This window comes from Pongo pygmaeus, chromosome 9 (genome assembly GCF_028885625.2).
Source record: "Pongo pygmaeus isolate AG05252 chromosome 9, NHGRI_mPonPyg2-v2.0_pri, whole genome shotgun sequence".
In the NCBI taxonomy this organism is placed as follows: domain Eukaryota; kingdom Metazoa; phylum Chordata; class Mammalia; order Primates; family Hominidae; genus Pongo; species Pongo pygmaeus.
Window position 1 is genome coordinate 73,491,309 of NC_072382.2, and position 243,793 is coordinate 73,735,101.

The following is a 243,793-nucleotide window of genomic DNA, read 5'->3' on the forward strand; positions in this document are numbered from 1 at the left end:
TGATGAAAGAACACACTCAGCAGCACACAGTTAATTGATGGATACCATAAAGCTTGGGGGCTTTGCAAAGGGGAAGCGCCTTCGATGGGGAAGGCTTCCTGGAGGACGAGAGGCTGGACCAGGGCTTCAGAAGTCGAGTGGGATGTGTTGAGCTGTCATTAGCCCATCTGTGATTTCTGCCTGGAGAGGCGGGTGAGCTGAAGGAGGCAAGCTGCCTGGCGAGCCTCCAGAACACAATAGAGGCTCGGTAAGTGTTAACGCCCTGCTGATCCTCCGCACAAGGTGGTTTAGAAAAATGTTTTTCTCCTCAGATTCATTCACTCAACAAATATATTTATTAGGCCTTTACTACAGAGGAGGAACTGCTGTAGATGCTATAAATATACCTATGGACAGAACACACATAGTTCCTGACCTCAAAGAGCTTCTATTCTAATGAGGAGACAGGTGTTAAATTTTTTTAAAAACCCAAAAACCTCAAAGCTGGAGGGGGCAGGATTAACAAACTCAGGACTGGGCAGCTTTCTTTCTTTCCTCAAGGTTTCTGTCTTCCCTGATGGGTTGCACATGTGTTATGTTGCCCAAGCAACTCATCGGACAGCCCTGCTTCCTGGGGCACATAGAAAATAGTGGCCTGGCGAGGGTACCAGCTGTGGGTGCCTGTGCAGCCTCCACACTGCAGGCCAGTCCTGTGTCTCTTCATCCAGAAGGGCCATTTCCTTCTTCCTCTACCTGGGGAATCCTTCCTCCTTGGCCAGAACTGAGCTGATTGCAGTTGATCATCCCAAACTGTGACACTCTGCAGGGTGAAAGGGGGCACTATTATAATCACACCAAACAACAGGCAAACCAAGACATGTGGTCTCCTATCCAGAGCCCGGTTCTGACATCTCATCCTCTAGACACCATTCCCTATGTTAGATCATTATTTCCTAAACTGTGTTCTGTGGAACATCTGGGAGACCTCAATAGGAGTTTCAGAAAAACAAAAACAAACTGAAAATCCCACATTGAAATTATTTTGAGAAAGTTTGAGTTAACCCAAGGCGAACAGATTTCCTTACTGAAGGACTCCCAAAATGAATATGTATTGGTAAGAGTATAGCATGTCATGTTTCCCAAACTCATTTGACCATGAAGTCCTTTGTGCAGAGAGCATCTCATGGAAGTAACACACTTTGAGAAATACTGTCCTAGACAAATAGAATTGTTCCCAGAGTTTAGACTTATCCCTGTCCTGGTGTTTAGCATGAATGTATGAATATTAGGATGAAGATGGGTTCGTGTCCAGCTCTGCCTCTTTCCAGCTGGTTACCATTTTGCATCAGGATGCTTTTGGCTGCAAGTAACAATTATTAGTAGGTATTATGGTTTATTACTCTTGTCAACTAATAAGAAATAAAACCAACACTGTGGAGCGGCAAACACAAGAGAAGCCTTTTTAATCAGGGTCTTAAGGATTGCAATTTGGGAGTCACAAATTTAGCAAGCAGCTAAATCGTGTTCTGTCCAGGCAAGGTTGGGCAGGAGCTTATGAAAGTTTACTGTAAGTCTACACAGGGGGAGGAATTTGGCACAGTCTACGTCGATGTGGCTGGCTGACAGTTTAGAATGCCTCTTCAGTGACAATTAGCTGAATTTGATGCCACTGTCTCCCCAGGAGATTTATGATCAGTCCTAGTATAAAGAGTTCAAATTAAATGCAGCTGCTTCTTAAGAATGTTGGTGACTTAGCCCAGTTGAACAGGTGAAATTCCAGCTGAGTGTGTATGTGATTGGGGCCCAACTCCCCATGCTCATGCCCTCCCGGCTCCTTTTTAGAGGCCTCTGACATAACCATCTCCATTTTGGATTTCATTTTACACTCTTACAACAAGAACTCCTGAGCATAGCACAGAATTTTCCTCAAGGGCCCAGATGTCCATTTATTTTTTATTTATTTATTTTTTTTGAGACGGAGTCTCGCTCTGTCACCCAGGCTGGAGTGCAGTTGCGCGATCTCGGCTCACTGCAAGCTCCGCCTCCTGGGTTCATGCCATTGTCCTGCCTCAGTCTCCCAAGTAGCTGGGACTACAGGCGCCCCCCACCACACCCAGCTAATTTTTGGTATTTTTAGTAGAGACGACATCTCACTGTGTTAGCCAGGATGGTCTTGATCTCCTGACCTCGTGATCCACCAGTCTCGGCCTCCCAAAGTGCTGGGATTACAGGCATGAGCCACTGTGCCTGGCCCAGATGTCCATTTCTTCACCCTGCCATCTTCAGCCTGTTACTTGTTGACTACAGCCTGATGACTACAGCAGCTCCAAAAATAACCCACAGAAGACATCCAGTCAAAGGGGGCATTTCCTGCCACGTGTGTCTTTACCATTTATTCTTAGCAAGAAAAGCGTTTTCCAGATGCCACCTCACACACACACACAGACACACACACACACACACACACAGCCTATCCACACACCCCTATAGAAGTCTTCTCCTCAGGTCTCAGTGACCAACCATCCCAGTTTGCCCAGGGCTGAGGGATTTCCAGGAGGCAGCATTTCTAGTACTAAACCTGGGACATTCCTAGGCAAGCTTGGACAAGTTGGTAACCGGATTGGAATGGACCATGTGACTGTCTAAATCACAGTATCGCCATGATTGGCTTAGACTAATCAGGAATACACCCTGAGGCTAGAAACGGGTCCAGCTTTCCTGAATATGGAATGATGAATGCCCCAACAAAACCTACTTTCTTACAGCGAGGAAGAGGGGCAAAGGCTACTGGATAAGTAATCAACAGGGCTGCCTTCTCTGTAAAAATTCTCTCCTCATGCTCTTGTTATAAAGATTAGATGAAATGATATGCAATAGTTCCTCATAGAGAAACAAAGATAGAGCATCTTTTTTTTTTTTTTTTTCTTTTTTTTTTTTTGAGACAGGGTCTTGCTCTGTTGCCCAGCATATGCTGAAGCGCAGTGGCATAATCATAGCTCACAATAGCATCTTTTTATTAGGTACTTACCATGTATATGCACTGTGCTAAAACTATCAAATGCAGTAAAGGCATTACATGTGTTAGGTCACTACATCCATACGACACCCTAAGGAACAGGGATGTGAATCCTATTTTACAGATATTCCTGAAACACAGAGAGGTTAAGTGATTTACCCAAGCAGCTAGTAAGCAGTCAAGCCAGGTCTCAAACCAAAGTCTGTCTGATGCCATGATGCTCCTCTTTTTTAAATAACTAATCTTACTTTATTACATTCTAATTCTTTTTTTTTTTTTTTTTTTTTTTTGAGATGGAGTCTCGCTCTGTCACCCAGGCTGGAGTGCGGTGGCGAGATCTCGGCTCACTACAAACTCCGCCTCCCGGCTTCACACCATTCTCCTGCCTCAGCCTCCCGAGTAGCTGGGACTACAGGCGCCCGCCACCATGCCCGCCTAATTTTTTGTATTTTTAGTAGAGATGGGTTTTCACCGTGTTAGCCAGGATGGTCTGAATCTCCTGACCTCGTGATCCGCCCACCTTGGCCTCCCAAAGTGCTGGGATTACAGGCGTGAGCCACTGCACCAGGCCTACATTCTAATTCTTTTAAAAATGGTTTCTCCAACATGATGTACAAGCTAATTTCTGGTTACTCTGAATATATTTTATTCCTCAACAAGGCAAATTGCCTGAAAGCAAGGGATGCTTGTTTACTTTTATAAAGACTATTACATAAAAAGAACATTATATGAAAAAAGATACAGATACTAATAAATTAGTCACTGTATGTCTTTGCACATTGTCTATTGTAAAACTTCCCAAGATATGATGATTCTTTAATCATAGTACCTTGAATGTGAGTATGTGGGCCTTGTGCCCTGAGCCTAAGCAGTTTCGTTATGGAAAAATTCCCTAGTTGAGTTTTCTTCTTCCAAATTACAATTGCCTTTAGTCACATGACCAAAAGGATCATGAGATGTGTCCTTGTTAATGACCAGCTTTTCACTCCTGTGTAGGAATCGTGGGCCCACTTTCCATTCCAGGTCCTTCAATATCTGAACATTCTGCGTCAACAAGCGGGATCAGATATTTCTCAGCTTTGGTTAATCTTTGCTTCAGTTTCTGCTGCATTGACTCATAGCCAGCCAGGATCCAGGCAAAACTTGTTTTCAGGAGTCTACTGACCCCTCCATTAGGATGGCCCCCTCTTCAAAATCTTCAGGCTCACTTCTGGCATCTGCAGTATTTATATCTACATCCATCTTTCATCAAGATTTGCTTCCCTTTCTCTTCCAGCAGAGCTTTGGCATCTGGGTACTCAGAGCTTCCATGAAGTCATCTTCTGAGAGACGGAACAAGTCTGAGTAGCCGACACTTTAAATATTTGCCATTCTTTGATTGCCAGTTCTGCTGCCTTTAATGTTAATGCTGACCTCTCTGGGTGGGGTGGCTCACACCTGTAATCCCAACACTTTGAGAGCCCAAGGTGGGCAGATCATGTGAGCTCAAGAGTTCTAGACCAGCCTGGGCAATGAGATGAAACCCCATCTTTACAAAAAATACAAAACAACTAGCTGGGCATGGTGGCATGCACCTGTAGTCCCAGCTACTCAGGAGGCTGAGGTGAAGAATTGCTTGAGCCCGGGAGGTGGAGGTTGCAGTAACCCAAGATCATTCCACTGTACTCCAACCTGGGCAATAGAGTGAGACCCTGTCTCCAAAAAAAAAAAAAAAAAAAAAAAAAATGCTGACCTCATCAAAGTAGCTGCCATCACTCAGTACCACAAACTGAGTGACTCCCTCATCTCATCATCTGCCACCATGACGAGTTTACCTCCTCTGATTACGTACGTCTCTCATCCAATGTCCCCTTTCTCACAAATGTAATCTCCAGGCTGGGCGCGATGGCTCCATGCCTGTAATACCAGCACTTTGGGAGGCCAAGGCAGGCGGCTCGCTTGAGGCCAGGAGTTCAAGACCAGCCTAGCCATCATGGTGAAACCTCGTCTCTACAAAAAATACAAAATAATAATAATAATAATAACCAGGCATGGTGTCGCACGCCTGTAGTCTCAGCTACTCAGGAGACTGAGGCAGGAGAATCGCTTGAACCCAGGAGGCAAAAGTTGCAGTGAGCCGAGATCACACCACGGCACTCCAGGCTGGGTGACAGAGCAAGACTCCCATCAAAAAAAAAAAAAAAAAAAAAAAAAAAGCCAATATTCTGGGTAATTACACTGAAGTTCATCAAAACAGGCCATCGCAGTAACCATAATCCAGGTGTACATTTAAGAGGTTCCGGGATGCAAAACAGCCAGTTGTAACATGTGTTTCCTGAGGGATCAATAAATGTAACTTCTTTCTTATCCAATTTATCATAAAGGATACAACTTAGGAATAGACAAGTGAAAGAAATGTATCCTATGTAGGAATGGGGTGGAGCTTCCATGCCCTCTCCAAGTGTGCCACCCTCCGAGCACCTCGATGTGTTCACCAGCCCAGAACATCAACCATGGTGCCCTCTTAATCTCTCTACACTCTTCCCACAGTTGTGCATCCAATGTTAACTTCTTTCCTGTTAATCTCCAGCACCTGGTACAGATAGCAAGCATTCATTAAATATTTTTAAAATGAGTACATGGTAACAGCTGACATTTCTGCAACCATTATGGTTTATAAAGAACTTGTGTCTGAACTCAGGATTTTCTCCCCCAGATCTGGTCCTCTTTCATGGCTTCTTCTCCTAGCAAGTGGCACCGACATTTATGCAGTCACACAAACCAGAAAACAGAGTCACCGACCCCCTCTTTCCGTTCCACACATCATATCCAGCCCGTGACCAAGAGCATCTCTCAAATCTGTGCATTTCTCGCTCTCCTCCATGGCTTCAGGCCAAGGGATGATTATGTTCTCGCCTGGGCTGTTGCAGGAGCTTCCTGCCTGGTCTTTCCATCACAGAGAACCTATTTCCAGACTCTTCTCTGTGCTGCAGACACCAGGTTCTGACCGGGTCACCCGCCTACTTAAAACCCTTAATGTTCACTCCTTTTGGGATAAAGCCCAAACTCCTTAACGCAGCCTGGCCTCTGCCTGCCTCCCTTGCCTCATCTTACCAACAATCCTCTCTCTTTCATACTCTACAGCCACCCCAACCATGGAAGCTCCATTCCTCTTCCTACATACCTTGCCCTGCGTATTTCTTCCACTCAGCTATTCCTGAGTTGTATCCTTTATAATAAATTAGTAACGCTTCTTTAAGTTCTTCCTTCTTGTTGGGCCTCATCCTGCCTCCAGACCCTTGCACAAACTGTTTCTTCCCCTCTTTGCCTCTTATACCTCAAGTGTTAGCCCAGGCATCTCTCCCTCTACTGTGACCCCTCTGACCAGCATAATTAGGTCAAATCCCCTCACATAGACTCTTGTGGCATCACCTACTTTTCCTTAATGGCCCAGTTGCAGTTTTATTTTTGCTTTGGTTTTATTTGATTAGTGTCTGTTTCTCGCCTAGTCTGTGGGCTTGCTGTCTGGTTTTGTTTACCTCTGCAGCCTTTCCAATCCCTGGTCAGGAACAGCGCATAATATGTTTTCAATAAACATGTGTTGAATTAATCCATTAACATTTCATTCCAGTTATTGTGAGCTCCCTCAGGGCAGGACCCCTGCCTTAATGCTCTCTCCCCTCTACCCCAGCAGTGAGCACAGGGCTGGGGCTGGGGAGGTGTGTAATGAGCATTCTGTGAGGGACACCACATGGCTGATGGATGGGAGTGCCTGTAGAAACAACCTGTCAGGGAATGAGGGAAGCAGGCCAGGAAACGTGAAAGAGCTGCAGAAGGATGTGGTCTAAGGTGGCTGTAGCCATGGCCTGATTGGAGAAGGAGGGTCTGGAGCATAAATCATAGATGGCATGGAGCAGTTGCACCCCCCTGAGTCAAGGGGGCCAGCCTCTTGTGTGTGCATCCCAGATGGTCTTCGGGGATTGGGCTATCCTGCCAGCTGGACCCAAGATGCCAAGCTGGAAGATGATGGTCATCAGCTAAGTCTCCTCCTCCCTCCCATCCATTTGTGTCCTGTGACCTGAGGGGTCCCTCCCTGACCCACTCACTGTATTGGTTTCCTAGGACTGCTGGAACTAACTGTCACAAACTGGGTGACTTCAAACAACAGAAATGTATGGTCTCACAGTTCTGGAGGCTGAACAGCTGAAATCACAGTGGTGTCAGCCGTGCTCTCTCTGAAGGTTCTAGGGATCTCTCCTTGCCTCTTCCAGCCTCTAGAGATTGCTAGCTTGGGTCCCTTGGTTTGTGGTAGCACAACTGCAGTCTCTGCCTCCATCTTCGCATGGCCTTCTTCTCTGTGTCTCTGTGTCATTTCCCTCTTCTCATAAGTCTTCTTACACCAGATGCTGGATTACAGCTCACCACAATATGATCCATCTTAACTTGATCACACCTTCAAAAAAGCACTCTATTTCACACTCATTGATAGTGGAGGTGAGGACTTGCACAGATCTAGAGACTGGAGGATGTAGTTCAACCCACAACAGCTACCAACCTGGAGTGCTATAGTTGCCTGTTTTGAACCCAAGTCTCTTCTGCTCTTCTGTGTCTGAAGCCAAAGCCCTCTTTCTGGGAGTCCCTTCTGGCCCCTCTGTCTTTGTCTGAAGACAAAATGAGGAATGAGCTCCCTCATTCCGAGAAATGCACCTTCATGAAGCCCTGCACTTCAGACAGGTGCAGCTTTAACAGTGGCTGAAACCTCTCATGCCTTAAATATCCTCACAGCAGCCTTAACAAGGTTTATTATTTTTTAAAAATGTCACTAGGAGAACAGGTGGTGTTTGGTTACATGAATAAGTTCTTTAGCGGTAATTTCTGAGATTTTGGTGCACCCATCACCCGAGCAGTGTACGCTGTACCCAATGTGTAGTCTTTTATCCCTCAACCCCCTCCCACCCTTTCCCCCAAGTCCCCAAAGCCCATTGTATCATTCTTATGCCTTTGCGTCCTCATAGCTTAGCTCCCACTTACGAATGAGAACATACGATGTTTGGTTTTCCATTCCTGAGTTACTTCACTTAGAATAATGGTCTCCAATTCCATCCAGGTTGCTGCAAATGCCATTATTTCATTCCTATACATGCATACATATATACATACCTATATATTTCATTCCTATATATACATACATACCACAATTTCTTTATCCACTCATTGATTGATGAGCATTAGGGCTGGTTCCATATTTTTGCAATTGCAAACTGTACTGCTATAAACATGCGTGTACAAATATCTTTTTTGTATAATGACTTCTTGTCCTCTGGGCAGATACCCCAGGAGTGGGATTGCTGGATCAAATGGTAGTTCTACTTTTAGTTCTTCAAGGAATCTCCACACTGTTTTCCATAATGGTTTTACTAATTTACATTCCCACCAACAATGTAAAAGTGTTCGCTTTTCACCACATCCACACCAACATCTATACTTTTTTGATTTTTTTATCATGGTCATTTTTGCAGGAATAAGATTGTATCACATTGTAATTTTGATTTGCATTTCCCTGATCATTAGTGATGTTGAGCATTTTTTCAGATGTTTGCTGGTCATTTGTTTATCTCTTAAGGTTTATGGCCGGCGCGGTGGCTCATGCCTGTAATCCCAGCACTTTGGGAGGCCGAGGCGGGAGAATCATGAGGTCAGGAGTTTGAGACTTGCCTGGCCAACATAGTGAAACCCTGTCTCTACTAAAAATACAAAAAAATAGCCAGGCATGGCGGCACGCGCCTATAGTCCCAGCTACTCGGGAGGCTGAGGCAGAATTGCTTGAACCCGGGAGGCGGAGGCTGCAGTGAGCCGAGATCATGCCACTGTACTCCAGCCTGGACGACAGAGCAAGACTCCGTCTCAAAAAAAAAAAAAAAAAAAAAAGAATGTTTATTATTATTCCCATTTTATAGATGAGGAAACAGACTTTGGGAAGTTAACAGCCTTACGCAAAGCCATGCAGCAAGGAAATGGCAGAGCAGGGACTTGAAGCAGGTCTGCCTGATGCTAGAGATCACGCCCTGAACCACTGCAGCCTGATGCTAGAGATCACGCCCTGAACCACTGCAGCCTGACGCTAGAGATCACGCCCTGAACCACTGCATTCTACTATCTAGATGCTTCCCTTGGCGGTCAGCTGCCAGCCGTCAAGAGGGTCCATGGGAAGCACATCCCAGAACTTAGAAAAGTGACGCAGAAAACTAAAAGCTTAAGAGAGAAAACAAAATTGGGGGCCTGTGTTTTGGTCACTAGGAAGACCCAGGGATGAGGAGTCACATGAAGAGATAAAAACAGATGCTTAGGGGCAGTTTGGGGTGACATTTCTTTAAGGAGGATTTTTTTCCATTGGTGATATTTTACAATTTATTTGATGGCAACATAGTATAAATTTCGTTCTTTTTCTCTGACCTACTTTTATATGCCCCACTCGTAGTGAATGCCGTTTTGCATCCTGGAACCTGCCAGTGTCCCGGAAGCCAGTTTGTTTTGATCCATATTCAGCCGGTCATGCAAGCAGGATTCCGTCGTGAACATGATTTCCATTGATGGGAGGCCTGGCTGTTTGTCATGCAGGCATGGTTTTGCTGGGCAGACTGTTTTCTTCTGTTGAATGAGGTGACTTATGTGACTATCACCACTGAGATAGTACTGAAGCTCTGCAGGCCAGCCCAGGGCTCCTGAGTAGATGAAATCGCTCAGATTGGATTTTTAATAATAAATGACTCACATGTCATTTAAGCTTTCAGTGAATTTTTGCTGAGTCCTTACTCCATCTCAGGTTCTGTGTTGGGTGCTAAGGACGTAAAAATGAACTAGATTTAGTCTCTCCCCTCAAGGAACCCAGGCTATATTAGAGAAGACAGGCAATTACAACCAATGGGATCAGCGCTTCAAGAAAGCTGCACCAGTCAGCGTTCTTAGCTGTGTATGCCATACAGGTTTAAGTAGAAGGAGAAGAGAACTAGGCTTAGTGCTACACAGCCAAAGACAACAGGGACAGGGACAATGCAGCCAGCCAAAACGCCCAACTATGCCACGGAAATTTCTAGTGGAAACAACACTACCTGTAACTTGGCACCTATGTGAGGTTCTGGATATTAGAAACTCCTCCACGGACAGCCCTGAAATACCCAGACACCTCTGTCACAGCTCCTTTCCAGATGATTCTATCCACCTGCATGCAGTCATCAATGTCTAGGATGTACTTCCACCTCCACATCTGACTGGGGCACTTTCCTGATGGAACTCAGGTCACACAGGAAACCCAAGCTGTAGAGGAGCCTAGAAAATGTCATTTCAGTTTTCCAGCTTCTACAACAGGAAGGCAGTCTAGAAGGGATTGGGCAAGTAGGTAATTGTATCTGCTATTTTGGAAAAATATATGCACCGGTGAGCTGGGCCAGATCACAGAGAGTTTGCTTGGGTACAAAGATTGGTAAGAATGGCGATTCAGACCAGGGTTCAAGGGTGCTTCCACTTTGGTTCACTACTGAGAGGGCAAATAAGCTGGTAGAGGTAGAGATACAAGTATGCCCTCATACAGGGACACTTGGAGCCAAATGGTCAAAGCACAGCAACAAATCCACCAGGGCAGGAGAGCCCTTGCTGCCCACTGGCAACCCTTTATTCTGCTGGGCTGAAGGGAGGGTCCACATCAGCACTGTTGGCATGAAGTGGATTCCTTGTTTTGCCAGTGTCAACTTCTGTGTCCCCCTCTCTCTGCATCATCAAGCCTATCGTAATGTGGCCTTGACCCACCACAGTGACAGAAATATTTCAATGATCAATATCAATATCCAATTGTGATTGGATCCCAATATTACTGGCTAAAAGTGGAGTTGGAGGAAGGATAATGTCTATATTAAAGCTTCTGGGATTTTTTCCTTTATATCCTTTTTTCTTATATATATATGATACAGAAATAGAAACAGAATTTACCTTTGGTAACAAGTTGATCAATTATTTGGTGCAAATATTTTGAGAGACATTTTGATTACTCAGTAGTAAATCCAAAATCTTATTCTGATATGAAGGAGGTCTAAAGGTAAATCCAAAATCTTATTCTGATATGAAGGAATTCTAAGCAATGAGATGCTAATTTGTTCTGCATTAAAATATAAATGTTGACTGAAAGGCATATGCTAAACTAGAGAGACAGAGGGAAACTAGTTTTCCATCTCACCAGGCATCAGATAAGAAGGTGGAATGCCCTGACTCCAGGTAGGGACACATTCTTTGTGATAGTTCAGGAGCTAGAGAAAGAGACTTCCACCAGGGACCCTTCTCTTCCAAGGAAGTATGTTAAGTTTAAACCCTAAAGACAAGAATATAGTGGCTAATTTAAAATATTTTCCCTATCTCTGCATCATAATTTCTTTCCTGTTATCCCAGGATTTTAGTAGAATTCTGTAGAACTTTCTTACCACGCTTTGGGAATTATGGGAAATACACTTATCTATACTTGATGAAGTTAGATTGAGGAAAGGCAAAATCATCACAGATTCAAGAAATACTATTTGCAAACCACACTGAAAAAGACATGCTATGAATCTCAAACAGAATAAAGACAAAGAAAACCACATCTAAGCACATTGTGATAAAACTTCTGCAAACCAAAAATAAAGATAAACTATTCAAAGCAGCCAGAGAAAAACATGTATTACTTTCAAGGGAGAAATAATAAGACTGATGGCTGACTTTTCATCAGAAACAATAGAAGTCCAGGGGCTGGGCGCAGTGGCTCACACCTGTAATCCCAGCACTTTGGGAGGCCGAGGCGAGTGGATCACAAGATCAGGAGATCGAGACCATCCTGGCTAACACACGGTGAAACCCCATCTCTATGAAAAATACAAAAAAATTAACCAGGCGTGGTGGTGGGCACCTGTAGTCCCAGCTACTCGGGAGGCTGAGGCAGGAGAATGGCGTGAATCCAGGAGGCAGAGCTTGCAGTGAGCCGAGATCACGCAACTGCACTCCAGCCTGGGCAACAGAGTGAGACTCTGTCTCAAAAAAAAAGCAACAATAGAAGTCCAAAGAGAATAGAATGTTATCTTCAAAGGGCTAAGAGAAATACTTCCTAACATAGAATTCAATAGCAGCAAAAATATCCTTCAAGAATAAAGAAGAAATTTTTTTAAATTTTTATTTTAATTAAAAATACACGGTGCATGCCTGCCTCTTTCTCCCAATCTCTTGAGAAAACACCCAGTTGGAAGGGGAGAGGACCTTGCCTTCAGGGCAGGAGGTGGGCTCTGTTGCAGACATTTAATAACAGAAATAACAGAATTCACCAGCAGCAGGCCTTCACTAAAGGAAATACTAAAAGGGTATTTTTCAGGTCAAAAGGAATGATCACCCCAGATGGAAGCTTGAAGATGTGCATTAACAATAGAAATGAAGAAATAAATTCTAATATATTCATACAATGGTATATTCAAAACATATATACATATACAAGAGTTTCCTAGGAACATTGTTCCCAACAGCCAGAAGCTTCATATCCAAATGTCTATTCACATTCAAACATGGAGTACTCTATAGCAATACAAATTAATGAAACAGACATGCACTCCCATCCAAAATAGACTAATAAAGACTAAATTTACCCTCCTGTCTAAAATAATAAACAAAAAAGGGGCAAAATCTATGAAATGAAGGTTTTCAAGGCATTGCATAGCAGGCAATGACTTTGACTTCTAAGAAGTAGGAAACAGATGTGGTGAGCCCCACAGTGCTCCACTTATTGCCTGGAGAGAGTTTCCACACCACAGGCTAGGCGGGGGAACCCAGGGGAAGCCCAGAAGCCTCCTTGAGTTGAGGCGATGAAGTTAGGAGGCTGAGGAGGGCTTCTAAGCTGGAACACCCAGGGTGGAGTGCCAGAGAGCAAAAGCTGCCTAGAGAGAGAACTGGAGAGAGAATTTGGAGATTTTCATAGGGCCTCCTTCAGGCTTCAGTTGAGTTTGGATGACTGGGTGCGTTTGAATCCTGACTCGGCCACTTTCAGTCAATAATTACACCTGTTTGGACCAGCTACTATATCCCATAGTCTGAGCAGGGATGTGGGAAACCAGAGCTGAGGCAGATCTGTTCCTGCCCTTAAGGGGCTCCCAGTCTACCTGGGAAGAGAATCTACGTGCCCCTAACACGCACACGCTGCCCAGGTGGTTTAAGCTGAGAGCCAGATAAATGGTTCAGAGGCAGGTGGGAAGAGAAAAGAGGATCGGCTGCTCTAACCTGCACCAGGCAGGTACAGGGGCACAGTGATTCATGGGAGATAAACCAGGGGCTGGTCTGTAAGGTGAGCCCAGCGTGGGGCCTGAGGCTGGAACAGAAACTGCCATTCCTGTGACACGGCAGAGAACCTGGGCCAGGAAATGAGAGCTGGTACAGCATTCATTTTATAAGAACTCCCATCAGCAAAAGGCTGGACATTAAGTACATAATTTTTTTTTTTAGATGGAGTTTTACCCTGTCACCCAGGCTGGAGTGCAGTGGCGTGATCTTGGCTTACTGCAAGCTCCCCCTCCCAGGTTCACGCCATTCTCCTGCCTCAACTTCCCGAGTAGCTAGGACTACAGGTGCCCACCACCACGTCTGGCTAATTTTTTTGTATTTTTGTATTTTTATTTTTTATTTTTTTGAGGCGGAGTCTCGCTCTGCCGCCCAGGCTGGAGTGCAGTGGCGAGATCTCTGCTTACTGCAAGCTCCGCCTCCCGGGTTCGCGCCATTCTCCTGCCTCAGCCTCCCGAGTAGCTGGGACTACCGGCGCCCGCCACCACGCCCAGCTAATTTTTTGTATTTTTCATAGAGACGGGGTTTCACTGTGTTAGCCAGGATGGTCTCGATCTCCTGACCTCGTGATCCACCCTCCTCGGTCTCTCAAAATGCTGGGATTACAGGCGTGAGCCACCGTGCCCGGCCATTTTTTTTTTGGTATTTTTAGTAGCGACAGGGTTTCACTGGTTTCACCGTGTTAGCCAGGATGGTCTCCATCTCTTGACCTCGTGATCCGCCCACTTCGGCCTCCCAAAGTGCTGAGATTACGGGCGTGAGTCACCGCGCCTGGCTTAAGTACATAATTTCTTTTGAGGAGAAGAGAAGAATGGCAGGGGAGGAGGGGGATGAAAAGGAATCCATCAATAAACCATGAGCAGGAGCTTGGAAGGACCAATGACGGTTCCACGCTGTGAACTCAGGAGTAGGATTAGCTCAGCCCTCTGCACCAGCTCTCCCTCTGATCTTTGAGTGATCTTAGAAGTTCCTACTCCTTCTAGGTCTCAGTTTCCTCATCTGACCCTGAAGATGCTCTTTAAGATCTATTTGCTCTGAAGGAGGTTTCACCAGCTGAGCTTCTGGGCCTCAGTTTCCCTTGCCTACAAAGGGGACAATAATTCCTGCCCGTCCTTGGGAGAGGCTTCCATTTTAGAGATTGTTCTTTTCTTCAGCCACTGCCGAGAGGAGATGAGAAAGCCCCTGGCTGCAGATGCTGCAGGTACCTTCACCTCAACATGCCCTCCCAGACTGAGGGCTGCCCTCTCCAACTGGCCTCAGGAGCTGTTACAGGGTAGCAACTGGGTATAGGATTCAGGCCAAAGATGGACTTTGGAGTTTGGGGATGGATAGGCGGTGGCTCCTAGGAGCTCTACACTTTGGAGTTTGAATCCAGGCTCCACCACTTCCTAGCTGGGTGGCCCTAGGCTCTTCAAGCTTCCTTTTCCACATCTGTATAAGGAGATTGCCAGTAATAAATGAAATAAACACAGGAAAGCACCCAAAATAGGCTTAGCTGACAGCCTGGCTCAGCCCAGGCTGAGGCCCCCTCCTTCCCTCCTGCCCACACTTGAGGCTTCACCATTGTGACCTTGGCTCAGGACACCTGTGATGATGCCTATGTGGGCTGTGGGAGGCCTGGAAGCACTCATGCTGAAAAACTCACCAGACCTATCCCCTCTCTGCCCTTCCCCTCCCAACCACACAACATTCCATCCCATCCACCCTGCCCCACCCCAGCTTACAAGCCCAGTCCTGGCCAACACCAACTTGTCCAACGCCCTGAACTGAGAGCTGAGCCAGGCCTTGTGGATAGGCAGAGGCTCCCGAGAGCTCTACATGAGGCACTTCCCCTTTGAGGCCCTGCATTTCTACCTGACCTGAGCCCTGCTACTGCTGCAGTGCAGAGGGATTGCTGTGGGAGCCCTGGGAGGCGGTATTCCTGGGGATGGACAGCCTCCACTTTGAGCTTGGGAGGATAGGGGCCTCTGTCCAACAGGGCCTGTTCACCTCCAGCTGCCTCCAGGGGGTAGTCCTCAGTTTTGGGAATGCTGCATTTTTCTCCCTACAGACCTGCTTTGGAGCTTCCATCCATACCCCGTCAGGCTTCCCAAGAGGTGCTACTTCCCCCCATAAGGTTTTGTGGCTGCCAGCCTCTTCTGTGATGGGGCAGGCGTGCAGCCTAGTAACTCTTCAGAGCACCAAGCAGAATTGCAACCATCTCAACTGTGCCTGCCTGTCGGGTGAGCTCTCCCCAAGGTCTGCACAAGCAGCCTGGCCCCCTCATTCATTCTCCATTCATTCACCCATCTATTCACTCATCAGTGCATTGACTCACCCAATCCAGTCACTCTTTAACGTCTTGATTCATTCACTCAGTCATTCTGGCATGCACTCATTCATTCAATGGCCCATCCATTCATTCACCAATTCACTTACTAATTCAATCATTAGCTCATTTCTCCTTTAACTGTTATTCATCTGCCCATTCATCCATTCACATACTCCTTCATTCACTAAGTAAGCATTTAGCAAGGCTTTCTATGGGCCAGGAATCAGACACTCTCTGAAAGGCTCTGCTTCCAGAGACAGATGCGTTCTCAAACAAGAACAATTAAGGAACTCAGAGGAGGCTGACTGGGGGCAGGTGTGCTTCTTGTTGCTATGATAGTTGTTCCCCAGGCCTCAGGTGCAGAGGGCTGAGCTAATCCTACTCCTGAGTTCACAGCGTGGAACCATCATTGGCCCATCCAGTGTCCTGCTAATGGTTTATTTATGGATTCCTTTTCATCTTCCTTCTTCCCTGCCATTCTTCTCTTCTCCTCAAAAGAAATTATGTACTTAATGTGAGCCTTTTGCCAATGGGAGTTCTTATAAAATGAATGCTGTAATTCTGAAGCCCAATATTTTAGTTTAGGTAAATTGTAGTGTATGATAGATCTCATTCTCTTTCTTCCTTTCTTCACTCAGCTGTATGTTTTTAGGATTCATGCTGCTATAGGTATGTCTATACACTATTTCTACCTGCTAAGTAATACCCTGTGGTGTGCATACACCCTATTTTGCCCATCAACATGCTGTACATTCTGCCGGCATCCTCATTCCTGTGCCCTTTGAGCCTGTGCCCTTTGAGCCTGTGCCCTTTGAGCCTGTGGGAGGATTTCCCTGGGCTATATACCCAGGAGCGGCACTGCTGGTCTAGGGAATCTGGACACTTTGACTGAGTACTGCCATGTTGCTGTCCAGAAGTGCAGCATCAGTCTACATTCCCATGGCCACTGTGTGAAAGTGTCCATTTCCCGGATCCCTGTCAACAATCGACATCATCTGGCTCTTTGATTTCTGCCGCTCTAACAGGTGTAAAATATCTTCTTGTTTTCATTTCTGCTTCTCTGATAATCAAAGAGTTTGAGCATCTCTTCCATAAATAGCTTATTCTGGGCTTTTCCTGTTGGGGTTACTGTCCTTTTCTTGCTGGCTTGTGGGGATCTCTCATCTATTCCAGATATTAGCCTCTTGTCAATTTTAAACATTGCAAATAACATCTCTCCTTCTAGCAGCTCTCTATTAACCTTACCTTGACATCTGTCCTGAAGAGAAATCCACAATTTCAATTTAATTTAATTCAAAAATTGTTTTTCTTATGGTTTGTCTTCCATGCACACAAAGATGCTCTGTGTTTTCTTCTGTTGACCTGACACTCCTACCTTTCATGTTTAGTCTATAATCTGCCTGGCATCCACCTGTGTGTGTGATGGTAAGCAGGGTCCAGTCTTCTATTTCTGCATATTATGAGTGAGTTTTCCCAACAATCCATCCTTTCCTCTAGAAGTGGGAGTCCCATCTTTATTGGGTAGTATTGTGAAGTTCCTAGTTGTACATATGCTCCCCTCTGAGCTCTCTACTCTGTTCCATTAACGCTTTCGTCTGTCTGGCACCAATATCACTTTTTTTTCTTACTCTTGTGATGGATTACAATGTCACTTTTGGCTGGGTGCAGTGGCTCACATCTGTAATCCCAACACTTCGGGAGGCCGAGGCGGGAGGACCACTTGAGCCCAGGTGTTTGAGATCAGCCTGGACAACAGTGAGACCTCGTCTCTATTTTTTTTTAATTATAATATCACTTAAAAATCATATTCTTCTTTACTTTCACTTTTCAAATTTATCTTGCTATTCAGATTTTTTTTTTCATATATACTTAATAGGAGTTTATTGTGTTGCTCAAGAAACCAGCAGGAATTTGTATAGGGATTGTATTAAATATCTAAATTACTTTTAGTAAGGGAGGAGACCACCCCTCATATTGTCTTATGCCCAATTTCTGCCTCCAAAGAAAGAAGAAGTAAAAACTAAAAGGCAGAAATGAAATCCACAGGCAGACAGCCTGGTGCCACACCTGAGGCCTGGTTAAAGATCGACCCCTGACCTAACTGGTTATGTTATCTATAAATTCCAGACATTGTATGGAAAAGCACTGTGAAAATCCCTGTCCTGTTCTGTTCCATTCTGATTACCAGTGCATGCAACCCCCAGTCACGTACCCCCTGCTTGCTCAATCAATCATGACCCTCTTTTGCGGACCCCCTTAGAGTTGTAAGCCCTTAAAAGGGACAGGAATTGCTCACTTGGGGAGCTCAGATTTTGGAGACATGAGTCTTGCCGAAGCTCCCGGCTGAATAAAGCCCCTCCTTCTTTAACTCGGTGTCTGAGGGTTTTTGTCTGTGGTTTGTTCTGCTACATTAAGAGAATTAACTTGTAGTAATATCAAGTCATTTCATCCAGAGCATGGAATCCTTCATTATTCAAATAATCTCCTTTTCTTATCAGATGTCTAGATATTGTCCCAAAGATAGCATTTTTATTCTTAGCTAAATTAATTTCTAAGATGCTTTATTATTTTTATTGCTTTTGTGAGTGGCATACTATTTTTGAGTCACATTTTCCAATTGGTTCTGGTTGTTGTAGAGAAATGGCATTAATTTTCATCTTATTTCCAGAAATACTGATAAACTCTCCTATTAGTTCTAATGGTTTGTCTATTGATTCTATTTGCTTCTAGATAGACAATTGTATCATCTGTGAAAAAAGACACTTTAATCGGTTCCCTTCCAAAATGTACACCTATTTCTTTTCCTTTCATTAAAGCATTGGCCGGGACCTCTAGTACTAGGTGCAACAGGATTGGTGATAATGGGCATCCCTGTCTTATTTCTATTCACAGAGGAAATACATCAAAATTCCTCCATTGACTAAAATCTTAACCGGAGAGTTTTGGAATATTACCTCTTCCCAGTTAATTTCCCATATAATCCCAGTTCGTTGAATTATTTTAAATCACAAATAGGTATCAATTTTATCAAATACTCTTTTCTACACCAATTGAAATAATCCTATAATTTTCTCCATAAGTCTATTAATACTGTGAATTATATGGATAGGTTTTCTGAGGGGAAACCATCCTTGCATCCTTTAGAAAAAAATTTCTATCTGATTATGATGCATTTTAAAATATTCATTTGCATCTGGTTAGCTAGCATTTTACATATAGGATTTTTGCTCTAAACTCCTAGATGAAACGGAACTAATCTTGCATTATCTTATTTTGCGTTATCTGGTTTGAAAATCAAGAACAGGTTAACATCATAAAATGAACTGGGGAGCTTTGCTTTGTTTTCTGGAATAACTTATATAAACCAGACACTTCTCAAACTTTTAAAGTTTAGTGAACTTATCTGTAAAGCTATCTGGAAAATGAGTTTCTTTGAGAGGAGGTTTTTAACTGCCATTTCATTCCTTTAACATACATTGACCTATTCAAATCCTATATCGTGTGAATTTTATATTTTTCTAGAAATGTACCCATTTCATCCAAGTTTTTAAATTGTAATTTTTTTTTTTGAGATGGAGTCTCGCTCTGTCGCCCAGGCTGGAGTGCATTGGCCCGATCTCAGCTCACTGCAAGCTCCGCCTCCTGGGTTCACGCCATTCTCCTGCCTCAGCCTCCCGAGTAGCTGGGACTACAGGCTCCCCCCACCACGCCCGGCTAATTTTTTGTATTTTTAGTAGAGACGGGGTTTCATCGTGTTAGCCAGGATGGTCTCGATCTCCTGAGCTCGTGATCCGCCCGCCTCGGCCTCCCAAAGTGCTGGGATTACAGGCGTGAGCCACCGCACCCGGCCTTTTAAATTGTAATTTTTAATGATACTATTTTTTAATGTTTTTAACCCCTCTGGTATCTGTAAATATTGTCTGTCTTTTGTTCTATACTTAGTATGTCTACATCTTTCTTTTTTTATGATCAGTCTTATCAGAGGTCAGTCTTACTAATCTTTTAAAAGAACCAGCTTTTGGTTTGGGGAATCTCTAATTGCTGTTGTTGATGTTCTCTGGGTTATTTATTTCTGCCCCATTTTAATTTTCCTCTTTTTGCTCTTTTGCTGTCTTTTATCCAGCCTCTTAAGTTGAATGCTTAGTTCATTTTTAGTGTTCTGTTTCCCAATAAATGAATTTAAAGATATACATTTCACCAAGTACTGTTTTGGCTATTCGATAAATGTTGATACTGTATGTAGTGAATATTTGTTTTTACAATCTAGTTCTAAGTATTTCATCATTTCCTTTATAGTTTTCTTTTTAACCTAAGAGTAGTTTAATAACATACTACATCACTTCCAGATATATGGACATTTTAACCATTCTTTTGTGATTAATGTCCATTAATATCTATGTTTATTATATTATGGTCAGAAAACATTATGTCATGTTGATCCTTTGGGATCTTTAGGCTTCTGTGGGGTCTCATAGATCAGTGGTCCCCAACCATTTTGGCACCAGGGATTGGTTTTGTGGAAGACAATTTTTCCACGGACCAGGAGTGGGGGATGGTTTCAGGATGATTCAAGCGCATTACATTTATTGTGCACTTTATTTCTATTATTATTACATTGTAATGTATAATGAAATAATTACACAACTCGCCAGAATGTAGAATCAGCGGGAGCCCTGAGCTTGTTTTCCTACAACTAGACAGTTCCACCTAGGGGTGATGGGAGACAGTGACAGATCATCAGGCATTAGCTTCTCATAAGGAGTGTGCAACTTAGATCGCTCGCATGCCCAGTTCGCAATAGGGTTTGCATTCCTATGAGAATCTAATGCCGCTGTTGATCCGACAGGAGATGGAGCTCAGGCGGTAATATTAACGAGCAATGGAGAGAGGCTGTAAATACAGATGAAGCTTCGCTTGCTTGCCTGCCACTCCCCTCCTGCTGTATGGCCTGGTTCCTATCAGGCCAGGGACTGGGACTGGTCCATGGCCTGGGGATTGCAGATCCCTGTAACAGATGGTCAATTTTTCAAATACTCTGTATGTGCAGAAAATTGTATATTCTCTGTTGCATGTAGGGGATATGTATATACAGTCTTTGACTGTCCTATCTTTATCCATTCCAACCAGCAGTGAACACTGTTAGGAACTCTGATGACAACCTGGTTCATTCTCCTTTTTAGGTGACCTGCATTTTCTCTCTGGAAGTTTTTGGAATTTTCTCTTTGCATTGGTAGTGTTAAATTTATGAAATAATGCATCTGGTTGGAAGTTTGCCCTTATCTCCCATGATTGACACTCTCAGATTCCTTTAAATTTTAGGTCTTTCAATTTTTTAATATAGTATATTTATGTCCACTCCACAAATATTTCCTCCAATTTGTTTATCCTTTCATCTGGGATATCTATTGCCTGGATGTTGGCATTTCTACTTCTATCCTCCACATCTCTTATATTTTATTTTCTCGTATACCTTCTATTTCTTGATCCCTTTCCAACTGCCTTTATCAAGAGTTTGTCCAGCTGATCCTCAAAGTTCACTACTTCTCTCTTCAGTTGAATCCTCCCTGCTCTTCTCATCTCTTCCCTTCTTTATTCCAACTATAATCTTTTCATCCCTGATACTTCTACTTGGCTCTTTTTTGTTTGTTTTTTTGTTTTGTATTTTTGGAGACAGGATCTTGTTCTGTTACCCAGGCTGGAGTGCAGTGGCACAATCATGGCTCACTGCAGTCTCGACCTCCTGGGCTCAAGCGATCCTCCCACCTCAACCTACTGAGGAGCTGGGACTACAGGTGTATACTACCACACCCAGCTAATTTGGGTAATTTTTTTTTGAGAGACAGGGTCTTGCTATGTTGCCCAGGCTGGTCTCAAATGGTTCTTTTTGAATGATTTCTTGTTCTTACTTCATGTTGCTAATATCTTCCCTTATCTCTTTAGGGAAATTTAAAGCATTTATTTTACATTCTGGGCCCATCTGTTAAAGTCTGCCTGATTTGTGTGTGTTGTTTGGTTTTCTTTCTTTTTTCTTTCTTTTTTTTTTTTAGACAGAGTCTCACTCTGTCGCCTAGGCTGGAGTGCAGTGGCACCATCTCTGCTTGCTGCAAGCTCCGCCTCCTGGGTTCACACCATTCTCCCGCCTCAGCCTCCTGAGTAGCAGGGACTACAGGCACCCGCCACCACATCCAGTTAATTTTTTTTTGTATTTTTAGTAGAGATGGGGTTTCATCGTGTTAGCCAGGGTGGTCTCGATCTCCTGACCTCGTGATCCGCCTACCTCGGCCTCCCAAAGTGCTGGGATTACAGGAGTGAGCCACAGCGCCTGGCCTGTTTTCTTTCTTTTAGTTATATTCTTTTGACCTGTGGACCAATGTTTTCCTCAGGGCAGCGTGACTCAGACTGGTAATATGTGCTGGGGATGAGCTGAAGGCAGCATCCTAATCTGTGCTGGGTCCTGACCAAGGCGAGGACAGGATGCGAGGCCCAGGCACCCCACAGCCACAGCTGGACACTCCCTTCTGCTGGAGCCTCCTCTGACTGGAATATCTAGAAGAGAAGCAGCCCTAGGCATCTCCCTGGATTGTGAGCCACCCATCCTAGGGACTGGGGAGAGAAAGTGCTAGGGTGATGCCCACGGGGACCTGGCTGGCCCCTCCTCACTGAATCAACTCACATCAGGAGTTTGTGCACAGGTGAAACGGGAGGCAGTGACTGTCCAAGCACTCCTCTCCAACCCAGTTCTCACTTTTATCTCTCCCTGCTCCCAGTGCACCCCAGGCTGCCGTGGAAAAATTAAGTGAGAAACTGAGAATGATAGTGAGAGAAATCTGTCACAGCTGACTGCATCTTCCTTCTAACCTCACAAGCACATCGTCTGCTCATTCCTGGGCACAGGCCAAGCTAACTATGGGAGGAATTTAGTTTACAGTTTAATTTTAAAACAAAAATGAGGCCGGGTGTGGTGGCTGACACCTGTAATCCCAGCACTTTGGGAGGCCGAGGCGGGCAGATCATGAGGTCAGGAGATTGAGACCATCCTGGCTAACACAGTGAAACCCCGTTTCTGCTAAAAATACAAAAAATTAGCTGGGCGTGGTGGCGGGCACCTGTAGTCCCAGCTACTCAGGAGGCTGAGGCAGGAGAATGGCATGAACCTGGGATACAGAGCTTGCAGTGAGCCGAGATCGTGCCACTGCACTCCAGCCTGGGCGACAGAGCAAGACTCCGTCTCAAACAACAACAACAACAACAACAACAACAACAAATGATGATAGCCTCTTCCTGAAACTAACCCCCTTTTTGCAAGGGGACCAAAACTGACTTTATAAAACTTTATAAAACTAACAAATTGTCCATAAGTTTAGAATTATGGCTTAGAAGTTATGAAGCCAAAGGTCACAAGATTTGTAACCTCCCCAGTTGCTCCTATAGATAACACCACTATTGTAAAACCTAAGACTGGTATTTGAGATATTTTTTAGACCTTGCATTCTGAGGAACCAGATGTTACCACCCAGACCAGTAACCTACATCAGGAAACTGACTCAACCAGTCCTGTGACCCCCACCCAGGAACTGACTCAGTGCAAGAAGACAGCTTCAACCCCCTGTGATTTCTTCTTCAACCCAACCAATCAGCATTCCCCATTTCCTAGTCCCCTGCCCATCAAACTATACTTAATAAACCCTAGCCTCCAAATTCTCAGGAAGGCAGATTTGAGAAACATCTCCTGTCCTTGGCTGGCCCTGCAATTATTAAACTCTTTCTTTGCTGCAGCTCCTGCTGCTCCCAGTGCATTGGTCTTTCTGGGCAGCAGGCAAGAAGAACTCATTGGGCTATAACACCGTTGTCTTTTCCTAGAATCCTATGCATCCCAATCAGTTCTGTAGTTCTCCCAGGGGTGATTTAGGGATTGAGAGTGGCAGCCATCTTGGCAGGACGTTGCCACACCTCCCATTCTCACATCTGACCCACCAGTCCCCAAACTTGATGTTGTGCTTTGCTTCCTGTATGGACTGATCTTGGTATTCCCTCAGAGAACAATCTGGCTGTGCCGTCTATCAGACTTCATTCCCACACAGCTGCCCAGACACAGGGCAGCCTTCCTCTCAGAACATCTTCTGCATCCTGAAAGCCTCCAGTGGGCTCATCCTTCCAGTTAATGGACAGGAAAACTAAGACCAGTGAGGAATCCCAATGCTCATCCTGCCAGGATAGAAAGGAAAGCCCAGAGGGATTGCAAAGAGTGCTGAAGAGCAGGGATTCGCTGTGTGGGGACAGCTCGTGCTTTGTGTTTCAGGACAGGGAACTCAGGAGTGCAAACCTCAGTCAGGTAAGAGGCCTGCCCTGACATCCTTGATCCTCCCACACCACCCATGCTGCCTCCTCCCCTGATTTCCCATGCCCCTTCCTTCATTCCCGCCCCAACCCTGATTCTCCCTTCTCTCCCCAGGTGCAGTCCAGAGCCTGTCTTGAGCATAATGGCTGCTCTGCTCTGCCCCCGACCCTCATCACCTCCAGCGGGGTTCATCATCCCAGTTTATGGACAGAAAAACTAAGACTAGAGGGGGAGGGCTTAGCTCCTGCTCGGAGCAGACCTTCAACTCCTTCACCTGCCTGGACCTGGCACCCTCCCAAGAGACTGCAACCAAGGTTACGAAAATAGCATCTACTCACCATCCTTCCTCAGCACACCCCCAACCAATCCACCCCCTCAGTCCCACCCGTCTCAAGGAGACTGAGCCCCGAGAAGCACAGCCTCCTGCACCTCCTCACCTCCCAGCCTGCTTTCCTGGTCTATCTGCAATGTCCTCAAGTCCTTTCCCGTCCTCCTCATCCAAACTCCAAGATCTGCCTCACCTCACCCTCCTCCAGGAAGCCCCCTTCATGGCCTGGGTTCACTCCCTGTCGTGACCGTCCGCCCTCACCAGCACAGCACCAAGCCTTGCAATGCTCTCTAGTAGTTATTTCCTGCACAGAGAAGGGGTGAGGGAAGCATCATTTCTGCCTATCCCTGTTCACACGCAAGGCTGGCTCTGCCTTCCCAGGGACCGTTCTGCAGAGGGAGACTGCTCATCAGGCAGGTACCACCTCCAGGGATCTCACTAACGTAGAACTGATGGGCCTCAGTTCTGTTCAGAGAACAGCTATACAGGCTGGAGGCCTCCAAGAAACAGTTTCCATTTTCCCTGTGGAGTCTGTATGGGTGTATACTGTACAGGGTATAGGCTGTATGGAGTCTGCAGGTAAACGTGCCTGTGTGTCAAAGAATGAGCATGTGTGTGTGTGCATGTGTCAGCATGAGAATGCCTCTGTGTTTGTGAGTGTGAGAGGGTCATATAGGTGCAGGATTCTGTTGATGGAGAGTCAAACTCTGTAAAAAAAAATTTTTTTTTCTTTAGATGGAATCTCACTCTGTCGCCCAGGCTGGAGTGTAGTGGCGCGATCTCGGCTCACTGCAACCTCCACCTCCTGGGTTCAAGCAATCCTCCCTGCCTCAGCCTCCCGAGTAGCTGCAATTACAGGCACCTGCCACCACACTCAACTAATTTTTGTATTTTTTAGTAGAGACTGGGTTTTCGTCATGTTAGTCAGGCTGGTCTTGAACTCCTGACCTCATGTGATCCACCCGCCTCGGCCTCCCAAAGTGTTGGGATTACAGGCATGAGCCACTGCACCCAGCCTGTAAAATATTTTAAGAGATTTATTCTGAGCCAAATATGAGTGACCGTGGCCTGTGACACAGCCCTCAGGAGGTCCTGAGAATATGTGCCCAAGGTGGTCGGGGTACAGCTTGGTTTTATATATTTTAGGAAGATATGAGACATCAATCAAATACATTTAAGAAATACATTGATTTGGTTCAGAAAGGCAGAACAACTCAAAGCGGGGGGGTTCCAGGCTATAGGTAAATTTAAACATTTTCTGGTTGACAATTGTTTGAGTTTGTCTAAAGACCTGGGATCGATAGAAAGGAATGTTCAGTTTAAAGATAAAGGATTATAGAGACCAAGTTTTATTGTGCAGAGGAAGCTCTCAGATAGCAAACTTCAGACAGAGCAAGTTGTAAATTGTTTCTTATCGGACTTAAAAGGGTGCCTGGCTCTTCCTTAGTTGATTATCTCCTGGATCTGGAAAGAAAGGAAGGAAAACAAAGGCGGAAGGGGAATTGCTATAGAATGTGGATTTTTCCCACAAGAGACTTTGCAGGGCAATTTCAAGGTATGGCAAGGAAATATATTTTGGGGTTAAATATTTTTTTCCTTGTCTCATAATGTTATGCCAGAGTCTGATTGAAAAGTAAATCACAACATATAGGGTCAAATAAAACCCATCTGATGAGAATGTGTGGTTTGTAGGGCCTGACTTCCTAGACCTCTTAGGTAGGAATTTGGGTAAGACAAAATATCAGACTTAGTCCTCAATTCCTAATGCAAAGTTCTGAGATCCAAAATGCTCCAAAATCTAAAACATTTTTTAGCACCGACATAATGCCACAAGTGGAAAATTCCACACTTGCTTCAATGTGCACAAACTTTGTTTCATGCATAAAATTATTTAAAATATTGTATAAAACTGCTTCAGGCTGTGTGTATATAAAACATAAATGAATTTCCTGTTTAGCTTGGGGTCTCATTCCCAAGATATCTCATTATGTATATGCAAATACTCTAAAATCCAAAAAAAATCTTAAATCTGAGACACTTCTGGCCCCAAGCATTTTGGATAAGGGATACTCAACCTGTAGGTGAATGGACAGGAGTGAGACTACCAACCACCGCCCCCCGCCCCCCCCCCCCACCCCCATATCCTTCTCTGACCTCTGGGGAGGTGAGGACAGCGAGGGCTGGACACCACCTGGTGGCCATGAGCTGCACTACAAGCCACCACCACCCCACTCCTTTCTCCCTGCCCCCTACTCCAACTCACACACACACAGACACACACACTCACACACACACACTCACACACACACAGACACACAGACACACACACGCACACACACACAGACACAGACACACACACACACGCACACACACACACAGACACACACACGCACACACACACACTCACACACACACAGACACACACACTCACACACACACACACACACACACAGACACACACACGCACACACACACAGACACACACAAGCACACACACTCACACACACACAGACACACACACGCACACACACAGTTGATCCCAGCTCTCAGCTCTTTCTCTGGGGCCTCAACCCACTTTGTGCTCACCATCCCAATGCTCTACAATAGTCTTGCAAAAACTGAAGGTGGAGACCCCGTCCTTCTGAGTCTCCCTCCTCTATCCCAGAGGAGGAGAAAGGAATCAGACAGCCCTTCGAGGGGAATCAGACAGGTAGGGCTCAAATCCTAACCTTGGTGCATTACTTAACCTCTCCAAACCTTAGACAATTTGGCTGCAGAATAGACTAATAGTATCTGCTAGAATCATTGTGAAATTTAAATAAAATGCAAAATGAAACCATTAAGTTGGGAGGGCAGGACAGCTACAGGAAGCCAATGGGGTCAAGCCTTGTGTTCTGTAACCTGGTGAGGGCTGTCCTCAGGCTCTGTGCAGAGCCTCCTCCCATCTATCCTCTCTCCCTTCCTCCCGCCTCTCCTCCCTGGGCATCCTCAGATAGCTGTTTTGCTCACCTTTGCAGGGAGATCACCCCTGCCAGAGGCTCCACCCAATACCTGTTGTGGGTGAGGGTGATGCTGAGCAGAGCCCCCATAGCTCTTCATGGACTGGCATAGACCTCACCTCCCAGGGCCCCTCCAAGTCCTCCCTCTGCATCCCCCGACCCACTGGTCACCATGTTCTGCCAACCTAGCATCACTTGAATTCCTCTCCTCGCCCAGCCCAGGGCACAGCACATCACCCGTAGAATAATCCCTGTACCCTCTCCCTTTGCAGTCACTTCCCTGCTCTCCAGGGGGATCTTTCTAAAATGCACTTCTGAGTCACTCTCCTACTGAAAACCTTTCTCTGGTTCTCCACTGCCCACAGAATAAAGCCAAACTCCACAACCTGGCATTTAAAGCCCTTCAGGATCTGGCCTTGCGTCCTCCTCCATCTCTCAGCTCCTCCACCTGCCAGTCCCTTCCGTTCTCGGGGCCTTTGCAAAAGCAGTTTCTTCTACCAGGAGTGCCTGTCCCCTTTTGCCTATAAACAACATCTGCTCATCTTTCAAACCTCATTGTTGTTCTCAGGGTTATGATCTTGCCTGGAGCCCCATGGCTGGGCACCCCACAGCGTTGTCATGGCCAGCATCTGAGTTTAGATCTATCTCTCCAATCAAACTGTGAGACTTTCCAGACCAGGACAAAGACAAAGCCCTTGGCCCTAGCACAGGGTCCTGCATGTACGAGGAAATATCTGTGGTTGTTCCCTCCATTTGGTGAAAAACAGGGATGTGTCACAGCATGAGCCTCAAAGGAGGGCTGGGCTGGGGACAGACAGCAGATGCAGGGTCAAGGTCCCCTTTGCCTGAAGAGTTGTGGAAGAGGAACACGCACACACACTCAGGGCCAGGGGTCAGGCAGAAGAGCAGCTACATCAGCCCACAGTGACCCTGGGGTAAGCCAGGCACTATTAGAATAGCTATCTCTTATTGGCCGTGGGCCATGAACTGACCACTCCCACCCCCACCTGGGGACCCACTGGCCAAGCCTGGGCCCTGAGCTGTGAGAGGATAGAGACAGACTTGGGGAGCCCACAGCAGGAGCTGGGAATGGGAGGAGCCTGGAGCCCCATGATGCTAAGGGAAGCTGGAAACCTGGAGACCATTCAGCCAGAGGAGCAGATTCCAAACCCAGACAGGCTAGTGGGGCAGGGGGAGATGCAGAGGAAGCAGATGGGCTCTGTGGTCCCAAAGGCAAAGCTGGCAATGGCTGATGGTCACAGGATGGCCCTGTCCATCTCCTTCCTGCTCCCACCAAGAAAGGAGACCCCAGTGCCCACCCTCTTAACACAACAACCTTTACTGACCAGGAAGAGATGAACAGGGAGAGGAGCTCAGAGCGGGGTAGGCAAGTCGGGGACAGGGCCTGGAGACTGTGCCAGGCAGAGCCTCCCCGTGGCCCCAACCTGTAGTCTGCCCATCTTGGACTGGGCGGAAGTAAACACTCTCATGCAGAGGAACAGACACAACTCCTCAGACACAATCCGGGGCTAGATCTGGTGTGGAGTCTGACTCAGGGGTGGCCCTTCGGCAGGACTCAGAGCAACTGGGATGTGGGACTTCCTGGGACACAGCCAGGCATCACTGCAGCTAGAAACAGAGTTCAGAGGCCCAGGCCCTCGCTGTATGGGCACTCATGACCAGGGCAGGCCAGCACTGGGAGGGTCTAGGACAAGCTCCAGGCTACCTCCTCCAGGTAGCCTGCCTGCTTGCCTCAACCTCTGTTTTCCCTCTATTCTACAATCTCTGCCAATCAACATGTCCCATCACTGCTCCATGGCCAGGCCTTCTCATCTGCTACCCACCCCTTAGCCTCCACGATCTGGCCCAGGGAGTACCCCAACAGGTCTATGACTTCCCCAGAAGAGGGGCTAGGCACCAAGGGTGGAGGACTCTGGAAGCCATGGAGTTCCAAAGGGCATTTGCCTCTCCCAGTTCTATTCCCCCCTCCACCCACCCCAAGCACAAAGTCTGCAAACAGCCCCATGGGGGAGGACTGGTAGAAAGAAATAGATTTATTCTCATGTACAAAGCGGTCAGCCCACGGGACCATATTCGACAGTTGCACAGAGTCCTAGAAAAACGCATCTCTCTAAAGGCAACTCAGAAAGGTAAGGCAGGTGGACCCCCTCCCCCACCCCACAACGCACACAGAATGAAACGGAGAAAAAGAGAGAAGCCAGTGGCTGGGCTGACCCAAGAGTCCTGGCCCTATGGGGTCTCCCAAGCCCCAGGGCACAGGTGGATATGGCCTTGAAGAGAGAGCCCTGCCAGGGCTGAGGCCAGGTCTCTCACTGGCTGCAGGAATGGGGAAGGGGCTCAGGCCAAGGGGTACACTCAGGGGGCCTCTGAGAGACTCAGGGTTGGGCTCTCTGTGCCTTAGGGTTGCAGAAACATTCCATAGCCTCTGCTGGGACTCCGCAGAGAGATAGAGCTATTTTAGACATTGATCTAAAATGGATCTTAGAGCATGGATTGTCCTACCCCCTCCCTGTTTGGCCCAGACAGGGGAAGAGACTCGCCCAGCGTCACACAGGCAGGAGGAAGCATGGCTGGCTCATTCATACCTGGGACTGTCTCCCAGTGCGGGGATCCCTCCTGTCCATCAATCCCATCCTGCTTCTCCCCGAGGCCCCTCTCTGCAGAGCACTGAGCTGCCCCTCCGGCGGCTTCCTCCTGGGGCCCCTGTATCCCCCAGGTCCCAATCCCACCATCAGTATAGTAGTGGTCCTCAGGGGGCCTTCGCCCCACGGCTGTTTCTAATCCTCCCACAGAACTAAGGACTGTTTCCAAGATGCCACACTCTGCTCACTCAGATGTCTCACCTTCCCCTTCCATGAGGATCCTGGAGACCTCAAAGGGTGGGAGTCCTCCAAGGGAAAGGAGCAAAGATCTGGTGGGGCAGGAATGGGGCAAGGAGAAACCATCAAGCTGCTCAGACAAAGAATGGCTTGGAAAAGACTTGCCAAGGTGTGGTCAGAGGCGCAGAGCAGGGCCCACTGCTCATTGGTCACCCCTGTGCTCTCAGAGAACAAATTACAAAGTCTCCGTGAGGCTGGAAGTCTTGCTTCCATTATACAGACGAGAAAGCTGAGGCCCAGGAAGGTAGTACTTGTCCAGGGTCACACAGGAAGTCCTGGTCTAGGACCCAGGACCCGTGGCTCTGTTCCCAGTGCATCTGGCCAGACCAGTGGAGGGCTATGGGAGGTGGCCTGGGCAGGGAAGTGTCCCTGGAGGGGATCACTCAGCATCAAGGCTGCAGCAGCCATTGATGGGGGCCCTAGTGCCATCCAGATCAGGCACCTCGTACTCCTCATCCAGGAAGTCCAGCGAGTTGTTACTTGGGAGGCCGCGGATGGTGAACTTGTGGGACACCTTGGTCCAGTGCTCACGGTTGGAGGCCACGCGCTCGTACAGCTCTGCTGCTTTGGGGAACAGGTCCTGCAACAGCCTGTGGGTGCATGGGGGCAGAGGGCGAGAGGCCAGAAATCAGACCATGGGCAGCAAGAAAGACTAGCGCTACACAACAAATACAACTTCCACAAGGGCCAGGTACGGTAGCTCACGCCTGTAATCCTAACACTCGGGGATGCCGAGGTGTGTATATCACCTGAAGTCAGGAGTTCAAGACCAGCCTGACCAACATGGTGAAACCCCATCTCTACTAAAAATACAAAATTAGCTGGGCGTGGTGGTACATGCCTGTAATCCCAGCTACTTGGGTGGCTGAGGCAGGAGAATCGCTTGAACCCAGGAAGGGGAGGTTGCAGTGAGCCAAGATCGTGCCATTGCACTCCAGCCTGGGCAACAGAGTAAGACTCCATCTCAAAAAAAACAAGAACTTCCACAAGAATGTGAGACAGAGGAGGACACCTAGGAAAGCATGATGGTCTCTTTCCACGGGGTACCAAGGATGAAGTGAAGGACCCATTGAGGGGCACAGTAGGAGACAGTTGTGCCCAGAGGCAAGGGGATGAATCAGTTGGAGCTGGGCCAGGCCAATCTCAGCACCTGTGTTTGCTGTGATGTCCCCACTCCAGCCTACCCTGTCTGTGCAGAGTGCAGCTTGTCCCCATGAGCTCACTCACTTGTAGATGGGCATTGCAATGTGCTCCATGAAGCTGATTTGCAGCTCAGGGATATAGGCCTTCTCCCGGTCCATCATCTCCATCGGCCTGTTGCCCATGGCCTTCTCCTACAGGCATCGAGTCGTCAGGCCTGTCTCTCTCATTCCTCCATCGGGTACCAGGGTCAGGCTAGTTCAAGCCCTCCCTGTCCCAGGCCAGGAACCCTCCCCCAACCTGGACATCCTGGGTTCACTCCACACATACCAGGTCTCCCTGGGAGAAGAATTCTTTGTAGATCAGCTCCTGAAAGGCCAACACTCTCATCACATCCTCTATGTAGGATACATCCACCCAAGCTCCTCTGACAGCCCGTTCCCAGGAGAGAAAGCTGAGGCTCAGGGATTCAGTCCCAGCTCGGGAGCTGTCCCCACCAGCCCCAGCTTGGCAGTGGGATGGCCTCAGGCAGGGAGTGGCTGGGTTGGGGCCCACCTTCCACCAGCCACTGACTTGCTAGGTCTGTTGCCCTCTCTGAGTCTCCATTTGTCACCCTGAGATGGTCTAGGTTTTTGTCTCCCCAGAACACAGCCAGGCTGAGCTGAGCAGAGAGAGGGTATTCAGGCGCAGGGGGCACCCAAAGCTGGGCAGGGTGGGCAGCCTGTGCCTTCCAGGGAGGACTACACCTACCGCGATCTTTCTCGTGGTCTTCCAGCCCTTGGTCTGGTCAGAGAGGTCACAGGAGGTCATGAGGAGGCAGAGGAGGAGTCTGTGGTGCTGCTTGTTGTTTCGGTCATAGCCCACTGTTGAGAGGAGGATGGGGTCAAGGAGTGGGGCCCAGCCTCTTTGCCCTTCTGAGGACAAGGCTCCCAGGGCCCAACCCAGAGTGGTCCAGGGAATTGGGCACTCTTGATGGGAGCCAAGGGGCCAGTGCTGGGTCTGCCTGGGGGCGGCCATGCAGCCAGAGAAGGGTTGATGCTGCAGGGGATGGGTGTGCACCCTGGGAATGCTCCCCTGGCAAATCCTTCCCCTGGTTGTTCCTCCCCAGCCCCAAGGACTGGGGCTAACAGCAGTCACCCTGAGCCATCTTCTGGAGGTCCTTGAAGATGCGGAGATGGTGGGCCAGGTCTGTGGCCAAGATGATGTCCCGCATCAGATCCAGCATGCGCTGATAGTCCTGAGGTGAGGACAGGGGTGTCATGCCTTCCTACTGGACAATCCCACCCATTTGCCCATCCCAGTGAGCCTCCACTCCTTGGCTCCTTCTCCCACCTCCAGCCAGCTCCCAGCTCCCCCTCAATCCCCACCCCAACCCCCGACCCCATCACCTTCCGGGAGAAATGATCAAAGATGTTGCAGCCGTGGGTGTTGAGGATGGCGATGGCCTGAGCAAAGTGGTGCCTCTGGGGGGAGAGGAGTGATGGGGGCCCGGCTGGGGAAGATGGGCTCCCTCACCACTGACCCCAAGAGAGGAAGCAGGGCCTGGTCCAGCTCCAGCCCCCAGGTCAGCAGACCAGTCAGAAAAGGGGAGTCAGGGGCCCCAGTTCCCTTTCTGAGCTCTGTTTCAACCCTCTGTGTGACCCAGGGCGAATCCCTAGACCACTCTGAGCCTCAGACTCCTCAGCTGTCACATGCAGGGACCCAACAAGGTAAGCTCTGGGGTCCCTGAAAGCTGGAACATTTTTGAAATGATCCTTTGGAGTCCTAGACACTAAATCATGCAGAACACATTTGTTTGCTGACAACGAGAGGCAGTGATGAGACAAGGGCAAGGCCCACGTTTCTGGATGCTGAAGGGCTGTCACTCAGAAAAGGAGCAGCTTATCCCAGGGGGGCAGAGGGCAGAACCAGCACTGCCACCAGGCCTCCTGGGAGAGAGACAGAAAGCCTCGTCTCTGGGGGTGTGCAAGCAGGGGCAGCCTCTGGAGGGGTGTTGTGGGAAGCAGCATGAGGCAAGGTGACCTTGGAAATGTGTCTCCTACTTTGTGCCAAGCCCTGTGCCAAGTGCAGGGAACTCAGAAATGGCTCAGACCTTGTGCACGCAGAGGTAGGCAGACCCAAACCAAACAATCTAAGGTGACGCTAAGTGATGGGAGTGGAGCCCATCCCAAGCTTGGCAGGAAGGGGCTGAACAGGGTGTTCCCAGGCAGCCAAAAGGAAACGCGCTGAACACAAATCCTTGCTATCATCCGCACCTGCACCCTTCCAAGCCCACTCCAGGAAAATGAGCTAGACATGTCCTAGGTGTGGCTGCAGCTCTCGCAGCCTGTCTGGAGAGCATGGTTTGGGACTAGGAGGAGCTGGGTCATAACTTTGCAAGTCACTGGCCTTAAAGGGGAAGAAGGACGGGGTTGGGACAGAAGAGTGATACCTCCATGACGGAGCCCTCAGAGCTGTAGAGCGCAGCCAGCACAGATTTCTGGAAAAGCCCAGGAAAACTGTGGTCACTCCTCACATCCAGATCCAAGTGCCACTGCTTTAGGCTGAGCAGTGTCCTGCCCTTCACCTTTCTCCCCTCCTCCCTATCTCAGAGCCAGGGGCAAACCCTGGGGGAAGCTCCTCCTGTGTCTAAACCTGGCTCCTGGTCTCACTTGCTCCCACCCATCTTCAGGCTGGGAGAGGATGAGACTCCCAGACACCCCATGGAGGGTCCCCACTGTGAGCAGGGCAGGGTCTCACCGAGGCCACCTGGAAAGAGTTGTTTGTGCCTCTGTGGTCCAGGTCATGACACATGCAGGAAATAAACAAGGCAAAGATCTCGATGTCCCTGGTTAAGAGGCAGAAAGGAGAAAAAAAAGAGGTCAACCCACAGTTCCCTCCCCAAATCCCCAAGAGGACAGACAGGAGATGACATGCCCAGGAGCCACTGGGACAGGAGGTTGGAACACCTGGGTTCCCTTCCTGGAAAGAAGCACTGGTTTGAAGCCCAGCAGACCCGGGTTTAAATCAGGCTCAGTCTTCACTGGCTGCTTGGCTGTGAGCAAGCTCCTCCTGGAAGATGGGGCTCGCAGCCTTCCCCTCTAGTCCCCTGGGGCTAAGAAGATCCCATGAGGCAGTGCGTGTAAAGTGCCTGACACACAGGGGGTGCTTCCCTGTCCCAGGGAAGGGGACCTCAGTGGCTGCCAGATGTGGGGGAGATGCAGCCACTCACTCGAGGTAGTTGGTGAGCTCCAGGTTCTTGTAGAGCAGGTAGCAGAAGTGGGAGACAGAAAAGGCGTGCATCCAGTTGTGGTAGGGGGGATCCCGGTAGCCCTTCTTCACCATCAAACAGAACCTGGGGGAGGGAAGAGGGCAGCAGAGGTGCCTCAGCCTGTCTCCTCCATCACGGCCCCATGATGGCAAACTATATGTCCCCTCCATCCCTGAGGGACCCTCCACAGCCTTCCTTGATGACTCTGTCTTAGCAGGAACTTCCTATGCACATCTAACTTAAACCTCTGGTTACGCACTCTTGGCCTCGCCTCCAGGCTCTGCCTTGACTCATTTCTTGCCTTTATTGACAGTTCAGTGTCTAGGAATTGCTTGTCACTCATGGATCCTCCCCACCCCCATAAGACTGGGTCTCTCCAGTCATCCTTAGAGAGATCCTCTCCAGAATGCTGGGGGCAACGGATGTGACAGTAGAGGAAAGAGGAAGGCGAAGACTGGGGCTGTCTGTGTGCGCACGAACCGGGCCAGGGTCGGGCAGTCAATTTTGTAGTTGTTGATGAAATTCATGTCCTGCAGCATGCTCAGGATGGCCTGGAGAGGGCAGAGGGAGGTATCAGAGGGGCTGCCAGTATCAAGATGGGGCCCTCGCCTGGGCCCTTCTTCAAGCTCCACACTCAAAATCTGGAGTCTTAGAAACTTACATCTAAACTAGAGAACCACAAAATAGTTGAAGCAACCATTCTCGGAGCTATGCATTTTTAGAGATCTAAGAACTAAGAACTCTTGAAACCAAGCCCACACAAAATGTTAGAAAAACAGGGTTGGGAGGGATGCAAACCCTGAGGTCACATGCCCTGGGCATGGTTGGTCCAAGAGCAGCCCTTGGGATCATCCAGTCCAGCCTCTAGCCCCTGGGCAGGCCCCATGACCTCATGATGGCAGACTACATGCCCCTCCATCTCTGAGGGACCCTCCACAGCCTTCCTTGATGACTCTGTCTTCCCAGGAAGTTCTTGATGCACATTTAACTTAAGCCTCTGTCTACATACCTTCGGCCTGGCCAGTCAAGTGGAGGAGAGAAACTCACCATGGACGTGTCATCCTCTGGCAGGGAACGAGGGGTATAGGTGAAACTTGCAAAATTGGAGTCAATGGCAGCCACAGGCTGGATCCCATCATGGAGAAGTTTGGTATACTCATCGTCGGAGACCTGGAGGAGACCAGCCAGAGCATTAGAAGACAGCCTTCACCCCATCCGGTGTCTTCATCCTCAAATAACCATGGCAGGTGGGAGATCTGTCACCCAGAATGTACCACAGTTGGGCCACCACGCTGTGGACTGTAACTGGGCAGGAAATCACCACCCTCCCCTCACAGCTCTGCAGCCCACCCCGCGCGCCTCCCTGCAGGTGACCACCCTTTATCTGTAACAGCCAAACCTTGGCAAAGATCGACAACACCGCTTCATGACACCCCCAACCATGGCAGCGTTTCATACACAGTAACTGTAGCAGTCCTCCTTTTGTGGAGACCTTTCTACTCTCTAACCTTAACTCTTCCTACTACAGTTTTGATCCAGCTCACAAGGTCTGGGCCTCTCTGGTTTGGACACAGGTGAGAGGAAATGTCCAAATGAACAGCGACTACCATATACATGGAACTAAGCCAGCTTTTGTGACCCAGGGTAGGGAATGGGATAGATTATCAGCAATTAAGACTGCCCAGGGCTGCATGGGCATTGTACCTAGGGAAGCCATGGTGACAGGTCCTGGGTGAGCTTCCTAGCCCTCAGTAATTCCCAAGATGGGAATTATTCCCTGAACATGGGGAATACCTGGCTGAATCAATTATTCCCTGGGCTGGTTCCTCTGGCTACTTCCAGCATTGGGACTGAGCTCAGAAGCAGCTTGGTGGAAAGGTCTCTAAGCAGGGGCGGGAGCTGCCCCTAAGGAGGGCAGAAGGCCTGCTGTGGCTCTGGGCCTATCCTCTCATCCTCAGTAGAGATCGATCAAGAAGCCCTGCCTGGCCCTGGGTCCCTGAGGAATCTGGGAGGAGGAACAGAGGTCTCTGCAAGCCTCACCTTCATGTGGTACATCATCATCTCATTGGCCAGGTGGCTGCGATACTGAGCCTCATTCACTTTTTTGTATAGGAGAGACTAGGGGAAAGAGGGAAAGATGGGGCTCAAGGAAGGTGGCTGTGAAAACTTAGCAATGCCTGGACTGGGACGAAGTGGTCAAAAAGACACCCCACTTCCTGTCCCATTCTGGCCTCAGTCAAAACCTTCAAGCTCCACTCCACAGTAAAGACCCCACCCCCACTTTCATCCAGACCCCCGCGCCGGTTCCTCCTCATCAAGTTCTCCCAGCATTTGGTCTGACCCTTTGCACTCCCCCACACCTGATCCAGGCTTCAGTGATGGAGCCCAAGGCCCATGGCAGGGAAGGAGAAGCAAGGAGGGGATCATGTCAGGGACCTTGGGGCTGGATTCCCAGGCTAGAGCGCCAGCAGACCTGGACACCGAGACCCAGCACTTCCAAAAAAGCACTCGGCTTGGGTTGAGACTGCTGCCAGCGAAGAGAGGAGGTTTTGACAACGGGAGTTTCTCATGGTCCCAGGAGGCTGAGTGGACAGGGCAGGAAATCGTATCCCCAATTTTTAGATGGGAAACTGAGCCCAGAGGTGGCCAGCGTGTCCTGAAGGCTGCACCCCAGCGGCGGGACTGAGTGCCAGACCAAGGGATCAACCCACAAGGAGAGCCAGTCGGAGGAGGAGAACCGAGGGTCCTTCGTGGGCCCCGCCCCCTATCACCCCACACCCCACTCCCACCCCCGCCCTCACATGGGCGATGCTGATGCCGCAGTAGATGGAGAAGGCCGTCGCCAGGTCCTCGTCGAACTTGCTGAACCACGGCCCATTGATCTTGTTCACCAGCTCGGCCACACCGATGACCTCTGGGGAAGGGAGAGGGGCAAGGAACCACCGGTGGAGGGAGGGATCGGTTGGAGGGAGAGATCCGGCCGGGACCTGCCCTCGCAGTTTCCGCAGGTTACGTCCCAGGCATGGAACCCGACTCCCTTATGCTCCGGGACGCCGGAAGCGGTGGGGAAGTGTTGCCACCCCCGCTCGCTCGGACCCGCCCCGCCCGGCGCAGGCCCCGCCCCATCCCCGCCCCTCCGCCCGGGCCGCCACGCGCACCCTGGTTCTCGTTCTTGATGGGGAAGCAGAGGATGTTGCGCGTGCGGAAGCCGGTGCTGTCGTCCACGCCGCGGTAGAAAAGCGGATGGGCATATGCGTCAGGGATGTTCAGGATCTGGCCCGTGGTCGCCACGTGTCCCGCGATGCCCTGATCGGCCGGTATGCGGATCTCATAGCTCTGCCGGGGCAGGGATGGAGTCGAGAGGAAGAAGTTAGTGACCCGGCCACAGAGGGGACTGTTAAACGTCAGGCCGCTCCCCAGCGCCGCCGGCGGACTCCCGGACACCCCTAGGGCCACATACTCCCTCCACACCCGCTCACCTCATCATCCACCACGCCCCCGTCGAACACCTTGGCCACCAGCTCATTCTGATCCAGCAGGAACACAGAGCAGCTGTGGAGGGAGGGGTTTGGTCCTCTGGGGCCTGACAACCCGCTCTGACCGCCCTCACTTCCCATAAGGAGGCAAAGGCCGGATTTCCGAGGCCTGGGAGGAGTGCTCCAAGGTAAGACACTCTGCTCAGGGCTGGCTGGCTCCAGAAACGTGTCCATTCAAGTGTTTTTTTTTTTGGAAGCACCTACTATGTGCCAGGCACTGTGATAGGAGCTGAGGATCCAAAGCCAGCCCTGTCCCTGCTGTATTGGAGCCTACAGTCTAGTGAGGGAGACAGACATTAAATAAAGGATCCCTCAAAAGGTGATGAAGTCCCGCAGAAGGCAGAGAAGGGGAAGTGGGTGGGGCAGGAAAGGAGATGATGGGAACTGAAGGCCGCAGCCTCTCTCGCCCTGTCCCCTGGGTAGAGTCACTCACATCTCTGCGTTGCTGAGGTTTCTGGCCTCCGTGATGATCTCCTGGAGCAGGACAGAGACGTCATCTGGGGGAGGGAGAAGACCAGGCAGGGTGAGATCAGGCTGCCAAGACCTCCCGCCTCTCCTCTGCAAATGCCAGCCCCCATGCCCACACACAGCCAGGCAGAGAGAACAGTGCACTCACCCAGGTGGGTGAAGAGGTTCTTTGCCACTTGGAGAAGAGCCTGGAATGAAGGAAATGGAGATCATAGGGGGATCGGGGTGCAGGGGTCACCCTATCCAATCCCCTGCCTCCAACAGCACCCGGGTCTTCTCCTTCCTTCCCTAGGGCTCACCGGACAAGCCAGAAACTGTCAGTGTCTAATTGTATCATTTGGCTACTAAGTGAAGGAGTGAGGGAATAGCCCCGGTACAGGTGAGGAGTCTCCTGAGTGTCTCAGCCGCCTTCACGCCAGCTCTAGCTGCCTAGGTGTTGCTGTAGTGCCCATATTGACCACTAGAGGGCGATCACATACAGTGCCTGCGGGCAGTGGCGCGGGTCCTGAGCAACTGCAAGCCTTAAAGTTATGAGGTTACGGAGCCACCTGGGGAAGGGCTGCCACCAGTCCAGAAAGACATGGGCATTTCCCTTCTGAATGGTTCTCGGGGGCTGAAAACTGGGCGAGTCGGTGTCCGAGAGAGGCTAAAGGCAGGTCACTCACCTGGCACTCACACTTGAGTTTCTGTTCCTTCTGGAAGGCCAGGGTGCTGGTGAGCACGGTGCTGGTGTAGTGGAAGCAGTGCTGGATCACCTGCTCGTCCTCGTCGGTGAACCTGGAGGAGGGGGTGGGCTCACTCAGGAGGGAAGGGAAGACTGGCTTCTCTCCCCACTCTCCTTACTTCTGTTCCATCAGAAGCCCACAGGGGTACCCACCTGCCAACTATATAACCACTGCACAGGCCCTTGGAACAGCTTCCCACCCCCATGCCCCTGCAGACTTGGGCTCCCCAAGGGGAGGGCTCCAGTCCTCCTCAGATGCTTGAAACCAGAGCCATACCTCCCCTCTCTGATTTGGGATTTACCCAGCCCAAAGCTGGGTCTCCTCCCCCAGACTAGAGATTGCCTGGGCTCAAGCTGGTGTTCTGCTCTTCCCCAGGCACACCTCCAGCCTTGGGGAGGGGCGGTGGCACTGCCCTATCTTGTGCAGCTCCTGTCACTACCCCACTCTCCCTGGACTCCGCTGGCCCTGATTCGGTGCCTTCAGAAATCTTAGGGTGGTGTTGTGGAGAGGACTGCTTGCCCTGCTCATGGAGCTAGCTCTGGTGAGACAAGATCAGCCCCAAATCCTGCTCACGTCATTCAGTCTGGCCACCAAATGATTTGTCACTGGGGAGCTGCATGGGGCTGGGTGGACCAATGGTGTGGGTCATGGGAAGAGCCTGACTTAGCCCACATCACGCTGCCCTGAGGTGTCCCTGCCCAAGCCCTTCCCCACTTTTTGGCTGGCCTTGGTGCTCCGCCCTGGTGGGGCATCCCCCACTCATGCTTGCCATCCAGTGATTCAGATCTAGATCCCATCCCCACAACCCTGGGTCTGTCTGCACACCTTCCTTACATTTGTGGTCCCTCAGCTAGCCCCACCCACCTCTCACCCCTCAACCCAGGACATCTCTCAGCTTCAGCCACACAAAGATCCTCATCATTCTGAGAAAACCTTGGGCTCTTTCACACCTTCATGCTTTTTTTCTACACTGTTCCCTCAGCCTAGAATACCCTTCTCACTCTCTTCCCTCTATGCCCTGAAAATGAGCTTCGAGTCTTATGAAATGGGGCCATGACTATATCACCCATGCCCAATGCAGAGCCTGGTACAGAGGAAACACTTTGGAGGTCTTTGCTAATGTCGTCACTGTATCCTATCCCCGGCCTTGCCACCAGCCCCATCCCACTCACAGTTGAAGGGCTTCTGGAGCCCCTGTTCTCTGGCTACTTAGCTGTGTATCAGGAAGCTTCTCTGCAGTCACTGCACTGAGCTGAGCCCCACCCTGGCTCATGCAGTCACTCAACACTCACTCCCTGAAATGTGTGGGACCCAGAGATAGCCCTGCCCCTGCCCTGGGCCTCAAGGCTGCCACCAAGCCCCTATCTTTATTTTCTGCTGATACTACCTCTCCTCCAGCTCTGGGGCCATCCTAGAACCCAATCTCACAGCCAGCAGCAAGAGGTCATGGCCCCTGCTGGACCCCCATTCACTATACCTTCCCTTCCCCAAAGGCCTTCCCAAGGCCATCTGGTCAGCACTGGGATGGCAACATTAAGTGCTCAATATTTGTTTGCTAAATGGCATAAATTCTCCCACCATTAGGATGCCCACAAGTTCCAAATGCCGCCAATCCCACATTCTCCCTGCCTCAGCTGATTCTGCCTTGCCGCTATCTTCGTTTCCCCAGGCCCACCCAACTGTCAACACAGTTCCATGCTGGTAGGTTCTGCAGCTCAGACCTAGGACTCCTGGATCTCCACCCTACCCCAGCAGACCTCAGGCCTGGGCTCTGACACCTACCTAGTCCCAGGCTCTCTAGTGTCCACCTCCTGCAGGAGCTGCAGGCCCTGAAACCCAGCCTGTTTGCTTGGACTCCAGAGGCCAGCATCCTATCAGCATCTCTTTGCATCAGGACTCAGCCCCTCATCTGCCTACTTCTCCCTACCTATGTGATGCAGCACAAACTGCTCATCCTGCCAGCCCAAGTGTGAACCTGCACCCAGGACAGAAATGGCTCATCTGACGCAGCACTGTTTCTCCGTGAACTAAGATCCATTTGCAATAAAATTCAGGCACCTACTGCCTGTTTATGAGTTGGTGTAGGATATGAAATTTATTTATGACACCATTTCTAGGTCCCAGGTTTGTCCTCAGTTCTTGAGATATGCTTCCCAACTAAGCCTCCAAGCCTGCTTCCCTGTCCACTGTGCCCTGCCCACCAAAAAAGAGATTTTTTTGTATCATTTTTATAGCTGCCTGTCAGGGGCTCAAAAGATCCACAGCTTTTCCCAGTCCCCAAGCATATTCCCTTTAGCCACTGTCCACTGTGTTGATGATGCTTTGTGGGTCCCAGAGGGTTCATCCAACCCAGAGCACACCCACCCCTCCATCTAGCAGTTTATAGCAGTAATGCAAAAACAGGGATGGCAAGGGAGGGAGCCCAATACCCCAAGAGCAGATTACCCAAACTTCAGGAAGCGGGAGAAGAGAAGAGGAACTAGCTTGGACCTCAACATGACTTTCATTCTCTTGCACTAACACACTATTCAACCCAGTGCTGCTGAGACAGTAGCCCCTGCCCAGTACCCATCCCACATTGTTACTCTAGTGGAGCCCTAGCCAGCCTCTCAGCGACATCTCCTGATCTGCATCATCCCACAAAGACTCACAAGTCTCCTTCTAGCTTGTTGAAGGCGCAGGCCAAGGCCACCACCTGGTCAGTGGCCCGGCTGATGACAGGGACACAGAGCATGGCCTGCAGCTCACAGCCCAACATGCTCTGCAGCTGTTGTACATCCTCCTGCAAAGGGGAGGCAAGTCAGGGCAGGGAAGCAGGGGGCAGTATGCTTCTCTCCTCCAGCCCTCCATCACATTTTGCAACAAGCAGTTCTAAGGGACTTATGCAAGGCTGGAAGCTCTGTGTCATGGAGATGGGACAGTAGAAAGTCCCCGGGTCTCATCTGCCCCATTCCTAGGCTGCTCTGTAACAGAGACCCTGGCTCTGGGGGCTGGCAGTGGGGTCCCTCTTTCCCCTCTGGGTCAGCCAGGCCATGACTTACAGAGGTGAGGTCTTTCAGCTGGATGGACTTCTTGTCTTCCACCACCTGGCCCAGGCATCCTGTCAACTAGGGGGTGAGGAGAGACTGAGTCAGGGCCCAGCACTCCCCAGGTCAGGGGATCTCAACCTGTCCCCACCCTTAAGTCTGGAAGTTTCAAAGAACCCTTCAGTCAGTCCAAATGGCGGACGGGGTCAGCATTGATGAGCAGAGATGGAGGGGAGTCTGGCAGAATTCGCTATAAAGGACTCTAGGGTCTTCCCTAACTACGAGAGAGATAAGCAGACTCCAAGGATTCTCCTCAACAGATTCTAGCAGATCCATATCCAGAAATACTCCAACAAAAGTGAACAGGTCCCAGGTAAGCCTTTCTGTTGATGCTAAGAGATTCTTCCTAATAGAGCCTGCTGATCACAGGTTGTGATCCCTGCAGCATTTCTAAGTCGTCCCAAGATCCAGATAATTCCATCGGATTCCAACAGTCTAGAGGATCCAAATACTCCAGGCAGATCCCAGGAGTGTCTACCCGGCCTCAACCGACCCTGCAGACTCCAAGGAGAAGACAGACGCGGGACTCACGGGAAAGCTGACCTCTTCTCCGAGCACTTTGTCTCCGATGACCTGAGGAACGGAGTGCAGGGGGCCGGTTACGGAGTGCAGGGGGCCGGTTAAAGGAAAGGCAAGGGATTTCTCCCTCGGAGACCCGGGTTCCTCGCCCAGCCCCGCCCCCGCTCTACAGTGGACCTGGGCCCTCACCTTGCAAGAAAGCTGGAGATTGTCCTCCGACACCAGCAGGAGGCAGCAGCGGGATGCCCGGGTCTCCTGCTGCAGCTGAGGGAGGGACAGGCAGGGCGAGGGGGTGACCGCGGATCCGGGTCACCCCACTCCCCACCTGCTCCCCTCTCCGGGGCTCTTCAGGCGGGTGGAGGAGAGAGGAAGGAGGGACATCATAATGGGAACTGAGATGGAGGGCTCAAGGGGAAGTTGGTCACCAGAGGGAGACAGGACGGGGAGGTGGCCGGGAGGGGCGCAGGGACTCACGTATTGGAGCACTTTGAGCTGCAGGGAAGAGGCATCCAGGTCGTAGAGTTCCCCTGCGAGGGCCAGGCGCCGGTCAGAGAGAGGGCCCCTCCCCACCTCCGTGTCCGGGTCCCTCGGGCGCCGCTCAGCCCCGCGCCGGGCCCGCCGCCGGCTCCCGGGACCGCCTAACCCGCCCACCTCCCCTCCAAGTTCTGCCCGGCCCCGCCCTCGTGACCTGCCCAGGCCGGGCCCTCACCGCACAGTTGCAGGATCTTGCGGTCGCGGTCGGTGTACGCCGCCCCGCCCTTCTGGTCTTCCGCCGCCCCCTCCGGGGGGTTCTGGACCGCTCGGGGAGCCTCCCTGGGCCCGCGCTGCTGCAGGGCCTGCACCCTCCTCAGGGCCACCAGGGTCTGGGGCAGGCCGAGCGGTTAGCGCGCCGCTCGCCCCAAGCTCGCTGCGCTTGCTGCAGGGGGATTCCTGCCTTTGCTCCCGTCGTTCCCTCTGCCTGCCGGGCCCAGGGACCCCGCCGCCGTCCCAAACACCTCATCCCTGGACTCTACCTTCCTGAGGGCTCCCCTGGGGGCTCCCACTGACCCTGGAGCGTCCGGCGGTCCAGGAACAGGAGGGTACAGGGTCTATCTCCATCCCTAGCCCCTAGATTCTCCCAAGATAAGATGTCAGATTTCTGTCTCCAGCCCCCTCAAGAAGTCGTAAGTCCTTGTTAAAGTCACAAAATCATAAAGTCTCAGTCATGAAAGAGCCTCAGTATCATTATCTGTACTTTCTAAGTACAGATGCTCCTGGACTTAGGATAGGGTTGCTTCCCCATAAATCCATCAAAAAGTCGAAAATTGTAAGTTGGCAACCGTGTGTATTTACAAGATATTTGACCAGTTTTGTTTCACCACTGCCCTAGGTCAGTCGGTGCTATCATTATCCCCATTTTCAGGTGTGAAACTGAGGCCCAGAGAGGTTTAGTGACTTGCTCAAGGTCACACATCTCAAAAGCAGCAAAGCCGAAGCTGAAACCCAGGTCTGTCCAGCTCCCTGGCCAGGCCATCTTCCCACCAACTGGGATAAGGGTCTTCAGCCTCATTGTACATGGCCCCACTCCCACTCACATGCTTCTCCACTGCCTGCAGGCTCCATTCCTCACTGTCACGCAGCTGGCCACAGTGCACCTGGAGGGATGGGAGAAGGGAACTAGCTGTGACCTCTCCCAGTGTCTGTCTCTGCCAGAGTGCCCTCCCCATGCGCAGCACACACCGGTCCCCACCAACACATACACACTCCAGTCTGTGGGCCTCAGTGATAACCCCATCTTTCTGACCACCCAGACAGCTCCAGGAAAATCCCCTCCTGTAGGAAGCCTCCTAGGACTAACCTAAGGACGTGAAACTTTTTTGTCTCTGCCTTTTCAATCACTGCCTCATCAAGAGCACAGTCCGGGTGTATGGTTCAGGGGATGGAGGGACCTTAGACCCCTTTTTAGCTCACAGATTATGGAGCACTGCAGGTCCTGATTTTAGAATTGGTGGTATTAGCCTCAGCCTCCCAGCTCTATCCTGTCTGAGTTAGGGTTTGAGCTGCCCCTAAGTCTTGGATAAAGGAATGGCTTCAGTATGATGCACCTGCCATGGTGAGGATGGATGGGTGAATGAATAAATGGATAAATGGGTTCGTGAAGTGCTTTGCCTTACATGTGATTCTCACCACTGTGATGCAAGCTTCCACCTGGCCAAAAAAGTGGAGTGACTTGCCCAAAATCACACAGCAGAAAGTGGCAGAGTGAAGACAGCACCACCCACTCCCTCCCGTTCTCTGCCCACACCTTCCCCCCTCTAGGTCCACTCTCTCCACCACCCCCATCATCCTGTCCCTCTCCAAGTTCCCTGTGCCAGTCACCAGGGAACTCAGCCCGTCTTTCATACTCTGTGAAGTCCCTTCCCCCACCCCTACTTGGGTGCTTGTCGAGGAAAATGAGAGACGGTGGGGAGGGAGGGTGGCAGCCTAGGGACCCACTACAGGCCCTGCCAGCAAGGCTCCCCACCTGCGTCACTAGCTTCCGGAGCCTACTCAAAGCTGCTCACCACCTGCAGAGCTCCCCACAGCGCCTGCACTGGGGGCTCCTCCTTCCTCCTCCCTCCCCAGTCAGCAGCCAATGCCTGCCTCAGCTCTGGGTCTCCTGCCAGGAGCAGATGGGGAGGAGGAGACCAGCAGGTTCTTGGGAAGCTCACAGTCTGGCTGGGGTGGGATGAGTGGGGAGACACGACTGGGAGGAGGTGTGGAGCCTCATACCTGAGGAAGGAGAGAGAAAACTAGGTGGGTAGCTCAGAGGGGAGGACATTTGGAAGGCTTCCTGAATTGGCATGGGGAGGACAAGTAGACCTTGAAGAGACGAGGACACTGGCGGTAGGTGGTGCGGGGAGATGAGGATCCAGGTAGGGGTGTGGTCCATGGTACCACAGAAGGAAGGGCTTTGAGTGCCAGGCTAAGACGTTAGACTTTAGCCTGAGAGTACTGGGGAGCCATGGCAGACTTTAGCATCTGAGGGCCATTGTCTATGGGGCGTAGGGTGAATCTGAGGGAGGAAGATTGGAGGCAGGCAGACCTGGAAAAGACCTGGGCTGTCAAGGATGGTGTTGAAACTTAAGCTCTGGATGAGGCTCAATCTGTGACTCCTACGGGACAGCGGGGGCTGGAGGGAGGAGAAGCTGGGGCTGTGGTTCATTTGCATATGGCTTATATAAATATGTTGGCATTTTACTGTTAGCACATGGAGGAGGACGTGGTTCTTGTTCCTTCCACCTGGTCCCATCTCTCAGGAATAGAGAAGGCTGAGACCCCTCTAAGGCTGTGGGGGCAACCAGTTCTTGGGCTGCCTCGGCCCACCTGCACCCAGCATGTGCACAAACACATACACCCACACTCTCATGAAGAACGTCAGGCCCTCACACACATGCACTTACACTCACTCTCCCATGGAGGTGGTACACACACACACACACGGAGCAGTCACAGACACAAAGACATCCACACACCCACCCTTACAGTGTCCACAGCATCCCCACAGGCACATTCATGCCTGTACACAGGAAACTTAGTTCACTTACCCAAAAGCCATGCACATGCACCTGGCGCCCCCATACACAAACACACACAATCACCCCCCATACACTCATGGCATTTTGTTCGCCAACAGGAACACACACTTGCACCTGCTCTTCCTAATCAGGGCAAGTGTCTTGGACCCAGTGGGAACACTCAAGAGTGGGCACTGTGGCTGTAAGAGAGGGTTAAAAACCCAGCACAGCCCCCAGGTCCCCACCCTAACCAAGTTCAAAATGGTTAATGGCATGAACACCCCATCCCCGAGCAGGGAGCTGGTGTGGCTGGTGCAGCTGGGGGAAGAGTGGGCACAAATCAGGCATCAAATGCCAGAGACCAAGGGCTACCACTCCTCAAAGGGACTTATTATCCCAGGATTAAAGAACAGAGCCAAAGACTTTCCACACAAAAAATCTGCAATCAAGGTGCCTTGAGCAGTGAGCTGTAAAGGCCCAGAAGTCAGCCACACAGCTCTGCACCTGGCCAGCATAGTCGTCAGAGAGCCCTCGCAGACGGCATCTCCATTCGGCCCCAGCATTCCTTTGCAGGACCCCTCGAAGGGTTTCCTTGCTAGCACTTGCCATCACATGTGATCCTATCCTTATTTTGCTCACTTGTTTTGCAGTATTTTTGTTATTTTTATTCTCTTTAGAGATGGAGTCTCACTCCATTCTCCAGGCCAGATTCAAACTCCTGAGCTCAAGGAATACTCCCAAGTAGCTGGGGTTATGCTCACTTTAGTGCTTATCACCACCAACCCTCCAGACCATATGGTCTGTGAAGGCAGGGCCTGTCTAATCTGTCTTGGTCACTTCTGTGTTCCCAGCACCTAGCACTCCATGCCTGGCATACAGTGGGTACTCAAGAAATAGTTGTTCAACTGATGGATGAGTGGGTGGATGGGTAGGTGGATCAGTGGATGAATACTAAAAGCAGAGACTCAGAGAGGGGAATGGGGCTTGCCGAGGAAGGAGCTGGTGACTCGGCCTTCCCAAAAGATCAACCGACCCTGCAGCTCTCCATCTTCCTTCTGCACCCTCTGCCCTCAGGATCTGGCAGCAGCTGGGAAGTCTGGGGCTGCCTGTGCTGCCTCTGGGAGGCAGTGAGATCCTGTGAGCCAAGGAGCATCTGTCAGACGTGTATGCCTTGGGGAGGGGGCATCCTAGGGAAGTGCATTTCCACATGAGTGGGAAGGTGCAGGCTTAGAGGAGAGGCAGATGTGAATAATCTAAACACCTTTCAAGAGTTCTTCCCTGCACAGGGTATTTGAGGAGGTGAAGGGACGGTTGTTGAAAACTCCTGGCAGCCAGAGCCCAGCTGGCTAGCATCCTGCTCAACAGCATGCACCCCTACTTCAGCTTCCCCAGGACCACACTCTCCCCTCAGCACACCACCCCTTTCCCTGGCCTCCTTCCTGCCTCGCTCACATTCCTCCTCTGCCTAGAATCCCCTTTCCCTTCTTCCCTGCCTGTGGACCTCCTACCTGTGCCCCAAGGCCCCACACAAATGCTTTTTCCGTGGTGAGGTACTACTTGCTGCTCCAGGCTCTGCCACCAGAACACCTGCTGGCAACAGTATTTCATCTGGCCTGTGGTGGGGAGGGTGTCCCTGCCTTCCCCCAGACTGAGAGCTCCCTGAAGGCAGAGTCAGCTCCAGCACCCAGCCTGCCACAGGACCAGAGCAGAGTTCTACTGGGTGAGTTAAGTGTAAGTGATCTGATCCCACCAGCATCCCTGAGACACACACACACACAAAAACACACACACACAAATACACACACACACAAATACACACACACACACATATTGGTCTCTGGCCCAGCCTGAGCCAAGGTGAGCAGCGGCCATGGCAGGCATTCCGCCCACAAGGGGAGCAACCTTCCAAATGTCTTCCCCTTCCTTCCCTCCTGACCCAGTCCTGATAGCCTCAACCTAAGGAAGTCCTTCTCAGGCACCTGGCACCCCAGACCCTTTGTCCTCAGCAGAGAAGGAGGTGCGTGACCCAGCCACCGCCTCCCAATCCCCACCTCTGCACACAGCCCCTCACCTCAGTGCCCCTCAAAGCTGACCAGCCCTGGGACAGACCAAGAGCAAAGAATAGGGGGAGGCGACCCCCTGAGAATTCCATGCAACAGCAGCTCCATTCCAGAAACTGGGGGTGGGGGGAGCAGCTTGCGGAGAAACCAAGCAGCGGCCTTGGCTCCCTCAGTCAGGACGATGGGTGTGGAGGAGACCCAGTCAAGTACCGCTCCTCTCCTCTCCCCTCTCCTCCCCTCTCAGCCACCCCCTACTCCCACCGCCCTCTCCTGCCAGCAGCTCAGAAAGGTCAGGCGCCTGGGAAGCGTTTAATTCCATTTTAATGAGCTGGAGAGGAGTCCCCGGGGAACCAACACCTGCTCATTTATCTGTCCATGCCCCCAAGCCTGCCCTTCACTGGAATGGCAGCCCCCTCAACAGAAGCAGACCCCCAATAATAGCAATTTGGAGAACTCATCCTTTGGTTACTAGGATAGAACAAGAGTTTGAACCCCCACCTCCATACAGGAGAAGAAACGGAAAGAGCGGCAGAATCCCGTCCCCACAGGCTCTGCACTTCCACAACCCCTTCCGCGGAGCAGAAACCCTGGGAACTCCTCGAGGGGCTGCAGAGGGAGCCTTGTCTGGGTTCTGGGGCTCTGGCAGAGCGTCCACCACTTCCCACTAACACTCCTTCCTCAGTCACTCCAGGAAGCCCCCCTAGCTGCCTGTCTTCCGCCCAGCCTCAGCCCTGGGTCTGGTTGGCCTGCCCAAGGCCTTTCTCTCCTCAAGGCCCCCAGCTCCAGCCACTCCAAATCTCTGGCTAGTTTTCCACACTATCTCTATTGGTCAGGCCCTTATGTCCATCGGTCCCTCCGCAGCATCTCTCTTCACACCTCACTTGGTTCATGCCCTCCTGGACATTATCCCCACCCCATCTGGAGGATCCCAAAGAGAAACCAAGGTTAGTGCTGCATACGCCAAAGGCTGGGCCTTCTAACCTTATGCGGGCTGAGAGTCCAGCAGGGACTTGCACACCCCTCAGAAAGCTGCTGACTGGGCCAATGGCTTCATCCTACCCATTCGAGGTGGGGCAGAAGGCTGGGGTGTGGGAGATGCCCCAACTCCTCCCACCCCCACACCCCCATTTCCCCTCACTCCATCCTCGCTTGTGGCTCCCATCTCTCTCTCTCTCACACACACACACACACACACACACACACACACACATGCCCCGGACAGGCTCCATCCACCACTCCCTCCCCTGGTTTCCTCTCACCACATCCCACCGCCTAGGCAGGCTCTTACCAAGATGACAGCTGCCACGGCCCCGGCCTCCTTGTCCACTAGCGGCATGACCAGCACTGAAGGGGAGAGGGCAATGAGGTGCTCCTGCAGGGCCGGTGAGGCTCAGAGATACTGAGCCGGGACCCAGGTGGGGGAGACAAAGATGCAGACAAAGAGAGGCCACGACAGAGACACAGAGAGACCCCAAAACCCACAGAAACACAGAGGCGGGTCCTGAGGCAGCGACAAAAACAACCACAACAACAGCCTCTGCATGGAAGGAAACCCCTTCACTCACAACCTTCTCGTGATCCTCCCAGGGTTGCAGGGAGGAAGGCAGGTGAGGCTGAGCACCTCTATTTTACAGACTGGGAAACTGAGGTCTAGAAAGGGGAAGTGACTTGCCCAAGATCACACAGCAAGTCAGGTCTCCTGACTCCCAGTCTTGTGCACTTTCCACATCGAGACAGAGGACAGAGACCTAGAGAGACTGAGACACGAGGCAGAGAGAGACATGGCGGACAGGAGGCATGGAGGAGAAGAAAAAGAGAAATAGGGCCAATGACAGTGACAGAGAGAGTGTGAGAACAACTACAGCCCCATCCAGCATCAGGCACAAGCACATCACAACCACAGCCACGGGCCACTGAGCCCTCACTGGTGCCAGGCCCCTAACACGCATGATCTCACTTGCGCCTCCTTGAAACAACCCCTCAAGGTAAATACTATTGTCCCATTTTATAGCCAGGAAGTTGAGGCTCAGAGAGTTTAGTAGCACGATAGAGAGAGAATTAGATGGAGGATTGCTAGAGACACAGAGCAAGAGAAAGAAGGAGACAGAGATGAAGAGGAATAGAAGACAGACATGACCTGGAGTGCAGGGGCCACAGTCCCTCCCTGCCCCTGCCCCTGCCCAGCCCCTAGCCCTTACCTTGGGTATCAGGAGCCAGTGGAGCCACCAGCCTGGCCAAGGGCTTCCCTGGCAGGTCTGAGAAGCCCAGCCCATTGCAGCCCAGCCGCTTCCGGCAGATGATAGCCTCCCTGAAAAGAGGACATGATGCCACCTTGAGAGCCCCCGGCTCAGGAAGGAACAAGGCCTGGCCTGGGTCCCAGGACAGTTTGGACCCTGCACATGTGCAAGGATCTGGGCAAGCTGACCTGCCTCAGGTTGGACACGATGACAGCACAAGTAAAAAAGTAGGGGACCCTGGACCCTATGTGGAGAAACAGGCAGCCACAGTTTGGCCTCTTGTGCCCCTTGCTGGTAAAGGCTCAGGTGGGGCCCGGCGCAGATCTTCCAGGCATTGGGAGAGCAGAGGAAGTGAATGCAGGGGCTCAAAGCTAGGCTGCCTGCTACAATCTGATATTAGGCATGTGACCTGACCTCTCTGATCTTCCCAAGGAGAACTAGGGTGGAGAAAGAAGAACCCTCCCCATCACCATCCTCAAAAAACAATTGTTGATCAGCTTTTAGTGCTAAGCACAGGAGGTAATCATCATAACTAAAGTTTATTGGCCATTTCTTATGTCCCGTGCACAGCCCAAGCAACTCACATAGATGAACTCAGAATTCCCAGCAATTATATGAATTAGATATCTTCTTCATTTTCAGATGGAGAAGCTATGGCATCAAGAAGCTAATTCACTTGTCCAGGGTCACACAGTGAATAAGTGGTAGAGCCAGGATTTGAACCCAGGTAGGTGGCACTAGGGCTAGGTCTAACCACTATGCTGGAACCTTCCCAAATACCTGTGGAGGTGTGAGTTTTGAACAGGGGGCAGGTGTGAGTGGCAGGGTATGACAGTGGCAGAGGGGTGGTGGGAACCAAGGCAGGGGAGGTTGGTATGGGAAGAATGAGTTTCTCTCTGTCCCACCACACAACCCACCTCCTCTACCCCCTGGCCTCTGGCTCATCTCGCTTAATTTAGCACCTGAGTTTGCACCAAATATCACTCCTTGATGATTAATTGTCCTGGGTTCTTCATCCCTCATGCTGCCTCCACTTAATTGTGCTTGTAGGAACTGCCTGGCCTGGACAGAAGAGAAACTTGGGGAACTGTGTGAATACAGGGGCACTAAGGGAAGCCCAGCAAAGGTCACATGAGGAAAAGGAGGGGGTGGCCTGCAAGTCACGAGATCACTAGGTCACAGACTCTAGACAAATCGAGGACCAAAGAGGTTGAGCATCTCGTTCAAGCTCACGCAGCATCCTGAACCACACCCATTCTTTCCTGGCCACTTTAAGTAATCCAGGTACAGGAACTGGTGGTGTCTCCCACCTTCCAGCCCCTATACCTGGGACCTTTAAGGTAGCTGGAGTGCTGGGCTCCAGTTCCCGGCTGTCCACATTGCCAGTCACCCCGGGAAGGAGAGGGACGTAGGGTGGCAAGAGGGCAACGGGAGCCACGTTTCCTGATGATTAAACTGATGAAGGCTGAGGCTTCACGGAGGCAGGGGTGACCCCCGGCCAAACCCTGCCCAGCTCCTTGGCCTCGGACAATCTGGTTACCCAGAGGCCACAAGGTGGCACTGGTCCTTGCGTTGCTGGTCAGTGTGCACTGCAGCCTCATCCTGCTGACCCCCAACTACTTCCCCTCCCACCCCTGGACTGGAGCTGCTTGGCCTCTCTTTCCCAGGACCCTGATGAAGGAATCTGTCCTCAGCCTTTCTTCTCTTTTGCACAAAACCCCTCATCTGTGCTCATGGCCTCAAGACTCTCCAGCCCTCACTCATGAGCTCCAGACCCCAGATACCCAAAGGCCACCTGGAGCCTCCCCATCACATCCCTGAAGTGGCCCAGGGACCCCCATCCCATCTGAATTATTATCTCTAGTCCCTCCACCTCACAGCAAAGCAGCACAACCATCCACCAGGTCCTTCATGGCTTGTCCAAAAACCTGCCTTCTTTCTTCACCTCCCCCATCTGATCAGTGAGTCACCTCCCAGGTGTCTCTCACAACTGTCCTCTGCTCTCTATGCCCAAGCCACTGCCCAGCTCACTTGGAGACACCTTTTCCCTGAACCCTGGAGCAGCCTTTCCCCGAGCCTCTAGCCTCCTAGCTGGGTCTCTTCAATCCATCCTCCATGCCAGAGCAAGAATAAGTGTTCTAGATGAAAAATCTAAGGGGAGTATTCTACTTAAAGTCTCTCATTCAACTGGGTCCTTCTGGGTCAGGTTCAGTGCTGAGGGCTGAGATGAGCAGAGGGGTCAGACACATGCCTCACCTGAGGAGGCCAAGGACACGTGGAGATCAACATACAGACCCACACTTGAGTCGGGAGATGAGGGCTCTGCCAAAGGCAGGAAGAGCAGGCCCCAGCCCGCCCAGGTGCAGGGTGTGATGGAGTCAGAGAAGGCTTCCTGTAGAGGGAGACACCTGAGTTGAGTCCTAAAGGACATGCAGAGGTTATCGAGGCAGACAGGAAAGGATGTCCAGGGAATTGCAATTGTGAAGGCTTGGAGGCGAGAAGATTGTGTGCCTGCTGAAAGGTATGGCCACAAGGAGGTTGGTGTGGTGGGACAGCCGAGAGCAAGGCTAGACCTGGGGCCAGGGCCCTATGGAGCTGGGCTTGAGCCTGAGGGCAGGGGGCGCCCTGGGAGGGATTTGAGCAGGGACAGTAACGGTCAGGTATGATTTCAGAACGATCGTGCTGCCTAGGTAAAGCTCTCCACATAAGGAGACTATGACACTGGAAACCTGGTCTCAGTGAGGGTCCTATCATCTTAGTGGCCCTGGACAAGAGAGAGGCTGAGCTGGGATAGACCAATCTTGATAAGCCGAGATGCCCCCAAGCACTGGGGCTTCCAAGGACCCTCAATTCTTAGGCAGCCTTGGCAGCTTGCTCTGCAGCCTGCCCTCCCCCAGCTTTGTAGGACCCCACAGCCCACACTCACCTCAGCCTACCCCAATGGGAGCCCCTTTCCTCTGCCATAGCCCTCTCAGAACTGCTGTCCTCCTGAAGTCTCCAAAGATGCCCACAGACTTCGAGGGGGAATGTGCCGAGGCTGAGTCTCCCCCACCCACATGGGAGCAGGAACTTCGTCCACTGCTCAGACCCCCGATAGCTCCTTGCTCAACTCAGAGCCGCTCCCTGCTCCTCTCCAGTTCCTCCCTTACTACTCCCCCACCCCCACCCTGCCTTCCAGGCTCATGCTGGGTGTTGTGGGGAACTCCACACCCCAGGGCCAGCTGCCCAGGAGAAGGCTAATGACAGCACTGGGTGCCTGGGTGGTCATGGCCTGCCCCACTGAAGATAAGGACAGATGGGCACAGAGTGGAGAGAGGAACAGGCGTGGACTTTATGGCAGTTCCGTCCCTTTAACAACTATTTGTTTAATGGAAAAAGAATCGAGGGAAAGGTTCTCTGCTGGTAGGGCCAACAGCCTGGAAAGAGCTGGGTCCTCTGCACTTCTCTGAGCCCCTGTGTGTGTCCTTCTCGCGTCCTCTACTTTGGAGAAGCCCCTTCCTCCAACACCCACTGGGTCCCAGGCATCAGTGAGCAGCCAAGCCTGTTGCTCAGCCCATCCTCCCACGGAGTCCCATCTCCCCAGGGAACCCCCACCCTCACAGAGCCTCCCGACTCTCACTAAGTCTCCACTCCCTCACTGAGCTCCCATCCCCCCACTCAGCCCCCATCTACCACTGAGCCCCAATCCCCTCACTAAGCCCTCACCCTTTCACTGAGCCCCATCCCCTCACTGAGCCCCCATCCTCTCACTGAGCCCCCATCCTTTCACTGAGCCCCCATCCCCCCACTCAGCCCCCATCTACCACTGAGCCCCCATCCCCTCACTGAGCCCCCATCCCCCACTGACCCTCCATCCCCCACTGAGCTCCCATCCTCTCACTGAGCCCCCATACCCCCACTCAGCCCCATCTACCACTGAGCCCCCGTCCCCTCACTGAGCCCCCATCCCCCACTGACCCTCCATCCCCCACTGAGCTCCCATCCCCCACTTAGCCCCCATCCCCAACTGAGTCCCCACTCCCTCACTGAGCCCCAATCCCCTCACTAAGCCCTCACCCTCTCACTGAGCCCCCATCCCCCCACTCAGTCCCTATCTACCACTGAGCCCCATCCCCCACTGAGCCCCCATCCCCTCACTCAGCTCCCATCCCCCACTGAGCCCCCATCCCCTCACTGAGCCCCAATCCACTCACTAAGCCCTCACCCTCTCACTGAGCCCCCACCTCACTGAGCCCCCATCCTCTCACTGAGCCCCCATCCTCTCACTGAGCCCCCACCCTGTCACTGAGCCCCCATCCCTCCACTCAGCCCCCATCTACCACTTAGCCCTCATCCCCCACTGAGCCCCCATCCCCTCACTGAGGTCTCATCCTCTCACTGAGCCCCCATCCCCTCACTCAGCCCCCATCCCCCACTGAGCCCCTATCTCCTCACCAAGCCCCCATCCTCTCACTGAGCCCCAATCCCCTCACTAAGCCCTCACCCTCTCACTGAGCCCCCACCTTCTCACTGAGACCCAATCCCGCACTGAGCCCCCACCTTCTCACTGTGCCCCCATTCCCTCACTGAGCCCCTATCCTCTCACTAAGCCCCCATCCCCTCACTGAGCTGCAACCCCTCACTCGGCCTCATCCCCTCACTGAGCTCCCATCCCCTCACTGAGCCCCCATCCTCTCACTGAGTCTCATACCCTCACTGAGTCCCCATCCCCTCACTGAGCTCCCATCATCTCACTAAGCCCTCATCCTCTCACTGAGCCCCATCCCCTCACTGACCCTCATCCTCTCACTGAGCCCCCATCCTCTCACTGAGCCCTAATCCCCCACTGAGCCCCCATCACCTGAGCCCCCATCCTCTCACTGAACCCCTATCCCCTCACTAACCCCCATCCCCTCACCAAACCCTCATCCTCTCACCTAGCCCTCATCCTCTCACTGAGCCCCATCCCCTCACTCAGCCCCCAACCCCTCACTGAGCCCTCATCCTCTTACTTAGCCCTCTTTCTCCCACTGAGCCCCCATCCCCACACTGAGCCCCCACCTTCTCACTGAGCACCCATCCCCTCACTGAGCCCTCATCCTCTTACTTAGCCCTCATCCCCTCACTGAGCCCCTATCCCCTCAGTGAGCCCCCATCCTCTCACTGAACCCTCATCCCCCACTGAGCCCCCATCCCATCACTCAGCCCTCATCCTCTCACTCAGCCCCCATCTTCTCACTCAGCCCCCATCCTCTCACTCAGCCCCTATCCCCTTATTGAGCCCTCATCCCCCACTGAGTCCCCATCCCCTCACTGAGCCCCCAACCTCTCACTGAGCCCCTATCCCCTCACTGAGCCCCATCCCCTCACTGAACCCTCATCCTCTCACCTAGCCCTCATCCTCTCATTGAGCCCCATCCCCTCACTCAGCCCCCATCCCCTCACTCAGCCCCCACCCCCTCACTCAGCCTCCATCCCTCATTGAGCCCCCATCCCCTCACCGAGCCCCCATCCCCTTACTGAGCCCTCATCCTCTCACTGAGCCTCCATCCCCTCACTGAGCCCCCATTCCCCACTGAGCCCCCACCCTCTCAATGAGCCCCCACACTCTCACTCAGCCTCCATCCCCTCACTTAAGTCCCTACCCCGTCACAGAGCCCCTCACTCTCACTGTGCCCCAATCCCCTCACTGGGCCACCCCACTCTCACTGAGCCCTCATATCCTCACTGGGCCCCCATCCCCTCACTAAGCCCCCCACTCTCACTGAGCCCCCAGGACCTGGACCCTCTTCTTGCCCTCCTTCCCCCAGCATGTGAGGATCCCAAGATGGGAGCAGACCGTTCCCGGTGTCCTCTGAGACAAACCCTAGGGATGGTCAGATTCTGCAATGAAAGAAGACCTGGGAAGAAATTTCTTAGGGATGGGCCCTGGGGACCCCCAAATGGTAGCAGAGGGAGACAGCCAGCCTGGGCCGAGGTGGGCGGTGGGTGCTTTACTTGCAGCTGAAAGGCCTGAGATTTTTGCTACACTCAGCATCAGGTAATCAGAGGCTTTAAGATAGCAGGAGACACAAGAAGAGGAAGGCGGCAGAGCTGGGGCCTGAAACAGTCTGGGAGATGGAGGTGGGGCACCAACAAGAGGGAAGTGAAGCCTCCTTTCAGGAAGACCCTGGCCCAGGCAGCCTTCCAGGATTCTCTCCTTTCCAGCCCTGAGGTCCTTTGCAGTCCTTACAATTCAGAGCCTCACCAGCCCTCAACATCAGAATGTTCAGCCTATCATTTTACAGAAGGGCATATGGAGGCCCAGGGAGAGGTCATCGGATTGTGATTGCAGCCATGTTGTCCTGGATCCCAGGTCTCTGACTCCTAGCCCAAGGTTCTTCCTGTGGAAGAACGCTAAGGGAGGCCAATACGGCCCAGACCCCTTTTCTGAAAGTTGGTTCCTTCTCAGTGTCAGGGAACTGTGGAGCAGGCTTCCCCAAGACAGCTTCTGGTCAGGCCATGAAAGATAAGTGAAATGGGATTGGCTGAGATGAAAGTGGAGCAGGCACGGTCTTTGCAAGGGAGCGAACAGCCCTTGCAAGCACAAGAAGACAGGAAAGCCAAACACACTGGGGGGATGCAGCTGGGCATCTGAGAGCCCGCAGAGCGGCAGGAACAGGGGCAGGTGGGGCTGGGAGCTGGCGGGGGCCTCCTCACTCCCGCCTGGACCCTTTTCCACCCTGCCTCTCCCCACACTGCCCTGATCCCATTCCCTGCCCGTTGCCTCGGGCCTCCTTATCTGTCTTTATGATCCAGCCTCCACGCCACACCTGCTGCTGTTTGCCCGCAGTCCAGGGTTTCCTGGAGGAGCACCCTCCCCACACCCCCACCTCCTCGGGCACTGCTAGAGCCTCAGGCTCCACGGCAGCCTGTAGGTCAGTCCCTCTCCCTCCTGGGGGGACCAGAGCCACAGAGGTCACCATCAGAAGGACCCTGTACCCAACCCCACCCATTTCACAGAAAAAAGGCCAGAAGGGAAGTCGTTTTCTCAAGGTCACTCAAGGCTAATCGTTGGTTGGGACTTGGGAGTGCAAGCAGCAATCACTAAGCTCCTACTATGTGCTGGGCACTGTGCCAAGCACTTGGGACCTGTTACCCCATTAAGCCAATAGACCGGGCCTCAGGTAGGAAAGCAGAGAGACAGGGAGGAGGCCAAGCTAGAATCCAGACCTGTCTGAATCCCATTCCAGTGCTCTTCCCTTGTCCATACACCTGGGTCTCAAGTCCCCATTCTGCTGGGAGCTCCTGAGAGCAGGGCCCAGCCAATCCTGGGGCCTCTCCGCCCTAACTGTGGAGATGGGCTCACCACCAGACACCAGGCACAAAGGTGGGCAAGCAGAGCTCAGATACCAGAGAGAGCACTGGGCCTGGGCCTTCACCCCAATCCTTTTTCAGGTAGCAGCTGAGCCTGGCAAGCCACTCACCTTTCACAGGGGCCATGGAAAGAATTCCTGTTTGGGGATGATGATAGGTGTGTCCTGATGATGGGTATGTCCCCTGGGAGGTCCTCGCTGCCCTCACTCTCTTGCCTTCTCATCCCCTGGCCCTCGTCCTGGAATCTTCAGCCCCTGTCTCCCAGCAGGAACTCACCTCCCCATCTCCACTGAGCTCTGGGATAACTGGATTTGAACATTCGCTTTTAATTGCTTTTTTTTGTATTTTTTCCAAAGGCCTTACTGAGTCTGAAGTGGTTGGAAGGAGGATGCTGAAAGGGCAGCTGATGCCAAGGATCTGAGCCCTCTCAAAGATGCCTGGACCGCAGATACGCACCCACTCCACATGCCCAGACAGCTGTGGGGAGCATGTTTGGGTCCTAGGGGGCAAAGCAAACCTGCAGGCTGCTCCCCGCTGCCTCCTGAGCCTGTTTTCCTGCATCCCTCCCAGGAAGGCCTCCCAGGCTGCTCCGGGGAGCCTTCCTGAAGGAGTGGAGCTTATATGAAGCAAAGTTCTTTAGAATTAGAGGTGGGGGATGTTGGAGGAGAGCGAAGTTCCTTGGAATTAGAGGAGAAAGGGGGACATGAACACATTTTTCCCCTTAAGGTTCTAAAGACCTTTCAGACTATCCTCTTACAGATGGGACATGAAGGCTTGAGAGAGGTGGTAGTGGCTTTGTTCCCACTCTCCTTGATGGAGAAGTTGTTACGGGAAGGTGAAAGGAGCTCAGTGGGAGACTAGGAAGTGGGAAGGTGGCTATCAGAGCAGAAACAACTCCTTCCACGGGAAAGGGCTGGGGAGAGACCAGCATCCTAGAAACCAGGGTTTCCAGCACAAGGAGGGGCCTCAGGACCATGAGTCCAGCATCCTCAAACAGCAATTCTTTCCATGGTCCCTGTGAAAGGTGAGTGGCTTGCCAGGCTCAGCTGCTACCTGAAAAAGCCACATCCCTGGACCACCTGGCCTGCTGGAAAAGCCCTCCTCACAGGGGTAGAGAGCTGCCTTCTTGGGACACCCCCACTGGTGCCCACTCTGCCCTCAGCTCCTGCCCAGTGCTCCCTGGGCCCCACAATGGCCCTGCATTCACTGCTTAGCAGGCAATGGCCACATCCTTCAGAGCCTGCCTCCTCCCAGCAGCATGCCTGCCCCCAACATTTTCTCATCTGATAAGTTCCACTTCCTCTCACTGTCCCCTAAACAGCCAGGAGTCAGAAGATCCGAGTCCTAGGCCTGGCTCTGCCTCGTACCTGGCATGTGGCCTTGGTCATGTCTCATGATATCCACCCATCTGGAAGATGAGGAGGCTGAATTAAATGGGCATCAAGGTATCAGGGGGCCAAGTGCACTGATCCCATGATCCTGAAGTCAGTGATTCCAGCATTCTCTCACATTCATCTCTGTTGGGGATGGTAATCCCCAACAGACAGCCCTCACCATGGATCAGGCCTGATTTAAATGCTTTACATGTGTGACATACTTAATCCTCCCCACAATCCTATGAGTACCATTATTATCACCATTTCACAAACAAAACTGAGGCACAGAGAGGTTGTGTCATTTGCCCAAGGTTACACAGCTAGTAAACAGGGAGCTGAGATTTGAACCCAGGCAGTGGGGCTCCAGAACCCTCAGCAGGACGCTGCCTCTGATCTCCCTGTTTTGGCACTGTGAGCTCCTGCAGGCCCAGCATGCTGGGATTCCAAGTCCAGCCTTGCAGTAGTTCTCACAGCATGCCGGTCTTCTAACTGATAGATCCCATAGCCCCGACGTTCTGAGACTCTGCTCTGAGGAGGCTGCAGCCATTTAGAAGCAATTAGAAGGAGAAAATTTACCATCACTTGGTACTTTCTCTGTGCCTATCCATTTCCCCAACAAAGAGATGACATTGCTTCTGCCCTTCTGTGCTGGGGTCAGCAACCTGGCCAAGGAATCCAACCTGGCAGGGAGGCCGGGATCAACGTTGGAAGGAGAGGGTCAGACCAGATGACCTTGGATGGTGCCTCAGCCCTGAGAATCCTTGGCCATGCAAGAGGGCAATGGGGGTGCAGAGAATGGCTCACCGGACTTTCCCCTCCTGGGGCAGCTCATGTGGGGGGTCCTCACACACCAGCCGGGACTCCCCATCCAGCAGGTAGGTGTAGACAGTTTCCTAGGACAGAAGGCACTTATAAGACCCTGCGGAGAGGCCCTCCCAGCTGCCCAGTCCCAGCCTGTACACAGGGGCGTGCGGGGTAAGGTCATGGAACCTGTGGGAGTGGAGCTCTGGCAATGATCTGTTTGTTTTTCTCTCCAGGTGATTCTAAGATGCAGCCAGGGCAGCAAAACACCTAGTGAACTAAGCACCTCGTCCTCTCCTCTTGGAAGGAATTCTAAGCAGGCAATGATTCATGAACCTGTGACTTTCTTTACAACCCAAAACCCAACGTGCCACGTAAAGAGTTTGAAGGACTGAGGGTGCAGACAAATCACCTCCCACCTGGTATATTTCCCTGCCTGACTCCAGCCTCGGGCATTCAGCAAACAATAACTGAGCATCCACTCTGAGCTGTACCAGGGATGGGGCTCAGAATGCTCTAGGAAGCATCCCTCCTTCAACTCTACAAGAAACCACACACCCATAACCCCAGCCAGGGGAGGAGCACAGAGCAGGGCACTGCACCATCCTCCGGTGGGGCTGGAGAGGGCTTCCCGGAGGAAGTGACCTTTCAGCTGTCACTGAGTGGGAATTAGACACATTCAGGAAGTGGGCAGGGTGCAGAATGGGCTCCCAGGCCTTATAGCAGGTACACAGGTAGGTCCAGAGGTGTATAAAGCATGGAGCATTTAGGAACAGACAGTGAGGGAAGGGGCACAGGGGCTGGGCCCGAGGTCAGTAGGGCTGAGTGGGATGGGCTTACGAACAGAACTGGGGCAGGGCAGGACATGCGCAGGGAGACGTGAGCAGATTTGTATTTTGGACTGATTACTCCTCAGAGGGAGATCAAAGCTCTGGCTCTTTAATCCTCCCTCCCCAAGGGCCCAGAGCAGCTCTGGCCTCAGTTCCAGGCCATGTCTTGGCAGAAGTAGTTGCCCTCACTGACCTACAGGCAAAAATCCACATTCCTTCCAAGCAGAACTGGCAACCCTTCGGGATCCCTGACCAACCCCCGTGCAACACAGCCTTGTCCACAACTCTGCTGTTTTCTCCGCAGGAGGATAGAGAAGGGCTTGCCTCCCAGCTGAGAGTATCCTGGAGGGCTTTGGGAGGAGCTGACAGTGGAGCTACATGTTGAAGGCCCACCCTCAGTAAGTGTGGAATCCTTCCCAGAAGCAGTTGCCTTCCATGACTCTGAGAGTGTCCACAATCCTGCCAGCCACTCTTCTTGTCATCAGCTGTCACCAGCCAGCCCCTACCACAAGAGATGCCCGGCCACTACTTCTAGAGACAATGAGCCAGGTTCAGTGGTGGGTGTGGCATGGAGTGGGAATGATAAGGCCTGAAGGGAGTGAGAGGGGCAGACGCCCTCTTGTTTGGCTGGAAGGAAACCTAAGTGGGATGTTCAGGGATAAAGAATTCAGTGGGAAGGAGGCCGCCCACTCTTCGGCTATATCTAGCCTCCTTGTCATCCATCTCTTCCAGCAGCCTGGGAGGGGCCTGAGTTATTTGGCCCAAAGAGGTTAAGAGACCAGCCGGGGTTACACAGAAAGTCCTGCCCAGGCAGAGGGAGGGGTGGGTAATCCATGGGGGCAGAGGGGGACAGATTCTCGCTTCACTTCCGCATGTCCGTATGTCTCCCACCCCCTTACTCTCAGCCCTCTGGGTTAAAATTAGCTGAGTCTATTGGAGAGAAGGAGGGAACCATTTCAGACACATCAGCACCATCTGCATTCGGGGCTGCCTGCCACAATGGGTGCTGATGAGGAAGCCAGGTGCCAGCAGCTCTCCTCCCTGGGCGGGGGTCCCCTCCCCATCTCTGCTTCCCTCCCTGGGGGCAGCAGAGCAGACCTCAGCTCCCTTACCTCACTAGGGGCTGAGCCCCTCCGTGCAGTCAAGCCAGGACTCCCGAAAGTCAGGGCTTCCCTACCTCCTATAGGGCTCTTGGGTGGGCCAGGGCTGACATTTCCCACTGTCCCAGGAACCTGGACCACAGCTGTCATCCCAGCCCCCAGCTTTGGGGAGACAATTAATCTGTTGCAGAGCATCTAGGCTGGCACAGCCACCAGGGCACCCTGCCTGTGAAACAGAGCCAGTCACTTCTTCCTCCCGCCCTAGGGCAGCCTCAGTGGCCACAGAGGTTCTCGGGGCAGCCCTGCGGAAACCGAACTGCCGGCTTCCACCACCCTCCCTTTCCAGATGTGCCTCCACCCCAGGCCAGATGTTGCCTTAGTCCCATCCTTCTCCGGGAGGATTTATTTTTGGGCGCCAACACACCACCCACTTCCTACCAATTTCACACTCAATAAAGCTCACTCATTAGCCCTCCTCCTGGGCTCTGAACTTCTAGGAGGTCTGGGGAAGGCAGAGCTGAGGAGAGGGAATGGGGGTGCTTAGATACCAAGTCCCATTTATCCCTGTCATGCTGTGTGACCTTGGGACAACTGCCCTCTCTCTCTGGGCCTCCGGTGGTTCATCCATCAAGCAGATTCAGGGACAATGGGCTCTGGAGGGATGGGAAGGTCACATTCTGAGTTGGCCATATTTCCTGGAGCAGAGGCTGCCCTTGGCCGGGTTTAGAGTAGGGAAGAGGACATTCAAGGCTATCGGGACTCAGTTAGGGCATCTCCTCCTCCAGGAAGTCTTCCATGCCCCTTAGGCTGGATCAGACTCCCTTCTCCAGGCTTGAAAAGTTCTCTGCTTCCCTCTATCTGGCGCAACTAACACCCTGCTACTTTGGGCCTCAAGGGCCGGTTTACCCATCCTCCTGCCTAAGGGATGAACAGTGGCTACTGAAGCCAGGTAGGGGAGTGGCCTGGAACAGATGATGAGGGGTACAATCTCCCCAGTAAGGCACTCTGGGCTCAGGCAACCATGATTACCCCAAACCTGCCCCAAACCTGTAACTCATCCATGGTATTGGGATGGGACAGAAAGAAAGCTGCTAAAAGGCTACTAGAGGCCATTTTTCCAGCCTCCCATCCCCAGGCAGGGCACTTTAACCCAATGCACGTCTATTCACTGAAGCTGAGCCCTATTCTAGTACCTCCCAGAACTGGCTTCCAGGAAGTTCTTCTACATGTCTACCCTCAACTTCTGCTGCATGTATTCCAAAACTCAGCTGGCTCCACCGCGTCCTGTTATCCTAGGTGAATCCCTTTCATTATCTGAGACACAGCTTTTCCACTTAACCTCTAAGGCCCCTTCTGGCTCAGCCATTGCAGGATTCCTATGCAAGTTCATTCCTTGGTGCTTAGCTTCAGGCTTCCTCCTCCAGAAAGCTGTCTCAGAACACCCATCCAGACCCTTCACTTCCCCGTGAAAGTCCTCTGGGCAGGGACCCTGCCTCTTCCTTCCTCCTTGGCCCTGAGTGAGGTACAGCGTACAGCTGGTCAAAGGCTTCGGGGGTGGGGTGGGAAGCATGGGGCAAGGGCTGGCACCTACCACTCGGGGGAGCACAGCTGACAGGGCCTCCTTGACAGCACGTTGCAGGCCTGAAATGTCGATGACAGAGCCCAGACTCAGCAAAGCGTCCTGAAAGAAAGGAGAGGGCAGTGAGGGGCTTTCCCAGGCAGGCCAGGGCAGCCCTATCTGCCCAAAGGACTGCGAGCAAAACCCCCCAGCTTAGTCCAGAGCCGGAGTCTTTCAGGCACATGAGTCCCAGGATCTTAGGATCTCAAAATCAAACAGTCTTAAGGCCACAGAATGTCCAAGTACCCTCATCTTACAGGTGGGGAAACTGAGGCTCAGAGGAGGGCCAGGGACTTAGCAAAGGCCTCATAGTGAGTCAACAGGTCAAGGCTGGCCTAGACCCCAGGTCTCTTGTTCTCTAGTCGAGGACAATTCTGGCATAGTAGGGAAACCACAAGCCTCCAAATTAAAACAAAACAAGCAAACAAAAAAACGCCCAAATTTGAATCCTAGCTCCACTGTGTATGAGCAGTGAGTGTCTTGGTTGAGTCACTGAGCCTCAGTCTCCTATCTGTAAGTGGAAGCAGCTGGGGCTATTGCCCCCTACAGGCTGACATGAAGATAAAATGAAATTGAGCCCTTAAAAATGAAAATATAAATGAATCAGAGCCCTAAAAGTGCCTCACAGAATGCCCAACACAGAGTAGATGCTCAGCTGAATATTCGCTGAAGCTGGGTCCCGCTCACTTTCCCCAGAAGGAAGGTGGTCTCACCTAGTCTCATTTTCCAGCCTAGTGAGGGGCTGGGTTGAGAGTAGCAAGAGCCTATGGGGTGCATAACCCATAAGGTGGGAGAACAGTTGGGCCACCCCTGGCAACTATAGGAGGAGAAGGAGACGTCAGCCTTGACTGCCTCACAGCCTTCCCATCCCAGGAACAGAACTCGTCCTTGCAGAGCCGGAACGGAGACAAAAGTCCCTGCTTCTCGCTCTATTAACTTGGCCAGAGCCATGGGGATCAAAGAGAAAGGTAACAGAACAAAGGAAACGAGGGCCAAGGCAAGATCGTGACTCACACCAGCCACCAGCCATGCCCTCCCGCAAGCCCTTGGAAGTCCTTTCAGATGTCTTCCCAGTGGAAGGCTGGGTCTGTGTTCAGAAAGCAAAGTGATTAACTGCAAGATGAAGGAGACATGGCTGGGTCCCCATTCATGTGAACATGATATGAGGTTGAGGGTCTTGAAAGACCACAGCTCAGCATGAGCCCACAGTGTAAGCATGACTGATAAGAAATAAAAATGCTCAAACTGCAGGCCATATTAATAGAGGTCTGTTAACCCAATTGGGAAGATGTCAGTTCCCCCACTTTTATAGTCTAGATAGACCATCCCCTGTTCATTGTGTCCCAGGGGCTGACAAGATGACACTCATCCAGAGGAGGCGACCTATGAAAGGAGGGAATCGGAAACCAAGTTTTGCGTGTGACTAAGACTGGATAACCCAGGGATGCCTCATCTAAAGCAGAGGAGACCCAGGGTTATCAGTCTCCAACTCCAATCTCTCAGACCCTCCTAGATGGGGGATCTGAACTCTGTGGCCCCATGGACAGCCTGGGGACCCATAGGATTTCACAGGAGGCTAGCCTTGGTCTAGTGGGATGAAGGAACTTCTTCCAAGTAGGGCCATGCTACAAAGGCATGCTACAGGTCACCAGGAGAGAGGGAGGAAGCGAGCTTCCCATCCTCAAGGGTGCGCAAGAGTGGGCTGAATGCCTATTTGCCAGAAAGTTCCACGCTGGGCTCTAAATGAAGCCTTGCGTCCAGGCTTCAGCTCCAAATTTCACTCCTGGGTCTTCTTGGCTGCAGTTTCCTCCCCTACCCCCATCCAATCCTGTGTTCCCAGGAGGAGGGCAGTAGTGGGCCTTCTCCCCAGATGCTTACTTAGCATCGCTTTCCCCAACACCCAGGCTTCCTTGGTCCCTCCCACTGCTCAAGGATGAAGACACATATCTTGGTCATGGGAAGATGTCTGCCCTCAGACATCAGAAGCTACTGATTCCAAACAACACAATACCCAAATTGGATCACTTGTCCTTTGACCCTTAGGCACTCCTCATCACAGCACAGACAACTTCAGCACCACACAGCCACAGATCCCACGTCCTCGCAGACATCCCAGCAGGCCTTCAGACACCATCCATGTGTGCACACACACACACGTTCTCACTGGTACAGTTCCTTACAGATTCACAGGGCAAGAGCTCGTGTGATACCTGTGCACAATACACGCAGGCTATTATGGCCTTCCAAGGTCAATTCTGAAGACTAAAAGGGGAGGAAGAGCTGATGCCCCCAATACTCCCAAGATAAAGTCTTCCAGTTGCACGTTGCCCAGACCGGGGCTCTAAGGACAGCACAGAAGGTGGTGTTGGTTCGTGTCTATTCCTCCCTGGAGGCAGAGGAGCCAACAAGCTGACTCCTGAGAGGCCTTGCCCTTGGTGGAGTCTGATGTATGTGATGTGGACTTGGGGAAGAAAGACCCAGGTGACGGAGTGAGCCTGATACAGGGGGAGAAATTCTTCAAAGCCACAGCCTTCAGAGAGCTAAGTCTCCCCATTTGACCGATGAGGAAGCTGAGGTTCAATGAGAAGCAATGATCAACCTGTGGTCAGCCAGCCAGTCGGAGCAGAGCCAGGTCCAGAACCCAAACCTCTGGATCTCTAGCCCTGTCTGGTTCCTGCTCAGCACCTGATCCCCAGCTCTCACTCTAGGGGGCTCAGAAAGAACAGTCTGTCCTTTATTCTGATTGGTGGACTCTTCAACCTGCCCTTTGCTTCAATTGGGGAATGCCCTCAACTGTCCTTTACTGGAATTGGTGGGTGCCTGCCTGACCTTTGCTCTGATTGTTCAGTTTTCTGTGACTTTTCAGGCCAAGGGCAGGATAATAGCAATAAGGAGAGGAGGAAAGGAAAGTTGGGGAGAGTTGGGGCAGCAGCAGGGAAGGGCTTCCCATCCATGCCAGAGTGGACTGGATGGCAATGTGACTGACGAAGCCCAAGGCTCTTTGTGGGCATCCTTCTGTCAATCCACCTCCTGGTCCTGCCCAGCATGCCCCAGGAGTGGAGGGTGTTGGGTGCAGGAACTGCAGCTGGGAAGGGCCACTTCAGATCTGGCACTCAAAGGGGCCTTCAAGGCTTGCTCAAATGCCATCTCCTCCATGAATCTTCCTCAGATCTCAAAGCAACTTCACCCCCATTGCACCAACTCGGAGAGGAAATAGCTCAAATTGCAAAGCCCATGAGGTGTGGGCTCAGAGGGAAGAGTTGCTGCTTCAGTGAAGGAAGGAGAGAATCAGTGGGGAGCAGCTGATAATGGGAAGCAGGGAGATTCCTGAATTGGAGGCACAGATGGGGAGCAAGGCTCAAGTCAGGGGGCTTCAATCTTAAAAGGAAGAGGCAAAGAAAAATACAGACACAGCTTTACCTGCTCACATGCCCATCTACACACGCCACACAAATACATATTGCCATGCACACGCCTCTACTCATACATATATGCACAGGCTCTCACACAAACATGCACACAGACAGATCAAAAGGTAATCATATATTCAATGCACACACAAGGTTGCACTTAGACATGCACATCACACACACACACACAAACACACACACAGAACTCAGGCTCGGGATGGGGTGAAGGAGGTCACATTTCCTGCCTTCACAGCTTTTTGGAACAAATATCAGTATAGGTATCAGCATAAAAACCAGGCAATTTCCCAGACCACAGAGGAGAATTTGTGGTGTGTAGAAAAGAGCCACAATTTCCAATCCTGTCCCAGACTGACTACAGAAGTTCTGTGTGGCCTTAAGCAACACCTTTCCTTTTCTGAGCCTCAGTTTTGTGATTACTAAAAAATAGATCTTTCCAGCTCTACAGCATATAGTTCTATGGTTTTGTGGTTTAATTCAATGAGGCTGGATTGATGAGTGGGTGGGTGGATAGATGAATGGGTGCGGGATGGGTTGGGGGTAGATAGAGGGATGGTGGATGGATGGGTGGGTGGATGGTGGCTGGATAGGTAGATGGGTGGCTGGGTGGGTGGGTAGATGGATAGATGGAACCTTTCTGCTCTCCCCGGCTCCACCTGCAGCTCTGTAGTCCAAGGTAGGGCCAGTCAGCACCACAGACAGCACCATTACCAAGGACTTATCTTTCATTCACCCCAGGTACCAAGAAAGGGGAGCCTGTTCTGAGTCAGGCCTCCTCTGAAGCCAGGGTTGGGGCTCAGCCTTGGGCTAGATCTGCATTTCTGCACTTATCTGGGGAGAGGAGAGGGTCTGGACTAAATTACTTCTAACTCCTTCTTAAAGCCTAAGATTCTATGAAACCTGAGACCTTGGTCTTACCCCTTCTGGAGCCACAAGTGCAAGACCAACGCTCTTCCTGAGGGTTGGGGTCGCTGCCATAAGATCTCTCCTGTTTCATCTCCATGAGTCTCTATGCCTTTCCCCATCTCCACAGGTCCTCCTATGGCTCACCCCACTGCCTGGCACTGGCTCCATGCCTCCTTCTCTGGAAGGAAGCCTCACAGTGCCCCTCACACTGGCCTACAGGAAGGCAATAACATCAAACTCAAGAGTCAAGTACCTCCCAAGTTCCGGCTGTGCTCTTGGGACTGTCCGTTCACACTGATTCATGCAACTCTGCTTGTGTTAGGTCCTCTGTGAGGCCCTCCTCTCTCTCTGGGCCTTGGTGTCCCCTTCTCTAAAGGGAGGGGTCCTTCTAGATCCCCCAGGACCTCGGAGCCCTCTCATTCTCTGTCCATCATCCCTTCCCTTCCTTTCGGGTGGACCTCCCTGCCTCCCTCCCTGCCTCCCTCGGCCGACATCCACCTCTGTCTCAGGCTGCACTCCTGTTCCTCTCCAGGAGTCTTGACGTCTTTTCCCACCTCCGCGTCCTCTCTTCCTCTCATAGCTTCTCCTCCCACTCTCCATCTCTCTCCTGCATACTTCCTGCCCCCACCTACTCCTGTGTCTCCAGCCCACTCCTCCCACAAACCTCCAAATAGTCACCTTGAGAACACTGGGAGAAAGCACCTAACTCAAGAGAAGCGCCCACAGAATGGGAAACCCAGGAAGGCAGCTAGAGGGGAAACAGGGAGTGCCAGGCAAGTGTCATCTACACCTCTTTTGCTTCCTGCCTCCTGTTCTGGTGGGCAATATACACAGCCTCTTATCTTCCCAGAGGACGGGGCCCTTCAAGGGCACAGGAGAACTTATCAACCTCTGTGCCTAGCACGGGTCTGGCACTAGCAAGCACAGCCGTCCAGTCAGGGTGACTGGCAGAACTGCCCCAAAGGAGGCCTCCTGTAGGCTCAGACCAGAGAAGCCTGCTTCAGCTGAGCCTCGGCCCCTAGCCTCAGCCCAGCACCCAAGCTGACTCTATGCGTCCTCACAGCCTCACAGCACCCCCAGCCTGCAGAGTCAGAGACAAGAAAGCAGAACAAGGCGGTTCCTCCTCCTTCCTCCCCACACACCCACGCCTGCCACCTGGCCAAGAAGCCGCCTCTCAAAGACACTGGTGCCTTGGATGCGCAAGGAGGAACTGCCTGTGAGTGTGAAGATCTTGCAGCCCCAAACTTCTCTCAATGAGGCTGAGCTGGACCAGGGTCAGGAGAATACAGGAAAGAGGCTTGGCAACCCTTCGGAGGCTTAGTCTGAAGGAGAAGGCAGGACAGAGACCCAGAACGCAGCTGAACTAGCCCAACTGTCAGTGCCATGCTTGAGTGAGGCATCAGGCTTCGGGGAGGGGAAGGTACCTTTCCCAAGCACCTCCTGTGGCTAGAGGTTTCCACCAGGCGTTCCCCAATTTTCATGGGCACCAGAGCCACCCAGAGTGCTTGTTAAAGTGCAGATTGCTGGCCCCACCCCCAGGGTTTCTGATACAGTAGGTCTGGGACGAGGTCCAAGAACTTGCGTTTCCAAACATTCCTAGATGACACTGATGCTGCCGGTCGGGAGACCACACCTCAAGACCCACTGACACTATCTTGGATCCTCCTACAAGCCCAAGAGGTGCCTGTTTGGGTCATCCCATTGTACAGGTGAAGAGTCTGAGGACTGGAGGAGAGGGGCCTTGCTCAGGTGAGAACAGCCAATAAGGGGACGCCCCAGGGAAGGTCCCAATGGAGGGGAGAGGCTGGGGGTGGAAGGAGAGAGTGAGACTAGTGGTGGGGAGACACAGATAACAAGGCAGTATGGACGGGGCCACTCGCAGCGCAGGAGCCCAGTCTTAAAGGAGGGACCTGCCAGAGACCTTTCCTCCTCCCCGCTCTTTCTCTTCCTCCCCTCCCTCCTCTACTTACCCCCTCCCACTCCATGCCCCCATCCCTCCACCCTCCTGCCCACCCTTCGCAGACTCCGGCTTCAGTTGTTACTCCAACAGGGCCGCGTCTCCAGCCTCCGAGCCACACTGGAGACACGTGCACTGTAGAATACACCTGAGCCAGTCCCGGCGGCAAGGGTTGTCCCCATCCACAGGAGCCTGACCCCACACTGTTGGCTCTTCCCTTCCAGCGCCCACAACCAGCTCCGCCCCGGCCTCTCGCCCTTCCCAAGCCAGTCCCAGCTTCTACTCCAGCTCCTGCAACCTCCAAAATGACCTCCTGGTTGTCTCCCACACCCTTGGATCCATCAGGAGCTAGGTTTGGGGGTAGATGAAGGAATGGGAAGAGGGAAAGAGCAGGAGAAGGAAGGCAAGAGTTGCCTGCACGATCAGTTCCCCGAGGGCCTGACTCACTGGAATCCCCTCAGTCCCTCGCCCAGATTCTGGAGTCAGGAAAGGAGGGAACAGCCAGAGTGGGTAGAGGGAGGGAGGCAGGAGCTGAGTGTGGGGAGGGGGAGGATGGCCCTGTGAGGCAGACGTCAGATCAAGCGGGGCAGAGCCAGCTCAGGTCTCCTCCCACCCCCTCCCACCTTCAGCTGCTTCATCTACAGGGAAGAACCAAGAGTGGTCCCATTCCTGCTGCCCACATTCTCCTGGACGCCACAAACTTCCTCCCAAACACATCACAGCATCCCCCTCTCCATGCCATCACAGTCATCCTGGTTACCTGGCATTCTAGCTATCCTTGTCCTCTGGCCTGGGGCCCACAAGGCAGCTCGCGGCAGTCACAAGGAGGCAGATGCGGGCACACTGTGAATCACAGTCGCACCACAAAAGAGAGCCTGAGCAGGATGGATGAGGGGGCTCCCAGTCCCCAAGGGTGTGCAAGCAAGGACCAAGGCCCTGCCACCAGGGAGCCTGTGCCCTGAGAAAGGCCCCTGGTGAGGTGGCAGGCCTCCAGCTCTGAGTTCAGTGACCCTGAATGTCTGTACACCCTCCTCAGCCTCACCCCCTCAGGGTGGGTTGGGAGCTGAGCAAAGCAAGTCCAGGAGCCTCCAAGAGGCAGGCATGGTGGCTCAAGCAGGAGAGGAGGAGGACGCTGAGTGTCCCGCTGGGCCAGTGTCAGAAGAGAGTTTACATCCCTCAGGAAATGATGGCCAAAGGAATAATTGGATGGGTGGATGGATGAATGATGAATGAATGAATGAAGTGATCTCCCTTCTCTGGATCCCCTCCAGGGAGAGTCTGTTGTTCTCTCTCCAGGCAAGTCTGACCCTCCCACCTGGGGCTCCCACAGCCCCCCATTCCCCCACCATGGCATGCACTGTGTGCATCAATGCAGTGCCACCCTTTCCCATCTGGCTCCCACAACAGACTGGGAGCTTTTGGAGGGCAGAGATTGTGTCCTGCCCCTCTCCGGGTCTCCAGCATTACCCAGCCCCTCATAGGTGTTGGTAGGTGTTTGCTGAGCTGTAAATGACTGGGTAAACTCCTGTGTGGCCAGGACTACTGGACTGTGAGGGCTACATTCCATCAGGGAGAAGAGGGGTGTGGAGGAAGGATCCAGGCAGGGGAGATAGCTGAGACCTCTCAAAGCCTCCCCAGTCTGGCACAGTTACAGTCTTAGAGAAGGAGCCTGAGGAATGGGGTGTCTCCTACCAAGAGCCTTTGGCAAGCTCTCCCAGGCACTTCTGCAGGCCGGGAGGCCCTTTGTGCTTCAGGATCATCTCCACGTGCAGACTGGGCAACTGGTCAGGAGGGAGGGCTCTTCCCCAAGAGGAGCACTGTCACCATCACCTTCTTTCATGAGTGAGGTCACCTCCTCCAGGAAGCCTTCCCGGGTGGTCACTTGTCCCTCTCCCAGGCCTTCTGAGAATTCCCAGGGACCAGGGTCTACAGGGCCTCAGACTTCATGGAGTCCAATCCCCAGCTTGATGAGGTAGACTAAGGCCAGAGGAGGCAGGGAAGGATTCGCCCAGGCTCTCATCTGGAGCCAGGAGACCCATGCTTCAGCCTAGCCCTTTGGGCCACACTAGGACACCTTGTCCCAGAGTCCTGTTTGTCTTTGGGGCCCCTCTAATACCTGCCTTGGCCAGGGGATGGGCTGAGCCCTCTCAGATGTCGAGTAGGGCTGTCTGCCTCCAGGCCAGAGACTGGGTCTCTTATCTCCTCACTGTGCCCATTGTGTGTGGGAGGTAAATGCTGAAGGAGGCAGCCTGGCCTAGGGTTAGTGTGGGCCTGCAGAGGGCGGGGAGGAAGGGCCGGCCTGGGGTGGGCTGGTAGGGGTAGACGGCTGGGGGCAAGCCCAGCCATGCTGGTCTTCTTAGGGACAAGACAGAGAGCAGGGCACAGCAGCTGGCTGCCCAGTGATGCCTGCCCTGGGGCTCTCCCTGACTGTCCCAGTGTGTTTTCTCCCTGCCTCTCAGCCTCCCTGGGCGCTTGGCCGCCTCTGTCTGTCTGTGCTCTGCGGCATGTGTGTATCCCACAGCCTCCAGCTGCTTTGTCCTATGACTGTATTTGGCTCTCTCATCAGAACACGGCCCATCCCAGCTGTTCCCCAAACCCTGGGGGGAGGGGGAAAGTGGAAGTATGAGAAAGAGAGACAGGGACAGAACAAGTACCAATTCAGAAGCAGAGGGACAGACATAAAAGCCGGTAGGGAACCCCAGGGACATGCGGGGGCTGGAGAGGCAGGACTGGCTGGGGAAGCCCCTGAGGAGAAGCCCGTGAAGACCAAGGCAGAGTCGGGAGAAGAGCGGGGTCCACCCTCTTCCTCTGCACTGACTCCTGCCCCCTTTCCCTCTCTCTGCCCCTGCAGGAATGTGTGAGCACTTTTATTGTTCCTAAAAATAGCCTTTCTCTTTGAGGGGTTGGGATAAGCAATCTTCTGAGTGGGGTCCGTCTGGGGCATGCCTGACCTCTGGGGTCCCAGCCACCATGCTCCCCAGGGCTGGGGTCTCTCAGCTCCTCTCTCCCAGTGCAGTGCTTTGTTAAACATAAATGTGACCCTGTCCCTCCCTTGCACAAGACTGTCATAGCTCCTGGGAACACCCCCTCCCCTCCTCCAGAGTGACAGGCTCCGAGCAAAGTGCTCAGCACACAGCCTGGAGCAGGGCTCACGGTCACCTTACCTCATCAAGGGGCCAAGGGTGAGGGGCTGCTCGCTCCCTCCATCCAGGCTCTATCTGCTCTGGCCTCAGGCCTCTTCGCAGCGCCCCAGTCTGATTCCCTGCACCCTTCCAGCCTCCCCACTCCCAGCCTTTGCTCCTCCATTTCCTGCACCGTGGTGTCTTCTCTTCTCTCCTGCTCTTCCTGCTCTGGCCCTCCAGAAACCCCCAGCCCTCTCCCCTGGTCTTGTCCTCCACCTATCACTGGGACTCTCATCCTTCTCCTGTACCCCTCACAGAGCGAGCAAGGGGCTGAGCCACACGGCCCTGGGCAGATGGGGCACCAAGGCACAGAGCCCTCCTCCAGTGAGGGAGAGAGTTGGCAGAGACATGGCAGGCTCTGGGGCCCCACGCACTCCCCTGAACCCAGACCTTCTTTGCCCTTTCATGTGCCCTCCTCAGCTTTGGTTGTCTTTTCTGGACTCCGGCCCGAGTCTCTGTCTCTCTAATCAGTCTCCAGGAGAAAGCCCATCCAGTCTCACCTCCTTCCCACCTCCATTTTTCAGATGAGACAGCCAAGCCCCAGAGAGGGGAGGCGATGGGCCTACGAGCCCACGGGATGCTGGCCATGGGCCTTGGTCACTTTGCCTCATTACACAGGGTCCCGGTCAGTGGGGCCACAGGGGCTGAGGCAGGCTGTCACACAGCCCACCTCCCAACATAGCCCACCTCCCAACACAGCCCACCTCTCCACCCAGCCTGCCAGGCAGGCAGACTGGCATCCACAGTTATTTTCCTTTGGAGGGCCCAGGAAGCCAGAAAACAAACATCCGGAGTCTCTGGAATCTCTCCTACTTTCCTTCCTCACATCCTGAGGATCTGGGAGCCAGCGTGAGCATGCACACAGCGTGCGCACACACACACACATGCACACAGTGGGCTGGGTAAATATGTCAGCCTGGGATATCCTGTGGGACTGTTGTGAATCTGTGGGTCCCTTAGAACCCCAAAGCCTTGAAAAGAGGATGATGCCCTCCCACCAGACCCTCGGACCCTCTATACAATTCAAACTAAATTTTATCTTGGAAATGAAAATTAAAATAGTTTTTGTGTGTTTTTTCTGATTGCAAAATTCTGGATACACTCATCAAAACTGACCTCTCCTCTCACTGTGTGCAGAACTCCCGCTTTGCTGGTGACCTAAGCACGTGTGCAGCCTGCCCATTAATGGTCCATAGTGGCGAGTCCCTACGGACCATCACATGATCATGGCAGACTATGTTCCCTGGGTCACTGGGAGAATTTCCTTGTGAAAGTATGTAGGTCTGTGTTTCTGTGGGAATCTGTAACCCACATGGGTTGTGAGAGTGTAAACATGTGTGAGTACCCTGTGTCTATGTGTGTGCACTGGCCATCTGCATGTGGGAATGACCATGTGGGCCTGCATCTATGCATATGTGATTTAGGTCGTTGATGTCCATGTGACAGTGGTATAGTGAGTGTGTGGCTGTCTGGGGGGCTATGAATGCGCTGGTGGTTAGTCTTGTCTCCAAATGAGTGAGTGAACGTGTGGCTGAGAGTGGTGGAATCTGAGAGGGTCTAATTCTCCTTCTCTGTGCACCCCTGTCACTTCTCCCATCGCCTCCCTCAGATGCGGGCTCATCTGCCTGCCCTGCCACACACCACATGTACTGGACAAGTCTTTGGACCTTCCTGGGCTCAGTTCCTCATCCGTAAAATGGTCTTTTCCCCCAGAGCTGCTGAGAAGATTAAGCTGAGCCATCAAACCTTGCCTAAGCTGACTCCCAGCAGGGGGCTGGGGCCACCTGTGTGCACATTAGAAAGGAGGGACCCCAATTCTCTGGGCAGATGCGGGCCTGAGGGGAAAGGCTTGGTGAGGGAGAGTGGGCTCAGTTTCAGCGCCACCCTACCTCTGCTGGAGCTCCTGTGCAAAGTATAGCCTGCACAGTTAAAAGGCTTTGGCCTTGCAGGTGACCAAGAAAGGGCAGCGTCCTTTCTTCCTGCCCCACCTTTGGGTGTGCAGCCTGGAACTAGAGGGTCTCTGATTATAGGACTGGGGTAGACACATTCCAGATGAGACTCAGAGGACACTTACCCCTCCTCACTTCCCTGGGGCCCTGTGCTCTCCACCTACCCCTCAGCGCTCCCTCCCCTAGGCCCAGGAGAAGGCCCCTCAGAAGCCACAAGGGGGACTGACCAGAGCTAGGATGCAGAGCTAGGCCAACTGGGGCCTCTGAGATCCCCCAATTCCACTCCCATTTTTGGAAATGGAGACTGAGGCCCAGAGAGTAGCAGGGACCCTCCCAGGAATACAAGCGAACCCAGGAAGTCCAGGCTCCTGTTTCAAGGCCTCTGTAGCTGGGTTTGAGAAGACCCAAGCTTTGGACTCTGTTGGCTCCTGAAAGGAGCCCAAGGAAGTGGGTAAAGGTCCCAAAAGACAGGCACTTTGACACCTGTGCCTCAGCTGTGGGTATGGACTCCTATCCACCCCCACCCTCCCGACCGGGACCAGGTCCCCTACTGGTGTGATTAACCAAATTATGGGGCTTTTTCTTGAGCAAATTGCATTGGCCTAATTGAATGAGGCAGCAGGAGCCTGGGCTGGAGGCTGACAGTGGTAAGGACGGCAGGGGAGAGGAGGGGGCAGGAGTGAGTGGGCGGGAGGGGGTATCGCTGACAACACGGAGCAGGGGACAGAAGGTGGGGGAGAGGGAGAGAGGACGGCTGTGGGTGTAAGAGGACGCCTCACTCAGCGCACTCTCACTGTGCTCCTACTGGTGCTCCTGTTATTTGGGGACCTGGGGTGCAGGTGTTGAGGTTGCTGCTCCCCAAGAGACCATAGAGCATTTACCAAGTGCCAGAGACTGCATGCATTGGAGCACCTCTTCATGCAATCCTCCCAAGAGCTCCCATTTTATACTTGAGGAAATTGAGGCTCAAGAGATAAAATGACTTGCTGAATGTCAGAGCCTAGACAGGGCTGTCTGACACCACAGGCCCTGCTCTTAATCAGCACCTACGACATCCTGCTGAAGTGCCACATCCTGCCTCCAGGAAGCCTTCCTGGGTATTCAGAGAAGGGAGGAGCTCGCATCTGGGCACAGACACCATTTCTGTCCCCATTCGATGTTTCTCCTCATCTACCCTACAATGTCCATGCTCCCTCCCATGCTCAGCAACTGAGACTGGGGCTGAGCCCACTTGAATCACATGCAGCCCGGTCACCTATAGCACAGCTTCAGTCCCTCTCACTCCCATGCAGAGTCCTGCACTGTGTCACACTCATCAACCAGGATGACACAAGGAGGCATGACCCCCGTGGCCTTCACACAGCAGGTCCCACCTGCTCGGTGACACACAGTCACTTCAGGGTCCACAGTGTCCCACTGTCCCATGTCACTGGGTGTCACAGGGCCACACACACAGTGATTTCTCACTGTCAACCTCACTCGGAGTCTCCTATATCTTCAGTGTTGCACCCATGTTCCCAAAGCCACCATGTCACCCTCACGCAGCATCAGACACAGTTCCACACTGGCTCTGGGTCACTGTTACATTTCAGCATCATCCAGGACCTCCTAGCCTTAAAAAACAAAAATCCAGCGTTACATCTATTTTAGAATTTGTCTAGCAGGTTTTTCAGTCTTCACTGGAAAGCTCCCCCTACCAAAAAAAAGTCTACCTTTGGTGAAATGACATCATGTCTGGGATTTGCTTTAAAATATTTCAGCGAAGCAACCTATGAAATGGGAGAAAAATATTTGCAAAGCTTTTATCTGATAAAGAGGTAATATCTGGAATATATAAAGAACCCCTACAATTCAATAACAACAAAAAAGCAAACAACCCAATGTCTTAAATGGGCAAAGGACTTGAATCAACATTTTCCCAAAGAAGATATACAAGTGGCCAACCAGCACATGAAAAGATGCTCAACTTCACTAATCATTAGGGAAATGCAAATCAAAACCACAATGAAATGTCACCCCACACCCATTAGGATGGCTACCATTAAAAAATAAAAAAAAATGAAAAGAACAAAAAATAACACATGTTGGCAAGGATGTGGAGAAACTGAAACCCCTGTACACTGTCCGTGGGAATGTAAAAAGATACAGAAAACAGTATGGCAGTTCCTCAAAAACCAAAAAATAGAATGACTGTATGATCCAGCAAGCGTACTTCTAGGTATATATCTGAAAGAATTGGAAACAAGATGTTGAAGAGATATTTGTACACTTATGTTCATAGCAGCATTATTCACAATAGCTAAAATGTGAATGCAACCCAAGTGTCCGGTGTTGGATGGATGTGATCTGTCCATACACTGGAATATTATGTGGCCATAAAAACGAAGGAAATCCTGTCGCATGCTGCAACATGGGTAAAACTTGAGGACTTTATGCTAAGTAAACTTAAAAGCCAGTCACAAAAAGACAATACTACATTATTCCAATTACTCGAGGTATCTAGAGTAGTCCAAGTCATAGCGACAGAAAGTAGAATGGTGGGTGCCAGGAGCTGGAGACAGAGGAGGATGGGGGCTGTCATTTAGTAGGTGCAGAGTTTCAGTTTGAGAAGATGAAAGAGTTCTGGAGATTGGTTGCAAAACAGTGTGAATGTACCTACCACAACTGAACTGTACACTTAGAAATGGTTATGATGGTGAAGTTTAAGTTATGTATATTTTACCACAATTTTAAAATTTTTAAGCTTAAGCAAAGGAAAATGAAAGAACAGGTAGAGGGGAAGAGAGGAAGAAATGAGGCCAAATCCCAGCAACTGTTGAACTGGGGTGATGAGTATATGGCAGTTTCTTATATTCTTCTCTCTGGTATTGTGTCTGCTTAAAATCACCCATAATAAAAAAATGTAGTCCCCCTTTCCAGCGACCGTGTCCTTCTCTGCAGCCCTCACAGCCCAACATCTCCAAAGGGCTCTCCAGGCTAACGTCTTCACCTCCCTCACCATCCTACACAGGCCAGTCTGACTTCTGGCTCCAGCCCATCACTGAAATGGCTCCCATTAGCCTGACTCACCCACAGGGCCCAGCACAGCACAATCTTCTGGTTCCCATCTTACCCGTGGGCCAGCACCATCCACACACCGTCCCTCCCTCCCACTTGAGCCTCTTTCCTCCTTTGGCTTCTGGCTTCACACTCCTGGTCTCCTCTGCCTCCCTGGCCCTCCTCCTCTGTCTCATTGCTGCTCCTTCTCACCTCCCCGGCCTCTAGACAATGGAATATGCAGGGTTTAAGGCTCGGTCCTCAGTCTCTACCTCTTCTGTTGCCAAGCTCCCTCTCTCCATTATCCCAGCCAGGTCCACGACCTTAACAAACCCCCCATGCCTGTCGACTCCCAGATGTATCCCCAGCCTGGCCCCGCTGCCCACTGCACACCTTCACTTGGATGCTTCCCTTAACACATCCAAAACAAGCTCACTCAATTTCTGCCTCCTTGTCCTCCCACCCCACTAGTGCTGACCGTCCCCCTTGCCTTTGCCCATCTCAGAAACATGTTCACCATCCATCGCTTGGTTCTTCAAGCCAGAACCCTGGAAATTGTTCTCTGGTTTTCCCTCTTGCTCATCTTCTCATTTATCAGCAAGTTCTGTCATTTCTACTTTCAAATATCTCCAAAGTTGCTCCATATCTCTAACTCTTCTGCCATTCCATTAGCACAGGCACCACCATCTCCTGCCTGGGAAGCCGCAGGAGCCTCCAGTTGCTCTGCCCACCTCCTCTCTGCCTCCCCCTAACTTATCTCCCCTCCCCTGCCACACACCGTGCACACTTGCATACATACATATTCTGCAGCCCGAGCAATCTTTTTCTTTTTCTTTTTTTTTTTTGAGATGGAATTTCACTTGTCACCCAGGCTGGAGTGCAATGGCTCAATCTTGGCTCACTGCAACCTCTGCCTCCTGGGTTCAAGTGATTCTCCTGTCTCAACCTCCCGAGTAGCTGAGATTACAGGTGCCGGCCACCATGCCTGGCTAATTTTTGTATTTTTAGTAGAGACGGGGTTTTACCAGGCTGGTCTTGAACTCCTGACCTCAGGTGATCCACCCGGCTCAGCCTCCCAAAGTGCTGGGATTATAGGTGTGAGCCACTGTGTCCGGCCAGAGCAATCTTTTAAAACCATCCTTTGGACGGTGTTACTTTCCCGCCTGAACCCATCGGTGCCTTCCCATGACAGTGTCCTACACAGCATTGTGTGTGCACATTGCATACTGTCACAACCATTACAGAGCATCACACATGTAATGTCAGGCCAAAGATCACACAGCATCACACGCCCACTTCCACACACTTGCTATCACTCCATGTCATGCCTTTCTTTGCACACTCAGCCTCACTAGATCATATGCTTGGGACACACTCAATGTCACAATTCAGTGTCAGACACTCGAGCCACAGACTCAGGACCATACCTGCTACTGCAGCATCATTTGCTCATGTTTCTGTATTTGATTCTCATGGAGACACACCCTCCATGTGCTCACTGTCACTTTCAGTGTCACACACGTGGTAGCAGGCAATGTGCAATGTCACACACTTGGTATCGGCATCACACAATCAATATCACACAGTGTTACACACTTGGTGGCACAGCCACTGTGTACACATCTGCTATCATGGAGTGCCTCACACCCAGTGTCACATACTCAGTGACTCACCCACACTCCACACAGTACCCTATGATCATGGTCACATACTTGATATTACACGTCATAAGCTCCATGTCACATGTGCAGAACGCCCCCTGTCCCACAGTGTCTCAGTGTCCCTCTTGGCATCACCCTGGGTCCCACAAGCTCGGCCCCTCGGCCCCTCGTCCCCACCCCACTGGGCACAGTCGCCAGGGCTGTTGCCCCATGTCACGGCTGTTTCCTGTTGTTGTGCTCAGAGTCCTCAGCCTCTGCTTGTTCCTTCAAGGATTTCCTGTTGTCAGGGCCCCCGGCAGGCCTGGCCTGTCTGGGATACACACCCCTAAGCCCAGAAGCTAGCCAGCAGCAACTCTGGGCCCTCTGCCTCCCCACTCCAACATTCTGGCTGGATCCATGGGACTTTCCATCCTCCCCTGGTCCACCAACCTGGATCCCCCATGTGTCTGCACTGGTGCTGGCTCTACTGGGATGGATAGCGGAGATCAGCTCCGGGCCTCGCCCCAGCCCCAGGGTGCCCAGGCCTGTGCTTCCCAGAACAGGGCTCCAGGGCAGCCTGCACAAAGCTGTTACAGCAACTGAACAACTGTGGACAGGACCAGCCCAGTGCTCCACGTGAAGCTGCTGAAAGCCTGAGGAGTGGGAGATGGAGGGCAGAGGACAAGGGTTCGAGGGTTTAAAGTTAAGGAAGACTTCCCAGACGAAGGGGCTGAGAGCCAGGAAACAGGGAGGAGGAGGAGGAAAAGGCAGTCTGAGGAGGGGACACCAGGCTGGAGGCCGGAACCTGGAGACAGGATGGACTAGGAAGAAGAAAGGAACATGAGAGAGGTGGAGGGCATTTGTGGGGTTTGGAGAAAACAGGCTTCTCTCCCATCCGCTCCCACCTCTCCCTCAGCCAGCACTCAAACTCATGCTCTAGGCAGGGGCCTCTGGCACGCCCTTCCCTCCTAGCCCCACAGACTGCCCCCAACAAGGGCGCTGCCAAGCTCCCTCTCCTCCTGCCCCAGCCAGTCTGCAGGAAGGACACACGGAGGCCAGTGCACACGCTCCTCACACAGCCTGAGATAAATATTTCCCGGGAAACGGAACTTGTTCTCTCAGTGTTTACAGCCAAAGGCCAGGCAGGACGGTGGGGGGTGGGGCCGGCTGGAGGAACCTCAGCCTGGGGCCGCAGCATCTGGCCTGGGCACTGCCTTGGACCTGCCTGCGCCTCTAAGCCAGCTCCTGCCTTTCCCTGAGTCTCAACTCCAGGCCCTCGACGAGGCTGGCCCTCCCTGGGCCTAGGCCTGCCTGCAAGCCTGTCCTGGTCTCAGCATGCGTCTTCTCTGGGTATAAGTCCCCCGTGCTTGATGCCTCCTCCTTCGGACTAGGCTTCTTTGATGGCAGGACCTGCGATGCCCATCTCTCTCTTTACTCAGTCAGCCAGGGGTGTGGATAATGGATGGGCAGGCAGAGAGACAGGCTAGAGTGGCAGCTGAGACCGCCTCCCTGGTCCCAGGTCCCTGCACGCCCCGGGCTTGTGCAGCCCGACAGGTGGGCACAGACAGATGACAGGGCCTCAGGACCCCCATGGATGCCAGATGCTAAGGCCAACTTGTTGGCAGCCACTCCCTTGGGGCCATGGGGCATTGTAGAGGCCACTGGCTCCTGATGTGCAGAATCCAGGAGGAAGTAGCACATCTGGCAGTTAGGAGCACTCACTCGAGAATGTTAGATAAGGGCCTGAAAAGTGCTGCCTACAGCGCGGCCCCTCCAGCCTCACCCCAGGGCTCCTTGCTGGTAAGCTGTACTCGTATACTCGGAGCCTTCTCCCCTCCCACTCCTGCCCACACTCTCGCACAAGCTGCTCCTTCCCCAGTGAAGCCCTACTCCACCTGCAGCGGCAATGGCAATACCCCCCGCAACCTGGCTCCCGCCCCTGCCTAGTGCTACCCCCACAGCTGGGCCCACATATTCACTGGTGGCCTCAGCCTCACCCTGACTCTGGCACCAAGCCTTCCTCAGCCCAGGACTCATGGGCAGAGTGTTTTGGAGCCGGGTTCTGAGCATGAGCCAGCCTCCTGCAGCCCCCTCTGGGGCTGAGCCCTTGCTTCAGGCTCCTCTATCGGCTTGTTCCCAGTCCTGTTCTGGTCCTGGTTGTCCTTAGCTGCTGCTGTCAGAAGCTGACCTCACGGACCTCTCTGACTGCCTAGCTGGTCTCTGGCTTCTTTGGTCGGTGCCCTTGACCCTCTCCATCCTTCAAAGTTCTAAGGTTGCCTCCTCCAAGTCTCCAAGACCGCCCAACCCAACTGTGCCCCTTCTTGGAACTACTCCAGCCCTACTCACGGCCACTCTTGTTCATTCAAGAAGTATTTATTGAGCACCTACCGTATACCAGGCCTATACCAGGCACCACATGGGCCCAAGAGAGACAAAGGAGACTCAGTCTCAGCCTCTGCCTCCTGGGTGTTTACAGTCCCATGGGGAAGGATACATTACCCACAGCACCCCGTGGGGTAACAGGTTTCCCAGCTGTGGGCTCAGGGAAATGGGGACTGTGAGTGCCCAGGGAAGGGAGGAGACTGAGGTAGAGGGACCAGTCTGAGGAACGTCACAAAGGAGGTGACATTTCATCTGGGCCTTGAAAAGAGCGTAGGTGGAGAAAGAAAGGAAAGGTATTCCAGACAGGTGGTCAGTATGAGCAAAGGCAGGGAGGCAGGAGGAGCTGCTGTGTGCTGGGAGTGAACACAACAATGTGGCTGTAGCGCTGGCTGTCTCAGGGCATGAGGGGACATGAGGGGACATGAGGGGATCCAGCAGGCAAGGCCAGCAATGCCCTGCCAAGGGGTGTGGTCTTTGTCCCAAGGGCAGCAATAGAGGAACCGGTGTTGGGCAGTGCATTTCAGTACTTATTGTGGACGCCAGTGCCCGCATCCACGTCAGCCTCTCCCCATGCCCCCACCCCAGCTAAGGCTCCCAAGCCCCCATCTGGGCCCTGAGAGCCATCACAAAGAGAGCATTGACTCAGTGTGCTCAATTCACCAACTTGAACTGCCCCAGCCCTGGCTTTCAGAGAGACAGTAATGATGCGGAGGCCTGGCCCTGAAGGAGGATGCCAGGCTGAGCTGGAAGAGCCCCTCCTCCAAGTCAGCTGCTGGCACAGGGGCTAGGGAACCATCCCAGGAGGGTATGCTGAACACACGCCTGCTGGGTGGGGATGGGTGCTGGCAGCTCTGCTTTCTTGGCTGCCGCCCAGCCAGTGCCAGGAGAGTGTGCCATGCCCATAGAACTTCCATAAGCCTCAGCCCAGCTCTGCGGAGCACCCTGTCTCACAGGGGTACAGCCTAGTCCTGGCTCTAAGGATGTCATCCTTGAGGGAAACAGGGAGGAGGCTAACTCTCCCCAAGGATCTGCCATGTGCCAGGCCTGCGCCAGGCACCCCACACATACAGTCTTTGTAACTTCTCCCAACAGCTCTATTGTGGTAATGTCGAATAACAGTGATTATGTCCAAGAATGATAGAGGTTCTTTTTTTTTTTTTTTTTTTTTGAGATGGAGTGTCACTCTGTCGCCTAGGCTGGAGTGCAGTGGCGCAATCTCGGCTCACTGTAAGCTCTGCCTCCCGGGTTCACACCATTCTCCTGCCTCAGCCTCCCAAGTAGCTGGGACTACAGGCACCCACCACCACAATCGGCTAATTCTTTGTATTTTTAGTAGAGACAGGTTTCACCATGTTAGCCAGAATGGTCTTGATCTCCTGACCTTGTGATCCACCTGCCTCGGCCTCCCAAAGTGCTGGGTTTGCAGGCGTGAGCCACCGCTCCCGGCCATGATAGATGTTCTTATCCCTGCCTGGCAGGTGAGGAGACTGATGCTCAGGCTGGTTAAGTGACAGGCACAAGGCCACACACCTAAGAAGCAAGGGAGTTGGGACTTGAACCCGTGCTCATCTGACCCCGTGGCTTGTCCACTATATGAGGCCATCTTGGCTTCCCAGCTCCACCCTGACAGGAGGCCCCTCAGGCTCTCAGTCCCTTTTCCCTCCAGCTGCCCCTGTGGTCTGAGCAATGCCCTCGGGTCCCCACTCTCTCCAGTCTTGCCCTCTCGATGTTGGCAGCGTCCCCTCAGGCAGCCCATCTCTTCCCAGCAGTGCTGAGTATAGGCCTAGGCACTCGGGTGGGGTGCTGGCAGGACCCAGAAATCCAGCAGGCCCTGCCAAGAGTCCAGGCAGACACTAACTCTTTTGGGGATGAGTATGGGGATGGGGTCAGGACAGAGCTGAGGGCTGAGGAGCTCATGGCTCCAGATCCTCGGTCAGAGGGAAGAGGCAGCAGGACCCAGCTCAAGGAAAGGCAGAGAGAATACAGGGATAGGAGCAGGTGGGGCCGACCCAGGGAAGCCTCATGGGAAGGATGAGGCCGGTGGAGCTGGACAAAGAGCAGAACTTGAACCTGCAGAGGGCAGGCCGATGGCCTAGGCAGCGGGGGCTGCCCCAGAGGCATAGCAGGGAGCCTGGAGCCATACTCCTTCCCTCGGGGCACAGCCCCCGTTGCCCAGGAGGGTCTCAGCTTCGCCAAAGCCCCCTCCTCTTGTGGCTCCCTGGGTGGATGACAAATCCAGTCTTTCTTGGCGGGTGGACGAGGCTGCTGAGACACTGCAGGCTCCCAGGAACACCATCTGTCCCAGCTCTGGGGGGAGCCCCGCCCCATGGGGAATGCCATGGCAGTAAATAAATTAATAATATGGCTTTCCAGGCCCTCCCCTCCCAGCTCCTTTTGCCAGCTCCCAGCAGCAGGGCCCAGCCCCACTTGGAGGCACATTCTCAGGTATTGGCCCTGTGTCCCAGCAGGAACCTGTGCTGAGCCCCTACTGTGCACCAGGCCCTGTGTGGGCACCTTCTTTCCCATCTTACTCAGGGGCTGAGAAAGAGTGAGCCTTAAGCCTGAGACACATCTAGGCTCCAATCTTAGCTCTGTCCCAACTCACTTGCTGAATGATCCCTCTGGGCCTCAGCTTCCCCAAATGTGAAACAGGAATAATAGCAGCCCCTACCTCATGGGGGTGTTGTAAGAATTAAACAAGGTGGGTGTCAAAGGCTCCTGGCGCACAGGAGGGCTGATACAAGCATCATCTTCCTCTCCCTCTCAGCCGGGCCTGGGAAGACTCTGTTCTGGCTGTGGGTCCAGTTCTCTCTCTCTCTCTCTCACACACACACACACACCCTCCTCTGTGCCGATCTTCAACATCAGCAGCCCACCTTGTTTGCTCGTCAAGTCCCCTTTGAGCACTGAAGAGTCCTATGAGGCACCCGTCACAGGGAAGGAAGGCATGGTCAGGGGGTGGGGATGGCACCCCTCGCAGGGCAGGAAATGTGCTGGCTGAGCCCTGCACCAGTACCCATCCAAGGGTGGTAGAAGGTTCAGGAATGAAGAAAGCACAGTCCCCAGGCTCAAGGAGCTCACAGGGCAGAGAAGACAAGGCAGACACACATACAGAGTCACGTGATGGAGAAAACAGGGTGCTCGTGGCACAGCACGGTGGGCGACAGACAGCAGAGCGCCCTGGCATCTGACTGCCAGGGCAGGAGAGCTCAGAGGAGGGAGCAGGAGCGAGCTTGGTCCCATGGTCAAGGGGTAGAGAGGACTTCCCAGAGGAGAGGAGGCTAGAGCTGATCCCCGAAGGATTTAGGAAGCTGAGGGGGGAAGAGGCCAGCAGGAGCAGTTTGGGGAAGGCAGGAATGGATGAAGGGGGACGATTGCCAGGCTGGGGTTGTGGAGGGGGAATGGGGACGGGGAGTATGGAGGATTTTGGGGCAAGAGAGTGACAAGTTCAGGTCTGTGCATAAGAAAGATCCTCCTGGTGGCCACGTGGATGATGGGGGAAACTGAAAGCAAGCAGCCAGTGAGTGTCCCAGGGGAGAGTTGAGGAGGCCTGGACCCAAGCAGGCGGCAGAATGGAGAGGAGAGGAACTCGGGAAATACTCAGGGCAGAGAATCAACAGGGAATTGTTGGGTGAGGGCGGGGAGGACAAGAGAGGAGTCTGTAGTGACTCCCCAGGTGAGTTGGGAGGAGGAATCCTCATGGGAGGACTTCCAGACTGGGGATATATAGGGTGAGGGGAGATGGTCTTGATATGGGGGTGGTCCTAGTCTGGAGGACTGAGGCTGGGATGTGACTCCAGCCTCCCCGTCCTCCCAAGGGGGAGGGCACCACTCAGACTGATCTTCAGTCTGCGCCCCACCCCCTCAAGCCCACCCACTTCTCCCTCCACTGAGCTCTCACCTCCAGTCGGTCGTCTCTACTCCCTGGGGGTCCTGGCTCCTTTGCAAGGGGGTCCAGGCTGGCTGCAGAGACAAGAAGGTCAGGGGCTGAGGCCAGCCAGGCCTTCTCCCCTTCTCCCCAGACTGTCCTCCCATTAGCCCCCAGCAAGCCCATGGATGGCCCCCTCCTCCAGGGAGCCTTGCCTGCTTGCACCCTGCTCTCTCCCCAGACTCCCTCCTTGTTCTCTGCTTCCCATGGGCACCTCTGGCTCTGCCATATTCTCTGTTCCTTGACTCTGAGAACAGAGCCATATTCCTTCTTTCCACCTAGGGCTCCTAAGGCGTGGAAATAACCACCTCTTTACTCTTTCTGAGGCCTCCTCCACTTCTGCTTCTCTCCAGGGAGCTCTGCTAGCCCTCTCTAAGCCTCAGTTTCCCCATCTGTAAAATGGGATCCGTAATGTCCACCTCACACAGTCACTGGGCCTCCACAGTGAGTTGGGCCTTTACTCACAGACAACCAAGGGGCTTCCAGCCCGGGTGCTGTGAGTCTCAAATGAATGTGAGCCCACGTGGGAGCCCCTACCCCAGCCTGGCGCCCAGTCACCTGGACTGGGATCAGACCCCCAACCTGTATCCTACCAGCACCACTTCCACAGCTCCCGGAATGCTGGCGGTGGAGACACTGCCACAGCAGCCTGGAGACACAACAGAGACCTGCTCACTCATTCTCCAGAAGCCGACCACCCCGCGGCATTCCAAACCCCCAGCCTCTCTGAGGGGCACTGCCCAGGGCCTGGCTGCCAGGCTCCTGCCCCTCCCCACCCCCACCCAACAAGCCTACTCAGGCATCGGACAGGCGGTGGGATATTCTGAGCCTGGCTTCGTTCCCGTCAGCTGCTGGCCGCCATGCCAGCCTGGCGCGGGTGCAGGGGCTGATTTGATTTGGCAGCTTCAGAATCGTGTGGTGGGGACTGGGAGGGGGAGGGGGATGAGACACCCATCCCTGCTAGTCTCTGCTAGGAAATAAACAGCCTGAGGCACTCCTTCTGTGAGCTGGGAGGAGGGCACAGTCTGGCATGGAGGAGGTTCTGGGTTCCCTGCTGGTGTCCCCCTCTTCTCGCCTGGGCACTGGATACCTGCCCACGACTGCTGGAATCTCTGGCTCTCCTTGGGTTGACCGTAGGGGTGACGAGCTGCACCTGGTGTGTGGAGGCTTGTGGTGTGGCCGAAGCAGGGTGTCTGGTTGTCCCACATGTCCCTGTGCCCTGCAGGGTCTTCCCTCTTAGCTGCGCCTGCAGCTGGGCCTGAGTGTCACCTGGGGAGACTGGGTCTGTGTGTGGTGTGATGGTCTAGGTGTGGCCATCTCCGGCAGTGACTGTGGTGTGTGTCTGGGCCTCTATGAGGGGCTGACTGCAGCCCAGGGTGTGGCGGGGTCACCCATGTGCCTGACTCTCCTGTAGGGCCTGGTATGCATTGGCCCTGGCCTGTTCCTTCCCTCTGTGCAATGACCCCACTCACCCAGCCATGTCCGGCAGAGGAAATGACGAGGGTTGAGATAAGTGCCTGACCCCAGGGCTGTCTCTTTTATCCACAAAGCCTGAGTCTTCTTTTCCACCCACAGCCAGATGGGCTACCTGCTGAGCAGCCAGGGACAGCCCCCTCCCCTCCCCTGAGAGGAGGGAGTGCCAGTTTCACTGGAGAATCCAGCTCCCCGCTCAGGCCTCCCACCACTCCCAGGACAGGTTCCTACCCCCCAGCAGAGGCACTGCCCGGAGGTGGAGGCAGGGTGCTGGCTCCTGTCCCTCCCCAACCCCACCTAACTTCTGGTTCCCCCTCCAGCCAATTTCAAGTGTGGGGAAAGTGCCTAGGATGTGGGGATTCTCAGCTAGGTATTCCCAGCTCCCTGTAATCCCACCCAGCCTGTGTTTATCACCCTCCTATCTTCTGTACATAGGCCCCCCAGGCCAGCTCACCCCTCCTGGACACTGGAATCTGCACCAACCCGCCAATAACCTACCAGTGCCCTGGAGGCCTGGACTCCATAGCCGACAGTTAGAGAACTGCTGCTGGAGAACCAGGGCTTCTAATTCCCAGACCTCTGCACTGTGGGGTCAGACCAGGACCCTAGTCCTAAGGGGCCAACAGGCCAGGGCTGTGTCCAAGCCACCAGCCAGGGAGGTCAGGGGAGGGTGGAGCCTGCTTTAGGGAAGACTCAGCCTCTCATCTGTCACCGCCTCCCCATTGTCCCACGTCCTGTGGGGACCTCAGGGCTCTCCCCACCCAGCAACAGGAAGCTGAGCCCCTCCTGGAGACACTGAAGGAGTGGCCCCAAGACTGAAGGGGGGACTCAGGCTTGCCCTTCGAGTCACAGGAGGAACCTAGGCTCACAGAGTTCAGTTGTCACAATGGGGCTAGTTGGATGAAGACGGTCTTCAGGGGTCCTAAGGGGCTTCCTGGAGGAGGTGTGTGAGGCCTGACAGGAAGAGGACACTGGGTTACAGGGTGGCCTCCTGATGGTCTGACCAGTTTTCAGCTGGGATTTATGGACCCCGTGACACGCTTGCACATGTTTATGTGTCTGTGTCTGGGTGCATGGGTGTGCATCCCAGTCATGGAGGCCTGAGCTCTAGTCTGTGTCCCAAGGACAGTGTCTGCCAGAGGCAGGAGTCAGCAGACAGGAGGGATAGTGAAGGAGAGAGGAGCTGGGCAAAGAAGGGGAAGGGAGGGCAGCTCAGGGCTGTGAAGAAGGGCTGAGGAGAGAAGCCCCCGACCGCGTTTCTGTAGGTGCCTGTGTGCTTAGCACTGATCATCACAGTCAGTTCTCAAACCCTGGACGCCTGATGTCAAGGGCAGTATGCACCCATGACCCAGTGCTGAAGGGAGCACAGCACTGGGCTCTGCCTCAGCCTCCTGTGCAGCTTTGGACAGGACCTTCCCCTCTCTGACCTGGCCTCCTTATCCGAAGAATAAAAGGGTTGGACTTGGTGATCTCCCAGGGCCCTTCCAAATCTAACTTTCACTGGAGAGAGGCTTAAACCCAGAGAGCCAGAGACGGAGACCTCACAGGGATGGGGAGGGCCCGAGGGCAAGCTGAGATGAGAAGAGGGAAGGGGCAGCAGGAGGAAGCGGGTGGCAGAGTCATGACAGGAGGGCCCGGGGAGGCACACTTCTGGCCTGCAGCTGGGGAGGGGCTCCCTGCTGGGGACAATGGAGCCTTGTGGAGGACTGGGGGCAGCTGTCACCACTACACCTGCTTCTGGCCTGTGGGAAGAGGAAGACGGAGGGATGACGGACAGAGGCTCTGCTCCCTAACCTGAGCCCCGCCTCCACTCCTGCCCCTCAGGTGTCCCAGGGGAAGTGGGGGAGGCTGTGGGCAAAAAAGAACACCCAGGACTGGGAATCAGGAAGCCTGATTTCAGGCCCCGTTGTGCTATGTGACGAGGGCCAGCTTTGGTCTGTGAACCTACCAGGCAGCGGAAGCCCTTGGAACTGTGCAGCTGTACTGGGCTTCTAAGGATCCATCAGGGATGGGCACTCTGGAAGGAAACCCTCCCCTGCAGCCTGGACCCCTCCCCAAGTCTGGCCTGGGTGCCGAGGCATAGGAAGGACCCAGGAGGCAGTGAAACACTGGACAACTGGGCTGGCCTTCTGCCAGGCTGGACTGTGGCCTTGCATACAGGGGAGGACCTGTCAGCACTTCCAGTCCCTGACCTGGGACTCCCTTCCTTGACCCCTTCTCACTGTCACCCTTGGGACAAGAACAGGGTCTTCCCTCCTCAGCCTATACTCAGAGGGTGCTGACGGGACCCCACTGGCTGTCCTGGCCTCTGCCCTTGTCTGAGCCTTTGGACGCGGGGCCCTCACAGGCAGGGGTTCATGCATTTCCATGTCTGTGTCCAGGAAGTATTCATGTCCTGTTTTCCCCCTCAGGCTGTCAGGGAAGGGGCAGGGGTGAGCAGACCTCTCCTTCCTCCACTGCTGCCATTTCTGCCCAGAGACTTTGAGGGCTGGGAGGAAAGGGTAGTTACCCCTCTCTCTGCCCAGTCTGAAATGGTTAAGGAATAGAGGCCAGTGCTGAAGGTAATGAGCCCCTTACCCTGCAAGCTTTGGGAGTGGCAGATCTCTCGAATGTACACACACCAGTTCTGTTGTGACAGGAGAAACAACCTGTGTGACCCAGGTTGAAAAGGTCTCTATACTTTAAGGCCAGCCCAGCCTCTTCTGTCCTCCCTCACTGGGAGTGGAGGGAGCGCCCACCATTCTGAGCTATCTGTCTCCATTGCTTCTTGTTATGTTTTTAATAACTGAACATTGACATTAACAAGGCAGGTGGTTGCAGCTCTTCCCAGCAGCCCCATTTAGAATCATTGAATCATCAAACCATCAAATCCTAGAATCCTAGATTCACAGAATGTCCGTATCTCTAGCTCCTAGAGCCTCAGCATCTTAAAGTCTCAGAATGTCGGAATCGCACAACCACGCATCCACACAACCCTGGCTGGGAGCTGAGAGTCAAGGAATGCTAGAATTGTCCCAGTTAGAACCCCACAGACTGGCAATTCCAGATTCTCAAAATCCTATACTCCTAGAGCTAGAGCTCATATATCGCTTGGAGATATTGACCCCCAACTTCCTCCTTTTACAAGTGAGAAAATGCAGCCCAGAAAAATGGTCTTGTGCAAGAATACCCGAGAGTGGGGGCCAAGGAATGCCCAGCTCAGAGACTGCAAGATCAGACCTCAGCATTCTGATGTTTCGGGAAATGGCACAGCTTTCCCATTCTGAAATACCAGTATTGATGTTGGGGCGTTACTGCTCTTCAGCTCTGCCTGTCTCCCTTTGCTCTCACTCCCGGCCCTCTCCATTCTTCCGGCCACCCTACCTTCCCGCTCCCCCTCCACACCACGAGATCTCAGCCCCTCTTACACTGAGCTCCCGAAACTCCCATGCCCTTCCTGTCTCCCAGTGACAGTCCCCAGTAGAGGCAACCGTGGATGGGAGGCATGCAAGGCCAACTCCCTTAGGGTGGGGGACAGGAAAGGCAGAATGCCTGCCCCCTGAAGCCACCAGCCAGAGTACAGGCTCTGCGAAGGAGGGGCCCTGCCGGCTCCTCTCAAGGGAGCTGAACAGGAAGGTCCTGGAGCCGCAGGGGGTAGCCACATCAGAGGCAGCAGCTTCAAGGGAGCCGGATCCAAAGTTTTGGGAAGCAGCTGAGGCTTACAATTTACATTAGAACAATCACGTATGTTTAGCGTTTTCATAAATTTACATTTTTACTCATTTTGGAATGTATTCAGACATTTTTGGATTTGAATTGTATTAAGTATTACATTTCACAGATTGTTTTGATTATTGAATTCTGAACACCCTTTGCCCAGGGCAGATCTCGAGTTCCCCATGTTACAGGTGAGGCTGTAGCAGCCCTGGGCCGGCTTCAGGTCTCCCTTTAACCTCAAAGCTCATGACCTCCTCTGAGGCTTTTCCAAGACCTTTTGGTCCTTAAAGGGCCCTGACACAGGCCTAGGCATCAGCCACTAACCCCTGTCTTCCCTCCTAGACCTCTCAGAGACGGCACAAAACCCATCCAGACACCTGGGTGGGGCAGCATTCTCCTCCCTTGCCCTTCACGTCTACAGCTGTCCAGCTCCCTCCACCAGCCCTGGCCACTCCGTCCCCTCCCCTCCATTCTTCAGCCATTTCCCTGTCCAGGCCTCATCACCCCCCCCTTACCTGGACCACACCAGCCTCCCCCTCAGTCTCCACGCCATGGTCCAGGGAGCTACCGAACATGTAGATCTGATCTGTCATATCCGTTCTCTCAACTCTTCCCCAGGGTCAATTTCCCTCCAGAATAAGTCCGCAGTCCTTAACATGGCTTACAAGTCCTGCACCACCTGGCTGGGCCAGCTTTACCAGTCCCCATCCCCCCGGACCCAGCCGCCTGGCACCCAGAGGCCTGCTCCATGGAGTGGTGCTGCCACAGGCTCTCCTCCCTCTGTCTGCCACCAGCGAATCTTCACAGTAACCATTCTCTCCCCTCTGTCCAGAACTTTCTCCTGGCTTGACCTTAGCTCTCAGTTTAGATTTGTTTCCTCCTGGAAGCTCCCCAACATGCCCCTCCCTCCCACTCTGGGCTGAAATAGGGGTCCCTGCTTTATATCACCATGGCCCCTGAGTTTATCTCCCTCGTTGCCCTCTCCACACACTCTACCAACATCACTCCCTGCTTCCCCATCTCCCCTCCCCCAGTCCTAGTACCTAGGTCTGTGCCACCTGCCAAGGGGCTGATGCAACATTGCTCAGGCTTGGGGGAAGGTGTGGGGATTTTAAGGCCTGCATCCTGCTCATCTCTTCCCACCCTCTCTGCTGGGCACACAGCAGGTGTTCACTAATGTCCACCTAGGAAGTCCTGGAAGTACACATGTGTGACTCAGACAGGAAGGGCAATGTGCTCAAAGGAGGTAAGAATCCCTGGGCTGAGTGGAACTGGAGACTTCCTGGAAGTAGCATCTGGGAGGACCCTTCATACGTCAGTCCTAAGGCAGCAATTAGGGACAGGCTGCAGGAAGTGCCCAGGCCAGCCCTAGGGCCATCAGAGCAAACCATTAGTGGAGGACTAGAGTCTGCAATGAGGGGGACTCAGTGCCTCGGGCTCAGGGTAGCGGCCACTGGAGGAGCTGGCTGTGCATTCAGAGAAGCCTTCCTGGAGGAAGAGCTACTTCTGGCTGGCATGGGACAAGGAAGAAGGTAGAGATGAGTCAGGTTGGAGAAAGTGGTGAGGGACAGGGATATGGAAAAGAAAGTTCTGTAGCTTCTCGTCATTTACCCTTAGGATGTCAAGATCAGGGAGGTCGGGGGATGGGCAGAAGGAGTAAAGAAGACTGAGGCAGAGTGAAGATAACATCAGCACCGATGCCACGGTCAGGACGGGTATGGATAGCTGGGGCTGGCAGGGAGCAGGTCCCCAGCTGTGGCTGGGAAACATTTCCTGTCTCCTTGCCAGAGGGGTCATTAATAATCGTTTACCCGCCGCAGGCAGCACGGAGGCCAGCCAGAGAGCAGCATGGTGCTGGGGCCAGAGCCCAACCTGGCAGCAAGAAGTGCTGTCTTCTGACACCAGCCGTGCCACCCTGCTGTAAGACCTGCACCAGTCACCTGACCCCTCTTGGTCTCTGGAGCTACTGGTAAAAGAAGGGCCTGATGAGATGCTGCCTGATGAGATGAGAGTCCCCTCATCCGTTAGACCCCAGTTTCCCTAGACAGAGGTGGGCTGCCAACCCTACATGGCAGTTCCGGTCATCTGATGATAGGTGTGAGCATCTGGACTCTGCCAGACCCAGCTCAGGACACACACGGTGGGTAGAGGAGAGATCTGGGCCCAGCCTCTGCAGAGCTCACATTCTGGTAGGAGCCAGACCCCAGCACCAGAGGGTGCACATGCGGAGCCCCACAGAACCAGGTGCCCCAGACTGGGGGAAACACAGAAGGGTGGGCAACGACAGCATGGCTGGACACAGAAGGTAGGAGCTCCATGAGGCCAGTTTGGCCACCACCATGACCCCAGCACTTAAAACTGTGCCTGCCTGGTACACAGCAGGTGTTCCATAAAGACTTTTGGACAATTGCATGAGTTAACCTGCTAAATGAGACATTTGTGAAAGGACCTTGGAATTTGGAAATAACTGCCTAAAAGATGATGAAGATGACAATGTCAGTGACAATTAAGATAATTCCAGCCGGAGACAATGGGATAAAAAAGGTACCGTGAAAGCTTGAGAAGGCTGGAGGCCCAGGGATGGCTACCCAAAGCCAGACAGTGTTGCCTGGGGAACGGCCAGCAAGATCCCTTTTGCCAGTCAGGCCAGAACCTTCCTCAGCCCCAGGCTGCATTTCTCTGCCCACCCTAACACCCCCTTCAAGGTCCAGTTCAAGCCTATTCATTTCAGAGAACCTTCTGGAATGTGACACTGCGGCATCGACCCCAGCCCCTTCCCTGACTGACTCAGACTTCTCTGAGCCTTCCAATCTCAAGGAATCTTGGAGGTTTCTTCTCTCAAGCATCTGCTGGGAGGCAGCCCAGTAGGGTTTTCCCACAGCTGTCTCTGGAAGGTATGACCTCGATCCCCCTACAGACTTCGTCAGTCTACAGGGTCCCCAAAGGTGTGACCAGCTCTCTCCTTTCAGATAAGTGTCTCTGTGAGGATGGGGACTCTTTCTCCTCCATCTGACCTGGAGTGAACACAAATAGAACTAAATCGAGGTCTTCCTGGTTGTCTCCAGGGGCTGCAGCCACACAGAGAAGGGGCAAGGGCAGGTGAACTTGGAGAAGCGGGTGCTTGGCTGCTCGGCTGCTCAGCCCACTGACATGAGCCAGGAAGGGCGCTGGGCCACTACGGACTAAGACTGTATGGCTGGCAAACTCCAAGCCCAGCCTAAGCTGTTGTTACACCAACAGGCGCCACCAAAGACACCACCCAGGCCTCACTGCCTGCGCCGTACGCCTCCCCTCTGCAGAGCACGAAGAGGTGTAGTAAACACAGTGACCTTGCTGCCACGTGCATCCTCTCCACACCCTCCTCCAAACCGGGGCCCCAAACACCAGTCAAACTAAGAGAACAAAGGTTCCCAGACCACGACATCGCCTGCCGCCCGCCTGTCCAGCGCCTGCTCTACCGGAAACCCAAAACAAAGGGCTTGGTCAAGGCAAGGAGGATGAAGGGCAAAGGGTAGGGGCAGCTGGGGTTGGGGGGGCATAGAGAACATTCCAGGGCATCTCTAGGGACCTGATCAGGAGGGGAGCAAGAATAGGATGGCAGCCAAGCCCTTTTGCACACATGCGTCATTCCACAGACATTTATGGGGACACCCACTATATTCCACACGCCCCAAATGTTACAGACCTCATTCCTCACACACACCTCATGCACACACTCCCACCGCAGCACATTCTACAGTCCTTAACACCCCCAACACACACACCGCCAGCTCACTGGCCATCCTCCACTCACTCTTCACCACACACACACACAGCTCATGGGGAGAAAAGATCACATAATCCACACGTCACACCAAAAAGTCACCCAGCTCACACACCCTCACTTCACACCACACTCACACCGTCTCCCACCACGCACCTCACACACACCTCTCACCTCCCCAACTACAGGCGTATGCATCCAATTAAATTCAACACGCACGCCACCTAGACACAGAGACACATGGAGACACAACCTGCATATATAATGTGCACACCCAATGTCACACGTTTGTGGGCACACACAGCCCCTCAGCATAGACAGCCCTGCTGGCCCACTGCCTCCTCCCACCGCACCCCATTCCCATATGCACGTGTACATGCACGCACACACACTCACGCACTCACACACTTGTCAACTGGCTCCTCGCCTCAGACCCCTCAGCCCTGCCTGCAACCCTTTCCTGTCCAGAATCGCAGGAGCAGCCACCACACAGACACATGACACTCAAACACCAGCACTCAGGTCCTAATAGATATATTCCCCAAGCAATCCCAGGATGTGCCATAGTGACTCTAAGCCAGCCACCTAGGCTGCAAACACATTGGCACACACAGCACCCCCTGCCCCAACTCCCCTCTGACAAGACACCCAATGGAAACCATCAGGCCCCTGCAGTGGCCCTTCCTGGCCACACACAACAGCCAGTAACATACACAACTACATATAGAATCCTGTATGCAAGCTGTCCCTACAACAACTCCACTGTACAATGACAGACATACAGCCACATACACACAAGTTCTCTATACACACAACAGCCACACACCCAGCTACAACTCCACAGCCACAACACTGCCACCCCAGCCACACATAGCACACAATGCCATAGACCCACAATTCCCACACTTCCCATAATCTCCCCACAAATAATCCCACCCTCGATGACACATTCATACACGGCACAACACACATGATTACACACAAGACACACCCAACACATGCAACCCAGCCCGTGCTACACACACAGAGGAACACTCACACAAACACATACACTATAGACCCACCCAGCCTGGACACATCCCACCGCAGGTTGACACCAGATTGCAGTCTACTCTTCCCTATCTCAAGCCCTAGCCACCCCCGTCAAGATCAGGGCAGCTGGGATGAGGGGCTTTATAAGTTACAAAAGCCAGTGCCCACCACATCATCCCCCCACCACCTCAGATCCCTGGGCATCGCCTGAGGGCAGCACACTCCACATTCAGGCCCTTCCACCTGAGCCCACACCATGCCATGCCTGAGAACATGGGGGGGGCGGGGGGGTCCCAGGGACACTAGCCCTGCTCTCTGAGCCTGCCCCCTCCTCACCGCAAAGCGGAGGTAGATACAAGAGGAAGGGGTGGCTGCAGAAAGAGACCCCAAAACGAAGATAGAGACCTAGAGAAACAGGAGAGACCAAGATAGACCAAGAGAGGTGGGCACATGGGGCAACAGACCAAATTAGAGAGCCCAGAAACACTTGAAGAGAAACCAGAGGAGAAGCCCAGAGAATAAAGTGGGACCACTGTACCTGGAGAGGAACAGGAGGAGGGGCCCCCCACGAGGAAAGACTCGGAGATCTCCAACACAGGAGGGAGGGAAGGGATCGGGGAGTGGGTCCCACAGAGGAGGCCAGTGAAGCCCTGATGGAAAGAGAGATTTGGACTCTGGGGTAGGTTCCAGGCTGAGGACTGAAGTCCAGATGTTTGGATGGGAATCTGAGCGGGTGTCCAGTTGAGGCTGTGGAATGGAGGTTTGGGGCTTTGGGTGAGGCCGGCTCTGAGGTGGGGTCCTGGAGGACAGCTGGGGGTTCAGGTGCTCCAGGTGTGCCGGGAGCCCCACATATATGGTGAAGGTTCCGAGGCATGGGCAGGGGTCCCCACTAATCTAAGGAAAGGGAATTCGAGGCTTGGGCACAGCTCTCAGTGTGCACTGTGGTCCCACCGTGGACTGGAAGCTCAGTGCTTGGGGTGGAGCCCCAGATCCGAAAGGAGTTCAGAGTCTGGGGTGACGTGTGGACTGAGAGCCGGGGCTTCAAGGGCTCTTGGTCTGCGCTGCCGTCCCAGCACAGCAGTAGAATTCAGAACTAGAGGAGGGGTCTCCTCCCTGAGAAGGGTTCGGGGGCGGGCGGACCCGGCCCGGCGCTTGCTGGACACCCGGTTCTCCTGGTGCCCAGTGAGGGGGCCCCCCTACCTGCAGGCTGTCGGCGCATGGCTGCGGCGGCGGCGGCGGCGGCGGCTCGTCCGGCTTGAGGAAGACCTGCTGGCCCCGCCTGAGGAATTGGACAACAGCGATGAGGATGTGGTGCAGCACCAGGACCATGCTCGCAGCCGCCCGCCCGCCCGCCGGCCCGGCCGCTGCGCTCGGTCAGCGCGTCCGCGACAGCTTCGCCGGGTCCGCCCGAGTGTCCGCCCCGGCCCCGCCCCGGCCCGCCCCCCGCCCGCCCCCGGCCCGCCCCGGCCCCGCCTATGTCCCCGCCACCGCGGACCGCACCTCTCGGCCCGTCGGATCCTCCGACCCCACCGGACCGCCGGCCGCTGTCACCCCGCTTCTCTCTCGCCCTGGGTTCCCTCGGCCCTTCCAGCTGGCCTGCTGTCAGCCTGCGCTCGCTGCCCCTCGCCCCGTCGCCACTTCTCTCGCATCTCGCAGGGGCCGCTCTCAGAGCCTCCACCCTGTCTGATCGCACCCTGTTTCCCCGCCACCACTCTGGGGTCCGGGGCCCAGCCAGAGCCCCAGGCAGAGACCGGCGCAGTGGGGTGGGGTGGGGAGGGAAGGGGAAGGTGGGCAGGGGCCGCGGACACCGCAGGAGCCTCGGGCTTGCTCCTCTCCCTCAACCTAGGAGGCAGGGGGGAGTCGGGAGAATGTTGGAGGTCGCCTCCGAGAGGCCCTGGAGCAGTCGCCCATCTGCGAGGGAGACACGTGCGCACAGACACCGAGCGCACACACGGCGGCCGCTACGGACTGGGGCCCCCAGGCCTGGGCGGGCGGTCTCTGCCGCCGTCCCCGGAGCCGGAGAGGGTGCAGGCCCCAGGGCCACACGGTCCGCAGTTCCGCGGTGGGACCCGCGCGCCGGGAGCGCGTTTCTCCGCAGAGCGGCTTCTGGGTTCAGGAGCCTGCGGCAGCCGCGACGCTCCTGCGCCCCCTGCCGTCCCATCGCGGCAGCGCAGTCCGGCCTCAGTTGCCGGCTGCCCGGAGGGGCCGCGTCCGGGGATTCAGCGGGTCACCGGGGTCAGCTCCCTGCCCGGACCGACCCGGTTCTTAGGCCTCTGCTTGGCATGAAAGCGGCTGGGGCGGCAGGACGTGTCTGGACTGGAGGGTGCGCTTGGGTCTCGCTAGGCCTTTGCGAGCGACTTGCCGCATGACCTTGCTCGGATCCCCTCCCCCCACTTCCTGGGCCTCAGTTTTCTCATCTCCCTCGCAGGACGGCCAGGAGGATCAAACCCGGGAATGGCGGGAAGCCAGAGTCCCCCGACAGCCCTCACTGTGGTCTGACCTGAATCCCCCTCTCAACTGCACTGCCGGCCCCTCTCTCTGCAGCTGCCCTCCTCACCAACTCTTCGAGGGTGACTCAGTGAGCCCAAAGCCTCCCAGCCTCCCAGCCTCCCCACCTCAGTTGGGTGATTCATCAGGGCCCTTTCTCCCTGGGGAGTGATTTTCTCAATGTTGAGTCATTGTGCCCATTCCTGGACACAGTCCAGGCAGCTGGCACATAGCCTTGGCAGAGCCCGGTCACCCCACCAACTCAGGGGGCGGCCCTCCACGCCAGCATTTCTCCCACCTTTCTTTCTGAGGCATGCTCTGGCATGCTCTCCCCCACTCACCCTCAGTGGCTCCCTACCACCAGCACAATAAACCCCGAGCCCTCAGCCTGGTGGGCTAGACCGTCTACAGCTAAATCCTCACTTGTTCATCCAGCTCTGACTCCCCTCCCCACCATTCCTTACATTTCTACTTCTTGCTCTTCCCACATCAATGACTGACTGACTCTCACCTCCAGGCCTTTGCCCATGCCACCCCACCCCCAATACCCTCCCAGATCCTTCCCTCCTGCCTGTCATTTAGGGGCCATTTGAAGGCCTACCTCCTCTGGGAGGGCTTGCCTGGTTACTACCTTATCCCTCTGGGTAGCCCTTTTTTGTGTCTTTCCTGGGAGTCACATCTGGGGACTTAGGAGAGGTGTGGAGTAAGTGATCTGGGCCAAGTCAATGTATTTTACTGAATCTTCCAAACAGGGGCAATTCATCCTACTTATTAACACTGTAGAAAAGATTACCTGGGCTAAGACGTGTAAAGGTTCTGGCCCCCACAGGGCCTCCCTTCCTATTTTTGGCCTGTTTTCTCTTCTGTAAAAGGGGATGACCCATGTAAGGGCTGTTGGAAGGACTAGGTCTGAGTCTGAGCTCAGTGCACAAGTCTCTTGGTAAATTCTGAGCATGTGTCACTGGCTCAGTCCTGGGCTCTGGACAAGCCTGGGTGAGACACAGGTGCCCGGGAGGTATCTGTTACAGTCACTGGCCAGAGTTACTTGTTCTTCAGGGGAGGCCACCTCAGACCATGGTCAACAGCCGACCCTGGCCTGGCACCGCCACCATCTCTTGGGCTCCCAACTCCAGGCACCACCTCCATGGCACTCACCTCTTGAGAAGTTATTTTATTTTATTTTATTTTATTTTTTTGAGACAGAGTCTTGCTCTGTCACCAGGCTGGAGCGCAGTGGTGCGATCTCAGCTCACTGCAACCTCCGCCTCCCAGGTTGAAGCGATTCTCCTGCCTCGGCCTCCCGAGTAGATGGGACTACAGGCGCGCACCACCATACCCAGCTAATTTTTATATTTTTAGTACAGATGGGATTTCGCCATGTTGGCCAGGATGGTCTCAATCTCTTGACCTCATGATCCACCCGCCTCAGCCTCCCAAAGTGTTGGGATTACAGGCATCAGCCACTGCACCCAGCCAAAAAGTTATTTCTTAAGTCTTACTTGAATCTCTCAAACTACAGCTCAATGACTGGGGTCCTTGGTGTGTGCTCTATGTGTCCCTCAGCTCAAAGAGTCTTTCTGTGTCAACCTTTCAGATCCAAGCATTCCTCAGAGGGTTTGAGTCCTAACTGTGCCATAGACTTGCTGTGGGATTCTGAGCAGGCCACAGCACCTCTCTAGGCCTCTATTTCCCCATCTGTGAAATGTTATTACACTAGATTCACTAAACAAGTGCACTGCTTTCTTCTAGTGCTTGGTATAGTGCAGAGCCCTTTCAGAAAAACCCTCTCACACAATCCCTGAAATTCCCCAACCAGCGCCCTTCCTGAGGGGGCAACGAAGGCTCCTTGAGTTGGCACATTTAAAGGCCTTGCCGAGCTCTTATAGCTCGGAGTGACCCCACTCCAAGGATTCCTCCACTCACACACAGATCCCTACCTCACTCCACCTCCACAATCTGTGATCCTGTGCTAGGTTCTCACCCTGACTCATGTTAGAATTGCCTGGGAGCATTTTAAATGCTGACATCTGGAACCCCCATCCCAGATGTTTGCAAATGTCACCAGGTGATTCTAATTTGCTGCCAGGTCAGAGAACCCTGGAGTAGATGCATCTCCTCCCTGGCTGACCTCTGTCCCATGGAGGCGAGGGCCAGGGCTGGCCCCTACCGGCCGAGTGTATACATCTGGGGCTGGGAGGCTTTCGCATGTATTGAGCACATACTGTGTGCCTCGCATTTCATCTTCTCAACAATGACATAAGGTGGGATCTATTATTAGTCACACTTCACAGATAAGGAAAACTCAGGCACAAAGTAAATTGCCCACAGTCACATAGCTAGTAAGTAGTCAAAATTCAAACCCAGGCCATCTCACTCCAGTCTGTGCCTTAAATACATTCCTTGCTTCTTGAGCGAAGGGAGGTAAGGAAATCAGATTTCCCAGCTCCTATTTGTCCCCAAGAATGCAGTGGCTGAGGGTCCTACTATCCCGGTGTCTGCACCTTCTGCCCATCTCGGACACCAGGAAATCCCAGCCCCAGCTTTCCTCCCAGCTCCAGCTTAGGAATGCATAGCCCAGCCCCTCTAGCCAACTCTTTTTGTCTCCCCACCTTAGAGGCCACTTGGCCTGGAAAAGGTGACTCAGCTGTCAGCCTGGGTCCTGGGCCCACTCAACCTCAGGCCCTATCTAGGAACCAGCCCTGCCTTGTTCCTACTAAAAATGACACCTCTCATTGGTAGGGCCTTGTGCTGGCAAAGCATTTCCTCACCCAGACCCAATCCAACAGCCTCAGGAGCCACGGCATTAGCCCTATTTTACAAATAAGGAAAGTGAGGCTCAGAGAAATGTAGATGCTTACCTGAGATGGCACAGCTGGTTACTATAGGAATGTGAACCCGGGCCTATAGACTCCAAACCCAGTGCTCTTTGCACCAAGGATAAGCAGCTACTATGTAGCCCAGGCCCCCCCAAAACCAGGGCAGGTTCACTCTGACCATGTTCACCCTCTGCTCATAATCTTCACTGGGCTCCCCATGGCCTCCAAGGCAACATCCAAACTCAGTATAACATGCAAGGCTCATCCCCACGTGACTTTTTCCTGCTGCTTCTCCTACCACTTCCTGTCCAGCCATGCCTAACTCAGCTGTACCCTGAACCTCTGGCTTTTCTTCCATCTCTTTGCCTTTGCCCAACCTGTTGCCCTCCCATTTTGAATACCCTTCCAAAGGCATATCTGCCTGCCAATATCATACATTCATTCATTCATTCATTCGTGCCATAAATATTTACTGAGAATGTACTCCATGCCAAGTTTTGAGGGTAAAGAAATTTGAAAGTTAGATCTTTCAAGATGCAAGAAGAAAACTGCCATCCAACGAGAAGTAGCCTCCACCATCTCCCCAGTCTATAATGCCCTCTTCTTTCTTCACCTATCCCCAGCCCTCCCTCAAGAGCAGGGCCTGTCTGATTCTTCCCTGAGCCCCCACGGTCCAGCCAAGCTGGGAGCCCTGTGATGCCCAGTGAGCTCTGGTGAAGAAGCACCATCTCTCCATCTCACACACTTGGTCCTGGCAGATCTCCATAGACTGTAAGTCTTTTCCTATCCCCCATGACCACATGTCCTGCTTCCAAGGGCCTGTCTGCTGCCTGACATGCATCTATCCTGTTGCCATGGACCATGGTTACACCCCCACCTGGAAGCCCATGTTCAAACCCTAGCCCTTCCCTGACATGCTGGGTGACCTCAGGCAAGGCTTTGGCCCTCCCTGGCCTCAGACTTCTCAGCAGCCGTGAAGCTTGGCCTGCTTCTCTTTGAGTGCTCAGGAAGCTGAGGTGAAGGAGGCAGTATCCAGGCAGGCCTCCCTGGGCAGAAGGTACCTCTCCTGAGCAGATGGGCCTACCCAGGCACCAGGCCCAAAGATATGGGCAAGGGCTGGATCCTGGTATTGCAGGACCCTCAGGAGAGGCTGTGTGTGACTTGCTCTCTCTGTGACCTGGGCTAGAGCCCATGGACTAAAAGAGGGCCCCACTTTCAAGGGCTCTGTGAAGGGACAATCCAAGATGCTTCCTGGAAGAAACTGACATTTCTGCAAGTTCTGCCTCCATCCAGACCCTTTCCTCAACACTCCAGCCCTGGAGTGGGCACAGGTGTTCACCTGGGCAGGGGTGAGCCACCCTTAGGCCGCTCTGTACATGTGTGCATGTGTGTAAGGCTGCACACAGGCTTGTAAGCATGGTGTGTGTGAGGGTGGAAGAGGGTGTGAGCACAGGTTTGTATCCTTGCGAGGGTGTGTGATACTGCAGTGGTATAGCTGAACTTATATGTGTGTACACAGATATGTCTGTGTATCTACAGGGGTTGGCACGGGTGTGTGTGTGCAGATAGGCATGTGTCTGTGTGCAGAAGTGAGTGTATATTCACACATGCAGGTATATGTGTGCAGTGGTGTGTGTACACAAGTGTCCAGGAATAGCATGTGCGTGCTTTCACATGTGAATGTGTATGCAAGTATATGACACGTGTTTATGCTCTAGCCCAGGCAGCAGCCCTGGCAGCAGCTCTGGGTCAGGAAGGGTACAGGCTGAGTGAACTCAGGCCCAGGGGATGGGGGCTGTAGGGTGGGTCAGCCACAGGCCTCATCCATTTTCATGTGATTTGCATGCATGTTTGTCTTGTCTGCAGCAGATGGCTGGCCCCATGACCCTCTGGGGGAAGGGAACCCATAGGACTCTAGTCCAGGACTAGTCTAAGACCTGCCAGCTCACAGGGGCTAAAGTCCAGGGGGCTCGAACCCCAGCATACCTTAGGCCTTAGTCTCTGCTCCCCATCATCCACAGACCCCAAGATCCTTCCTTTTCACAGGCTGCCCTGGGCCACAGAATCATACACACATACACCCCTATGCACAATTGGAGTCTTTCCATAGATACACGTCTATGTTCCTATCACGCCTACACCCCAGTCCTCTACACAGACACACATCCTCAAACACATGCTCACACAGCTCCTACACAGAGGCACAGGTGGCCACGCCTGCTTCTGTGCCTCCTCTTCGATGCCCACAGTGGCTGGAGTCATCTTTTCCACAACTAAGTCTGATTCTGCCTCACCCCCACCCATATGGCTTCCTATTGCCAGCAGGACAAGTGGAGCCCTGGTCCTGGCCTTCAAGGCCTTCCAGGTCCTTAAGTCTGGGCAAAGCTTCCTCTCATGCTATGCCCACACTCTGCCTTCTGGCCACTCTCCCCACCACTCACCAACACTTCTCATCACGGTCTGGAAGAGCTCAACCTTCCCACCATGCTGTCAGCTCTGTTTTGCTCACTGCTATTTTACCCCAGCAAATAGAACAAGTCTTGACCCAGAAGAATTGCTCAAAAAGACATCTACAGACTACAGGAATCAGTGGTGGAACTGCCTCCCAGCCAGGTGTGCCCCCTTTTGTAGGACTCACCCAGCTATATTTGTGTCCCTGTGTGCCTCCCCCATCAGACTGGGGCTCCTCTAGGCAGAGACTGAATCTGATTCAGCTCTACATGTCTGTGTCCAGCATAGGCCAGGCACAGAGCACAGGAGTTGGGGCTGGATCAGAGGCAGTGCCTAGGGTGCAGCAACCCCCTTTGTGAGGCCCAGGGATGTCTGGAAGGTGGGGCTGGCGGAGCCCCCGGAGCCAGTCACACAAAACATGATTGTCTCAGGGAAGTGGCCTCCAGACTGCTTCCTCTGCCCCATCTGAACCCCTTTCTGGAGTCACTCTAGCCATTCAGCCCCTACCCTGCTTGCACACTCCCAGGGACAGGGAACTCACTTTCTTACCAGCCGGCTCCTTCCAACGTGGGATGGCTGTGCCTGACACCGACTCCTTCCACAGCGCCATCCTGTCAACCCCTGATCATCCTGAGCCACAGATTCCCATGGAAACCAGAAAGGAAGATGAGCAAAAGGAGAGACAGATGCCAGCTTTCTTAGCAGTTCTAACAACCTTTCCAGCTTTGGGCAGAGTTGAGAAAAGGAGCTCTTGCTTCTCAGCCTACCCCAGGGACAGAGGACTCCCCCAGCCCCAACTGCCGTCCTCAGGAACCTGGAGCAGTGCAGAGACAGCCCCGAGACACTTTTTTTTTTTTTTTTTTAGATGGAGTCTTGCTCTGTCACCCAGGCTGGAGTGCAGTGGTACAATCTCGACTCACTGCAACCTCCGCCTCTCAGGTTCAAGCAATTCTCCTGCCTCAGCCTCCCGAGTAGCTGAGATTACAGGCGCCTGCCATTACGCCCGGCTAATATTTGTATTTTTTGGTAGAGGCAGGGTTTCACCATGTTGGCCAGGCTGGTCTTGAACTCCTGACCTCAAGTGATCTGCCCGCCTTGGCCTCCCAAAGTGCTGGGATTGCAGGCGTGAGCCACCGCGCGTAGCCAACCCCAAGAAACTCTTCAGCAACCTCCACTGAGCCACATCCCCTCGCTGAGCCCCCATCCTTCTCTCTGAGTCTCCACCTTCTCAAAAGGACAGAGCCCTTGGCTCCATCCTAAGCCACAGCCCATCACTAAATCCCCAGCCCCCTCACTGATCCCACACCCTTCACTGACCCCCACTCCATCTCTCATCCCCCGTGCCCCACCTCACTGCAGATAAAGGTCCCAATCCTTCCCCAATCTCCTCCCCTTGGTGGCAACTCCTGCCATCCGGGCTGCAGAACCTGGAGGTGCTGCTCTGACTCCAGCCCTAGGAGTGCCATGGAGATGCCTCCTCCTGATCCTGGTAGCAGGCTGGGTAGGGGATGAAGGAGGCAGGCTGGTCCTCTGCCAAAGGCAGCCACCCAGAGCCCTGCCCTGTACCACCAGACAGCTGCAGCCCTGAGGCTGCCCGGCTTTCTTCCACCTGCTATTCCTGGGCTGGCCCCACTCCAGGGGTGCCTCAGGCTAGAGTCAGTCCCTGACCCCAGTCCCCGCTACACACACACACACACACACACACACACACACACACACACACACACATACACAAAGGCTACTAAGAGCTGAGACCGTCAGAGATATCAAGGCAAGAAGGTCTAAGCAACAGGGACCAAGGCCCCATGCTCTGAACACTCCCTGCTAACTCAGAAACCATCACACAGGGAAGCCCCAGTCTATGGCTTCAACGCTCCAAGAACTCCCAGAGCTTCATGTTCTTAGAAAATTAAAGCTTCTATTATAACACCCCATCATTCAAAGAGTCTGTTCTTCTTACATTCTATGAATGCAAGAACCTGGGGTCTTGAGAATTAGAAGCCCAAGATTCTAACATTCTAATGTCCTGACTCCCTGAGATGCCTGATTGCAGGACTCCAAGACTCCAGCACCTGGTTTCTATGCCCCGGAGAGCCTAATGGTCAGTGGGCTTGAGTCTCTGTGATGTCAGGTAAAGGGGAGGGCCCAGCGGCAAGCACCTGTGTCTGCCTGCAGTTGGGGTTACGAAGGACTGGGATTGGGAGAGCCCAAGGAAATGAACACCCACTCCCAGGGGGTGTCAAGGGAGTGGTGGGTGTCCTGGAAGGGGCACGCAGGGAGGGGCCAGGGTCTGGGGGGTGACTCAGTCTAACCACCATCTCCAACTCTCCAGCTGTGTAACCTTAGACAAGTGCCTCCTGGAGCCCCCATTTTCTCACTTCTAAACTGGGGATCAACTGGCCTTCCTTGGAAGGTGGCTGTGAATACATGAGAAGAGGCTCAAAAGTATTTAACAGAGAGCTTGGCACTCCTGACAGCTCAGAAAAGGATGTTGCTTGTTGTCCTTATGCCCCAGCAGACCTCAGCATCCTCTGGCAGTGCCAGTGCCCATGGCTTGGGATAAGGGATCTTTAACCCTTTCCTGGCCGCCCAAGTAACATGAGACTCTGTCCTCAGGCCCCTACCCAAGTCTATCTCATCTCCTCTCCTCCCTCCCCGTCTTCCCTGGTGGCCTGAAGTCCTTAGTGCAGAAGACAGGCCTGAAAAGAGGGAAGAGCTGGGCCCTAGGACCAGGAAGCCCTCCTACTTCTGAGCCTGTTTCCTCATCTCTACGATGACAGAGTGGGGCCTTCCATGGACACTTGCTGGCCCCAGGATTCAGGCTGTGTGGCCATGGTGGCCTTAGTGGGCAGGCCTGGCAGGGAAAAGGAACCAGTGGGAGCCCCTCTCCTGGGACCAAGTGACAGGGCAGAAGTAGGGAGCAGCATGAGAATAAGCAAGGGGACCCCAATGTAGCTCCCTACCCAGCAGCCCCAAATGCTAGAGGAGAAATTGATCAAGCCCATCCCTTTGCACCTGGCAAGAATATACCTCCCAGGAGACAGAGTCCCTTCTCCATGGGCCCCTCAGCCTGCCTGTTGTGTTTTGTTTTTTTTGAGATGGGGTCTCACTATGTTGCCCAGGCTGATCTGGAACTCCAGGGCTCAAGTGATCCTCCTGCCTCAGCCTCCCTAGTAGCTGGAATTACAGGTGCACGACATGGCACCCAGCTTGGCCTGGCTGCTTCTGGCAGAACCATTTCCAGATATGGCCCCTGGTCCTCCCTAAATACTCCAGCATATGTGAGGTGCATGCCAGCCTCCACCCCCTTGCTTACACCATTCCACAGGCCTGAAGAACCCTCCTTCTCCTCTCTGTCAATTAAATTTTAAACAACTTTAAAGGGGAAGGGAGGGGAATGGCCATTGATGACCACCTACTAAGTGCCAGATCTATTCTCTCATTTAATCTTCATGATATTATTAGCCCAATTTTACAGTTGATGAAACTGAGGCCCTGGGACCTGAGGTCATTTGTCCAAAGTCATGCAGCTAGAAATGATGGAACAGCAATTTCAACACAGCCCCTTCCAGCTCCCAAGCTTGTGCCTCTTGCAGCAGGCTGACTTGGGGAAAAGAGCCCAGGGCCTCCCCCAGTCCTTCCTTGGCTTCAGGGCCGTACTTGAGCAACTCCTCCCAGCCCAGCAGTCCCCCCAGCTCCAGAAGGCAGAGACCACGGTCCCCTCATCTCTTGCCTCCTCAAGTTGGAGGCAACCTAGAGCCTGGCCACACTTCCTGATTGATCAAAAGGCACTCGCTCGATCAGCAAAGGCTCCTGTGGTGGGACTGGGAGATGTGGCATTCTGTTTCTAAGCACCCGTCGCTATGGAAGCCAGGTGCTGCCAGCCCAAGGCCTAGCAACAAGGCACGGTGCAGGGCGGAGGGCATTGTTGGGGGCTTCTGAGGCAGCCAGCAAGAGAGAGGGAGGGTGGAATCCATCTGTTCTCCGGGCTGGAGGGCTGGACATGCTGCCTGGCTGGGCTCTCGAGGGGAAGAAGGAGGCAAAGAGGTCAAGACCAGTCAGGCCCTGAGAGACAGAGGCCCAGAGATAAGAGCAGAGAGAAGCATATAGAGAAAAACAAAGGGAGTTCAGAGACAGTGAAAGGCAGAGACACCATCAGACAGCAAGAGAGATTCGGGAAGGTGGAAAAAGATAAGAGCTGGCCAGAATCGCAGAGACTGCTTAGACAGAGACCAGAGGCAGGGGGGTCCTGATTCCCAGTGAGGCTCCACTCCCGACTCCCAGGGAGAGAGAAGGTGTGCCAGGGAGTGAGGCAGAGTCGCAGGGGAGTGACAGAGATGGATAGAGGCGTGACAGGAGGAGATAAGCCTGAGGCAGGAGGCAATATAGAGATAGTAATAAAGGAAGAGAGGAGAGGACTGGAGAGGGACAGGCAGGCGACTCGGACACGGAGACAGACGGCAGTGGGGCAAAACGGCAGCAATACCAGGTCAAGGGCACTGAGGCCACCAGAGTCCTGAGTGGGCCCCAGTCCTGGGCCCCTCATCCTTAGTCTGCCCATCAGTGGCATGGGGGTCACCCCCCAGCCTCACCTGTCCCCTAGAACACAGAATCATCTGGGCACAGAAGCTCAGAAGAGAGACTCTGGAGGTCAGAGGTCACATGTTTCTCTTACCCTCAAGGGGACAGGTCTTGCCCAAGATGGAACAATGAGGCAGTGCCTGAAATAACAGGAAGTCAGGGCTTGGAAATCCCAGTCCAGAGATCCTTGCTCACCCCCACCCCAAGTGACACCACTCCCAGTTGCCCATGGGGGCTCAATTAGTGCAGAGAGGCACATTTGTCCCCATACCAGAGTGAATGAGGAGATTACAGAGCCTAAGATGGAACACCTCCATAGGGGGCAGAGCTCCAGCCCTGGGATGTTTACTTCCCTCTTTCTCAATAGCAGGCCCTGTGTCGGGGCCCTGGGGACCCACAAGTGACCGGTAGAACACAGCCACCCACCCAGGGCTGGGACCAGGGGAGGCAGGTGCTGGAGAACCCAGAGCAGCCTAGCTGCTCGGCGTCAGGGAAGTGGCAGGCACTTGACAGGCAACATCTCATTTAACCCTCACCAGAGCCTGTCACAGATGAGAGGGCTGAGGAAAGTGATTTGCCCTAACCTCTGCCAGCCAGCAAGTGCCTGAACTGGGGCTCAATCCCAGCTCTCTTGAGGCCAGTGCAGGTGGGAGAGCCTGGGGGAGGCTCCTCCGCCAGGGAAGATGCAGCCAAGAAGCAAGGTGACCAGGTCTGCTCAGGAGCCCCTCCCAGAGGGAGAGTGTGGGGTGGCCTGTGGAGGGTCCCTAGCCCTCCTCCGGCCACCGCTGCTCCTAGCACCAGACATCTCTCCCCTCATCAGGATGGGTGACAGCATGCTCTCCTCCGCCCCAAGCTACCTGTCTTTGGGATTGCTAACACTGTTAGCTGCACCTGCCAGCCAGCCCTGGGAGCTCCTGTGCCCTCAGAGGCACCCAGCTGCTCTTGGTTTCTCCAGACTCTTACTGGAAGAAGGAGACAAGATGAATTCAGCACCCACTATGTGCCCCTTTACATTTCTTATTTCATCATATTGTCTGTTGAGGTCTCCAAAGGCTCTGAGGTGGGCTTGCCTCACTTCCCCACAGCTCCAGCCCCTGGTCCCCCTACCCACCCATCCCCAACCACCATAGGGTGACTCTTGCAGCACCCACCCGAGATCTGCCTCTAGGGCAGGGCAGGATGGTAGCAGTAGACACACAGGTGCCTGGGAACTGGGAGTTGGATTCTCAGCCTCTGTAGTGCCCAGGTCGGGGACAGTGGGGGAATCAGGGGAAGGTGTGGGGCTGCCAGGTGAATGGCAGGAGGAAGGCAGGAGCAGGGGAAGGGAGCCAGGGGGAGGCGGGCAGCTACACACCAGCCTCACCCCACACATACCCTGTACGCACTCAGAGACTGTGCTGCTGCCCAGAACATCGACCCGCGGCGCCACACTCCCCTGGGCCCCAGTTCCTGGAAGGAGGCACTGCAGGGATGATCGATCGACTGTCTCCCAGCCTCCCCTTTCCACTGCCTGGAGGCTGCCGCCTCCATGCAGCTCCCCTGCCAGCCAGTGCCACAGCCAGGGTGAGACAGCCTGGGGACAATGAGCTTGGGGCAGCCTGGGGACAATGAGCAGTGACCCCCTCATGCCCTCTGCAGCCCAGCATTCTCCTCACTCCTCAAGAACCTGGCCCAGGTAGATGGATGGTACAAGAGCCAAAATGGTGGCTCGTGTTCATGCATGCAAGTGAGTGCCTGTGTGTGTGCGTGTGTGCGTGTCTGTGTGTGCGCGTGTGCGTGCGCACACGTGTGTGTGTGTGCACAGGTGAGTCAGTAGAGCAGGAGTTGTGAATGCAAGATGTGAGCCATAAGGATCTGGGTTCAAATCCCAGCTCCTCCATTTCCTGGATATGGAGCCTATGCAAGTCACTTAACCTCTCTGAGCCTGAGTTTCTGTATCTGTACAGTGGAGTGATGAATGAGATGATACATATGGCTCTGCAACAATACTTGCCATACAATATTCTTTTGATACACGAGAGCTTTTATTAGTGTTACTGTGAGTGTGTGTGCCTGTGTGTGCCTGTGCACGTGCCCTAGGGAGATTCAGGAGGGATTTCTGACACTCCAGCAAGGGAGTGCAGGCTATTCCCTAACCCTCGGGCCCCCCAGAGTGGGGGCTGCAGCCAAACTCTCAGCTCAGCCTCAGAGGAAGACCTGCTGTGCCCCCCTCCTCCCCAAACGAAACCACCTGTGCTGGGCAAGGCTATGTGGGGAGATGGATGGCTTGGCGGCCACCAGGCAGAACTGGTGATTAGGAGGCTCACGGCCCAGCATCCGGAGAGGAATGGGAGGGAGGTTGAGCTGCAGAGCCATCCATCAAGGCTGGCAGGCCCAACCATGCTGCACAGCGGGGTGGGAGAGGCGAGAGGAGAGCTGCGAGGGGGAGCCGTGTAGACAAGCTGAGGGCCAGACAGCTAGGCCCAGCCCAGCCACTGACCTGTTGTGACCCTGAATGAGTCACTGTTACCTTGGGACCTCAGTTTCCTCATCAGGACAATGGGGCTAAAAGTTTCTTCTGCCTGGATAAGTTCCAGCACAGCAGGCCCAATATCAGGCCCCAGGGCCAGAAGGAGCCCTGAGGAGAATGTGACGGGCTCCGGGGGGCCCTTGCCTCCTGTAGGTGCCTAACTCAGCCAAAGGCTCCTGACAGAGGGAGGAAGGGGATGGAGCACAGAGTCTGGGCTGGGTCTCCAAAGACCCAAGTTTGAATCCATCTCTGACCCTAATGCCTTGATGGCCCTGGCCAAGCCCCTGACTTCCCAGATCCTTCCCTGGATGCTCACCTCCACCCCACCCCCACCCCCAAACAGGCCAGACACGGGCAGAAAGGACTATCGGCACAGCCCTTGCTGCTGCAAATTTCATTCAAACTGAGGGCAAAGTCACCCATGGGCTCTCCTCGCCTTTCTCGGAGGTAGTGATTACCTGGGAAAATCCTGGCCAGCAAGTCTGGGGCAAGAGGTCCCAGCTAGAGTCCAGCAGGACCCAAGCAGAGCCTGTAGTCTCAGTCTGTCTCTAGTGATTTACGCTTGAGCAAGTCACTTTCCCACCCTGGGCCTGTTTCCCCATCTCTAAAATAAACCCTCCCATTTAAAAATCAAAGAAGCAACAACAAAAATCTTCAGGGCTCCTCTTCCCCCAGGGAAAACTGCAAACTCCTCACTGCATCCACTCCCTCCCAGTCCTTCTTGAGCCTCGATTCCTCCCACGTTCTCTGCTCCGCATCTCACACTTAGGCCACTCTGAACATCTGTCGCTCCCCCATCCCACGCTGCTTCATCTCTGACTTTGCCTCTCTGCTGAAAACCTCCTCCCCACTCATCAGGGTCAGCAGCCACTTGCACAGCCCCCTGGCCCAGCTGGGTCAGGCCCTCTCGCCAAGCCGTCAGTGGTCCCCACACAGCTTCCCTGAGGCCTAGACCAGAAGGTGGCTGTCCCCCACCTCACTCAGCTCCCCGGGGTGAGGGCTGAGCCCGGCTTTATTCCCAGAGGAGGGGAAAAGGGTCGGCAGCCCAGGGCCTGAAACAGGAACGAGGCTCAGAAGAAGTGGGAGGAGGGGAAAGAGGAGGGATGGAGGAATGAAAAGAAGGGGGGAAGGAAGGAGAGAAACAACTGTCCCCAAGGTCCCTCTGGATGGAACAATCTGAATGAACTCCAGTCCATGCCAGATGCCGCCCCATGCCCTGGCCCCTGCCCCTCCCACTCCTCTATCTCCCTCAGGCCCCAGCCCCACTCACACACGCCTGTACGAAGGCCCAGAGCCAAAGGGGTCTCTGGCCTCTGCCGCTGAACCCTGACTGGAGGCTAAGAGTGCCACGTGGTTGTCATAGCGATGCTGGATGCTGTCATCACTAATTCATCACCTGAACCCTGGAAGGCCTACGAGGTGTGAGGAGAGCTGGTCAGAGCTGATCAGAGCAGCCACTGGGCATAGGCGTCTTGGGATCTCGGATCTGGGGGAGGAGCAGGGATTGAACTCCATCACCCCAATCCAGCTGTGCCCTTCCCTCAGCCTCCCAACACCCTGGTAAAACAAGCACAGACCTGCCCCCATCTGTTGTGTGCACCTACTGTGTGTCCAGCTTGGTCCAACTGCAGAGGCTGCCTCAGTGAAGGCCATGATGGGAGCCTCCCACCCAGCCTCTGTGAGCAGGGCAGGGCATGTCCCTCCCGATGTCACAGGAGCTGAGGAGGGGTGGAGGGAAGACGGAGGGAGTTCATATGTTGTGCCTTCTCCCGGCAGGCATGTACCAGGCATCTTTAAAATGTAACTCATTTAATCCTCCCAGAAAACCTTCAGGGTCAGAATCATTACTCCATTTTATGGATGCCGGATGTCTTCTCCGCCTAATCCTCCCATCCAATCCTCTGGAAAGCCTTTCAGAATGCCCCACCCTGACTTATCCCTGCCTTCTCTGACTGCCAGCAATGGTGGGTGAGGGTTCTGGTCTCCCCCATCAGATTGGGCTGGGGGCTCCTCCTCCTCCCGCCCCACGTTATGGAGGAAACAATGGCAGATCTTCCCACCTAGCTACCCTCCTGGCAGCCAGAAGACCACCCTCATCCAAGCAGGCTGGAGCTGTGGTTCTGATCCCTCCCAGGACTTTCCCTGGAAGTCACCACCTCCTCAGCCTGGAGGAGAAATGCCAGACTCCCACCTGTGAGGCACCCCTGCAACCTCCCCACCTGCCCCCACACACACCCTAGATTTTTTTCTGTTTTAAATTTTTTTGAAGTAGAGATGGGGTCTCGCTAAGTTACCCAGGCTGGTCTTGAACTCCTGGCCTCAAGTGATCCTCCCGCCTCAGCTTCCCAAAGTGCTGGGGATTACAGGCATGAGACACCACACCCAGCCCACACTGCCTATTTTCTTCACTCATAACCTCAGGAAAATGAACTTTTTTTTTGGAGCAGGAGAATGGGAACAAAATTAACATGCAGTCACACAACAAAGCATTTACTGAACACCTACTTTGTGCAGTCCTATGAATGAAGCTTGAGATACAACAATGAACAACACAAACCAAACCTAATCCCTGCCTTTGTGGGGCTTTTGGTCTAGCAGAGTCAGCACTGAGTCTTCTAATTTTTTTTTTTTTCTTTTAAGAGACAGAGTCTCCCTATGTTTCCCAGGCTGGTCTCAAAACTACTGGGCTGAAGCACTCTGTCTCAGCCTCCCAAAGTACTGGGATTACAGGTGTGAGCCGCTGTGCCCAGCTGAGCACTAAGTCTTGCTTTGCACATTTTAACCCACTAAATCCTTATAATATGCATGCAGGTGGATGTTATTGTGCCCACTTTATAGTGGAGGAGACGGCAAAGCTTCTGGTGATAAAGGAATCTGCCCAAGCCCACGTGCTGGCAACCCGCAAAGGCAGGAGTCACACCCAGTTGTGTCTGACTCCCAAGTCTCATTCTTGGTCTGCCGCTGGGTGAGGAGGCGGTCACAGACCTAATCCCTGCCCTCACAGAGTTTACAATCTAGTGTTGCCGTCCCAGTTGTCAAATAAGCACCACTAGGAAGTGTTCTTGAGTCTGATCTGAATCCCTCCTGCTGCAGCTCTGACTCGGCCCTTCTTCCTTAGGACCTCAGTGGGGCGGAGGATCAGCTTTCATCTCCTTGCAGACACCTGGGGTGCTCCCATGAGTTCCCAGCATTTTTTCCACCCCCACCTTGCACAGAGGCCTCCCCCACAGGAGAGAGTGAGGTGTGTGCTCTAAAAATACCTTAATCCCTCCCTGCTTGCGCTCTAATTAAGCTGAGTGAGTCACTACTTTAAGTAATTTATTGCTAGTTACATAATTGCTTTAATATTCGGTTCTAGAACTGGGGAACAAAAGTGACCCCCTTCTTTTCAGGGAATTGTTAATCTATAGAGTGGGGTTTATGGCCCCTGGTTGGGGGAGGATGGGGAGAGGAGTGGACCATCTTGGCCAGCCCCTGCTACAGTCTGGACAACATATAGCCATTTCCACCAGGACCACAGGGCACACCTGGTCAAAGGAGGGGCGGGTTTGTGGAAACACCAACTCCCTACCCTGTCACCCACTCTATGGGTTTCTGAAGCCACCACTTCCAGCCGATCCAGCCCTCACATCCAAGGCTTGCCCTCAGGAGACCAAGGCCTGAGCATCCCTTCCCCCGACTGGCTGCACTGCCTCTGCCAGGAACCAAGGCCCAGAGAGGGTCAGCAGTTCCCTGGCAACTTCCAGCATGTCGGAGGCACCCCCACTCCACGTGCCCAGGTTTGCAGCCCAAGGAAAACCCAGTACTTCTCACACTCCTATAAGAAGTCCCCCTCAAAGGGACTGACTACAAAGGGCACAAGGGAAGTTTGCCAGGATAAAAATATTCTTTTCTTAATTGTCATGGTGGTTATGACCACATATATTTATCAAAACTCACTATATACTTTAAATTGGTGATTTTACTGTATGTAAATTATGCCTCCATAAAACAGATGTAAAAAATTAAAAATAAATTTTGAAAAAGTAGTCACACCCCCACCTTCTGAGCCCCCACAGCAGTAACAGCTGTGCAGAACTGGCAGCCGTGCAGAAACTAAGGAGGGGCGGGGCACAGAGCCCACTACACAGGCACATAGTAGGTGCTCACACACGAGGTGTTTTGTTTCACTAAGTGCCAATTAGCAAGGACCCACTAGGCACCTTCTGAGTGCATTTGCACATCCTTGATCTCATTAGCTCTCTCCCTGCTCTCATGCAACCTGGAGAGGGAGCCAGGTACATTACACACTGTGTCTCATTTAATCCTCATGGCTGCCCTAATGAGGTGGGCTCTATTATCCTCTCCTTTCTACAGATGAGGGAACAAAGGTGGCAGAACTTGCACAATCCTGAAGCTAAGAAGTAGAGGAGCAGAGATCTGAACCAAGAGACAGTCCTCAAGGCTTGTGCTCCCAAGCACGTCCCTCCACTACCTCCCTTCACAATACTCAGTGGCACGGGTTAGGACGCCAGGCATGGATGACGTGCCCACTGACCTCAGGCCTTGAATAACAAGGATTTCACTGGACTTAGAAGTAGGGGTAGGGCACAGCCAAGCAGAAAAGGTGAGTGAGTATGTGTGAGCTCCGAGAGGTGGCAAGGGGCAAGGCCAGCTCTGGGAAGGAGGGAACTGGGTCAGGCAGCAAGCCTAGAAGAAACATAAAAGAAATCAGGCAGGGTCTGAGAAAATGAGGCAGAGGGCATCTGGCTGTGTCCTCTCTGTGGGTTTCAATGTCTTCTGAGGTCGGGCGCAGTGGCTCACGCCTGTAATCCCAGCACTTTGGGAGGCCAAGGCAGGAGGATCACCTGAGCTCAGGAGTTCAAGACCAGCCTGGCCAACATGGTGAAACCCTGTCTCTGCTAAAAATACAAAAATTAGCCAGGCATGGTGGTGCGCACCTATAATCCCAGCTACTCGGGAGGCTGAGACAGGAGAATTGCCTGAACCTGGGAGGTGGAGGTTGCAGCGGGCCAGGATAGCGCCACTGCCCTCCAGCCTGGGTGACAGAGCAAGACTCTGTCTAAATAAATAAATAAATAAATAAATACAGAAATAAATATCTTCTGAGGCCCTGAGTCGCTGGGGCTCCTCACAGCTATTCCTAACTCATTTCCCCCAAAATTTGCCTCTGTCCAGTTTTTTGGGGGTTTTTTTGGCCCTAATCACCCACTCACACGCACAGTCACCACCTCACCGAGCACAGGCAAAATCCTTCATCCCAAAACTTGACAGAAACTCACTGGAAAACAGTTAGTGATGCCATGTGGCAGGAAGCACTCCAAGGCTGGGGAGTATGGAAAGGCCCCTATCAAGGAGGCAGAAGTCTTCCTAGAAGATCTGAAGAATGACAGGAATTAGCCAGGTAAAAAGAGGAGGGCACTGGGGAAGGGCATTTCAGGCAACAGCATGTGTGGCAGCCCAGAGGTGAGAGACACTGCACAGGTGGGGAACCACAAGCGGCTCACTCTGACTATCTTGGCATCTGTGTATATGCCAAGTCCAAGTGCCTACCTGGGATGCGCCACACGTGTGCTGAATCATACCTGTGTTGCGTATCTAGATGTGTATACCTGTGTCACATGCATTGGTGTTCCCATTTGTTCTGTTTTCGTTTCTGGGTCACTTTTTGGAATGATCCTGTGTCTGCTTTTCAGCATCTGCTGGTGTCTGTGTTGTGTGTGTACTGTGGGTCTCTGTCTGTGTTATGGTCTGCTTCTTGGTGTGGGGAGTTCTTCTGTGTTATTGGGTTTTTCCTCTTTGTATATTTATGTTGGTGTTCAAGTCCCTATGCCTAGATTGTGTCCGGGTTTCGGTGTGTTGTATGTTTGTGGCCAGGTCCCTTATCTCAAGCAGCTGGGGTCTGGAGGAGAAGCTGGGGCAGGGAGGTGCTGGAGCTGGGATCCAGTTGCACACAATAGCACCTAATGATTGTCAAGCACTTAGAGTAGGGGAGAAAGCTTCAGGGGAGATGCTAATTAGCACTGAAAATGAGTCAGCTGCCCAGGCCCAGAGAGGCTGACACAACAGGGATGAGTTGGCTGGGCCAAGGTCCCTCAACTCCCAGCACCATAAGGGGGCTGCCCTCACTGACTCGCCTCCCAGGGAGGCCCAAGTCCCAGGCTCTGGACAGCAAGAAGGACTGAGATGCGACTCCAGGAGGAAGGTCTTCAAAGGGAGGTCTTTTATCAGATTTGGCAGTGGAGGGGTCATAGTGTTATCAAGAGATAGGCAGCGGTGACACAGGTTTGCTTTAGGGGCCATTGTCTGAGGGGGTGGCTTATGGGTGCCATGGATGAGTGCTCCAGAGAGTGAAAGCCACAGGCAGCATGAGGCAGGGAGGGATGTCCCTAGAGGAGGGTCTAGAGCTGCCACACACCTGCATTGGTGGGCAGACACTGAGGAACTAGGGCCTTAGCTCAGGCAGGTGAGCTGGGAAGTAGCGGCTGTCACCCCTCCTCTGGACCATTTATGCAACTCACATGTCCTCGGCCATCCCCAATACTGCCTCTCACCTGGGTCTAGCCCCACTACTTCACCCATCATTTGGAGCTTCCTAACCCCAAAGCTAACCATGGCCTGACCCTGCTTAAACTTTCCTCTGCTTCCCTTTGTGAGCTGGGCCTTCACTCCCTTCCTCTCCACCGCCAGGCCCTTCCTCCAGCCCAGGAGCCCTGAACCTGCCACCCTTGACTTCTTGCTGCTCACACCTTTGCTCTTACGGGGCTTTTTGCCTGGAATATCCTTCCTCTTCTCCTCCACCTGGAAAACTCTCATTTGTTCTTTAAGGCTAAGACCCAGCATCGCCTCCTCAGGAAGGGTCCTCGTCAGCGGTCCCAGCACTTACCCGGCAAAATTGATTGCCTGCATCTGGGTGTGCCTGTCTCTAATGAAGCGGAGAGCAAGGGCTTTCGGGTCCATCTCCATGGCCAGAGTGACAAGCACAGGCAGGGCACACCAGGGCACCCTCAAGGCCAGTTGAGATGAATGAGCAGGTAGCTTGAGGGGGCTCCAGGGCACACTGCGTTCTGAGAATGACATTCTTCAGCAACCCCTGTGCTGCCCAGATACAGAGCGTGGTTATCACGGCAGGAAGCAGCTCTCAGCCGGAAAGTAGATAACGCGCATATAAGTCCACTCGGGAGACCTCAGTGAATGTGACAAAGTGAGTGTTCAGGCCAGGTACAGTGGCTCACGCCTGTAATCCCAGCACTTTGGGAGGTCGAGGCGGATAGATCACCTGAGGGCAGGAGTTCGAGACCAGCCTGGCCAATATGGTGAAATCCCATCTCTACCAAAAGTACAAAAATCAGCCGGGCATGCTGGCAGCTGCCTGTGATCCCAGCTACTTGGGAGGCTGAGGCAGGAGAATCACTTGAACCCAGGAGGTGGAGGTTGCAGTGAGCCAAGATCGCACCACTGCACTCCAGCCTGGGCGACAGAGCAAGACTGTCTCAAAAACAAACAAACAAACAAAAAAACAAACAAACAAAAAAGTGAGTGTTCAGAGGCAGAGCCTGGCTTCTGACTCCAATCCTGATATCAACAGGCTGTGTGACCTTGGGCAAGTCCATGCCCTTTCTGTTCTTCAGTTTCCCATCATCTCTTTGTCCCTCCACATCCAATCTCTAACCTTTGCTGCCGGGTTGTTTGCCCCGGAGGCCGACTTCTGAGTGGCAGCTTCATCCAGGGCTCCCTTGCCCCCTGGCATCCAGATGAATTCTGCCAGTGAGGGTCAGGGTGCTGGCAGGAGAGCAAAGGGTGAGAAGCATGCAGGCTCATGGTGGGTATTCACCCCCTCACCCACCTGCCTCCTTTGACAAGCAGTGGCTGCGGCCACAGCTCCTGCAGGGCAGCCCCATCTCCAGGGCTCTGGCTCATGGAGCTGGGGCACTCTCCTTGTCCCCCTTCTGCCAACGCCTCTGGCCCCTTGGATGCCAGTCCTGAGTACCCTGACATGTCCTGCTGGTTCCCTTAAGCCTTCCCCATCTCCATACTTGCTTCACTGTCTTCAGTTAAACCATTTAAGTTTGTCATCTGTTTCCCCTCTACAAAATACGGCTAGCCCCTTGAAGGATTTTTTTTTTTTTTTGAGATGGAGTCTTGCTCTGTCCCTCAGGCTGGAGTGCAGTGGCACAATCTCGGCTCACTGCAAGCTCCGCCTCCTGGGTTCATGCCATTATCCTGCCTCAGTCTCCCAAGTAGCTGGGACTGCAGGTGCCTGCCACCACACCCAGTTAATTTTTTGTATTTTTAGTAGAGACGGGGTTTCACCGTGTTAGCCAGGATGGTCTCGATCTCCTGAGCTCGTGATCCGCCCTCCTCAGCCTCCCAAAGTACTGGGATTACAAGCGTGAGCCAACGCGCCCGGCCTCCCTTGAAGGATTATTTAAGGAGGCGATTTGTTTAATCGCCTCCTTAAAAAATCATTTTTAAAACATAAAGGTCACTCTGTAAACATTAGTTCTCTCCATCTGGACCCCAGATCCCACCCCACTGAGAGGTTTTGTTTGTTTGTTTGTTTGAGACAGAGTTTTGCTCTTGTTGCCTAGGCTGGAGTGCAATCACAATCTAGGCTCACTGCAACCTCTGCCTCCTGGGTTCAAGCGATTCTCCTGCCTCAGCCCCCCGAGTAGCTGGGATTACAGGCATCCACCACCACGCCCAGCTAATTCTGTATTTTTAGTAAAGACAAGAGTTTCTCCATGTTGGCCAGGCTGGTCTTGAACTCCCGACCTCAGGTGATCCACCCGCCTCGGCCTCCCAAAGTGCTTGGATTACAGGCATGAGCCACTACGCCTGGCCCACTGAGAGTTTTAAGACAACTCCGAATTACCTGACCTGGGAAGGAGGTGGTACCCAACTGCTGCTTCTCTCCTTTCCTACCCCAATTCCTGCCCAGACCCCAACCCCAGGAAGCCTCTCCTCTGCCCCAACCAGAGTCCATGTTTGAGCCCCACAACCATGGGCCTCCCACCCTAGAGCCCCACATGATTCAGGATATGCCTCCCTGCTCCTTCCTGCGGGTGCCGCCTCGGACTTGCCCAGTCCTCCCCATCCACTCCCACTCCACCCCAGAGTGTCCTCCCATCCAGCCCCTGCCTCCAGCCCCAAACCTCCAGGAAGACAAATTTCCCTTCAGTTCTCCAAGGAATGGGATCTCTCTGCTTCCACGTGCGCAGTCTAATCTAGCACCTTCCACTGCCCAGGACACCAGGAGAACTCTGTGGACTCAATCCTCCCAAGGCCCAAGAGAGCTGAGGCACCTTCTTCTCTGGCCCCCAATGGCAGCTACAGCTTGAAGGGACTCAAGATAATCTGCAACCAACTTCCTCGCTCGGGTAGGTACCTCGTATACAGCCTTGCTAACCAGGCTGTCCAGCCCCTGCTCATGCCTCCCCACTATGGGCAGGAAGCTCATTCCTCTCTCCCAAGCAGCCCTTTCCCTAAGGGACTGCCCTGCCACCCTCACATTGAGCCCAGCTGGGCCTCCAGGACTGCCCCAAACCCCAGCACTGTCTCAGTACTAAGAGCTCAAAGAGGGATAACGGAAAGCCTTGAATGTTAGAACGGTGAAAACCTAAAAAACAAAAAAACACGACAAAAAAGCAACTACTGCAAAGAAGAAATTGAGGCTTCCAGAGGAAGCCCCTCTCCTGGCCTCACTTCACCACTGGGCTCCTCTCCATGGAGTCTCCACGCTCCGTGGAACAGTCGACTTCACACGTCCCCGGGAGGAATCTCACAGCATGCAGAAGCTCTGGTAAAAACTTCAAAGGCAGCCTCTGAGGCCCAGGAGGCCTGGAAATGGCCAGGTGCAGGAGGTGGCTTCACACCACAGACTTGGCTCTCCTCTGAGCTCCCTGCCTGCTCTAGGGGCTGGAGGGAGGGCAGCCTTCCAGGTCAGACACTCCCCTCTGCTCCAAGCCCTATCATCTCATCCTGGGTTCTGCTGGGTGACCTTGGGTTAATCACTGCACCTCTCTGAACTTCAGTAGGTGCATCAGTACAGGAGGACCGTGCTGGGAGTCCCTGAAACTCTTTACGTGTGACCATTAAGAGTTCCTGGGGAGAATGGAACCTAGACACTTCCCAGCCATGTCCAGCTGCTCAGTCCGATAGACTAGACCCCTGGCTGGCCCAACCTGAGACTGAACACAAAGCCTGACTCTGGCCCAGAGTCCCCTGAAGGGAGCCCAGCCCTTCAAGGGTCTCTACCTACAGGAAAGCGGGACCCAGGAGAAAAAGTGTTGAATAGCCAGACATTAGGCGTGGTCTTAACGGTTAGCACAGCAGGTGTCTGGGCCTTCACACACACACATCCCCTCATCCCTGTGCTCACATTCAGACACAGGCATCTGTATACACAGGGAACACACATATGGTTTCACTAGAACATATGTATATATATGGCACCCTACACACATGTACACACACACAAGCCACACTCACATGCATATAACTGTTTACCAAAATCAGACATAAAGATGGACAGTCACGGCCGGGTGCAGTGGCTCATGCCTGTAATCCCTGTACTTTGGGAGGCCGCGGTGGGTGAATCATTTGAGGTCAGGAGTTCGAGACCAGCCTGGCCAACATGGTGAAACCCCATCTTTACTAAAAATACAAAAATTATGCAGGTGTGGTGGTGCACACCTGTAGTCCCAGCTACTCGGGAGGCTGAGGCAGGAGAATCGCTTGAGCCTGGGAGGCAGAGGTTGCAGTGAGCCGAGATCACACCACTGCACTCCAGTCTGGGTGAGAGTGTGAGACCCTGTCTCAAAACTAAACTAAACAAAAAAAGGACACTCACATGCTCACACATATGAGTAAGTTCACACTTTTATACGAACACTGACCCACACATTCTCACCCTGTCAGATCAGCATACACACATGCACAACTGGAAGCTCACATTCAGGTACACATACACACACTGAGACACAGACACGAATAAACCAAGCAATATCCCCAACACCTCAGTATCAAGCAAGTCATGACCCAGAAGAAACCCAGACCCCAACTGCAATGTCATTCTAGATGCATTTCCAAATCTTAGCCTGTCCCAGAACCAAGAGGAGAAAATTTCCTCTGGCTTAACTCAGTATGTCTGTCCCTTCTGGTTGGGGCCCAACCTCTCCTCAGCCTTCATTCCTCCCAATGCCATATCAGCAGGGACCTCACGTCCTGGGCTCAATGGAGGTGGAGAACAATGGGCTATCCTTCTCTCCACCCTTCATCTCTGCCACTTGTCCAACACTTCTACTGGCCCTTCAAACATAAGGAAGATTCAGGCTGGAATGGACTGTATGTGACAGCACCCCCTTCTGGAAACATGTGATATTATAGCACAGCTCTATGGTATAAAAGTCATCACTCCTCAGCCTGAGGCAGAGAGGAGTAGGAGAGAAAGAGTAAGATGGGCTGGGTGCAGTGGCTCACACCTGTAATCCCAGCACTTTGGGCGGCCAAGGCAGGAGGATAGCTTCAGCCCAGGAATTCGAGGCTGCAGTGAGCTATTATGGCACCACTGTACTCCAGCCAGCAAGACACTGTCTCTATTTAAAAAAAAAAAAAAAAAAAAAAAGGCTGGGGGAAGAAGATGAAGGAGAGGAGAAGGAAAAAACTGAGAAGAAGCATGGAGGAGAGAGAGCAGCAAAGTGCTGGGTGCACCAAGGATGGGATTTAGAAGCCTCAGTCTGACTTTGGTTTCTCCAGTTCAATCCATTCAGCCTAGGCTGCAAGATCAATTCTCTCAAAGCTCAGCTCTAATCAGAAAACCCTTGGGTGGATCCTGGTGGGCCACAACACAAAGTCCAAACTCTCAGCCTGGAATCAGCAGCTCTCTGCTCAGCTGCTCCTCTGCTGAGATGTCTCACATCCAACTTTAGTTGTCCACATCTTGCCTGTCTGCCATCTGGAACAGTAATGTATGGAAAGAGCAGGAGCTCTGGAAGCAGACAGACTTGTGCCCCAGGTCTGGCTCCACCGTCACTGGCTGAATACCTGTGGGCAAGCAATTTCCTCTCCTGGATCCTCCATTTCTTCATCCAGAAAACAGCAGTCTCTTGGGTTTGTGGTGAGGATTAAATGAGATCACAGATGTGGAAACAGTGCTCAGGAAGCTGTAAACTTCTGCGTGAACATGTGAGAAGTTGTAATTATGGCTTAATACTTTTATCCCTGCTCCTACCTGCACCCCCCAACACATAGCAAGCCAGGGGGTCCCTGAGGGAAGAGGTCGATGCTGCTTCACCTTTGGGCCCCACACAGCCCAGCACCCACCAGGGCCGGCCGTCGGCCAGCCTTGGCAGCAGGGTGAGGATTTGGATCAAAAGAGGCAGTATAAACTATGCTTACTGCAAATTCACAACAGACTACAGCTCCCAGAATGGCTCACAGACTGCATGGGCGTGGCCACAGACTTAACCCCTTGTTCACCAAGCCCTTTTTTCCATTGTATTACCTGGGGATTGGCCTCAGACCAGTCGGAACAACTTAATGAGGTGGCCACACTTCTCTGAGAAACCTCGGTCCCTCCCACAGAGCTTTGTGCTTCTCACCATAGCCACAACTACAGCTCTGTTTCAGGCCTCCTGGTCCCTCCCACACGATGACAGCCCTGGGCTCCTAGCTCTGGTCTCTCCCTCTCCAGGCCCCACTAAATCTTTCTGAAAGTGTGGCTGATCGTGGGTGGTTCATAATGACAGTAGCTAACCTTTGTGAGCACCTGCTGCATGCCAGGGGCTAAGCTCTGCACTTCCAGATTCTTCACAATCATCCTGCCAAGAAAGGATAATTATCTCCACCCCACTAGTCACACAAGGTTCAGAGAAGTTAAGTAACTTGCCCAAGACCACACAGCTACAGAGTAACAGTACATCTTTCAGTATGCTGAAATTTGAGCATAAGCCTGTCTGCCACCTTCTCTGCTATATCTTCAAAGCCTCCTCTGCGCCCAAGGCAACCATCCAAAGAATGAAAGCCCAGAAATCCAGGGTCCACACATCTCAGCAACTACACTGTTGGGAAGTCCTCCTAGATATTTGACTCAAATCTGTTCTGCTGCACCAAGCCCCAGTTGCCTCCTGTTTTTCGGGATGGCGGGGGGCAGTGAGAAGGGTGACTTCAGGGACTTCAAGAAGTGGGTCACGTCACTGGGGACCTGGCCTTTCCCAGGGAGCAAGCAGCTGAACAATAGGAGATAAATGTGTGAAAACATTCCTGTTACTAAATATATCGACTTCCCAGGAGGATGAGAGTGCTGACAGGGAGCCCATGGCCCCCAACCTAGAGGCCACAATCTTGTGGCTCAGAAAAGCTGGGGCACTCCAAGGAGCAGACAAGGCTGTTCCGGCTGTCCTGGAGGCTGGTGCAGAGGGGGTAGGAGGCCGGCATAATAAGGGGTGATGGCTCATTTCTTCCAACCAAAGCTGCCAAGCCCTAGCCAGCTGATTTGCATATTGCTTTGCATTTGTTTGCACGCCACTTTCTGGAAGGGGCCCACATTCTTCAGCCACTACTTCTCTCTCATTTCCAGGGTCTCTTTTGTTCACTGAACACCCCTTTCTCAAGCAAAGCTGGGCCCCTCAGCAGGCCCTGGTCAGGAGCACCAGGAGAGACAAAGAAGTTGCAGACTTACAATAATGCCTACACATCAAGCCTGTTGGAGACACCTTCATGGAAGAAAGTGCTTCCTACAGTCTGGGCTCAATTCCCCACTCCTCTCCTGCTCCACCACTGCCCAGGGCTTCCCCCGAGCCTGGCACTTCATGCCTAGGCCACTCTGAACTCCTATAGTGCTGAGTAAACAAAATCCTGCTTGCCCTTACCTCAAGGCCTTTGCACATGCTGTTCCGTCTTCCTAGTGCTGTCCCTCAACTCAGCCTGAAGTGCCTCTTCCTTATAAGGCCAGCCCCAATGGCCCCTCCTCCTAAATACCTTCCTGTGACACTGGCACAGGTAGGACAGACTCGGAGCTTCCATCCACGTGGTCACTGGCTCTGTCCATCTGCCCCCAGGGGTGTCATGTTTGGTAGGGCCAGTGAACGGCTGCTGAATGAATGAATGATGAGTCCTGATCCCCCTCCCCTGTCTCTCTCAGCTCCCCATCCCCAGTTCCCTCTCCCTGGATGACTTCACTCACTCACCTATGGGAGTCAGAGGCTGACAGTGCCTCTGCCTCCAATTCCCCCTCTTGTCCTCTGAGACCTTCCCTTTCACACGCACAGCCCACTCTCATGAAGCCAAGAGACTCACAGCCCTTATGCATTGGTAGGAAGTTCTTCCTGCTGTCTGTCCTCACTCCCTTATTTGGCCATGCCTGCTTCTTTATCATTATTTTTGGAGAGGAGTCAGGGCCTGCACCCATCTCAGATTTTTGTTAATAAAGGCTGCACATTTCTCCCACTCTCTGCCTAGATGTGTTCTTGCCACTCCTGGATCATTGTGCCCCAGCCTGGCCCTACTTCAGGGGACAGTGACACAGGACAGAGAAAGGACATAAGGCCAGGCTGGGTAGCCTGGAGTTGCTGGGCCCTGCAGAGAAGACCCAGGACAGATTTAACCACCACGAGGGAAGTTATGCCCAGGAGGGAAAAGATGAACATCTTGTGTCCAGGGGTATGCAAACAGCAGGCTGGATAGAACTGCAGGGAAAGTTGTAGAGAGTACTAAAACAACTGCTAGAAAATGACCCAAATGCCCTTACTGTCTTCTCCCACCCGGAGGCTGCACTGAGTCAGGTGCCTAGCCCTGTGCCCTTCCTACCCACCTTCACAAACTGTTCCCTCTGCTCTTCCCTACCTGGGCGATTCCTACCCATCCTTCAAGGTCCGGCTCAAACATCTCTTCCTCTGAAGCCCGGGCTTGCTGTGGGCCCCCCACCTCCTACACAGCACTGCTCACCCTGTGGGGTTGCAGATTTCCATTTCTTTCTCCTTCATCAGACTGGGCACTCCCTGAGAACAGGGACTCAGTCAGTGTCTGCTCTGTGTCCCCAGTGACAAGCCAAGTGGGCACCAAGCAGCTACTGAGGAGTTCCTGTTGAGTGGTTGAATGAATGAATGCAGCAATGGAATCATGCTGAGTCGGGAGATTTCATAGGCCGAAGCAGTAGAAGCCTGGGGAGCGCAGGCCTGGCCTGACAGCAGCATGGCTGAGAGTGAGACTCCCAGTCCATTAAGACCAAGGGGTAGAGAACTGCTGGGAGCTCTTCCCCCCCCCGCCCCCACCCCCCACCATTTGGCTAGATCCCAGCCAAGCCATCAGCAGTCCCTGGGGACAGGAGGCTGGAGTGGGAAGCAGGAAGAGTGGCAGGAGCTGCTTGGTGGGCAGGGGGAATGACTGCGGGGGGCGGGGGTGCAGGGAGCATAAAGACAATTAACCCTCACTGAGCTGACCAAGCTCAGCAACCAAGAGGTTCTGGGCAGGGCCTGAAGGAGAATGATATTGAGGGTCAGGTCTGATGAAGAGGCTGAGCCCCAGCCTTGCAGCCAAAGGATGGTGATGAAGCCATAGTCTCAGTTTCCCTGTCTGGCAAGAGATGGCTCCATGATCTCTGACCCTCTGCATCCTAGCTAGAAACACTACAAAGATCTCTCACACTACCTCAGCCCGCCCACACCCAGCTTTCCTGAGCCTTCCATGAGCCTTTTCCCTCATGAGATCCTGACTTACTGAGATGTCTGTGCTACACCCCCAACCCCAGTCCAAGCCTGAGCCACCTAGACACTCCCTTCCCTATCCTCATCTATCCAGCCTTTCCCAAGTTCTCAAAAAGCCCCAGAACTCACTGACCCCTGTATTGGATTGGCCTCCACTCTAGCCTCCTGGCCCCACCTCTCTCTTCCAGTTCAACCCAGACAATGCCACCAAGGCAGGTTTCTTTCTTTTTTTTCTTTTTTTTTTTTTTCTTTTTTTTTGAGACAGAGTTTCACTCTGTCACCCCCAGGCTAAAGTGCAGTAAGGCAATCTCAGCTCACTGCAACCTCCACCTCCCAAAGTTCAAGTGATTCTCATATTCTAATGCCCCAACCTTCTAAGTAGCTGGGACTACAGGCATGTACCACCACACCCAGCTAATTTTATTGTATTTCTAGTAGAGACAGGGTTTCACCATGTTGGGCAGGCTCGTCTCAAACTCCTGGCCTCAAGTGATCCACCTGCTTCTGCCTCCCAAAGTGATGGGATTACAGGCATGAGCCACCATGCCCGGCCCAGGGCAGGTTTGTAGAACCCAAATCTGATCATGTCTCTCCCCTATATAAAACCTTCCTGGGCTCCCCAGGGCTCTCTGGATAAAGCCTAAGAGTCCTGGATCTCAAAGTTCTACAGAATGTGGGTCCTGCCTGCCCCTGACTATATACAGTGTCTTCGCTGCTCCAGGACATGCCCAGCCCAGCCCAGGGCCTTTGCTTATGCGGTTCCCACCCCACCCCCACCTGTTAGCATGACGTTGATCTCTACTGCTTAATTATTCTCAAGCTATTTTATGTCTATGAAGCTTAGGAAGCCCCAGAGGGCAGAGTCATTATTGCCTATTTCTTTTCTGCATCTCTCCCACAGGGTGTAGAATGAATTGTCCTGAGTTCAAAGAGGTGGTCATACATTCAGCCCCTCCCTGCCCTGCATCAGTGGGCCATGGTGTCCCAGCTGTATCCTCAATTGCCAGGGGAAGGAAACAGCCACCCACACACACTCAGATGAATACACACATATAGATACACACACACACCAGCCACAGAAGCACCGATATACACACTAGCACCATGATCACACACCCACACCAGAATACTTATACGCACACAGCCACATCCACCTCCACACACAGCAATGCTATTATTCACACACTAACAAATACACACACATGAATGTACATGGAACAGATAAAAAACGCACACTGATTCACTCTATTTTGCAGACACAACACACATAATATACAAACTCAACCTAACAGACACACCTACATACATAGGCAGACCAACCTGTACTCACACTCAGACACATGCAAATAAACTCTCAGTCACACAGGGATGATCACAAACTCTGACAGGCTGCTTTGCATCCAACCACCAAGGACCCTAGAGCTCTACAGGCCCCTCTACACCCAACATGTCCCTTACACTCCACATGTGTATATACACACACACACACACACACATCCCCTGCCTGCCACCTCGGCAGCCCTTAGTAGAGGGATGTCTCCACAGAGACTCCCACTCACTTGCACATGCACCCCCCTGCATGTGGACACACATGAGGCTGGCACCATATTCCATCTGGCTCCGTAGAACCCTATCCTGGGACAGACGCTTTGGGGTAAAGTTTCATAAAGTGGTGTCCCTGAACCCCAATTCCCAATTCCATGGAAGGTGGTTACCTCTAACCCTCTCTTGCTCCAGGGTCACTCTTATTCGTATTTTCTCCATCTTTCCCCCTCCCCACCTCCTTTACACACACATAGCCTTGGTGGGCCAAGACACTCTCCCTCTCCAGGGTCCTGAACCAGTCTATTGCAGCCCCGAGAGCTCCTCCCAACTCCTTGGCAGACCTCCCCCTCCCCACATACACCCTCAGCCCTTGAAGAAGCAGTTCAGGTCCATTATCAGCCCCTCCTCCAACCAGCAGCCCCTTCCATGGGACCCCAGCCTCATCACCTACTAGGCTGACGTTAGGCACCCTCATTCTGCTCAGAGGTAACCTGCCCCCACCCCAGGCTGCAGTCTGGCAACGCGGGGAGGAGGGGTGCCCAGGAGCAGGATCGATCCTTCCACGTGGCTCAGCTCCATGCCAACCCCAGCTCCTTGGAGGGACTCCCAGGACCCTGTCTGTGGCACCTCTCACAGCCGCTCACCACCCCAGCCCCTCACTATACTCACGGCTCAGCCGGTCGTGCTGCCGGGTACTGCTGGCTCCTGCAGAGGATGGAGTGGCCGCATGCCTGCCCCATCACTCCTCATCGTCCGCCTCCCCAGCCAGACTAAGGTGGCACCTCGCCCTGTCCCCGCTGCCTGGAGTTCCAGGCAGAGCACCCCCAGCAGGCACAGGGACCAAGAGCAGTGGGCTGCCCCCCACTCAGCCTGGACCCAACACCCCAATCCAGCTCTGCTGCCCCGCTGCTCCCGCCTCTCCCGCTGCCACTGCCTCTGCTGCTCGGCTGGCTCTGGGAGGAGGTTGGAGCAGGTCTGATAATGCAGAAGGGGGAGGGAGGAGGGAGGAGGAACAGAGAGAGGCCCAGACAGAGAGGGAGAGAGGGAGGGGTAGAGAGCGAGTCTGACTGGGAGAGAGGAAAAAAGACTCACACACAGAGAGACTGAGAGATAAACAGAGACAGGAAGGGGGACAGTAACACATGAAGAGGGAGAGGAGAGAGGGATCAGAGCCTTAGAGAGATCAAGATGGAAGTACAAAGAGATCAGAGAGGCATAGGGAAACACACACACACAGAGGAACAAAGGCAGAAAAGGAAAAAAAATCAGAGGCAGAAATAGAAAGAGAGCGGGGTAGGGGGAAAGGGGAGTGGCTGACAGAGGAGAGAGGGGAGAGGACGAGGGATTACAATCCTCATGGGCTAGGATGTGGCTGGGGACTTGAGGGGCAGCAGACCCAGACCCTCTGCTGCCCCATCGCAGAAGCCTTCGGGATGAGGGGACACGCTTGTGCCCTCCTCAAGTCTGAGAGATCAGGCCTCCATGCACATCTAGCTGCCCTCTCCTCTGGGCTCCCTCACCCGGTGTGTATCATCTCCTAGGGTGCATCCTAGCCTGGAGCTGGGTCCATGGAAGACTTAGGGGGCTTTACTGATGGCCTTTGGACTCAGAGCCTTGTCACAGGGCCCACCTCTTGGTGGCTTGGTTTAGCTAGGACTTGGAGCTGATGCGTGAGCATGGACTTCTACCAGGATCTGTGGAGACCTAGGCCACAGCCTGCCCCACATGGCCTTCACTGCCCACAGACTACAGGCATGGGGGAAGGCCTGTTGCACCCCCACCCTGCTTCCAAAGAGGACTCCCTAGGATAAAGCTATAACCTAGTGAAACAGAGGCATTTTAGGCCTTAGGACAGATAGAGAGTTGTCACAGCAGAGCTACTATTGTATGCAGGAGAAACAGCTCCACACCTTGAGGCAGGAAATGGGGATTTGGATCCTGGTTTCACCATTAACTTACTTATTCATTGGCCTACCAGTGGCTGAGCCCGTGGCTCACACTATCCCTTGTCTCAGAGAAGCACTCGGGCTGGGGAGTGGGGAGGCGAGACTTGCAGGCTGTGACAGAAAGAAGCACAGGGTCTGTGAAGCCCAGAGGGACCCCTGACCTAGTTTGGGGGGGGCAGTTAGCAAGCATTTCTGGAAGAGAGGGTCCAAGCTGGGTATTTAAAGGCAGAAGAGGGTATATTCCAGGGTAGAGGAGCTACAGCAAACCCTCCACAGCAACCCCATCTCTCTGAGCTGTGGGGAGAATACCTCCCCGCCACACAACAGGCTTCAAGCAGAGAAGTCCCTGAGGCTGAATAGAAACCTGACCCATGCTGAAGAACATGGGGGTGCACAGTGGATGGGGCAAGGTCAGAAATGACTGAGCTTGTGTAGACAGCCTGCCCAGGCTGGGTGCTGCAGAAAGCAGTTGTCTTGTGGTCTGGGAAGTGTCAGGAAAGAAAATGTGAGGAGTCTTTGCTTCCCACTGTGGCCCCAGAAGGCATTATAGAATTTTAGATCTCTGAACTCTGGGCAAACCATTTTCTCAAAGGGAATGAGGCCCAGGGTGGTTGTAAAGCAGCTGAGCCAGCCCAGAACTCGTGTCTTGCTTCTCCACCTCACCTATCACTGGGGCCTCGCTGCTCCATTCCTGACAGCTAGGAAGGCATTCTCTGGGCTCAGGAAGCTGCAGCCCTGGACCATGGCCAGTCCTGCTCCCTCACAGCTCCCCTTCATGTCCTGGGAACCTGCTCACTCGCCGGAGGAACCTGGCAGCAAGAAGCTGAGTCAGAAGAGTTCAAAGGGGGGTGTCTCCTGGGCGTGCGTGGGTGCAGGTGTGAGGAGGTCTCACCTGGCCCTCAGCCTCCTTTCTGTCCTCCCACTTCAGAAACAATGGTGGTGGCCTCATCTTCAGAAATCTCCTGGGAATACACTCAAGCAAGCAGGTGGAAGGGAAGGTCTCCTCCCCATCCCACTGCCACACCAGACTCCACAGCCACCCAGAAGTAGAGAGTCCGCAGGAACAAACTGCAAGATTCAGGACTCAGAAGGGCTAATGGGCACTCAGGACTTAGAGCCCGGCAGGTGGAATTCAAATCCCACCTCTGCCACGTGCCTAGGCAAGGTATTTCACCTTCCTGAACCTCAATTTAGTTTCCTTATCTGAAATATGGGGTCACGAATTCCAAGCTCAAAAGGTTGTGAGGTTTTGGGAATGTCTGAAAAGTTCCCAGTAAATAGTTGCCCCTCTCCTCCCATCTCATTTCCTAAAGTCGTCAGGAGAGTAATAGCCCCAAATGCTGGGACAGGGGCTCCTGCAGGCCAGTGCCGGGATGGGGGAGGTGCATAAAGGGGAGAGAGCTGGAGAAAATCCAAGGCTGTTTTTCCCTCCTCCACCAACTGCCTGCCTGCAAGACCGCTCCCAGCCGGAGCCAAAGGCCCGAGTGCTCGGACTGCGCGCCCCCGCCCCCGCCGCAGGCCCCGCCCCGGCCAAAGGCCGCTCTCCAGGGTGCTGAACCATGCGAGCCGTGTTCACAGGCCCGGCCCCCCCCGCCGCCCTGCCGGGGGTCAAGAAACACCGTTTTTTGTTAGCTGGGGAACTGGAGGTGGGATGGCAGGAAGGATGCTCCAGGGAGGCAGGGTGGCTGCCCAAAGCGATGGGAAGATGCAGTTCTGGAATCCGGCCTCCGCGCTGCCCCCATAGCCTTGAGAGGACTGCAGGCTCCACAGGCTTCAGCTACCTCTTTGCCCAAGAAGGCGGCTTCTTCTCAGCGCCCGCCCCCGCCCCGTCCTGCGCGGCTGTTTCCCTCCCACCTTCCAGACGGCCCCTCCTCTGTCTCCCTCACTGGTGCACCCTATCTTCGCCCCCTCAATATGAATGCTCCTCGCAGGACGGCGGCCCTGTCTCTCCTCATTCTCCACCCTACTCCCACGGAGCATGCAGCCTTCTCCCAGCATACCAACAACTCCGGGTGTCCCCTGCTGCCCATCCCTCTCCCTGGAGCTCCAGGTGTCCAGGCTGCCTTTTGGACATCTCCTCTGGGAACAACCCGTAGGTCCCTCATACTCAAATATTGAACATCCGATACACCTTTTGTCACTATTAAAGGCATCAGCAAACCTCTTAGTTTTTTGTTTTTTTGGGTTTTTGTTTTGTTTTTGAGACGGAGTCTTGCTCTGTCACCCAGGCATGGGGAAGGGGTGGAGTGGGGAGTGCAGTGGTGCGATCTGGGCTCACTGCAACCTCTGCCTCCCAGGTTCAAGCAATTCTCCTGCCTCAGCCTTCTAAGTAGCTGGGACTACAGGCACCCGCACCACGCCCGGCTAATTTTTGTATTTTTAGTAGAGATGGGGTTTCACCATATTGGCCAGGCCGGTCTTCAACTCCTGACCTCATGATCTGCCTGCCTCGGCCTCCCAAAGGCATCAGCAAACTTCCAGTCTCCGAGCTGGACACTTCAAAATCGCCTTGCCCCATCCCTCTCCTACACTTCCTGTATTGTCTGTTCCAAAGGACAGTAGATTCTCTCAGATCCAACCATTCCCTCCATCCCCATCTCCCTGCTTCCTTCCCCCTCCCCTGGTCATGCTCCAACCCTTACCCCAGGTCAACCTCTCTACTCCACCTCCTCCTTGCACCTAGAGGAGGCTTCCAAAGACATCTATCTGGTAATGGAATTCCCTCTCAAAACCTTTGCAGGGCTCCCCAGTGCCCTCAGGATCAAGGCCAAGCTCCTCAGCCTGGCATTTGAGGTTCCGTGTGATCCAGCCCTGACTGACCTCACCATCCTGTGCTCCAGGTGGGGCCAGGTCTGGTCCCTAAGCACATTCTGGTTCTCTCCTCCTCGACTTTGTACAGTGTTTCTCCTCCCAGGCCGACTTCCCCCTCCTCTTCCTTTTCTCTGCCCATCCCAAATCCTAGCCCACCATTGCTGGGCCAGTCAGCACACACCCTGCCTCCCACCCACAAGGACAGGTAGGCAGGAAGGGGCACTGGATTCTGGGCTAGAGACCCTTGGTGGCCTCTCCCTTCCCTAATGTCTCACCATCGGCTGTCACCCCCCGACCCCCTCTCAGGCTCATCTCATTTCTTCTACAGGATCCTGTTTCCTCAAAAAACAAGCCAAAGTCCTATGTACCTCGGCCCCAGTTCACAGCCTTTGGGCAGCCCCCAACAGGCCCAAGCAGGAAATGCTGATGGAGGAAAGTCAGAAAGGAGGCCGACGGGTGGTGCACAACAGAGCTCAGCTCAGGGGCACATCTGTCTTGCAGACAAGAGACCGCAGGTGTGTGGGGATGCAGGCAGTGATGCTTACTGCTCTGTGAGCATCCCCCCAACCCCAGGGCAGGCTGAGGCTACCCAGTGTGAGACAACCCTCAGCTCTCCAGAGAAAGGCTGGTAATTGGTGGAACATGGATTTCACAAAGGGTTGGCCTGAACACCCCTGAGTGACTCCCTCTGGCTGGGGGACAGGATAAGCCCACATCCGGGTCTTTGCAATGGGAGCCCAGGCATGGGGAAGGGGTGGAGTGGGGAGCTCAAGGAGCCATCCCACAGCTTCTCCCCACTCCTCTTCTGCCAGGAAGCTCCCCTCTGTGGCTCTGATGACAATGGCTGAAGGAGCACCATGTCCTTGGGTAGGGCCTGGCATGGGTCTCTGAATTCTCACACTAAGCATGGCCCCCACCACAAAGTGACAAGGCTTTTGCTGATAAAGGAATTAAAGGCCACCACAGCCCCTATAGTAGTTCCAAGGTGGAGCAGCTTCTTCAACACCTCAGGAAGGTGGCTTTGGGATTCAGGCTGGGGCATGAAGGATCCACTTCAGGTTCCAGGATATCTGTCAGAGCTCTCCGGGGAGGAAGGGGTGACCCCAGGTGAGGGCAGTGACCTCCCCATGGCTGCTAGGCAGGGGGCTGGGGGGCTGGAACAGATGGCGAGTTCAGGGAAGGGAGAGGCTGCCCAGCCCCAGCTGAGTCCAGGGCCCTCTCCTGCCTCTCTTGTCCTGTGGGTGGGGGTGGCTACATTGGTCTAGGAGGGATGGCAGAGAAAAGGGGGAGGGAAGTCAGCCTGGAACGGGGCTGGGCCAGACACTTGGAAGTGCCTTCAGCCTCAGGTTGAGATCATCTCCAGGGTTATAAATCAGGGAGAATGAGATGCTAGAGCCAGTGAATCTAATCGCTCACTGTGTAGATGGGAAAACTGAGGTCAGAGGGGTGCCCAGGTAACCCAGGAGTGAAGGGCGAGGCTCAGCCTAGGACCAAAGACGGTGGCCATTGCCCCACCGGACTACTTCCCCCTCTTCATACTCTTCCACCTCTCCTTCCTCCTCCAATTGAGCCAGCAGCCCACAAGAGAAGGCTGTGCATATAGCTTGTGACTCTGGGGAGGGCCCCCAGGATGTGGAATTCTAACAGGGATGGGTCAGGGCAGAAGTGGCCCCTGTGGCTTCATATTCTGGGGAAGGCTCTGCTCTTCTTGGGGCCTCAGCACCAGCCCCCTCACCACCACCACCCTCCAATCCAGCACACTAGGATCTTCCTTGCCAGAAGGCCCCGAACCTCCCACTCAGCCCTGAACCACCTCTTCCCCCATAACTCCCCGCACCTGAGGGGGGATGGAGGGGGTGTGACTCAGTGGGATAAAGGCAGTTGCTATATTTGAATTATTACATAAGCCAGGAGGGAGGCAGCTGCAACGTGACTCCATGAAGGTCAGGAGACAAGTTAAGGCTGGGCCCAGGAAGCAGGGGTCTCCTCTCCTCTGTCCCCAGACTCCAGCTTGACCTGGGGATTGGAAGTCGGTCTGCATTGCTGCACTGCAAGAAAGGTCTTCCCTAGGTCTAACCACACTAGGAAGGCTCTGTTCTCTATCTTCTTAGAAAAATATCCCCTGGTTTCTAGAAACCCTAAGGCCAGACCCAGGCTATGCCCCAGATCCTCCCCCTACACTCTTTCCAGTAATAAAGATGGGATTAAAAGCTTTGCCATTCTTTTAAAAGAGCGCCTGATGGAGACAGCAATACAAACCAGCCTTGGCTCGCCTGCCCCATCTGAGAAGAACCTGTGTTCCTGTCCTAGCTACTCCACTTACCAGTCATCTTCCTCCTGGGTCTTGGAATAAAATTGGATGACACATGCAAAGCCTTGGCACAGCAGGTGGTGGGCGCCCCATGATGGTTTCTCGGCACTATCACTTGCATCTTCACTCCCACTGCCAACTCTAAGGGCTGGCTGGAAATCATGGTGGGAACCGAGGTTGGACTGACCCCTCTGCCCCCAGTCCCCTTTCTGGGTGGAAGGTGGGAGACCGGAGGAGAAAACAGGTCTGAGAGCCAGGAGCTTGGACAGACTTGCTGTGTGACCCTGGGCAAGCCCCTGCCCTCTCTGGTGCCCAGCTCTGGAGCTGGTGTTTGAGAGAGGATTTCCCAAATGGGATCAGTGATTTGTGGCACTGGAAGCTGCAGTGGCAAGCAAAGTTGGCTGGGGGGGCAGGGGTGGGCTGTCCTGGGAATGGTGAGCTGGAGGCAGCCATGGTGGGCACCAGCACAAGGCCCACCTCCTTGGCACCTCCTCCTATGGACCCCACACCCCAGGAGGAGGAAGCTGTGCCCACCCGAACTGTGTTGCCATGACACTGGTCTCCATGGTGCCAGGCACACAGCCCTCCCCTAACCCAATAGGAGGGACTGAAGGTGACAGGAGCTGAGGAGATTCAGGACCTGGGGTCCCTTTCACTTGTCCCTATGCCTCCATCGGCCCTATGAGGTCAGGTCCCTATCCTGAGCCTCTCAGGAGAGCTGGGAGGAGCAGTTTCCACTTCAGAGTCAAGAGTAACAAAGAGAGGCCTCACAGTGACTTGTGTGGAGGGCAGATACACAGGAACGCAGGGAGGTGGCAGGGGGACAGGGAGGCAGGGAGAGCTGGGGAGGCAGACGGGCAGGGGGAGGAGGGCATGCTACAGTCACAAAGGGAGGAGGGCGTCCCAGGCTGACAAGTGGTGGGAGGCACCGTCCAGCCCATCTCTTTGGTCTCAGCGTTTGGAAGTGGGTGGTGGTGGGAGGACAGGGTGGAGGAGGAGGAGCAGAAGGGAGGGGGAGCAATTTTCCTAGAGAGCTCTGTGTGGGTGGGTGTTCATCCACGTGCCGTGTGTGTGTGCTCATCCACGTGCCGAGTGTGTGTGCGTGCAGCATGCACTCGCAGATCTGGAGAAGCAGGCTGAGGTGTGCAGGCATGTGTGTGCAGGCCTGAGTGTGTGTGGCATGTGTGCGCCTGTGCCACTGTGTCTCCAGGGTGATAAATACAGCAGTAGGAGCTGTAACCAGGGCAGAGAAAGTATGGAAATTTCCACAGGCTGGAAGTGGTGTAGAAGAAGGGACATGCTAGGGCTGGGCCAACCCTGGCTGACCAGGGAAACTGTCCCCGACTGCTCTTCCCTAGGTGAGTCCCTGACTAGGTGTGGTGACCTGGGCACATACACATACCCTAAGTAGGCACAGTGGGATGGGAGAGCAACCCAGAAGAGTTTCCTGAAGGAGGTGTCATAGTGGAGGAAGGGCTGGGAGGTTCAGGCCACTGCACTTATGTGAGAGATGGTCCCTAGAGCAGGGTCAGGGTCACAGAGTTGGCTAAGAGAATAGGAACTGTTCCTTGTTCTGATGGGGGACGATCCCAAGGAGCCCACTGGACTGGAATGTGGTCATATCTCAGAGGCAGGCGCAAGGGGGACAGGCCCTAGGGTGCTGTGGGACACTGTGCCCCAGCCACAGCAGGTCACTCACTGCAGGGGCACATCCCCTTGTCTTGTGCTCAGACCACTTCCTCTCCTCCACCTGTGGAGAACTGCCTCTCCTTTCAGACTCACCTCCTCCAGTCTTTCCTGATAATATCCCCTACCAGGAGGTCTCCACCTTCCTCCACACCACTCACTCATCTGCTCCCCCTTGGTGTTCAGTAAAGCTCTGCATACAGTTGGTGTTCAATAAGTGCTTGTTGAGTGCAAATATATTAGGACTAGAATATGCCATGATATCTTCTCAGACACTGCAGACAGTCAAGCGGGAAGGGGATTAGCAAGGGGCAATGCTAGGCGCTTCACACTTACTAGCTCATTTAATTGTCCAAACCACTAGGAGGTAGCTACTATTAATACCCGCAAAGTACAGATGACAACATTGAGGATCAGAGACCTAAGTAACTCAGGCAAAGTCACACAGCTTGTAAACAGGAGCACTGGCACCCACATGCGTGCTTTCCAAGACAGTGGGCCGTGGGCAGGCGGCTTGGAGGCCACCACAGCACGAGGCCAGGAAAGAAGCCCCAGCTCTTGCCCTTCCCTGTCCCACTGATTTCCTTCTCCAGAGGCCCCAGGACTCCTCAGAACTCTGCAGGGTAGGAAGGTTGTGCTGGAAGGAGGCAGGAGAGAGGCAGACATCCCACCCCACCTCCCCGCCCCTCTCCCCTCTGCCCCCTGGCCTCCCCTCCACCTGCAATGCCCTCACCATCCAGGCTCTGATGTGCCTCGGCCTTCTCTCCCAGGGCTCCCCGTATTCTCCAGGGGCTAGGCCTGGATTTGGGTTGGTCCTTGAAGCCCTGTCCTCCTCCCCCAATATTTCAGTATTTCAACCTCTACCCCAACTGCACCTGGCAAGGCCTCTGGTCTTCGAAGCTGGCTCAGGAGCACCTCCTTGTCCAGGAAGCCCCTCCCTTTCCAAGAGCTGCTCCTGGCCCCTCTGCAGGTCCAGGTCTGGGGTCTTCAACTCAACCTGGCAACCCAACTTCAAATAATATGTGAATGAGCAAACCATCCAGGGTCCCAACAGGCCCCATTTTTAGGAATCCTTGTGACAAGGACCAGCAGAGCCTCCTGCCCCTAACCCATCCAACACTGTTGTCACAGGCATATTTCATTCCGGCTGAGGCCCTGAGGCTCCTGTTGGGATGTCACCCCTACCCCCTACCAGAGGGAAAGCACTTTAAGCCATCACTAACTCATGACAGTTCAGACCCCCTGCCTCAGGCCATTTGTAAGAGGAGAAAAGGGTTAGAATCAGGAGGGGAGTCAAAGAGGGAGACCCCACCAAAGTAGGGCAGGGGAAATGGACCTCAGGCCTGCTTCACGAGCATGGTGTGACCTTGGGAAAGTTGCCTCCCTTCTCGGGGCCTAGCTCCCCCTTGCCAAGAGCAGACAGGGGGCACAGGGGCCGATTCACAGCAGGTACTTGGTAGAAGGCTGTTCCCTCCTCTTCCTGGTTCCCAGAGCCCAGGACTCCAAAGCACATTCCTGTATGGTGCTGCCTTCCAGAATGTCACCAGCCTGCGAGCCAAAGGCAGAACTGGGTCCCGCTTCACACCCCAGCAGAGAAAGGCCTGGGTCAGGACCACCACCCGGGCGTCCTCCAGACCCTGCTTTGATTCCAGCAATGATGAGTGGTCCATGGCTGCCGCCTTGTGGCCCAATGCAGGACTGCAGCCAGCGCGCTGAGCTGGGGCAGTGGCCTTAACAGAGCAGGGGGCGCCTCCAGTCTCACCCACTCAGGTGGGCCTCAGGGCTGGCTGGGCAGTGCAAGGTCAGTTCCAGGAGCGGATTCCAGCCCCTCAGCACTTGGATAAGGGGGTCCATTAGCCCTGTCCTGGCTGGAGGCAGAAGAGTCAGACATTCGACCTGTGGATCTGGCCAGAGCGACCCACAGGAGGTGGGAGACAAGGGGCTTAGCCCCAGCCTGTGAAATAGGTCAGCAGGACTCAGGGAACCAGTTCCAGCCTCCTGCCGTATACCTCCCCTTCCTGAGACAGTGAGAGGGAACCTGGAGTCCAGCTCCCCAAGCCTTCCGCTGGACCCCAGGCTCCCCACTGAGCTGGATGCCTGAGTTGGAGGTCATGTGGCCCATCCCCACCCACTCTACCCAGCCCCACTGGCTGAGGCTAAGGATGGAGGTCAGCCTGTCCGCCCACTGAGCCCCCGAAGAGCGGGTGGTAATGAGGCTCTAGGCAGAGGCGGGAATGTGGTGTCTGGCACCTCCCCAGGGAGTCCCAAACCCATCTCTGAGCAGCTCATTATCTCCCCTGCAGGCCAGGGCCTCGTCTTCTTAGAGGAGATGGCCAGGCAGTGCCCAGTGAGGGCAGCCCCCTGGTGCATGGCAGGCTCCACCTCTAGAGGGGTAGGCACTGGGGCCACAGGTGACCCGAAGGTGCTTCTTCCTAATTTCCTCAGGCTCCTGTGGCTCTGACCTTGTGTCTCCAGCAGGGGGCTGCTGCAGGGCTGCCAGGCCTGAGTCACTGACACAGCACACCCAGGCCCCAGCTGGGACTCAGACTCGGACTGCAGCAGGACAGGGGCTTGTGTCCAGCCAGGGTCAGTGCTGGCCAGGAAAGGACCCGCATTCCCAGCCTGGCCGCAGGATAGTACAATGGGGAAGGCATGGAGCCAAGCCAGGGCTCTGCTTGGGGAAGGGGGTCATCTGAACAGCTCAGGGCCTGAAGAAAGCAAGGCCTAGGTTCTCAGCTTCAGGCACTAGGCACTCACCCCTGGGCTTCCCGACCTCCTGTCCCCTCCTACCCCAGGACGCCCAATCCCCTTAACCAATCACAGGCCTCAGCACCATAGGGTAAAATATACAGATATATTTATATTATCAAAAAGTCCCCAAATCGGGGAAGGGGCATCAGGTAGTCTGGACCCCCTAGTCAGCCCAGACTGGAAGGAAGGCTGAAGTCCCCAAAGCGCAGCGCTCAGTCCTATAGAAGCTCAGCCAAGAGCTCCCTCCCCCTGAGCTGAGTGCTCCTCTAGAGCACCCACTTTCTGCTGTTCTGGAGTTTGTTGGGAGGAGCAGGGGGCTCCCTTCCGGCAGGGCCCCAGGGCCTCACGCCTCTGAAAGGGTGGTGGTCCTCCCAAGTTCCTGACTTATGCCCATCTCTCCAGCCCCACAAGGACAGTGAACCCGGTGGGATGAGCAGGTTGGGCCAAGAGGTCTGAACACCTGGACAGAGTTGGGAGAGGTTCCTGCCCAGGCTGACCCTGCTGCCTCCCACCCCTGCCGGGGAACCCCATGCTGCAGTCAGGATGGAGGATGTGGGTTGTGGGGTGCAGTTTCCCATGCACCCCCTGCTGGCTCACACCAGGCCTTGGAGCATAAGGGGTGTCTGAACAGAAGGCTTCCAGCGTCGGAATCCTAGAGCCAAGGATGGGCTCCTGTGCTCAGACGTTGCGCAGGAGCTGCAGGAAGGCAAGAGACCCACAGGCATTTTGTGAAGGCCCAGAGGGGCCGGCGCCCCGCTGAAGCTGTTGCAGCCACTCTCCACCACCAGCCGGGGAGCACTCCAGTCAGCCAGGCTCCCAGCTCCCAGGGCCGGGCAGAGGGGACTCCCAGCTTCCAGGGCCAGGCAGAAGGGGCTCCTTTGAATGGTGTGAACCAAAGAGGCCTATGAGGGTCCCCACCGAGGCTGGAGGGAGGGGGCCGGAGGGCAATCGGGGAGGGCAATCAGGGCAATCATCTACTGTGGAGTAGAAGGCAGGCACCCAGCCAGGCCCCCAGCCCCCTGCCCAAAGGCATGGAGAGCCACTCACAGACAGAGGGTCCGCGGTGAAGGCAGCCACACTCCGGCGCATTTCGTTTTCACTACCTCGAAGGGGGATCAGTGACACGCTGCCCAGCCGGACCTCAGGCACTGCCCGGGACACGCGTGAGGGCTCTGAGGGCCACACCAGGCCGTCATGCTGGGCAGCAGAGAGGAAGGGGCTGGGCTCAGCTTCAGTTCACCCAGACACTCAGCCTCAGATCTGCCCACCCTTCCCAGAAATGCCTCCAGCTGTGGTCTGAGATGACACCCTCAGCTTTGATCCCAGCCGATATGAGAAGCAGCTGTGGGGAGAACATGACTGCATCTCTGGCAAAACACGGCCAGTTCTGTTACTCAACAACTCCCATCTCCAGATCCACAAACCCCTCCAAGAACCAAGAAAACATTTATCTTAGAGGAACACGTCTGCACCCAGTCTTAGGAACCAGGAACTACAGAATCCACCGTTTCCCTTTAGGCTTTGCTTACCAGGAAGCTCAGGGCTAAAAGAACACAGCTCCAAGAATGAACTCAGCCCAGCACCCTGGTCGTTTTGTCTCCCTTTTCTCTAAACACTTATGAGCTCTCACTTTAAAAACTCTTTGTCTTAATTCATCTGTTTTAAGTCTAACCCAGCCTCTGGCCCTGCTCTGGCTCAGGAGTCGTCCCCACCATGTCCCTGCCTGGGCTACCACAGCCACTGCCTCACTGGCCTGCTCACCTCTGGGTTCTACCCTTGGTCCCACCGCCCGACGCTGCACCCAGAGTGAGCCCTCGAAGACTCAAGCCTGCACCACACTCTGCCTAAATGCCACCCCCACCCCCGCCAGTGGTTCCCCACTGACCTCTGTGTGGAGTTCAGTTTCCCTGGCGTGACCTACAAGGCTCTTTGAGATTCTGCTTCTCACTCCCTTTCCTGTGCTGACTTCCAGCACTCCTGGCTTCTCCCCTCACATTCCACTGTAACAATCTGTGCTTCTCTTGCATATCGCTGGACCTTTGCCTAAACCGTTCCCTCTGCCTAGAAGCCGTCTCCTTCCTCTTTGCTTGGTGAATTCTCCCACATTTCCTAAGACTCAGATCCCCTGGGCTCTCCACTGCCACCCACAGCACTGATCACACTGGGCTATAACTGGCCACTTCTGAGTCTGTTTTCCTGTCCACATGAGGGGTGCCCCAAGGGCAGGGTCTGTGTCCTGTCTGTCCCTAGCATCCCTGGCTTGGGGCTGGACTAACAGTAGGTGCTAGGAAGGGCTTATTGAACAAACTAGCAAATGAATTAAAAGCAACTCAAAATCTCCTTGAAGCAAGGGATGGGTTGAATACCACAGAAGCCAATGTCCCCATTCTCCATAATGGAAGCCTCCAGGGACCCACCCCACACCCCACACTCTGCACCTGGTACCTGCACAAACAGGAAGGTAGCGAACCACTCCCGGAGCTCCATCTGTGTGTCACAGCAGAGGTACCTGCAGGGTGGGACGTGGACCCACATGATGCCAAAGGCCTGACTGAGCAGGGAACACCGTGTCCGCTTCCCCAGCCCAGGGTCTGCTAGTGGACACAGATCTGGGCAGTGATGAGGGACCCAATCAAGGGGGACGTGCCACCATCTTTCCTCAGCCTGGGATCTCAGGATGAGGCGCTCACTCACCACTGCTGCTTCTCATGTTTCTCTGTCTCATGCACCACTGTGAAGCCCCAACTGCAGAGGAAGAAGAGAGAGAGTGGGGTGTCTGACAGGCCATAGAGGCTCAATGCCCCGGTTCCCAGGACAGAGCCCAGAAGCCACAGCCAGAGCCAGAGCCAGAGTTCAGAGCCTTCTCACAAGAGTGGCACATCCTGGCCTCTTCCTCTTTCAGCCCCAACCAGCCTCCCAGGCCCTTGACACCCCTAAGCCCCAGCCCTACCCTCAGAATCTGTGATTCAGTAGGAATGGGGTGACACCTGAGAATTTGTGGTTTTTTTTGTTTGTTTTTTTTTTAAGATAGGGTCTCACTCTGTCGCCCAGGCTGGAGTGCAGTGTCGTGACCACAGATCACTGCAGCCCCAAACTCTGGGACTCAAGCGATCCTCCCGCCTCAGCCTCCTGAGTAGCGTGCCACCAAACCCAGTTAATTTCTGTATTTTTTTGTAGAGACAAGGTCTCGCCATGTTGCCCAGGCTGGTTTCGAACTCCTGGGCTCAAGCAATCCACCTGACTTGGCTTCCCCAAGTACTGAGATTACAGATATGAGCCACTGCACTTGGCGGAGAATTTGTGTTGAAGGTGTGTCCAGGTGATGCTGCTGGTCTGGGGACCACGCCATCAGAGCCCCTGCACTGACCTCTGTCAAATAAAAAACCCCAGCTGTGCCTCCCCAATCAGTTCTGAGCCCCCACAGGCCCCAGCAGCAAGCCTATCTGCCCAGTCCCAGCTTACCAGGTGGGTGGCCTGAGTTTCTTCTTCACTCCCAGGTAGACTTTGAGACTCTTAACAGGCCACTCCTTCTCAGGCCGGTGACTCTGGGGTAGGGCGAGGAGAAGAGGGCACTTTAGTCTGCAGAAAGGGCATTGGGGCCGCTCTCCCGACTGGGCAGCTCCCTCTTCCCACTCCCCAGCCCTCTTTGCATCCCAGCACAGGGCGCCTCCTCCAAGAAGCCTTCCTGATAAAGCCCTCCCTGTTCACAATCTAGCCCAACCAACCTCCCAGCCCTAGGCCCCCAAGGCCTGTCTCCCTGCAGCAGTATCAGACAGTCAACCCTCAGTCTCCGAGGCAGCTGTCCCAACTGGGACATCTGCAACAGCGAATCCCAGCACCACCCTGATGCCCTGCAAACTGGAGGACTTGAAGCATCAGCCTGAATCAGATTGTATGTGGAGGGAGAACTGCACATCCTCCCCCAGCACCAAGCTGGAACGAGCGGGTGTGACCAGAGAGCCTCGGTTGGCTGCTCGTGTCTATGTTCATCTCAGGTTATTCATTTCTCAGCCCTCCCTGCCCCACAGAGGCTCCAGGGTTGACCGTGTGAACAGAAGGCTTGAGGGACCAGCAGTTACTAGCTCTTTGGTTCCACAAGAAGGCTAATGACTCAAGCTGAAGCAGAACAGCTGTTCAATAGACCACAGGAAGAACTTCCCAATGGTCTAGGTCAGGAAGCGAGAGACCAATGTACTGGGGAGGGACACCAGATTGCCAAAATGTTCACCTCTGGCCCCCGCCTCTGCATATGGGTCTGGGCTTGGAAGGAGCAGGCTGGCTCGGAGGCAGAGGGATGGGGGCAACGACCCCCAAGGAAGAGGTTGGTTGGAGGTCAAGCTAATGAGGCTTCCTCCTGCTCTGGGAGCCACTTGCTTGAAGCCCTACCCCTACCAGGCACCCCTGGAGTCCACAGGGGCACCAGAGTGAATGGCAGGGGAGGGGGATTCACTTACAACCGAAACTGGGGGTCAAAGACTGAGCCACCTCCCTGCTGTTCCCCACCATTGCTCCCAGCCACCTCCAGGCATGGCTCCTCAGCAGGGGCCAGAGAAGGGAAGGCCAGGGGAGGGGGAAGTTTCGGGAACTGGTGGACTTCCTGTGATATCACAAAAGGATGGGCTGCTTAGGGACTGGAGAAGACCTCTGTGCTCTCACAGCGGGTGTGGCTTAGGAGGGCCTTAGTAAGAACTTTTCACTCTGCTTTTACCCCGATACCTGCTGATTGGAAAGCCTCATGTCTTCTACAGACAGCACCTAACCTGATGATGGCCATGTGCCCAGGAGGGCCTGGAACCAACTGGGCTGCAGGCATGGAACAATCAGGGCTGCAGACAGGGAGGAAATTAGGCAGGCAGGAGGAAATCAGGCTTCGGACATGGAAGAAACAAGATATGGGGGAATACAAGGAAGAAACCTGTATGCACACACAGAAGAAGCAAGGCTGGGAGCACTAGAGCAATCAGCCTGCAAACTGGAAGACAGCTGATGGCAGAAATGGAAAGACTGAGACAGAGGCTATAAAAGAGATTCGGCTGCAGGCATGGAAAACACAAGGCTCTGGGCATGAGAGAGGAAGGATGTGGGGGAAACTGGACTCCAGGTACGGCAGGAATCGGCTGAGGGGATGGAAAACAGGCTGTGGGTTTGGAAGAAGTCAGGCTGTGGGTGGGAGGGGAACAGAACTAGAAGCAAGCAGTCAAGTGAGTCGAGGGTGGACGGGACAGGCCCAGTCAGGCGCAGAGGCAACTGCAGGAATCAAGGCATTCAAACCAGGCTGTGGCTCCAAGAATGAAAACACAACCCTCAGGCCTCCGATTCCTTGGGGTCTGATGTGCATGGCATGTGTGTGATGTAAGGGTGGCTGAGTCAGAAAGTCTGCAGAAGTGGGTCTTGGGAGGGAAGGATGTCAGTCAATGCACTCTCCTTTTAAGAATGAATCCACCAAGCTGGAGTGTAGTGGTACAATCTCAGCTCACTGCAACCCCACTTCATGGGATCAAGCCATCCTCCCACTTCAGCCTCCTGAGCAGCTGGGACTACAGGCATGGTCCGGCTAATTTTTATAGAGACAGGGTTTCACCATGTTGCCCAGGCTGGTCTCAAACTCCTGGACTCAAGCAGTCCTCCCACCTTGACCTCTCAAAGTGCTGGGATTACAGGCATGAGCCACTGCACCTGGCCCAAGGACATTTCTAATCAGACAGCTCATGTTTCCAGCATCTCCAAGGCATGGGGCCATGGGCAGACAATGACGTTTACTCTTGATGCTTAAGGATCTCTGCTGGAACCAAGATCTTTCTAGCATGTGCCTTTTCCAGGTGCCTCAGGGTCTTTAACAAGAGGAGACCCCAGGATAAGGCACAAGTGGACATGTATCCTACTGAATCACCCAAGATTGTCCCAATTTCAAATATTCTGTCCTATTGCTGCATAAACCAACAAATGCCAGAGTTGATAACCCCGTGGTAACCAGCCCACATCTGCTCAGGGCCTCTGCCAGGCCAGAGGTGTTGGCTGTCTCTGGGGTGTGGAGAGCACCACCTACCCTGTACTGAGCACCCCTCCCTGCTGAGTCCTCAAGTCTGAGACTTCCAGGAATACAAACTTGCGTTTCCACACTAAGAAACCTGGGTGCAAGTCCCAGTCTACACTTACAGATGGCCTTGGGCAAGTCACACAAAGCCTGTTTTCTCACCTGGAAGTGGGGACAGCCCTCTTCCTCAGAGAACAGCAGTAAGGATTCCATGTCTCAGTATGTGAGGGGCCAGCACTAAGCCTGGTTCCTTAGGGAACATTAGATCTCATCCCTTTTTCTAGCTCTCCTGCCTCCTTCCTTCCATGCCCAGGGATCCACAGCTGCCTTTCCAGGTGCCTCAGCCATCTTCCCTCCCTTCTGCCCACAGCGAGGGTTCTAAGCACTCCTAGAGGGAGGGGGCCAGGGAGATAGCATCCCAGAACCAAGGAGGATTGACTGGATGGGAAGATAGGCTCAGAAGTGAGGATGTGATCACAGAAGAGGGCAAAGGAGAGAAGAGACGGTGTTTCCCACAGGGTTAGCAGGAGCCCAGGATGCATTAGAAGAGGCACAAAATGCAAAGAGAAGGAGATGAGGTCCTGCTCTATCTGCTCTGCTCCTTCCATGGCAGCCAAGCCTGTTCAGATGACCTCAGGAAATGCAAGGGGCAGGAAGAGGCTGAAGACACTGGGGATGGGGTGGGGGATAGCTGTGGGAGCTCAGGCTAGACCACCGGGCTTGGAACCATGTCTCTGTTGCCCATCCTGCAGGACAGCAGTCCCCAGTCTTTATGGTACCAGGGACCAGTTCTGTGGACAACAATTTTTCCATGGGTGGGGGGACGGTTTCGGGATGAAACTGTAAAACCTCAGATGTTCAGACATTAGATGCTCACAAGAAGCGCACAACCTAGATCCCTCGCTTGCACAGTTCACAGTAGGGTTCACACTCTTTTGAGAATCTAACGCCGCTGCTGACCTAACAGGAGGCAGAGCTCAGGCAGTAATGCTCACTTGCCCAATGTTCACCTCCTGTTGCACAGCCCTGTTCCCAACAGTTGGGGACCCCTGCTGCAGGGCATCTATGCTCTGTGGCCCCCAAGGCATAGCTGGGACCCATGGGGGCATCATGAGATGCAGATTCTCAGCAGAACCTGAGCAAGGACCTTTTCCAGACAGAAGTATCCCCCTAGGAACAGGGCAGCCCCAAGGGCGGAGGGATGAGCTCTCTCTCCTAGGAGTGTGCAGAGTGGAAACAGCCAGCCAGGGAGCCTCAGAGAGACTGCTACCCCAGGTGGGGGTATCCCACAAGCCTCTCTCGTCCCATCCTGGCATGTTAGGATCAGGGCAGTAGCAAGAACATTCTGACAGTCCTGGAACACTGTCCAGGGTTGGAAATAAGGTGGCTCCAGGGATGACAGGAGATGAAGATCAGAGCTCTAATTCAAACCTAGGTGCCATCATTACTGGATCTTTAACTTCTACACTGAGTCCTTTGGAAAATTCTAAAGCACTGCACTGATAGGGAACCCTATCTTGGGGAAAGGACCCTGGGACAGGATTAGGGATAAAGGGGAGGAGCTTAGGCCCCAGGATAGGGGCCAGTGCCGACTAGCAAGGGGGCAGGGATCCATGCCTGGAGATGGCCAGGAGCCCTGGCTGTCTCCCCATGCTCCCACCCAGCTCATTTGGCCCCCAGGCGGTGTAAGGCAGCTGGCAGTCAGCCCACAGCTACTCACGGTCTCAGGGGCCCCGCTCCACGGCCTCTGGCTCTGTTTGATAGAGGATCAGGGTTATGGAAGAAGTCCCAGGTCTAGAGCCAGGACAGCATGTGCAGTGATGTGTGGGGTTGGGGTGTGTGTATGGCATGTATGTGCAGAAGGTGGAGGGTGTCAAATGGAGTCTGGGTTGGAAGAACACCTGCATGTGGACAGAATGAGTGAGGAGGGTGGCCCGGGAGGCATATGACATACGATATGACAAGGCATGCATGGGCCACAGCTTGGGGCTGTCATCAAGTAACAGGTTCCTGTGGGTGCAGTGATAAGGCACAGGCACAGTGAGACACAGCATGGGCATGGAGTGGTGTGATGGCATCCGGGTGCCAGGGCTTAGTGGGGCTACAGGGCACAGTAGAGTGGCCATCCAGGGCCACAGCAGGAGGGATCTTGAGAGTCTACAGTTCTCCCCCACTGCTGTGCCATCCTGAGAGCCTGCAACGGGAATATTTCCACTTGCAGACCAAGAGGAATCTCTGAGCACATTCAGGTGTACAGGTGCCCACCTTGGGGCAGAACCCAGCGGGGCCACTTACCCGGACCTCCTTGTAGAGCCGCAGGCAGCTGCTGTTGAGGATGAAGTAGCGATCGTGGAAGCCACCTGAGGGCAGGCCCAGGCCCAGGAGGCTGCGGTCCTCACGGAACTTCATCATGCCATGCTTGGTGTCACCGACACGGCTGGCTGGGGGGGGGACTGGAGTGGGCACAGGCTGCACCAACCCCTACCCGGGGCTGGGTCCCAGGATGAAGGAAGCTGCCCCATCCTGCCCCAGCCTCTCCATAGAGGCCCACCCACCAGGTGCCCTCTGTCTGAGCTGTTCCTACCTGGCACCACCAGGTCCCACCCTGGCTCTGGAAGAGAGGACCACCAGGAGCCTGGCCACCCTGCAGGCACCACCTACCCAGGTACAGCAGCATGGCCTCCATGGCCTGGTGCTTCTTCACCACCAGGTGGCTGTCCGTGCCCAGCCCGTGCAGGATGGGCAGCACCTTCTCCGCAAAGTGCAGGGGGCGCTCTGGGGAGAGGTCACACCTACGGTCACTGGGACCACGTGGCCCGATGCCACCAAAGGCTGGCAGATGGGCACATATCACCTACACATCCCCTGTCCACTCCAACCGTCTGCAAGTGCTGCGACACAAAACACCACCATCACGACCACCCTTCCCATGACCAGGCTTCAGGCTTGACACACCTGGCTGTGACCAAAGCTGCTCAAATTCAACATGTGCAAAACCATGCCCATGCTCTCCACCCCCCACCTCCCTGCCTACCCTCCCCTGTGGCCCCATCAGAGAAACACCCACCACCACCCGCCAGGCTGCTCAACCCAGAAACCAACCCTCCTCCCGCTCCCAATCCACACGTCGAATCTCTCTGCTCCGTCCACCTCCACTGCTGCCACCCCAGCCCACATTACCGCCTTCCCCTTGGACTAAACCATGGCCTTCAAAGTGTGCTCTAATTTCCCTCTCCCCACCCATCAGTGAGTAGCAATCTTCTTAAACTCCCACTCACTAACGCTCCGATGGTCTTGCATTGCTGCTAGGCCCTGCATGGCTGCCTCTGCCTCGATCTCCAGCCCCACCCATGTCACCAGCCCCTCACTGCCCTAGTCTCCTTGAAAGGGCTGTGCCTCTGCCCACCACAGGGCTTTTGCCTTCTTCACCAAGTAACCCCTACTCTTCCTTCCCATCCTGGCTCGGGGAAGACCTGGCAATGCCATGGGTCTTTCCTCCACAGCAGTTAATGCATCTGTAGTTGAACGTTTATTGGTATGATCATTAGACTAATGCCTCCATCCCACACGAGACTAACCCCACGAGGATAGGGGCTGTGTGTGTGGCTCCCTAGCCCAGTGCCTGGCACTCAACAAATACAGTAAAACAAATGAACAGATACAGCCTCATCCTCCACTGCCATCAAGACCACCTTTACCATAAAATACCTTTCTCACCTCAACCATCACCATTGTCACTGACACCTTCTATCAGCCACATGACAGGCATAACTTCAATCCCTGCCAGCACTCTATCACCACCGTCACAGAGATCAGTGTGACAGCAACACGTCATCAAAGCCCTTTTCACCATCCGTCCTCATGTGCAGGGTAGGGGAGGACAGACTGGGGCTACAGCTGAGACAAGACAAGCCATACCACACCCTGCACAAGCCCAAGGTCACTCACCTGCCTCCTCCCTCTCGTTGACCTCAAAGCAGGTCCAATAGTCCTTCTCCCTGATGCCCACATTCCGGCGATCCAGGATCTCCAGGGTGAGCTCCTCAGCAGTCATGGATGCTGGGATCTGCAAGGACCAAGGAGGAGATTAGCCTACCTATGCCTAGCCCCTGCTCTGCCACAACCTTGCTATGTGACTCAGAGCCTGAGCCCATCCTTCTCAGGCCCTTCTGGAGTCCTGGGATAGAGAGGGGTATTTCTGAGTGGTTCTTAGGAGCAGGCCCCAGCACCAGCCAGATACAGGTCCCAAACTGGTCCTCTCCTTGGGGTAGAAGCACTGCTCCCCTGGCCATCTGAGCCTGTGCCTGGCCCAGCCTGATTCTCTAGCCCCTTGGCTTCTAGGTCCCAGCACCTACCTTGATATGCTGCTCAGTCTCTGCCTTCTTCTCCTCCAGATACACTGTGCAGATGAAGTCACCGGCATGCTGCAGGCAGACAGGGCTCAGCTGGAGGCCTAGGAAACGGGTGCAGGTGGCAAGCCCAAGCCCCCCACCCAGGCTCCAGCCTTCACCTGGGTCCCACTGGCAGTGCCAGCCACGCGCATCTTCACAATGGCAGTGATCTCCTCCCGCTGCTTCCTGAGCTCTTCCTCATCCACCTGGGAAGGGGCGAGAGGCAGGGACAGGTGGTCACCGCCATCTGGAAGGCTCACCCCTGCCCTCCACTGCCCACTGGCCAGGGACGCACACTAAACACCACCACATAGTGGTTAATGAGGTCTTCCACCACACGGCCAGCCTTGTAGTCCTGCCCATCTGTCTGGAAGAGCGTGGGCCCAAACACAATTGCCAGGTTGTGCACGTTCATCTGGTTCGTATCTGAGAAGCACTGAACACTGGAGAGGGGAGGAGGAGGGCTTTGAGTGAGGAGTCAGGCCAGAGCTTCCCATCTCACCCTGTTAATTTCTGACAGGTCCAAGACTGGTCTGGTCAGAGGGGACCACTATTTAACAGGGTAGGAACAGTTTTTCTGGCCATATCTTGGGTGCTGGTAGGAGCAGGACTGGGAAGCTGGGAGATCCAGCCAAGGTACCCTGGCCCCAATTGGAAAAATCCTCTAGAACAGTGGTCCCCAACAGTTCTGGCACAAGGGATTGGTTTCATGGAAGACAATTTTTCCAAGGACAGGGCTGGGGGGCAGGGGATGGTTTCAGAGGCATTAGATTCTCATAAGGAGCGCGCCACCTCCCATGCGCAGTTCACAATAGAGTTCCGATCCTTTGAGAATCTAATGCCGTGGCTGATCTGACAGGAGGCAGAGCTCAGGCAGTAACGCTTGTTCACCCACCACTCACCTCCTGCTGTGCAGCCTGGTTCCTAACAGGCCACGAACCTGTACTGGTCTGTGGCCTGGGGGTTGGGGACCCCTGCTCTACAAATACCCAATGTTAGGGCAGATCACAGTCAGCACTTGGTGCAAAAGCCCAGCTGGCTCCCAGAGGAGGGTAGTCAGCCAGGGTGGGGGTAGAAGAACCTTCATCCCATCCCCCCAGAGTTTCACAATGATATCGTCCCTCACCAGTACAGGTGGCTGATAAGGGCCTTCACTGTGGCCCGGTTGACAGGGGGCAGCCGCACCAGCAGCTCTCGGTACCTGGAGACCTTCTCCTCCTCGTCCTCAATCTCTGGGTGGGAAAGATAAATCAAGTCAGAAACCCCCTGTAACTATCTTCCCCCCACCCCGCCCGGGCTGCTCTGCCTCTCATGGTGGGTGACAGCAGTCCCTGTGCCCTCCAAGTCAATGCAGGCCAGGCATTCAACCAGGGTAAGGAACTCTCAGTCTTCCAGGGCCCCTGGCTCTGTATGGAGTGGAGATGGGAATGAGAAGCAGAGGCGGGCAACTGGAGCCTGTGGGTTAGGGGGAGCCTAGTGCAAGTGCCACAAGGGAAGGGCGCAGGAGTCCGGATGGATGGGTGGAGGAGGAGGAGGCTGGGCACAGGCTGCAGGGCCCACCTGAGGCCTCCAGCCAGGCTAGGCGCTGGGCGCGAGTGAAGAGCCCATCAGGCAGGTCGCGCAGGAAGCGCTTGAGCGCCGATGAAACATCATCCACGTGCTGCTCGCCCTCCTTGAGGTGTACAGAGCGCGCATCCTGCCGCAGGCTCTCCAGCAGCCGCTGTGTCTTCGATGTCTGCCCACACTTGCGGTAGATGCCCTCCGAGGTCAGGCCTAGGGAGGGGCGGGGCCAAGCGTTCGGGGCCTGAGGCATTGCGTCATGGGGCGGGGCCACGCAGCTCTGGGGCGGTAGGCGGCTCCGGGAGGGGCGGGGCTGGCACCCCAGGGGCAGGGCTCACCGCACTGCGTGATGTAGTCCACACAGCGGTACACGATCACCGGGATATCCGAGTCCCCAAGCTGCTGCTCCGACAGCGTGTCCCCCAGGCTGGCAGCTGCTTTCTGGATGGCCCCCAGCCAACCCATGAAGTCCAGCCGCCGCTCGCCCTGTATGTACAGTGTCCTGGGCCAGGGACAGTCAGTCACTGAGGGGCCTACACCTATCCCACCCTGTCCCCAGGCCCATCAGACTGCTCCAGGCTTCTCAGAGCTCCTCAGGGAGGCCGTGGCTCACCTCCTTCGCTCCACCAGCACCAGCACCTGGTTCTCACTGTCCCCCTGGATGGCTGTGGAGGGTTAGTCAAGGTGAGGCCTAGGTCTTGCTCCTGATCCCCAACCTGCTCCCTCCCTCTCTGAGCACACACACACCCTTGAGACCCGCCCACCAACGTATGGGGTGGCTGAGATGCACCCCAAGGACATGAGAGGGCAGGATGGCGGCTCTGGCCAGGCCAGGCAGAGTTCAGATTTCCAGGCAAGGGCTGGGGGCCTGGGAGCCCAGGATAGGGTGCTCTGGAGGCTGGGGGCCCAGGTCTGGTCCACGCACAAAGCTCCTGCAGTTTCCGTAGTTGCAGCGGCTCTTCGCAGGGCCCCTCCGGGAAGACAGCGCGGAGTTCCGAGCCACTGAGAGAGAACCAGCCCTCCTGGGCCCGCTGTAGGCTCAGGCCAGCTTTGTAGGGTAGGCGTCCGAGCCGCTCAAAATCCCGGGCCAGCAGATCCTCGGCTAGGGGAGGCACGAATGCCTGGCAGAGAGGCGCCGGGGGAGACAACATCAGCCAACGGCACTGCCTGCCCCAATGCCCCAGCTCCTTGGCTTACAGGCAGGTGCCCTCTTCCCACCCAGCTGCCTTCTCTTCTCTTCCCCAAGGCAGAACCAAGCCCAGTGATGGAACTTGGGTACCATGCCCCACTTCATACCCACTCAGATGTGCCCGCCTCTGGAAAGCCTTCCCAGACACCTTCTGGAGGGCCCTTCTCTGGGCCCCCACAGCACCAAAGCATTCTTGCCCTCTGTTGTGGCACTGGTTACACTGCTGCTGCCGCCTGAACTCCACCCGCAGAGGAGCTGTCTCCCCCACCCACATGGGAGCTACTGAAGAGCTAGGACTAAGCCTGGTTCATCTAAGTCCCCAGGTCTCCGAGGGCTGACTCTCAGGAGGCGCACAAGACAACTGATCAACAGACAAGTGAATGATAAAAAGTCACAGGCTCTCACAGCACAGGGGACCCCACAGGCACCTGGCTCTAGTCCCCGAGGCAGAGCTCTCCTGGTGGCCTCCCTGCCTCTTCCCTCCAGCCTCTGCTTGCTCGCCTCCAGGAACGAGGAGCACACCCCCCTGGAGGCCGCACTGTCCATCCTAAGATGGCTCTGACTGTCATTCACTGTTAAACACTTATTGAGCACCTATGGAGTGCAAGGCCCACAGCCCTTCTTCTGCAGAGCTAGGATAGGTCTGACCAACTCCACAGATGGCTGCAGATTACAGTAGGCCCTTGGTGGGACAGGCCTGCTCCATGTCTGCTGCCCTGCATCTAGCTTCTGCTCTCTAGACGGGGGAGCTGGGATACATGGGATTGGCCAGGAGGCCCCACCTTCCCCAGTCAGACACCCTTACACCCGCCCTGCTACCCCAGGCCCACCTTAGCAATACACTTGACCCACTCATGAGCCTGCTCCGCACTCTCCAGCCCAAACAGGTACAGCCGTTCTCCCTCCGTGTACACCTCAAAGGTGTGCTCAAAGCTGCAAATACACAGGCCAGGACTCAGGCCCACCTCATCCAGCATGGGCCCACCCCCAACCCGCACCATCAACCACCATCCTCTGCCCCCTCCGCACTGCCTTGGCGCTTGTCCTTACTCTGGTCCCCTAAGAGGTGGTGGAAAAGTCTTGGGCTGGGGCCTCAAGAGACCGGAGTCGGCCCTTGTGCAGCCTCCGTTTGCTGTGTGACCCTGGGGAGGTCCTCCCCTTCTCTGGGCCTATTTCCCTGTCTCCCCAGTGGGGGATTGTACTTTATAGCAACCACATTCTGATTTGCCCAGGAGTACTCACCCATGGGTGTCAGGAGGGGGCACTGCAAGGCACACAATCTCACTGGCCCGAATCTCTCCATTGGGGGTCACTGCCCGCTCATTCTCAAAGTAGCTCAGGACCCCATCACCAAGGACACACCAGCGCCGGCTGAACTCTGGGAAGGATTTGGGCAGGGGAGCCATCAGAGAGCCCCCCACCACCTGAAAACCACCTCTGCATCCTCCCGGGGCTCCTGCTCCCATCTGACCCATGAGCTCTTCATTCTCTCAAGTTTTCCCCAAATCCATCCACCTCTCTGCATCCCCACCACGCCAGCCAGCCCACAAGTCATCCTCTCTCCCAGACCTCTGCAGCAGCCCCTTCCAAAATCCCAGAGTGATCTAGCTAAAATCAGACCCCATCCTTCCTCTAACCAAAACCATTCCATGGTCCTCAGGACAGACTCTGTGCCCCTCAGCCTGCCATTCAAGGCCCTGTCAGGTCTACCCCTGCCCATCTCTCTAGCTGCCTCTCTGTCACTCCTGGACACACACATCCCTACCCAGCACTCCCAGCTTTTGCAAACCTTGTCCCCTCTACCCACCACCTGAATGTCACAGGAAGCCTTCTATGCCCCAACCTCCTTTTCCAGAAGCACCCATCACTCTGTACTCTGCCTCCTGCTACAATGGCTCTGAGAGACTGGCAAGGTCCCATGAAAGAAACAGAAATGGGAATCTGGACCAGGAAAGATACTGGAAAGGATAGGCTGCCATGGCCATGCAGGCTTGTACTGTTCACAGCACTGAGCTTTACAGTGGCTCAGAGCTTCCTGGCATCCAGGACAAAAAGGACGACTCAGGCAGTTGTTACATAAATGACATTATCAGGCAGAGGGAGGCAGACCTGGGGCAATGAGGTTGTGAACAGCATGGAGTTCCAAAGAAATCTTTGGGAGTTGGAGGGCTTTGTCCCCGTAGGAGAGCATGCAGGAGGTGCTGAGGGATGTTGTCAGCAATGACCTCACAATGTTCCCACAGCAGACTCTGTCTCTCATCCTGTCTGTGAGGGCCTGACATTTGCTCTTTGAGGGCAATGTGTCCTCAGGCCTGTCCTCGCGGATGGGCTCCCTCCAGGAGCACCAGCTCTGCCTGAGTCACCCTTCATTCTGCAGATATTTGCCAAGTGCCCACTGTGTGCTAGCTACTGTTCTAGGATCTGGGGGCTACAGGCAGTGGTGGCCAAAAGGAGTTTATGTCCCAGTGGGGTACAGAGAATCTACAGATAAGTACATTAATGGACAAATGAGTACCAGGTAAGTGGTGTGAAGAAAATGCAGGGTAGCCAGGCGTGGTGACTCACGCCTGTAATCCCAGCACTTTGGGAGGCCAAGGCGGGCAGATCACCTGAGGTCAGGAGTTTGAGACCAGCCTGACCAACATGGTGACACCCCATCTCTACTAACTAAATTAGCCAGGCATGAAGGCACATGCCTGTAATCCCAGGTACTCGGGAGGCTGAGGCAGGAGAATTGCTTGAACCCGGGAGGCAGAGGTTGCAGTGAGCCAAGATCGCGCCATTGCACTCCAGCCTGGGCAACAAGAGCGAAATTCCATCTCAAAAGGGTAAAGGGAGAGATGGGGGGTGCTATTTTGCATAAGGTAGTCAGAGATGACATCTCTGCAGGAGTGATACTGAAACAGAGTCCTGACGGAAGTGAGGGACTGGCCATGCAGATACCTGGGGGAATGCATTTCAGGCAGAGGGAACAGCACAGGCAAAGATCCTGGTAGGTGATGACGTGTCTGAGAAACAGTGAGGAGACCGGCAGAGTGATTAGGGGGGTGGTTCAGAGAGGTAATGGGGGTGGTGGCCAACTGTGCGGGCTCTTGTGGATTTTCTTCTGAGTTGGGGAGTGAATGGAAGGCTGAGATCAGAGGGAAAGGGCTTTCCGTTCAGTCCTCAAACTCCCTACCAGCCACAGGCTCTTACTACCAGATGCTCAGCAGAGCCCATATCCAGTAGGGCTCAATAAAGGCTCATTTAGTCCAAAGAAACTCTGGCAGTGACCTGCTCTGCAGTGTCATGCACTACCCCCATTCCCACCAGGATCATTTAGGAAGCACCTACTGTGTACCACAGACTATATCCAGGAAGCCCTCTAGGGTGACTCTGCCAGAGTCCACTTGGCAGCCTCATGGGTCCACCAGTCTGGCCAGCCCTGGTTTCCCTAGCCCTGCAGCCATGACCAGATGCCATGGGCCAAGGCAGGGTCTGGGGTGGCACCCACCTTCCCGGGCCCGGCGTTCCTGTAGCAGCTTGCTGGCAGAGGCGGTCTTGTAGAGGAAGCCACTGTGGCTCACGGTCGGCAGGACAACTGAGTAGTGCTTTTCCAGGGGCTTCATCGAGTCCAGCCGAGGCACCTCTTTGGAGGCGGGGAAAGGATGGCAGGTCATGCTGGCCACCCAAGAGGGTGTCCCCACCTCACTCCCACTTGGCCTGGGCATCCAGGCTCACTTTCGAATCATCAGCCCCAGCTCCCTAACTGGCAGCCTCAAGCTCCCCCTCCTACCTGCAGGGTCTTGTCCAGGCTGTTTCTCCACCTCTCCCAACTTGTGGAAATTCACTCCACTCCCAAGGCCCAGTTCCAGCACCTCCCCTTCCAGGAAGCCTCCCTGATTCCTGCCCCACCCCACTCTCCAGGTTGGAGGCATAGGCCAGGCACACTGGCATGAGGGGGGCATTGGGCAAACTCAATAATAATCCCTGGAAAGAGGATTGTCCCAGACAGCGGGAAGCTCAAGGTGGCAGCCTGACTACAGCCCTGTTCCCCATGGTCAGTGCCGTGGGGGTGGGGGGTGATCTGCCCCCAAGTCCAAGCCAGCTGGGTGGTCTCCTGTGTCTCCCTGGACACCTGGGCTCTCTCCAGCCCAGTGTGCCCCGCCCAGAGCCCAGAGCCCAGAGCCCATGGCCCTGAGCCCAGAGCCCCAGCCATTGAGCTCCACCCTCAGTCCTGGGATGTGGCCCCAGAGGCCAGGCCTGGGCCACGAGCCGTGCTGCTCAACCCACTGACCCCTCCTCACCCACCCCAAGAGGGAGCCAATGGTACCCAAACCAAGTTCAGGATTGAGCTCCACCCAAGCAGGGCAGTAGACAGGGCTGCCTTGGTGGGTGACCCACACATGGAGAAATGTAACACAGCACCCCTCACGCAGCAACACAGACACACTCTGCACACACATGTACTCCAAAGCTCTCAACATCCCCAGAAACACAGATCCAGGGGGCTCAGAGGGTACAAACACCAGCACAGCTGCCAGCCATCCTGAGGGGTCCACACTGCAAGTCAGGGAAGTCATCAACAGTCACAGAGACACAGACACAGAGGAACATGCATACACAGTACAAATACACACTGACGTGCAAACCCAAGCACACCCCCAGCTCACACACGATTTACCACAGGCCCTTGAGGAGCTGTGATCACGGCCTGAGAGCAGCAGGTAAATCAAACCCCACCAGGCACTGCACAGCCTGGTGGACCCCCACCCTCTGCCACGCTCACCTGTGGTCCGGTTGTTCCGAAGGAATTCCATCTGCAGCGTCTGCCCTGCCTGCTCTGCAAGAGCCAGGGGCGTGGGGGCCTCAGGGTCCCCCGAGAAGCAGTTGATCCCAGCCCCACAGCCCAGGAGCGCCTGGGTCTCAGCCAGGTCTGTGGTGGTGACTGCAGCACACAGGGCCTAGGAAGAGGCAGGGGAGGGTCAGCCCAAGCAAGAGTGGGGGGCCCACAGGGAAAGGGGCTACAGGGGAGGAGAGGAAAGAAGAGGAAGGAGTCACCCAGGCCTGGAGCGGTCCATCCTCAGACTGAAAGAGAGAATAGGAAGGAAGAAAGAGAGGAGAGGGAAGAGAGAGGCCAAGGGGAGGAGGGGTGAGCAGGGGCTGCCTAGCAGAGGCCAGGGGATCCCAGCTGCCCGGGGCCTCACCCCTGCTGGCCGCCTGGACACAGCTGCCCAGTCAGCCAGAGCCTCCAGAGGATCTCAAGCTCCTTCTGCCTTGTGGAGGAGCAGGGGGGGTTCTTTGTAGCTAATTCCTCCCACATTTGAATTCCTCACCGCCTGCCCAGCCCTCCCAACCAATGGGAGTTGCCGCCCTTCTGGCTTGCAGGCTAGACTGGGTTGGGCTGGGAGCAGGACGCCTGGGTCCCTGGGAGGTGGAGGCCTGACTCCCACCGGGCTTCTAGCTGGACTGAGTCTGCCTGGGAGGGGCAGTTTGGGGGAGGGGCTGAAGGCCAACCAGAGGTCATAAATGGCATACCCCTGCCTCAGAGCTGGCTGCCTCCCACTCAGGCGGAGCCAGATCAGGGCCTAAGACTTGGCTTCCAGCCTGTCAGGGCCTGGGGCCCATACGGGGCCTCATCTTGAGTGGGGTGTGGATGGGGGTGGGTCGGAGCAGCCCAGCTGTTTTTCATGAGCCTGACAGGAAATAGCATCCCCATCAAGTTCACTCCTTTTGGCAGGATTCAGAAGCAACAGGACAGGGTGCAGGAGACTGAGGAATTGGGAGAGAGACAGACAGATGCTGGGGACGTGCCCTTGGCCCAAGGGTCAGGCCTGGCTCCTCCCTGCATGGCCAGAACTTTTCACATGGCTTAGGCAGGGCCCTTCTGCCCTCCAAACATCAGTTTCCCCATATGCCAAGGCATCACCCTGAGCTGGTAGATGAGATGGGTTAAGACAGTGTGAGGAACAGGGCAGCAGAAAGATGGGGGTGGTCCCAAGGGGCCCCAGAGCTGCAGTGCCCTGACCTTGTCCAGCTCCTCCTGGTTGCCAAAGAGCGGGTGGTAGCGGCGGTACTTGCCCTCACGGTACTTGGCCTCCAGGTGGCACCGCCGGGTGCTGGGGCTGCTGCTGGGCTGCAGGGCCTCACTGGGGGGCACGTTGGCTGCCCAGAAGCGGTTCCCAGCGCCATTCCCCAGCTGTAAGAAGAGCTGCGGGGGTGTGCAGGAGGTCAGACAGGCCAGCTGACAGCCAGGGGCCATGCCGGGCAGAAACTTGGTTTCTGAGGTTGTTAGGCAAGGGGCTGGGAGAGCCAGGCCATCTGCCCACTTTCCCAATGGGGAAGGTGAGGACAGCCTGGCCTGCTGGTGGCTGGGGATGCTCCTGCCACCAGTACTGGGCTCTGAGCCTAAGTCTCAGGCTCAGTGACAGGACAGGGAGTCAGCAGCCTGACAGGTGGACACCTCAGGCCTTGCACCTGGTCCCGGGGGCCTTGCTGCTGCCCCACCCAGTTCCACATCTGGAGCTCTGCATTCCTGAGGCTATGATAGCTGGGGGTGGGTGCCTAACCTGTCAGCCAATGGGGTGGGCAGGGATTTTGGAAACCTCTCCTGTCCCTGACATTCCTCTCTGGGCAAGAGGGATGGGGGTGGATTCTGGGTGAGTGCAGGGATCCAGCATTCGGTAATCAGTTCCTTCCTTCATCCGGCTCCTCATTCCACAGCCATTTCCTAGGTCCCCCACCTTGCCTCCTTGTCAGGTCCTGTATGGGGTGCTGGAGTCACAGCACAGAACAAAGCAGAACAGTCCCTGCCACTACTGATTCACTCTGTGTCTTTCGGCAAGTTATTTTCTCTCCCTGGGCTTCAAGGCTGTAAACTGGTTATTCTAATCCTAACTCCTGGCTTGTTCTGAAAGTCAGTTAATTAACATATGCAAAGTCCTTAGCACTTATGTGCCAAACACACCGTGGGGAGGTGAGAAAGGGATGTGACACTCCAAGTGTTGTGGAGTCTGCAGCCTGGGTCTACCCTCCCATTGCAGGTTCTCCCCTGTATCTACCACATATGGGTACCTGGGAGTTTCCAGTACAGGGGCATAAATGTACACGTGGGTGCACACACAGCATACATACATATACCCACTGGTGCATGTGAGTTCAGATGAAATGAAGGCTGAGGGCCTCTGAGGGGCTGTGCAAGGTAGGGGAGAAGGCCCTGGGTCAGCCAGAAGTGGGATGGAAAGAGGCAGGGATGGTGGTCAATATGCATTTACAGGGTAATCTCAGGCAGATTACAGCCCTGCCCAGGACCTCAGTTTACACATCTATTCAATGGATGACAGTGAAATTAGATCAGGAGTTAGCAAATTCTTTCTCTAAAGGGCGAAATAGTAAATATTTTAGGCTTTACAGAACACGTACAGTCTCTGCTGCATTTTCTTCCTTTTTAAAAAAAAAAAAAATAACACTTTAAAACTATAAAAACATTCTTAGCTCACTGGCCAGTTTGCTGACTTTGTCAAAAATTGCTTTTCCGAAATCCCCACCCACTAGATTATCACAAAGGGTCTCTTCCAGCTCCAAGGTGCTGCGGTCACTGAGATAGGGAGGGGGCTGGGAGACCCAGACAGCTGTTGAATGGGGCAGACCCCAAGTATCGGTGGCAAGCAGGGGCATCCCCACCTCGATAAGTGTTTCTGTCCACACCTTCCTGTCCATCTTCAGGCTCCGCACCTTGGAGACGCCAGCGCCCAGGCCACGGTGCTCCCCTGTAGACACAGGGCCAGACCCAGAATCACCTGGGCCCTCCCCTTCACGGGAGCACTTACCCACCCCCAGTGTCTACTGAGACAGGCAGGGATGAGAGGCCACAGGCAGGCCCCAGGGGGTAGGCCTGCTGGCAGCTCTGGAATCCAGCCGTGTACTCTTGCTCCCCCACAGGGCAGGACTGAGCCCCGTAATCCTTGCCTGGGCTCCTGCACCAGCCCCCTGCAACTGGCCCCCTGGAACCATGCTTGGCCTCTTGCAGGCCACTCTTAACACAGCCCTGCCAGAGGTGATCTCTTTAAAATGCAAATCCCTGACTTCTAATCCCTGCTTTCACCCTCCAGTGGTTCCCAGAATTAGATCACAACTCCTTACCTGCTTCCCCTCCATCATCTTTCTACCCAGACTGTCATCACCCATGTCCTCATGGCCACTCCTTCCTGCCATTCAGATTTCAGCTGGCATGTCACCTCCTCAGAGAGGGCCTCCCCAGCACACTTCCCCAGACTTGCTCCTCCACCTGGATCCCCACCTCCAGCAGCCCACAGCCACCACCTGCGCTATGTCAGCTCCCAGGAGGACAGAATCCCCAGCATCTGGCACGCAGTGGCCAGAATGAGTGGCCTCGATTGAGCAGATGAATGAACCTTGGGCCCGACCCTCTCGCATTTCATCTTCCTCATCCAGTCAGTCATTGAGAGTTTTCCTCCATAGATCCTCAACAGCCCTCAAATGCTCACGGCTTCCCCAGGCCAGGCTTCCTCCTCCTCCCTCTCCTAAATCCTATGGCAGCCTCCTCACTGGTCTCCAGTCTCGCCCCTCTAACTCAGCTTCCACCCACCAGCCAGAGTCTGACCCACAAATCTGACCATGTCCCTGCCTCTCATCGCCCTCCAGACAAAAACCAGCTCCTCCCTCTGCATGCAAAGCCCTGCCTGGCCCCTGCCAACTCCTCTTGCCTGGCCTCCCCTATTCTTCTGACATGAGAGGAACACCAGACCCCAACAAGCCTGGGCTCAAATCTGGGCTCATTTACTTGCCAGGTGACCCTGAACAAGCCATTTCCTCTCCCTGTGCCTCCGTGTCCCCACCCGTGATGGGAGAAGTTGAACCCCCGCCTGGCAATGTAAGGACTCAAGGCTAATCACAGGGGAAAGCCCTGGTGTGCAGGAGAAGCCTCATCAACAGCAGCTCTCTGACTGCTGTTTCCGCTCCAGGCCCTCCTCCAGATAGGACACCTGCCATCCCAACTGGCCAACCCTGCCACGCCTCTGCCTGGTACCCCGACCCCCATGCACACACCTGCACAGCGCTTGCAGATGACAACACAGAGGTTGATGGAGGCCCAGTCAGGCTGAGGAGCCCCGCAGTCAGCACAGAACCTGTTGGGGGCTGCAGCCCAGATGCGCTCGGCCACCTCCGAGGTAGACAGGGCCTCGGCGATGGCTCCCTGCATGGCCTCCAGCCACTGCTCCTTCTCTAGCTCTGAGTCAGCAGAGAAGCTGGGGACATAGGGGTGGGGAGATTGGTGGGGATGGACTCAGAGGGATTTGGGGGCAGCATGAGGAGACACAGAATGAAGTGGGGGACAAGGTGTTGGGAGTGCTTAGGCAAAAGAGTGAGGCATCCCACTCTGGTAGGGAAGGTAGGTGTGGACAAAGGCAAGGACACCAGGAACACAAGAGCATATGGGGGCAGGGGAGCCCAGTGGGGGGCTCTGCCCAGCCCACAGAATGAAGGCTGCTGGGAAGAAAATGATGCCTGAGCTAAGATTCGACAGATCAGAAGGGCTGAGCCAGGTAAAGAGGTGAAAGGACAGTCTAGACAGAGGGAACAGCATGTGCAAAGGGGCAGGATGGCACAGGGGGCATTCCAGGAGACAGGAGGGCAGACTGGCAGAGAAGAGGGTGGGAGATGGACAGGGACAGGCCTGCATCAGGAAGAGGAAGTCAAAGTGTACCCTGAGGACAATGGAGAACCCACAGAGGGTTTAAGTAGGAAGGAGGGGAGGGTATAGAGATGTCTTTAAAAGACTCCTCCACCATCCCATCCTCATTCCTATCCCAGCCCCAACTGTGACATGCTCCATGACCCCACTGCACAAAGAACTCCATTGGCCCAGCATACCGAGACACCTGTGGCTGCCATAGCATGCCCTGCTCTTCAAGGTGAGAGGCCCTGGTTGAACAATAAATGATGACTGTCCCTGAAAAAATTTAGTTTTAAAAATACCCCTCTGGCTCTTTCCCTGCCACCACCGAGTCACATATGTGACCATGAGTCTACTCCACCCATAACCCATTGCCACAACCAAGGAAGGCATCGCCGCTGGAGGTGTGATGGCCATTAATGCCACTTTATGGAGGTGCTGGAGACCTCCTCCTCCACAACCTAACACGTGGAATTCGCAAAGCTGCCAAAGGTGGAGCCAAGCGCCAAGCTCACCTTCCTGTGCTTGCGCCCAAATGCAATGAGCCACGCATGCCAGCTGGGGGAGGCCCTTTGTGTAGAACACTAAGTCTACCTCTTTAGGGCTGATGACAACAAGAAACCCAGGAACGGGTAGGCCTCTCAGACTGACAATCAGAGAATGCCTGTCAGGCAGGGCTGCAGCTGTGTGTGGTAGTTAAGGACTACGGCAAAGAATCTCAGGGCAAGGATGTCATCAAAGAGAACTTCAAATGCAAGAAATGAGCAAATAAAAACTTAGCTCTCAAATATAAGGCCCCCGCAGAAGTCAAAGCAGTTGGAGTAAAGAGGCTGGACAGGCACGGGCGGCCCAAGAGTGAGGAGGCAGGCGCTGGGGCCAAGGGCCCACCAGGCCTGGGCCAGAAGGGTGACAGCAGAGGGATGGGGCCAGATGGGGTAAAAAGGAAAGGCACGGGCCAGGTGTGGTGGCTCACCCCTGTAATCCCAGCACTTTGGGAGGCCGAGGTGGGTGGATCACCTGAGGTCAGGAGTTCGAGACCAGCCTGACCAACACGGCAAAACCCCGTCTCTACTAAAAATACAAAAATTAGCCGGGCGTAGTGGCGTGCACCTGTAATCCCAGCTACTTGGGGAGGCTGAAGCAGGAGAATCACTTGAACCTGGAGGCAGAGGTTGCAGTGAGCCGAGATCACGCCACTGCACACCAGCCTGGGAGACAGAGCAAGACTCTGTCTCAAAAAGAAAAAAAAAAAAAAGGAAAGGCACGAGTCCTTCCCTCTTGGTTGGAGAGACAGGCCCCTGGGAAGAACAGGGAGCTGAAAAGGGGAGATGACCACAGTTGTCAGACATGCAGGCCAGAGGTCAGCAGAAAGATCCCGCTGGAGACAGACACCTGGGCTAAGAGCAGAGAAGTGGAAGGGTTGGGAGTGATGCTAGTGTTTATTGAGCAGTTACTACCCAGTATTACAAACACTTCCCCAGGAAACTGAGGCACACAGAGGCCAAGTGATTTCCCAGGTCACACAGCTAGTCAGTGGTGGACCCAGGATTCAAACCCGGGCATAGTTCAGTACCTCAGAGGTAGCGGCTGAAGGCCTGGGAGTGGGCAAGGCTGCCCAGGGAGAGGGCAGAGGACAGAGAAAGACACCAAGGGACAGCTGAGGTCAGGAAACCAAGACGGCAGAGGCTTGGTGGCCCACAGACAAGGACTGAGGAGCAGCCTCATGAGAGACAAGAGCACTCTCCAGGGGTGGCGTAGGCGCAGGGATAGTGGGGCAGGGGCAGTGGGTGCAGGAGGCCAGATGGGCAACCCCTGAGCAGCATGGCAGGCAGGGGAGGAGAGCAGTTGCCAAGCAGCACAGGGGAGAGTGAGACCTCTTAGGGAAGGAGATCAGAGTGGGTTAGCGAGTGACGGGAGAGGGGCTCCACAGGTGGGGCAGGGTGAGGGAACCCATCCCACAGGAAGGCGCAGCTTCCCATGTTGCGCAAAAGGAAAACATTAGGAAGAAGTGAGGATGCCGGCGAGCCAAGAGGATGGAGAGTCACCTGAAGATGCGGTAGGGTGTGGTGAGGTCGAAGCTGCGCCGGTCCACTTCCTTCACGTTGCCCACGCTCATGTCGATGAAGGTGATGCCAATGCCCAGGTGGTACTCCTGGAGGGCAGGTGGGACGGGATGAGGGCAAGGCTTTGGGGGCAGGGCGTGAGGCTTGGGACGGGGAGAGGAAGGGAAGGTGGTGCAACTCAGGGACTGGGGGGGATGCCCAGGAGGGAGACAGCAGGGGACATGGGAAGCTGGGCAGGGTAAGGGGCTGCAGGTTCAGGGCCCACACAGCAATGAGCAGAGGTGCAGGGGCGCAGGGGCCAGGGCAGGGACTGGAGGGCGGTGCTCAGAGCCTGGGGGAAGTGGTCAGAACTGAGGGAAAAAAAAAAAAAAAGAAAAAAAGAACTGAGGGGAGCGAGGACATATCCAGGCAAAGGGCTGGGCTCAGTGCAGGAAAAGAGGGAACGGAAAAGGCAGGGCTAAGGCCCTAGGTCAGCTTGGGGCAGGGTAGGTGGGCATGGGCAGGGGAGAGGTTCCATGACCCCTTAGCACCTCTAGATTCTTGTAGAGCTGCACTTTGTCCCCGACCACGGCCACGTACAGCTTATTCTTGAAGCCACGAAGCTCCAGGCTGCCAGCACGGTCAGGCTGCTCTGAGCCTGGAACTCCCAGCAGATAAGCGCTAGAGAGCCGGGCCCGGGCACGCTGCTCAGCCATGGCCTCCTGCAGGGCCTGCATCCACTCCTTCCGCTCCACTGCAGGAGAAGGGTAGAGGAGTAAGCCCAAGGTCGCAGGGAGCCCCTCAGGGGTCTCCTGGCCCTAGGCTCCGCAGGCAACACCTCCTCCAGAAAGCCCACCCAGATTGCCCCCATATCATTTTGCTTGACTTCTCTGACTTGAATGAGCTCAGGCTCCAATCCCAGCTATGCCACTGATGCTGGGCAAGTGACCTCACCCCTCCAAGCCTGCTTCCGCTGATTGTGTGGTTCTGAGGAGTCAGTGACCGTACCAAGCACAGAGCCGGTCACAGAGAGTGCCCCCTTCCTCTGCCCACCTCACAAAGGGACCATGCCTCCCCGGATGTGATGTGAGAGGGCGGATGCACCATGCCTCTCTTCCCCCTCCTCTGCCCAAACTTCCAGTCTTCTCTACCCCCTTCTACACACACACACCACCCCACACTCCCCACCATCACTCTCTGCCCGGAAGGCAAAGGTCCGGTTGTTTGTGATCACTTCAAACTTCTGGTCCCCGATGGCAGCCACGCGGGAGATGCAGGCCACAGAAATAAAGCGCTTAGAGTAAGCGTCCTGGGGGAGAGACAGGAGCTATATTTCGGGACCCAGCACCTCGCTGACTCCCCCATCCTCAGCCAAAATGAAGGCTGCAGCCCTGTCTCCTGCAGCTGGTCAGAGACAAGACCCTGTGCTGACCTGACTGCAGCCCTCAGCAGGCAGAGGGCCAGGAGGACATGGGTTAAGGGGTCAGACTTAGAGCTCTGGCGAGGACTTCTCTGGGGAGGGACACCACCTCGCTCCAGTGTTGGGGCCAGCCTAGGCTGGAGCAGGGGTCACGTCAGGACTGATGCAGGCCTCACCTTGTTACTGTCAAAGTATCGCAGGTGATCAGCATCCAGTCTCACCCATCGTTTCTGATAGATATAAGATCTGGAGAGGGAGAGGGACAACAGGCAAATGACCAGGGGTGAGAGGATAGGTTCCAGGACTACCCCAGCCTTCAGAAGCCACACTCAGAGTGAGGATCAGCCAGGTTCTAGGGAGGAAGAATCCCAAATGGCCACTGGCAAGAAGATGGACTTTACAGCAAGAGTGATTGAAGTCAGACTCAAAGTAACACATCTCTTTTTTTTTTTTTTTTTTTTTTTGAGACAGGGTCTCACTCTGCCACACAGGCTGGAAGACGGTAGTACAGGCCTAGCTCACAAGAGCCTCAGATGCCTGGGCTCAAGTGCTTCTCCCACCTCAGTCTCCCAAGTAGCCAGAACTACAGGCATGAGCCACTGCACCTGGCTAATTTTTAAATTTTTTTGTAGACGAGGTCTCGCCATGTTGCCCAGAGTGGTCTCAAACTCCTGGCCTCAAGCAAACCTCCCACCTCAGCATCTCAAGTGCAGAGATTACAGGAGTGAGCCACTATGCCCAGCGATCTCCCAATTTTCAGGGCAATAAAACGGGTCTGGAGGGAATCATCAGTGGTCACAGTGTGCCTGGTGGGAGACCTGTGCAAATCGTCTCAGGCCCTTCTGGTTTTCAGATCAGTGAGTGATACCAGTGTCCTGGAGTCCTGGACACTGCCCCCCACCCCCCCATGCAGAGCACAGCAGGACTCAAGAGGCCTCACTCACCCCTGCGGTGGATTCTTGTCCAGCCAGCCAGCCTTGATGATTGGTGTGACGGGGGTGGAGCCCCCAGGTGGCCCGTCCATGGGGTGTGGCGCAGCAATTGTGCTGGGCAAGGACAAGCTCAGGCTGCTGCTGTGCCATCCGCCACTATCAAGAGATGAGGGGATGGGGGGCCGGGCTGAGGAGGAAAGGAGGGGGCGGGCTGAGGTTGGGCTGGGCAGTGGGAAGGAGGGTGGCTGGACACTCACTTGGGGATGCCCTCATAGGCGTGGTCATCCTCTTCCTCATCCCCTTGGTCGTCCCCAGACAGTTCCTCTCCCTCGCTCAGCAGACTGGCCACGCGCACGGCCCGTGGGACTCGGCTCGGTGGGGGCTCCTCCTGCCCCCGAGACCCACTCAGCGTCATCCTTCCCTTCAAGCCACAGATCACACCCACCTGGGGCTGCCACGCCCCCTCTGTCCACACAGCCCCGACCTACACAGCCCAGCACTTTTAGTTCTGTTTCCTCACACTCCCCTCCCCCTGCCAGCGGAGACCACACAGGGACCCAGATCACAGGGACAGGAGAGCCAGTGGCAGACACCGACCTAGGACACAGACAAAAACAGAAAGATAAAGGGACAGAGAAAAAGACTGCAAGCTAGGGAGGCAAGACAGACAGACACGGGAACACAAGAAGTGAAACAGAGACACACTCCGGGACAGGACACGAGCTCCTAACACAGAGGGTGGGGGAAAGCCACATGCCCACCCACATATAGCCAGGGCCTGGGGGAGCCACACCAGAGCCCCGACCCCTGGCCCAGGGCGCTGTGGCTACACGTGACTCCTGACCCCTGCATGGCAAGAGAGTGAGGTAGGGGAAGGGGAAGCCTCCCGGGAAATGGCTGCCCACTCTCTGTCTGGTGGTCCTCAGGGTCTGACAGGCAGCTGGGCACCCCCACAACACCCTGACAGGCAGACAGTCCCATGCCTGGCCCCACCTTCTTGGTCATCACTCTGGCTGGGGCCCCCGGCCCCTCCTCTGGGACCTCATCGTAGTCAGAGTCATCTGGTGAGAGAGGGGTTGGGGGACTCAGGGCAAGGGGCCTGGCCTCCTCTCCTGGGGTACCACACTGGGCTTCACAAAGCCTCCCCCATGCCAAGACTCCCACCCCCACCTCCCCCTGGCTTTCAAAAAAAGGCACAGGGGATAGGAAGTGTGATTTATACCCTCAGGCCTCATAGGACAGTACTAAAGGGTGGCAGAGGAGAAGCTGGGACACCACAGGGAGGTCTGAGCCAGTGGTGAGCTTGGGGGTTGGGGTAAGGACTGTCAAAGGCAACAAGAATCAAGAAATGTGGCCAACCCCAGGAAAAGCAAACCACCTCTGGCCAGGCGCGGTGGCTCATGCCTGTAATCCCAGCACTTTGGGAGGCCGAGGTGGGCGGATCACGAGCTCAGGAGATCTAGACCATCCTGGCTAACATGGTGAAACCCCGTCTCTACTAAAAATACAAAAAATTAGCCAGGCGTGGTGGCAGGCGCCTGTAGTCCCAGCTACTCGGGAGGCTGAGGCAGGAGAATGGCGTGAACCCGGGAGGTGGAGCTTGCAGTGAGCGGAGATTGCGCCACTGCACTCCAGCCTGGGCGACAGAGCGAGACTCCGTCTCAAAAAAAAAAGAAAAGCAAACCACCCAACACCATGGAAAATCAGACCATGGGTAACTGGTAAAGCCAACCATGGCCCCACACTTAACGGTCAGGAGGCCAGATAGGTGGGTGCTGTCTCCATTGTGAGGATGAAGAGAATAGCACTCAGGAAGGCTGTGACCTGCCCAGGGCCACACAGTGGGCTGGTGGCAGGCTTGCACAGAAAGGAGTGTGATCCTTGCATACCTTCCAGAGGCCTGATTCCAGGGATCCCAGGCCATCCACCCAGAGCCCCATCTCCTGGCTGCAGCACTCACCGAATTCCGGGAAGAGGCGTACAGGCTTTGGAGGTATCTCCGGGGGGCAGGGAGGTGGAGAGGGGGGCTGGGGAGGCCCCTGGGGGAGGGCGGACAGGGGCTCCTCAGACTGTGGCTGGGGAGGGGATGATAATGATGGTAGCAATGACTCCTCCTCCTTGGTGGGCAGGCTGAGAACACAACAAAATTTGGGCATCACTAAGCAACAGAGCCAAGACTGAAACATACTGAGCCCCCAGCTCACCCAAACTGCAGCAAAACTCAGGCACTACACAAACTCACACAGACAGGAGCCCTCCTGCACACAGTCCTCCTCAACTCATCTGCCAGACCAAAACCCCTCCTGGTTCCCCAAAGCCTAAAGGAAGCAGGCACCCTCTTTGGCCTGAATGAGGTGTTCACCTATCCCCAGTGCTCTAGCTTTTAGTCACATGTATCCACTGGGTCTCCACACTGAAGGAGGGATAAAGACCAGAATGGGGAGTCAGGGATGGATTCGTGGAGAAGGTGATGCTTGACCTGAGCTTTTAAGGATAAGAAGGCATTGACGGCAAAGAGAAGGGACAGGTTTGAAATGAGCTGCAAGGCCCGAGGCACAGACCAGAGCCTCAGAAACCAATTCCTAAGGCCCTGAATTGTGGGTCTCTGTCTCAAGATCACCTTGCTCTTGCCCAGATTTGGATATTCACTATCTCCGGGTGCCCTCAGACTCCTCAAACTCACCTGATCCCACCAGACCCATCTCCCACACCTCTGCTACCTCACCCCACTCACTCACCTCTGCTACCACTCCCCAGGGAACCCTCCCCTGATTCTCCAAGGCCAGGTTCAGGGCCTCCTGGGCTCTCACGGCCACATGGTGTTCCCGTCTGTCTCAGTACAGATCACATTGCTCCCGGCAGGCTGTCTTCTGAAGGGCTTTGGCATCAGGGACATGAATTTGAATCCTGCCTTAGTTCTTGTGTGTCCTGGGGTGAGCACCTAGCCCCTCTGAGCCTCAGTTTCCTCTTCTGTGAAACGGGGGCTATATCACTGACCTGGCAGGGTGCTAGAAGGATTAACCAAGACAGGATGTGTCATGTGCCAGCGCACAGGATGCACAGGGACCACAGTCTGGAACAAGGTGCCTGAGCCCTGGAGGCCTGGCCCCACCAGCTGTCTCTGCCAGTGCCCTGCAGGGGCCAAGGAGGAGAATCAGGGTGGATGGGCAACTTCTCCCTGGGTTATTTTTGGCCTTGTCTGTTGCCCTAGTGTTCCTGGCAATGGCTGACGGTGTGGGGCTACCATGAAAGCAAGGAAGGGCTGGGAGGCAGTGACAGGGTCTGCCTGGGGTATGGTCATGATGCCAGGCCTTTCCTCCTGCTGTTGCCTCCACCAGTAACACCCTTCTCCCTGTTCTCTGCCTGGGAATATACACTCGTTTTTTAACGTTTTTTTTTTTTTAGAGACTGGGTCTCACTCTGTGGCAGACTGGAGTGCAATGGCACAATCACAGCTCACTGCAGCCCCAAACTCCCGAGTTCAAGTGATCCTCTGACTTCAGCCTCCCGAGTAGGTGGGTCTCAAGGTGTAGAGACTGGGTCTTATTATGTTGCCCAGGTTGGTTTTGAACTCCTGGCATCAAGCAATCCTCCCACCTCGGCTTCCCAAAGCAATCCCTTAACTCTAAAACCACATTTCCCTTCTCTGAAAGTCTTCCTTGACCCTCCTTTATGCTGCTCTCCATTAAGACCTTCATACAAATGGCTGGATGCGGTGGTTCACACCTGTAATCCCAGCACTTTGGGAGGCCGAGGTGCACGGATCATGAGGTCAGGAGATCGAGACCATCCTGGCTAACACAGTGAAACCCCCATCTCTACTAAAAATACAAAAAAATTAGCCGGACGTGGTGGCAGGCGCCTGTAGTCGCAGCTACTCGGGAGGCTGAGGCAGGAGAATGGCATGAACCCGGGAGGTGGAGCTTGCAGTGAGCCGAGATCGCGCCACTGCACTCCAGCCTGGGGGACAGAGCAAGACTCCGTCTCAAAAAAAAAAAAAAAAAAAAAAAAGACCTTCATACAAATTATTCTAAATGACATTTTTCAAAGTATCTCCTTTGTGCCAAGATCTGAACCCTGACTCCAAAGTTTATGAGCTTCTTAGGACACTTGGCTACTTCCACATCACCTTCGACTATACTTGTCTCTTCTCCAGGTGTAGATAAAAGTTAACCAAACCCTTTCCTCTTCTGTGTGAAGAGCTGGCCTTCGGCTAGATTTCCAGCTCTGTTCCCCTAGAAACCTGCAAATGGTGGCGTGTCAGCCCTGTTACCAGGCAACCACTGCCTTTGGCAGCATGGCCTGTGGAGGAACAGCATCTGGACGGAGAGAAACTATAAGCAGATTCTATACCTGGTAGAGAAACCGGAGCTTTGAGCTTCACTCAGTGTGGTGACTGGCAAACTGGGCACATCCCACACAGGGAGTTGAAGCCACACCTGTGGGGATGTTAGAAAACTACTGGCCCCTTAGGCAAGAGCTTTCAAAGCCAGGCTGGCTCCCTGTGAGTCACTATCCACTGTGAGACCCAGTCCTTCACTCCTAAGCTGTCACTTGGAGGGCCACAGAGAATGGCTCCTGGACAGCTGCGTCGGCTGTGGCTCGGATCGCTTCAAAGACCCCATGGCAGACGAAGGCCTGCCACTGCCCTGGTGGCAAGCTGCTCCCTACCCAACGGGCCTCTCTGGGAATCTGGGGCCAAGGGGTGGGCCTGTGGGAATCTTAAGTCGGAATGTACTCTCACAGTACATTCTGGTGGGCAATGCACCAGGCTGTCTCCTCTACATGACCGGAGTCCCTTTGGGGCAGGGGCAGCATCTGACTTGGCACCCCCACAGCCCAGTCAGTAGCAATAGCATGTGGACAAGGTGGGTGGACAAGTGGGCAGGTGCAAGGGAAGGCAATGGAAGGGGTGAACGATGACCAAGCGACTGAGGGAGTGCCCGAAGGCCCAAGAGCATGACCTGGGGTGCTGGCCCCAGCTGGTCACCTGAGATTCCCTTAGAGACTTCTTGATGGGCAAATCAATCCATCACTGCTGCCTCCCAGAGCCCAAGAGGGAGGGGCCTTGGAAACCTGGCCTGGGATCAGCAGAGAGCAGAATTCCAAGCTGTCAGGCCAGGGCCAGTCAGACCTTGGTCCAGGGAGGTGGGGACAGGCGCCATCTCTCCAATGCCAAGCAGAATTGAGGGAGCCTGGCTCCCAAAGCTCCCCCAGGTCTGAGGGCCAGAGCTGAGGGGAAGGTGGTAACCATAAATAAAAACTGCCCACCTGCTCGTCCTCATCCCTGGGGTCCGGCAGCATCAGCCCCCCTCCTCTGGCACCACAGTGCATCTCCCATCACTGTCCTGATCAACTGCGAGGGGTCTGCGCATCTTGGGCAGCAGGCGGGTTCTCTGAAGCAAGCTCCACACCCTCCTTCCTCATTGGGGTAACTCCAGCACTCAGCAGGGACTTAAAAACACCTGGATTCATTAACTGTGTGTGTGCGTGTCTACGTGTGTGTGTTCCCAGCCATTTTCTAAGCACTTGACATGGATTCTTCATTCATCTACTCACAGCGGTCTGTAAGGCTTGTCATGATTCCACTTTACAGAGGAGGAAACCGAGGGACAGGGATGCTAGGTTATTTGTTCTTGATGCCACAGCTGGGATTTGAACCCTGGCAGCCCAGTACCACAGCTGAGCAAACGAGGCCATGCCAGGGTCCCAGGGCTCCTCTGAGGCCAGCCTCCTCCCACGGGCAGCCAGGTCTCAGGACCCATCTGAGAGGGAACACATCACTGCCCTGCCCACGGCAAGAAGGGAGAGGGAAACCGATGCAAAGGGCTCCTCTCCCAGCAGAGCTTCCACAGGGAAGGGACCGTGTCTCACGAAGGTGGAACACAGGGGCCTCTCAGAAGCATCTGGGAAATTCTAGCCACCTTCTCCAGGAAGTCTCCTGGCTGCTCCCTGCCTGCCTGCTTACCACAGGGTATCAGGGCACTGCTGAGTCAGGACGGAGCCCAGGAAAGGAGAAGTGCTTTCAGGAAGGCACAACTTGTGGGAAAACCCCAGGGAAAAGGCAGTGACCCCCTACCGAGAACAGAGCCCACAGAATGCCCCCGCCATAGCCCAAGTCCCAGCCTCTCACTGCTTGCACCCCTAAGAGTAGGCCCCGCTCCAATCCCGAGGTCCAGCTGAGGCCTGGCTTGGATGTCACCCACTGACTTGTCACCCACTGGACCACGTCCTCAATGGCACCACCTTCAAGCCTTCACACAGTTTCATCCTCCTCTGCCCTCTCCCTCCTGTAGCCCACAGAAGCCCACCTCCACCTCAAAATGCAGCTCAGCTGGCCTCCTCCTCTAGGCAACCTCCAAGATTCTCCCACAGAGCTGCTCCCCACTCACCCCGCACTGCAGCTCCCTGCTCCTTCAACCTTCTCCCCTCTACCCAAGGGGCATGTGAACCCACCTGCTTACCCACTATTCCTGAGAGACTAGGCACCCCGGGCAGCTAAGGGATTGGTTCACCCCAGCCTGGGCCCTCAGCCTATAACTATTTTATAGAATCAGAGAAAATACATGCAACAGACCTCATGCCTGGGGGTTAGGTGACATGGTGGGTATGCAGAATGCAGAATGGGTAAGAGGAGGGTGCAGCTTGTGCAGAAGTTGAGAGGCAGACCATGGACATCCCATCCTCATTGGGGTATCTCCAGCACTCAGCAGGGACTTACAAACACTTGGATTCATTAACTGTGTGTGTGTGTCTACGTGTGTGTGTTCCCAGGCATTTTCTGAGCACTTGACATGGATTCTTCATTCATCTACTCACAGTGCTCTGTAAGGTAAGGCTCATCATGATTCCACTTTACAGAGGAGGAAACCGAGGCACAGGGATGTTGGGTTATTTGTTCTTGATGCCACAGCTGGTATTTGAACCCTGGCAGCCCAGCACCACAGCCGAGCAAACAAGGCCATGCCAGGGTCCCAGGGCTTCTCTGAGGCCAGCCTCCTCCCATGGGCCACCAGGTCTCAGGACTCATCTGAGAGGGAACACATCACTGCCCTGCCCAAGGTCACCCTCCTCTTACCCATGACCACATAATTCATTGTATAAACCAGAAACACTTCTAAGAGTTAAAAGAGGCACTATTAATAACTATGTCAGGGCAGCAGGCATAAACAGGGCCTGTCCCACGTCAAATAAGATGTGTGGTTACTCAATTAACTAGAGACAGGGCTTGGAGCCAGGCAGACCTGGGCTTGAACTCAGCTCAACTCATTGGTTTGGGACCTTGAGCAGGTCCCTTCCTCTCCGAGCCTCAGTTTCCTCGCTACTCTGTCTCCAGGCTTACTGATAATTCAGTAAAGGAGGGCCACTTGCACATGGCATCAACGGAACCTCTTCACCTGGAAGGAGAGCCAGGCCCTACAGGCTGAGCCAGGAACCAGCTTCATAGCCTTAGCGGCCTCTAATGCCACCTCCTTCTCCTTCACCCCTACCCATTCCTATCTTTCTGTCTACACTAATCTCTGGCTGAAAGAACCAGGTGTCACCGTGACAGAAGGAAGGCTACAGAGTGGAGCAGTCTGCATATCCCAGGCTGACCCTGGACTCACCCCGCTACACACTCCGGCTCTCCCTGACTGAGCTGCAGTCTATCAATGATACTTACAGGCCTTTAATACCCTGTTCCTTCCACCCGGAACACCCTCCCCTGCCTGGCCAACTCCTACGCCTCCTACAAAAAGCCCAAATCATACATCCATCCTCCCCACTATCGCAGACCTCCCCTCACATCTCAGGCCGATCTGGGGCCTCCCTGGGGCTCCCCACAATTCTGATCACTCAATATGGTCATATCAATGTGTGCTTCACTTAACTGCCTCAGAGGACTGAGGACCCAGACCTGACCCCATCCTAGAGTCACCACCTCCCCACAAGATGTCACACAGGTCTTGGAGGGACCTGGCCCAATCCCAGCCCCTGGACTCTCACCATCAGGGCTGCTGGCCCAGGGATCTGGGGACATCTGTGTCCCACCCTGATGTCTCCATTCCACAGGGGTAAACTGTCCCAGCTGCCCGCTTCCTCAATCATGCTGTGGACTCTCAGGGGCCCAGGCCTCCGTCCTGTGCCTCCTGCTTCCTCTGTGGTTTCTTCCTTCCTCCTCCATCATGAGACCCAAAGGTCATCCCCTCCAGCACTCTCCTGGTTCTGCTCTGTTCACTTCTGCTGAGCCTCCAGCAGAGACAGCCCTTCCTAGGGTCTCACTTGCTAGAATGGGATGTCCACGGTCTGCTTCTCTCAACTTCTGCACAAGCCGGGAGCCCCTAGGGCCAGTCCTCTCCATGCCACCAGCAGTTCCCAGCACAGAAGGGGCTTCAGTAAGTGTGTACTGAATGACCACCACCCTACTCACATCTTCATCACTGGAGAAGGTCAGCAGCTCCCCAACCTCTCCATACAGCAGCTCCCAGTTAACCTGGAGCCCATCCTCACAACTGCACCTTCACCCAGCTCTCAGCACTTCTCCCTGGGACAACAGCTACCACTTGCTAAGAGCTCACTATGTGCCAAGCATTCTGCTAGGGGATTTTTTTCATGTAATGACCTGAGATTATTAACTCCATTGTGCTCAGGGCATGCCTCCTCCTCCAGGAAGTCCATCAAACCACTCCCTCCCTCCTCTAAGCCCACACAACCTGTTTGGCCTTCCACCACCAGACCTACACTCAGCTTCCCCACAGGACAGCCCTGCTGTCTGGGCAGGAGGTGGCAGAGGCCCCTTTCCCATGGCAGCCCTAAGCGCTTCCCAGGCCTGGCCCTGTGCTGGCTCCTGAGGGCAGCAGCAGGAGGAAGTTCAGTCCTCAGGGAGCTCACAGAAGTACTGAGCCCTTCCTGGGTCCAGCCCAGGCCTGGCCTGGCAGAAAGAGCAGGTGCAGGTATCCGCTGGGCCCTATGGAAAAGATGAGCCAAGGGCACAGGGCAGGACTGGAGAGTGCCGGGTGGGTGGACAGGACTTGGTTAGAGGTCTATGTCCCCAATAAGCCAAGCACAGGATTGTTGAGTTCATTAGGGATCCACGGTAACTCAGGAAAGGGGAGACCAGCCCCCACACTCCATAAGCACCCACCACAGCACCAGTCCTGGGGAGGAGGGGTAAGAAGCACACCATCTCCCCATCACCCTGGTCTGGGGGTGGGAGGTTCAGAATCACAGCACTCTTGAACTTGACAGTGAAATAAGCCAAACTAAGCCTTCCCAAGGAATCCCCAGAGGGGTGTAGGGAGCTGGAAGCAGAGAAGTGAGGTGATCAGCACCAGGCCCCCAAGGGGCAAGAACCCCAAAGAGGAGCATTCTGTGGGGCAGAGTCTGAGAAAGGCCCAGAAAACAGGCACCGTGGGCTCCTGGTGGACCCAGGAGAGGCGTATGGGGAGGTGGAGACCTAGAAAGCCCAGGGAAGAGGGAGGGATGAGACAAGGGGAGAAAAGAAAAAGGCAGGGGAAAAAGAGAAGAAGTGGGGAAAGTGAAAGAAGACAAAACTCTAAGAGAAAAAAAGAGAATGGGGAGGAGAGCAGCACAGAAAACCAGGCCAGAGGTGACAGACAGGGACTTCAGCCCTCCCAGGGCCTCCCTCCTACGTGCCCAACAGCAACAACAGCAACGGCGGCACCTCGCTTACCCTCAAACGCCTGCTGGGTCTTGGGGCTGAAGACTCCCACAGCTCTGGCCAGGCGGGCTGCGTATGCCCAAGAATGTCGTGTACCTGCCCGTGCAAGCCTGGGTCCCGCCTGGGCTGGTCTCGCAAACAGCCTGGCCCCTGGCCCCTGGGTGGGTCTGAGGCTGAGTTCTCTTGGAGGTTTTTGAGCCCAGGTATGGCTTTGCACCTGTGATTTATGTCTTTAAGTGTTTGTGAATCACTTCTCTACATGCGTGTGTGTTTGTTTCTGTGTATAACTGTGGCTCTGTCCAGGAGGAAAGAGGACAGAGAGAGAGAGAGAAAGAGAGGGAGAGAGAGGGAGAGAGAGAGAGAGAGTGTGTGAGTGTGTGTGACTCTGTGTGTCTGTGTGTCTGTGTGTATGTGTGTGTGTATGTCTGCACCCAGCTCTGGTCTCCCGGAGGCTCCCTGCTTTGTGTCTCCCCCACCTCCTGCAGCCGTGGCCAACACACACACTTCCTGAAAACACTGAGAAAGCGAAAAGTCACCCAGAATCCCCCGGGGCAGACACTTCCTCCCCGCCCCCAGGCTGCACCCCCACCCAAGTTGGGAAGAGACAACCAACAGTGTCCACTGATCCTGCAGGCCCTGACAGGGTGGATGCCCAGGAAGTCCTGAGTGACAAGCCCTGGCTGTGGCCTCTCCACCACTCCACCCGCATAAGGAGACAGAGAGGCTAGGAAAGAGGCTCTTTGAAGGGCACAAGTTCTGCCCTGGCAACAAGTGATCAGCCTCCAGGAAGACCAGGGATTGGCTGGACTGCAGGGCAGTCAAGGGCACAGGAGGGAAGCCTGGCAGTGTGGCTCCACCTAGGCAGCTGCTTTCTGGGCACACACTCCCTCTTCCTGAGGTGCCTCCAGGCATCTAGGTATCAGAGGGGGACACCAAAGGCCAGAGCAAGCTGGGAGGGGATCTGCGGCACGACCCTGGAACCTCACATCAGAAACAACCCCTCTGCCACCCTCAGGGAAGCCAGTTCACAGGGCTCATGTCTGTGGCACTTAGAGCTGAGCAGACCTGACCTGAAGCCAGGAGGCAGGGTCTGGGCACCAGCTTCCCTTCTGCAGGGCTGGGTGACTCTGGGCAAGTTTCTCAGTATCTTTGGGCTCCTCAGCAAGCACCCCACCATGAGTTTAAATTAATGGTAGGGGGCCGAGTGCGGTGGCTCACACCTGTAATCCCAGTGCTTTGGGAGGTCGAGGCAGGAGCATTGCTTGAGCCCAGGAGTTCAAGACCAGCATGGGCAACAAAGGGAGACCTCGTCTTTACAAAAGATTTAAAAATTAGCCAGGTGTGGTAGCACACACTTGTAGTCCCAGCTACTTGGGAGGCTGAGGTGGGAGGATTGCTTGAGCCCAGGAGTTTGAGGCTACAGTGAGCTATCATGGCACCACTGCACTCCAGCCTGGGCAACAGAGAGAGACCTAGTCTCTATTAATAATAATGATGATAATAGTAATAATAATAGCAGGGGGTGCAGACTCTAGGGGTGATGTAGAGTCTCCCTAGGCCAGGCAGAATGATGAGCCTGGTTCTGAGAGTCCTGGGCCATGCCAAGGCCAGGAGGAGGGAACTCCATCCTTGCTTGTTTTCTGATTTGCCTAAACCTTGGTCTGTGGCCTAGAATCCTATCACAGTCTGGTTCTTCCCACCTGTCTCCTCTGAAGGCCTCTACCTTCCTAAAATATCTGGGATGACGTAGCTTGGGTAGTAGGATGGGGGACAGGGAGCTGGGGCGGTGAGCTCAGGGCCCTATGCCCCAGCTGTGCTGAGGGCACTCACTGGGTGCTGAGTCACATGCGTGTTTACCCACATGCACCCCAAGCTCAGCACGTGCCAGTACACAAGCTCACGTTGGCAATCATTTACTCACCCACACGATATACTTCCCAAGGGCCTATTAGGCACCCAGCACTGTTCTAGATGTTGGGGATTCTGCAGCAAACAAAATCGACTAGGATCCTGGCCCCAGTGGAGCTGCCATCCTAATGGGCTCTCCCTCTTGGCAGCACATGTACACACACGTGCACACACTGGCTCAAGCCTGACAGTGCACAAATAACACAAATGCCATGTACTGCTCAAACAGCACGTGCACACTCGCAGATGTACTCACACACTGTTGGGGTCTCCACCACAGCAGTAACGTGAGCACAAAGGTCCTGATAAACTCACATACACACGACTCCATGTCACCACTGAAACTGCACAAATCCCTACATGCTTCTACATCTTAGTAGCACACACTCTCAGAACCTGTCTGAATGTGTAAATGCACAGACATTCTACTACCCTGACAGCTTGCACTACCACCCACACCCATCTGTATGGGTGCACACACAGACCGGCCCAGACATGCCTCACACTGACTCGAGACACTGAGAGTACACACATGCACACGCATCCAGCCCCAAACTCCACTGCGGAGCCTGGAGATGACCGGCCTCAGCCACCACATGACCTTGTGTGAAAGGCCCTAAGGTTGAGAAAGTGAGTTCCCCATCATGAGGGGTTGCAAGCAGGGGTAGGAAGGCCATGTCATGAGACACTGTGATGGGACTCCCACAAGGCGGGGGTGAGCAGGGGCAGTGTTCCTCTACATGCCATGGAGCCTGGGGGTCACAGGAAGGGACTGAGAGGGGACAAGGTGGCCAGTCAGGGTCCATGTTGGCCCCCACCCTGATCACTACAGTACTCAGTCTTGGCCTGGTATACACACATGAGGCTCCATCTGCTGTGAGTTTTTTCTACCACAGGGCTTTGAAGACCATACACTGTCTGAGTTGAGTGTGTACAAAGCTGAGGACTGCAGATGCCCATGACTCCAACTGCCAAAGACCCCAGGACACAGGAAGCCAGGCTTGGTAGCTTACCCACTACCATACTCTGCTGTAAGGAATAGTCCCAAATCGCAGGAAATACTTTTCTTCGAATTCTCTTAGCACAGAACAGATTTTGGGTACTCGAACTACAAGTGGCCAGACCTTTTCCCAACCATGGTGCCTGGCCTCCTCCTCATGTTGCCTAAATGGCTATGTTCAGACAGGCTCTGAGAGTAGGGGTTGGTACCCTGGGGCCCTGGGGTGTGGACAGGACTTCCTCCTACCCAGCAAGCCTCCTGAACTCAGATGTCAGTGCCAGGAGGGCCCAGAAGGCTATGGAGGACCACAGAGGGCACCTGATGGGGAAACAGGCCCAGAGGAGCAGGTTCTCATCAGAGTCACAAAGCTAGCTGGGCCCGACCCAGGCATCCTGCCTCCCAAGCAGGAACCCAGGCCTCCACTGCCCATCCGGGAGTCACAGCAAGGGCCTGAGAGGGGACCTGGCCAGGGCCCTGCTTCTTCCCTTTGTTCACCCACTTCCAACCCCAGAGACAGACAGACAGACTTTCTCTCCTCTAACCTCTTCTCTCCTCTATCCCCTCTCTCTCTCTCTTTCTCTCTCTCTCTCTCTCCCCTGCAAGCTGATGGGGTTAAAATAGAAAACGCTCCTGCATGCAGAAGAATGGTCACTAGAGGGCGCAAGGGCACCAGGAAACTTCAATCTGAGCTTCCCTCCAGGTTCCTCGAGAGACCCTGTATCTGTTATCAGTTGTGTGAACCCAGGAAGAGCATGTACCCTTTTTGTGCTTCTACCAATCAGCCCTCAAAACACCACAGCACTAGCTTGGCCTTCAAGGCCCCCTGATTTAATGCTCCTCCCTGGGTGGGAAGAATCTCCCAGACGCTCCCCACAAGGCCCCCTGAGTATGTCCTTGGCATAGATCCAGCCAGGGCCCCCTCCCTGCTCTCCCTCTGATTTGTTCATGTCCTGCTTGTAAAGCCAGCACACAAATCTCCCAGAAGGTCTGCTGCAGGGATCATGGAGACCATGGAAGCACAGAGCCCAGCAGAGTGCCCAGCAATAAACAATCAGGGACCAGGAGACCTCTCTCCACACACCCCTTCCTCCTCCAAGAAGCCTTCCAAGATTAGCTTGACTTCGCCCAAGTGCTCCACCAAATCTCCCTCACCCCAAACACATATCTACCCTGTCTGGGGATGCTCCCTGACAGCCAGGCACCCCAGCAGATGGCAGGAAGGGAGGGCATCTGTGAAGGAGATTAACATGGAACATCCACAGGAGCCAGGGGAAACTCAAGAAAATACGGGGTACCAGAAGCCCCAGAGGGGAAACAGTTCTGAGGAGGGAGGGCATGCCGGATGAGGCCTGAGAAGTGTCCCAGGATTTGCTGACATTTGGCAGTGGGAGAAGGGGACAGGGTGTGAAAGAGCACAGCACCAGGACCTGGGCAGTCCCCTCACCCCCAACCCTACCCCGCAGCTTTCCGTTTCCTACACATGTTGCCTCTTGATGCCGGCATGGACCCTGATACCCTGCAGTATCTCACAGTTGCCAGGTCCCAAGCTGAACTCGACTTCCTCCCAAACTCACTTCTGTCCCTGGGTCTCTGGATCAGTGACAGCACGACTGTGCACCCAGCCACAGAAACCTAGAGGCCTCACTGGCACACGCCCAGCAGCCCAGGCACTGCGCTGAGTACCTGCACAGCTCTCCCCTCCTCCTGAGTCACCAGACAGCGCTCCTGTCCTCCGAGCTTTGCACATGCTGTTCCCCCTGCACTTCCGAAGCGCCTTTCTTACCCCAGCACCAAAGGCCACAAACTCCCCATCTACCCTCTGGGATCCTCTGCCTGTGTGCCTCCCACCCTGGGTGGCATCCACTCACCTCACCAGCAGGCGGGGGGGTCCGGTGCGGGGCGGCACGGGTGGAACGCTCAGCTCTGCCAAATGCCGCTTAGCAGGCAGCGGGGGCAGCACAGGGTCTGGGGCAGCTGTGGACGGGGTGGCGAAGCAGGTGGGCGGAAGGCAGCTCCTCCGGGGCGGGATGGGTGGGGCAGCGGGGAGCCCCTCATCCTCTGTAGTGGCGGGCAGCGGCTCGGGTGGAGTGGCGGGTGCAGCTGGTGAGCGGAAGATGTGGCGCTTCATGGGCACAGGCCGTGGGGTGGGGCGGGGTGCAGGGGCCGGTGGGGTATGGGCACGGAGCAGGCCAGCCAGGATGCGGCGGCGGTGACCAGGGAGTAGCATGCCCATGTCCATCAGGCGGGCGTCGCTGAGGCCTTGGCACTCTGTGGCCCACACCAGGCCATGCTGCTCAAAGAGTCCCGTGTACTGCTCCAGGTGCAACGCCCGCAGCCACTCGGCCACCGATAGCGCAGCATCCCCAGCCTCTGCCATGGTTCCTGCCAGCGGAGGCCTGACTGGCGGGGCTTTGTCCAGAGCTAGAATAGACAGACAGGCACAGGTCAGAGGCAGGGCTGCTGAGGAGTGGTCCCCTCACCAGCAGCCTGCGTGGCTCTCTCAAGCCATAGGTTCAAGTTCTGTCCTGGAGCTTCCTCCCCTGTGCTCAATGTGCTAAGCAAGGCCAGGTACTGCCAGGTCTCTGAACACACAGACTCTTCTCTCCGCCTGAACCCCCTCACCCCTTCCCCTGTGCTATCCCAGCATCCAGCTCACGTTTTCTTCTCTAGGAAACCCTCCATGATCTCTGGGGTTGGTAACACCCCACACCCCAACACACAGCCTTGGCCACTGCCACGAGAATGGCCAATGGCATGATTGGTGCTGTGTCTCGTACCTCCTCCTCACTGCCCTCTGCAAGACCCAGGGCAGGGCTAATTCCCTCTGAGGCACCAGTTCCCAGTGAGGGCCAGACCAAGGGCTTAGTGAGCATTGAAGAATACCACTGCTGGTCCCTCCTGCAAACCCAGTCTGGGAGCCGAGACTAGCCTCCCCCTACCTCCATGCCCCTGGAGGAAGTGAAATGCTGTGGGAGGTGAGTAAACCCAGCATCACATGGCCTCTGGGGGCCTGGCCCTGGAATTGGGTAAACCCTCCCATCACTAAGGCCATTCATCCATTTGTTCTTTCAAAATAGCCTGGCACTAGGCAATGGGGACTCAGGCTCTACCTCTGCACCCTGTAATCAAGAGCTCCTGGCCTGGTGAGAGTCAAGAGGTGATATGAAGAGGGTGACCAAAAGAGGTGATTAGCAGATCAAAGGGAAAAGTCATCTGATCATCTCCACAGACACTGAAGAGGCATATGATAAAACTCAATATCCAGCTTACTTACACAAACAAAAATCTTACTAAAACAGAAATAAATTGATACTTTCTTAAATGAGAAAAGGATATCCATTTTACTGTTGTTATTATTATTCCTCACATTGCTTTGAAAGCTCTGGACAACAAAAATAAACAAGAGGTATTAAAATCAGAAAGGAAGAGATAAACTATCCATTTGTTGCCAATAATATGAGTGTTGAGCTCAAAAGCCCAAGAAGTTCAACTGAGAAACTATAACAACCAGTAAAGACTTTAGTAAGACAGTTGGGTTCAAAATTAATATAACAGACTGGCCGGGCACACCTGTAATCCTAGCACTTTGGGAGGCCAAGGCAGCTGGATTTGCCTGAGCTCAGGAGTTTGAGACCAGCCTGGGCAATACAGTGAAACCCGATCTCTACTAAAATACAAAAAATTAGCCAGGCATGGTGGCAAGTGCCTGTGGTCCCAGCTACTCAGGAGGCTGAGGCAGGAGAATTGCTTGAACCCAGGAGGCAGAGGTTGCCATGAGCCGAGATCATGCCACTGCACTCCAGCCTGGGCGACAGAGCCAGACTCCGTCTCAAAAAAAAAACAAGAAACAAACAAACAAAAATTAATATAACAGAAATCAATATTTATAAGCAATAAACAGGTAGAAACCAGGATGAAAGACCCCGTTTACAAGAGCATCACAAAATAGAAAACACCAAGAATAAACTTCCTAAGAGATAAACAACAGCAATAGGAGAAAAAGTGGGAGTGTTACTAAGGGACAAAAAGAAGACCTGGACAAATGGCAGAGCACAGTAAGTTCTGGATAGAAGACAACATAAAGAGATTAATGATGTCTAAGTTACTTTATAAATGTACACAATCCAATTAAATATGTACACAGAATTTTTTTTGAAGCTAAACAAGCTGATTTGAAAGTTCATGTGGAAAAATAAGCGGGAAGAGTCAGGAAAATTCTGGAAGCAGGGGTGGCGGGCAGGGAGGGTAAAGAGTAGGAGTCAATCTCACCACATGTTAAAACATATTATAAAGCCACAATGATTAAAACAGTATATGGTAACAGTGCATGAACAGACAGATCAATTAAACAGAACAGAAAGTTCAAAAGTAGACCCAAATACATATACAAATTTAGGATACACTAAAAGTAGCCTCTCAAACTTGTGGGGAAACAAGGGATTATTAAGTTGTTGGGACAGCTGTGGAGCGCTCTCAAAAAAAAAAAACAAAAACAAACAAAAAAACAAAACATAACAAAACTAATGTGGATCCCTACCTCACACTTTACAACAAGAAAAATTACAGCTGGATCAAAGATTTCAGTATTTTAAAAAACCATGGCCGGGCAAGGTGGCTCACATCTATAATCCCAGCACTTAGGGATGCTGAGGCAGGCAGATCCCCTGAGATCAGGAGTTTGAGACCAAGTTGGCCAACACGGCAAACCCTTGTCTCTACTAAAAATACAAAAAATTAGCCGGGCGTGGTGGCAAGCACCTGTAATCTCAGCACCTGTAATCTCAGGAGGCTAAGGCAGAATTGCTTAAACCCAGGAGGTGGAGGTTGCAGTGAGCCGAGATCATTGTACTCCAGCCTGGGCAACAGAGAGAGACTCCATTTCAGGAAAAAATAAAAATAAAATAAAAAATAAAAGGATTTACAAAATCAACCTAGGGCTGGGTATGGTGGCTCATGCCTGTAATCCCAACACTTTGGGAGGCTAAAGCAAGAGGACTGCTTGAGGCCAGGAGTTTAAGACCAGCCTGGGCAACACAGCAAGACTCTGTCTCTACAAAAAAAAAAACCCTAAAAATTAGCCAGCTGCACACTTGTAGTCTCAGCTACTTGTGAGGATGAGGTGGGAGAATTGCTTGAGCCTAGGAGTTCAAGGCTGCAGTGAGCTATGATCACACCACTGCACACCACTGCACTCTACCCTGGGCAACAGAGCGAGACTGTCTCTAAAAAAAAAAAAAAAAAAAAATCATTTCAGAGAGGCAAAAGCCTTCTGGAAATGAAACAAGTACAGAAGGCACACAGAAAAGACTGAAATATTCAACTCTACAAAAATCAAGCACTCTTGCATGGTGAAAAGCACCATAAGCAAAGCCAAGAGCTAAACAACAAACTAGGGGATATCTGCCACTCATATTCCATACAAAGCACTCATTTTCCTAAAAGTTGAAAAGCATGCAGAAATAAGAAACAGATCAATAATCTAACAGAAAAATGGGCAAAGAGTATGAATGAAAAAATTTATAAAAAGGAAAATATAAATGGCTCTTAAATATCTGAAAAGGAACTTAACCTCCCCCACACTAGGAAATACGAATGTAAAATATTTTGAAATACTGCTTTCTACCTATCAGATTGTCAAAGAGCAATAAAGTTGGAAAATACAGGCATTGGTAATTTGGTAGGGCATCCCCTCCCTGGCCGTGGAATGCCTCTAGGCATGAAAGCCCTGAGAGATGCAGATGTCTGGGCTGGGCGCGGTGGCTCACACCTGTAATCCCAACACTTGAGGTCAGGAATTCCAGACCAGTCTGGTCAACATGGTAAAACCCCGTCTCTACTAAAAATACAAAAAGTTAGCCGGGCATAGTGGCAGACACCTGTAATCCCAGCTACTCAGGAATCTGAGGCACAGGAGAATCGCTTGAACCCAGGATGTGGAGGTTGCAGTGAGCCGAGATCACACCATTGCATTCCAGACTGGGGGACACTTTGTCCCCCCACTCCCCCCCAAAAAAGAGATGCAGATGGCTGACCCAGCCACCGATAGGCACTTAGCCTGCATTTTTACTGGCACCTGCCAGAATTGACATATATAGAAGGTTACCAGCTGCAGTGCCTGTGTTTAATAGCAAAAGAATGGAAATAACCAAAATGGCCACCAATGGGAGAATAGTTAACTGAATTATGGCGTAGTTGTGCAGTAGAATACTGAGCGGCCATAAGAATGAGGAAACTCCTTATATATTGACATGGGATGATCTACAAGACACACTGTTAAAGGAGTAAAGAAAAGTGCAGAACAGTTTGTGTAACATTCTCTCTCTGTGAAAAAAACAAGGGAGAGCATGGAGCAGTGTGCAGCTACTGGTAAATGAACAAAGTATCTCTGAAAAGACACATGAGGGCAAGGTGACAACAGTTACCAGCTTCCTCCTAGGAAGAAAACTAAGGCCTGAAGGGACAGGAGGGAACAGTGGAAGATGCAGAGTTCATAGGGCCTGAAGTTCATGGGGCCTGAAGCGTACACAATTTAAGTGCCCTCTGATATGCTTTGGATGTTTGTACCCTCCAAATTTCATGTTGAAATGTGACCCCCAATGTTGGAGGTGGACCTAGTGGGAGGTGTTTGGGGTCACGGGGACAGATCCCTCATGAATAGCTTGGTGCCCTCCCCACGGTAACAAGTGAGTTATCACTCTATTTGTTCAGGTAAGAGCTAGCTGGTTAAGAGCCCGGCTTCTCTCTTGCTTCCTCTCTCACCATGTGACATGCCTGCTCCCACTTTGCCTTCTGCCCTGACTAAAAGCTTCCTGAGGCCTCACCAGAAGCTGAGCAGATGCTGGTGCCATACTTATACAGCCTGCAGAGCCCTGAGCCAAATACACCTCTTTTCTTTATAAATTACTCAGGGTATTCCTTGATTGCAATACAAAACAGACTAACACATTCTCCTTAAGAGTATCTCACTTTTGCAAAATTCACAAAAACACATGACCACATGCACACACTGTTCAGGCCCCTCTTTAGATCCTGGAAGGAGCCCTGCACCTCAAACTCCAGCTTCCCTGGAAATCCACCTCTGAGGAAAGGGAGACTTTTCACTTCAACATTATAAAGATGTCAGTTCCTCCAGGGTTAAGCTAAAACTTTAACAGCATCCCAACTAAAATTACCAGCTGGAATTTGTTGAGACCAGCAGATTCTAAAGTTCATATAAAATGATATTAGAGATGTGTTAAGTGGAAAAGCAAGATGCAGAACAGTGTTATGTAAACATCTCGGTTAAAGAAAAAGAAAAAATATACATATGTTATATATATATGCAAATATAAACACAGAAAACTGGACGGATACATATGAAACTGAGTTTAGGGAGGGGAATTGACAGCTGGGAAGACAGGAGACACTATACCCTTCTGTATCTTTTAAATTTTGTATCATTTTCCAAAAAGTAAATAAAAATTAAAAGGGAATGTGATAACCATGAATAGAGCCCGAGAATGAGAAAGGGAACAAAACTTGCCAGGCAGGGAGGAGAATCCAATGAGGAGATACATACACACGGACCTGCAATCCAGCCTGCTGGCCCCTGCCTTGTCCCTTTGTCCCGTACCCCCACCCTGTTCCAAGGTTCCAAGGCCTGCTGGGAGGCTCGTAGCAAGCTCTCTGGGCCTCACCCTCTGCCTCTCAAGCTCAGTTCTCAAAATGGAAAATAGGCTATCAGGTGTCAGCCTCCATCAAGCCTCCCCCCACCTCAATGTTAAGGCCTAGTGTGCCACAGCCAGCCCTGTTCCCACCGCTCCACCTCCTGACTCACCAGCTGGGCTGCCAAGGACGCCCGGGTCCTCCCAGAGACAGCAGCTATTCTGAAGGGCTCCTCATCTTGGCCTGAGGTGGGAGCTGCAAGGACAGGGATGGAGGAGAAAGCCCGTGAGGCAAGGCCACTATGAGATGCCAGAGAAGGAGAGGGAAAGAGGGAGAGGGACAGGGAAAAGGAAAGAAGAAATGGGGGCCAGGCACAGTAGCTCACGCCTGTAATCCCAGCACTTTGGGAGGCTGAGGCAGGTGGATTCAAGTCCAGGAGTTCAAAACCAGCCTGGGCAACATAAGGAGACCCCATCTGTACAACAAAAATACAAAAATTATCCAGGTGTGGTAGTGTGTGCCTGTAGTCCCAGGAACTCAGGAGGCTGAGGTGGGAGAATCACTTGAGCCCAGGAGGTAGAGGCTGCAGTGAGCTGTGATTGAGCCACTGCACTCCAGCCTGGGCAACAAAGCCAGACCCTGTCTCAAAAAAAAGAAAAGAAAAAAGAAGAGATGGGGAAGAGGTGGAAGAAGAGGAAGAGAAGGAAGAGGGAAGAAGAAAGGATTCAGGGAACCTCATGCTCATGGAAGCTGGCAACAGAAGTCAGACCAGAGGAAGGCCTTCCTGGAGGGAGAAGGCAGACAGATAGGCCTGTCCAGATGTGGGGGCCGCAAAGGTGGTAAAGAGGAGTCAGGACTTCCCCACTCTCTGGCCCTGCAAGACCAGTGCTGGGATGTGTATAGGGGCAGACTGTGGAAGGGACAGCCCCAGGAAGGGTGAGGAAGGGACAATGCAGCCCTATGACTAAAGAGGTCTCCCTGACACAGAGCCTGTCAGGAGAGGTGGGGGACCTTAGAGGACCCAGGGACACAGGACCCTCTCCGCTAAGCCTGGGGACCATGAAGTGGCCTGAGGGCACAAGTAGGATAACTGAGTCAGGGGCAGGCAACCCCAGGGCCCTGCCCCTAAATATGTAGCGGAGGTTGAGGAAAACAGACCAAAAGGGGATGCTTCTAGGCAGGAGAAAGAATAGGATACCCCTAGGCAGGCCACCACTCTTGCTATGCAGATGGCCAGGGCTCTGTGGGGCTAGAGACCAGTGGAGTGGCATGGACAGGTCTCCCTCCCCAGGGCCTGGAACAGTCAGGTCTGCCAACACTAGGGTTAACTTCAAAACTGCTGTGCTCTGCATAATGGCTTCAGCAGGTATTCATGAACATTTTACATCTTACAAACACATAAACAGGTATTTATCTTAAGTAAACTCCATGATTATCACTGCCTAGGATAGGGCTAAAACAGGTATACATTTTTAAAATATTTTATTTTATTTTATTTTATTTATTTTGAGACAGAGTCTCACTCCGTTGCCCCAGCTGGAGTGCAGTAGCGCAATCTTGGCTCACTGCAGCCTCCACCTCCCAAGTTCAAGCATGATTCTCTTGTCTCAGCCTCCTGAGTAGCTGGGACTACAGCTGCGTATCACCATGCCTGGCTAATTTTTGTATTTTTAGTAGAGACGTGGTTTTGCCATGTTGGCCAGGCTGGTCTCAAACTCCTGACCTCAAGTGATCCACCCACCTCAGCCACCCCAATTGCTAGAATTACAGGTGTGAGCCACCGCACCTAGCCTTATTTTATTTTTGAGACAGGGTCTTGCTCTGTTGCCCAGGCTGGAGTGTAGTAATGCAATCATAGCTCACTGCAACCTCCAACTCCCAGGCTCAAGCAATCTTCCTGCCTCAGCCTCCTGAGTAGCTGGAACTACAAGTGCACGCCACTGTGCCCAGCTAATTTTGTTATTTTTTGTAAAGACAGGGTCTCGTTAGGTTGCCCAGGCTGGTCTCAAACTCCTGGCCTCAAGCAATCCTCCCATTTTGACCTCCCAAAGTGCTAAGATTATAGGTATAAGCCACTGCACCCAGCCCAAAAGTGAGTATTTAAAAAACAACCTTTAAGTAGCTAGCACTTCAGATGAAAGCATTGGCAAAAATGGCAGTGCTACTCAAACAACAATTTGAAACAAGAAAAAGAGACCACATAAACAGTGCTTACTGTATGCCAGGTATCCAAGCACTTTATATTAACTCATTAAAGCCTCACAGCAGCCCTAGGAGATACATATGATTGCTATCCCTGTTTTAAGATGAAGAAACTGAGATAAAAGGAGGTTAAATAACTTTCCAAAGCCACACACCTAAGAAGGAGGCAGTATGAATATAGTCTAGCCCTGTGCTGTCCAATAGCAGCCAGCAGTAGCCACACATGGCTGTTGGACATTTGAAATGTGGTCCCTGGAATATGATGTGCTAGATTTTGAACACAGTGGATTTTGAATACTGAGCACACACACACAAAAAAGAATGCAAAATATCTCAATAATTTTCCCTATTGTTTACATGATGAAATATATTATTAACATTAATTTCACTTGGACAGTTTAAATTGCATTGTGGCTTACACTCTATTCATACTGAAGACTGTAGCTCTCAACTTTTTTTTTTTAGACAGGGTCTCGCTCTGTCACCCAGGCTGGAGTGCAGTGGCACAATCTCTGCTCACCACAACCTCTGCCTCTTGGGCCCAAGCAATTATCCCACATCAGCCTCCCAAGTACCTGGGACTACAGGCTTGTGCCACCACGCCCGGCTAATTTTTCCATTTTTTTGTAGAGATGGGGTTTTGCCATGTTGCCCAGGCTGGTCTTGAGCTCCTGGGCTCAAGTGATCTACCTGCCTCTGCCTCCCAAAATGCTGGGATTACAGGCGTGAGCCACCAGCCTGGCTATCCACTTTTAACCACTCTTCACGGCCTCTCAAAACACAAACTGAGGGCCCGGCACAGTGGCTCATGACTGTAACCCCAGCACTTTGGGAGGCCAAGGCGGGTGGATCATTTGAGGTCAGGAGTTCGAGACCAGCCTGTCTCTACTAAAAATGCAAAAAATTAGCTGGGCATGGTGGTGGGTGCCTGTAATCCCAGCTACTCGGGAGGCTGAGGCAGGAGAATCGCTTGAACCTGAAAGGCAGAGGTTGCAGTGAGCTGAGATCGTGCCATTGCACTCTAGCCTGGGAGACAGAGTAAGACTTCAGCTCAAAAACAAAAGCAAAAACTGAGCACCTGCTATATACAGGCCAGGCACTGTGCTAAGCGTTTAACACAGATTGATAGATAATGGTCCAAACCACTCCACTGGAATGACCAGGTCTGGGAAACAGGAAACTACTTATCTCCCTGAGAAAAGCCTGGCTCCCTACTGGGCCTCTCTCAAGTTCCTATTCCTGCACTAAGGGCATCTGGCAAAGATCAAAGACATGGCGACTCGGCACTGACACCTCTTTGGAACAGCCCTGTTCAAGGCACTGGAAGCATAAACCAGACCTCAGACCTGGACTGGCCCTCCAGGAACCTCAGGCTGGAAGGGATCAGATACCATCAGCCAGTGAAAACAGCCCAGGGGGCCCTCAACCAGGCTGGGGTCAGGGAAGGCTTCCTGGAGAAAGAAGCAAATTGAAAAAAGAAGTTCAGAGCAGTGCCCTGCTAAGCCACACTGCAGCCTAAGGCAAAGACAGAATCATCAGTACTGGTCCTCTCTTAATTTAAAATGTTAATGTTTTATATTTTGCTCATCATGGATTTTTGGCATTAATTTTTATTTTTTAAATGGCATTAAATATTATATACCTTGAATACTGACCTTTTTTAAATAAATAGTTATTGCTTTTACATTTTAGTTATCTTTTGGTTTTTTTTGAGACAGGGAGGGTCTCGCTTTGTTGCCCAGGCTGGAGTGCAGTGGCATGATCATGGCTCACTGCAGCCTCAACCTCCTGGGCTCAAGTGATCCTCCCACCTCCCCCTCCCCAGTAGCGGGGACCACAGGATCTCATGGCCAAACCCAGCTAATTACTGAGCTTTTTGGTACCCCATCAAATTCTGCGACAGAGGCAAGTGCTTCACTTGCTCTACCCTAATCCAAGCCCTAGTTTGGAGGTTTAAGCCCCTCAGCTGCTATGACACGTCACTGAGTCCTCATCCTCAGGAAGGCAGGGACCTGGCAGAAAGGAGTATCATCCTGTTGCGACAGCACAGCCAAGAGCTGAGGGGTTTCCCTCCTCTCCACCCCAAGGGCCCAGTCAGGCTTCAGCACCCCCACACCCCCATCCTGCCTCTCCTTCTCTCTCATGTCCCTCCAGCGTCTCTCCACTGTGCCAACTACAGTCCCACCCCCGCTCAAAGCCTTTCCATGGTTCCCAGTGCCTTTGAGCACTCCTTGGTCCATCATTCAACTTCATCCAGCTCTGACGTTTACAGATGAAGAAACAAACACCCACAGGGAGGAAGTGACTTGCTCAAGTTGTCAGTGACATACCCCAACCCCCAGCCAGGCTGGGCTGGCCCTGTCCACAACTTCCTCCATGTCACTTCTCACAGTAGGCACTGGCCTGGCAAACAGGGAGCCCCCAAAGTTGTCTGCTGACAATGAGTGAGTAAACCACATCCTCCCGTCTTCAGGTGGCTCCAGGCCGCCTCCTCCAAAAAGTCTGCCCTGACTGCCCCCTCAAGCTCCTAGTCCTCTGAGGCTGAGCCCCACATCTCAGCACTGCTTCTGCTCTCTCTTTGGTTGCTTGTTTGTGAGGGTCCACCTCCACCCAATCCTCCATGTATCCTGGAGTATCCTGAGAGTCCATACCGCTTCTTTTCTCCTCTGCTGTCCACAGTGGTGCCCAGGACCTGGCTGGGCTCACAGGTGCACTCAGTCCCAGTCCAGAGGTAAGGGTCGCCTGGAATCTCTAATCCTTGTCAGCCAGTCTTTCTTCACGTCTGGCTTGAGTCCTTCTTGCTGGAACCAAAACTTTTGCCCTTCTGTCCTCTACCTACCATTTCAACCCCAAGGTCAGAGTTCAAATCTCATCACCCCTTCTCTGTCCCAGCCCAGCAACTCCATGGTAATATCTCTACCCACTACTGACTAGTGACCTGTTTCACCAGCCCAGCAAGAAGATGACCCAGAGCCTTAGCCAAAGACAGGCACCCTCCAGCTTCCTTCTTTCCCTAAATGCACACCATTTGGCAACTATGTGCCCAGCCCCTGCTAGATTTTCTCCTTCATCTCATTTGTTCTTTTTTTTTTTTTGAAACAGGGTCACTCTGTCACCCAGGCTGGAGTGCAGTGGTGTGATCTCAGCTCACTGCAACCTCAGCCTCCTGGGCTCCAGTGATCCTCCTACCTCAGCCTCTCCAGAGTAGCTGGGACTACAGGGACATGCACCATGCCTGGCTAATATTTGTACTTTTTGTAGAGATGGGGTTTTGCCACGTTGCCCAGGCTGGTCTCGAACTCCTGAGTTCATGCGAGCTTCCCCCCTTGGCCTCCCAAAGTGCTGGGAGTATAGGCGTGAGCCACCGCATTCGTTCTTATAACAACCCTAAGGCCTGTGATTCTTCTCCATGTCAATGATTCTTCTCCATGTCAATGTCATGGAAGCTGTGTGAGGTAGAAAGTCACCAGGTCACCTGCTGGAGCTCACGGGGCCTTCAGAGGACGTGACTGCTTCTGTCTGGTGAAGGGGTTCCAGAAGGGGTTCCAGAAGGGGTTCCAGAAGGAACCCCTGACTTGGGCCTTGAAGGATAAGTAGGAGGTGGCCAGGTGGAGGCCATTCCAGGCAAAGGGGACTGGGTGTGCAAAGCCCAGGGACAGAAAAGGACCTGGTGAATTTGGCGACAGGAGATGTCAGTGGGGTGGGAACAGAAGATGTTTAGAGAGAGAGGCTCAATGGCTGGCCCTCCGTCACCTGCAGAGTCTGCTGACCATGTGGGTGTGGCCCTCTCTTGAAGCCTCCCTGAGACTGTTTTGCATTCTGATTTGCATGAGTCAGCCCTGGATCAGGGCAGCCTTAAAGGTCCTAACCCTTTCCACACCCAGCTCTGGAGTCCTCTTGGCCAGGCCGCCTCCCCTGATTGCATCCTCAGCTCCCCTCCGCACAGGGCTCTGCCCTGGGTTCAAGGAAAGACCTAGCCCTACGGGGAGCAAGGAGGGGAGGAAGGCAGGCTAGGGGTCCTAACTGAAGCCTCAGCTTGTCCACCACCACCTCCCTTATACAGCCTCATTCCCTACCCTGGGCCCAGCTGTCCCAGCACAGGCAGGCGGGGCAGTGACCCCAGCATCCAGACCTCAGGAAACTCCTCGGAGCTCCCCAACAGGAACCAAGAACATACACAGCCAGCTCTGGCCAGGCCTGGGTCTACAAACCACACCCCACTGGTACCACAAATGCACACCTCACACTACCTCAAGGGCCACACATCTCCCAGGGCCACACAAACCTACCACCCCACCCAATGGCCACACCTCAGATCTGCCCTTTCCCACCACACGCAGCTCCCCACCAGCAATTCAACTGTGTGCAACAACCCCACAGCCCAATACCCCACCCTTGGCCCCCTCCCCGGCCCAGTCACCAGGTGATACCTCTGCATAGGGTCCCTTCGGTCTGCTGCCCTCCTGGGCCGTCTCCAGGCTCCGCTCACTCAGGCAAGAGTCTTAGAGGCACTTCCGTAGATATGAGGAACTAGTGGGGGCTGGGTTCCCAACCCAGAGGGTGCAGAAGTGGCCCCCACGCCTCTGCAGAAGCCACCTCCCTCCAGCCCTGCCAGGAAAGGCAGCAGGTACAGCCTTCGAGTGGGCAGCTGACCGATCCCTGGGCCAAGCAGCCTATTTTCCATCTCTCAGGGACTGGTGGCCACCACATAACAGTCCCAGGAAGGCACACTGGGGTCTCCTGTCCTACCCCAGGCCGCATCTCTGCCCTATAACTCTCCCTGGCACCAGGAGAGTCCTGTCCTGGCCCATGTGTGGTGTGGCCTGTCTTCTGGGGTCTCCGGAGAGCTGGTGGCTGATGGGGAGCAGCCCCTCAGGGCAGTGAGGACTGAGTGGGGCCCCAGGGCCTGGGGAATGAAGAGCTGCCTCAGCTAGCTGGTGGGGAGTTGGGGGTCTATCAGCAATGTCCCTGGGCTCCAGGCCTGGGCCCCGTCCCCACCCAGGATGCAAGGCAAGTCTGGTTCCAGTCCTGGCTCCACCATTTCTTGTCTGAAGCCCTGGGCAAGTCACATCATGTTCTGAGCCTCAGTTCCCCCTCCACAAAGTAGAGTTGTCACTCCCTGCCTCCTGGAGCCTGGCACCCAGATGACCATGACATGCCACTGCATGTGTACTGGAGGCCAGTGTGCTCTTCTGCTCACTCCTCTGCCGTCAGGCAGTCACTTCCTGTCCCTAGCCCTAAGGTCTTGGCTAGTCCTGACCCTGGGTGCTAGGCTTGTAGCCAGGCTCTGAGCTAGACTCCCTCCACATCCTGAGGTTCTTGGTTACCCCAGACACCAATGACTACCACAGCCTACCTCCAGCCATATCCCCCTGCAGAGCTCCAGACCAGACCTGACTCCACGGCATTCTGGACCTCCCCTGGAATGCCCCAGCACGGCACACTCCCATCATACAATGAACTCACCAGCTCCCCTTGGGGACTGTGGGGAGCGGGGGGAGAAGAGCTGTCTCCAACCCAGGTGGGGCCTTTAGGCAAATAAGAAAAAGATTCCTCTTCTTCTAGGAGCCCCACACCAAGGGAAGCAGCTGAGCAAGAAGAGGACAGGCTGGGTTTCAGTCCTCCTTCTCCTGGCCCTCACTTCCACACACCTGCCAGGCACCTTTGAGCAGTGCACAACATGCACACCCACACACAGTGGACCTGGTGGGAGGCAGGACCTTTTAACAACCTTCCTGCAGCAACCCTACCAGCATCACCCTAATAAAATGCTAAACCACAGTTTTATTAATGACTAAGGGATATGAAAGACTAAGGGACAGTAAGCATTGCTGACCCCACTTTCAGGCCTCACGCTAACTCCAACCCCAATCTTGAAAGACTTTCACTTTCTACAACCTTCATGTCTGCACTGTTTCAAGTTTTCACAATTGAGTATCACTTTTATAATTAGAAAACAATGATAAACATGTTTTAAGTCATTACAACTGAGTTTGTTCCAGTTTGATCCCCAAAACCATCATTATAAGGTAGCTTTATCATTTAAGTATAACATGCATAGATTACTAACAGAACTATTATAAGAGAAACTGCTAATTTCCTAGGCCATCTGGATGGAAAATAAGAGACTGACACCCAAAGCCCCCTCCCTGCCCCCAACTTACCCTCCCAAGGGTCTAAGACAAAGCTAATCAAATAAGGTCTCCCTCCCAGGCACTGGTGGCCAGCAGCACAGAGCACAGCCCTCGGACTTTCACATGGGAAATGGACTGAGGCTCATTAATAAACTTGAGACGCCAGGGTCCCCAAGGTTTGTCCTCAAGACACCATCAGACCCCACCCTGGCCCTGACTCTCACCCACCACACCTTAAGCCTCACCCAGGGGCCCCTCATGTCCAAGCCCCAACCCAAAAGAGGGTCAGGTAGGGAAGGAGGTGTGGGATGACTCAGGAATGTCTAACATACCTCACTTGCAAATAAATGAAGCTGAAAGTTAAATGGTTTGGTTTTAGGCTTTGTCAAAAAGTCTATCACATACTATGCCCCTCTGGCCCCACCACATACCCCCGACCCCTAATGGGTCTGGGGACCACTGTCCCTTCCCCCAACTCCTTCCTGTTTACCATGTTTTGGGCACACCCCTGCCCTGCATCCACGCTGCCCCCATTCAACCCAGGCCTCTCAGCTTGCCTGGACTTCTGGGCCCTCACAGCTGCCTACTGCCTCTGCCCCCTGCAACCAGGGCATACTCTAGATGAGCCCACTGGGCTCATCTAATACATGGCATAGCTCCTGACCCCAACCCTCCACAGCCCCACCCCAGGACCCTCCCCACTCTCCCAGTCCTCACCCTCGGCCTAGCTCAGGCCCTTCCCACTTAGAAAGGTGACTCAACCAGCCCCACACCTACAGAGACCTGGGGCGCTCCCACCACCAGCAAGACAGGGCTCTGGCCTGGCTCCTGGCCCTCAGGCACAGACACACTCTACAGGGGCTGGGGACTTCCCGTGACAACTCCTCCCACAGAGGGCAAGGGGCAGCCTGAGGAGCCACAGGATGACTCCAGGAAGATCCTCCTGTGACCGCTGCCCCCAGGGGGAGCAGGAGGGGGACTCCGAACACCATAAATGAGGCAGAAACAGGAAGAGACAGGGCTGACCGCAGCAGGGTGGGAGTGCACAGGGCTGACCACAGAATCACAGGCAGCGGGAGTGGACAGACCCAGTGACACCAGCGCTCAAGCTACAGACTCTCACCACGTGCCCTGGGGGCTGAGGGCCAGCACCCACCCTGCCCCAAGAGGGAAGGGGAGGCTGCCAGCTGACTCCTCTGTGAGCTCACTGGAAACCTAAAGCTCCTGCCCACCAAGGAGGAGGGACTTGGTGGGCTCCTCTGCACCCCAGAACTAGGGGTACAGGGGAACAGGGACCCAGACCTGCCTACTCTCTAGATGGCCCCTGGAATGCAGAAGACAGAAGATAAGGGGGTCCCTTACTGCTGGCACGTGAAAGGGGAAGCTGCCTGTGTTGGCTGGGGAGGGTGACCACATGGGTGGGGCCGGGACTAGGACCAGAAGGGAAAGAGGGAGACGGGGACCAGCCCCACAGGCTTTGGCCTCCAATTTGATGTGTGACCTCAGTCTCCTGACTATATAATCAGACAACAGCTAGGGAAGACTCCCTGACTCAGTCTCCCTCTCCATTCTCCAGCAGGCCCACAGGGAGCCCTGGAACTTGCTCACCTGATCCGGCCACCCCTGCTTGCAGCAACAAAAGGTCGTGTTTATGCAGTGCTTACCGTCTACCCGGCACCACACTAAACATATCACATGGATTGCCTCATAAAATCCTTCCAACAACCTAGCAAGCAGGTGGCTTCAGGCCATGTTACAGATTAGGAAACAGCCTCAGAGAGGTTAAGTAACTGGCTCAGTCACTCAGGAGCCAGAATCTGAATCAAAGGTCCTCTCAAGGGGACAGCGTGGAGACAGGTAGGGCCCAGGGAGGAGAAGGGGAGGTTAAGTGATAGAGGGAGAGGGAGGCTGAGTGCAGACTGAGAAGGGCCTTGAGGCCATGCTAAGACCCCGGTCCTTACTGTCCAGACAACAGGAAGTCATGGAGGACAGCAGGGTGCTCTGGTGATGGAGCACACTGTGACAGACAGGCAGCAGGCAGGGGTTCCTCCTGCTGTGGGATTTGGGAATTCATCTAACTTCTCTGAGCCTCAGTTTCCTCATCTGTGTAATGGAATTAGGATAGCTCCACCTTGCAGGCTTGTGAGGGAGGGATGAAGCAGATCTCAAATCTGATCAGTTCGCACTCCCCAGTGACTTGCCACCTCCCTCAGAGTAAAAGCCAAAGCTAGCAGTCGGCCTGCCAGGCCTGTGCAACCTGTCCCTGTGTGCCCCCACTCAACTGCTGGGTCCCGAGCTCCTTCTGGCTGGAATGTTCTTGCCCAGGCATCTCCGTGACTCCTCATACCCATTCGGGCACCTCCTCAAATGCAAGGCCTTTCTTCCCTGACCACTCTATCCTAAAAAGCACCCCATTAGCCTCTGTCTCCTTACTCTGTTTCCTTTTTCAGCATCCCACTTATCACTACCGGACACTGCCTTATACGGATATTTGTTAAAGTCAGACTCTTTAACTGAGAGGCACAGACCTTGTCTTATTCACAGTTGTATCTTCCATGGCTAGGACAACGTCAAGAAAATGCTCAATCGATAATATTTGTGAAATGTATGAATGGAAATCTACAAAGGCCTGGCTTGCAGGCATATTGAGCAGGCACTCAATATGTGGCACCTTCCAGTGTTTTCAGCCTTTGCTGCTCACCCTTCGGAAGTGCCCCCACCCCCAACCCCCACCTCAAATCCCTCCCCAGGAAGCCTCCTGAGCCACAGTGGCTGTGGCTGGACACACACACGGAGGCAAGAAGAGGGTGGCCAGGGGCAGGGTCTGCAGAGGGCTGGACTGGGAGGCCTTCGGTCAGGGCCTGACCCCAGCTCACCCTGCTCAGGAGGCTTGGGACAGGGGCTGCTTGGAGAGATGGGCAGAGCGAGGGAGAGTTGAAGGAGGCAGGTGTCAAGGTTCAGCCTGGAGGTCTAGGAGCTGGAGATTGACTCTGAGGCTCCCCGGCACCCTCCATGGCAAGGCCTGTCCCTTCTTTTGACCTCTGAGGCTGCCCTAGCACTTCCTGCTGGGCCGGCCCCATAAGCACTGCTGGGGATGCCCTCACCCACACAGGGGAAGTGTGACTCTCAGACCCCCTCAACCATTCCCCAGACCAGGGCAGAACCACCCCAGACTTCTAGGAGTCTCTGAGACCAACCCCCAGCCCTCAGGCAGGGGCTACCTCTCCTGCCTGCCTACCTCTCGCCTGACCCCCCATTACCCAGTGCGGCTCAAGGGGCTTCCACCCACCGGCTCCTGCCACCTGCCCCTCCCCTCTGGTCTCATTTCCTCCACTCTCATGCTCCAACACCAGCACTTCACCACCAAGCCTTTGCTTACCCAGTTCCCTTTGCCTAGAACATCTTTCTCTACCTCACCCTGCAAGCTCAAGTGCCACCTGCTCGAGGAAGCAGTCTCTGACTCCCACAGTCACAGCCCTGATCAGACCAGATGTCACCATCTGTGACTGTGTCTGTCACATACATACTCTCTCACCCCCAACCCTGGCTGGGTGCTTTCTCAGGCAAGACCAGGGATACCTGTGTCCCAAAGGTGGCACACAGTGAATATCTGTTGACTGATTGAACATTTCCCAATTTTACACATGGAGAGCCAGGCAAATGACAACTTGCCACTGCAAATCAGTGGCCAAAGTGTGGCCAGAACCCAGCCTCCAGCCTCCCAGTACGAGGTGCCTCCCATTCCACCCAGTCCCACCCAGTTATAGTTCTACTATAGTTCTACTACCCAGCCCTGCCTTCTCGACCAGTACCACACAACCCAACCACCTGCTCCTTAGGCACTTAGGAACCACCAAATCAACCTTCCACATTTCTAGAAATGAAAGTAAGTCCCAGTCCCGGAAGGGGCAAGAACCTAGCCAGGGCCACACAGGCAAGTCAGGACCATGACTCAGACCTTGGCCCCTGAGCGTGAGCTCAGATATCTCCAGCAGCCTGTTCCTTGGAAGAACTGGGGAGGGGGCCTCAGGCAACATTAGAGATACTGGAGCAACCTCCCTCCCCTGCCCGCCACATACATCCAAGTGGGCTAAGCCAGTTCTGCATTGAGAAATGTAGGTTTTCAGGCCACAGGCAGTAGAGGCAAATGAGTGTCCTGGTTCATGTCCGTGGAACAGAAACTGGAACAGAACCACTAGACACCCCCTGGATCTTCAGACTTCCTAGGCTTAGCATGTCCATCTTTAGAGCCGAGAAAGAGAGAGAAGGAAGAGAGCAGCCCCAGGCAGAGCAGGGGAGGGAAGCCTTTAGCCAAGGCTCTGGTACCCCTTCACCAAGCACGGGAGCCACTACCCCAGAGCTTTCCTGTTATCATCTGGAAAAGTGTCAGTCTCCAATTCTGCTCCTGGAGTGGAAAGGGGTGGCCCATTCCCCCTACCAGGCACACTGTGGCCACTGGGAACAAACGTGCATTTAAGCTGCAAACCCACACAGCAGCCCACCTGGATAAAGGTCCCCACTAAAGAGACCAAGAGACCAAGTTTCTTTTTTTTTTTTCTTTGAGACGGTGTCTTGCTCTGTCGCCCAGGCTGGAGTGCAGTGGCTCGATCTCGGCTCACTGCAAGCTCCGCCTCACGGGTTCATGCCATTCTCCTGCCTCAGCCTCCCGAGTAGCTGGGACTACAGGCGCCCGCCCCCACGCCCGGCTAATTTTTTTTTAGTAGAGACGGGGTTTCACCGTGTTAGCTAAGATGGTCTTGATCTCCTGACCTCGTGATCCGCCCGCGTCGGCCTCCCAAAGTGCTGGGATTACAGGCGTGAGCCACCGCGCCCGGCCACCAGAGAGATCAAGTTTCAAGTAGGTGAAAGCCTTGCCCAGCTCACACATCAAGGGGTGCAGAACTGGGCCCCTCCTACCCCAACCCATGAGGAATGCTGACCATACCCGCATGGAGTACCCACTGGAGGGATGTGCTGCAGGCCGGGGCTGGGAAGCACGACCCCGCCAGGAGCCTGGCCAGGCAGTCTTCCAAGAGACACTTCTGTGTCCCAAAGGGCACCTGTGTCATGTCCCAAAGGTGGAGAGGACCAGGGGCCACACCTGGAATCTTGGCTGTCAGTGTCCTTCTCCTGGACGACTGCCTGGCTGGGCTCCTGGCTGGGTTGTGCTTCTCTGAGGGGCAGAGCTGCTCCTGACCTGCAGCCTCGAGTGCAGCTGCTGTGCCCACAGGTCCAGACAGCACCGGAAACAGCTGGGGGTGGTAGCTCCTAAGTCCCTCAGCCAAGCCCAGCCTTCTATACCCTAAGGCAGAGCAATACCTTCCCTCAGGCTCCTGATCTCTGTCCACCACCTTCTGCAGAGGCTCCTAAGCCTGGCTCTGACCCTTCAAGGCTTAACCTGGGTCTGCTGAGCCACATCCCGTACTGGCCCCGATGGCCAGCAGTGTGACCCTGACCTTCCTCTTTGAATTAGCCAGCCACCAGCCCTCCCCAAGCCTCTCCACAACCCCGCCCTAGTGTCCATGGGAACAGCCCCACTACAACCCGTGAATGCAGAGGGGGCCTGGCCCATCTCTCCCCACTGCCAAGATAACTGAGTGTCCCTCTGCTACCACCTAGTCTATAGGGTTCCCAGATTTCTTGAAGGGGAGACAGCCAGGTGTGCGCTGGGGGTGGTAGATGCAGGGAGCACCCGGCGCCTGGAGACCAGCTGTGCCTCTGACCCACCAGCCAGCACTGAGAAACTCTCCAGGCCTCAGCCGTCTGCACCAACCTGGCTGAAGCATGGCACGTGCCTCAGCCTCAACTTGGGGATGACCCAGCCCAACTCGAGGCTTTTTAGGCTCTCGGAACCTAGAATTTCGGAAATTCAGAAGCTGGGACTCACAGGCACATAAAACCCTAAAATCCTCGAATCTCACCAGCCTGGAATCTCGACTCAGAATCTTAAAATTCTAGCTGCTCAGTGTGAAGAGTAGAAGGGAGTGGAGAGGAGTAAAACAGCCCAGTCCCCCCAGCCCCCTCCCCCTCTCACCTACCCAATTTGGTTGGTTTCTGTCCTGACCTGTTCACAACTGGGGGCTGGTAAGCCTGGGGGATCCCCAGAGCTGCTCCTTACTGCCCCTCCCTGAAGCTCCAGGGAAGTTGAGTACAGTAAAGATAAATGCCCAGCCAAAGGTCTCTCACTGAGCTAGAGGCCTGAGGCAGACCCTGGGTTCCTGACTCTGCACCTGACTATAGGCAGACCTCTGCCCTGTGCATTATGGGTTGGGGAGGAGAGAGGGGGATGCCCCGGGTGGGGCAGTGCTCGCTGGGCCAGTAGGAAAGCTGGCAGGGGAGACCCTGGCACCTGAAAAGCTGAAATGCAGTGGCAGCTCAGCCTTGCTCCTGGTCTTCTGTCCCGGGGGTTAAGCCACCCCAGCACTGGCCTGGCCAGAAGGAGGCAGGGCCAGCCCAAGCTCCCCCAGGGCCACTGACAGCCAAGATTCCAGGTGTGGCCCCTGGTTCTGCCCTGAGAATGGGGACAGAGGAGTGGCCCTCCTGATCTTCTCCCACCCTCTTGCCTTTACCTTTGCCCTCAAAACAATGAGGATAAGGACAGGAGGGAGATTTTAACACATCCCCTCAGGGAGGACTCTCTGATGCCTGAATCTTCCTCTAGGCCCCTCTGACCCTGAGCCCCACACACTGGACCATAGGTGGTCCCTGTCTCTGGGCCCTGGAACCATGTTTCCAGGGTTGTTCAGTTACTGATACCCTGCTGTAGCAAAGCCCCGGCACCCCAACAGGATCAGGTTCCCGGTTTGGTCAGGGAGAAAAGACTTGGACCTCGTAACAAGGCAGTGTGGGCAGGGTCTGAAGGAAGCTCAACACTTCAGGAAGCCCCAACCAGGCCTCAAGCAGAGAGGCAGAATGTAGGCCTCAGAGCGCCCTGCCGGGGTTCCAGGGCCCGCTCTTGCTTTCCGTGGCTGAGAGACTGCAGGCAAGTCACCACCTTCTACTGGCCTTAGTCTCATCAGCAAAATGGGGTCTGGGAGAACCACCGTATGAACAAGAGCCAAGGTGGATAGGACAAGAGCAGAAACCAGACCTCCACAAGACGCTTATCCCAGGGCCAGGGCCACGGGGGCTCAGGATTTGACAGCAATTAGTCCAGTCTGCAAGCAGGATACCCCTGTACCCTTGAGGGCACCCCAGATCCACAGTTGGTCACCAGCAATGTCACCTGACCAGGTGGCCCTCTAGTCTCTGCCTATCACTGACTAGGCATTCCCAGGGTAGGACTGGGTTTAGATCTCCTCTGTCTGCAATGCCTCCCAGTGCTTGTGGTTTTCACTGTGAAGCAATGGAAAATGTAGATTCCCAGCTATTCTATGAAATGGATGATCTTGGACAAATCACTTAACTTCTTGGGACCTCAGTTTCCTCATGTGTAAAATGGGAATGGTGCCTACCTCAGAAGACTATTTTGAGGATTAAATGAATTCAGTATATAAAGTGCTTAGCACACTGCCTGGCACATAGTCAGCTTCCAAGAAAGAATAGCTACTGCTACTATTATTACTACTATTAAATAATGATTTGTTGGCCGGGCCCAGTGGCTCACACCTGTAATCCCAGCACTTTGGAAGGCTGAGGCGGGCGGATCACGAGGTCAGGCATTCAAGACCATCCTGGCCAACATGGTGAAACCCCGTCTCTACTAAAAATACAAAAATTAGGTGGGTATGGTGGCGTGTGCCTGTAATCCCAGCTACTCGGGAGGCTGAGGCAGGAGAATCACTTGAACCCAGGAGGCGGAGGTTGCAGTGAGCCAAGATCGCGCCACTGCACTTGAGCCTGGGCTACAGAGCAAGACTCCATCTCAAAAAAAAAAAAAATGATTTGTTATTGAACTGGTCACTTAACTCCACGTCCCCTCCCAGCCACTCTCTGACTGTCCCAGTGGTCTAGGACAGATGACCTAATTATGGGACAGGCTCTTCCCCTCTGTACTATGGCCCAAGGATGAGAAAGAGAGACATTCCACAGGAAGGCCATGTGGAAGACAATCCATGCATTGCCCCCCACCATCTTTCACATCTGGGGTCATCTGCCTCCAGCTGGGACTGTCCTCCTCAGATCCCTGGTTGGAATGTACATACAGTCTGGGGGCCTGGCCAGGGGTGGGGGGAGGTGGAAAAAATGTTATCTCTGATCAGAGCTGGGGACATTGGGGTTGATTCAGCAGCAGCCTCTGAGTTTTGTGGGGCATGCACATTGGACGGGGATGTCTCCCCACCCACCAAATCCTCATGCTGTTCAGACCCCTGGAGTGGCCACCCTTAGCACAGAACTCCTTTCTAAAACATAACACCTCTCCGCACAGGGCTGTGGAGGGTGCTGACTCTAACCTGCCCAAGACCAGAGAAAGAAATGAGAAGAGCTGCCTGAGGGACTGGACTCTGCTCCAGAGGAGGGGCTGGGTGAGCTTAGCTGGGGTCACACACTGTTTAAGGATGCTTCAGTCACCACCCGGGGTAAGCACCTCACTCAGCCCTGGGAGGTGCTCAAAGAGTAAGATCAAAGTGAAGTCACACAAAGGAGGCAATGAACACCTGGGTCCTGACCCTGTCTCTCTACCACTCTCCCAATGTATTCTTACGCAAGTTACTTAGCCTCTCTGTGCCTCAGTTTCCTTATCTGTAGAATGTTACCTAATTTCTTGGGTTATTGGCAGGGTGAAATTGGTTAATATGCATAAAACTGTTTACAACAGTGCTATAGGCATGTTTGCTGACCTCATTCTCACTGATGTTATTACTCAGCTTTCTCTAAGGCTGTTACTTCCACTATGATATTGGAGGGTGATGCTCGTCTTATGCTCTTATGCAATTATGTAAATCGTTAGATGACAAATGTGCAGTGTCCAGCACACAGCAGGTACTCAACAAAGAATGTTCCCTCTCCCGGCTGGGAGCGGTGGCTCACGCCTGTAACCCCAGCACTTTGGCAGGCCAACGCAGGCGGATCACGAGGTCAGGAGATTGAGACCATCCTGGCTAACAAGGTGAAACCCCGTCTCTACCAAAAATACAAAAATTAGCCGGGCATGGTGGCGGGCGCCTGTAGTCCCAGCTACTCAGGAGGCTGAGGCAAGAGAATGGTATGAACCCAGGAGGTGGAGCCAAGATTGTGCCACTGCACTCCAGCCTGGGCAACAGAGCGAGACTCCGTTTCAAAAAAAAAAAAAAAAAAATGTTCCCTCTCCCTCTTTCCCCTTTCCCCCAGAGAGGCCAGACTAGGAGACAGAACCTGTCCTGACCCCCACCAGGGGTCTCTGTGTGATCCTACCCTCATCTCTAGCTCTTGGCCTCAGTCTCCCCATCTGTGAAAGAAGCTTCTAGGCCAAGTGGTCTCTAAGTGTCCACGGCCATATCTGCTCCAGCCTGTCCCCCACCCTTGTTCCCTCCTTCCTTCTCCATTTCCTACTGCATCCCCTCCTGATGTGACAGAACCCTTGGGAGCCTGAAGCGGGGTAGAGGGGACAGCTGGTGAACAAGAATCACCAGCCCTCAAGGAGCCCAGGGCCAGGTCCAGGCCCCCAAGGGTTAAGACCCAGAGTGAGGGGCGGGGGGCCAGGGTCAGCGCTGGACAGGCGGGCCTGGAGCCCAGGGCCTGCCTCCCCTCCCCCTACCCTGGGAACAGAGGCCACTTGTTTGGGCAGTGGCGGGTGGCTTTGAGCTCAGCCAAGGGAGAGTTGGGTGGGAAGGAGAGAGGGCTCCGGAAAATGGAAGGGACTCCCCACCTCCAGCCGATGCCCTAGGCCTGGTCCACCACTAGCCCCCGGTGCTCTCAGATACCCCCCAACCCCTCTAAACTGACCCCTTCCCCTGGGTTCTCTCTTTCTTTCATTCAAACCCTCAATGCTGGAGACAGGACTTAGCAGATAGGCCTGACTATTGCCCCAGCACCGTCTCTCTTTGGGGCATGAGGCTAGGGCTGATCACTCCATCCTGCAGATGGAGAAATGGAGGCTCTGAGGTTTTGGGGACTTGTAGAGTCACATAGTGATTGGTGGCTGCACAAGGACTCAGGGCCCCAGGTCCCAGTGATCCCCACGGCTCTGCAGGCACCATCCCCACAGAGCTCCAAGGAGACCCTTCCTAAGCTGTGCCATTACACAAGACTGAAGGCTGGGCAGGAAGGAGGGGCAACAGCAGCCCATCTCTGAAACCTGAAGTCCCAAAGGACCTGGGGATTTGAATGGGGAGGAAGCTTCTAGAGGGTTGGGAGGAGGATTAACAATCTGTACAAAAAGCTGAGGCTGGATGTGTGAAGCATGGCTGGAGCCCAGGTGGTGGGGGCATAAAGCTGTGGTTGAGTGGGAGGCCTGAATGCAAAACAAAACCTGGGGGCAATCAGGGCCCTGGTGGGCTCTGCCCCCTCCACCTTATCAGTCACCGGTACTCTGCCTGGGACACCCCCTTCCTAAACTACTCCAATATGCAAGTAGCCAATGGGGAAGCAAGGTCCCCAGGCCCGGCCCTGACAATCACCAGCCAGGCATGGGACACAGGATGAGTTCTCTCTACACCTCTGCCAGCCACACCCATCTTTCTGCCATTCCTCAGACACACCATCCAAATTCCTGACTTTGCACAAGCTACGCCCCGCCTTTGGAGGGTCCTTATCCTTGTAAATTGCCACTTAACTGCCAAGCCCATTCCACTCATCCCCTCCCCTGGGGCCTGCACCTGTCCACACCTGTCTTCAAGGCTTTGCTGGGCTCCTTCTACCCTGTGATGATCTTGCTGGGCGGTCTCTCCCAGCCTGGCCTCTGGGTACTCTCTGCGAACAGGTATCAAGAGTGCTTCAGTCTGGGACCCTGGGACCCACCAGAGAGTCAAATCCTTCCGAGTACCCCCAGGTGTCTGGCCCTGAAGCGCCCCCCTCTCACCTATCTGGGATCAGGGAAGGCTCCCCAGGACATGGGATGTGGGGGAAGGGAAGGTATATAGCAGAAACCACAGTGTGATGGCTTCTGACCAGATTCCCCCCTCCCCGCCGGCCCTGCACCAAACACCCACCCCCTGCCCCCAGGCTGCACCCCAAGCCTGCTCTCTCCAGGCCCAACCACTCCACTCCCAGCGTGACCCCATTCCCTGAACACATACTTCCTTTCACCAGCAACTGGGCCAGGTAGGGGCTCTGGGGAAGCCATGCCCCATTTACTGGTGAGGAATTGAGATGCAGAGACCGGAAGTAGCCTGCCCAAGGTCACTGGAGCCCCAGGCCCAGGGCATAGGTTCGTACAGATCTCCAGAAATGTAAGGGTCTCAGCGGCCAACGAGGTGGGAGCCTTCACTTCACAGATGGGAACCCCAAGGCGCCCGAGGGCGGCTGACTCCAGAGACCCTTCACGCCAAAGGGCTATACGGTCTGGAAGCCCCGGGTCCCGCTGGTTCACCCCCCTCCCTACCATCTCTGGCCCGCTCGCTTATCCTCAGGAGGCAACCCCCACCACCATGCCCAAAAAGGTAAACAGACAAGATGACCCGGGGAAGCAGAAGCAGCGCGCGGCCTCGGCGTTCCTTTCTGCAGAATGGGGAAACTGCAGGCCAATGTGGCGAGGGGCCTGCAGACGGGGAGGCTCCGGCAGCCGCACTGACCTGTTTTGAGTAAAGACTCCACGCGGGGACCAGGCGTACCGGCGCCGCCACCGACTTACACCGCCGCCGCCAAATCGCAGCAAGGGGCCGGGCGCGCCCACCCCCCGGGCGCTTCCGCCCGCCCCACGTGACTCCCGGGGAGGGGAAGGTGGGGCTGGGGCTGGGGCAGGGCAGGGCAGGGCCCCGCCCCCTCATCGGCCCCGCCCCCCGCCTAGTCACTGTCCTGGAGTCGGCTGGCCTGGCCCGCCCGCCGGACCCGTCGGTCTGTGTCTCTCTCCTGCCCCTCTAGCTGCTTGCGGGTCTTCCGACTGTCTCCTGAGGCTCAGGTCTAACCCCTGCCACCTCGCCCGCTGAGTCCACCTCTCCCTGAGTCTCCCTGCTCTCGCCAACCCTCTTCTGGTGAGTCTGCCCTGACATACACCCCACCCACAAGGGGGCCACACTCCCAGGGGGATAGGAGGCAGTTGAAGGCCGTCCGTGGTTCCTGACCACCTCCTCTAGGAAATCCTCCCTCCACCACATTCTTAAAGGGTATCTCACTTCCCTTCCTGGGTGCCCACAGGCAGGGTTGTGGGGAAGCTACCCACCCAGCCACACCTCCCAAGGATCCCTCAGCGGAAGGCTGCAGCCTGAGTTTCCAGCACCCACACCTAGAGAACAGGAGATTCCCACCCATCCTCCCAGCACATACACAGATGAGGGTACCAGGCTTGGCAGACATTTCTGGGTCCTGTGTCCAGAACACCTCACGGGCCAGCCACGCCAGAGACCTTCTCTGGGCTTCAATTTCTGCATATGCACAAAGGGTATATTTGGAAGAACAGATCTCACATTGCGGGGGATGAGGGTTTACCCTGAGAAGAGGAAAGTGTCATTAATTGGAGCACCTACTACATGCCAGTCCCAGTGCTGGGCAATTTATTCCTTTTATCTCAATCCTTACATTCTTCTTGATGGCAAAAATTATCATCCCAGGTTATGGGTTAGGAAATAAGGCTCCAAGAAGTCTGAGGGCTTGCCCAAAGTTACAAAGCCAGTGTTGGGCAAAGCTGGGAAGCAACCCATTTTTGTGAGTTCTAGAATCTCCTGCCTGCCCCCCACTGGCCATTCACCCTGTCCCTCTGGGAAAGAGTTGACTCTGAGTAGACCGTGTCTTCCAGTGGTAGGGCTAAGGCAAAGGAGCTTTCCGGGAGGGGAGAACAGGGCCAGACCTTGGGGAGAACTTCCGGGCCCCAAGTTCATATGGTGTCAAAAACACTGCAGAGGAGCAGAGCATAGGCCCCTCCTCTGGTCCTGGCAGCAGGGGTGTCCCTTGGGCAGCAGAGGGCACCTGGGGGCCACAGATCACAGGGGAGGCCCAGGCATCCCTCTAGACTTCAGACCAGCGAGGTGCAGCACAGGGTGAGAAGGCTGGCATCTGACCACTGGCAAGGGGATAGGGGGTCTGGGGACCCTACCATTTCTGTTAACACAGTCCTGAGGTCTTCAAAATGACCTAGGGAGGGCGTGAATCACCAAGCCTGGTCCCCACCAACTGCACTGGAATCTGAGGCCCCTCACCTGCACCCCTGACCTCCCTCCAAGGTATGCTGCCCCAGCCTCAGCTCTGAGGCCCACAGCCCTGTGGCTTGAGACCCACGGACCCCTCCACCTCCCTTCTGGGATGACAGGAGTGTCAGACCCCAGTCCATAGGTTGGACCCAAAGGGCCTTGGGCCGAAGGACACAGAGTAGAACCTCACCCTCTGACTCCTGACCCAGGGTCTCTGTCAAGGCCTGCTCCTTCCCTTAGAGCAGAGGTCCCCAACCCCTGGGCCACAGACTGGTACTGGTCCTGTCAGGAACCTGTTAGGAACTAGGCTGCACAGCAGGAAGTGAGCAGAGGCTGAGCTAGCATTACCGCCTCCTGTCAGATCTGCAGCAGCATTGGATTCTCATAGGAGGGAGAACCCTATTGTGAACTGCGCATGCGAGGGATCTAGGATGTGCCCTCCTTATCAAAATCTAATGATAAATGTGATGCACTTGAATCATCCCAAAACCAATCCTTCCCCGATCCTGATCCATGGAAAATTTGTCTTGTACAAAACCAGTCCCTGGTGCCAAAAAGGTTGGGAACCGCTGCCTTAAAGCAGTGAAAAGAAAGCAAATAGCCTGGCATGAATGCCAAAATGACTGCTCAACAAGGACAGCTGGACAGATACGGGCAGAGAATGGAACAGAGTATGGACAGGAGTGGGGCAGTGATAAACCCCGTCTCCTCCCCGCTACACAATGGGAAATGAGGAGATGCTGGAAGGATCAACGGCCGGATGATCAATAACCTTAACAAAATTAAGGGCAGACGCAGGGGACCGCGGCAGCGGCCATGAGGCAGGTGGGAAGCAGGCACAGTGATGAGCCGGCTGAGGCTGTGGGATCGTTTATTGGGGCTCTGTCCAGCCAGGCTGCAGCACCCGCCTGGGCCCGGCCCGGTGCCACCAGGAGGTGCCGGGTGGGGGAGGGGAGAAAGCGCAGGAGCAGCCGCCGCCCCAGGGCTCGCCCGGTCCTGTCTCCGTCCCTGAAGCGGTGCGGCGCTCAGGTGAGCGAGGTGTCGTCGTCGCTGCCTTCGCCGCCCGCGCCGCCCATCCGCTCCTCTCTGCTCTCGGCCACCGCGCTCTCGTCGATGTTCTCCAGTGAGTCCGCATGCTGCACCGACAGCTCCGACAGCGCCAGGCTCGGCAACGGGCTCTGCTCCGGGTGCAGCCACGGCTTGAAGTGAGGCAGGTGCTTCTGCTTCCACTCGGGGTACTTGAGGCACGCCTTGTACATCTTCTTCATGGCCTGTGGGCCCGCCACCCCGCAGGGTCAGGTGGTGGCTAGGGGGCAGGTCTTCTCCACGCCCCCTCCAGCTGCTCAGCCCCCAGCATCCTGACTGGCTCCCTTTCAAAACTTCGCTCCTCAGCCCTACTTGCCCTCCCTGGGCCCTAGGCTCCATTCTCCATTCTTTTTTTTTTTTTTTTTTTTTTTTTTTTGAGACGGAGTCTCACTGTATGGCCCAGGCTGGAGTGCAGTGGCACGATATGGGCTCACTGCAACCTCTGCCTTCTGGGTTCAAGTGATTCTCCTGCCTTAGCCTCCCAAGTAGCTGGGATTACAGGCGCCCACCATCACACTCGGCTAATTTTTGTATTTTTAGTAGAGACAGGGTTTCGCCATGTTGGCCAGGCTGGTCTCGAACCTCCGACCTCAGGTAATCCATCTGCCAAGGCCTCCCAAAGTGCTGGGATTACAGGCATGAGCCACCACACCTGGCCCTCAGGCTCCGTGCTTGACTCCACCCACCTCATTCCATAGTCCTCTTTCCAGTCTTCAACACCCCCCAAAATCCCAAGGCCACTCACCTTGGGAGCCAGGAACTGAGAAGATTTATTCACCACCCACTTGGGTAAGGAGCCTGTGAGGGCAGGGAAGGGAGGAAGCAGCCTCAGGGACCCAGCCCCTCCGTCCCCCACAAAAGCCCCACCCTCTGCCCAGAGCTTCCAGGGAGGCCACCGTCTTCCCCATGAGGAGGGGGTGTGTGAGGCAAGTCCTACAAGCCTTTACCCTCACTCCCTTCCACCTCAGACCGAGGTCCTCAGGCTTAGCTCTGTCCCCCACTTTCCCTCTGCCCAGCCTCAAAGACTACATGGAAGAAAACCAAAGGGTCCTAGGTGAGCACAGACTATACATGGGTGGAAACTCTGACCCACCCTGCTGCACCTGCTGCCTCACTCAATCACAGACATCCCTTCTCAACCTAACCCCCCTCCCAGGAATGCCCCTGACGCTCAGCCCCTCCCCTGCCTGTCCTTCCAAGTCCTCCCCTGACCACACAGGCCTCTGGCTGAGCACCCCAACCTGGCCTGACCTGGAATCCACCGCCCAGCTCTCCATCCTGTCTCATTCCCAAGTGTCCACTCCACCTCTGACACCCAACACAATGAGGTGCCGGGGGAGTGCTAGGCCTGGACCACTGTGTGCTCTGGGGCTTGGAGCATTTCCAGGCAAGGATGCTCAAGGCTTCCCCATCCTCTAGTCATTCACTCACTCACTCACTCCCTCACTCCATGTTCACTGTGACACCCACCCTGGGCCAGCTGTGGGGACCCAGAGAGGAACTCACTGGGGGCCCAACAGGAGCCGACTGTTCTACTAGAGGGGAATGGACTACAGAACAGGGAGCCAGTGACTCCCCTGAGTATCAGGGATCAGGAGGTGACACCCGCAGCACCCCTGGAGGGGCGAGGAAGGGAGGCTGCGGGGAAGAGCTGTCTGGACACAGGAGTGGGGATGGGTGAGGTGTGAGAGACACCAGGAGACCCGGGACAGGGCTTAGGCTTTTCTTGGAGGGCACTGGAGAGCCACAGAGTAACTTCAAGCAGATGAGAGTCATGAGGAGATAAGTGTTTTAGAGAAATTCCTCTGGCCGCCATTACACACAGACAAGGTAGTTGGTATGGAGAAAAATGCCACACTCAGGAGCTGCTGAGGAGGCAGAATCAATAAGAATCAGTGACGGGGGCTAGGCACGGTGGCTCACGCCTGTAATCCCAGCACTTTGGGAGGCCAAGCTGGGTGGATCACAAGGTCAGGAGTTCGAGACCAGGCTGGCCAACATGGTGAAATCCCATCTCTACTAAAAATACAAAAAGTTAGCTGGGGGTGGTGACAGACACCTGTAATCCCAGTTACTCAGGAGGCTGGGGCAGGAGAATCGTTTGAACCAGGGAGGCGGAGGTTGCAGTGAGCTGAGATTGCACCATTGCACTCCAGCCTGGGAAACAAGAGTGAAACTCCATCTCAAAAAAAAAAAAAAAAAAAAGAATCAGTGGCTAGATTTGGCTGAGGAAGAGGGAGTGACCCCAAATGACAGCAGGTTCTGGGCATGGGTGACTGAAAAGTGGAGACTTAGGGCAAGGGGCAAGTTAGGAGGAAAGATGGCGAGTTCCCCGCTGGACACAACGAGGCTCAGGTGCCTGGAAGACATCCGAAGGGAGATGTCCAGGTGGCCGATGGCCACAGGAATCTGAATCTCAGCTGAGAGAGACATGGCCACTTGTGACAGAAGCCACAGGGTTGGCTGAGCCATCCCCAGGGAGAGAAGACTAAGGCCTAGAAAACCCAGGCATCCAGGACAGGCAGAGGGAACAGCCAGTGAGCAGGGAACAAGGCAGAGCATGGGGACGGCAGAGTCCAGGAAGAGCGCTCCCAGCTTCATCAGTGGGGCAGTGGCACCTCCCTGGCCCACTCCTTTCAAACCACTGTAAAGTCCCAAGCCTTGGTTCAAGGAAGGCTTTGGATGGAAATGCCCCAAAATGCAAAACAGCTCCTAACAGATGCCCTTCTGGATCCCTAGTAGATCAGGCCCCACCCCTGTGATATAGGGAAGGATCCCATGATAAGCTGCCAGGGCCAAGCCCTCACCTTTGGGGTCCACCTGGGCCAGGTAGGTGATGACGCAGCTCTTGGGCCCTGTGCTCTGGATGAGGTAGCCCGTCTGGATGGACACAGCTCGGACCAAGTCTTTCCGAGGTGGGTATTTCTGGGGATGGAAGGCACAGGGAGGTGAGACTCGGGGTGGGGGCAAAGAAGATGTTTTTGTGAGTATACACAAACGCGCACGCGCACACACAGTTAGTTCACATGCCATGACATCTGTTCCAGATCAGGCCTGATTCTGGGTGCAGAGAAAGGGAAGAACCAGACTAGGTCATCCTAGCCCCTCTTGAAGCTTTTCCTGTTCCCCTCAGAAAAGCCCCCAGTCTGGGGTCAGGGCTCATGAGCACATATGGGCACTCACAGACACACACACTCACCCTTGCCCAGGCCAGCGATACCTGCCTGTCCTTGCCCAGGGAGATCAAGGTGGCTCAGCCTCAGGGCGGACCAGAGGGCCCTGCCTCTCACCTCTTTTCCTCATTTCCCTGTCCCAGAGCCCAACCAATCGAAGTCAGCCCATCCCACCCACTCGCCACAGAGGTGGCCACACTGCCCTCTCCTGATCTGCTCAAGACACCCGGCAGGGAGAGAGGAGCCATTATCCTCACTGTACAGGAAGGAAACTGAGGGCCAGTGGGCCCATGCCTGCCTAAAGTCACATGGAAGTCACGGTGGCAGCCTCAGCCTTGTGCTGCCTGATCCTCTCCCCTGCTCCACCGCAGGGAAGGCAGGTTGACTCACGGGATGTTTGACTGAGTAGTTCATAATGATGTAATCAGCGCCCATGGGGAGCCAGGAGCGGAGGGTGATGACATCACGGTTCTTCAGGGGCTTGGGACACCTCCCTGTGAAGGGCAAGGGACAGTTCAGCCAGACCACTGGTCCACCTGCCTACAAGGGAGGGTGTGGCAGAGACCAGAGATGCAGGGATGCCTAATTAACTGCCAGCTCTCCAGTGCAAAGATGCACCTCCCTCCCAGACCACAGTCCCACAGCTGGAGGCAGAAAAGAGACAGGGCAAGACCTGTCCCTACTGTCTCCAGCCAGCCCTGCTCCTTACAGCCTCACACAGCCCTTACATTGTTGGCCTGGCTGGTTTGTCTATGTGAACATGAGTGTATGAGAGAAAAACAGTATGAGTGTGCATGAAAATGTGTGCCTGGGACTATGTGGCATGTGGGTGGGGGCTGTGTACCTGATTGAGTGTATGCCTATGTGTGTATGTATATACATGAACATGTGATTGCATATGTATTTGTAAGTGTATGGGTGTGTGCCTAAGGGTCTAGGAGTGGACACGGAGGGCAGCTCTATCTCTCAGCACTCAAGTCTCCGAGTAGCTTGGTCATGTGAGTAACCACAGGAGGGAGGGGGGAGGAGGAGGCTTGGTGGGAGGCCTGGATGGAGGCCAAGGGGACTGGGATCAGCGTGCTACGCCTGCTCACAGGAGTAATAGCCCACGTCAGCATTGACTGTCAAGCGGGCGATGTCAAAAGTCTCAATGACGTTGCTGTCCCATTTCTTGCGGTACTCAATGTCGTGTAGGACGTCGTAGAGTGTCTCGGCTGGCACATCACGGCACTCCATCCGGCACTGCAGACAAGATATATGGGTTGTCAGGATCATATGGGGCTCAGAGCCTTGGCCAGGGGACCAGAAGGCAAACAGGCAGAGGGGGAGGAAGAGAAAGAGGACAGCAAAGAACAGGGGTCTCTGAAACAAGCATGGACTTCCTTCTTGCCACAAGCCCTGTCCAGCTCCCCAAAAAGCCACCTGTGCCAGGAGACAGACAGCCTCTGTACCCAGAGACCATCTCCCCCGACTCAGCCCAGTCTCCTCCTCCAGGAAGCCTTCCTAGCCAGATCTTCTGGGCTCCCACACAATGAATCTCTATGTCTGTGCCCTCCCAGACCCCTGTGAGCTCCTCATGGGCAGAGGCTCATGGTTGCTTCAGCATGGAGCCTGGAATGGCTACATGTTAAATGAAATGAAAGCATAAATGAAAATCAAATGCCCAAGTGGATGATTTATTTCCTCCCTGGTACTTATCACGCGGCCATACCACCTGTCCTCCTATTTGTGGGTTTGTTTGTTTTTTTTCCCTTCAACAAACATCTTTGGATTTTTTTTTTTTTTTTTTTTTTTGAGATGGAGTTTCACTCTTGTCACCCAGGCTGGAGTGCAATAGCATGATCTCGGCTCACTGCAACCTCTGCCTCCCGGGTTCAAGTGATTCTCCTACCTCAGCCTCCGGAGTAGCTGGGATTACAGGCACGTACCCAGCTAATTTTTGCATTTTTAGTAGAGACGGGGTTTCACCATGTTGGCCAGAATGGTCTCAATCTCTTGACCTTGTGATCCACCCACCTCGGCCTCCCAAAGTGCTGGGATTACAGGTGTCAGCCACCACACCCGGCCTGGATTTCTTTCTTTTTTTCATTCATTCATTCATTCATTCATTTATTGAGATGGAGTTTTGCTCTTGTTGCCCAGGCTGGAGTACAGTGGCGTGATCTCGGCTCACTGCAAGCTCTGCCTTCCGGTTTCAAAGGATTCTCCTGCCTCAGCCTCCCGAGTAGCTGGGATTACAGGCCCCTGCCACCAACTCCCGGCTAATTTTTTGTATTTTTAGTAGAAACAGGGTTTCACCATGTTGGCCAGGCTGGTCTCTAACTCCTGACCTTGTGATCCGCCTGCCTCTGCCTCCCAAAGTGCTGGGATTACAGGCGTAAGCCATTGCACCCAGCCTGGATTTCTTACTGTGTATTAGCCTTGCCCTCAAAGAGCTTTCCATCCGGGTAGAAGACGACCAAGGACACCTTGTTTTATTTAACCCCCCCACCAACAACTCTGCCAGATAAGAAATCCAAGGAGGAACTTGAGGCTCAAAGAGGTTAAGTAACTTGCCCATTGTCACTCAGCTGGTAAGTAGCAGAGCTAGGATTTAACCCAGATCACATGTCTGGAAAGCAAGTAAAATCAGAAGGAGGTTTCCCTAGGTTTGCACTCAGTGAGATGAAACTCAATATCCTTGTTCTGTGATTTTTTTTTTTTTTTTTTTTTTTTTTACCCAAGTGCCCTATCCCCAAGATCAAGTTCCTCTCAGCAAATGGACAAGTTTTCTTGTGTAGTTTAAAAAGATCTCCCAGAACTGGCATTTAGACAGTGCCAAGGGAACCCTCACATAATACTTTTCCACTCACAAGAGGAGATAAGCAACCATATGAGGGAGAAGTCACACTGTCTTCCCCCTCATCCCAGAATAGGCCTTGGCCCCACTAATGGTGGTGGGATGCCGCAGGAAGGACACACCGAAGCCTGCTGGCTATTCTAGGCACCAAGAAACCCATCACGCCTTGGATATAACCTCAGTTTACAGAAAATACAGAGGACAGAGGAATGAGCTAAGTAACACCACATGAGAATGCAACCAGACAGAGCCAGACAGTGAATCATTCCATGGGGCTACTGGCCCAGGCTCTTCTACTAGTCAACGTCAACAAAGGTGCTGGGTGGGACTGACTTGCAGGACATAACAACCACATATAAAGTGTGTCTCTGGATTGCAAACTGATTTGGACACACCATCTATAAAGGGGATTTTTGGGACAACTGGAGAAATGTGAACGTGATCAGAGTATCAGGTGCACTGAAAATTTACAGAAACAAAATGGTGGAAACTGCTGCCTAAAGAAAGGTTACAAAATAGGTTGGGCGCAGTGGCTCACACCTGTCATCCCAGCACTTTGGGAGGCTGAGACAGGCAGATCACTTGGGGTCAGGAGTTCGAGACCAGCCTGGCCAACCATCTGTACTAAAAATACAAAAATTAGCTGAGTGTAGTGGCACACAACTGTAATCCCAGCTACTCAGGAAGCCGAGGCAGGAGAATCGCCTGAACCTGGGAGGTGGAGGTTTCTGTGAGCCGAGATCATGCTGTTGTGCTCCAGCCTGGGTGACAGAGCAAGACTCCATCTCAAAAAAAAAAAAAAAAAAAAAAGCAGCATAACCTCAATTGGGGGAAAAAATATACGCATAGAGGAAGCTCAGGAAGCGCAATTGCTAAGGTGTTAATGGTGGAGATCTCTAAATGATAGGAATGTGATGGTTTCATTTTGCTTGTCTGTATTTCTTTTTCTTTTCTTTTTTTTTTTTTTGAGATGGAGTTTCGCTTTTGTTGCCTAGGCTGGAGTGCAATGACACGATCTTGGCTCACCGCAACCTCCGCCTCCCGGGTTCAAGTGATTCTTCTGCCTCAGCCTCCTGAGTAGCTGGGATTATAGGCACCCACCATCATGCCCGGCTAATTTTTGTATTTTTAGTAGAGACGGGGTTTCACCATGTTGGCCAGGCTGGTCTCAAACTCCTGACCTCAGGTGATCCTCCCACCTCGGCCTCCCAAAGTGCTTGGATTACAGGTGTGAGCCACTGCGCCCGGCCACTTGTCTGTATTTCTTATTATCTAACATGTATAGTACTAATTCTGAAATAATGAAAACAATTTGGAAAGGTCCCCCAACAATACTGACAGGTGCACCCACCATGTGCCAGGTACTACACTAAGTGCTTTATACACATTATTTTATTCTTACAGCAGCGCTCTGGGATATTGGCCCCATTATAGAATTAAGAAAAACAAGGTTCAAGGACAGACTCGAGACTGCAATATTGTTTGTGTGACCCTAAACAATTCACTCTCCCTCTCTACCCCATTTACCTTTCTGCTCTATAATGGGGCATAACTAGATCCAACCATTTAATCAGCAGCCCCCAGCTCCAGCCCTGTACTGAGCCCAGAAGAGTCAGAGATGAATCCGAGGCCCGTCTTTGAGAGGTCTGCAGTGAAAGGAGGAGCCCAGCTTGGAAATGGGGAGGTGTCCTAAAGTGCTCATTGGGGGCATAAGAAGGAAATCAGCTCCAAGGGCTGGGCTGGGGAATCAGGCTTCATGGAGAATCTCAGTGCAGGAGGTAGGTGTTTGCCAAGTGCCCCTGGCAGACAGAACAGCCAGCCAAGGTGCAGAGGCAGGCAAGAGTGTGGCCTGTGGGCAGTGAATGAATTCCATCTGGCTCAGTCTCAATGGTGTGGTATAGCCTACTACTCAAAAGGTCCCTGGTTCTAGATCTTCTTGGAAAAATGGGTGATTCCAGGGCTGGGTCAGAGAAACTATAAGATGAGCATGGAACATCTTGTGCCAGGAAGTAAGCAAATACTCAAAGAATGATAGAGATTTTAGACACCGGAACCAGCTTGAAGGGCTCTCCCCCTGGTAGAGTGGCCAACCCTTCAAGGTTTACCGAGGACTTCCCCAGTTTTACCACTGCAAGTCTCACATCCTGGGAAATCCCCCAGTCCCAGGCAAGCTAGGACAGTTGATCACCCTACCACGGGCTCAATCTGAGGTAAGCTGCATATTAAACTCAATAATGACCATAACTGTAGATATTCCATTGAATAAAATAGGAAACCAAAGTCTATACAGGTATGAATAAACAAATAAATGGAATGTTTGATGAGGAATGGGGGATTTACATAGTTTTAAAGTACCTTCCCATCAAAATACTTATTAATTACAAAGGGAAAATGAGTCACTTCAAGTAGAGAAGCCTGGCAATAGCACCTTAATCAAGTGATCAAACGGAATATCATTAATCACAGGACAGGTTGCTGTCAGGTGTTGCCTGGTAGGACGCAGTGAGAGGAATACAGGTATCACTTCTGTGCTACCTCTGCCACAGAGACATAACATAAATAGAATCACAAGGGAACCTCAGACAAACCCAGAATGAGGGCTTGTCTCATTTTACAAAATAATTGGCCTATAAGTGTCAGGATCATGAGAGTCACAGAGAGAACTACATTAGACTGAGGAGTCTAATGAGATGTGAGTGACTGAGTGAATGAATGAAGGAACAAAGTGAAGGGAGGAACGCGATGGTGAGAAAGGGGGTTGAAGAAGACAGAGGCCAGATCCGGCATCATCATTAGCATCCAAACAGCCTCCTGAGTGGCCACAGGGAGGTCCAGGCACTGCCCCAAACGTTCAACACGCACTCATTCTTCACCCCAAACCTAGCTGGTGGTCGCTGTTATCATTCCTGCACTGCAAAATAGAAAACTGAAGCTTGGGGGATTCAGCAACTTGCCCAGATCATAGAGCCTGAAAGCAGCAGAGCAGGGACTCAAAATCGGATCTTCCTGTGCTCTTAACCATCAAAAAGCACTCAAGCGTGGCTTCTGAGGAAACCAGAATTTCTCTAAATCCAAATTTGGATGCTAGTTGGCTTTGCAAATCTTCAAACATGTTATCCTGGACCATGAGTGTATGGAGGGGCAGTGACAACAAAACTTTGCTTCCCGGGTTAGAATCCAACCTGGGACTGCCTCTTCCTCAGCCAGGCTCAGTGCTCCCAGGGCCCGGCTGCAAAGCAGCTGAATGCACACTGGGAAGGGGCCCATGCTGCCCCATCCTCCTTCCAGAGGCTCCCAGAGCAGGGCTGTTGTGGCTCCAGAGGCCAAAGACCCACCTCTGGGACAGAGGACAGTGGCCGGAGCATGCAGAGCCACGAGACAGACCAGTTGCTCAGTGTAAACTCTGAGTAGCACTTTATCTTATAAAGAGAAACTTCAAAGGTTTCCCAGGCTAGTGGCAGACTCTTGCGGAGGAAAGCCCCTGCCCAGAGAGTAAGAACCTTTGCTGTGGCAACGCAGGTGAAGAAACTGAGGCAGGCCGGGTCGTGGGGGTCAGGTAAGTGTCCACAGGCCTCCCCAGCCTGGCCTGGCTCGTGCCCTTTCCACAGGCAGGCAGCACTGCTGCACTAAGTAGAACAAATTACACCCATCTTTGTTCCTGCTGGCGGCGGTGGCCACGCCCCAAAGGTGTAATTCTAAGAGGCTTGGGGAGGGACAGGTGGCGGGGTAGGGCTGAGTCTCTGGAGAGCACCAGGTGGGCAGGCCCGTACCAGGAACCCCCAGCTATTAGGCCCTGGGTGAGTGAGTGTCCACACCAGGTGTTGCCTGCTAGGCCATCTTGGCTGCCCCTGGAGAAACTCCCCTTGGAAACAGGAACCCAAGGGGGGTTGCTCCACCAACGAGCCATGCTGGGCTTGAGCGCATTTAAAGCCTGGTGACAGCAGGGACCCCGACATACAGTGGTATTACATTTGAGAAAACAGGCCAGCCAGGTGTGGTGGCTCACTCCTGTAATCCTAGCACTTTGGGAGGCCGAGGCGGGCAGATCACCTGAGGCTGGGAGTTCAAGACCAGCCTCACTAACATGAAGAAACCCCGTCTCTACTAAAAATACAAAATTAGCCGGGGTGGTGGCACATGCCTGTAATCCCAGCTACTCAGGAGGCTGAGGCAGGAGAATCGCTTGAACCCGGGAGGCGGAGGTTGCGGTGAACCAAGATTGTGCCATTGCACTCCAGCCTAGGCAACAACAGCGAAACTCTGTCTCAAAAAAAAAAAAGAAAAGAAAAAGAAAACTGAGGCCAGGGGGAGCAAGTAACACCAGAGGAACTACAGTCTGTGTCCCAGGCACTCCACTCTCCAAACCCCCTCAAGTTCTCAAGGTGAAAAACCGGGATTCCTGAGAACCCCTGGGACCAGCACTATACTCCACAGCTCCCCAATTCCCATGAAGCCACGATCAGAAGGGACTGACCAAGCAAGGCGCAGGAAAGACCCACACAGGCTTTGAGGCTGGCAATCCCAGGCTCAATCCCGGCTCTGTCTCCTGGGCACAAGAGTTAACGCTTGGAGTCTTCATTTCCTCATGTGAAAAATGGAAATAATAATAGCAGCTATCTCATGGGGATGTTGTGATTAAATGAGATAACGCATGTAATATGCCTAGCGCATAGTAAATACTCAAAAATAGGCCGGGCACAGTGGCTCTCACCTGTAATCCCAGCACTTTGGGAGGCTAGGCGGGTGGATCATTTGAGGTCAGGAGTTCGAGACCAGCCTGACCAACATGGTGAAAACCCATCTCTGCTAAAAATACAGAAAAAAAAAAAAAAAATTAGCTGGGTGTCGTGACGCACACCTGTAATCCCAGCTACTCGAAAGGCTGAGACACGAGAACCACTTAAACCCAGAAGGAGGAGGTTGCAGTGAGCTGAGATCAAACCACTGCACTCCAGCCTGGGTGACAGAGTGAGACTATCTCAAAACAGAAAAAAAGAGTAGCTATTGGCTGGTCCAAATGTAGTGAGTGATCTCAATTGATTATTCACAGTAAGTTACAGATCGAGCTCCTTGTTCTACTGTTTTCCCCCTTCTCACTACTGCATTTGACTAGTCTTTAAAAAAAAAAAAAGTAGCTATTATTACTCCAGCAGGTTTCTGTGAGTAGCCATGCACCCTTCCATGTGGCCAGGACTAAGCTGCATTTGCAGATACTGTGTACCCTGGGTGCCTCCCGCGCCTCACCCTGCCCTGCCCTTCCATTCATCCTTTCACCATTCTCTGAAGCCTGCTGTGTGCCAGACCTGTGTGCAACTGGGTGGTGGGAGACCGGCGGTGAACCGGACCTGAGCCCTGCCCCAAAGAGGTCCCGCCAAGTAGAGTGGTAAGGGACAGGGACACAAAACCTCAAGATAGCATGAGCAGGGCTAGGAGAGGCGAATGCACATGAACTGCATGGCAGAGTGCGCCTGAGCCCAAAAGGATAAGGCCCTGAGCCACTGAGGGGCAGGAAAGGGCATTTCAGCAGGGGGACAAGCAGTGCAAAGGCCTGGAGGGTTAAACAAACAAGTACAGTGCAGGGTCCAGTGCCCAAGCTGTGTCTCACTCTACCCCCCACCTCTCTCCCGCCCCCTGCCTGTGTTCTCTGGGATGTCTTGCCAGTGCTGAGCATTAGAGAAGGTGGACTCTCCATTCCAGGGAGGGGCAGCAGTCTCTCCCAAGACCCAGGGAGATGGTCGACCTGAGAGATGGGAAAGGAAGTCAGGTCCCCTCCATGAGGCCGTGTCCTGGCCTTGAGAGCCAAAGGCCCAGGCAGTTACAAGCAAACAAACACACAGACAGGTGGACCTAAGGCTAATCCTCCCTCCAAGACTTTACACAGCAGGACGCCAGTATCCTTGCCCATGGGATATGTGGGGCACACAGATTATCCCAAAGTCCTAGGGACCCAGGAAATGATCTCTTCACTCAGAACCCTTCAGGTGACCACTGGGGAAACCTGGCTTCAGTTGGGCGCTGAAATATCCCACAGGCTGTGCTAACTTCTCCATACATTGCATTTCAGCAGATAGTTTTGTGATGGGAGTAACTGTTAAGCAAATCACCCTTTCCCAACAGAACCATATTCAAATGAGAGGAAGAATTCCTGATGGGGTGGGGCACAAAGTATCAAATCAATCACAGCCCTGAACAACAGCCCCAACCTCAGTAACCATTACCATTGCTCGAAATCACTGACCATTCAGCACCTCGCAAAGGAGACAGGGGCACCTGCACCTGGACCATGGACCCCACAGGGGCTGAAATTTAGCTCAAACCACCTCTGCCAGCTGTCAAGGGCACAGAGCTGCATCCTTTGCAGATATTGACTCTGACCCTTCCAACACCCCAGAGGGAAGCATCATCCCCATTTTACAGATGCTGAAACTGAGGCCCAGGGAGGTACAATCCACACAGCTAACAATAGTGAAGCAGAGAACCAGAGTCCAGATGTGACTGACCCTATAGTGTCAGGACTTTCTGCTACCTTCACCAAGGGGCAGGACTGGCCCAGCTAAAACAAAACACCCTGGCAACTGGAGGCTGCCTTAGTTGATGGTTATAATGCAGTGCTTTGCTGACCAGGGAGGCAGAGCTCACAGATTCTTCCTCCAAACAAAGCTCCTGACCCAAGTTCCAGATTTTCCAGAACCCAGTGCTGGGGCTCCAAACCTGAAGCACCTATCGCCTGCAGGCCCAGAGTTCATACAGCAGCGCTGGTCCATCTGTGTCAGACAGACCTCTGCCCTGCCATGTCCCAGCTGGGCGGCCTTGGCTTGGGCAAAGAACTCTGAGCCCCAACATCTCATCTGTCAAGCAGGGATAATTCTCTCCTCAGAGTGGTCCTGTAAGAATTAGATGAGACTGGTCCCTAAAGCCCTTGGCAGTAGCTGCCCCTCCTCCAGCCCCAGACCCCAGCGACTTTCCCTGATTTCTCAGGCCCTGCCCTGGGGGAACACCTCCCACTAATCCCCAAAGGACAGGACATACAAGGACAACAAGGAACAAAGTTTAAAATAACAAAAATGCCAAGATCCGTCCACAGCATGAGTGCACAGGGAGGGGGTGGGCGGCTCTCTCACCCCCCGCACAGATGCCCCCTCTACCCTCACAGCCCACAGCCAGGCCCTGCCCTCACCATGCTGGACCAGGAGAGGAGGCTCTGACAGATGCAAAGCCTGGCCCACAGCACACAGCAGGTCTGAGCCCCAGCGCCAGTGCCCCTCTGCCCTTTCTGCTCCTGCTTCTCCTGCCATGACCCACTCACCAGCTGCTGGCTTCAGGGCCCTCCACTCTGCCCTTCCCTGAGGCCCCCACAAGGCAAGCATCAGGCCAAGCTGATGGAGCACCTGCCCCTTGCCTCTGGGTTTCTGGGGCCCCCAAAATGGAGACCACCAAGACCCTTCACTTTACACTCCCCCTGCCCCCCAAAAAAATCCCAAGAGCTGCACCAGGGCACAGACCCGAGGGTTCAGGGGAAGAGGGGAAGGAGAGAGGTCTGCTCAGTGCTGTCATGAGGGGTGCTGAGGTACCTCCTCCTCCAGCGCTGCCCAGAATGCTTTCCCAGGACTTCCTCTCACTGGCTCCCTTCCTATTATGTCTTCAATATGTCTTCAAACTTCAGACCGGCTGCCCCCTGTCCAGGCAGCCTGCCCTATCCCTAAACTCTCCAGGACAGGCTGGAGGCCACCCTTCCTTGTCTCCTAGACCCCCAGCAGCTCCCCCCTCAACACGCATTGTCATGCATTCATTTGCCTGCAATGCTGTGGGCCCCTTGCTCATCTTGGCATCCTCCATGCCTTGCAGGGGGCCTGGCCTACAGCAGGCGCTCAATAAGGAGCTGTTCCTGAATGGAGGCATGGGCAGGTAAGCCAACAAAGAGGCTGAGCCTGTGTGGGTTTCTCTGACTTTTAGAATGCTGGAGCCCTGGTCCGTGGCCCTCAGTGCATCTGTATAATTCAGAAGGAGGTGCAGCCGTGAAAATCCCTGAACTTTTGTAGATCTCTATAACACGAGGACAACTACTATTACTACTTCCGCCATCATCCTCTTAAAAAGGGGTAAAGGGCTGGGGGGTGGAGGCATGAGGCGTCAGAAATACCAAGAGACAGGTTCAGGGGAGATTCTGGGACTTGCTTTAAGATCTTTAATAGTCCTGACAGTCAAAGAAAAGTAAAGTAAAATTGTACTGAGGTACCAATTTATGCTCAGTAAATTACCAAAAATATATAAAATACTCACTGCTAATGAAGATATGGTAAAACTGTTACACAGTTAGTGGCAGCAAAAATTGGTTCCATATTCTAGAAAATAATTTGGCAAATACTTTTTACATCATTTTTATGATTTAAAATCATATGATTTAAATCATAAAAATGATGTAAAAAGTAATTTCTCTTTCTTTCTTTCTTGGTTCACTGCAGTGATCACAGTTCACTGTCCCAGTAGTTGGGACTACAGGTGTGTGCCACCACGCCTGGCGAATTTTTGTATTTTTTGTAGACATGGGGTTTTGTCATGTTGCCCAGGCTGGTCTCAAATTCCTGGGCTTAAGCGATCCTCCCACTTCAGCCTCTCAAAGTGCTGGGATTGCAGGTGTGAGCCACTGCACCCCACCAAAAATGTATTTTTCAATTCAGTTCCCAGAATCCCAGGACTACAAATTTGTATTCAGAAAAAAATATAAAATAAGAAAAAAAGTTATGTTATAATATTCGTGAGTATATTATTGAATTTGCAATTAGCAAATTATACTGGAGAACCACCTGAACACCACCAGCAGCAGTCCCAGTTCGGGTAAGAGTGACACATCATCCTAATGATGACTGCACACCACAGAGGGTGGAGGGTTCCCCCGAGCAGGGGTGGCCACTGAGCTAGCTCTGCACCTCCAGAACCCAGACAGGCCTATAGGGAACAGCTGCCAGAAATGTTCCTGCATTAATAATTCTGTAGCAATATGAGAAACTTCTACAGAGCAAGATTAAATAAACAAAACAGGATACAAGCTAGTACCTGTGACATGGTTTAAACCATGAACAAACTCTACACCTTTGAATGAGAGCTGGAAGGAACCAAGAAAAAGTTCTACTCAGGGAACTGAGGCTCCGGGTGATTTATCTTTATTTTTCTTTTTTGGATTCTCATTACTGGTGCTACAATATCGTTTATACAAGAGATAAAAATCACTTTTTTAAAAGAATTTTTTTTTTGAGACAGAGTTTGGCTCTGTCGCCCAGGCTGGAGTGCAGTGGCACTGTCTCGGCTCACTGCAACCTCTGCCTCCCAGGCTCAAGGATTCTCATACCTCATCCACCTGAGTAGCTGGGATTACAGGCGTGCACCACCGTGCCCGGCTAATTTTTGTATTTTTGGTAGAGATGGGGTTTCGCCATGTTGGCCAGAATGGTCTTGAACTCCTGGCCTCAAGTGATCCACCCACCTCAGCCTCCCAAAGTGTTGGGATACAGGCGTGAGCCACCACACCCAGCCTTACTTTTTTTCTTCCTAATTAAAAGCATTGCCCAGAACCCCAAGTCCTTACTCCCCAGACCTGAAAGCTGGGACTCAGCTGAGTTGGGGCCTGAGACTGCCCATCTGATGCTGAGTTAACCTGGGAACACTGCGTTGTCTGGCAGGGCTTGCAGGCACAGACAATGACAACTCTTTAGGTTCAAGGAAGGCACAAAGGGAAGCCAGAAATGCAGGTAGAGGGGGGCATCTAAGCTGGACCCTAAAAGATGACCAGGAGAGGAGACAGCACCCAGATGAAACGGAGGGGGAAGGAGCTCCCGGCAGAGGTGATGGCCTGAGAACTAGAAACGACATGGACTGGTTGGGGGAAGGAGAGGGATCAATGCAGTGCCACAAAGTAACCCGGGTGAACAAGGACAAAAGTGGGAAATGGAGCTGTCCTTTAGGGACCTGTTCATTCATTCATTCATTCTCAGCAAATGTGGATGGTGTGTGGCTCTGTGCCAGGCTCTGTGCTAGAAGGTTGGTATAATAAATTCACTGAATTCCATCTTCTCAACTACCCGGGAGGAGGGACAATTACATCCATTGGTAAACGGTGGCTCAGAAAAGTGAAGTGGAGGAACCAGGCTGGAACCCCTAGCATGAGCCAAAGTCTGTCCCTGAGACTCTTCCCTGAGAACTAGGCTCTGTTCTGTGTAGGACCCAAGGAATCAGGTGGGCCAGCACCTGGCCAGAGGAGGACAATCCCTGACAAGTCCATGCTGGGAGTTGGGGCTTTTGAGGGTGTGTGTGGAGTTCAGGGGATGTTGGGGCTGGCTTGCCTAGAGCTGGCGTGGGGGTTGGAAGGACACAGAGCACAGTGGTGTGGGCCCAATGCAGGGTCTCCTTGCCCCATATTTGGACTCAGTATTCCCACCTGCAAAATGACCAGACAATCCCTATGGCCCTCTCCTGTGAAGCAAAGGGGATCTGGCAGCAGCTACCTCCAACTCATCTTCTTCCCAAAAGTGGAACCCCTGAGACTGTAGTGGAGAGTAGAGATGTTACCATCTCTCACCCAGACAGAGCTCCCTGAGCAGACTGAGCTAGGCCTTCTCCGCCACTCTCCATCCAGGGCTGAGTGACTCATCCCTGCTCTGCCTTTTTCCCCCTTCCCTCCCTGGTCCCCAGCAGCCTCCCTGGACCTCCACCCCCACCTCCACCTCCAGGCTCCAGAGCAGCAGGCCCAGCTCTGCAGCAGTGATGAACGTTGCAGAGGCTGGCCTCCTGCCCTGTACCTCTCCACTTCTATCCTGGGGGGCGAGGGGGAGCCAGGCAGAGAAGGGAGAGCTGAGAAAGGGAGGCAGAGAGTGGAGGGCCTAGAAGAAAAGGGAAGGGGTAGGGGATGCCAGTGGGACAACACAGAGGCCAGGGCTGACTTCCAGACATCAAGACAGGCAAAGACAAAGAGGGAAAAAGCCTCCCAGGGCTTCCGGGTCACCAGTGGACTGACGCCCCCAGAGCTTTCCAGTAAAGTTCCAGCCTTCATCCCCAACAGCCTCCAGAGCACCGCACCCTGGGCAGCCCACAGATGTCTCCCGCTCCCCATGCTTAGCGCTGCCATAGCAGTCACAGTTCTCCCTGTGCCTGGCACTGCCATAGTGGGCATGGTTCTCCCTGTGCCCAGTGCCGCCATAGGGGGCATGGTTCTCCCTGTGCCTGGCACTGCCATAGTGGGCATGGCTCTCCCTGTGCCCAGTGCTGCCATAGTGGGCATGGTTCTCCCTGTGCCTGGCACTGCCATAGGGGGCATGGTTCTCCCTGTGCCCAGCGCTGTCATAGTGGGCATGGTTCTGGGCTTGTCCCTTATGCTGTTACTCTCAACCTCTAGCCAACTCTGCCCGTTGGATTCCTCTCGGCCACGACCTTCCCAGAAGCCCCTCTTCACTGCCCAGACAGGCCTCACCATCCTTACTTGGACCCCTGTAGCCACATCCTCTTCTCTGGCCTCCTGACTTCCAGGCCAATCTGTCCTCTGTGGCCAGGGAGCTTTTTAAAACCCAGAGCTGGTAATGGCCCTTCCCAGCCTGAAAGCTTCTGCTGTCTGTCTGTCTATCTCTCTCTCTCTCTTTCTCTGCCATCAGGATAAAATCTAAACTCCAAAATTTCCTCCCCACCCTGGTTCTGCCTCTTCTTTTCCTCACTGTTATCCCTGAACCCCTGCCACAGGGGAGCCTACCTCCCTGACCAACTCACCAAGACTTTCTCAGCTTGCTGCCTTATCCTGCTGGGCCCCCGAGGCCCCATCCAAACACCAGCTCCTGGAGAAGCCCCTGTACCGTCCCCCAACCATGCTGCCAGTCACTGGCCTCACTCAGCCTGAGTATATGTCTCTGTCCCCACACTGCTCACAAAAGGCTGTCACTGTCTCCATGTGTCTCCCCATGAGGCCTTGAGTCTCTTAAGAGCAGGACCCAGGTCTGATATCTCCAGGTGGCTGGCAGGATGGGTGGGAGGCATGAGAAGAGGTTTGTTGAATGAATAAACAACTGGGACAGGAACAACATGACCAGTAGAAATATTAAGGACAGAGTAACCTTAAGACACAGGAACAAAGTGACCAGTAGAGACATTAAGGACACTGCCAGTAACCATTAAGGGACAGGGGAACAGAGATGGATAGAAAACACACCCCAAAGGGAAGACCTTGAGACCCAGAGACAGGATTGAGGCGGCTGCACCCCTCTTCGTGCCTCCCTCTATCCCCTCTGGCATGCTTGGACTGGCCTTGATGCCCTGGGGCCCCTGGAGGCAGGACAGGGGGCTTCAGAAGGGGAAACCACAGCACCATCAGAGCTGAGCCAGGGGCGGGAGCTGCCAGGAGACAGCTGAGGAGACATAATTGGATCACAGACAACTCTGCTTCTGCAGTGAGGGGGTGTGACTCACACACACAGAGTAACGCCAGACACAGAAACACACACAGAGTCTCACACTCACAGGCACAGGCGCACATACCTTCAACACAGATTGACTGACCCTGTCAGGCCCCTGTCCCGGGGCTGTCACGTGGGTAGGAAGGGGGAGATGGGAAACCCAGCACCTGCCCCTGAGGAGCTCAGTGTCTGCCAGACTAAGGGCCACATCACACACACAGTCACCCACAATTCAGCTCCACACACGAAGGCCCCAACAGAATCTTCAATCCCTGTCACATTATCTCGTCCTTATACACAACCATCATCTGGTGTCTTATTTAGTTGTTTGCTTCTATTTTGCTCATCACCCCTTCAGGATGTAAAACCCATGACAGCAGGGTCTGATCTGTGTGGTTTGCCCCTAAATTCCTAGATATGACACAATCCTTGGAACATAGTATGTCCTCAATAAACATACTGAAGCAACGAATGAATGCATGCATGTATGCGAGTGGAGACACACAAGGGAACTCCATCCTTCTGGCTATCGGGCCTCTACCTCAAGACTCATCACCTCCCTGGCAAAGTACCATGCCCCAGCCACTCTGGCAGGGTCCAAAGATGGCAGGCAGGGGCAGGAGATGGTGGAGGGGATCTCAGGAAGCCGGGGCAGATGGAGGTGGTAACACAAAACCCAAGGATGAGTAAATGGCTCAGGCACCAAAGGGGAGAGCAGAGGTGGCAGTCACCCCCTACTTCCCATTGGGCAGCAGGAGGCAGTATATATGTGCAGACATTGCTCACTGGCCCCAGGACATAGGATTCCAGAGAAGCATCAGAGGTGGCAAGTACCTGCCTTCAGGGAGCCCAGGCTGAGGGGCAGGAAGGCAATGGTTATGCTAAAGCCCCAGAGAACAGCTCCAGCTGCCCTGTGCCACCTGCCCCAGGCTCTCTTTAATGACAGGTGACAGGAATCTACTGTGATTGGCATGGGACCCTCTGCTGCCCATACTTTTGAGTCTCCAGGGGCCCCAGGGCATCAAGGCCAGTCCAAGCATGCCAGAGGGGATGAAGGGAGGCACCAGGAGGGGTGGGGCTGTCTCAAGCCTGACACGTAGTCTGAGCTGCTTTCCCCGACCTATTGCCAGAGCACCACCATCTGCCCAGTCAGGGGCAAAGGTGAGGGATCAGGGCCGAAATAAGGTTTCTATCCCCATCTATCCTCCGTGGCAACCAGGCACCCAGGCCAGGTCTCCTGCTCCTCGGGAACAAGCTGGAACAGCCCCGCAGAGGCCCTGGAGCCCCACAGAGCACAGGCCTCTGGGGTCATGGCATCCACAGCCCTGGCTCCAAGTGGCCCAGCCAAGCATGGAGATGCAGGCGAGGAAAGAAAACCCATCTGTCTCCAGGACTCCCTTTCTCTCATCTCCTGAAACTTTAAAGACTCTGGGTTGGAAACTGAGCTGGGGCTCGTTAAAGTTTAAAAGCGGGAGCCTGGGGAGCTGGGTGTGGAGGGCACAGAGCCAGCCTCGGGGCTGAGGGCTCCTCTAGTCCCAGCAGGGACACAGCCTGAAGGCACCCTCCACTCCACTCCAGCTCGTAAAGGTTCCTTGGCCTGCTTAGCGCAGGCACTGAGGGGGCCGTACATCCATGCCGTCCTGCATCCCAGCCTGCACAACACTTCACAGTGTGCACATCGCAAAGAGTTATGCTATAACCATCATATCCCGTCCATGATCACTCCTAAGGCTCTCCGGATTCCATCCCTTGCTCCATTCCCCACAACCTGGCTTTAAGGTGGGCCTTCGCACCTCTGCCCAGACAAATACAGCAGCAGCACCCTCTTACCAGCCTCCCTGTCTAAAACCCTACCCTGGCACCCCAGAGCCTCTAAGACTCAAGGCATGGGGCCTCACTCTAGCTCTCTAATCACCTCCAGCCCCCTGAGTTCTGAGCCCGCACTGAACCACCTTCCATTCTCCAAATGCACTACCCTGTGATTCGCCTCTGGGCCTTTGCACAGCCGCTGCTCTGTATGGAATGCTCCCGACGCGATCAAACTTGTAATCTTCATTCCCCACCCAAAAGGATCACCTGAACATTCCTCCTCTGTGGAGTTCCTTCCCTGACCCCCAAGGCTAATTCAGATGCCCTCTCTGGATTTCCAGAGCTCCCGTGACAAGTGTGTGTCTCAGCACCCAGCCGGAGGCTCCTTGAAGGCAGGGCTTGGATCTGATTGCCCTCTCCGTCCCCCACCTCCAGCACAGGGCCAAGCAGAAAGAGGGTAATGATGGATGCTTGCTGAATGTGTGAATGAATGAAGTCTCTGAAGATAGGCAGGGCAGATAAGGAAGCTGAATCCCAGGCACAGACAACTTGCCCAGGGCCACACAGCCAGGACTCTGGATCCTGGTGTTCTTTCCCCAACATCCTCAACCCAACCCAGGCACCTCCTCCAGGACGACTTCCCTAACACCTCCAGCCACCTCTATTCTTTCCCTTGTCTGAGCTCCTCCAACCCAAAGTCTAGACACTGACTACCAGGGGTCATGCTCTCTGGGAGCCTGTTCCCTGAGGACAGCTCTGGAAATACTTCTTCCAGTTCCGCCCATGCCAAGTCAGAGCTGGAACCAGGCAGCTCAGGGCCTAACCCTGGATTCAGGATCCCCTTCTAGGGACCTCTCCGATGACACAGACTGGCAAGACCTTAGCCACCATCGTCACTCTGTGTCCAGCACGGCAGCCTCCCCCACCCTGGCCTAAGGTTAGGACAGCCTCTACAGACCACCTGTCCAGCAACTTCCTGTATGGGGAAACCGTGCCCCACAGCAGGCAGAGCCAAGCTAGAGCCTGAATTGACCCAGTCCAAGGCCCTAAAACTAGATGAAGTCGTGCGCCTGCCACTGCCGATAAGAAGACTGACCCAGAACGGTGAAATGACCCTCAAAGTGACATAGTGAGGACTGGACTCTTGCCCAGCTGGGTCTCCTCTAAGGTGCCCTCCCACAATGACACAGCACAGGGAGACCCACAGGCCCAATCATGTTAATAACCCAGCCCAAGGGAGTGGCGAGATCTCAGCCTTGGCGAGTCAAGGACCTAGGTCCTGATCTAGCTTCAGCCATGTCCGGCTGTTTGGCTGTGCACAAGTGAATTCCTGCCCTGAGCCTCAGTTTCCACATCTGCTTGATGGGATTAAGGAGACCTGTCCCACACGTGGCCCTGACCTTCCCTATGACCCTTTTGAGTCCCAGAGACTGGTAAGAGTGGGAAGGGCCTTGGAGACCCCTGAGCCATCTGGCATTTCATAGGGTGAGAGGGTGAGGTGCTGAGGGGTCATGAGCTGATCACTGGCTTTGGTGTCTGGAACCCAGGTGGCCTGTGGTGTGGCGTAGGTGGACAGTGAGACAGGGCTGGGAGGGGCCGCTGGAGCTTTTCCCAAAGGGGAAGGGGAGGAGCAGCAGGACAGGAAGTCAGAGGAGACAGGTCCCCACTGCCCAGCTTCCTGTGGCCAGCAGAGCCTCAGGCTCTCAGCCACACCCCCTCCCGCACCTGCTCCAGGGCCAGGTCTCTCCTGTCATGGGCCCAGGCTCTTATCAGGTCTCATTCCTGCCCCCAGGCTGCCTGTGCAGTGGGTGGGAGGTCACCTGGAACTGTCCTCTCTCCACCAGGGTCTGAAGACCTCTGAGGAGATACGCAGGTCTCCCCTGCCTCTCACGCGGCAGGCCTCAGGAGAAAAGAGCACGTGAGCATCCAGGCCAGGGCCTCACAGGCCATGTCCTCTGCTGTCTGCCTGCTCCTCATCTCTCCCCCAGGGCCCCAGCCCAGGTGCTGAGTTCAGAGGCTCTTGGAGCCAAGAGGGCCCAATGGCACAGATGGGCAAGCAGCCCAGAGAGGGGCAGGAATGTGCCCAAGGTCACATGCAACAGCCAGGACTGGACCCCAACTGGCCCTGGTTGAATGACTGACAGAAGCTCTTGGTCTCCCGTTTCTCATGCCAATACAGGTGCCATGGGGAAGCTGACCTGAGGTTTGAGAGACCTGAGTTCAGGCTCCAAGCTGCCCCATGCCTTGTACCCAGGATCCACGTTCAGCATCTGTCCCTGGGATAGGGCCTGAACTCTCAGGAGGTGGTGTCTGCCTCCTCTCCAGTATTCAGAGTACAGTGCAGCCCTGGGGCCAGGTCAGGCTGGAGGCCAGGAGGGAGGGAAGGGGTGGAGGTGGCCTCCAACAGCCCCTTTCTCTTTGTCCTGGCTCCAACTACTGGGCCTTGAGCCACAGTGGCTTCCAGGGACCTCTGGACCCAGGTAAGGGGAAGGGAGATGAGGAGGAGCAAATGAATCAGGTAGATAGCTAGGTGGAGTCCTACCCCCACCCTGGGATCAGGAGCACGGGGCATGTCCAGGGGGCAGCTGGCTTTCCCAGCTCTGGGGACAGGCCCAGAGCAGGCTGAGGCAGGAGTGGGGAGGGGGAAAGGGGGGCAGAAGCTCAGCAAACACCTGCAGTTGAGTCCCAGCCTCCTGGAGTGACCCAGTCGTCCCCAGGGATTCTGGCTCCAGACCTGCTGGGTGACCTTGGCAAGCCACTCCCCTTTGTGGGCCTCGGCTTTCTCATCCATCAAACAAGAATAGGATGATGAGAACACCGCGTCCTCCAGGCCTTCAAAGAGTTATTGATGGGGTTAAAGGCCACAGTGTTGACTAAGATGCGAGCCCATGTGGAGAGGGGCAGGGGCTCTGGAGCTAGGCTGGCATGGGTTCCACTCTTGCCTCAGCTGTGGCATGACCTTAGGCAAATAACATTACCTCACTCAGCCTCAGTTTCTTTGTTTGTAACATGGAGACAAGACTACACTGCCCCAGACTAGCCTCGGGGTAAATTAGATGAGGGGGAGAAATGCTTGGCTCAGAGCAGGGCTCTCATTATCAGAAATGGGATTATCTGCATGGAACCTGGGAGTCCTGGAATCTTGGGGATGGGAAGCTTACAGGCCTCTGTCAATCTCTCCCAGAGCTCCAACTAGCTGCTCTGAGAGGATCAGGAGTGGGGAGCTGGCACCTTGGGGTGCCCATAACCAGGGTCCCAGCCTCCTTCCTGGGTCTGGGCTCTGCTCACCTCCTCTCCCCACCCTCTCTCCATTGTGGGGAGCAAAGCTGGGGATGCACCCTGCAGGGAGAAGCAAGGCAGGAGGACTACCAGGATGCTGTAGATCTGGGTTCCAGACCCAGCTCTGCTGAGACAGCTGTGTGACTCTAGCCAGGTCCCTGCCCCTCTCTGAGCCCCAATATCCTTGCCTGCATCCCAGGGGCCGGAGGGGTATGACATAGGGATTACCAAGGGCCCTTTAGCGCCTCCAACATCCATTCAGTCTGAAAGAAAAGGAGGGTAGGGTCCTGGCTGCCCAGGGTGTATGCCTGTCCAGAAGCCTACAATACCCCAGTTTTTCCAAGTCTCCGCCACCCACAAGGAAGGCCTCCTGACAAGTCTGATCTGGCCACAAGTGGTCTGTTGCAGTCAGCCTGTCCCCCAGACCCACAAATTCCAGGCCTGGGCTGGGCAGGGTTTATTCATTAACCAAGTCAGATGGAGGAGGTAGCTCCGCCCTATTGACACAGAGGGTGGGAGTACTGGCCTCAGTTCAGACCCCTCCTCCTCTGACTTTCTGGAGTGCCAGCTTGGTGGGGAAACTACACTTCTCTCCCAGTGTGCACTGCCCGCCTGAAGCCTTTCCCAGGTCACAGTCAGGCTCTCGTGAATTCCCTTCTCACCTTTCATTCAATTTGTTCCTTTGTTCTTTCCTTCCCCCTCTCTTCCACCAATATCCCTGCTCTAACTGTGTTGGATGCTGGGGACGCAAAGAGGACAGGACCTGAGAGGCTGAAGCGGGTGGATCACTTGAGGTCAGGAGTTCAAGACCAGCCTGGCCAATATGGTGAAACCCTATCTCTACTACAAATACAAAAATTAGCTGAGTGTGGTGGTGTGCACCAGCAGTCCCAGCTACTCAGGAGGCTGAGGCAGGAGAATCACTTGAACCTGGGAGGTAGACATTGCAGTGAGCTGAGATCTCACTACTGCACTTCAGACAGAGTGAGGCTTCTCAAAAAAAAAAAAAAAAAAAAAAAAAAAAAATGATAGGAGACCAGTCTCTGCTCTCAGGGAACAACCAGCTGGGACATGCCAGCTGCCTTCCCCTTCCCTGCTCCTCAGGCTCAGACACAGGTCAAGGTCCTGAGGCCCTGGGCAGCGAATCCCAAAGTGGGAGACACACATGGAAACCCAGAGGGAAAGACAGTCAGATGGCCAAGGTGCAGACAGAGTCAGAGGGGAGAAGGGGAGGCAGAAAGTGAGAAGCAGATAATCGTGTGCGGATGGACAGAAGTATGTGTAAATGATTAAGACAAAGTGAGGCAGAAGGGCTCAGGGTCAGAGGGGAAAGGTCAGACATCTCAGGTCTTGGTAAGGGGCCAAGATACATGCCTGAACTAAGTCTGAGACTAGGTTCCAGGCAGAAGGGGAGGGTGGACTCCTCCACATTTCCAGGAGGATAGCAGAAGGGAGAAGGCAAGGAAGAGGGAGGTGAAGGGCACAGCCTACTGCCAGAGCCCATTGCAGGGGGACCTACCAGCCCTGGAAATGCAGCACCTACAGCAACATCAGATGTGTTGTGGGCAGCTATGGAGGCCCTTAAACCAGAGTCTTCACCAGCCCCTGCCCCATCTGGTCCCCTGGGGGAGGTACGTTCCCAGGGTCCCAAACCCCAAGCCTGCCCTGCACGGCAAAGAGAGGAGAATTGTGGGGTTGGGAGAAGCAGGGGAGATGGCTGTGAGCAACTGATGTGTCTGCAACTGCCCCCTATGTTGGCTTCCCTTGACCCCAGGCCCCCTCCTCCCCCAGCCCACCTGCAGCCTGGCTCTGTGCAAGGCAGGGGTATCGGAGCCCTGCCTTCAGGATCTGCCAGCCACAATCCTCTGTAGAAGGCTGAGGGAGCAGCCAGGGAGGGAGGGAAGGGAAAGAGCAAGAGCGGGCATCAGGCAGGAAGGAACTGGGTCCTGGGCACCCCAGGGTGCAGAAAGCAGGGAAGGAGACCCAGCTCAGGCTGAGAACCAGGAATCAGGGAGAGAAGGGCCCAGTCTCCCACCTGGAGTAACTCAAGTCAGGAACCAGGTGCAGGCTTCCCCAGCAGAGGGGTCCCTGAGGGAGACCACTATCCTAGAAGGACCTGGCAGCAGCCCAGATCCCTGGAACAGGCAGGGACATGCAGAAGCCTGGGTTCCAGCTGAGAGAGGCAGGGTGAGTCACTCCTGCTCTCCAGGCCTCGGTTGGTCCATCTGTGTGATGGGGCTTGGCCCAGCAGACTGTGCCTCCTCCAGGTCCCTGGCAGGAGACTCTCTCTGGGCCCAGATACACAGCCAGGTGTCTAGCCCGGAGAGAGGACCAGGAGACTCCAGGAGAGAGGCAGTTAAGGGTGCAGTGGAGGCTGCAGGTATAGCGAGCAACCCTACCTTGATCTTGTGCAGCGTCCGATCCATCTCCACAGCCTGCACCCAGACAGACACCCCAGCCTTGCTGTAGGTCAGGTTCCAGCCCACCTCAGCCTCACACTCTGACCGGAAGCTGCGAAAGTCTTGGTCATCGGGCACCTGGACACTCTCACGGCCCAGCACCGGCCGAGGCCCTTGGGGCTCTGTAGAGGCCGCCGGCTTCTCCATGGGGAGTGTGGGGAGGCCCAGGGCCCTGGTCCTAGTCCGGCTCTCCTGGGTCCTCCGCGGAGGCTCCGACAACGTCGACGCGGCTGCAGATGCTGACGCCACCTTCCTGGGACCTGCAAGACCGGTTTGGGGACGGGAATCAGTGCGCTGGGGGCGCGGGTGGGGCTGTTCGGGGTCCTGGCGGGTGGGGAGCTGGAGAGAGGTAGGGGCTGGCCCCAGGGAAGGGCGGACGGGTGCTGGACAGCCTCGGGGGCCCCCTCCCGAGGAGCGCCCCAGACCCCCTGGGGCCGGCGTGGGGACTGCGTATGGGACGCGCTGGCCGGCGGGCGCCCGTCGGGACCCAGGGACTGGCCGGGACCCGAGGGGAGGGACGGTGCGGCGGGGCCCGCGGAGCGACCTGCTCAACTAACTCGCAGCGACGCCGGGCGGGCGCGGGGCGGGTGGCGGGGCAGGAGGGGCGCCCTCCAGGCCGGGCTGCTCACCTGTGCCCGCCGCTCCGCCGGGGCCCGCCGGGGCCCGCCGGGGCCGGGGTGCGAGCGCCGCCGCCGCAGCTGCCCGGGAGACCCGGTGCCGCGCGGGGACCCTGGGAGGAAGAGCAGTGGGTCCCGCCGCCCGGACCCGCCCCGGGCCCCAGCCCCGTGCCCCCCTCCCGGCTAGGCTGGGGGCTCGGGGGCTCGGCGGCCGCGGCTCGGGATTTTCCAGGCTGCGGAGGTGAAACTGACGGATCTCCGAGCCCCGCCCCGCCCCGCCCCGCAGGGTCCTAGCGCCCGCCCCCACCGGCCCCGGGAGGGGACCCGCGCGCGCGAGGGGCAAGTCCCCAGCGGGGACCGGGGAAGGGGTGAGGAGAGGCCAAGACAGAGTGGGCTCTGCGAGGAAGGGCCACGAGGTGCAAGAAGAGGAATTCTGGAAGTTAACTGTGAACCCCTTCTCTCCACCACCTCCCATACTCACAGGTACACACCTCTGCAACAACCTACAGTATTTACACACAGGCACGCTGTCCCCAGAACAACCCAGAGACGCCCCCACGCAATACCCCAGAGATCCAAAGATGGGCACACACCCCCATGACAATCAAGAGACTAACTCGCAGGGATGACAGCCCCACAGCAGCTCAGAGATGCCCACAGCTTGCATCCCCCACCAAGCTAGAGGCACACCAAGCCTACACACACCCAACCCCATTCCCATTGGGCTGTGCAAACCCAGCAGGAAGCCGATCCAACCCACAAGGCTCAAGGTTCACAAGCTGGCCAGATGTGGGCAAAATCTCCACCCCAGTCTCACTCCTACCTGGAAGCTTGAACCAGGACTCCCTCCAGCCTTTGTCCACGACTCCCACTCTGGCCCTTGTCCACCAGCACCCCTTCTCAGCATGCACACACGCGCGTGTACACACACACACACACATGCACGCACACACGCACACCTCCTATGGACTAGACTAGGCTCTCAAGAGCATCTGGCCCAGGGCTCTGGGCTCTCTTACCTCCCCAGGCAGAGTTGGCCAGAGCTCCATAGCTACCTGCACCAGCGCTCCTGCCATCCCTTCCAGCCAGGGAGGCTCCCCCCTGCCCCCTGGGTCCTAGTGCCAGCTCTTCCTCCATCTGCTCTGTGTGAACTGAGGCCAGTAGCTCAACCTCTCTGAGGCCAGGCCAGGGTGAGTGTGGCAGCCTGTCGCAGTGACTGTGGTGAGCTCCTCTGGATTAGCAACTAACAAGGCCCAACAAGAACCTGCCACGGTCATCCTGACCAGCACGCAGATCTCAGCCTCCTCCCACCTCCGTTCCTGTCTGTGCCCCGCTGCCTCCTCCTCTCTGGTCCTTAGTTTTCCATTTCCAGAGAAGGGAATCAGAATGGATAACCCTAAGGTGCCTCCTACCCTCACCAGCCTAGAGCTCCAGGATGGAACAGTTTTTCTTAAATGTGCTAAGAAAAAAACGAGGAGTCGAGGATTTGTCACGGTGCTTCACAAATAGAGGTGTTTCTTCCTGAAGTGCTTAAAGCACCGAGATGTTTGTAAATTAGGCCACATTTTAAAAATGAGTGGGGGTGAGTGGGGAGCTATGATGGCAAATGACCCTAAAGGGCATCCTGCAAAGTGAATCCTGGACAATGTGCTGCAGGTCCTCATGAGGCCTGTGTGAATGACCTTAGATCTCCAGGCCTCCCATCTGCAGTGTGGGAGGCACAGTCAGATAATCACCCCATCCCTTCTAAACCACACTCCTGAAAAGTGTCTGGGAATGAGTGGGTGGCAGGGGGCTGGCTCTGGGCTCAGGATGCCCAGGCTCTGATTCTCTATCTACCTCCTCTGCCTCTAACTCTAGGCAGGTCACTGCCCCTCCCCAGGCCTCAGCAGTTTTACTTCATACCCACACTGCCTGGGTGGGACACTCAGGCAGTGTGGGTATCAGATAAAACCCAAAGGGGACCCCAGTAGAGCCAAAGCCTGCTTTGCTTTGTGAACTGTATCCTCTTGGATCTGCCACGAGGAAAAGATGTGGCAGCACTGGCCTGGTGGCTCCTGCCTTTTTAGGGCCCCAATAAAACACACCTCAGCAGATAGCAGGCACCAGGGCAGCAAACCTCTCATACCCACCATCCAGTCCAGGGTAAAAAAGACAAGGCCAGGAGGCAGCAGTGAGGGCAGACTGACAGAAGGACTTCCCCACCCTAGACAGCTGCCAGAGAGATAAAAACTCAGGGAGGTGCAGATGGCAAGAACCAAACCATCACTCAGATCCAAACACAGAAGAACCAAGAATCTTTTGGATCTTGGGTCAGTAAAGGTGGGCGACCTGGCACCCAAGGGCTCAGGCAGCCAGGCCCTGGGCTCATCCCCTGGGTCCTAGGTTTAGGCCAGGCTACCTCGCCAGCAGGTGGGTAGAAGGGTATCACCTCATTCTACTCATCATTAATTTGCCCTTGCAAATGCCACCCCTCCCAGGAATTTCAGTATCTCTGGCTCTGGGTCTCATGAAAACCTCTCAAACATGACAAAGCCCATTCATATCCTTCTCAAAACACCCCTAAGCAGCCGAGAAGGGCCCTATCTGCTCCAGAGCAGAAGAATGAGCCCAGGAGGGCTGGAGGGGCTCTGGGAGAGAAGTCTGGGGAGGACCCACAACCTAGCAGCACAAAGGAACTGTGGAGCTGGGTTCAAATCCGGGCCCTCTTATTTCCTAGCTGTGTCACCAGAAGCCGGTGACAGGCCTTCTCTGAGCCCCAGTTTCCTCATCTGGAATAATAATACCTATCCTCTGAGAATTGTGGCAGGGAAAAGAGTTGTATTTGTGCCAGTTTCACCCCCAGATAAGTAACTAAAAATATAACTGGAGGGGGTGACTAGGGCAGGGAGAAATACACTGTCCAAAAATGCACAGTTCCAGCAAAAAGTGTTAAGGTAACATCTTTACATGATGGTTTGGCAAGTTTTGATTCTCACGGAAGATCAAACAATGGAAACAGTTTTGGCAAAGCATGACCCCTGCTCTGCCCACTGCAGTCTCCTGCCCCAGATCTGGTCCCCTCCACAGGAAGTGAATTGAGGTGTCTCTCTGACCCCCAGGCCAGAGTCCAGGTCTGGCTGCTCTCTGGGTCCCAGTTCCAGAATGGGGCATCACGGAGCAGGAGCCAGAGTGAGCATAGAAGGTGAGACTGTGTATGAGAAGGCGCTTGACAAACTGAGAAGCGGCGTGGGAATGTGAGGCATCATTACACAGGGCACTGGGCAGGCCTGGATCTCACACGTGCCCCTCGCAGACAGAGCAGCTGAGGTTGTGGGGGGCACGGGGCGCCCCTGCATCACACAGCAAGTCAGAAGCCCTAAGGGGACTCCAGTAACTCAGGATTGATCCAGACTCCTGCAACCGGGGAAGGGAGCACTTGGAAAGAGTCACACCAGACTTTTTGTTCACTATCCCCTGATGGCTGTTGGGGGAGGGGTCAGGGCACCTGCCTGGAGCCAGCCACCCCATGACCTGGTCCCTAACACTCCCCTCAACTCCCCACAGCAGAACTAAAGACCCCTCAGACTAAGGGCATCTGGCCCCACCCCCTCCCTGTACAGATAGAGAAACAAAGATCCTACTAGCAGGGACAAAGCAGAAATAAGAACCTAGGGGCCGGGTGTGGTGGCTCACGCCTGTAATCCCAGCACTTTGGGAGGCCGATATGGGTGGATCACCTGAGGTCAGGAGTTCAAGACCAGCCTGGCCAACATGGTGAAATCCCATCTCTACTAAAAATACAACAATCAGCCAGGTGTGGTGGCATGCGCCTGGGAGCCTACTCGGGAGGCTGAGGCAGGAAAATCACTTGAACCTGGGAGGTGGAGGTTGCAGTGAGCAGAGATTGGGCCACTGCACTCCAGCCTGGGTGACAGGGCGAGGCTCTGTCTCAAAAAAAAAAGGAATAAGAACCTGGGCTTCTCAGCTCCTAACCTGAGGCTCCTGCTCCTCCCACCCCCTATTACATACCACACCTTCCACTTGCCTGCTGGTGATCTTAACACAGTCACTGCCCTCTCTCAGCCTCGAGAGTCAGCCTCCCTCGGTGGCCCCCAACCTGCCCAGTGTCCTGGACAGTGAGGGGCCTGAAAGTCTAGCCTTGCTCCGGGATGCCCACCCCTACTCACCATCTAGTTAGACAGATGATGGCTGCCTTGGTCTCCCCTCTGGGAGATGATAGGGTCCCACCCCTACCCCTTCTCCCCCACCCCCTCCTCAGGGGTAACCCTGCCTGCCAGTTTTGGTGGAGCAAATTCACAGGTTGTCCAGGGCAACAAGGCAGTGTCCTGGCACTGTTCTAGAAGATTAGGCAGTGACCTGTGTGATGTCACCAGGAAGCAGTGGCATGGAGGAGGGGTTCCAGAGACCCTCAGAAGGGTGCAGCAGGCTGGGCGCGGTGGCTCACACCTGTAATCCCAGCACTTAGAGAGGCCAAAGCAGGCAGACTGCATGAGTCCAAGAGCTCAAGACCTGGCTGGGCAACATGGTGAAACCCCGTCTCTACTAAAAATTAAAAAATTAGCTGGGCACGGTGGGGCACACCTGAGGTCTCAGCTACTCAGAAGGCTGAGGCAAGAGGATGGCTTGAGCCCCGGAGATCAACGCTGCAGTGAGCTGAGATGGTACCACAGCACTCCAGCCTGGGTGACAGAGCAAGACTCTGTCTCCAGTTAAGAAAAAAAAAAAAAAAAAAAAAAAAAAAAAAGGTTCAGCACCAAGAACTCTAAGACCCCCAGGGCTGGCTTGGCCTTGAGAGGGGATGTGTCCTTCACAGTGGCAATAGGTGTTCCATCCCAGTCCCACCTGGAGCCGGATCTAAGTGTTTGCCCAGGGTGGGTCTCATACCTTGCTGGGCCTCACTGAGCAAACAGCTCACACCTGCCCTTAGGGAGCTGCTGGAGCCTCAGGGGGCCACACTGTAGTGCGCAGCCTCAAAGTCAGTGCAGGTCAGAGTCACCTCCACCTGCACTTCTAATGTCCTGTCACAGTCCCACACAGAAACACTCCACCTTGGTATTACACAGGGCTAGACCTACACAGCTACACACACACTTGGTCATGCCAGCCACACATGGAGTTGCCAGATAAAATACAGGATGACAGCCAGGTGCAGTGGCTCACACCTGTAATCATACCTATAATTCCAGTGCTTTGAGATGCTAAGGTGGGAAGACTGCTTGAGGCCAGGAGTTCGAGACCAGCTTAGAGAATACAGTGAGATGCTGCCTCTACAAAAAAATGTAAAACTTAGCTGGGCATGGTGGCACATGCTGGTAGTCCCAGCTACTAAGTAGGAGCCTGAGGTGAGAGGATCACTTGAGCCCAGGAGTTCGAGGCTGCAGCGAGCTATGATCGTACTACTGCACTCTAGCCTGGGTGACAGAGACAGACCCTGTGTCAAAAAAAAAAAAAAAAAAAAAAGGAAATGGGACAACTGAGACACAGAGAGGCTAAGTAACTTGTTCTAGACCACACACCACTAAGTAAGCAGTTTCAACCCAGATGGCCTGGCTTCCTAGCCCAAGCCATTATACAAGACCACTGAGCGGGAACTTTGTGGCATCTGTCCTGCTTCTTCTTCCATCCTTCTCCCCACCCCATCCTCTGATCCCTGCACCTCTGAACCCTGGGAGCTGCCCTCTGGGCCTTGCAGGGGCCGTTGCCTCCCCAGGCTCAGGGGAGGGAGAAGTCTAGTTGCAATCCCTACTGCCACCACCATACAGGACTTCAGAGTTGTCAGAATCCCCAGCAGGCGGGAGGCCTCTTGACAGAACAGGCCTAGAGAGGGCCAGAGGCTTGTCCCAGGTGGGCAGGGCCTGAAGCAGAACCAGGTGGATTCTCCTTCCGGAGGGTTCCCAGGCCCAGATGGCCACACCCCGCTCTGCCTGCTGGGTCCTCCCACTGTTGACATCTATTGGGCACTGGCGCCTGCAGGAACTCAGTTCAATTGCGGGGTTGATGCGTCCTTCCAAAAGCCCTGGAGTTTCCTGTCAGAGGCACCTTATCCATCTGCCTGACCCCAGGCCCTCCCTTCAGCTCTGTGCTCAGGCCGGGTGGGGGTGGGGGCATCGGTGTCTTGTGTCTTCAGGAAGGACAAGGTTGTCTAGGCCTTCCTCCACCAAGGTGGGCAAGAACTCCAGCCCTGGGACCACAGCTTCTTTTCTGGCAACCCACACAACTTCCTTCTTTTGGTTTCTTCTTCTTTTTTATCTCAAAGTTAGGGCCTCAGTGTCCTGACTCAGGACAGTTTCCACCTCCTGGAACTGGTGGGGCCTCTGGGGAGGGCTCAGGGACACCCTCTGGGTGATGGGAGAGGTTGGGGGGGCCAGCCCCAAAACGTAGCCTAGACTGTTACTGTTCGTGAGGGAAGGGGCTCCTCTGGGAGGCTTTGTGGCCTGAGTGCTGTGGGCCTGCTTGGGGATCCTGGACCTACCCAGGGAGATAGCATGGCCTCAGGTATAGCCCAACTTCCACACCCAGGGTTCATACGCTGGGACATCTGGGGTAGGGTCTTCTCTCACTGGGCCCTATTTTCCTTATCTGTCCGACGGGACTAACGGTCCCTGCCTGACCTTCTGCCTGAAGGAGTTACGAAGGTGAGACCAAGTGTGAAAGGTACCTACTGTGCCCAGTGCCCCTCCCTAGAGAGGGTGTGCAGAGCCGTGTGTGAGTGACAACCTACAGACCTCTGTGACCTCGGTGCTGGTGTGCGCATTCCCCAGGAGCACGAGTGACTGAGGCCTGTGTGGGAGCTGGGGTGTGACTGTGTGGCACTGCAAGGTTTCTCAATGTGGGTGAGGCAGTGCCTTGGGTGTAAGATTACCAGATTTAGCAAATATTTGGGATGTACTTATAGTAAAAATGTATTTGTTGCTTATCTGAAATTCAGCCTTTTTTTTTTTTTTTTTTTTGATGGCGTCTCACTCTGTTGCCCAGGCTGGAGTGCAGTGGTGCAATCTCGGCTCACTGCCACCTCCCAGATTCAAGTGATTCTCCTGCCTCAGCCTCCCAAGTAACTGGGACTACAGGCACGCGCCACCATGCCCAGCTAATTTCTGTATTTTTAGTAGAGATGAGGTTTCACTATGTTGGCCAGGCTGGTCTCAAACTCCTGACCTCGTGATCTGCCTGCCTTAGCCTCCTAAAGTGCTGGGATTACAGGTGTGAGCCCCTGCTCCTGGCCCATTTTTTTTTTTTTTTTAAAGATAGGATCTTGCTCTGTTGCTCAGGCTGGAGTACAGTGGTGCAATCATAGCACACTACAGCCTTGAAATCTGGGGCTCAAGTG

General features: G+C 54.2%; 3 protein-coding genes, 1 long non-coding RNA gene and 1 other non-coding gene across 14 annotated transcripts; 2 read left to right on the forward strand and 3 right to left on the reverse strand.

Moving 5' to 3' along the window:
* Window positions 1–29,324: 29,324 nt before the first annotated feature.
* PDE2A (phosphodiesterase 2A) lies at window positions 29,325–129,226 on the reverse strand. 4 transcript variants are annotated; one of them, XM_063671217.1, is made up of 33 exons: window positions 128,940–129,214; window positions 97,378–97,456; window positions 96,716–96,827; window positions 86,187–86,248; window positions 63,779–63,868; window positions 60,261–60,349; window positions 50,707–50,816; window positions 49,797–49,852; window positions 44,487–44,546; window positions 43,622–43,775; window positions 43,387–43,439; window positions 43,102–43,176; window positions 42,925–42,966; window positions 42,349–42,414; window positions 41,959–42,089; window positions 39,248–39,359; window positions 38,731–38,770; window positions 38,548–38,611; window positions 38,058–38,130; window positions 37,737–37,914; window positions 37,380–37,492; window positions 36,619–36,696; window positions 35,626–35,748; window positions 35,059–35,129; window positions 34,540–34,662; window positions 34,068–34,155; window positions 33,760–33,807; window positions 32,717–32,791; window positions 32,466–32,565; window positions 32,079–32,191; window positions 31,659–31,697; window positions 31,416–31,522; window positions 29,325–30,778 (listed from the first exon to the last, which is right to left on the reverse strand). In XM_063671217.1, the coding sequence occupies exons 1-33, from the start codon at window positions 129,008–129,010 to the stop codon at window positions 30,568–30,570; spliced, it is 3,006 nt and encodes a 1,001-aa protein (XP_063527287.1). In that variant the 5' UTR covers window positions 129,011–129,214; the 3' UTR covers window positions 29,325–30,567. The 4 variants fall into 4 exon arrangements, with proteins under 4 accessions (XP_063527287.1, XP_054294906.1, XP_054294907.1 ...); XM_054438931.2 differs by lacking the exons at window positions 86,187–86,248; window positions 96,716–96,827 and having other exon boundaries at window positions 128,940–129,226; XM_054438932.2 differs by lacking the exons at window positions 96,716–96,827; window positions 128,940–129,214 and having other exon boundaries at window positions 97,378–97,573.
* LOC129007725 (uncharacterized) lies at window positions 37,742–41,387 on the forward strand. The gene is made up of 3 exons (XR_008492390.1): window positions 37,742–38,242; window positions 38,875–38,961; window positions 40,977–41,387. It is a non-coding gene; the product is annotated as an uncharacterized LOC129007725 (long non-coding RNA).
* Window positions 76,858–76,919, forward strand: LOC129009114 (U7 small nuclear RNA). The gene has a single exon (XR_008492654.1). It is a non-coding gene; the product is annotated as a U7 small nuclear RNA (small nuclear RNA).
* A 10,633-nt stretch (window positions 129,227–139,859) lies between the features above and the next one.
* Window positions 139,860–207,356, reverse strand: ARAP1 (ArfGAP with RhoGAP domain, ankyrin repeat and PH domain 1). 6 transcript variants are annotated; one of them, XM_054440847.2, is made up of 35 exons: window positions 207,220–207,336; window positions 187,405–187,487; window positions 181,457–182,009; window positions 168,980–169,149; window positions 168,013–168,080; window positions 167,277–167,407; window positions 167,032–167,175; window positions 166,264–166,333; window positions 165,856–165,976; window positions 165,219–165,421; window positions 164,671–164,777; window positions 161,998–162,197; window positions 160,612–160,697; window positions 158,957–159,139; window positions 157,718–157,892; window positions 156,443–156,577; window positions 154,192–154,327; window positions 153,780–153,882; window positions 152,686–152,881; window positions 152,374–152,425; window positions 152,099–152,262; window positions 151,761–151,973; window positions 151,327–151,432; window positions 150,496–150,643; window positions 150,320–150,406; window positions 150,165–150,233; window positions 149,758–149,875; window positions 148,471–148,584; window positions 148,105–148,250; window positions 147,530–147,562; window positions 143,238–143,320; window positions 142,470–142,520; window positions 142,221–142,284; window positions 140,823–140,972; window positions 139,860–140,471 (listed from the first exon to the last, which is right to left on the reverse strand). In XM_054440847.2, exons 3-35 carry the CDS (start codon window positions 181,963–181,965, stop codon window positions 140,454–140,456), a joined length of 4,353 nt encoding a protein of 1,450 aa, XP_054296822.1. In that variant the 5' UTR covers window positions 181,966–182,009; window positions 187,405–187,487; window positions 207,220–207,336; the 3' UTR covers window positions 139,860–140,453. The 6 variants fall into 6 exon arrangements, with proteins under 6 accessions (XP_054296822.1, XP_063528122.1, XP_063528119.1 ...); XM_063672052.1 differs by lacking the exon at window positions 147,530–147,562; XM_063672049.1 differs by having other exon boundaries at window positions 139,860–140,972.
* A 2,268-nt stretch (window positions 207,357–209,624) lies between these two features.
* STARD10 (StAR related lipid transfer domain containing 10) lies at window positions 209,625–240,785 on the reverse strand. Of its 2 annotated transcripts, none has more exons than XM_054440853.1 (7): window positions 240,633–240,785; window positions 235,787–236,106; window positions 214,124–214,271; window positions 213,420–213,523; window positions 212,664–212,781; window positions 210,602–210,654; window positions 209,625–210,041 (listed from the first exon to the last, which is right to left on the reverse strand). In XM_054440853.1, the coding sequence occupies exons 2-7, from the start codon at window positions 235,991–235,993 to the stop codon at window positions 209,796–209,798; spliced, it is 876 nt and encodes a 291-aa protein (XP_054296828.1). In that variant the 5' UTR covers window positions 235,994–236,106; window positions 240,633–240,785; the 3' UTR covers window positions 209,625–209,795. The 2 variants fall into 2 exon arrangements, with proteins under 2 accessions (XP_054296828.1, XP_054296830.1); XM_054440855.2 differs by lacking the exon at window positions 240,633–240,785 and adding an exon at window positions 236,476–236,694.
* Window positions 240,786–243,793: the final 3,008 nt, after the last annotated feature.

Bases quoted from the DNA above. Each gene is read 5' to 3' on its own strand.
- STARD10 (XM_054440853.1), bottom strand. From the start codon at position 235,993: ATGGAGAAGCCGGCGGCCTCTACAGAGCCCCAAGGGCCTCGGCCGGTG. The intron at 214,272-235,786 runs GTAGGGTTGCTC...TCTTGTCTGCAG, and splicing joins GGACGCTGCACAAGATCAAG to TGCCGGATGGAGTGCCGTGA. The intron at 210,655-212,663 runs GTGAGGGCTTGG...CTGCCCTCACAG, and splicing joins GGCCCAGGTGGACCCCAAAG to GCTCCTTACCCAAGTGGGTG.
- ARAP1 (XM_063672050.1), bottom strand. From the start codon at position 181,965: ATGGCAGAGGCTGGGGATGCTGCGCTATCGGTGGCCGAGTGGCTGCGG. The intron at 166,334-167,031 runs GTGAGTGAGGCC...CTCCCTCTCCAG, and splicing joins GACAAGAATCCACCGCAGGG to ATCTTATATCTATCAGAAAC. The intron at 147,563-148,104 runs GTAAGTGGCCCC...TCTATCAAACAG, and splicing joins GGCTCTACAAGGAGGTCCGG to AGCCAGAGGCCGTGGAGCGG.
- PDE2A (XM_063671217.1), bottom strand. From the start codon at position 129,010: ATGGGGCAGGCATGCGGCCACTCCATCCTCTGCAGGAGCCAGCAGTAC. The intron at 42,090-42,348 runs GTAAGTCATGGC...TCCCCTTTGCAG, and splicing joins AGCTGAAAGACCTCACCTCT to GAGGATGTACAACAGCTGCA. The intron at 32,792-33,759 runs GTATCACTCTTC...CTCTCCCCCCAG, and splicing joins CTGAGGGCTCCGTCATGGAG to AGGCACCACTTTGCTCAGGC.